The sequence below is a fragment of the Bombus bifarius genome, unplaced genomic scaffold (genome assembly GCF_011952205.1).
Source record: "Bombus bifarius isolate JDL3187 unplaced genomic scaffold, Bbif_JDL3187 scf7180000007974, whole genome shotgun sequence".
NCBI lineage: Eukaryota > Metazoa > Arthropoda > Insecta > Hymenoptera > Apidae > Bombus > Bombus bifarius.
Window position 1 is genome coordinate 1,819,192 of NW_022884360.1, and position 270,205 is coordinate 2,089,396.

The following is a 270,205-nucleotide window of genomic DNA, read 5'->3' on the forward strand; positions in this document are numbered from 1 at the left end:
CGTACAGCCTTTAAAGCTAATAATTTTTCAAAAATTAGATCAAACAATTGGATCGAACGATTTGAGCTTTTTGGTCGAAAAGACTGGTTCATTGAATAACGCGTAAAAGATATTTAGAGGAAATTGACATATATAGGAACGGAGATAGCAAACTTCAGCTTGTACGACTTTCTTACTTGTTTAAAAATCGAATACTTTCGTGACTGACTGTATATCCGCATACTTTCTCAGGACGTGTCGAAAACGACCTCCTTACATCCGAGCACAAACCTGGAGACGTTTTACCATCGACCGTCTTACCCTTTTCATTCCTCAGGGTATTATCCTAATTTCCTGAGAGGCCTGTTCACTTCTTTCGAAAGTTATTTCTACGCTGTTAACGAGCAAATTACTGCATCTTGAAATTTCCTATAGCTCGAAAACAAAGTCGAATAGGACATACGTTCATTTTCTTTTTATTCGTTTTATTTCTTATTAGTTGAATGTCATTACGATATTAATGAAATTCCAAAATGTTTCCTGTAACACGCCTAACACGTTGCACTAAATATCTAATAACTCGTCTGTAAACTTCCCGACAGGATTCACATTTTTCTAATATTGATGTTTTACCATTTTACCATTTTACCATTTTACCATTTTACCGCTATTGACAGTTGAATGTCATTACGATACTAATGAAATTCCAAAATGTTTCCTGCAACACACCTAACACGTTAGACTAAATATGTAGTAACTCGTCGATGCATTTCCCGACACTTTTCACATTTATAGAATTCACCCCGATGCTACACGACACTCTGTACATTTTGCAGAGATCGCCAAGTGTGTTAACGAGCGATCATCTACGATGACATTAAGACGTCTCGATATTCGATAGGGTCGTTTTAAAAATTTTTAAATTACATGCTTAACGCGAGTCTATTCCTACTGTATACTAATTTTTTACTATACAGGCTGAGTCATCTAAGAGTCGTAGACCGAAATATTTCCAATGCTATCATTTATCATGGGACAATGTTTCGGATAAAAGTTGAATGGCTTCAAGGGGGGGCACGTTTCCACGTAACGACGTTAGTTGTATAGGTGTGCGCGTAAAGGTCACGCGGAGGGTACATTCCCTTTTTTCAATGGAATCGACGAGGAAAGACGCGAGACATTAATTTTACATTTGTTCCTCTTGCCTTTCGTGCGATAAATTTTACAAACTAAAAATCAAAATATCTACCGAACCAATAATTTTTCGACTTAAATAGCTTGATCATTTTCTGCTGAGAATCTCGAGTTCCATCGATTAATATATTTAAAGACTGTACTTCGCGTGATCTTTATCCAACGTCAAAACGTGTCCCTTCTGAAGCCATTCAACTTTCACCTGAAACATTTTCCCATACAATTAACGATAAATAATTATTGAAAATATTTCAGCTGAAACTGTCAGGTGACTCAGTCCGCATATAAATTTACAGCAAACTTCTTGCAACTTGCACAAATATCTTCAAACTGAATTTAAATTTTGCCAATACGATAGTCTGATAACAACGGCAGAGAAATATGAAAATGTTTCACGCGCTTGACAATTTGCTACGCAAAATGTACGAATACTTTTGTTAGCTATAATATTTTTGGCGTACGTGAAACATTTACTGCGTTGAGAATGTGACGAGATTGGAAAGTTACAAAAGTGCCGAGACTCAAGGTGCTCCTTAATCTCTCTACTGTTTCGATCCATGGAAACTATGGGTAAATGGTAGATTTGGGAAAACACTGAGTGCATCTTAAAGCAACACGATCAGCCTCTTTAATAGCGGTCAAATCCGGGCCCGTTACCTGAAAGTAGAGCGGATTTTGAAGGCCGGAAGGGAGCCCGACGAGATTTGCCAGTTGGCACCTGACTACCTAGCCTCGTTCTTTCTCCGTTTCGACGGAACAAATTGCGTTAACGACCCGATGATGATAATCGTTCACAAAGCCAGCCACTCTACGTCCTTGTTTATCTATTTATTTTACTTATTTACCAATTTACGAGCATTAGTCCGCTGTTACAAAAAGATAGAAAAATCAACTGTTACGTTAAATACGTCGGTAAGAGAAGAAACAAGAAACCGTGATATGAATTTATCTATCTGTTTTATCCTAAAATTGGTGCAAACCTGGCGAAAAAAATGTCAACTTTCTATTTCTAATTTAATTTGCGATTTAGATCTTAGATTATTCTTCCGTTTTAATTCATTGAAATTTCCATAATAAATGGCATTGCAGAATTTCACTTATTTACCAATTTACGAGCATTAGCCTGCTGTTACAAAAAAATAGAAAAATCAACTGTTACGTTAAATACGTCGGTAAGAGAAGAAACAAAAAACCGTGATATGAATTTATCTATCTGTTTTATCCTAAAATTGGTGCAAACCTGGTGAAGAAAATGTCAACTTTCTATTTGTAATTTAATTTGCGATTTAAATCTTGGAATATTTTTCCGTTTCAATCGACTGAAATTTCAATAATAAATAGCATTGCAAAATTTCACTTATTTACCAATTTACGAGCATTAGTCCGCTGTTACAAAAAGATAGAAAAATCAACTGTTACGTTAAATACGTCGGTAAGAGAAGAAACAAGAAACCGCGATATGAATTTATCTATCTGTTTTATCCTAAAATTGGTGCAAACCTGGTGAAAAAAATGTCAACTTTCTATTTGTAATTTCATTTGCGATTTAAATCTTGGAATATTCTTCCGTTTCAATCGACTGATATTTCAATAATAAATAGCATTGCAAAATTTCACTTATTTACCAATTTACGAGCATTAGTCCGCTGTTACAAAAAGATAGAAAAATCAACTGTTACGTTAAATACGTCGGTAAAAGAAGAAACAAAAGAAGCCGCGATATGAATTTATCTATCTGTTTTATCCTAAAATTGGTGCAAACCTGGTGAAAAAAATGTCAACTTTCTATTTGTAATTTAATTTGCGATTTAAATCTTGGAATATTCTTCTGTTTTAATCGACTGAAATTTCGATAATAAATGACATTGTAGAATGGTTTATTTCGAAAGCGACGCAAGTCCATTTCCCGTAATCTGTATAGTCTGTCGAAACAGTCGAGCTTCAATAATCGAAACCAGGTGATATTGAAATTTAGTAACAGTGTTTTGGTTCTTCCGCTCCTATTTATAAACGAAAGTAGATTGAAGCATAAAACGTAGATTTTCAGCGATTAAAGTTTAACGAACGCTACTCACTAATTTCGAAAGTAGCGTGTAAGTCTGTTCGCGTCCTTGAAAACAGATATTGGTCTAATTAATCGTCGAAAATACTATTTGTGTAATGAATTCACGTTTGCTTAAACGCATTGCAGGGACGTGGTCGAGCTAAGTAGACGTCGTCAGGACTTTTCGGTCGATGGAAACGCGAACGCTTGAACATTTCGAAACCGAGGAAAACGCACTCAAACTGCGTCTGTTTCATTCGTTTCATTTATTGTCGAAATTTCGATCGATTAGAACGAACAAAAATATTCCAACGCTTGAATTGTTAAATCGTTAACAATCTAAAAATTCGCGTCAACGTACGTGTGAATTTTCCCAAAAAAATAAACCTACACCGCTTTCCATATGACAACTCATTAAGCGTTAAATAACCGCAAAACTGACCGCCCGAACTTATTTGTAAGAAGAAGCAGACAGAAGATCGACTCGGTCTGAAATACCATTTACTTACGTAATTGCACATTCTGCTGACTGGCTAAGTCTGACATCAGTCACGAAGCCGAGAACATGGAAGACCGGACTATTGCGTAAAGAACGCGAACGACCATTGAAACGAACAAGCCCAAGTTGTCGAAGTTCCATAAAGAATTTTTTCAGCGAAAGAATTTCCCAAAATCTCAGGCCATCGAAAGCCACGTTCGAGACACTCGGTCGCCTCCGATGACTGAGAATTGTCAAACACGTAGAAATTTTGACATTACTACGAGACGTTATCATCGAGTGGCACTTGCGTACGTGAGAATGAAAGTCGATTTACAATGGAAAATGACGAATAAAATCGCATTATCAAAATCGTCGCGTATCTTGTTCTATTGAAACGTCTCAGGACAATCACCGATTTCGCCAAACTGTTACGTAGATGATATTATTATTATTATTTATTTTAGTCCGTGCCTTTCGGCTTTGCACGACTTCCAGATTACATCTCTTACATTGTCTTTACTTATAAGTAGATGATACATTTATAGTGTACGTGAGAAAGCGAGCGTCGAAGGACGTCCAGGTCTCAATTGAGACAAAAGCGATTAAAAGCGGTCGGAAGTTATTTAAAAGCCATTAGAAGCGATTAGAATCATCGGAAGAAAAGAAAGGAGTAAACGAGATTTTAAACTGTTTGTTCTTCCAAATCTTCTCTATACCTTAACACAAACTCATCCCTTTCTGTCCGATAGTAAACTCATTCCTCGAGATACTATGAATTGGTTACTTGTGTCACGTACCCACGTGCACGTTAACGATGCAAAAATTCGCGCCACAGCCAAGTACAGGTTCGTCAGAGTGACGAACCGTGGCACGTTCGATAATCGAAGGTGTTGCTGTGACACGTGTGCGTCTTGCAGCCGCTTGTTCTTACTTGCGTCCTTGAGTCGATCGATTCCTCGAACGAGAGACGCGCCAGTGACGAATATCGCTGGCAATCCGTGCTTACGAAGCCCGACCAGTGTCCCGATTCGATGTCAGCTCTAGGAATTAACGTATCAGGCTGGTGGAATTTAATTAACGCGATCTTGACCCGACAGACACCTCGACTCGCTCGTTAATTGATTTACGAGCACCCACTCGCGGTCTTCGTCAACCTGGCATACTTGGCCACCAACGATCTTCGTTCTTTACCATTTTTTACCGCGCGCCAGAGATTTAACGATTTGCTGGGCTTAAGTCTCGTTCGACTATGGGTTCACTGAGCGACCAGGCTTCGCGTTATTCTTTGATAAAGTCTCCGGTTGCAATGGCCGCCGTGTGATAACTCGAAATTAAATCGTTTCTGATACCAGATTTACGAGCATCGAACTGAGAGCGCGTCGTTTGCGCCTGTCCAGCCTGTGTAGCGGTACATGTGTAGAGAACAATTCAAATGATGTTGTTGTTTTGCCTCGGAGTATCAAGATCGTTAGGATACATGTAATGCAAGTGTTGCGTTCTATTTAGTTGCCGACGAGAAGGTAGCGTTAACTGACGTTTAATGCAACTGGCAATAAGCTCCACTTTCGGCTAACCTGCTATGTGCGGGAATACTGGCACGGGAGAGGATTAAAGTTGTTCGAAGGTACATTTACAATGTGTAATAATTTATTCAAATCTTACCCGATTTCGATATTGACAATTGATTGACAAATTGACGGATATAAAATTCCTCGGTTGGCAAAGTGGTAATTCTTCGATTGACAAAATGGTGATTCTTCGGTTGACAAAATGGTAATTCTTTGGTTGACAAAATGTAATTCTTCGGTTGACAAAATGGTAATTCTTCGGTTAACAAAATGGTAATTCTTCGGTTAACAAAATGGTAATTCTTCGATTGACAAAATGGTAATTCTTTGGTTGACAAAATGTAATTCTTCGGTTAACAAAATGGTAATTCTTCGGTTGACAAAATGGTAATACTTCGATTGACAAAATGGTAATTCTTTGGTTGACAAAATGTAATTCTTCGGTTAACAAAATGGTAATTCTTCGGTTGACAAAATGGTAATACTTCGATTGACAAAATGGTAATTCTTTGGTTGACAAAATGTAATTCTTCGGTTAACAAAATGGTAATTCTTCGGTTGACAAAATGGTAATACTTCGATTGACAAAATGGTAATTCTGCGATTGACAAAATCATGATTCTTCGGTTGACAAAATGGTAATACTTCAATTGACAAAATGTAATTCTTCGGTTGACAAAATGGTGATTCTTCGGTTGGCAAAATGGTAATTCTTCGGTTGACAAAATGGTAATTCTTTGGTTAACAAAATGGTAATTCTTCGATTGACAAAATCATGATTCTTCGGTTGATAAAATGGTGATTCTTCGGTTGAAAAAATGGTAATTCTTCGGTTGAAAAAATGGTAATTCTTCTAATTAAGAATCAGTTCGGCGTTTTTGTTTCAGATGACCAGAAGGGTTGAAATCATGCACGCCAGGACACCCTTCTTTTTTGGACCACCCACTTTGCCAGCTCATAACTTTGCGAATTTTGAGTTTTTCTTTCGGTTAATTTTTTATGTAATCTTAAAATATCAATAAACGAATGATAAAAAAATGGATAGTAAAAATATTTTTTGTTTCGTTTGTACAGAGCTTCAATAACAGTCCGAAATTCATGCCTCTAGACTAGAATACCCCCTTAAGTAGGGCCATGATGCAAATGTGTTAAAGATATTCGATGGTTTCAACAACGAGCAATAACATTTAATAAATCGCACGATCAAACATCCTCTATACACGTCCTGTACAACCGTATTACTACAAATTTACCATAAATTTTCCTTTCTTGCCATCGTCGATTGGTGAAAAGTCAATCGCTCGTCTTGTCACCGATAGAATCGATCGGAGCAAGATATTAAAATTATTGAGATATGTACAATTTTATGTGCTAGACTAGGTTAGCTGCGTAGTAGTGATACTTGTATGTGAATATCAGTGTGTGGAAGTACGTGTGTGCGCGGCGTCTGGAAAACAAATGAATGTAAACTGTTCAGTTAACAGTCTGATATGAAAGAAAGTGCTGAGACGCGTGCAAGTGCGTATCGATGAATATCTTTGAAATCGTCCATCAAATAAATATATAACTATTCTAATGTTAATTCTACGTGTAAATTTAGTGTTCCTATACCATTATTTCGGCTATTACGATCCAAAATTCTCAACACACCTAATAATATTTGATAGAGTTTATGACCGGATTAGAGTTAAGACTGGGAACGTGTTTAGTTAACTTGCGTGTGGTTGCTCTGTGTGCAAAAAAGTGACTTATAACGTCGAATACACAAGAGAAAAGGATGAAAATTTTCGTTGAGACTGCTTGTTATCCCTTTGCACTCCTGTGTCGAGTGTTTCTCGACATTAATTTTTATCTCAGGAGCTCCTTTATCGAATCTCACTCGACGTTCTTTCGTGTCCACCAATTTTTGTGAAACGTGCGAAAGCAAAGCAGGATTGGAAATTGTTTCAAGATATATGATACACTTAAAAATTACAAAATACAACAATAGTATAAAACTGGTATTTAAGTGAATTTCTTTCTTCCTCTATTTATTTGAATTGTCTTATTTCTTAGTTAAAGTAAATTTTAAACAAAACACTTAAAAGCTGCTGGCAACGAAATTGATATAAAACTCGCAGTGCAAGTGTGTATCGATGAATATCTTTGAAATCGTTCATCAAATAAATAAATAACTATTCTAATACAAATTCTAAGCGTAAATTTAGTCTTCCTATGCCATTATTTCGGTTATTAAGATCCAAAGTTCTCAAGAAAAATACGGTGGATCGAGCGCGCCAACCAACGATCCATTTGAATTTGTAAGCGAGCTCGGTGCATGGTGCGTTATCACGCAGGCTGCGTTTCCTACGTAATATCGATGCGGTTGGCCGATGAGGGAATTTCACGCTCAGCGCGTCGCCCTTGATAATACGAACAGGCGAATCGGAACTGGTCTTCGATACCGCGGAGAAATCGCGTCTCGTAAATTTCGTTCGATCGCCAACAATCTTTCGAGATTTCGTAAACGGTCGTGCGAGTGTCCGCGACAAAATTCGTGGCGAAACGCCGAACCAAAACAACAATCGCGATCGCGATATCGTTCGCTCATGCAGGTTTCAGTTGGGAAAGCGCCCGACGATTCTACAGCGACCGGTAAACTTTCCTTTACGTTCATATGTAGGCTGAGCCAGCTAAAACGGAAGATGCAAATGTGTCTGCTACTTTGAAAGACAGGAAAAAATGTCAGAGAGGAACTTTGTGCAGTTCAATGGGACGAATATGACGATACCGACAGATGGCCTGGTTCACGTTATCTTCGAGGTCTTGCAAAGGTCGTCGATGGTTTTTTAAATGTTCTAGGAATCTTTGAATTCATTTGGTAGCAGCTGACGTAAAGACTAGCTCAACGATGTAGGATATTACGACAGAAATCTGTGCACGATCGAACGAAAATATCGACGATGCAAAGTTTGCGTTCCCCGGTCGTTAGGTTTCGTTCGTGTCAACAGCGAAAGGCGATCTCTATACGTGTACCAACACGATTATCGACGAACTACAGGTATACGCAAGATTTCATCGTCGTCGAATCATCGCGACAACGTATCAGTTCATCGATGTACTTTCGATAACGCATGGAGGAAACGTTGTCGGTGTAAACAGGCGCAACTCCTGCAACACGTTGGCGACTTTCGCGACAATTTGGAAATCAGCATCTAATCGTCTCCTCCTTCGAGCGACGCGCCGTTAAGCATAAGATACATCCGATACATTGCCACGATAATTCGACGACGATACACGTACACTGGAGGCGAGCTGATCGCACATTGTCGGTTCTCAATTAGAAACCGGCGAAGCGATTAGCGGCGCGAGCCAGCCGTGACAAGCGAACCTACGTACGTTGCAACAACTTTATGGCACGCTCTAAGCGCAGTGTCGTGAATTCCAAGCGTCGCTACGAACAAATGAATTACGTATTGTTCTTTCTTTTTGTTAAGTCGACCCGCTAGGTTCAACACGTTCACACGGAAAGAAGAAACGAAAGACTCGATCGCGAGCTTCGACTAGGAAAGAAGAAACGAAGGATTCGATCGCGAGCTTCGACCCAAAAGAAGAAACGAAAGACTCGATCTTCATCTGAAAAGAAGAAACGAAAGACTCGATTTTCATCTGAAAAGAAGAAACGAAAGACTAGATCGCGAGCTTCGACTAGAAAAGAAGAAACGAAGGATTCGATCGCGAGCTTCGACCCAAAAGAAGAAACGAAAGACTCGATCTTCATCTGAAAAGAAGAAACGAAAGACTCGATCTTCATCTGAAAAAAAGAAACGAAAGACTCGATCGTGAGCTTCGACCGAGAAGAAGAAACGAAGGATTCGATCTCAAATTTCGACCGAAAAGAAGAAACGAAGGATTCGATCGCGAGCTTCGACCGAAAAGAAGAAACGAAAGACTCGATCTTCATCTGAAAAGAAGAAACGAAAGACTCGATCTTCATCTGAAAAGAAGAAACGAAAGACTAGATCGCGAGCTTCGACTAGAAAAGAAGAAACGAAGGATTCGATCGCGAGTTTCGACCGAAAAGAAGAAACGAAGGATTCGATCGCGAGCTTCGACCGAAAAGAAGAAACGAAGGATTCGATCGCGAGTTTCGACTAGAAAAGAAGAAACGAAAGACTCGATCGCGAGCTTCGACCCAAAAGAAGAAACGAAAGACTCGATCTTCATCTGAAAAGAAGAAACGAAGGATTCGATCTCAAATTTCGACCGAAAAGAAGAAACGAAGGATTCGATCGCGATGCGTTCTCGATGGCCGAAGTTCCAGGAACACGAGAACAGGCAAAAAGAGAAAAGGCGAGGCCCGGTGCCGCGAATCCGGCGCGGGAATCTCGATTCCAGCAATTAATTACGACGTAGCGAGACGCGACACTTCATCGACGTCCTGTCAGCGATTCTTTCCGGCTCGGTCGACGCCAATTGCGCGTTAAGCGGAGGGCCTTGTTTTTTCTCAGCAGGAGCAAGCAGCGCTTCTTAGGATCGTCTGGTTATGCACGCGTCGGCGGACCGCGTGCATGCAGCTTCCTTTGCGCATGTTCCCGGAACACGCCCTCCGGTTCCTTCTTCATTTTCTTCCCTTTTGCCCCTCGTAAATGGAACGTGCACTGGTATCGTGGGTGGTAGCGCGAGGATCGAACCGCGTTTAGGAGGTCGACGCGAACTTGGCCGATTCCATCTATTTTGAAAAAAAAAAGAAAAGGCAGAGCTGTGCGCGTTTTCGATCGGAACGACGCGAGACAAAAACGAGCCGAGGTCTGCTGTCGGTTTTCGAGAACCGATTTTACGACGGGCGCCATGAGTAGCGGCGCCTGGTCGACTGCACGGCCGGGACCGAAACCGATTGAACGACGCATCGGTGACTTTTCGACCTAAACGGCCCGGCCAATTGCATCGTTAACGGTAACGACGGTATTGCCTCGACCAACGACGCTTGTAAATTATCTGCTTTACATGGAAATGACGTATCCTCCGCTTTCACGAGCGATCGATTTACGACCCGAGCGGATGTAGGGTAATCGCGAGCGCACTCTCCTCCTTGCCATTCTAAGAATCTTCGGCGAATATGAAATTCTAACGAGTACAGACACTGTTTGTTAGACATTTATGAGAAATTTAAGGGCGGCAGAATGTACAGAATGCGCGTGATTTGGGAAATAAAATTATATCCACATGGCAAATTACAGCAGGTAAAAGAAACGTCTACGTAGGTTGCTCGTTACTTTTCTCGTGGTCCTAGAAATATGAATTTAGCAGTTTAATTATGAAGTATCGTCCAGTAAGCCCTAAGGTATCGTAAAACCGCGGTTATTAACACATTGTCGACCGACCACGAGTTAACTCGTATTTTCATGGCCAAACATTGCCGACCGGCCACGAGTTAACTCGTGATGCGCTTTTCTCGCATCAGCGTCGTTTTCTCAGTGCGCTATTGGAGATGATACAGCGCAATTGTTGGTCAGCATACCTGAAGCTGTGTCTCTCGCTTGTAAAACCCGTCAAGTTGCGTCCTTTGTTGCGGAAAAATTTCAACGATGACGGAACGTAGCAACGAAGAATCTTTCAATGAATTATACGCGGGTGTTTTATCCGATAGTCCGAGTGATTGTGAGTCAAATTGTGGTGGCTGGGAAAACGATACTGTATCAGAAGATAGTGAATCCGATATTAGACCAGCAAAATATCATTAAACCTACGCGCATATTAAAATGCAATGAGCACATGAAAGGGGTAGATCGTGCAGATCAGTTTCTGGCGAACAGCAGTATTTTACGAAAAACTTTAAAGTGATGCAAAAAATTAGCATTTTTTCTGATAAACTGCACCTTGTTCAATGCGTATAAAATGTACTGTACCAATCTGCCAGAAAATAAAACAAGATACAAAATATTTCTAGAATGGATAACTGTTGATTCTAAAGAATGCAGCACTGCACCTGACAATTCTCGAATTTCTAAAACAGCTCTTTATAATGATGCACCTGCAACTAAGAGACCACGTGTTAACACTTTGACTGCCACGTCGAAATCACACGTTTTGCTGAAGACACCGCGGGAGTGTTTCTATTACTCGAAGCATATAATGGCAAAATAATAATAAATTGACGATATAAGACAACATTCTTCCCCAATGGACCGTTTATCTTGTTGATGGTCACGGGTGACCATCGTGGCGCCTTGGTAACAGTCGACAGCGACATATTGTAACAAGGCTTCGTTTATTTCAACAAACCATTCGCATTTGTTATTTCGTCGTACGCAAAACGTGCAGAATATATCGTTGAAACGTGTAGAAGATATTAGTAAACAGTATTACGATTATTTTTATGATTTCGACGAAACGTTCGGCTGAAATGGTAGGGGTAAAAAAAATTATGCTTCTGATAAAGCAATGGTAGTGGTAGATCACAAGAGAGGAAAATGTACTGTAGATTTATCAGATCAAATGATAGCATATTCTACACCACATAGAAGAACCTCAGGTGGTATATAAGATTAGCTTTAGAGTTATTGTTAAATACATCAATTTCAAACGCCATGATACTCTATAAACAAGCAACAAAAACAAAAATCGAGGTATCAGATTTTAGAATGGCACTGGCAATGCACCTTACACAGTGCCATTTTCCAGAGCCGTGAAATATACTTATTCGACAAAGATCGCGACACGAAATGCAGAAGAAAGAAGGGCAAGCGTACCTGGCACGAAAATTTTGCAGGGAGTGGTATAAAAAAAATGTTAAACATTTAGGATCAAAAATTGCTAAGGTGACCACCTATCGTCCAGATCGTATCGACGAGCCACATTTATGTTTGAAGAGTTTTAACACAGTGCACCGTTAGATGCAAGCTTTCTTCTCATTTTTTTTTTTTTTTTTTTTTGATCGATGTTCTGATAAAAACGTTTAACGGGGCACTTTTTGTTTCAAAGTATCTTCTATTTGTCGGTTATATTCAAAATGCCCTGACTGTCAATTTTCATACAATTTTTACAATCGTAAGCAGTTGAAGCGATGACCACCGTGGCGTGACAGCAGAAACTGCGATGGGTCATATATGGCCCACGTGGCAGTCAAAGTATGCTGTTTGAGAGGAAAACGCAGCGTAACTAAATATATTTGCAAAAGCTGTTGTATACCGTTACGCGCAGGTGATTGTTACACTGTTTACTATAGGAAAATGAAATAAAAGTCGAATGATAAATAAAATTTGTTAAAGTTCATTTATATTGTTTTACTTGCACATCCAATTGCGAAATAATAGTCAGCAAAATTGCAGGTAAACAATGTGTTAACGGTGAAGTTGGGCGAATTGTAACTTTCCTCTCTTTCTTCGTCAAATGCAAAAATTCGAGCGTTATTTTGCAAAAGTGACTCGATATTCGCACAGATTGTCGATACGTGTCGCCCAAATTGTCAATTAGTAACGATACAACGCGAGAACTTGAGGTGAAACACGACGATGCAAATATCCCATGAAATATGTTTCCAATCATAGTAAGGTAACTTGGCTGCGAAACAAAGCAGAATGCACCGAAGATATTCGAACGAATGGAACGTATATCGCGTGCATCTACGTTCCTCGCAACTGTGCCATCGTATTTGAAACTAACGATCGTACGTAGAATTTTTATACTTTCGTAATTTCGCATACCCGAAGGTGTATATATAAATTTGATACACTTTGACCGCAACCTCCTTTCGTAAATTCGCCTAAATTCCAGCCAGAAGAAATAAATATGGTAAGGAGCGTTCGATAAATCAGCGTGGCAGCCGAGTCGGCGGAAAAATTTCACAATAAGTTGCCGCGGAGCCGCGTGTACCTGGCCGGCTGTAAATCAGATAAATCCGTTTCCGTGTTATCTAGCGGGCTTTTCAAAAATACATTTTTTACACTTCGTATATTTACAATCGGCAGATGATCTCGAATTAACGCGGCCCATAAATCAGTATTAGTTCGTACGGCCGCAAAAACAAAACAGAACAAAAAAAAAACACACACACACACGCACGCACGCACGCACGCACAAAAGAAAGGAAAGAGAGTGGCGCGTGTACACGCAGCAGGGTAAAAAAAAAAAAAAAAAAACTGTGATCGAGATTAATTCCGCGCACCCGTTCGACGACAGTCGAGTTTTTATAAGCCGCTGCATAATGCCGATAACTTATCGGATTGGTATCGCGAACCGATACCCACCCCCGTTGTTTCAACGACCACAACCCGCTGCGGAAAAAAAGTATATATTATTTTCAATATCCCGCCGCTTTTTCTCCTCTCGAAATCGCCAGCTTTCCATGCATTTTCCGCGACAGGGACGAGAGAGCGGCTGCAATCGATCCGCTCTGTCCAACACGTTTAATCGGCAGGAAGACGCGCGCGGACAGAGGAAACCGGAGCAACGACGTGACCGTGGTCCCGACAATGCAGCTTCCATTGGTCGACAAACAGCCAACTCGAGCCTCGTCAAATTTTCCATCCTTAATAAGGATGTGCCGTGTTGAACGTGGGTCGAGGCAATCTCGCCATCTAAATTCTCGTCGAATGATATTCGAGCTCGGAAGCTTCGTTCCGCCGCACCACGTGAATATGGACGCGTGATTCGGTGTACACGGGCGCAAACCGCGACCACGAAGAAAAAAAAGAGGGTGAGCGAGTGAGTGAGAGGGAGAGAGGAAGGGAGCAAGACGCCCGAGGGGAGGAGGAGGCACGAAGAAGGAGGGATGCAGATGAGATCGTATCGGGACCGCGTAATCGTAGGATCTCCGGGTGCAGGACAATACCGGGTGTTCTCCAGTGTTCGGGAACACTCACAACATCGCGCGACAATGGCAGAGAATGGGCGACAGCTGCCTAACGCTGCTCCCGCGACTCTCTCTTCCTCTCTCTCTCTCTCTCTCTCTCTCTCGCTCTCTCTCTCTCTCTCTCGCTCTCTCTCTCTCTCTCTCTCTCTCTCTCGGTACACGCTGCAACAAACCGGAGGATCGACGAACTGGCTCGCTTCGCGTTCGTCGAATCGTCGGATAGCAGCAGGAGTGGACATGGACGGGAATTCGCACCGTCTTTCTTTGGAAGATCGATGAAAACGACGAAAACGAAGGATAAAGTATTCGCGGCAGTTCGTTGGATCGACGCTGCCGATGAATCGTTGGTTCAGATTACGCGAGAAGTCGGCACACTGCAGGTAACGACACGCGCGTTGGATATTTCTCACTCAAACGAACGCCTCGAACGAACTTGCAAGCTTCCGTTTCCTCGCTGAACAACGCTTCCTACTAAGCAAACATCGATGGTAATTGGTCAACTTGCGAGACATTGAAATTCTCATTGGTCCGTACACATTCGCGCGTGTGTACTTGACGCGGTTTCGCTGGTACGCGCCATTCGTCCCGTTCGTGCGAAGTAAAAGCTCGGCTCGGCTCCGTCCACGTTGCAGGATCACCGCGCGCGACGAACATTTTCCGATGAATCATCGACCGGCGATCCTGCGAAGAGAAATAGCGCGAAATTGTAGGACAACGAAGCAAAGGCGAAAACTGTGGAGGAAAAAGAGAGACGGTATCGAGCGGTAAAAAGCGGAGTGAAAACGGTCGCGCCCCGACTAGGGGGCGGCTTCTCACCCCCTCGACGTGTCGCCCATAAAAACCGAAAATCCGCAGATCGGCGATCACCGATAACCGAAAATACAGCTGCAGTTTGCGGTCACACGGTGCGCGCTGCCTGTAGATGCTGGATCGCGATTACACCGCGGGGGGAAACCAAACGGCAGAGGGACGAAGAGGGGGGTATATTTTGACTAGAACAGCCGTAATTTGCCGGGCATTGTCGGCAGCCATTGTTGGGGGTCGCGACGACCAAAATTCTACGTGTCTTCGTGTAAAAGGATCGACGGGAGGTGCCTGCTGGCTCGATCCTGCGCGTCACGCAAGAAGAAACCCCGGAGAATCTGTTTGCGGTTGTTGGTGCCAACAATCAAATTCCCGCCACGTCCAGAAAAAGACGTCTATGTCGAGGCTATTGTCCGGCTTATGCCGGACGAACGGTGAATTCGTGGGGAAATTTGGAAAGCCTGACCTCCGCGATCCGATCGCGTGATTGAAAAATGGAAAACCGCATTGCTCGTGCATCTCGAAATAAAAATCGACCTGCTACGGTTACTGCAGCTTTCAAGCGGTACAAGCTCTAAATGCTAGTACAAGTTCTATTTGGAATTTATTAATTGAATTACATTTTTGTCGAGGGAGATGTTGGACGATATTGTCGCGATAACACTTAGCGTTACGAGCTGGTATACTACGACAGAGCAATTGACGCGCGCGAGTGTTAAGGAGTTGCTTATCAACTCGTTCGTTGACGAGCAACAGATATCGACGTGTCCGGTATTTTAGACGAGTGGAGCTGTTGAACGTGTCCGGATGGTACAGTGGAGCTTTCGAAAGCACGAGAGAAGCGTTTCAGATGCTGACTTTCCAACAATAAATACACAATTAATCGATGATCTTGCAACTGCATTGCGTTGAACTTTGGAGTCCCACGCGAGAAATCAACGATTTTCTCGTGCGTTTTCCAATCTCAAGCATGAGATCTATTCCATGTAATACACGAGATCTAAATCTGTTTCATCCCTTAAAAAATTCTAAGACAAGTTCGAAACACCCTTAGGCGATTAGGACTTAGAGGGTCGATAAAAATTCGTTAGAACGTACGGATCTGTCGAGTTCAACCGGCATTTAGACGATTAAATAATTAACGTTACAAGGATGAAAGGATAATTTAACGGCCACGTGCGCTCCAGCAGAGAATCAAGAAGATTAGTTGCGAGCGATAGCCGGGATATCGATCAAATACAAGGCCAGCACCGGACGTTTCCGGAATTTTGTACGGAAAACAGGTGGGCTGAATCGCTGCTTGTTACGTCGTATATCGTAAGATACAGAACCGTAAATAAATAAACGAGATCATGCAAGAAGATCGTCGGATATCAACAATCGCGAACTTCTATGAAACATACGACAAAATACGCGTAGAGCACGTAATATGCAAAAATGTGTAAAACACCCACGCTATAGTGTAACTTCTTTTAATAGAAGACACAGTTGCATTCCGCATTTTTCTTTTTTCTTTTGTTTTTTTAATCATGTTCATAAAAATCACGAAGAATCGCGTGAGCACAGAATTTTCTTTACTACGACGAAGCGGATCTCTAGCGCCGAGAAACCTTCGTCGCATTCCAAAGGAAAATAACGACAGGGGAAAACGGAATGGAATGATCGTCACGAAGGATGACGCTAGCTGCAGGATGTAACTCGTAGATTATGTTCGGTGTTGGGATAGGTTTGCATCTCGAGGGACTGGTAGCGCGATCGTTAACTGTAGGAGGCCTGGAAACGTCCTGGGGCTTCCACGACCAGAAATCAATCTCGACACCTGGCCAGACTGATTTCCTTACGGACGCAAGTCACTGCGGCAATTTATTTCATAGGTCGCCCACTCCCACGCGTTCGTTTCAACGTAACGCAACGAAGAAACGCGACAATGCGTTTTCGTCGGATACTTCGAACGGGTATTAAGCGTTTCCTAATTTAACGCTGGTCCGTGAGAGGACCGTGTACGTGACAGAGGAAGCAAAACGGAAAGGAAGATTCCTGGGCGACGTAGAAAAGGAAAAAGGGTGTGGTCCGACGGTAGCCGAATCAGACGAAAGCATCCGGAGACTCGTGTGGTCGTGGATGGATCGGATGCGAGTCTTCCTACGTTAAATATGGGTGTTCCCCATGGGATAACAGGATGTCCTTTGATTGCTCTCTTGTCCACGAACATTGGCTAGGCAGAGCCGGGAATTTCTCGGCATATTAGCATTTTTAATGCGCCGAACGCGAACGATAGCGAGCAGGATTTAAATATAATCACGGTCAACCGCCACCTGGTCGTGGATGAACGCGTTGATCCTCGAAAGAGGATCGCCGGTTTCCGAGAAATCGACTCCTCCAATTTTAACCTTCTCGTCGTAGGCAAGTGGCAACTGCTGACTTTTTCCCCGATGGAAAGTCGATGAAACGTTTTACGGCTGACACGAAAAATAAATCATACGTTTGGCGGATGCTAGGCTATTTTATTTCGACGTTCCATTCGTTATCGTCAGACTGCGGATTTTCACGCAAACTCCTATTTTTACGGATATATCTAAAAGAGGAAAAATGACAATTAGATAAACAACGTGTTATTTACTAGATAGTATAACGGGTGTCGCGTTATCCATTTATTTATACGTTTCTGCTTATTATACGCGTATCTCTCGAATCTCTCGCAAACGCATAAAAGTCCGTAGTCTCGTTATTACGTTATCGAGAACTCGATTAAGCGCATCAAACTTAATAACGTTGCTGCGTGTAATATTTTGCGAAACGTATTCTTGGCCAGAAACTCGTCGTTTTATCCTTTCGCTCTTTCTCTCTTACCAAACAACTGCGCAACTTGGTCGCTGTCGTCACCGCTGTTGGCGCTAGAAGGTTCGAGCCTTCGATTTATGACACGTATAATCGATTCGGCCTCTAAACCATGTAAAGTCAAGCGCTCTCACTGATTCCATGTTAATCACTCGGCCAATGGACGAAGCTTAAAATGATCATTTTCGTGAGACACGACGCTTCCTGCACGGCGTCGAATCGAACGGCCACTCAGGTTCGAACGCGAAGGGTTAAACTTAAAACGCTCGTCGGGCTCTTTGGTACACCGAACGTCCAACAAATCCATCGAATCGACGAGAACCTTCCGCTGTCGAGTGGACGGAACGGGCGAGGAAAGACGGAGAAAATCGGCGTTCCAGACTTCGACCTCCGACGAGACTCGTATTAATTAGAATTAATTATAATTGTCGACGAGATATAACCGGTTACATGGTGGAGGGAAAAGGGAGGTCAACAACGGAAGACAGAATAATTTCTCAGGCACACGGCGGCCGTCTAATTAGGAGAAAAGGAGGAGGAAGAGGCGCGCGAGGAAGACGGCGGCCGCTCGTTTCACCTCGTGCAAGAGAGAAGCAAGTTTCTGCAAACAGATCAAAGCGCGTCTGTCTGCGGGGTTGGCCTGCGTGAAACGGCAAGAGAGCGTGCTTTGATCATGGCGACAGCGAATCCAAGGGGGCAGAAAAAATACGGTGAAAACCAGTGCACAAGCAACGAGGAATATTATTCGGCTAAAAACCGGCGGACGTGTTCGAAAAAGTTTGAAAATCCGTGCACGCGGACAGCCGAGAATACGTGTTGTACGCTTTAGAGAGGGAGAGAAACAGCGAGACAGAGAGAAGAGAGAACGAGACAGAGAAGACGAGCGCGACGAGGAGGAAGCAAGAGGTTGGATTAAGGCAGAGAGAAAAGCTGGTTTCCTATGACGGGGCATGAGCGCGCAGCCCGTCGTCCTCGTCCTCGTCGTCTATGCAGATACGCCGGGCTGATACGTTTCAGCTCCCGGTCTAGCCCCCACAGATAGGAGCGATATTATTCAGCTAGCCTCCTCACTAATTCCATTCATTCGCTCGAAATGGAGACAGAGGAAGAGCGACAGCGAGAAAGGGAGGAAACGAGAGGGGAGAAGGTTCCAGCCGGACCGTCACAACACTCTACGTTCTACATCGAGGAACGTGCCCTGGCACCCCTCGAATTTACGTCAACGCGCCACCCGCTACTCCACACCCGTTATTTCTAGCGGGTTTTTCTCCTTTGTCGCGATTCTGCTTCTTTTTTCTTTTTATTTCTCAGTGAAATTCTGCCAGCTACCGTGGTTAACGCGAAACGTGCCAGTTATCAGTGGGAACGATTTAACGTGCTTCTTTTTGTTATAACGATAATAATAATAATAATAATAATAATAATAATAATGGGAGAGCTGGGAAGAAACGCGTGCATCGTACACGGTCCATTTCTCATCGCTAGTTACCATACGAATAAAGAAGAATTGTCAGCAAAGAATCTGCTGTTTATCATCCTTCGATAATTCATCCGCTGTCCAAATTCCCATTGTGTTTGTTTTGACAATGCGTTTCAAACGCTCTGCCGCGGCTATGGTCGCTCTCATCGGCGGTTAATCTCGCATCACTTTCAACTCGAAAACGTCGTCATCGAAGTTTCATGATCTTCCTAGAATCTTCGAAATCACCGTTGGCGTTCGTTTGCCGTTGGCACAGAGGTCGATAGGTCGATAATCGATTGCGTTGTTTCGGAAAAAAGCTGCCTACTACGCGATAACGGGCTTCGACATTTTGGGGCTTAACGTTAAATTACAGTTACGCGCTGGAAAATAAAGTGAACGGGCAGTAAACGAAAACGAACTACGACAAGAGCAACACAGTTGGACGTCGTAGCAGCATAGACTAGCCCCAAAACTCGAGTTCCGAAAATAAAGGATTTCTTCCCGACAACCCTAATTCGCGCGACCGAACAGTAGCGTAAGCGTAACGCGAACTAAAAGAACGGACAAAAAGGCAAACTTCGCGCGAGATCACGAGATTTTACGAGATAAATACATCGATAGACGGACGCAGAGGAGGTCACAGACAGATCGAAACGTGCTAATCTTCGAGATGAGGAACATAAACGAAACGCGCCGCGTTCTAATTCGAAGTTTCGAAAAAAGGAAGAAACGTCTTCCTTCTGGAAGGAACATACGGCCAGGTTGGCCAAACGGGAAATCTCGTTGGCAGTGGCGAAACAAGTTGTGGCAGGAACATTCGCCGAGCTTTCCAATCAGGTTAAGCCGAAAGCAGATGCGCAGCGCGAATTACACGGCCGATGGTAGCGACAGAATCGCCACGGGGTTTCCGCATTATGTCCTGGCCACGTAACCCTCGTTAAGGGCTTTCTTAATGGCTATGGGCTACCCCCGTATTGCGCGTCGATAGTTTCCGACGACTATTAACCGACCATCCGAGCAACCTGCTACTGTCGTCCAATCCAACCTGTTTAATCTCGAAACTGGTGGATGGACGATAACGTTGCATCGTTTTAATTGAAATAAAAATTACGCGCGAGTCTTCGACGCGGTCGATGGAAGGACAAGTTACTGGAAGAAGATATTCCCGCTGACGTTTTTCCATAGAACGTTGCGCGTCTTGTAATTTTCTTGCTACGAAAATTTCATTCAGGTGCAACGAATCCTGTTCAGCGGATGTATCTTTTTACATTTTCCTGCTGTTTCTTCCTAACGGTTTTGTATCATTCCAATATACAGGGTGGTTGGTAATTGGCGGTACAAGCGGAAAGGGGGCGATTCTACGCGAAAGAGAAGTCGAAAATATAGAATACTCACTGTAGAGAGAGAATACTCACTGTAGGATCTCACTGTAGATTTTTAAAAAAATTAAAAAAAAATTTTATTCTATACTTTCGACTTCTTTTTTCGCGTAGAATCACCCCCTTTCCGATTGTACCGCCAGTTACCAACCACCCTGTACAGGACGTTGCGAAAATTGTTTTTCATCCGGCCACGTGGTAATTGTGGTCGAAAAAAGAAGTCGGAAATCGAGAACAGAATTTGCTCGTTTACGGGTTCGCTTTCGAAAAAGCGAGTTTGTTATTGCTTTTATCTTATTCTCCCGATTCGCTACGAGAAGCGAATAATAATACAGTTCAGAGAGCAGAACTGTGTACGCAACAACTTGGTGGAAACACTTGGAACACTTGTTACGTTGGTAAAGTGATTCTTAAAAGCTACTAATCTTATCTTTATTTATGAAACCATTCAAATTAAATACAGGATAGAGTACAGCAATAACACAGTCTGTTATCGGGGAAATAAGATTACAGCAAATGCGAAAAACAAATCGTAACAGTGTTCGTGTTTAGTGATAGAAGCACGAGCGGAAACGAAAGATTCGTAGGTCGAAGATCGCAATTAGTATACTGATGTCTGTGCGGATTTTCAAATTCATTTTTTCCGCAAACTAAGAAACGTTACTCTTCTTCTTCCATCTATTTACTTTTACGCGTATCCTATTGAGTTGGCAACTAAATGATTGCGGATTTTGCCATTAGACGGTATTGACAAAAGCCGCAATCACTTAGTTGCCAACGCAGTAGAACTGTAGCGACATACGCGTCTTAGGACGTTTCGGTACGAAGATGACTTAGTTGTTTTGCCGCAGAGGATTAACACTGACCGACGCACATGATAAAATAATGAACAAACTCTGGACAAAGCAATTTTGCTGCTACGTGCAACCTGCAACCGGCGACAAGTTCAAACCTCCCCCTCCCCTCGATCAGTATAAATAATCAGTATAAATATTATAGTAATAATAAGACGACCATGTTCTCCAGACATAGTCGCGCGAATCAGTATCAGTATCGAGTCATGGAGATCATCAGTATAGCAAATCAGTATAGTGAATCAGCATAATTAACATCAGCATCAGCATCGAGCGTGCAACGCTTATGAATGACTCTGTATTCTAAATTTAAGAATATTTGTAAACGTACACGTAGGCCATGTGAACTATCTTTAATTTCTCAATGACGCGTGTAAGGTTTTTCGTGTGTGACGTACAATATGAAAACATTATGAGCTGAGGATATGCAGCTCGCTGGAAACAAGTCACAATGTCGTAGATGTTTGTATACAAGCAAGAAAAACTATTCCAAACTGAGGTCGAAATGATAGCACACTGTGTTAATGTGTTTAGAAATTGCTGAGTAGTTCGTGACATATCAACGAGGAAATATTACAGTATATATATTATGCAAATTTGTAAGTATGGGACGCGGGAGAAAATTAAACGAGTGTAAAAAGAAACAAATTCTAGAACTAAAACAGCAAGAGTTATCAGTAGCAAAAATATCGAAAGTAATACAGAATTTCTTAAAAAATGTTGAAGATTATGGGAAAAAGAAAAGTACTGGTCGGCCGTCGTCGTTATCCGATGATGATAAGCGAGGAATTTTGCGTGTAGCTTCCAACTCGCAGTTAACGCAAACAATTAACGAAGCAAATAATGGAAAAATCTAGTGTTGGTGTCAGAGTTCTACTACCCTGCAAAAATATCAAGAGGCTAAAATAGAAAAAGAAAGCTTCGTTAACAAGAAAGAATGCGTTGGAAAAGTAAATGGAGAAGGCTACCATTTTCAGACGAAAAATATTCAACTTGGATGGTCCTGATGGGTTGCGATAGTATTCTCATGACACGCGAAAACAGACAATGTCAGCAATTCGACGACAAATGGCAGGAGGCAGCGTGATGGTTTGGGCCGGCGTCGGTTATTTCGGCAAGACAAGTATCAAGTTCATCGTTGGCAGAGTGTGCAGTGTCCGGTACATAAATTTAATCAAAGAACGAATAAATAATCATGCAGAACGCATTTCTGGACCTGATTACATCTTTCAACGAGGTAATGCACCTGTACACGCATCAAGATTGGTCCAATCATACTTTAATGAAAATAATATATCTATTTTGCCGTGGCGTGCACGCTGCCAGGACCTTAATATTATTGAAAATTGCTGGGCAGAACTTGTTCACGGCGTATACACGAATGGAAAGCAGTATCGACACGTACAACAATTAAAAAACGCAATTGCACGCGAATGGGATACGTTAAGTCGAAATTACATCCAGAAACTATATAAATCGATAGCAAATCGTGCGATAGAAGTAATAGAAAATAAAGGAGGATGTACCCATTATTAACTAAGTATATACGTTTGATAAGTAATTATTGTTAGTTACAATTTACGTTGATTATTATTTTCTTATCGTACACGTGCTATCATTTCGTTCTTAAAATCAAACAATTTTTTTTGTTACACACCAAGCCTCGTAATATTTTTAATTATTTTCAACGAACCGCATATCCCGAGCTCATAATCTTTTCATATTATACGTTACGCACGAAAAACTTTACACGCGTCATTGAGAAATTAAAGATAGCTCACGTGGGCTATCTCTTTGACGAGGTGTGTAGTTGACGAAATCAACTCGTCCCGTTATTAATTTGACCAACAACGCGTCTCACCGTCCACCGCAGAACAGAGTCGCCACATAGCCAACACCGTGTATTTAATAATTCATATTTATTTAATAATTTTCCATTTATATTTAGCAATATAATTTAACCAGCCGAAAAGCAAGCTATATATCTGATCGAATAAAGATGCAATAAAAGCTACGTAACAGAGAAAGCAAAGTGGCTGGATGAGAAAAGAAGAACGTGACTGTACGAGTACAGGAAACGAGGAGTATGATGTAATTGGTCGATCAGCAAGTTGAAACAACGTAGTGGTCTAATAACAGGGGAGGATAGGGTGAATGTGCCGCGTCATCATCATTCCCGGTGGTGCTTGCAGGCCCTCGTTCGAAAGCCAGAGCAAGAAGGTCACACGGTTAATGTATTCAGATTCCGTAGATGGGCGTTTATCGAATAAAGTGCTGGGCGTCCACTTGTGCCGGCCCTTCGAAATTTCGGCCGGCTTACTCGATCGCTTACTCCTTTTTCCTTTCCCTCTCGAGGCTGCCCTCGGCCTCGAAAATATGCTTTTCGAAGCGTCGTAGCCGCGACGCGATGCTGCAGTAACAATTAATCTGGAGGGAAAAAAGAGCGAGAATACGCTGCGAGTGTCCCGGATCTGCTCGTTGTCGAGGCGGAACAACGCCGGTAAAACTATCGCCGACGATCTAAAGTATCTATTTAACGCTTTCGGTGGACGCGACGCGACGCGACGCAGGGGAAGTGTAATCGAAATCGGGAATCTCGTGTGCCAAGAACGGCGAACCTAATTGGCCGACTTATCGAGCGAGCAGCGCCTCTAAGGTCCAACTAAATCTAAAACATATTCGCCGGTTAAACGAAGCGGAAGGTATATGTTTAGTCGATTTACTCTCACCCCGGGGGTTGCGGAGAGCAACCCCTCGTACACGGGTCTCGCTCCTCCCCTGCCACGTTCTGCCACCACCGACCTCTGCTCCCGCTCGCACCGATGGTTATTTATGCGCGATGATACTACTCACACAGATTCGCCAGAGTATTGCAACGCTTGTACGCATCTCTTACGAATATATCGTCTGCGTTATATGGGACATTTTCAGATTTCAATGGCAGTGTTACGAGACTCGACGCTATCGCGATTACGGTAAAGTCTCGAACAAATTTCCAAACGTACCGTCGCAAGATCTTACAGCGTCTTGTGTCTGGCAATTTTCTAACTTGACCGTTTGACGTAGAGGTTACGAGCTTCGCCTCCTAAGCTTTAGGATACGTTACGCGTTTCTTTTCTTGTCACTTTTCTGTTACATGAAATATCGGGCTGAGTAACGTTCTATCGAGTTTACCATCGATTACGCTGTTTGTCCAATTTTCAAACAAATACGGCGATAAGATTTTCAAAGGAAATTTTCCAAACGCTCGATCCGAGTCAGCCAGTGCCGTATACACCGCGCCTTTCTCCAAATTTCAAAGAGAGGAAAGAATATCGAAGGAAGACACGTCCGAGGATTTCCTCCGTGAGATTCGACGATTGCAACTGCATCGATTCTCGGTTACACGCGGCTCTCGGGAGAAAAGGCTGGCGAAAGAATCTCCTCCTCCCCGCGTAGATACGAGCCTGAGGTCGACATTCCGTCCCCGTTCCCGTGCTCCGTAAGAATACTGCTTCGCAGAGATAAGAGTTATCTGTCGGCCTCCGATACGATAGAGCCCCTGGGTATTGGTGGCCGCGTGTGCGTGAACACATGCACGACTCCAGGGGCGCTTTTACCCTCCTTTTCAGGGACGTGTATGCGCCGGGGCGCTTTCTCTTCTTCGAGGGTGTTATGAGCCATTGTTGGCCATGATGCATCGCCTCGTAAATATTGTATCGGGACGGCAAGTAGCTACGCGTTTCCACGATAAACCTCGCCTTCTCGCGACGGCGGCGGCGGCCGTACCGAAGAAGAAGAAGAAGAAGAAGGGAAAAAAGACAGGAGCGAGTTTTCCCCGGTGGTTTTTCAAAAGTCGCGCGGAAGAAACTGGAGATTACGAATTTTTCGGCTCGAAAAGAGCGAGCCGCACGCTAATGCTCGCGGCTCGCTAAGTATAAAGCTGGCCCGCAACGGTTTTGTCCCTCTCGCTGAGTAGCCAGCGCGTAATCTTGGCCGATGCTATCTGCGAGCAAGCCACGGACTATAATTATATCGGATCCCCGAGCCACCGCGTATATTATTATTAATATACTTACTCGGACCGACTGCTCGTATGTGTAACACGTTCCAGTACTCGAGTTTCCCCGTGTGTATGCGTTCATACGTGCCCGTAGCACAATGGACGCCCGAGGACGGGGGTGGAGCTCCGACAACCGAGGGAAAGAGAGGCCTTATTTGCATACGGATACACCCTGTAGAATGTGGATCGGCAGTTTCGTCCTCTACAGGGTGTACCGCAGGCTTTCGGTTAAGGAAACGGCTCTCTTCTGCGCTCGGGGAGAACGTACTCCTCGGACCGGCAGACTTTTTGTTCGACGTCCGAGCACGGACAAGGAAGAGACTCGATTCTTTATTGAGAAATCGAAGGACCGGGGACGACGAGAGAGCAAGCGACGTTTCTTCCGATGGAAGATGGCTCGCGAACGGAGTGACAGATTCATTTTCACCGACAGAAATTCACCGGCGGACGATTGCCTTCCAATGGAATTTTCGTCTTAGGATCCTTCAATCATCGAAGCAAACTTTTTCCTTACCCTCGACTAGAACTTTATGATTCAACTCGGGAGAAGAAGACGGTCTGGATTTAAAAAAAAAAAAAAAAAGAGGAGAGGAAAAGGGAGAGAAACGAACCTCGTAGCCTTCGTTCCGAGAAATTTCAGGGGGAAGACAGCCAGGCCTGGACCGAACGCACGCTAGCGATGCATCGGCGCGACGCCTTCCTTCGTTTCGACCAGCGTTTTGACGTTTTTTCGACATATTTTGACGCATCGTTCTTCCCAAAGGATTCCCAGACTGGCCTTTTCCCCGCTGTCCGAGTCGCCGCGAAACGCCACAAGCTTTCTCGGCCATCGTCAACCCTCCTAAATCGAGGCAAACCGGAATACAAAGCGATCCTAACCTGTTCGATAAACGGCTGTCTTCGACACGGCTGTGTTCGTTCAACGAAATATCTCGACGTTTAATTCGTTGTGAGAGGCGAGATAACGCGGTTCCGTGTAGCGATGGCATCTAAAACGCCTCTAATCTGTATCGTATGTGGCGACAAATTTCAATCGCTTCCAACATAATTCCAAGCTTAATACTCCTGAAAGACTTTACAAGTCCTGCTTCTTGATTGGTTTTCGGTCTTCAGGGTGGCCAAGGTCTTTAGAGTTCCAATAGACTCTGCAAGCTTACGAGCTGCTTTTCGATTACTTTTCTTCAAACAATATCATTGTCCGTATCCTTATGAATGTAAGCGGTTTCTGCGAAGTTCTTCTTCTGCTCGTACACGTTGTCAGTGATCGTAAGCTGTTTGTATACTAAATGGTCTTAACCCGTCGATTAAACTGAATGAACGCGAAATATCAGGGACAGTCTGTAGTTTGTAAGGTCGATCAAGTATCTCGGGACTTTCAGCACTCCAGATCTGTTAATCGTAAGAGTCGGGACTTTCAAGTGATTCGAATTTTTGTCTCGCCGCGTTAGCGACGATTTTTACGAAAAATGTTTCAAGCAAAAGTCGAACGATTTTAAAAGGTTTTAACTCGACGATTAAACTGAATTAACGCGAAATATCGGGGACAGTCTGTAGTTTGTAAGGACGATCAAGTATCTCGGGACTTTCGGCACTCCAGATCTGTTAATCGTAAGAGTCGGGACTTTCAAGTGATTCGAATTTTTGTCTCGCCGCGTTAGCGACGATTTTTACGAAAAATGTTTGAAAGAAAAACTGAACGGTTTCGGGGGGAACGTAGACTGACATAATTAGTTTCTCCTGTTTTAAATGAAACTATATATTTCTCTTTTTACGTGTATCGATCCTTGGGAACATACCGCGCCAAAAAGTACCAAGGTGCGATATTAAAAAAATAAAAGACATATTTCCAAAAGTTTCTTTGCCTCTCTGAGCAAATAATAGACGCGCAAAGTTTCTTGTTCGATATTATTTTCTCGAATTACGTACGATCGATTTTGTTCTGTCGAGATAAACGCCGCGACGTTTCACACACTTGGTTTTACTTCTGTACGAAGATACACTGCTGTAAAAAAACACGTTTGCGAAAGAAAAACACTTTCCGGACAACCTAAATATAATGCGCATGATATAAATGTGTATAAAAATGTGAAATATTGGAGGAATCGCTGGTTTTGTCGCAGCATATACAGAGTCTGTATAAACACAGACTCGAACTGTTTCAGATCTCATCAGCGATTCGAAGCTAGTACAGGCTGGAGGAAGCAACGATAGGAATCGAGAGACATCGGGAAACGGTCGATTCGAAGAAGTCATCGTTCGTTCGCTTGGAATCGATTAGGGTAGCCAGCACGGGTCGCGCTCGATGAGATTCCAAGCTCGCGCTATCGATTTTGTATCGGCTGAAACTCGGGCCAGCCACTTAGTCACGAGATTAGCCGGTCCCGAAATTCCACGCGTCACCGTGCCGGTTGCCCGTTTCCTTTTCTATCGAGCGGAGAGACGCATCATCGGGGGAGACGTTCGAATGGCTGAAATGACAGAAACACAGAGGGACGAACAGGACGGAGGAGCAAGAGGGAGAATAAAAAGGAGAAAATGGAGAGAGGGCGAGCAGCGGCACAATGTTCGTCAGCCGGACAATGAAGTCAGTCTGTCGAACGATGGGCCGAGGACCAAGTATCGATACTAATCGATGTACACGCACACCGACGCGCGCGCCCATACGTTACACATTCTGATGCATACAGTGTCGTTCAAAAGTTTCTTCTCGCGTTATTCACCGAGTTTCAAATTCGATGATTTCGATAATAAATAGTATTCACGCGCGAGACAAATAATAAGGACCGATCGTAGTTTCTAGAATGTACAGGGTGGCCCGCGATTCGTCGTACGATTGTAGCGATTTTGGAGATCGAAGGACGCTTTCGACGATAGAATTTCCAGGCGGTCTAACGAAACGATAGGAAACTTTTATCGGACGCTGTACGCGAATGCAGACTCGCAGAGAACGCGAGATTCGATTAGTCTCCGCATTGTAGCGCGAAGCGCTGGTCGGATCCTCGCACACAACTAGCCGCGCGTCCGAATCACGCACTGACGAGCGAAGAAAACGAAGGAAGCTCCGAGGAAGAAGAGAGCCGAGTGTGTCATTGTTAGCCAGCCGAAGGCCTAAGTGATTCCTGACACGTTGTCCGTGAAAATGCTTCCTGAGGAGAACGAGGGTGGCTCTCTGGCTCAGAAAGGAATGCCAGTCGAGGCCCCGATCGATCGCTATTACCGTCCAGGCTTTTTGTTTCCAGTTCCCTCCGAGGGGAATCCCTGTAGCAGCGATAAGCGAGACGACGGTCATTCGTTCGGCTCTTCTTCCTTTCGCGCACGTTACAGTCGCGTATTCATCCGGCGGCTGCTTCTTCCTTCGATACGCTGGCGCTCGATCGAGCAAGGTTGGCCGTTCGATCGCGTAACATCGGTTTCCATGGCCGAAGGCAAAGGCGAAGACGAAGGGAAGTCCAATGTGGAGGAGAAGAGAGGCTGCGATCGTTCGGCGCGAGGCCAATAAATTTCCCGGACAAAGACGCATTAAGAGGGCCATTCTTCTCTCTCGGCTCGGCCCGAAAGCTCCGAGACAATTTCACGGGCTGTTCCACGGCCGGCCGTCTTTAATTTTTCATCCCCTTTGGAAACCGGGCAATCCGTGCACGATTCTCACCGACGATTCTACCGAGGTTGCCCCAAAGATAGTCAAAACAGCCCCACCTCCGCGTGGTCACGCGCGTATACCTACCCTCTTGGTGGACGAGCAGGATCCTTCGTGGTCGACGTGGCCCGGAGAGCGCGTGTCCCGAGGGTAACCACCGCCGCCGCTGCTACGTTGGAGGGGGTGAAAAGTGCCGAACGGAGACCGTGACACCATCGAATTACGCCTGTTTTGTACACAGATTCGCCACGGCCAATATAATGCCTATTTCGCTGGGCTGTTGGAGCTGCAGCTCGCCACCGCCTACCGATTCAATTATCCAAGGTAGCGCATTATGATACACTCGCGTGGATGCGCGACACTGCCGGAGGACCCATTGTTCGGAAGCACTTGCACGAGCATCGTCGACTGTTTCAATTACCGGGATACCGACTCGTCGATGATAGATGCGAGCGCGGGGTCGGCCGCAGAATCGAACGGGCGTGTGAACTCGCTCGAACGTTGGCTATTAGCTTGGTCGAATGGCCCATAAAAACGTGCCTTTACGACTAGCCCGATTTGCCACGCCACGCGCCTCTTCGTCTCGCCACGGTAATTCAATTTTAATCGAAACGAGAGCCAGATTCGCGATATTCGGTGGCAACCAGCGGAAGCGACACTGACGGAGTATTCGAATGGCAAGTTGCAACGAGAGAAAAACGAGGCCGCTTCGAAGATTTCGGCGGGCATCGATCAGCCGCAGATTGCAAGGTATCGTAACTGCATTAGGTAAATTACACGTTGTACCGTACCGCCTCGCCGATGAAGAGACTCATTATCGTTTAGTAATGATTCAACGACGTGTTATATAATTTACGAAACACGCGATGCCAATTACCACGAGGCGCGATCCTTCTTTTTGCACGAGGGATCGTTGATCCTGCGCTACTCGCGCTTCCAACAACCGACGCGTCGTTAAATCGACGAAACGTCGTTCTCGTAACTTGTGCCGAAGGAAATGAAGATAAAACGTGGTGTAACGCGCGCGATAGCGGCTCAGATAAACACACGTTGCGGCCAGCTTGCCACCATATTTCTTAAACACATCCAATTCGAACTTTCCGGCCGCGAAACGGTTGCGTGTCTGAACTTCTTCGGACCGCCTGTGTCTTAACTGTAACGATGAATAGCCGCGCGTTGCTCCAACTTCCTCGGCCAACTTTGTGTTTTCGCAACGCGAGGTCCGTGGCGCGCGTCGAAACTTGTTAAATTTCCGCGTACACGCGTTGCTCCCCGTTTATCAGATGCGGCTCTTAATTGGAAAAACCAGCCCAACCGGCGCCCGAGTATTTTCATCGGGGCGTACGATTTGCCTCCAGACAGACCAAAAGTATATTATTTATTTATGCTACCGGCGCCACAGGTATTAGGACAGCTCCTGATACTCCAGTTTTTTCATTTCATTTTCCATTTATCGTATTATAAATCTGTCGGATCATATGGGTCGTGCAACGTAAAATATTGCCTACACCTTATTGAAATATGTATAATTTCACGTGCTAGACTAGGTTAGGTGCGTAGTAGTGATACTTGTATGCGAATATCAGTGTGTGGAAGTACGTGTGTGCGCGGCGTCTGGAAAACAAAGAAATGTAAACTGTTCAGTTAACAGTCTGGTATGGAAGAAAGTGCTGAGACGCGTGCAAGTGCGTATCGATGAATATCTTTGAAATCGTTCATCAAATAAATATATAACTATTCTAATGTTAATTCTACGTGTAAATTTAGTGTTCCTATACCATTATTTCGGCTATTAAGATCCAAAGTTCTCGACAATATTATAATAACAATGATTACTTAGTCACTAAATGAATATAATAATAAATTCACAAGGTGATTATATGACTATTACGAAATTTCACAATTGACCGTGACGATCAGACACTCGAGATGCCAATGACAATAATCTTAGGTTCAATAACAAATACACGGCCTACGGGATAGCAAATGCGCTTACTTGTCAAAAGTCCAAGTCAAACTGAACTTACGCACTTTCTATGTACCTCTCTGTATCACTTGGGTTAAATCATAAAGGATGTAACCTAACAAACACATGATAATCAAACAGCTAAAAAATTCTACCAAATGTCCAAATTGGACAAATTGTGAATGTGAAATATTAAATAAAAAAAAAAGAACTTGGGTCAACTATATTTTTAAGAAGAGTTATACAACTACGTCATTCCTTTGTTAGGCAAAAACGTCCATCCCATGACTACGTTTAGCTATCAGATGTGTCACTTCGAGTCCAAGCCTACTGTCATAAATCTCGGGCAAACATACTCGGATTAGATCATAAACAACTACTAAGTTTCATTATTTAAGTACAGCTATAATAAAAAGTCTAGACTAAATATTGGGGGTCTTCCCAAAAATTCCAAAAGAAAGGCCCCTATGTCCTTTCATCTCCGACATATATATGTCGAGTTAGCATTGAGGTTAGGGTCGTTTAACGAACCTTCTTTTGGATTAGCCATTGTTGTCATATAATATAGATGATAGTTAATGGTACAAATATGATTATTACAGAATGAAGTTCACTAGCAATAAACAATTTCACAATACAATAATAAGTTCTCACTAAAGACTTATATTTATTGAGATATGTATTCATGTAATTTCACGTGCTAGACTAGGTTAGGTGCGTAGTAGTGATACTTGTATGTGAATATCAGTGTGTGGAAGTACGTGTGTGCGCGGCGTCTGGAAAACAAATGAATGTAAACTGTTCAGTTAACAGTGTGGTATGGAAGAAAGTGCTGAGACGCGTGCAAGTGTGTATCGATGAATATCTTTGAAATCGTTCATCAAATAAATATATAACTATTCTAATGTTAATTCTACGTGTAAATTTAGTGTTCCTATACCATTATTTCGGCTATTAAGATCAAAAATTCTCAACACACCTAATAATATTTGATAGAGTTTATGACCGGATTAGAGTTAAGACTGGGAACGTGTTTAGTTAACTTGCGTGCGGTTGCTCTGTGTACAAAAAAGTGACTTATAACGTCGAATACACAAGAGAAAAGGATGAAAATTTTCGTTGAAACTGCTTGTTAACCCTTTGCACTCCTGTGTCGAGTGTTTCTCGACATTAATTTTTATCTCGGGAGCTCCTTTATCGAATCTCACTCGACGTTCTTTCGTGTCCACCAATATTTGTGAAACGTGCGAAAGCAAAGCAGGATTGGAAAGTGTTTCAAGATATATGATACACTTAAAAATTACAAAATACAACAATAGTATAAAACTGGTATTTAAGTGAATTTCTCTCTTCCTCTATTTATTTAAATTGTCTTATTTCTTAGTTAAAGTAAATTTTAAACAAAACACTTAAAAGCTGCTGGCAACGAAATTGATATAAAATTCGCAGTGCAAGGGGTTAACGTACGTTCGGCGAATACTCAGTTTAGCATAACACAGAAGAAAGAGAAAAGAGAAAAGGAATTGCAATGTTGAATTACACGAACAAAAGAAAGAAAAAGGATCTCGTGCATAATAACCGATTAAGGTTAAAATATCAGCAAAGTCGATCGCCTGCGTTTACAGGATGAGGCAGAGAAGAGATCGACTCGATCGGAAATACCATTTACGTAGTTGCACGATCTGTTAACGGGATCGCTAAATCTAAGATCACTCATGAAAAAATCAGTGCGGAAGCGTTTCGTAGGGAACGAGAACGAGCATTGAAATTAATAAGCTAATTAATAAGCTAATTAGTAGACAGCAGTACATTAGGAGAACAGTGAACGAGATCATCGATGACCTTGAATAACAAAACGAATATCAGCAATCTTGGTGATGTCCTGCAAGCGTTAGCACGAACATTTTGCGGAATACGGGATCGGTTGTGATCACCACTGTAAATTGGACGAGCGAGTGTACGCGATGCAAATCGCGGCAATTTATGCTGTGCTTTTTCAACAAGCCGTATGTACTTGCTTCGATAAGGAGACCACGCGATAAACAGCATATTCTACGCCGAGTATCGCTAAAGAATAACAAGAAATTGTTCAAACCCCTGTAAAATCGAAAGACAAATACGGGGGACCTGTTTGCCTGGTGGACCATGTTAGCGATAGATGTGCTTCGTGACGAAATCGCACCACGCAAATATTTAAAGAGACAGAAAGAAGCGGTCACGCGACCGATAGCGAAGAAATCGTGAATATCAGAAGAAACGCTGGCATCGACGTGGCTCGTGGGGCGTCGGTGAATTTCCAGGAAGCCGTGAAATCAATCAAATCGACCAGGATGGCCCGTTGGTTCGGTCGGTCGGTCGCGAAAAAGGAGCGTGAAGCAGCGAGGGATCGAGAAAGAGGAGGAAGATCGGTAAGGTGCGCGCAGAGCCACGGGGGTGTCTGCTTCTCGTCCACCGGCTATAAGCGTTTCTCCGCGGGTTCCCATGGGCAGGTTCGCCCACCCATGGGTTTTTGAGGACGCGGCCCGAGGTATTCAAAAAGGACAGGCGGAGGGAAGAAACGGATAGAGTCCTTCGTTGCCGTGACAGCGGGGGCTCGGCGACCTGGCAGATATAAACGTGTAATTCTTTCGCGTTTCGCACTCATTGTTCCCCTAAACTATGGATTGCGCCATTGTCGCGAGGAACGCACCGCTCCACGGGGGTAGCGAACGATGGCATTATTCCCGGACGCTGAATGCGCAAACTCACGCGGACTCTTCACTCGTTACCTCGTGAAAACGATGCACTTGACTCCTGTCCTGGCTGCAAAACACTCGCAAACACCTGCGAGCAACGACGAGGCGAGCACGTTTTCTTGTTTTCTTTATCCCTGCGAGATGATCCAGCGAGATACTCGGGTGTTAAGGGCTGACCACAATACCAAAATCGATCGAGCGGCGGTAAATCGAACGAGGACCTGCTTAACCCGTCTAGCTTGTCCGTCAACGTCGTCCACGTGTCGTATGCCACGTTCGAAAGCCGGAACGTGGATTTTAGTGTGAAACTACGTACTAGCATTTCAACGTTCTTAGGTCTTAACACGTATGTCGTATATACGATATTTTGGAAATTTATTAGCACCGCAATGGGACACGATGTCGCGATGAATGACGACGATGATATTAGTCAAGGGAATCAATGTGAATATGTATGCGCAACTTGAAACATATTTAGTAAAAGAATGAAATGGCCTAGCGAATATCGAGTTTCATTAATACATATTTATCGAGATATGTATAATTTTATGTGCTACACTAGGTTAGGTACGTAGTATTGATATTTGTATGTGAATATCAGTGTGTGGAATTACGTGTGTGCGCCAAGTCTGGAAATGTTTACAAATGAATGTAAACTGTAACTACTACTACTGTAACTTACTGCAACTTACTGTAACTTACTAAAATGTAAATGAATGTAAAAGTGCCGAGACGCGTGCAAGTGTGTATCGAAGAATATCTTTGAAATCGTCCATAAAATAAATATATTACTATTCTAATATTAATCCCAAGTATAAATTTAGTGTTCCTATAACATTATTTCGGCTTCAAAGATCCACAATTATCAACAGACACATCACCACCTTATCGTCAGTGTAAACTGTTGAGTTAACAGTGTGGTATGGAAGAAGGTGAGACGCGTGCAAGTGCGTATCGATGAATATCTTTGAAATCCTTTATCAAATAAATATATAACTATTCTAATGTTAATTCTACGTGTAAATTTAGTGTTCCTATACCATTATTTCGGCAATTATCCAAAATTCTCAACAATATTATCGATCGAATACTTGTGATTTCCATATACATTTTTAAACCCCGTACACATTTGGTTAAAAATTACAATTTTACTATCGTGTTTGAAGCGAAACGTTGATGTTGGAAATTAGAGTGAGAATTACAGAGCCATAAAACGTGATATAAAGTAACCGGAAATTCGTTCAGAGCCGAGGCAAAACTATGTAAAAATACTTAAATCGTTTTTTGATCTCGCTAAACATGTTGCAATTTCTATATACATTTTCAAACTCTGTACATGTTTGGTTAAAAATTACAATGTTGCTATCGTAGATGTTAAAAATTAGAGTGAGAATTACAGAGCCATAAAACGTAACATAACGTAACCGGAAGTTTATCCAGACAAGACTATATAAAAATAATAAATCTACATAAATAGATAAATATATATTTGCAAATTTGTTTCAAACTTCGCCAACATAGTCAGCCGATGTTCGTGTCCCGTAACACAGTGGCGATGAAACTTTCAAGTATTTCGTCTAACAGTCTAACACGTAATATATTCGTACGATACAAGATACATAATAAAATGTATCATACGTGTTTCGTTGATATTAAATACCGCTGTGTCCGTGTCTACGGGGTGTAGTTACAGTCTCGAGGCGTACGAACGAAGGAAAGAGGAAGAAGCGGAAATAAGACGAACGAAAGAAGACTTTCACACGACCCGACAAGGATTGCCCGAGTCAAAGCTGACCAATTAATGACCCGGACTCGCTTAATCCAGCCATTTGGTTCGAGAACGACTTCTCATCCCCCTGTAGCATAATTCGATCCACGCCACCCCCTTGGGCTTTGGTCGGGTGAACGGCGAAACCGAGGGTGTTACGACGACCCCTCGAGAGCGTTTTAACCCATAGACGAGAAACATCCTCGTTCCCCGTACTAAAGGCATCAACCACTTATCTGGCACGCGCATCGGATTGCGTTCCTTATCGCGGCGCTGCACTACTTTCGCTACGATCCACCCTGGCTGCGGCCCCTGCACGTTGGCCCAGAACGACGGAAAGTAAACGGAAACGACGTGGAAGAAAAGAAACGAAATCGTCGGCGGTGGTCCGCGGCGCGTCTCGCCCCTCGGAATATTATTCGCCGCGATCGTTAAAAATAAAGTATCGCGTGTCTGCGTTCTCGAAGCTAACTCTTACAGCACTGTTTCTGGTGTTTCGTGAAACGATATTTCATCCTTCCACGAGTCACGCTGCCGAGATGATATATGATCGGTCACGGAGCCGAGGAATCACGCGAGGACTCGATAGAAACCTCGAGCGATCTCGAAACGAGGCTGAAACACCTCGGCGCCGTAATCCGTGGCAGATCTTTTGGAAAAAAAGCATAGTTACACCGTCGTACGTTATACCGCGGACATTGTGTTCGTAAGGGCCCCACCATGTGTCAACGTCTTATTCTTATTCTTAGGGGGGGTCTATAGAGGAGCCTGGGAAAAAGGTTTGAAGGAGTACATTATACTCCGAGTCCATTATGTAGCCGGAGTAGTACATTAAAATGTTGATAAATTGTGTCTGGCAGTTGCTTAAGAAAAAACGAAGGGAAGAAACACCTCGACGAGTCTCTTTCTCTAGTCTCGATCTCGCGACCGGCAATATCGACTGGGGACGCGTCCCAACACAGAAAACGACGTGGACAGGTACGTTGGCCGACACAAAGGGAACACGAAGGGATTCCTAACTGTTTCAGGGAACAGGCGTAATGGAGCACGGGTCGGGAGTAGCGTACGGGAAAACATCCTCTAGCCGGACCATGCGTCAACCAGAAGGTCGTAAGTCATGGTCTTTACGACGAGTCTGTTGGAAAGGCGGCGGAAAATTATGCAGAAATACGTGGACCGTACCCGAGGGCCAGGCAGCGGCGGTCGAACGAGAAGGAAATGAAATCCCGACGAGCTACTCGAGAGGAAGAGGCGGTCATGCAATACCCGGGGCAGACATCCTCTCGGAAGATGATCAATGAAATAGACCGCAGGCGTGCGGGCCTATCCACCTCTACGGTCGGTGCAACTCGTACACGAAAACCGGGAGGCAGCGTCTCGTAATTGATAGACTGAGACGGCGGCATAATGCCGGACGATTTGTCCGGCTACCCGAATACAATCAGACCTATTGCCGGCGAACCGACGCATCGCATTCGTAATCTTTTATGTCTCGCGTGGCGGCCGGTATTCAGCAGCGAGCTGGCGCGCGCACACGCCCTCCGCACCCACACCCACGCGGGCCGAAGCCTCTTTGGAAAAGTGTCTTGTTACGCGGCGATATTAATCCCGGCCATTAAAAACTGGACGAGTGAAAAATAGTCGCGCAAAAGGAGCACATCGAGCGAGGAGAAGGCTCCTGGCTACCTGTGTTCGGATGGATTGCCGGTATACCGGCTGCCTTTCTTCGCAAGATGGCTCGATTCCCGGAGAAAGAAGAGGAAAGGGCACAGCTTCTGTTCTCTTCGAGCCACTTACGAACGTGTATCGCCTGTATCGAGACCTCGTAGTTTCACGGTGTCACACGTAGGTGCTGTGGCACACGGCAACGTTAAAGAATGCTACATATTGCGTATGCGTGTTGCTAATTTCGTAGCTGACTTTCTTATCACGACAGTGACAACGTCTGTCGTAGAATATACGTGTGCCGTATCTACTTATCGACAATTGTAATTCAATTTTGTGATCATTTTTAGACTCCGCGCTTTCCTCTTGTCCTAAACACTGAGAAAACCTTAACGACTCTATTAAATTATCGACGTGATACAGGACACTGCGTTGACGATTTTTTGACGATTTCCGACGAAAGTTCGAAAATACAGCGAGCCGCAAAGGGTTGAGATTTAAGTTATGTAAATATAGAGAGGTAATGTGGATCGACATATTCGTGGAGAGGAACAGGAAGCAGGAAATCGTACGTATGGGAAACGATTAGACGCGAACGAGTTGTATAGATACGTCACTATCACGACAAGCAAAATCCTAGGAAGTTGCGATGAATGGTGCGGTAGGGGTCTAAGTTTCTTCTAACTAGGAGCAGACACCTAACGTTAGCCGCGCATAATGTCCCCATTCGTCATGAGCGCGCCTCTTTCTTCCACCGTAGCATCGCTATAGAAGCGCATAATATGGAGTCCACCCACCGATCGTCCAATGGAACCTTGAGGTTTCTGTCGGGCTACGTTGGGGGTGGTCTGCGGGTCTCCGAGGGACGCCACGCTGAGAGAGACGAGAACTGCCTAATTGAAACGTTCTCTTTCATTTATTATTCAGGGGCCACGAGATGTCATCTTGCTTCCACGGAATTGGTTCGAAACGAGCCTACGCCACGGACCAACGCCCTCTTCTCCGAAGGAAGTTCGATCTGCCGATCGACACGACGCTTCTATTTAGTCCGAGCACACTCTACGTCATCGAGTAGAAAATCCTAACGCGACTAGAGCTAAAGTCGAGCGACCGCTATTTTACGAATAACAAGATCCGTCTGCGGACTTCTGGTCGCGGCGAACCTGTCGAAAGACAAACGCAAGGAAGACAAAGAGACGATTGGTAGGAGGAAAGTGGAATTAATCGGCGAGCGAGCGATTTCTGGTATGGAGGATCGAGCAGTGCCACGCACAGGTACGCCAACAAAGCAAATAGGATTGCCGGACAACAATGTGCATGCAGCAGCGAGATCCCATCTACGGAGTGATACGGATCGACAACGCGGATTTTCTGGTGGTATCGGACATAGAAGAAGGGGCAGGAGGCACGCGGTAGCTCGCAGTTACCAGATAAGATCTGTTCATCCCCTAACGGGAGGGTAGGACATCGCGGTTTCAACGTCACTCCCATCAACCCCTGTTTTCTAGCTTGCCCGGACGAAAACGCTTTTATACACCGGTCGTTTCGCTTTACTACCGCGATGCTTGCTCACAGGGGTGACTCGGAGGCCTCTGATTTTTCCTCCGGTCCGAATCACCCTCCTCTGTTACTCGCGAGAGAAGCGGCAGCGTGCGAGTTTACAGTTCGAAATCTTTTCGTGCAACCGTTTGTACACTTAATTTTTTATCGATCGTAGAATGTCAGTCGGCTCGTTCTTTCGTGACAATTCGTTCGCGTAAGACGTGGAATAAAAAGAAATTTCGGTTCGTTGACCGACGATTTTTCCAACGCTCGCTACGCGCTCAACTCGGTTGCCAGATATTTCGAGATTATCGTTCTACTATATCCGTACGGGAAACGATAAGAAGATAAAAGCGAATGAAAAAGGAGGGGAAAGACAAAGAGGAGAACAGACTTATCGTTAGAAACACAGGACCATGGCAAAAACGTTCGTATTTATGTTCTCTCTTATTTTACTTCTGAGGTGGTTTGTTATACGTGTTAGTTTATCAAACAGACGAATGATAGAATTATAATAATCAGTGTATATTAAAATCACCTTTTCGCTATACTGATTCGCTATACTATATCACTATACTGATTTTCTGATTTATTCTCCTAGAGAGAACGTTCGTTTATTTATATCTATCGGTGGGTTTCTAAAAAGTTCAAATGTAATTCCTGTCGACGATTATAAACAACGTTGATAATGTTTTTCCGCAGTTAAACCCGGCAAATGAAAACGATGTTGACGCTCCAAGGCACAACAATATCAGTCACATCGATTCGAATGTCTCGCGTGCCGCTACGCTTCCCATTTTCTAACCGATACAAACTTTTCCAATATATTGTTCACGTAATGTGACATTTACATTATTCTATATCGTCGTTTGTTTAGCTTATTTCGCGCCGTTTTATTTTATTTCATTGGTTCTCTCTTAATTTCAGATTATCATCAGCTATTGTTATTTACAACTTAGCTAACCGGTATTTTAAATCGAATCGAGTTAAGCCAAGTATATTCGATCATCGTGAGATGAGGGGACATCGAGGCTTTTTTTTCGCAATTTTTGGCAAGATCCTCAATACTTTAGTCTAGACTTTTTATTATAGCTATACTTAAATAATAAAACTTAGAAGTACTTGTTATAATTCAATCCGATTATGTTTGCCAGAGATTTGTGACAGTGGGCTTGGGCTCGAGGTGACACAACTGGTCGCCGAACGTAGCCACGGTCACGGAATGGACGTTTTACCTAACAGAGAAGTGTCAATATTATGGTGCACACGTTGTATTAACAATCAAACCCCGGGCAGGAGCAATGTTGCCGCTACGCGGGGCTGCCAAGCAACGACGGCTAGAATTTTGTTGATATCCCCGGCCAACATACAACAAAACGAGTGCGATCGTAAGGAGAGGAAAGTTTTCATCGGTCTTTCATTCTTGCGATCACCTTGAACAGTTTTCACGTCGCCTTTACGTACAGTTTATACCGAGCGTCGCGGCAAACGTTACCTTGTGCTTAAAAGTATATTCTACGTTTAACAAAGAGTTACCCCGTTGACCGTGGATTCGTTATCGAGTCTAAGAACATCGTCATTAACATCTCGAGTGTCTAATCACCACGGTTATTTGTCAAACTCTGTAAAAATCATATTTATACCAGTAAATATAATCTCTATCGTACAACAACGACGGCTAGTCCGAATTCGTTACACGCTCATAAACCTAACGCTAACCCGGCAGATAAAAAGACTGACAAATTGTAACAGGTGATCAGGTAAAGTACAACAAAGAACATACATACGTGTAATACGCAGTCTTAGTTATCGCTCTCCTTCCCGCACGAACGCTATATATTTTAATGTCACTATCTGTCTTTGCAAGAAACAAACGCTGCATAGGCACTCGCAGCGTAAGTGCTAGATCCGTAGTTCGAAAGTTACTGCGCGTCGACTGGCAACGAACATCGCGAGGTAAACAGAACGTAAGGCACGTGGAAGAATTTCCACGAACCAGAGCCGAAATATTTCCCATTAACCGATCCGAGGGAAGGGCGAGCGGTAAGCGACCGAGCGGTATCGCGACAAAGGTTACAGGCTCATCTCTCCTTTTATTATTCTCGCAGCAGTCCACCGTAAAAATTCTAATTTCGCGAACCCTTTTTCGCGTGCTGCGCAGCCCGGCCGTATATCTATGCCGCTCCCTTATCGGACTTTATGGTCTTATATACGTTATACTTTATATTTTATAGCGTATACACCTTTCCGCTTGCCTCGTTCGCCTCGACCAACCCCCGTCTCGCGCATTCCCACCCCCTTCGGCCGCCTCCAACCCCTTGTTCGGTGGTTGCATGCACCTAGCGTTTCTCGAGGCGCGGATATTATGCCGCTGGCGTAGCCAGTCCGCTTCCTCTCTTTCTCTCTCTCTTTCTCTCTCTCTCTATCTGTGCGGGTTCTCGAACGCACCCAGCACACACGCGCTCCAATGTCCCGCGATCTCTTCAGCGGCGCGGCCCGTTTTCGTTCCTCACCGCCGGCCGCGCGGCAAAAGAGAAACATTTTTCCGGGGCATTACTTTTATCGCGCGGCCGTACGTGAGCTGCGGCCCGCGATACTATCCGCTAATTAATTGCCATGCGAAAAAAGACCACGAGAGAAAAAATCACGAACCGCCGCCGGGGGGCGGGAAAAATTCAAATCGGAGGAGGGATCGGTTTCGGGACGGTGTGTATGCGTGTGCTGGCAACTCGGCCGAGTCTCGTGTCTACCGGCAGTTTTCGAGACGCGGCCAGCAGCGCGATACGTCGGACCGATGGAAGCGCGACTTTCGTCCGTTTCTCGCGCCCATTTCAGTCCTGCGATAACGAATAACGCACTGGCTAGTTCCGATAGGCGATCATCTAAATTACGACGAAGAATCTACCGCTTCGGTAGCCCATTTGCATCATGGCCCGCCCTACTTAAGAGGACTGGTCCTTATGACCATTACGGTCGGCGTAGGTGCGAGTTGTTCGTGGAGTTTGTCGAAAATTTACCGTTCAAAACGATTGGTAGACGATGTTACTTGGCAAACATCGCATCTTACATTCTTTGTAACACGTCGACTGCCACGACACTCGTATTCGGGTGTCAGCAAAGTTTCTGGTATTTGAAGAGCAAATAATAAAATTATTGAATTGTTATAAAAGTAATACGAAAGCGGTTTATTAGAAAAGAATTATTTAGAAAACTTTAAAGCATTCTATACGTAGCTGAGGTCGGTCGGGACGATTTGGACAATAAGTTATTGTTTTCTTTAAATTCTCCCGTGTCTTTGTTCGGTCCATTCAACATCTTTTATTTGCATAACATGGTTTCCATACGCGTCTAATGCTTCTTCCGCGATCATTTTTCCGAACGGCGATATTATGCTGACTCCGTCGAAGACAAAGATTTTCTGTATTCTCAGACAACCCTAATGATTTTGCAGCTAACTCTCTGAATATTCTAATATTCATATCCTTCCTTGTTGCAATTTTGCAAAACGTTTACAGCAGAAATTCCCAGAAGGAATCTGAATGCCAAGCTTTCTGTATTTGATTCCTTTTCTGATTGTGGTGGCATGAGAAACCATTTGGTCGGGATAATCTATACCGCACTTTCCTTCATTGTATTCGACAACAGCTAGTGGTTTTAATATTGCGAACAAACGAAACGAGAGATCGTTCTTAAGACCGCCGCTTTAACGACTCGGATTACCAAAATAACGATGGGAGCACCTAGCGGAGAACGCTTGGCACTGAGATTGTCTTGAAAACACGCGTGGCAGTCAACTTGATACCAGAGAAAAACAGTGAAAATTATTTATTTAAAAAAAATTATTTAGATGAAAATGGAAATTAAAAAAGCAGTCGCAGCGCGCGTAATAATCCGCGCTTGGTGATAGAAGACAGTCGCAGCGTGAATATAATAACCTAGCCTAACCTAACCTAACCCTCAAGCCTAAGCCTAACCCTCCACTAATCTCTCATGTTCAATTCAGATCCTAATGTACTTCGTCGCAGGTAGACGAGACAAATCCGAAAAGAAACTCACCGAGATGCAGGGAAATCTTTTACCAGCAAAACACCTCTACGAAGCGCGTATCTCGAACGGCGCTGCTCGACGTACCGTGTCCATCAGCTGCCAGTGAATTGCTGAAAGGAAAAGGCGAGAATTTAATTGCCGAGTGTGAAACTGAAACTAAAGCGTTAAAGGTTAAATCGAAGCGAGCTCTGAGAAGACTGAGAGCCGGATAATTACACGATATTGCGTATCGTGTTTCTATTTTCGTTATCTTTACATGTTCCGCTAATATCGCAACGAAGAAGAGGTCTCTCTTTCCTTTATTCGTAACACAGAGCTAACTAAACAAATAAATAAATAGATAAAAGAAAGAACACTGGGAATGCTGGAGGTACACCGGGTTGGTAAGAGGTCTGCACTAAAAACCGATGCACCACCGGCTGGAAGGAAAAATGTCCCGACAAACACGCGCGCAGATGGCGATCGATAGCCGCGTCAAGATTCGAGATACCGCGGCGGAATCCCGGCTCTCTCTCTCTCTGGCATCGATTCAAAGATGCTGCTTGGAAATCTAATCGCGCACGCGAAACGACTAATTACTCGTCTGACGCACCGTAATCCTGGCAGCGGAACTGACAGATAGCATTGAGAAGGTGCACGATTATCACTCGTCATTGGCCAGCGTGGCTTCCATGGTAGTCGATGTCATCTCGATATCGGGTTATCGTATCAGATATACACGTCCATATCCCGCAAGGTATTACGATTCACTTCGGCACAATAGATATTGTTGCCGGCTGACGTGTGACTGACAGACGCGGCTTTTGCCAATGCCTCTCAGAACCCTGCTCTCTCGTTTCCTCCCTGTTATCTCTGTTCGCGAAGGATATGGATTTCGGATCGATCGAACGTTGATTTAACCAACGCACCGCAACGTGCCAATGAATGGCCACGATCGAACGCGAAAGAACCTCCATTCTCCGGCGATGATCGTTCCGACGCGTCCAAATTGATGCAAGCGAACGTACCGCGGTTTCTACATGTTTCAGCAATAAGCTTTGCCAAACGAATATTCCACGGCTGTACGACGTCTCTTGGAACCGGCGAATCGGAACTACCCCAATCGCGACGTCTTTCTTTTCAAGCAGCGCACGCTACCGCTGCCGAGCAGCCAGACACTTACTATTGGCTTGGCAACTAAGTGATTGCGGGTCTTGTCGTTAGGTGGTACTGAGAAAATCCGCAACTACTTAGTTGCCAAGCCAGTAGTAACGTTATGCGAATTTGACCGAAGAATGGAAATCAACGATGAATGAATAATTGGAAGCGGCGCTTGATATCTTTCTGTGGAATCAACGGGATACAAGTGTAAATGCGTTATGTATTAACAAGTATATTAAAGTATATTATTTAATTTGTTTTAATATCTGCTGTATCCAATTAAAAACTCTAAGATTCATAATAGACGCACCTTGGTATGTCACCAACGAAACAACAGATCGCGACCTTGAGATACCTACAGTTAAAGAAGAAATATCCAAATTCAGTAATAGATGATTAATAACCAGAACCCATTAGTTGTTCAATTACTTGACACGAAGGATCAGATCCGCAGGCTAAATAGGCATCATCCTTTAAATTTAAAGGGGTGTCCTGAATTTAAATGTTCTAAAACAGCGCGTTTTTGTGATTTTTTTTTTTTTTTTTTTTTTTTGAAGGGAAAGAATGAAATGAAGTTATTGAAACTTCAAGTAAAGAAAAAAATTATAAGACTGTTTCATGGGCTGTAGTTTTCAATCGGCGTGAAAGATCCACCTTGTAATTCCTGATTGAAACGAAAAACCAAAAAAAGATTAAATTATTATATATTTTTCTTCTGGATGAACTAAAAAAAGGCAGAAAATGTGTTTTTTAAAAAGAAACAATAAACTTCAAGGTGCTATAACAATTATTTAAATAAACATTTTCACGAACTTTTTTAGTTCTTCGAGAAGAAAAATATATAATAATTTAATCCTCTTTTGGTTTTTCGTTTCGGTCAAAAATTACGAGCTGAATCGTAAGTGAATAAAATAGGCTTAGAAATCTGTTATAATTTCTTTTTTGCTTCAAAACAAATTTTTTTCTATTCGTTAAATATATATGAAACCATACCTCAAAATTGAATAACTTAATTTCTAAAAAATATCACAAAAAGACTCTATTTTAGAACATTCTAATTCAGGACACTCCTTTAAGCATTAGATTCAGCTAGAATCAAACATACGATGATCATTTATTATTCACGATAATGTACCACGTCAGAATAATTTATAATTCTCAACGAGAATTGATTGTAAACCACTTGCAAACAAAAATATCTGCTGTAGGTGCAGAAGCTAAGCTCGCCAGGCCCGGTCAAGTTTTTACACCGTCAGATTAAACAATTTTTCAATTTTTGTCAATAGAAATAATTTATATAAAGCTAGACGAACGAAAGAAATAAAACAACGAATGTACAATTTCGAAACCGATCGTTCGACTGGGACTGCTGACGTTAGCGATATATATCGCTGGCTCTTACTCAACATCAGATATTGCTCTTAATCCGCCCTGTAATTTGAGAGTCAAAGAATCTGTAGATAAAGAGCCTGAGAAGAAACGAAGTAGTCCTGTAAGAATTGATATTCCACAAACGCCTCTAAAATCTGCCTAATCGAGTTATCGCGTACCATTATACATAGCCATGGTCCTATTACGAACAAATTATTACATATTTCATATAAGTTGTAATTTTATGATCGGAATATGTCTCGCGAATGAACAAATCTCTGAATACTTTCGAGAGTCAGCTTTTGCGTACGCGAAAAACTGTCAACTTGACTCTTAACGTAACAACTATTAGGCATCCTTCCTCCTCTCCTTATCGCGAAAACGTCGCAGACGAAGCACGTGTATCGTATGGCAAGTTGAACATCACAGCGACGTAAGCGAAGATTCGGAGAATCTCAATTCGCTCTTCTCGATCTCGACTCCGAGAAATACCATTAATTAATTTACCACGCCATTCTTCGTGAATTGTAAAAGGCTAATAAATTTTGTACAACGATAAACACGGCTCGTCCGCGTTTTAAGAAAACACTAGCGACGGTCCGGCGTCGCTGTAATTCGTACAATTTGCGATAGCCAGAGTAATATCGATGATACGGTGGACTATCTCGAAAAGCAATGGTCGGAAATCCGTCAGTGTGGATGGAACAAGGGAGAAGCGAGTATCGACGAAACCGGCCTGGCTGGTTACGAGTTGGTTCCTTTTTTCGTCGAGGCTGTCGATTCTCGGTCTCATTAGCTATTCCGCTTCGGATTCATTGCCATCCGAATGATATGACTAACCGTGTGCGACGCGCCGCTGCATTTACTGTCAAAATTCGCTCGGTCGCAATTAAAGCTCCGTAGCAGATACAGCGCGAACAAATATCTCGGTAGAAAGATAAAGCAACGTCTGGAAGGCGAATAAACGAATACGGAGGTGTCGTTAATCTTCGGAAAGACGATGTTTAACGTCGCTGCGGTTACACGCTCGGCTGGGAGCGTAGCCTTTCCGCTTCGATCTGGATTTTTTTTTTTTTTTTTTTTTGGCTGAAGGGTGCTGCGTGAAATCTATCTGCCGGTGTATTTCCAGCGAATACCGGTGTATTACACGGCCGAGTACATACAGGAGGAGGATGCTCGCATAGCATTATGTGTATCTGGCATCGTAGCTCGGCAGGGATGCGGCATAGGTGCAATCTTCGCACGCATCGACATGTGTATTTAAATTAGTCGCTCCTACGGTTGGTAGCTCTGAGTCCCGGGCTCCTCGGAGTATCGGGAATCGAGCTACACGCTACACGTTTACACGTATTCACGCACAAGCGGATGCACGCACACGTCGATCGACAGGCCTGTGTGCGTTCACACGTACAGGCGGCAGCGACGTGTAAGCTGCCCGGCCAGCTTGTATTCAAATTAACTCGCCGAGAAGCTGTTAATTAGCGGTCCTATTGCTACAGGCCCTTTCATTAGCGGCCCTCGCGCTTCGTTATCCGCGTAACTCTTAAATATCGGGGGCGCGCGCGCGCCCGTTCACGTGCCAACTGTATCGCTGCTTTCGAATTCCGTGAACCTCTCGACGCGTCTCGACGAGATCCAATCCAGAAGAAGAATAAATTTACGGCCAAGTGGGAACGGTTTTGTGTGTCGCGCGAGTCCAAGGACGAGCGCGGACACCAACCGTTCGACGATAAACGACGAAGAACGAGAACGGCAAGCAGAAACAGATGTCCCGACGGCAATAAAGACGTCGACCGCAACAAGTGCCAATCCCATCGGCCAATTTCGATCCTATCCGGCTGACGTCCGCGTACAACGTTGTTTTCTATCTCGATCCATCGGCGGAATATCGGGGCGTCATGCATCGACGTGCTCGAAACGCGCGCGTATGTAAATGGCCGGCCGCAGCCTGCTCGCTTAGCAGATACCCAGCCTCGATTACTTCTCCCCTTCGCGACAGCCTCGCTTCCTCGGCGACACTTCTCCTCGGCGTGAGTTAAGGCCGGCCCGATATCCAACTTCGAATTAAACGGCTGTGCCGAGAAAACAGCTGCCGCGGTGCGTTTCGATCGGATAAGCGGCTTAATTTCACCGCGAGACACCTTTCCAACGGATATCGCGTCGCGTCTCGTCGCGCAGTGCCGCGACCGGTGCATTAACGTCGCTCGGCGATCGCCCACGGGCAAAACGCGAACGCCACGTCCGACCGACGAAAACGGCCACCGTAGTCCCCGTCCGCCGTAGATCAACGTCGAATAACGCTGCGATATTCCGCGAAACGGTAGATACCAGTTCGACGAAGCGTTTAATATTTCCTAGATCGGACATGCTGCTTCTTTTCTGCACGCCAGATGCACGCCATATTGGTGCAAGAGACGCAGTCACGCCTATGATCTTCGTGGCGACGCGGTACGACGAATCAAAGTTAAATCCTCCAAGTAACAACCCCGTCAACAGAGGGTAGATGCTGTCTGTAGCCACGGAGATGCGATCAATATTATGCTTCTCTCTCTCTCTCACTTCCACCCTCTCCTTCTCACCCTCGTAATCTCCCTCTTTCCCTCCCCCGCCCCCAGCACCCTCGTTCCCACTCGCCGCGCAGTTTCTCTCCGGCCGATTATTCCGCTTCCTCCTCGTCCACCGTTCTCTCTGCCGTTTCTCGCTTTCTCTCTTCCTCCACCCTCATCCCCTAACCGACCTCTTGCCTGGCTGCCGCCCCGCCGTCTCGCTTCCGCGCTAGCGATGGCCTCAAAACGCGTGGCATCGCTTGAAACTCGTGGCACGGCCTTCTTTCCTCTACGAAAGAACGATCCAACTATCGTCGAGGATTCGAACACAAGCCGAGTGTGGAATTTCGTGGCGCACAGATCCAAACGAGTTGGAAAAATCTACCGGTCGAATCTATCGGCAAACGAATTTCCATCTACCGTTTTCAAACGCGTATTATACGTATTCGATGGCGGTCGTTTCCCAGCCAAGATTCCAGTTTCTCGACTTGTTAGATTTCAGGTTACGCGGAAACTTCTCGACGCGCAGAGCCTGACACCCATCGCTACTCCTAGACCTCCGCCTTCCGGCATCTTCCTCGCATCCTCTGCTCCCCGTTCCACCCTCTTTCTGCCTTCCATCCCGGTGCCTCTCGCGCCGGTTTCCCGCTCGTCCTCTCACCCTCGGCCATCTCGACCCACCACCTGTGACGTCACTATCGTGGGACGCCATCTTGCCATCAGACAACCAAGGCCTTCCGTTATCGTTCCTCTATATAACCGTACCCTGGCTGGCTTTTCCAACCCTCTCTCTCGACCAGCAATCTCGGCAAGGATTCCGCCAAGGATATCCTTGTCCTGCTTCCTGCCATCCCCCTGGCAACCCTTGCCTAAGTTGGCCCGCACCAGCACGCAAATTAACGAGATTACTCGAGGGTTTCCATTCCTTCGGGGATGACCTCCTCTCGTTCTCCGATTCACCGGCTCCTTTGTTGACGCGGACGCCAAACACCCTGCTCGGATCGTTCGCCTATTTCGAAACGCGTTCAGACCGTCGAATCTTCACGGATCAGATTCTTCTTTTATTTCCTTTTTCCCGAGAAGTTTGGTGGAAACGTTGGAAGCGAAGGAAACGTTGAGCGCAGAGACGGCCGAACGAAAGTCGGAGTTGGAGTTGCTTTGCGAATTCGTTCGGCTTGGAGAAGACGTTAGAATTCAATTAACGAAACGGCTAATTATATTGTATACGATACAGAAATGAAATATGATAGGACGAGTGTAACGTGCGCTGGCCAACACGCACAATGCAACGACTAGACCGCGGATTTTTATGCAATTTCATGTTTTTATGGATGTAGCTAAAAAGAGCGGAATTTATATAGAGACTTGTTCTACCCACTGAATATTACAATGAGCGCTTTATTTCAGGTATTTTAGGTATTTTCGCGTACCGTGTGCCAAGCCACGAATTGCTACGCAATTGTACATTTTCACGCTGTTATAGTTCTCATGAATGCATAAATATCGTTAAACATCGGCAGCCTGGTAATCACGTACGAACAGACTTTCCTGGACGAGGAACGAAGATAAACAAAAGACGATGGCGCGTCCAAGGCAAAAGCGTAGGATCGTCGAATGCGTTGAGCGAAACAGTGTCGATATTTCGTGTGTTTAATAAAACGTTGCTCGAAAAGGTATTGCGAAATGTTCGAGAAAGTGAAACGTGATTCCTGCGGGTTCCGACCGAATTAATTGCAACGATCACCTTCGCGGGAAGCATATTCGTTAATCGTATTCGCTCGGCAAAGAATATTCCGCCTCGGTGTGAGTTTGCGTCACTGTTTCCTCGTCTGTCAGCGTCGAAACGAATATTAATTTCCACTAATTTGAACGAAATGCCTGCGCAGCGTGGTAACGGCTGGCTAAGCAGAAACTTTTGCCGCGATAATTAAGAAAACTAACCGGAGGCAGAAACTTGCAAATAAATCATATAGCCAGCGACTCGGCAACAGAAGTAAAAAAGCTAGAAGATTGGCCGGACAGAGGGCGATTAAGCAACGAACAGGATGGATTTTCGCTGCGATTTCAAAGACGTTCGAATGGAAAGGAAAGACACAACTGGAACAGGTGTACAGCTGTGAAGCAACAACCAGCAACTTCTCTCGTTGCCGCACCTCCCGAAACACTTTCGACAAACGACAACGTTCGCTCCTCGCAGCTGTGGCCTTTGCCGTTGTCGTTATCAACGATGAAAGAAGAAGAAAAGCAAAGTGCGAGTTTCAGCGCAAGTCCGCGTGTTCCCTGCGTTTCCTTTGCCCGGTGGGGACACGGCCTGTCAGCTTCCACGGAAAAATCGAGAAAAGGGGATGAAGCACCGGTCGAACTGTTACTCGAACTCGACCCCGGGTCCGCGCAAAGTGCTGCAACCCCCTGCACGGACGTCGTTGTTCCCGACGTCGACACACGAGTAACGAGCATACTGTCAGCCTAGGACACAATGGCCAAGCAGAAACGTGTGTGTCGACTGCCTCCTGCCTGGTGGTGGAGGTGTGCGACAGGAGCGGCGGCAGCAGCCCCTAAACCTACCGCAGCCTCGCCGGTGCTTCGTGTGACAGGGGCGCGTGCCCTCACAAAGAACGCTTCAGGGATGACTCGAGTGTCGTCGTGGTGGTAGTTAAGCTTTATTGTTTCAACTTATAGAGGCTACCGTTCGTTGCGGAAGATCGCGAGAGGGAGAGGACGAGAGGGGTGGCCAGACCACACCGCGTCGGCCGACAATGCTTTCAATTTTAGCTCGCAAACTCCCTCACCGACCATCCAATAATATAACTATGGACGCCCCCATTGTTAGGCGCGCGCGCGCGCGCGCCTCCCCGTGCAGCCAGATCTTGAAACTGCTGCGGGATTCGGTTCGTAATTGTCTTGGCCGCTCGGATCTCCGCCACTCGATTCAGTTAACGCCTATTGGTGCGCGCCGACCGAAACCCGCTTCCTTGCTTTTCCGAGCTTTCCATTCCGAGCTCCTCGTTGCACCTATTAATACGTTTCATCGAAGTACAAGGTGTCTGAGTATCGATGGTACAAACGAGGAGATTGCAGGTGGAAAAGGTGCGAGCAGAGCGCATAGAATCCCGAGAAAATCCAACTTCAGATCGAACATTCAATTCAACTAAGATCGAAAGTTGGATGTTGCGACCTCTTCGACAAGCTTGTACCTGAAACGTGTCGCAAAGAGTAAACGAAGACGAGTATACTCGTCAATCAACACCTGAATACCTGTGGCTGTTATAATATGCAATTAAGTCCTAACGAAACGACTGTTTTATTTCTTAATTGTATTACCGACAGGTCTGATCGTAACACGAAATATCGCCATTTATTCGCGAAGAGTATACCCGTGGAAAACAGCCAACTGGTTTAACATTAGAACTACCGCGGTCAAATCGACTGGTTTTGCAATTTTATTTTAAAATTCCTACTTCATATTATATTTTTTCCAATTACAATGATGTAATGACTTTCGCAAGGATAACTAAAAGGATAATATAATGAATTTTATTTTGTTTTCTGTGAATTCAAACTGAAAATAATTTCGTATCGAGGCTACTTAAACCAATACCAGTCAAAATGTAAAAGGGTCCTGCGATCTGTTTATTGAACCAGTTTCTTCGTTTTGTACAACTTGCCACGCGTTTTTCAAATTTTTACCGCGTATCCTTCGATACGACGATATCAGTTATCAGGAAAATTCCGGATCGATCGCTGGATCGCTAGATGCTAACGCTAGAAACACCACAGCAATCAAAACGACTGGTTCTACAATTTTATAAACGCGTCAACCCTCGTTTAGGGATCCCAGATGGATCGATAATACGAAAAATGTACTACGTAACGTGGAATTGCTTCTGTGAAAAGGTAATAAATCCATTCTATTATCACGTATTTTTTAAAGACCAGTCATTTTGGTAAAAATAGCTTCGCGTTAACTATCTGCAGTTCTAGTGTTAATCGTGGAATAACGTAGGTGGTGTATACGTGGAAGATGCACGCGACTCGAACGGAAATTGGCAGAAAAAGCGGGGGAAGGAAACCTCTGGCGGTTGCATTAACGAACGCCGTTTCCAAAGTTGTCCTTCCACGGTCAGTTACTCTCCATAATCTGCGACATGCTCGGCGAGCTGTGAATTGAATTTCGCAAGGATGGCCGCGTGCCGACGCGCTGCGAAAGAGGAAGTTTCGCGGCCGATAGCTGCCGGCACGAACTGCGTGCACGCCTGCAGACAATCGGCCGGATAAGTTTCGCAACTGATTCGAAACATATGCGGTGTACTCGAAGCGAAGTGCACGCGGCATCTGTAGTAGCTGCGCGTGCCCCACAATGCGCACTCGTAGCTCGAGCACTCTTCCATCGTCCTCCGGTTATTTTATCGTTACCGTCGAGCCTCCGAGCCTTCGATCCCCCTCGAACGGACCACACAACGCACCAGAGGCCACAGGCCACGCTCGCATCCAACCAGTTTATCTGCCCTTTTTCTCTAAAACCTAATCACAATCGATCGTACGCGAAAGATCGACGGCGCAGGTTTGTCGAGATGATCTGGAAATCTCTGTTTCGTCTCTGTCGGAAAGTATCTCAAGTTTTCCATATATCCAACTATGGGGAACAGCGAGCAATCGCAACATAGAAATTCTTCGACGATTCCAATCGAAAACTCTATGATTCTTAATAGATGCACCTTGGTATGCTACCAACGAAACGATACATCGCGACCTTGAGATACCCACAGTTAGAAATATCTAAATTCAGTAATAGATATAACATAAGAATTAACAATCAAAAACCATTAGTTGTTCAATTACTTGACACGAAGGATCAGGTCCGAAAAAGACATCACCCTTTAGATTTAAACATTAGATTCAGCTAGAATGAAATATACGATAAACACTTATTATTCGCGTTATAGTACCACGCCAGAATAATTTACTTGTAATTCTCAATGAGAATTGATTGTAAAATTCTTCCAAATAAAAAAAGAAGTTTTTCATATAACGTTTCGCATATCATTACAAATGTTGAAGGTGAACGTAGTTATCTGCACACCCTGTATAATAGATTTTTACTGCTGTTAGATGCAACGTTTGGTAATTAATTAATATATCAATGAAAGTATTATGTATATAAGTATGAACGATGCGTATGGTTGAGTGATAAATATATATAAATATATATGTATATGTGTGTGTGTATTATCGCTCACAAGTATCTAGATAGATTTGGTCAATTTGTAGTATTTAACAAGATGTGAATTTGATCAAAAGTGTAGGAATTAACGATGAATTAATAATTACGAGCAACGCTTGCTACTTTTCTCTGGAATCATCGGAATATAAATCTGATACGTTACATATTCTATCTGATCTAAGCTAATTACTATATTAAAAAGCATAGAGATAATTAATTTTAATAAGATCACTGTAATAACGTATGAAAGGACAACGTTAAGGGGAAAAGGGGAACGTTAAGTTTCAGCATTTCTCACGGAAATAAAATGTGTATGTATAACGTCTTTCTGCAACTTCGTCTTTCCTCACAGACATTATATCAAAATAAAACTAAAAAAATTCCATTCTTCCCTTTATTCCGCATCGTTTCCAACTTTTGCTTCTAATTTTAAGTAACACGTAACGCATTAAATTGTAAAAAAAATACAAGCTACGTTCTCCTACAACTAGCGCGAAACTCGGAAAATTGTTATTCAAATTAATACGAGATAACAACCAGTGACAAAAACGCGTGCAGGAGCATAGGAAAAAAAGTTAAACTCGAAATTCGATAAAATTAACATTTCCCCTTTTCCCCGTACATTTAACGTTATATGATGTTATATATTTGCTTCTAATAAATTTCACTGGTTGTACCAACATCGGCTAAGTCCATCCTATCTGTGTATTTAGAATACGCTTCCTAATCTGCCTAAGCGATGCTTATGGAAAATGTAGAAATACCAAGGTTCAGAGAATAGAAGAAGCTTTTCGACAGATTCGCGAAACACCAGGAACCAGGAACAAGATGAAGATCTACGGATTCGCCTTGGAACGTAAGGTGGTCTCCTTGAACATCCTCTGCGAAGGTAATTAGATAACAGAAAATTAAAACAGAAAATCCGCTGCATCTCACGAACGAAGATAGATAAGAACATAGGTTCATAGGAACTTTTTTCATTGTTTTTAGGTGTACAATGTACGAAGTGGGTCCCACATGTTCTGTTACAGCCTGTATAATTGAAGTTCGTATAATACAATAGGAGCTCTCCGATTGTCCTCGCCGCCTATTATTTTTCGTTCATATAGTAAACGAGTATAGTAAGCGATTGTTCGGATAGATGAATTCAACGAATATTCGTTAATCGTGCATTAATTAAAATTTCGTTCGGCTAAATGCAGTTTTACCGTAGGTATCGTTACACTCGTACGTAGCTGCGGTGATTACGAAAAACCAAATGATCGCAGTTTTGTAATTTACATATATTTTCTTATCAAGGATAGTATTATTATATTAGAAGTTGAAAACGCGCAACGAATGAGAAAGAGGTCACCAGTTAGCTGTTCTCGACGAGTATACTCGTCATGCGAATAAAAAGTAGTTACAACTCGTTTAAATCGCAATTTCACTGAAAGCTAAAGTATATTCGTAAATTTAATTTTGAATATTCGCAGGCCAGGACGAAATAAAACGAGCAAATAAAAAAATATAAATAATTATTACGAAAAGACTATGCATGGCGTGAGCAAAGTGGTTGTCCTTTCCTTTGTAACACATTTTAGGCACACGCTTCTCAAAGAAGGCGCAACAGCTAACTGGTTGAAGAAGGCTAACCGCATCGGTTTCTGTATGACAAATCATTCTAAGTGTTCTATTTTAAAAAAATCATTTTAAGTGTTTTATTTTAACAAAGCTTTTAAGTGTTTTATTTAAAATTCACTTTAACTAAGGAATAAGACAATTTAAATAAATACAGGAAGAAAGAAATTCACTTAAATACCAGTTTTATACTATTGTTGTATTTTGTAATTTTTAAGTGTATCATATATCTGGAAACAATTTCCAATCCTGCTTTGCTTTCGCACGTTTCACAGAAATTGGTGGACACGAAAGAACGTCGAGTGAGATTCGATAAAGGAGCTCCTGAGATAAAAATTAATGTCGAGAAACACTCGACACAGGAGTGCAAAGGGTTAACAAGCAGTTTCAACGAAAGTTTTCATCCTTTTCTCTTGTGTATTCGACGTTATAAGTCACTTTTTTGCACACAGAGCAACCGCACGCAAGTTAACTAAACACGTTCCCAGTCTTAACTCTAATCCGGTCATAAACTCTATCAAATATTATTAGGTGTGTCGAGAATTTTGGATCTTAATAGCCGAAATAATGGTATAGGAACACTAAATTTACACGTAGGATTAACATTAGAATAGTTATATATTTATTTGATGGACGATTTCAAAGATATTCATCGATACACACTTGCACGCGTCTCAGCACTTTCTTCCATACCAGACTGTTAACTGAACAGTTTACATTCATTTGTTTTCCAGACGCCGCGCACACACGTACTTCCACACACTGATATTCACATACAAGTATCACTACTACGCACCTAACCTAGTCTAGCACGTGAAATTACATGAATACATATCTCAATAAATATAAGTCTTTAGTGAGAACTTATTATTGTATTGTGAAATTGTTTATTGCTAGTGAACTTTATTCTGTAATAATCATATTTGTACCATTAACTATCATCTATATAGTATGACAACAATGGCTAATCCAAAAGGAGGTCCGTTAAACGACCCTAACCTCAATGCTAACTCGACATATATATGTCGGAGATGAAAGGACATCGGGGCCTTTCTTTTGGAATTTTTGGAAAGATCCCCAATATTTAGTCTAGACTTTTTATTATAGCTGTACTTAAATAATAAAACTTTGTAGTTGTTTATGATCTAATCCGAGTATGTTTGCCAGAGATTTCTGACAGTGGGCATGGGCTCGAGGTGACACAACTAGTCGCCGAACGTAGCCACGGTCACGGGATGGACGTTTTACCTAACAGAGAAGTGTCAATATTATGGGGCACACGTTGTATTAACAATCAAACCCCGGGCAGAAGCGATGTTGCCGCTACGCGGGACTGTCAAGCAACGGCGGCTGGAATTTTGTTGATATCCCCGGCCAACATACAACAAAACGAGTGCGATCGTAAGGAGAGGAAAGTTTTCATCGGTCTTTCATTCTTGCGATCACCTTGAACAGTTTTCACGTCGTCTTTACGTACAGTTTATACCGAGCGTCGCGGCAAACGTTACTTTGTGCTTAAAAGTATATTCTACGTTTAACAAAGAGTCACCCCGTTGACCGTGGATTCGTTATCGAGCCTAAGAACATCGTCATTAACATCTCGAGTGTCTAATCACCACGGTTATTTGTCAAACTCTGTAAAAATCATATTTATACCAGTAAATATAACCTCTATCGTACAACAACGATGGCTAGTCCGAATGAAGATTCGTTAAACGCCATATATTCGACATATATATAGAGTTCTGTATCTGCGACGCGCGTGATTCGTCAAAGCTAAAATTTTCCATTTCATGTCTAACGTCTCGGACGATTGCGAACGAAATTTCGATCCGATCGTTGGCATTGGGAACTTTATCGGTTTTGGGGTACGGAGGGAACCGCGAAGGCGGGCCGAGGATTATTCGTCTTTGGGGGGCATTATAAATTTCAGGGGTAATCAGGCGGCGCGATCTTAGCGGTGCATGTAGGGTGGAGGGTATGCAAAACGCGAGCACCAGATATCGGCCTAAGCATAAATTCCTCAAGCGTTGTGACACACGCCGCGGCATAATCTCACTAACGGTGTTGTTGTCGGCCCTGCGACGGCTCGAATCTGCGCGAACCGTGCAATATCGTCTGAGATTTATGGCCGACAAAGATAGACCGGAGTGATATTCGACACACGATGAATCGCGCTGCCACCCCGCGATCTAGATGCACTTCCTAATTGGCGAAATTGGCCGGGGCGCCCCCTTTCGTTAACCCGCCAGCTCCGTCGGCCAGCGAAAACCGAAGGATTTTCGTAAGCGTTTTTTAAGCGATAGCTCGGCCAAGTTTCTGAGGATCGGATCGGCCGAGGCCAGGCCGGCGTTGGAGGCCGCGGGTGGAGCGCGTTCCGGAGTGTGAAAAAGACCATCCTGTGTCACGCAATGTGTTCTCCGCTCCCATTGGCTCTCCTTTCCGAGAAGATCGTGAACGCCCCCGCGCACGCACGCGGGACGAGTTCTCGTGACCGGTGACAATATTCCCAGCCACCATTTTCGTCCCGCTGCTTTTTCCTTTTCTTTTTTCTTTCCCTTTCATTCTTTTTATTCCGTCCGCGGCTTCAACACAGCGCCATTTTACCCGATCCGAGGGAAGATCCACGACACGCGGAATTACACGCGAGCTCGCGTTTAGCCCAACCTCGCTGCCAGACAACGCGCCACGTTAATTAAGAAAAATCAAAAGGTGCCCGGGATTTCAGCCGGTTTTTAATTAAACGGGGTGGAGGGACGAGAGGCTTTCGCGACAAGAGGCCGAACCAGAGAATAACGGCGCACCACGATTAATCCGTTATGAGTGGTAGCCGAAGACAGGCACAATCAATAATTCGCTCCCAGTCTTGTCTGGGCATCCATCTGCCCGGTTTCCTCCGCCGATCATCCTTCCTCGAGAAGGAGCTCTTCGTCAAATCATTTATAAGACCGAGGAACCTACTGTCAGTCGGACGAACAAATGATATCTCCGCTCTCCGTGAATCCAGCGACGTCAACAGAATTTCGTGCAGCACTTGTGCCACGGAATGTCCGCTGCAGTCCAGAGGATGCGTTAATTGACACGCTCTCTCTCTCTCTCTCTCTTTCTCTGTATGTCCAAGTACACTGAACGACGATACTCACAGAATTACACACAGGTTAGCAGAAAGTGTTTAGATGATTAGCTATATTAAATTTTAATATAAAATTTATTTGACCGATTGTAGTATCTATTATTGGTCGGTTAACAGGTATTATGCTATCGAACTGATCGATCGATATTATTTTATCGCATGATGCACGTTATGTAGTTGTGGCTCGCGTTATGTTTCATCGATATTTGCCATTATCTCAAGATTTATTCACCGCTTTCCTTTAGGTTTCGGATGACTACGATGAATCCAAAATGCGATCCTCGATCCGTAGATTCTTCAGGAGTCGGAAAAGTCAGTTCGAGCAGGCTCCTCGAGGTATGAAGGCGATCACAAGACACATTTATTTATTTGTTACACGATGTCAGCGACGCGCTGTTTCGATAAACCTTATTATTATTAATTTTAATAAAAATCTAACACACACACATGCGCGCATACACTTCCCCTCTCTCTCTCTCTCTTTTTCTCTTGGGACTGTTACATGGAATATATCCACGCGCGCGAGAACCGAGCGAACGACGAGGCCAATTAGACGTTTGCACGTTGACTCGTGCGAGTTTCACGAACGCCAGAGATCCGCGCCGAACGTGGCAAAAGCGAGAGAATTTGGTGGACGCATTCCGGTAGCGGCAGCTGCGATCCACACGCCCGGTTCGATAAATCGATCATAAAACAGGGTGCCTCGTCTGGTAAGCGTTTCGCGGAGGAACCGGTGAAACGGCGATTCAAATAAATACGCAGCCATTGGCCATGAATCACTGATACCAATCGTCGTTCCACCGTCGTCGTCCTCGTCGTTCGCCCCGTAGGTTTCGAGAGCGCGGCGGCCGCTCATTTGGAACACTGGAAGCCTTCTGGTTTGATAGGTGTCGCATGATTGAAAGGTTCGCCTCGCGAGCCGATCGCTTATCGATCGATGATTCCATTTCGGTACGTTCTCCGGGAACTTCTCGAAGGGGCTGAACCGAGCCCCGTTCGGAACAGCTTTCTTCGACGACCAGGAAGATATTCCACGAGATATGGTTGCGAGAGTCGATCCCGGTTCTGGGACTAGAGACCTCCTTTCTCCGTCTCTCTGGCTGCCTGACGTTCGTGTTTCGGGACAGCACAGATAACGATATTGAGATATTGACTCGACACGGTCAACGTTTCGAGCTATTAGTCCGAGAACCGTACGAGATCCACGACGAGGGTCCGGGCCTCCGCTAGGACATTGAATAACAGAAGCCTGTCATGGCCAGGGCGAAACTTATTGGCCGCTTCCTTCGGCAATATTTGTACCGGTCACCGAGCCAGCGTCTCCGAATTCTCCGCGTCGAGAGTCGGCCGGGCCCGGAAAAAAGAATTATCCATGAATTTCGACAGCGATAAACGAGTGACGTGACGAAGAGGAATGTGACAGCGCGTACGACGCGCGGATGAATAATTAATAACGCCAGGGGGAACGTAGTCGGGCCACGTTTAACGTAGTTTCGCTCGGCCTCCTCGAGCACCGCTATCGGAAACTAATCCGACCATTAGGGTGACTTTACCCCGCGCCGAGGTGACGTTGCGCACGGGGCTGCCCTTTCAGGGGTGGGCGGTCTGTGTTGGGCGACGTCGCGTCATACAGCATCGATACATCAAGCTTTGCATGCCTGATATGGGAACCGGTCGCTTCTTTCCAGCCCACTCGCGGAATTACGTCACGAGCAGCAGCAGCAGCAGGTTCATGGGAACCGAGGAGGCAACGTTACCGATACCGATCTCGCGGCAAAGTCGAAGAGAAGAAAAGAGACGCGCGACTTAAAGCGGAAATATTTTCCGTAGCCACTGCATAGTTGGAACAAAATTTGCAGCGGCGAACGAAATGAGGCAGAATAGGAGGGCGAACAGCGGGTCTGTTTGCAAACAGTTTCGAGTAGCCGAACAACGACGCGAACAAACGACCGGCAGATCCTAAGGAAACAAACGGTGCTCCCTGAGCAAATACTCGAAAAATCTGATTCCCTGTTGACGTCGGTGACTTGGCATCCGTTTACCCTATGAATCCGAGTTTGCTCGTCGAAAGGAAGAGGCTTGTCGCCGGGGGAGGGGGCTGGAAACCCCCGACTTTTATACGGACCGATGTCAGAGGGTGCGACAGCCACGTGCCGATCTCTGTGGGATCATTTAGGGCAGGGTGTTAGGATCAAATCTACCGTGAATCGATCTCCCTGCACCGCTCTCGTCTCCTGTAACTTTAAACCGTCGATTGTTCAATTTCTCTCTATTTTTCGTCACCAAACTATTCCCTCCCCGGCGGCCCTTCTTTTTTTTTCAACTGGTTCCTCTTCGTCGAGGGAAAAATCGACGACACGAGCGAAACTGCGTTTCGAAACGACCTTTCAGCCATCCAATCGCATACTAATTGGAATTCGAGCGAGATACGCGGCCCCGAATTCTGCTTATCGATGCGTACATCGTGTACATTTTCGCGTATCCAACACGTTCGCCGGGCTATTTCCAGGTAGAGAAAACAACAAATCTAATCGACCCAGAGAAATTCTTTGCGTTGACAATATCAAAGCTGTATGGATTATTTTCAAGTACTTCGCGTTCTTCTGTACGTGTACACGTACACACTGCATGAGTTAGTCTTATCTGTTTGCAACGTAATAATCGATCCAGATCGTTAAGGAAACGATTAATCAAATGGAAGTTTCCATTCGTATGGCGTAACGACGTAAAGTTCGTGCAAGAAGACAATAAAAATTGCTTGGTAGAGTTAAAGATGACGAATCGACGCGATGACATCCGCAATTGTACCTCGTTGATAATTTAGAAGGAATTAACACCGAATACAATTAACGTAAAATACGATACGTTTATCTGGCAATGTTTATACAAACATGAGAGCCAAATCAAGTAGAAATGTCAAATGTAAATAGAACAGCGTAACGGAACAAAATGGATCACGCGTAATTCGATAAAACAATATAAAACAATATGTTATTTTCTTATGAAACGAAAGACACTTTTGCTGCGACCTAATGCAAAATATAAATATAATCGAGAAGATACCGATATGGATGTCGAACCGATCTATAAACGACAAACGTAAACGAGAGACGTACAGTTGCTAAGATTTCTATAACGTCGAACGTGCGAGTTCTTTGCCTTCAAAGGTGCAACCGCGACAACTATCGAAGGTTTCTTAGATTTCTAGCGACAACGATGGCAAAACGTCGTATCGCTGGAAACAATGGCGTTGACGAAAATCTTGTTGAGAAGTTTCAAGTTTCCGGCATGGGATCAGGTTTATTTTATTTATCATCGGCCTATCAGAATATCTTATTCCGCTTGTAAATACGCTGCCACTTACGTACGTTACGTCACGCACACGCGTAATTTGCGTCATTATTTAACCATGCAATTACGAAGTTTGTTGGAACCTAAGCCGAGCTACGTCTTTCCTATCGTCTTTAATTATCAAGATCCGTCACTTGGGATCACGCTCGATGGAAATCGTGCGCGAAAAGTTGGCGAGATCGATCGGAGCGTCTCTTAGAAACGCAAGAAAGGAAAGCAAAGATACGGACGGTTGAAAAAGCAAGTCGGAGTCGGAGGGAGAAGGGAGGCCGATAAACGGGAAGAAAAGGGTGCAAAGGAGCCGGAGGCAGGCACGTCGTAGGTGCAAAGTTTAACAATGCGGTTCTACACGCTGCAGACCGCGCAGTGCGTTCACCTAGCACCTCGGCCTCTCTCGCTAGAGCAACGATTTATGTACGGAGAAGTCCGCCCACTTCTAGTATCTTCATCTCGGCCGGAGGACGTGCCTCTCGGCTCGAACGAACGAGCGGAGAACACGGGCGATCACGAGGAAGAGAGGGAACGAGAGTGACTGTCCTCGGTAACGGCCATTCCAATCTTTTTGCTCGCAACTTTTCGACGCCACCACGACTTTACGTTTATCCTTAACCGTGTCCTGTCACCTGGCTCGCCCATTTTCTCCGCTAAGAACTTGCACAACGAATGGAGAGGGGGACGAAGAACTGGCCGACGAACCAGAGTCGCTGCAGGCCACGCTCTTCCGCGTCTCGACGAATCGATCAACGCAGCGAAACAAATAATCGAGAAACGGTCGGTTGTTGGAAAATCTGGCGAAAGAAGCCAGTCCCGATGACGAATATACCTGCAGACCGAATGACGCGAACGAAACGAGCTCCTTAGGAACGTGCACGAAGAGAAGAAAGGAAGATAATTGAACGAGGCCAAGTTTTCGAGCAGGTGGAGCTTGAACTCGTGAATTCAGAGGTTCAGGCAGATTTCGTAGAACGTATGATTACGGTTTGAACCTGCGAAAGGGTTGGAAAGAAACGAATAGTAAAAAAGGAAGAAAGTGTCGCAATCCGGTGGAATTTATTCGCACGGTGGAGCGGTGAAACGCGAAAGATAAATATACACGGTGTTTATCGATGCAGCAACTTGACCTGTTCACGGGGGAAGAACGATGCCAAGGAACGATAAAGGGTGGAAGCCTGGACCGTGCAAGTTGGCGATACTCTGGGCGCTGGCTCGTTATAAATCAGTCGGCAAACCATCCCTAACTAAATCGACTTTGCGTAACCAAAATTGGGGAGGGTGGTAGGTGGAGGGTTTGCGGTGGTTACCGGTGTGAAATGTTCCCATGGGGGGTCCCGAAGAAAAGAGAACGACCCCATATAGACGTTCCGGACGATCCCTAACAGGACAATATGTTAGTCGCCTTTCGTTACGCTAGCCACCAGACATCCGATTATACGTATTATCCTGTAAGCGGCTGATCTCTGTGAGAGAATCGACTTTTATCTATGGTTTTACCGCGGCACGGAAGGTCTCGTGACTCGTCGTTTGATAATTCACGATTACTCGTTACGTTGCATCGTCGTAATTCGACCGAGCGGCGTTTCCGTGCCTCTTGTTAATCAGCCACGATTTCGACGAGTAAACATTCCATTTTCTCAGGTAATTAAAAAGAGCGTTCATTATTTCGGGCAAAAATTAATTGGCCGCGCGGTGCGCCAGCGTTAACGAGAGTGTTTTGCGCGTCGATCATACGGCACGGATGGAAGAAGGAAACTCGCAGCACGATGAAAAATGGAAAATGCGACCCGCGGGCGAACGAGGTCGTAAAAAAGACTTTCGTTTTCTCACGTGCCGCGCTCGGTCAGACGCCAAGCCGCGTCGGGGTTACGTCAGTCTAATTAAAGGAACGATGAAACTGCGCCTCGATAAAAAATTCTTGCGCAACCCGCTGAGAAAATACGCGTTCGAGGCCATTGTAAACGATTCCCCGGCTGTATTTTTATCTCGCACCTTCCTCCACGGATTACGATTCCTTTCGTAATCACCGATCGCTCGGTGATCGCCGTAGACGAGATTCCGGCCAATCGGCAAAGCTGCGCTTTTTAACTCGGTGAACCCGGCTAAATTCCTACACTGTCGCTCGTAGGTTGTTGCGCGAACAGCTTGCTCGATTTACGATAACAATACGCGAATATCGTTAAGATCTATGAATCAGTGGCGGACTAAAGATGGAAATCGATACTCGCTATCTTCTCTTCAAATCGATTCGTACAGATTATACGAGATAAATATTCCTTATTTCGTGTCTTATCGATGACACGTTCAAATGAAACACGCATTCGTCCAGGTGCCAGCTAATTTGAGATACCACTGCCAGAATCACGACAGTCCGTTTATCGATTTAACAGGAACTTCTGCATCGTATTTACGTAGCATATCGATAGGAGAATAACAAAGTGCATAAATGACAAAGCTGATGCGCGACTCTTGCAGGTGGCACGATTTTCTCGTGGCGTACTATCGTAGCTTCTACGATTAAATTTTACGGCGTCGTAGGGACGAAAGATCGCTGGTCTTTCAGCTCGCAACGTGGAAACGTTTCTGTCAAGAGCAACGAAGAATACGATGCCTACGGAAGACGAAACGATTCTCGTTAGAAACTCGTCCGATCGCAGAATTAAACCGCATCGACGTTTTCCCAAGTGAATATTCATTTCTCGCCGGCAGCCCGAGCAACCGACAGATCCTGTTTCACGGTTTCTCTTTCATTATAAATCGCGGCTGGAAAGTATAATAAACCATTTCCTTCGCGCGTGCACGAGAGCCGCTTCCTTCCACCAATAAAACGTAAAACAACGACGATACAAAATGGAGAGAGAGAGAGAGACTCGAAAAGCGTGTGCACGCTGGTCTACTAGCGAGAGTGTAAATCCTGTGCAGGAGGAAAGAACTAATCACAGAGGGAGTATCCTCGTAAATCTCAGGTCCGTGTCATTGGCGAGTCGCAACTCAGGATTTAATAACACGCCAGAAGAGCTGGCCGGTGCAAGCTGTTATTTGGCTATGCACCACTTTCGCCCGTAGGCTAGTCACACTTTCTCGATCGGACTTTCATACTCTGCATCGCGGCCAACCGTCGAAACGTAGGACCCGATCCTCGAAAACGTTTTACATCGGCCGCTTTGTTCCACGCTACAACGACGATAACCGATGTACGATACGACGAACGCTAAATCGTTACACCCTTGTCGTACGCGAGTATCTTTGCCGGCGAGAGCGGAGGGTCGAAGGGCGAGGAGATGGACCGGGACCCCGCGCCACGGCGCCCAGACCCGACCCCCTACGAAAATGATTTCGTAGGGTGAGCACGGAAATCTGGCCTATCGATGACGGTGTCACCCTCGAGTGTCGGGATTAGAGATTAAATAACCAGCATCCCCGAGTTAACCGCCCTTTTAACGCCGCCCCGGGACGCACAAGTGCCCGCACGTGAAATCGCGACCGAGGAGAATGAACCGTCGCGATTCCAAGTCGCTACAAGTAGTACGCAACGTTCGTACAAGCTACAAGCTTCGTTTCGCTTTGACTAAACGAACGCTCATCGCTCGCTCAACGCTCGAAACTCGCTTGAAAATACTTTGCCACGGGGAAATAATTGATATTTTCTGTTCTTTATTATCGATCCATCTTGTTCTGTTAATACAGAACGAAAGGAACTCTTGAGACAACATGGTATTCGCTAATTGTGTGTGTACTAATGGAGACCTACCCCGTTTATTTTCATCCGAACTTATTTTTTTATCCCTGGGGTTGTAGAAATTACCCGCAACGGAGTTCATAAAATATTTCCGGCTATTATTCTTTTATACCTCATTTCCGGCTAATTGTTACTTACTCACTCTGTACATTTCTATTGCTTCGTATACGTTTACGACTGTATTTGATATTGCACGTGCTAGGTATTCGAGCGTAGTTTAATAAACCGCATGAATTTCAATCAAATTAAATCGAATGAAATGGAATTAAATAAAATTTCAGTACGAAGCAAGCGTTGGTTTAAACCATCCACCAAAACTACCTTCCTGATCGTGTTCGCCTCTTTGGCTACGACACGACACGGTAAATAAAAAGGTCGCGAGTATTCTTATCTTCCAGTGGAGGAATTTCAGCCACGCGGTCAAGTGGTTCGCATTTTTTCCTCGAATTAACATATTCTCGCCGAGTTGTGCGTTTCTTGCTGGTCTTCTTCCCATCGTCGATAGTCTTTTCTGGGCTGTTCCTCTAGAATCGCCGAGTTGTGCAGTGTCTTTACGCCGGAAACGGATGGCCGCGGCCCATCCGAATGAGATCATTAAGAGGAGATTAGAGGTGGTCGGGCCAATTAAAATTTTACAACGGACAAGCGCGTCTCTTGCGAGTAGCGGCAACGAGAACGATACGCCAGGTCACGAGTGGTCGGACTGTAATTGCAGGCGCGTGGACGACATCGTGGTCGATCAGCCTCGATAAGATCGACGTGACCGACGAGGACTTACGATTCCACTGGCTGTCGAAAATCCAGCAGAGGTCGACCTTGCCCCGTAATTTCTAACCAAGTTTCGCCAACTTGTAATTGTTTACTGTGAAGCACCAGGATCGGTATATCGATAGATTGGCACAGCGCAGCGGCGCGTTACGCGGCACGATATTGCCAAACCGTAAGAAACAATAAAGCGCGGTATCTCGGGCCGCGATCGAACACGAAGAAAACAGCACGCAACACGAGCTTCTTCCTCCGAGCCGTCACATCGAACCGTGTCCAGGCATTACGACACACCGACGAGACGCGACACGACGCGACGTCACCTCCGTTTCTTCCTACGCGCCACTAGAGCCCAGAGTCTTTTTATTTCAAATAAATATGACAAACAGTTCGTCGAAATTCAATAACAAATGAGAGTCTGTTCGAAGATACGGAGTTCCATTATTTCGTTGGAGAAAACTAATTACAGTCGTGTAGTTTATGATAAAAATATAACAAATAAAAATGTAATAAATCTTATTCATTTATACAGGGCGGTTGGTAACTGGTGGTACAAGCGGAAAGGGGGTGATTCTACGCGAAAAAAGAAGTCGAAAATATAGAATAAAATTTTTTTTTAATTTTTTCATCGAGACATCTACAGTGAGATCCGTTATAACGTGTCGCACGCGTACCGAGCGAAAATTCAAAATCGATTTTCTCGGAAACAAAGCCTCGAACGAAAAATTTGTATTCTATATTTTCGACTTCTTTTTTCGCGTAGAATCACCCCCCTTTCCGTTTGTACCACCAGTTACCAACCACCCTGTATATTACTATAATTAACTTTTTTTTTCGAACTAAAATTTCGAATAGTAACGTAAAATAAGAAATAACAGTTTTCGGTTTACATACATATAACAGATGTACTAATTATTGTAAATTATTCGCTGTTAATAGCATTCCACATCCAAGCACTTCATCAGATAATGGACTGCGTGATCATTAATATAACAGTAGAGGAAGAAAACAGCCTGATAATGGAAGAAGAGCACTTGTTGGCAAGATCAATCATGTTTGAAAGGGTACGCACTATGCTAGTCGTATTATATCTGAATAGAATTAAGAATATAAGAAGAATGATATAATTGGAACGGAGCATCAGAATATAAAACGAAATTAATTAAATAGAAGTAGACGCTACCAGCGATCACACGTATCGGAAGTCTGTAATTTTGAGACGCAAGTTTCATACTACGATAAAAAGACTATTATGTTTCGAACGTTATGTTCAAAGTCAAACAACCAATATCTGAATTTCAAATGAGGTAACGAATAGTACGGTAATTTATTTTTCAAATTTGCCGTTGGTCTATTGACATCGACCAAGATGCAGCAGAGCAACTAACCGATAGATAGAAATTTTATTAATTAACACGTTATATGTATTAATTGATATACAGGGTGGCCCAGTATCGATGGTACAATCGTGGAGGAGATCGTATAACACATGAAGAAATCGTTTTGTTCTAGAGAAAATCGCCCTTGAATTTCTACTAAATGAATTTTGACTACCGTTAAATAATAATAATTGTCGTTAAAGATAATATTCTCGGTAAACGGACCTCGATCCATTCACGCAGAAACGTACATATCGAATTAAAAGTTTATTCCAAAGACAAGGCAAGTCTTCGACAATTAAAAACGAGAAAATTGTTGAAGCGGTCACCACTTCTGAGAAAACTCTGCATCTGATCTTTTTAATTTTCTCAAGCACTGAAGCCACAGACTGGGACGAAGGCAGACCATAGACAGTAGACAGGCGACGATGGTTTCTGGGTTTTCAGTTATAGGGTAACACTGGTAGCCTGTGGATCTGGACCAGCTCAAATTATATTCCTACTTGTACTTACACTTCTGTATCAAAATACATTTTCTACTTTACAATTTACCCACGCGTTCCTCTGTTCGTACATCTAATAACCTGAACAGAATCAAAAGTTTATTGCGAAGACAAGACAAGTCTTGCACAATTAAAACCGAGAAAATAATTAATAAGAATTAATTCAGAGAATACAGCTGTGTATACCGTACGATGGCCAGCATTTTCAACAATTTTTCCATTAATAAAGTAAACCCTAAGAGTCGCATACTTTGCTATTACCCATAAACCTACGGCATATGGTTCGTATGGCATCGTATAGTATCGTTTGTTTATGCATTACATTGTACAGGTATTATTTTATTTGATATATTTGAGTAATTACTTGAATAAACGATTATCTCGATAATGCCCAGTGCTGGTGGAACCAAAGGTGTCTTAGCCCCAGGTTTATTGGATATTCAGCGGACGTTGCGTATCACCTGCTGGCCGGGCCCGATGACTGCTCGAATTCTAATTTACCGGCCAACGAATATTCGTTGGCTGTGCACGGCCCGGCCGGATTGCGGAACTAGCAGCGAGCAACACGAAGTAGCAACCGAAGCAACGCGAGGAAAGGTGAAGCGAGGCGAGACGAGGCGAGGCGATTCCCCGATCGGGCCACCGGGCCCCACCGTATCGTTAATTCCAGGTTGTAAGCGCATAATGTATGCGGCCATTAACCGTAATGAACACGGCCGTGCTTTCTTCCGAAGAACCATATTCCGGAGAATTTGCCGGGAATTTACGACGCACGACACGCTAAGAAGGCATGAATTACGTCAGTGCAGCGTTAAAACCGTCTACGATCGACGTCGCCTTCTCGCTAGGCCGGCTGCTAGTTCGCGTAACTGGACGGATAACACGGACGAAAGATCGGCCGGATTTTCGGATGATCGTGGAAAGCATAGAGCAAAAGACGGTACACGGTGACTGGGACGCTGCTGTCTGCCTCTTCGATCGAAATATTCATGAGGGCCTGGAGAAATTTGTGGTCGAAAATTGTCGGCGATTCTCGTCGGTGTCCGACAAATCGCCGGCTATTTTCTTAATATTATAATCGTGCTGTTTGATCGGCGCGGAATAATTTTTCAGTTTGTCATCGCAGTGGCCTCGTCATGGGAACGGGAATTACGCTTCGAGATTACGAAATCGACAGGGGGGCGCGTAATCCCCGTTAGATCCGTCCACGTAAAACAAACACACCCACCATTCTCGTCGAGTTTGCCATAGTATTCTCACAGGCTACGGGAATTATACATCCCCCTAACGCCGTTTAACTTTGTCCGCTGAAACCTTACACCCTCGTTTCTGTCGTTCCGCGTGCGTTCCATATTCTTCGATCGGATTAGAACGCGCCGTGACTTCTCGTTGGAGAACGCGGAATTCGGTGGAACGCGAACGAACGAGAAGGAGGGTAACGTGGCTCGTCGACGCCTCGTTCACAGTCCAGTTGGCAGGGACGCGATTAATCGACTATCCAGCAGCGCGAACAGAGGGCCATCCTCCATCAACCAGTTGCGGTTCCTTTTTGTCCGACGACATGGGAAACGAGCATCTCTGCGCGCGTCTGCTCTCGCTCCATTAACCAGATAATGAACCGATCGCGAGTTAGTCCATCATCTTCGTAGCCGTGGAAAGGGGACGCGAGCATCGTCCGACGTGGCGCTCAGACCACAGCAGTTTAGAAAGTACGCGCGTTGATATTTTCGTTCGGTGAAATCCGAATAATATCGCGGAGGAGGCGGAGGAAACGCGCCGCTGGGAATGAGATCGCGGCGATAAATCGCTGTAGTCTCGAACCAGCCTCGCGCAATAACGATAACAAGCTAATGGCCTAATAAATAAGTAACCGGAGTCGCAACCCTTTCCGAGTTTAAAATTTTAGAGGGGAAGGGTTGGTCGGTCGATCGTCGCGTGTGAAACGTTTCAAGTATATCGATTCGAGACACCGACAATATGGTCCAGAGAGGGGTGGACGCCGGGCAAACAGGGGGGCGGTCAAATTTGTAACACCCTTCCCAGCCAATCGAGAAATAGTTTTCGCTCGAATTTTTATTTATGTATTTATTTAGTAATTTACGAGCGATACAGTGTATTTGTCGATCTCAGCCGGTAGGCCATGGATTAACACTAGAACTACACGAAGCTATTTTTACCAAAATGACTGGTCTTTAAAAAATACGTGATAATAGAATAGATTTATTACCTTTTCACAGAAGAAATTCCACGTTACGTAGTACATTTTTCGTATTATCGATCCATGTGGGATCCCTAAACGAGGGTTGACACGTTTATAAAATTGTAGAACCAGTCGTTTTGATTGCTGTGGTATTTCTAGCGTTAGCATCTAGCGATCTCACGATCGATCCGGAATTTTCCTGATAACTGATATCGTCGTATCGAAGGATACGCGGTAAAAATTTGAAAAACGCGTGGCAAGTTGTACAAAACGAAGAAACTGGTTCGATAAACAGATCGCAGGACCCTTTTACATTTTAACTGGTATTGGTTTAAGTAGCCTCGATACGAAATTATTTTCAGTTTGAATTCACAGAAAACAAAATAAAATTCATTATATTATTCTTTTAGTTATCCTTGCGAAAGTCATTACATCGTTGTAATTGGAAAAAATATAATATGAAGTAGGAATTTTAAAATAAAATTGCAAAACCAGTCGATTTGACTTAGCGTTAAAACGCACATATTCGTTCATATGGCAACGTTCTTCTGACATAAAATTCTGGGTCGAATCTTTAGCCTCAGTTTCACTGTCCCAACGCTTGTCTCGTAATCTCGCAATTATTTGTATCTTGATGCTAACTATTACGTATAATCACTGGTGTTTTTTTAATTCCTTCAAATTGCTCGTTGATATACGTACAATACACCTATGGGTTATCGTCTAGCGAATATCCAGTATCCTTTGATTAATTTACTGGCAACATAGCTGCGACATAGCCGACATATTACGCAAAGGTGAAGAGGAATTACAATGTAAAATACACAAGCAAAAGGAGTAGAAAGAAACTGATTGGCAACAACTTGTTAATGAGAGTTAAATAACTGGGAAGCTTGTCGTCCGAACTTACAGAAGGAAGCAGAGAAGCTTCTACTTCGGTCGGAAATACCATTTACTTACGTAATTGCATGTTCCTGTCACGGACACGCTAAATCTATCGTAATATCATTTATAAAGAAGCGAACACGGAAGACCGGAGTATTACGTAAGGAACGAACCATTGAAATTAACAAGCCAAGTGAAGTAGCGGAAAACAGTGAACAAGGTTATCGATCACTTTGAATATAAAAATAATATCACCAAGATTTCCCGCCTCCCTCGATATTAGCATATTATCATTTTGCCAAATACGAGGTGCTGTGTGTCCTGCGAATCGAGCAATTTCCTCCGCGTTTTTCCAATAAGTCGAACGTACTTTGTTCGATAAGAAGACCGCGCGATATAGCAGCGTATTGTACCTTCAGCTACGACCACGGAATTGTAAACAGCTTTTCAAGCGAACAGATTTCTCAGATTCCTACAGAATCGAAAGGTAAATGCAACGCATCTGTTTGCCACGTTCGCCGTGTTAATATGCGATATACTTGGACAGCCTGGAATCTGCAACGAGATTCCGCGACGCTGGAGCCGCCGTAGTACGGAAGAGAAGCGTGAAGCTGGAAATCAGCAAGTCAACGCCGCCGTTGCTCGCAGAGACGATTCCGCTCGTCGTTTTTCTCCGTCCTTGGCGCAGGCATTCATCGACGACTGAAAGGAAGCAGGACGCCGCTTGTCCTAGAGCAAAAAACGATGGCCGATACAAGACGGATCCGCTTCGCTTCCGCGTGCATCGAAATGACAGGAGGCGTGCTCGCGGCACGGCACGCTTGTCCCGCCGCCCCTCTTTGCCATTTCAATGCTCCAATCGACGCTGACAGTGACAACTGTAACACCGCACACCCGATACCCATGAGAATCCCGTGGCTGAGCGAGTTTGTTCGCTGCCAATGGAAGAATGCCAGCCTATCGCGGAAAAACTGGCGACCGATCGACTAGTCGACGGATACGTCGGCGTTTCTTCGTGAAAAAGCGCTCTAACGTTGATGGAAAGTCGAGCGGTACGCAGGATCACCGGTAATTCGTACGAATGGGGTCAGGCAGATTCTATGGCTCGAAATGGGACGAAAAGCGGGAACTGCGTGGCAGGATGTGTCGGCGGGAAAGTCTAGTTTGGAGATTTGGCAGACGTATGCGAACTTGACCGATTCTCGGATGGATAGGAATGAATAATTAACAGGAGATCGCGCCAGAGTAAATTGAAAATGAAGAACGATGTTCGGTGGTTCGAGCCCTCGTTCCGGGGGATTCAGGAGAAATAGTAGTTGAACGTGTTAGCGAAGAATTAACTCGATACACGCTGGAAGATTGTTTATTTTTGACAGGGTATATTTTAATTACGAAGTTACGATTAAACGGCGATCATTTGGTTCTTCGTGATACTTGGATTAGATTCGACTAGAATCAAACATGCTATGAACTCTTATAATCCAAGTTACAGTACCACGCCAAAATAATTTACTTATAATTCTCGATGAGAATTGATTGTACAGATAAAAAAAGAAATAACAGTTGGCGATTATACAGCACATTTCTATGTATTAGGTTGTCTAAGTGTTTCTTTCGTTTTATAAGGAAATAATAGACGCACAATGTTTTCTGTTTTATATTAGTTTATCGAATTATGCACGAACGTAATAATAGAAATAGAACGAAATGGATCGCACCTAATTCAATAAAATAATATAAAACAGAAATTGTTGTTCATCTATTATCACCTTATGAAACGAAAGAATAATATGTAGTTATTCATAGTAAGAGTAATATATAGTTATTGATAATTATAGATATATTATTATATATAGTTATTAATATATAGTTATATTATTATTATTGCTTAGTCCGTGCCTTTCGGCCTTTCTCTTTTATCCATTTCGCTTCTTATATATCTACCTCCCCTCTTATCCACTCTATTATATTGCACTCCCTTAATTATCCTATCTCTAAAATCTAAAGACTAATAACTAAAAACTATTGCAACTTTTGGTTTTTTGGGTTTTTGTCTCCTTGCTGTGCTTCCTTCTCGTCGTTCCTCCCCGTCTTGTATCACCCTTCTCTTCTCTGTTATTGCTTTTAGTTCTGTTAGTCCTTCTCCAGTCTCATTCAGTGTTTTTCTATGTCCTTTGATCCTCCCGTTATTTCGCATTCTTCTATTACATGTCTCGGGTCTTCTTCTTTCCCTTTACATAGCCCGCATCGTTTTTCTCCCTCTTCTTTCCAGTATTCCCTTGCTTCGGTCTCGTTTCCACATCTGAATCTTGCTAATATCTTCCTGTCCTTCCACTTCAGCCTCCCTTCTAAGTACTTTGGTAACTCTTCTTTGGCAATTTTTCTGTAATGTATGTTATATTTGGATTCCCTTATCCTTTTCCCCTCTCTCCTGCTTCTCTCTTTCTTCTTTCTTCTATAATCTGGTCTGCCGTCATCCTTTCCTGCTCTTCTCTTGCTTCCATCTGCGTCCCTCCATTTCTCACCTCTTCTAGTACCCTCTTTCTCTTTCTTGCTCCTTTCCCTTCTTGGCCATTTCCCCAGTTTCCCTCTCTTTCCTTTATGCACTCCTTTACTAGTTCCTTTCTTGATTCCAAGGCTTTCCCTTCGTACCTTGCTGCTCTCCTTAATGCTTTTTCTTTGATTTCTGTTAGCTCGCGTTCTTCTATCAATACATAATTTGGTGTTGTCATATCTAAACCTAAGATCCATTTCACATATCTTCTTTGTATTCTATGCAGTCTTTCTTCCACGTTCCAGTCCCATACCTCTGCTCCGAACAGCGCCACGTTAATGTATAGTTATATAATAATATATATAATAATATTACAACAGTACGTGATAGTACATTTATAGTATATGTATATTACTATATAGTACTATACTACTACCATGGTAAAATAGTACTATATTATCGTTTGAATTGAGTTTCGGGTTGCCGCACCTTGCGGAACAACGTTCTTCCTTAACAAGCTCCTCATTTCCGGATTCTTTAACCAGGTAACTGCGGATTTTAGTTTCAGAAATTTCTCATAGGGTTAGGTCGTGGAGTAAATAAATATAAGGGAAATACAAGCATACGCGTGAAACGCAGCTAATTGGTTAATGCTCGAATTGTAAAACAGATTGAGAAAAATATTCTGAACAGGTAGAAAGACGACGGATGTGGATACAACGAGCGATGCTTAAACAGCGAATGTGTATATTATTACATAGAGTAAATAATAAAATAAATTATTTAATTACATGAAAAAGTAGCAAGCGGTCGGGATGGTTACAAGCAGAGGCAAATTTTGAGATTCGATTGTTTGGAGAATGAGGCCTGGAACGAAGGAAACTACGTTTTCAACTTCTTTTCACACGTAGAGTAACCTCCCATCGATCGTCCAAGCGGGAATTGACCACGTTTACGTACACTTTGCAAACCTTCGAACCGTATTTCCTGAAAACGGAAAATCTCCGACGCACCTATCGTTATCGCCGATTTTCGTTTTATTTCGAGCCACAGACTCGCCCTGGTCCCATTTGTACCGCGAATTACGAGCCACCCTGTAGTCGCTGGAAAAAAGGATAGAAAAAGCAAATTTCCCACTACGCCCACTTTAAAGCCCTTTCGGCGGAAGGGTTGCGTACGAAATTTCTACATCCATCATCTCCGTTGGCAACCCCTTCACGACCAACCCCCGACCGGCACGCGCCATTATAATGCTCCGGCTGAACTCGCTCGAAATTTAACTGCCCTTTAAAACTTTAACTACGGTTTACGAGCTCGCTGGCGCACGTACGACGAGAGCCAGAGAACAGCATCGAGCACGGTGAGGCGCCGTCTGTTTTTACGAGCCTTCTATCTCGCGCCCTTTTGTTGCACCGGCGAATCGACCAGGCAAAATGGAAATTTCATGCAAGAGCTTCACGGCGGAGACGTTATCCCAGGCCTCTGGGATACGTCCGTAAAATTTCCCGTGGAACGGTAAAATCGCAATAAAAATTCCTGCCACCGCGCCATGGACGCCGCGAGATTTCCAAGGGTGAGAACACGGCGAGCAGGTTCGGCTGGCGGTGCAGAGGGTTGTTCGACCGAACGAAGCAAGCGAGACAAGCGCGACATCGCACAGAGACTAATCAGCTCGCGACACTGTCATCGTCGCTATCACTCTGTATCATTACGCACTTGTTTTACTCGCTTTGTTCTCTCAGTCAACCGAATAGTCCGTTACATCTGCTCGCTATGTTTTTACCTTAAGAGAAGAGAGTCTTGGTAGGGCGGCAAATTCAAAATCTCCTTGGGGAATTTAAAATCATAACGAGGCATCGTTCAATAAGTTCCAAGGTAAAAGTAGGACGAATATTTCACGAAAGAAATGTCTGAGTTGGTCCGTAGAAGAAGGCGGTGAAACGTAACGACGATTCCTCATGCTCGCTGCATTGCAGTTTGTTCCGTGACATTTTTATTTTTATTTATTTATTTATTCTTATTGATCAACGATTTGAGCGACGCGTAGCGTCTATGTAAATATTTCATTTTGTTCGTAAAATAACGTTTCAGTTTTCCCATCTCGCGCTTCCATTTCAGAGTTACGATCATTTCAAGTCAAAGTGTTCCAATTCGCTTTTCGCAGTATCGCCGACTACATCTGTATATTTTACAACTTTCCCATGACTGTACGTTCATCGACTGCCGACATTTATGCAAATTCCTGCTTTTACGAACAAGTATAATGTAAAAAATAGCGCTCGAGTGGAAGATCGTTTCATCTACTAAACCTTGTAGAAAGTAATTTCGGTGTTTTATACGTTTTTGCATATCACGAGCTTGCCCTTTCGCGTCTTCAAATGTCGCACGAACGCGTAAAAATCCGCAGTCGACTTATTGAAATTTGAGCCGAAGGGCTACGAACTTGCCGCTCTTTCGCCATTCTCCTTCTGCATCCGTGCGCGTGTTCGCGCGTATCGAGCGGATAGACGGAAATTCCGGTTAACGGTCGATGCAACGAGGTTCCGCGAGCGAGCGAACGAACGTTGGTAGCCGGCAGAAGGTTTCCCAGAGCGGAAAACCGGAGGAAAATTCAGTGCGACTGGTGGACTCGCAGGGAACTCGCTCGAGAGAACAAAACCGTGCTATTGTTTCCCTCTAACAAGCACGGACAGCTAGGTTCTGGCCTTCGTGCTCGAATCGAGCGATGGTATCGCGCGTGACCCCGCGTTCAAACGTAAACGGAGAGATTTCAAGTGGCCTGAAGGGTGGAGGCCAGAGGGGAAGAGGAAAAAAACGCGCAGGAGACAAGAAAAGAGAAAAGGCACGCCACGCGAGGATAGGAGAGGAGAGGAAAGCAGAGGTTGCCGTGCAAAAATTCCGCGCGTAGGACGAGCGGAAATCCTTATGGAAATGGCTGGCGACCGCGCTCTCGCTAACGGAAGTCGAGAGACGTGGAGGCTAGCGTATCCTGTTTGATAAAACGCTGCAAACCAGATAGAAGGGAGTCACTGCGCCGATGGTACACGAGATTATGGTAATCTTTGCCCGTTCCAAAGAGACCTCGTCTTTGGATTTCAACGGGCCGCCAGATATCATCTTTCACGGTAGAGATGGAGGGAAAAGGAAGAAGACGGCCAAAGAGAAGAGAAAGGGAGGGAAGAGAGTAAATTCGCGGAGAAGCTGGCGTTAAAATCGAATCGCTCGGATTTATGCGCGGACGACGCGATGCAGCCAATATTCCTGATAATATCCTTACGAGGTTTGTTCGCGAGGAAAGGTGAACAAAGTGTGGCAAAGGAAGAAAGAAGCAAGGTTTGATAAGTTGGAACCAGTTGCTGCACAAGTGCGTATATCACGCGGCATGGATGTTTTCGTTTATTATTCATGATGGGATGTTGGCAGCGGTTCTTCGCGAGCGGTGATTTAGCGAGGAAAACAGCGCCGTTTCCAACGGCGACGAGGCGGAGGAAAGCTTGTCCCGGCATTCTCATAGATCGAAAGCGGACCGCGGTGTTGCGTAATTGAATTAGGAATGAATCGAAAGCGAAATCGAAAGCGTTTGTGTGCAAATCACCGCGAGAGATCATGGCGAACCGATCGGCGTCTCGCTTGCGAAATGCGCCTGCTGCGAGAATGCGTTTCGAAAGGGGATGACGACGATGATGTCCTCTTCTCGCTTGGAAAATTCTCATCTTCCGATCGATCACGAGCAACGAAATATTCGCTCGTACCGGTGGGTTCTTAAGTACGTGGCGGATAATGCGAATAACTTCGATTGGGCTTCGATATCCTGAAACTCTTGAAACTCTGACGAGCCTTAAAAAGATGATGATTATTTTGATATAATCGTTGAAAGCTGTCGAAATTGACATTGGAACTACCACAGTCAAATTGACTGGTTTTACAATTGTATTTTCGAATTCCTACTTCGTGTTATATTTTTTTCCAATTGCAATGATGTAATCACTCTCGCGAGGATAACTAAAAGAATAATATAATGAATTTTATTTTGTTTTCCATGTATTCAACCTGAAAATAATTTCGTATCGAGGCTACTTAAACCAATACCAGTCAAAATGTAAAAGGATCCTGCAATCTGTTTATCGAACCAGTTTCTTCGTTTTGTACAACTTGCCACGCGTTTTTCAAATTTTTACAACGTATCCTTCGATATGACAATGTCAGTTATCAGGAAAATTCCGGATCGATCGCTGGATCGCTAGATGCTAACGCTAGAAATACCACAACAGTCAAAACGACTGGTTCTACAATTTTATAAACGTGTCAACCCTCGTTTAGGGATCCCAAATGGACTAATAATACGAGAAACGTACTACGCAACGTGGAATTGCTTCTGTGAGAAAGTAATAAATCAATAAATATAAAAGTATTATTTGTTATTGCTTAGTCCGTGCCTTTTGGCTTTGGACCAGCTTTCCGTTTTACATCTCGTTTACCTGTTTCGTTTCACTCTATTATATTGCACTCCCTTAATTATTCTGTCTCTAAAACTGTGGCAATTTTTGGGCCTTTGCCTCCTTGCTGTGCTTCCTTATTGTCGTTCTTCCCCGTCTTGTATTGCCCTTTTCTTTTCTATTATTGTTTTTAGTTCTGCTGGTCCTTCGCCAGCCTCGTTTAGTACTTTTTCTGTGTCCTTTGGTCCTCCTGTTATTTCGCATTCTTCTATTACATGTCTCGGGTCTTCTTCTTTCCCTTTACATAGCCTGCATCGTTTTTCTCCCTCTGCTTCCCAGTATTCCCTTGCTTCGGTCTCGTTTCCACATCTGAATCTTGCTAATATCTTTCTGTCCTTCCACTTCATCCTGCCTTCTAAGTATACTGTGGTAACTCTTCTTTGGCGTATAAAAATATTCTATTATTACGTATTTTTTAAAGACCTGTCATTTTCACTGGTTTCGGTAGAAATAGCTTCGTGTTAACTATCGGAAGTTCTAGCGTTAATATATATATGTCGGGTTATCATTAGGATTTAAGGCGCGTAATGATTCTTCGTTTGAATTAGCCATTGTTTTACGAAACAGAGAATATATTTACGCGAATAAACAAGATTTTACAAAATATTATGAATAATGAGTTTAATAAATGATAAGATTAACAAACGATAAGTTTAACTAATAATTAGATTAAAGAATAATAAGTTTAACGAACAATAAGAGGAACGAATAATATGTCTTACGAATAATAAATTTAACGAATAATGAGATTAACGATCGATAGGTTTTACGAATAATGAATTTAATTAACGCTATTAACAATGTTCCGGGGTTCAAACGAATTCACGGTCAACGGGATTACTCTTTACTATGCGTAGAATAATTTTAAACACAAAAATACGATTGCTGAGACACTCGGTAAATTGCTCGATGTATCACTTTTCAAGGCGATCACACGAATGAATATCTGATGAAAATCTTTTTCGCTATACGACTGCATTTGTTTGTTATATGCTCGCTGGAGACATCGAGAAGGTTCCAATCGTTGTTGCTAGGCAATTTCTGTCAAAAGTTTGTTGTATACTCTTTGGAAACATCGAGAAAGATCCAAACGCCGTTGCTAGGCAGTTTCTGTCTGGAGATTGATTCCTAATACAACGTGTGTCCCATTATATCGACATCTCTAAAGTACAATTCTATGTGATTTCTAGGGAGAACGATACAACCGATCCACACCTTCGTCAGGCAAAACGTTTATCCCGTGACCGTGGCTACGTTCGGCGACCAGTTGTCACCTCGAACCCACTTTCGCTTTCGCAAATATCGAACAATTACAAATGACAATTGCTTAATTACAGTTATGATAAAATCTAGGCTAAAGCATTAGAAGGCTTCCTCAAAATTGCAAAGGGAAGGCTCCGGTTTTCCTTTCATCTCCGACATATATATATATATACAGACAAAACGAAGCAACTAAAGGACAAAGTAAAACAATTCTATTTTTTAAACTAAACATACAGAATAAAATTACCCTCTACAAGACCGTGATAAAACCTGTCTGGACCTACGGAATCCAACTATGGGGAACAGCAAGTAACTCCAACATCGAAATACTTCAATGCTTCCAATCGAAAACGCTAAGATCCATTATAAATGCAGCCTGGTACGTCACCAACGAACTAATACATCGCGACCTCAAGATACCAACAGTCGAAGAGGAAATAGCGAAATATAGCGACAGATGTAGCAAAAGAGTCAACAAACAGCGAAACGCAGGCTGAAGAGACACTACCCGCTAGACCTAAACGCTAGATTCAATTTGTTATCTAAATTAAGTAATATTTACTTATTTGTAATACTTACTTATAAATTATACTTATCTATAATAAGTATTAACTTATTATAAATAATTAGCCAGAAAAAATTACTGAAAATTCTCAATGCGAGAATTGATTGTAAATTTTAATAAATAAATAAAAAAATATATATATATACACAGTGGCTCGGTGAATAGCCGAAATGATGTACATTAAAGCAATTTGCTTAGACGAGTAGATGTCAATAGGAAGATGGAAGTCTTCAGATTATGTCAATTAAATTTGAAAAGGATTCGACAACGTAGGTAGGAGTTATTAGAGACACGCATTGACTCAGAAAAATATTTATATACATTGCCAATACGATATCGTCGTCACTTTCTTATTGACAAAGTGCATTTTCCTCGTATGTTCAATATTTATCGACGATATCGAGGCTCCCTATCCGCGCGTACGATGATCTTGAGAAGCCCGAAAAGATATTGGCGATATACGTATGTATATTGGTTGTCCGAGGGTCGCTTAAAAAGCCGTTGAAACGTCGAAAGATCTCGAAGATCTTGATTATTTCGATGAGTGTTGGAAGCTCGGCCTTCGGTCGATATTTCACAGACACGTGGAACTGACCCAAGAACAGCATCGCGATACATGAAAGAGAAGGCAGGAAGTTGGAGACGCCGGAAACGCAATTGACCTCGAAATATTCTCGCGAGATCATGGAGACGCACGTCAGTTCTATCGAATCCTATCCGATTCGAACGATCTCGAAAAAGGAAATCTCGGAAACCGAGGCTCGAACTGAGGCCGCTGTTTGTCCGTGGAACGAGAGAAGGCGCGTATCTGCTGCACGATCGATCGCACAGGATAGAGAGACGAGTGATCGTCATCGGTGGCAGGTGCGTCTCGACTTGCGAACTGAGAAGACGGCAGCAGAGCGGAGCAGATTCGAAGTCGATGAAGACGAGGCTGGAGAGGAAGACAGAGAAGGGGCGAGAGGGAGGAAGAGGGAGGGGAAGAGAAACGTAGAAGGAGAACCGCGAGGGAGTGAGTTATCTCGGGCTATCTCGTTCGCTGAGCGATCGTCTTTTGGTTCAGCTAACGCGGCAGTGCCGCGGCGAAACCGGAAATTACGTCTGGGGTTCCATCTCCGGTGTTGTGCGGAGAGTTGGTGCGCGCCTTGGCGGAATTCTCCGTGAGAAAACGCCACGCCAACCGCCGCCGCGCCGCACCGCACCACGGCATCGCTTTCCAGCAGTTATTAAACTTCTAACCGCGCCTCCTCCTTTCCGCCACTTCGCCCCTTGCTCCGTTGTTGTAATGACAAAACGGGGCTGGCAAAGGGGTTGGAGGAGGAGGAGGCTCTCGCCACCGTTTCGTATCGTTTCCCCGAGAAATCCACACAGTTGCTCGCGCTTTCGTCTCTCTATCGGCGTATTCGCTCTGTCGCAAAGTAGATCTCGTCGTCGACGTCGTGGCCGATTAACGAGTTTAGAACAATCGGATCGTTCGGTTCCCAAGCTTCTTCCCAATTCTCTCTCTCTCTCTCTCTCTCTCTCTCTCTCTCTCTCTTTCTTTCTTTGTTGGTTTTCACCACGTTAATCGCCCGACTCGCGCATTTTTCTCGTCCCCGACGCGCTATCGATTTTTGTAATCTACTCTCGACCGTTGAGGAAGGGGGTTGTCTCGTCGGTGACGTCACTAGGTCATACATCAACTCGTTATCAGCACGCCGCCTCCCTTCTTTCTTCGAAGGGAGGCCTGCAGGCAGTGGAAAATGGAGAAAGAGTGGACCGACGCGGCGAGAGAGCTAAGCTATCCGCGCGTGAAGGACGATGATGAAAAAGCGCGAAATTTGTACCTTTTCGAGCAGCGAAAATTTGAATAAAGCGTCGCTCTGTGAGTCGTAGAGTATCGTAGAATTACGATCGTTCGTGGGATACGCGTCGGGAAAGCGTGGAATAGATAAAGTTGCCAATGCTACGATGCACGTTAAACGTTCGGCTGAGCCAAAAGTTTCTTTCGTTTTATAAGGAAATAGTAAAGGAAAAATGGATCGTAGGCAATTCGGTATATAGAAAAGTATGGAGAGTATATAGTAGAGAGTATATAGAAAAGAAAAAATGTCGCGCGTCGATTGTTTCCCGTACGAAACGAACGAAACTTTCCCGACTATTTAATTTCGTTGCATCTTATTTTAAAGGGAAATTGCAGAATGTACGCGGAAACGTAGAATGTCGTGGGTGCGTGCGCTGGTAATTTTCGCGAACGACGAAACGAGAAAACACAGGAGGAGGATAAGGAAGGGAAAAATTCGCAAGAGTCCAAGCAGCGGTTCTAATTTTATTGCGGCGGATCGAATCGGACGTTGCATGCAGCCCTCGGTGCTTGTCAATCCTCCCCCAGGAAAAGCCAGTGGAGAGAGGAAGGGGAGAGGTCTGGACGAGAAGAAGGAGGAGGACGAAACGGAAGCTGAAGGCGGTCGGTATCTGACGAGATAAGAGCGCAATCTCTGCTCCCTGTCCACCCTCTTCCCCGTCCCTCTCAGAGAGATCAAATTTTCTCCAACCCTCGCTCCTTCTCGGAACGCGTTTTCCCCTATTCTTCGAGAAATCGTTCAACCTTTCCGCGTCCGAATTTCCTTCTCCAGTTCGTTCCTCCTCTTTCTTCTTTTTCTTTCCTCTTTCGTCCGCGCGTTCCACGAACTAACTTTCCAAGCGTGTTCTACAGGCGAAGATGAGACTAAAACGTCACCACGTAGCAGCAACTCGACGAATGATTCGTTAAAAAGTTGTAACAAAAGTATGCAACGTACACAGATACGTGTTTGACCGATGAAAAGCTTCTTTCGTTTTACGAGCAAACAATGGATGCACAACATTTTCCGTTTTATATTATTTTATCAAATTGTGATCCGTTTTCTTCTATCAAAATGAGGATCACAACGTTCGACAGATTAGGTTTAATATTTGTATAAAGATGCATCGTTGTAAACGAAAGACACTTTCCAGACAACCTAATATTTGATCGATGAAAAGCGGACATCGACGCGCTATCGAATTTCTCGTAGACTTTCAGTCTCGCGATTAATTTTGTAACCAGAACGAAAGCAAATCGCATGACACAATGACGCACGAGAATAATAAACACATCTGTGTGTACCTTATGTCGCATAATAATTATTGTCTCATATTATCCGATTAAGCAGTTGCTCGATTTTTGTTGCTGCGAGAATTTACATAAAGTTGGATGGACGAAAGAAATAGCAATTTTGAATGGAATTGCGAATTTTCACCGGGGCCTGCTGAGGTCAGTGTTAAATCAACGACGAGAGGAAGAGTATCGACGTGGCGTGTTCGCATCGCGCTTCGTATTCTGTTACAACTTTCGAACGAAGCATTTACCAGGTTCTCGACGTTTCGCTCTTATTTTTATCTGCAAAACACACCGGCAAGGTTTGTACAGCGAACTGCGGGACACTTCGTGCGAGTCGACTCTACATCTGCATATGTACGCGATAGCCAGCTTCGTTCGACCAGGTATTTTTAAACCCACGAAACACGCGTCAGGCTTAAGTGACCTGTATATCCTACGTTACAAAATATACGATTCTTTAACCGCGCCTCGCAGCTAAAATACTCGAAACCGCGGGCATCGATAAGAGTGAAATTTCTCTCTTGATCTCGATGGCTACTTGTCACGTGAAGACTGACAAAACGGTAAGCAAACTGAGAAAAAAGTGGGCGACAGGGTTGCGCCTGCACCGACGTGATTTTCCTTCGCGCGTGCACTTAACAACAACGAAGAGGGGAAACAGGCGAAATATCCAGCGGAATTTTCCGACGATTAAATCGGTTAAAAATCCGAAACAGAGGGAAAATCGAGAGGCCAGCTCGGTCTCTCTGTGCCTCTCTCTGTCTAGGGAGGGTGGAAGAACTCTCGGGCGTAGAAGGGGTTGAAAGAGACAGAGAGAGGGACGGTTGCCTGGCAACGACGAGAGGGGTGCCCGGCAGTATAGATCGCTATCCAGCCACCTCCTGAGGGGCGGGCTGCGAGGGTGGAAGAGGCGAAACCACCCCGTTGGCAAGATGGCTTTATTACCCTCCGCCGAGGAGTTGCCGATGTTGCTGCAGTAACTTGCTCCAAAGCTCTAGGAAATGACTTTGGCGTAGGTGCTTTACGCCGGTGGCCCAGCCCGGTCTGCGTTAGGCTACAGGCTGCCTGGATTTACGGCCGACACGCCGCGACTCGGACCTTCTTCCAGCCATGCGAATAGACAGAGTCGCATAGTGTGCGCGGCAATTGCAGGCGAGCGGAACCTTCGACTCGCGGAAATTCCTGCGAAAACGCGAAAGCAACGCCTTTCTCGTTATCCGTTGAAACGGCTAAACACTCGGTGCAAGCTGTTGTTCAGATGCACCGGCGAACAGGACACAGCGGAGCAGACGAGGAAGCGCGCGGAATCGTAGAGGGTGCGATTTACTAAGATGAAAAGCTACCCCCTCCATCTATAGCGGCGTTGTCGGCGTTATCTAACGCAGACAGAGATTGCCTGTGTTGCTTACAAAACCCTGGCAACGCGTTCGAGCTATCTTTCGAGGCTCGAGCTGCCGCTTGAACCGCCTCGGCCGCTTCAGCCGGCGCGGAAAGGCGAGTCTGCGCCGGGGAAAAGCGACGAGAAAATCGATGCCCGCCGAGGGTAAATCGCGCCGCAAATTGCAAATTGCACCGAGATCGAGCGAGATCGATGCGCGCAATGTGCGCGACGATTCGTTAAAAGGTAGCTGGGAAAGGAAACGCGTGACTCTTTAAATCGCGGCGTATCGATTGGCCGGCAACTGCGAAGAGGAAGGAACGAAAGGGCGCGCAGCAAGGGCGAAAGAGAAGAGGATGGGAGTTATCGGGATCGGTTCGACAGGCAGCTTCCGGGCGATTCATTCCCACTATCGACTTCATTTCTTCCGGGCAATTTAATTTGCTAGTGTCAGCGTTACGCCCGCCCGAAATTATCTACCCTTTCGCCCGTTATTATTAACGTTATTCGCAAAAACTCGGCCCGAAGCGATCCGTTTCTACGCCGCTCTATCGCGATATAAACGGTCCAACAAATTCACACCTGGCCGACTTGACGAAATTACGGGGGAAAAATGGCCAACGAGCGCCGCTACACTGGCAGCGATCTTCAAATTAATTCGATAACGTCCCTCTCGCCTCCATATTTACGATACCATCTACTACGAAAGAGTTCTCCAGCGGCAACGATCCCGCTAACGGCCCGAACAATCGACAAAGTTTTTTCCTCCCCGTGACCGAGCCAAGAAGCGGTGGCAAACGTTCGGAGGACGAGACGGGCAAAGACGAAGAAGAAGGGCGAAACTCGGGCCGAATTGATACCGGAGGTGTGTCTCGAGGCCATCGCTATCTCGTGTCGTGGAAGCAAGGCGAAGACGAAGAACGAAGCCAGGGGTGAATTTGAAAGAAAGTGGAAGTGGGTGGCACGTCATTCCGCCAGACCAATTAAATTTTTATATCTCACGGTGAGAGTTTGAGCGATAGGAAAAGTTGCAGCACGCTTTTCGCTTCTCGAAAGTCGAACCGGTTCGATCGCACGAATGTGACGAAGAATGTCGATCGAGATTAACCCGCAGTACGCGTGTAAAAGAAGTTTCTCAAATATGTCTCGTAATATGCAAATATGCGGTGATGTTACCGTTCGTTTGCTGTGACGGGTTTGCCACGATCCTGACGAAACGATTCGTCAGAGTCTACGAATTCCAAGTCGAGGGATTTGTCGTGGTAAAATAGAAATTAGTCGATTCGAGTAGAATAAGAGATAACAAGTGTCGCGGGTAGTAAAAATCGCTCGTTTCATCGACTCGAGCTAAGGTAGCCCCAACGTGTACGCTTCTCGTCTTTGTTTCGTTGTGAATGAGAAACTTTCGAGTGTCGTCTTTGCATGAAAATAATCGAAGATCGTGGAGAAATATCGTCGAGCTGCATTCATCGAGTTGGCCCTTAAAGAGAAATTTGAAACGCGTTTCTCTCGAAACATGTTTCTATCGAGTTCGGCCTCGCTACCAACGTAATCTCGCAATCTCCTGCTTACAAGCTCTCTTACTTTACTCGAACGATGTAATTAACTGGACGGAGGAATTATTTGAAAATGATTTATTGGAATTTCAGACGAAACGAGCCTGCTGTTTATTTGGAAAATAAAAATAGTGGCGGTAGCTCGTTATTTCAAAACCGTTATCTTCCATTTTATTTCGAACGAAACGTGGCCAAGTTCGCGAGCAACGCGTAAGCGTAAAAATGTTTAATTCGTTGCCATCGATTTCACGTGGGACGACGCTTGAAAAAACAAAATGGCATTGCACACCTGGCTGGCCTACCTGCAACTCCGATGGGGGCGCGTTCTCTCGCCGCGAGACGAAGAAACGCGCGGCGCCAGTTACGAAGTCGAGTTTCCGCGCATCGAATTCGACGACCCCGGAGTTACGATCGTCCGGGGACCTTAACCTCCGTTTTTCCAGACGAAAAGCACCGAGAACAGAAAACAATAGAGATCTTGCGAGCCAGCAGCACGAGAGAGGCGCGCTCGTAAAATTGGACGAAAGGAAGGACCGTGACTCTGGAGGAGATTCGACCGATGAAAATCGAGGAAACCGAGGGTTAAAAAGCGCGAGAGCGCCGCTCCAACTCATAAACCACGTAATCCCTCGTAAACTGTACCTTATCCCGAAAGCGACCCCTGCGACGATAGCTTATCCTCTAAGAAAGAAGGCGAGTTTGATGAGAGAAGCAAGAAATTACTTTCCTCGAGTTCGCCTTCGTCTGTGAAAAGTCGGTTGAAACCGTTCGAATCTGTCGATAGTTGCCTATTCTCGCCGAGTAGAATCGTAAAGCGAGCGCTTAATAGTTCAAATTGGTCCCATCGATCGCCACCGGAGAAACACGGAATTTTGTTCGTCGATCGATACGGCAATTTAACTTGTCGCTGGGAGAAGAGAAAGAGATGCGAAGAGTAAAGTTTCGAGGGATCGAAAGACACGAAAGTCGATACGACTATAATCGTCGTCGGATATATTCCACCTCTATGTCCCTTTCCGGGACACGGATTTTGCTTACCTTTCGACTATCATTTTGCATTCTTCGAGCTACGCGCTATAGTTGACGGTTCTTCGTCTTTCATTTGCCACGAACGTCTTTTATTTAAACGGTTCTTCGTTGTCGAGGTATCCCACGACCCGATTCGAAGTTTCAATCTGCCGCGATGTGCCGTGTAAAATAGGTACGTAGCTGTATTTAACACTTTGAGGACAGTATGCTCTGACGGGCATAAATTCGCCGGAATTCGCGCGTATTTTCCGAATGATTGAAAAGATTCAAAAGGACGCTCGGAAAGTTCGTTCTTTTATAGAGTTTGAAAATTTCTTTTGGAACGTTATAACGTTTATTCGAAATTTATATTTTGACTCGATGAGCATATTCTGGTAACGTTTTTTAATGCCATATGTTTGAAAGCGACTTTCCAGATGGAAGATACCAAGCAAAATTTATTATTTTATTAAATTCCTTAAAAATCGGAACGAACTTTCCGAGCAGCATTTGACAAGTGCAATATTTTCTTAAAAATCAATCAGCGTATTTAAAGATGCTTCTGGTAACGTTCTTTAATGCAATATGCTTGAAAACAATTTCTCCAATGAAAAAGTAATAAGCAAAATTTATTATTTTATTAAATTTCTCAAAAATCAGAGCAGCATTTCACAAGTGCAATATTTTCTTAAAAATCAATCAGCATATTTAAAGATGCTTTTAGTAATGTTTTTTAATGCCATATGCTTGAAAACAATTTCTCCAATGGAAAAGTAATAAGCAAAATTTATTATTTTATTAAATTTCTCAAAAATCAGAGCAGCATTTCGCAAGTGCTATATTTTGTTAAAAACCAATGAGCATATTTTAAGATGCTTTTAGTAATGTTTTTTAATGCGATATGCTTGAAAACAATTTCTCCAATGAAAAGTAATAAGCAAAATTTATTATTTTATTAAATTTCTCAAAAATCAGAGCAGCATTTCACAAGTGCAATATTTTGTTAAAAATCAATCAGCGTATTTAAAGATGCTTCTGGTAACGTTCTTTAATGCAATATGCTTGAAAACAATTTCTCCAATGAAAAAGTAATAAGCAAAATTTATTATTTTATTAAATTTCTCAAAAATCAGAGCAGCATTTGACAAGTGCAATATTTTGTTAAAAATCAATCAGCGTATTTAAAGATGCTTCTGGTAACGTTTTTTAATGCGATATGCTTGAAAACAATTTCTCCAATGAAAAAGTAATAAGCAAAATTTATTATTTTATTAAATTTCTCAAAAATCAGAGCAACATTTCACAAGTGCAATATTCTGTTAAAAATCAATGAGCATATTTTAAGATACTTTTAGTAATGTTTTTTAATGCGATATGCTTGAAAACAACTTCCCCAATGGAAAAGTAATAAGCAAAATTTATTATTTTATTAAATTTCTCAAAAATCAGAGCAGCATTTCGCAAGTGCTATATTTTGTTAAAAATTAATCAGCGCATTTAAAGATGCTTTTAGTAACTTTCTTTAATGCAACATGCTTGAAAGTAACTTCTCCGATGGAAAGCTACCAAGCAAAATTTATTATTTTATTAAATTGCTCAAAAATCGGAACAAACTTCCCGAGCGACCAATATCATATCAATATATTGAGAACAATTCCGTATTATTCAATCACGTAATGTAAAAATACATTCGTAACATTTCGTTTATAGCACCCATTACTTCTTTTTTACCATTTCATTTAACAATAGTTAACAATTTTACAGGATACCGCATCAAGTACGTAAGACGCGAATTCGCTCCCATTTCTCTCCCATTCAAAAAGCGTTAAAACAGCCTTCGATTGCTCGTCGATAACCTTCGAATTTAAAAGGAAGAGATTTCAAACGAATGATTAAACACACTCGCACTCCTATTAAACGTTCTTCGTACATTATTATTTTATTAAATAATATTAATAAATATTGTTCGAATAGTAAAATATTATCTCGCGTATGAGTTACTATCGTTGCTAGTCTCGCGTTATCCCAATCGACCTGGTGGAATTCGAGCGGCCGGTAGCTGCTCTTCCAATGATTTACATCTTCTTTCGGACTGCTCGGTGGAGAGGAGGTTCGCAGCGTATTTTCGGACGACTGGAGCGCGATTCGAGGACGAAAACGACAGCGTTTAGGCCGGCGAGCCGAGAAACGCGGTTCGACTTGCACCGAATACCTTGTAATTTTCCACTTTCTATTCGATCTAAGCTAATTAATTTACCTCCAATTAATTACCGACAATTGCTGCCGCTCTAATTACGCGCGCTCGATTAGAATCTACGAAAGTTTACGGCCGAACGGGGCGATCTTAACGTCTCAGGTTTTGCATGTGATTTCTCCCTAATGATAGCCGGCCTGGCGTACACCTAAATGCACGAAACCGATCTGTGAGCGAATATTCGAGTCGTAATCGGCGATGGTGGATTTGGCGTAGCGTGGCCGCGAATCCCGCGGCCGCTAAATTATCTTCACAGTTTCTGATTCCGCATTAATTGCTCGACTAATTAAGAAACCGGAGAACGCGTCTCGTTAGCGCGCGGTGAAGCAAGTTCGACGGAAAGTGAGTCGAGTATGAAAAGGAATAACGTTACAGACGAGCCTGCACAGTGAATCGATTAACGCGTGCCCCGTGCCAAAGGAAACAGAGACACAGAAGGCTGGAAAATCGGCCAGAAAATATCCTATCGTCGCAGCGTAATCGCTTTCTCCGATGTATATACCCTGTGCCATCGATCAAATTAATCCGGCCGTATGCAAAGCGACTCGTTGTTCGGCCGCGCCGTTTCTAACTGACGCGCGCCGATCATCGCGATCCTCCTGCCACACGCTCTATTCCAGCGTATATATGCAAATCGTTGGAGAATGATCGAGAGCCGTAATCCGATGAAACATCTTTGTCGATTGGCAAACCTGTGCGTCACTCGACGCCACGCAACCACCGCAGAACGTAGCGCGTTTTCATCGCTAAAACCCAACCTTCCATTTCGTTTCCATTCGCTTTCCCCCGCAGTTCTTCCATCCGAGATTCGACAACGAGGAAGAAGCAACTACGAGGCGAGAGAGGGGAGCAGAAAGAAGAAACAGAGGGAGCAAAAGAGAAAAAGATAGAGAGAAAAGAAACTGTGGCAGATGAAGGCTGCTTTGTAGGACGATATCGCTAAGTGGAAATCAGTGGCCGGGTGGCGCCTCCGCCCTCTGCCCTTAAGGGCTCCTCTCGTTCACGCTCCTGGAATCGCGACGGCGACCCGCTACCGGGAACTTGCTAACTTCATTAAAATATCGCCATCAACACCGAGGCCCATTGTCTTGAGGCTTAACCGGCCGATTAACCCTGCCCGACATCCCTCCGACGAGAACAGTAGATGCATTTTCTTTCTGCCGAGCAAAAACCATCCTCCACGGCCATCCTCGACCACCGCCGCCTCTCCTCGCCAATCTATTTATCGATATCCCGTTATCGGTTCTATCGGTTCTTCGAAATTTTACAGGCGCGAAAATGTACGTAGGTAGGTACGCGCGATTGAAAATAGCGTGCAAACCGAGGCTGAGAAAAATTGGCCTGCGAAGCAGCGAGAGAACGAAACGAGCCAACGACCGACCAGGAATTTTACACGTTTCCGCTTTGGACGATCGCCGAGGATAACTCGTTGAGAAGCATGGAACAACGATCCTCTGTTGTATCTAACGATTCTCAAACAACAGTCCCTTCGATGAATCGAACGACGATTCGTTCGTAAGGAAACGCCGCGAGATACAAAGCACGTTTTACGACGCGCGTGTTTGTCGTTACGCGAATGTGCCAAACGTGTTTCGCACAGGCAGTTCTTACTGCTGTTTCTAAGTACTAACTCGATCAGTGTCCTGCATAAGCGTTTCAGATCGTTCAAACGAGCTAATCAAAATAATCGAAAACAATTGATCGACATAATCAAAATTAATCGAAGTAAACCGCGAAGGGAATCGAACAGAGGAATAAGACGCGTTTTCTAAGTACGAACCGAGCAATTTCCTGTATCCAAGCGTTTCAGATTAATCAAAATAATCGATTGTATCAACATAATCAAAATTAATCGAAGTAAACTGTGAAGCGAATAAGAGAATCGAACAGAGGAATAAAACGTGTTGTCTGAGAGAAGCGAATGGAGAATAGCTCGGCACGTTTTATCATCGGTTGGATGCGATCAAACTTTTCAAGACTAGCGAAACGAATTCGTTCGGTAAACTGATATAAGTATAAGTATAAGGCTCTCATCTTTCATATTCGATGAATCATCCGCGATGAGTGAAAATGTCGGTGGCTTACCGCGCGTGCACACACACACGGTACGTCCGCTTCTCGCGTTTTCCAGACGAAGTTTCAAAAATTCAATGGAATAATAATAATAATAATAATAATGAATAATACCGATAATACTAATAATAATAATACTAAATAATACTATTGTCACGTCCCGCGCTGCGCACGCTCCGTAACGTAGACTAAAACTACCAATAACGCGAGTGAGCGTTCCAATTTGAAATTTAAATAAATTTTAACAATTTGTATAGAAAGCAAATTCGAGCCTCACAACCCCCACGGAATAACCCGTCACACGACGACCCCTCCACGGTAGACCTAAATATAAATAAGCGTAGCGACATAGAAGAAAGAGAAATAATTGCTTAGTTTTTGGCGATTAATTGGTTCTTGGTTCTTGGCGATCAGTTGCCCATTTCTTGGCAAGTAATTTCTTGTTCATAGCGATTAATTCTCAATTCCTTTAGCTCTTAATTTCTCAGTTCCTTTGCCTTTTAATTCTTTAGTTCCTTGGTTTTTTCAGCTCTTAGTTTTTTGCTCTCAGCTTTTAGGTTCTTTAGTCCTTTAGTTCTTTAGCTTTTAGTTCTTTGTTTCATTAGTTGCCGGTGCTTGTTAGTCTTGTTAATCGACGTGTTTGTATTTGTCAATTTGTAAACTATCGAAGATCCATGAAAATTAAAATCTTGTAATTAATAAGAGTGAAAACGTATTGCGAACGATTGTAACTCCGAGTATTCGAAATTTCAACGACAATTCTGTCAATATCCAATTACAATACGAATAAACATTTTTTTTTTTGTGAAGAATATTTGTCTAATGATATAATAGGATTAAGCGAACGTTTATTTTCACCAACTTTAATCCTCTCCCGTGCCAGTACTCCTGCGCGTAGCAGGTTAGCCGAAACGTGGAGTTTAATTGCCAGTCGCATTAAATAACAGACAATACTACAATTTATTCTGAATTCAAAGGTTAACGGCAACACAACCAAAACGAGCCAAACAAAACGTAACACTATAATACTAATAATAATAATACTAAATAATACTATAGTTTTAAAAATTCAGTGGAATAATAATAATAATAATAATAATAATAATAATAATACTGAATAATACTATAGTTTCAAAAATTCAGTAGAATAATAATAATAATAGTAATAGTAATAATAATACTGAATAATACTATAATACTAATAATACTAATAATAATAGTAAATAATACTATAGTTTCAAAAATTCAATGAAATAATAATAATAATAATAATAGTAATAATAATACTGAATAATACTATAATACTAATAATACTAATAATAATAATACTAAATAATACTATAGTTTCAAAAATTCAGTGGAATGAATTATCATTATTATTATTATTATTATTATTATTAAATAATAATTTATTAAATAATAATATATAATTATATATATAATTATTATATATAATATATATTATATATAATTATTATATTATATAATTATTATATATAATATATATATATAATTATTAAATAATAATAATAATTATAGTAATAATAATACTGAATAATACTATAATACTAATAATACTAATAATAATAATAGTAAATAATACTATAGTTTCAAAAATTCAGTGGAATAATAATAATAATAATAATAATAATAATAATAGTAATAGTAATAATAATACTGAATAATACTATAATACTAATAATAATAATACTAAATAATACTATAGTTTCAAAAATTCAGTGGAATAATAATAATAATACTATAATACTAATAATACTAATAACAATAATACTAAATAATACTATAATACTAATAATAATAATAATAATAATAAATAATAAATAATACTACTTTAAGTAAATATTACTTTTACTTGCTACGTCGTATTTATCGCCATCGATGCTATTGTACGATCATTTTAGAAGTGACAAAGTGACAAAGGTGGACCGTGGTTCTCGAAAATATCGCTAAATAATATCGTACGATACGGCACAGTAACGATAAATAGACGGAAATATCAGGTTGGAGAAATTTATAAAGTAAAATGTTGCGCGTAGAAAGTCGAATTTCGCAAAAAGTAAACGATCCAAGAGTAGATTCGGCTGTAGATGGAAGACCTCCTAGGAGCGGGTACGCGCGAGGAATTCCGAACGTTTTGCACGTAGGAACGAACGAGGGGCCATAATGGCAGCCGGTCGGGTAAAACGGATGACAAAGAGGCTTTAACGATGTCCGCGGTGTGCTTGGTTGAGTGACGCAGGACACGAGCCCGCGGCCCTTCTTTCCTCCTTGAAAGAGACGAGAAAACGAGCGCGCGTGTACGCCGAGACGAAGCAGCAACGAACACGGACCACGCACGTCGTACGAAGAAGCTACTCGTTCCCGTGCGGTTTTTTGCCGCGACTGTAATTGAGCCTGTCTCGTCGAGCTACCGTCTAAATGAATTACGAGGCGCCGTGCACGGCACGAGCCCTATCCCCGGGGCCATTACACTTTTTTCCCAAATCACCGCGATTCTTCTGCGTCCATTGCTAGACTCTTCTTTTTTCTTCGTCGTTTCGCGTCATTTTTTCTTTCAACTTTCGTTTCGTCTCGTTTCGTTTGGCTTCAGCGGAAGAAACTGCAAACTCTTGTAAATCGCTGCGAGTAGGAAGCAGTAGCACGCGTTATACGCTTACAAAGAATGCCTTTGTGATTATGATTCAAAGTTCGTCGCTAATTAAGCGCAGCCTGAAAAGTCATATTCCGCGAAGAGAAATACCGAGTGGGCGGCTCGATCAAAGAGACAGCAGGGAAATCGCAAGCTGGTTGCAATTAACCAGGAGGGAAAAAAGCCTCCGACTCGCGTCTATCCTTTCATAAATCACCAACGAACGAACTCTGATTCTATAGAATCTCTAAATCCATTTACGTATTTTATTTTACTTTTTAATATCGTTGAAAAGAAATTCTGACATATCATGAGTACATCCAATGATATAAAGACTCGGCCTGTTCGTTGGTTAAGTTTTTCTACGTTTATAGGCAGAAAGAAATAATTCATATGATATCTGACGTCGATGTTTGAAACTAGTTACTACTCGCGAGTACGTCGATTACTTATTATCGACGCGGACGAGATGCTAAGGGTTGGTCGGTAAGGTTACCGACATTGTAAAGGGGAAATATTTATCGCTGGCGTAGATGCCACTAAATAAATTCAAATCTCGCGCGCAATTAATTTCCAGATTTCATTCGCAAGCAAGAAACGAATAATTTCTACCACGTATAATGATTATATATATATCGGAAGCTGCAGCATGCAAAATTTTCTAGTGTTCCTACTATTGACAACTATCAAAATTTGTACTCGTTGTTTATCCTATACACTCATTCTAATGTAGATTCTCTCGATTACCCAAACATGTTCTTTGTAAATTATGGTAAAATGTAGTTTGAATAAAGAAAGATGAACGCTGATGTATATTTTACGTACCAATTTCATTAGTCGACTCCAAGCTGGTACTTGGACGTGTTCTCTATACAGATTTTTCCGTGTATCAACTATAAAATCACAATAAAGATATTTCATTATTCATTATTGCTCTAAATAATAGTTCTTCTCTCGTACAAGTTTAATCCTATTGTATACATATAGCAAATTCTTTTTCGTTGGACACATATGCTCCGAAAAAGTTTGAAAACAAAAGCTATGTCGATAAATATAAAACTATAATATCATATATTTCATTGAGAATATAATTTAAAAAACAGAACCTAGCAAATTGTTTTACCCAGCAAGTATTATAGAAAATACTATATTTAAATATTTTACATATTTCTTCATATCATATAAATTTTGTACAATTTTGCACTTTCATATTTCCTATAGATATATAAGAATCCTTGGTCTACTTATGATTATAATAACTATCAAGAGAGAAAGAAAACTCACCGTCGCTTATTTTCATTAACGACGCAAATTCAAGCACAAATTTCATTTTTGCAAGTACACGAAAATGCAAAGTTACTAACTACTTACTAATTTCGAGATTTAGTTGTTGAAGACACGTCATCATCGCTCGAACGCTGTAATTGGCTCGTCACCGCCAGCTTGACCAATCGCGTTACCGCCTGAATTTATATACAATACAAGAGAGAATATACAATACGAGAATGTACAGAGAATATAAGAATACAAGAGTTTGGAATAAATTAATCAATAATAATTTTATTAACTTGATGATAAAAACTTAATAATACATTAAATTAAATTTTATTATCGCACAATCTGTCTTCTATCAGCTATAATTATTGTTTATATTACATCAGGACGTGTGTGATTCTTATAACCTATAAGCCTTTAGTTTTGAAAAGTATTTATTAAGTACAAGGTATTTATTGAAACGTCAAAATGTTACGGAGACAAGCGAGGCTTCGTAGAGAATATCTCTACAGAAAATCCGTTCAAGATAAATTAAAAAGCATTCAAGAAAAGAAGGAAAAACTTAAACGCAGCCTAGAGCAAAATATACCTATACATCCAGATCTAAGAAAAGATGCTTTGAACATACAAAAACAATTAGCTTGGGAAGATGCTGGACCAGAAATGGCTGTTGCTATTGGAACAGAAATGGGAGGTGTTGTGGGATCTCACGAAGATGATGAATATCGTTGGGCCGGAGTTGAAGATCCAAAAATTGTGATTACCACTTCTCGCGACCCAAGTTCCAGATTGAAAATGTTTGTCAAAGAATTGCGTTTGATATTTCCTAATTCTCAAAGAATGAATCGAGGAAACTATGAAATGAAACAATTGATACATGCCTGCAGAGCAAACGACGTTACAGATTTCATAATTGTGCACGAACACAGAGGCGTGCCTAATTCTCTTATTATTTGTCATCTTCCCTATGGACCTACTGCATATTTCACCATGTCGGACGTTATTATGAGACACGATATTCCTGATATTGGAACCATGTCTGAACAATATCCTCACCTTATATTTCACAATTTCAAAACAAAGTTAGGTGAACGTGTTATGAGTATTTTAAAATATTTATTCCCAGTACCAAAAGAAGATAGCAAAAGAATAATTACTTTTGCCAATCATGATGACTACATATCCTTCCGGCATCACACTTATAAAAAGATTCATGGAAAGGCCATCGAACTAGTAGAAGTTGGTCCCAGATTTCAATTAAAATTATATCAAATTAAATTAGGTACTTTGGATGCAGAAGCAGCAGCTGATACGGAATGGGCATTAAGACCTTACATGAATACTAGCCACAAGAGAAGATTTTTATCTAACGAAGATGGATGGCAACAAGAAGATGATATTTAAATTTGTATGCATTTCTTTTAATTAATTCCAACGAACTTGATAATGTAAATAATACATTTTTTTTATAACATATTCTAGATTTATTATTTTTTTATCATTAGATCTACTAAATTTATTATTCTAGATTCTTATCTTTTTAAATAATGTAAACTATTACTTTTATATCTTATAAGTTGGAAAGTTTATGCAACTTTTAGAACAATCTATGTTTTCCACAAAAACTAAAATCAAACTCTTATTTTTAAATTTCGCGCGTCGCGTCCTAAATGCGTAACTCACGCTGCGCAGTGCATTCTGGTTTCCTTCGTAGCAGTTGTTTTTTAAATCACCATAAAAATAAACAAAGTTTGGGGTTTGAGGAGTAATTTCTGTTGGGAAGAGTGCTGAAGATTTGAACAGATGCATTTGCAACAAAAAAGCAAGAACTTATTAGCGCGTGATGCGCGCCAATGTTCGTAAGCCCGCGAAATCTGAGAGAACGCCGCGGCACAAGCTCCGACAGCAACGAAACGACGCTATGGATATGTTCGTGACTCCGAAACGTCAGAAGAATGACGGTGAGATCAGCTTTCACTTTATAGGGAGAGATATTTGGTAGACCAGTTGCTTGTTTGCTCGTATCGCTTGCAGTATTCCGCATGATTTGCGCGCGTTCGTAGCAAATTTATCAATTTCTTTGCAATATTTACTCCAATTTGCGTTTTGGTTACTAGCGCTTTTGTCCGTAGCGGAGAGTCATTAAACTAATGATGTGTACAATTCATTCGTAGTCAGGTTTTTTAAATTTGAGAAATTTCATGAAACAGAAACAGGCTCCAATGAGAGAACGATTATTACAAAAAACAAACAGATAAAATTTTATTCGAATAAATGGCAATTGCCTTGTACTCATAATTTGAAGTAATTGTAATACTCGTTATGTTCGTTCCAATATGTAGAATGTTTATGTACATCAGGTATAAAGAAAGTTCTTTGTACTTATGTGTATGTAGTAAAATTTATGTGACACATAATACGCGTCCACGAGATCTAATAATTGGTATCAGACACATCTAGTTAAAAAATTTCAAAATATCGATCAAAAAAATTATAATACAAACAAGTATACAGTGAACTACGTTTGGATACCCATGCACACTCTTCGTGTAAAGTACATTTGCATAGAAATAATGATCTTGAATCCCAGAAGGTTATGAGAGTGGTAGTTAGATCTTACAAAGTATTTTGGTCCCTTTCTCTTTCTTGGCAAGGTGCAGTCCGCTTTATCTTTCAGATCTAGAGGTCACGGGTATCTCCCGCAGTGGCCGTGTGAGAAAGAAATCTTCCAAACTCGTTGACTTTGAATCGCCAGATGATTTTACGGATAACAAGTACAAACGTCAAAAAGCACAACAATTACAAAATCAACAATTATTGGACAGATATGATTCCCAACGTATGTCACCAAATCAGTCGATCCAACATGCAAGTAGTGGAAGACAAAGGAAGAATTCAAATTCCAACTCTGGACAGCAAAGAGTTAAACAAGAGACATTGTCAGATAACGAAGGGTCTTCAGGGTCAGAGTCTGACGATCCCTCTGGGTTAAATGAGGATGAAAGATATAGTATGGATTCTGGAAGCGACGATGACGTTGATCCTCTTATGATAGATGATAGAGAAGCAGGGTTTAGAAAGCTTGAACCACCTGGCCAAGAAACACCTTCACAAGCAAATAGTTTGTACATGCTTGAGAAATGTAAGAAAAAGCTAATTATTAAAGATGGCAAAATAATAGGTAGAATGAAGGCACAACGTAAAGACAAAGGGGTATGTACACATGAAAGTTACTAAGGGGATGATTATTTCACAATTCGATGATGTTTTCAGAAAACGAGATTTACCGCGTACATGTTGTGGGCTAAAGAAATTAGGCAAGAGTTACTAGAGCAATGTCCTTATATGGGTATATAAGCTTCACTCTTGTTTCTCCTTACTATGTATGGTCAGTTTAGAAAACCGATGCTAATATTATTCGTGAAACGTTGCTTTTTGTAGATTTTGCAGCAATTTCTAAACGTTTAGGAGAACTGTGGGCTACAGTACCAAATCTGGAAAAATATAACTGGCGCAGACGCGCAAAACGCTTGGCAGCAAAACCTCATTCTTTACCTGCGAGTAAAGATGAGCCTGTTTGGAAAATGCCGCCGCCTGCTTCGCGAAAAAAATTCATTAATAAAATTGGTGGGTTTGTTGGTTCTCATGTATACATCATTTTTACGAGTATATCTCTAAAAGTTATATGGTAGTTTATTCATCTTGATTTGCTTCTCGTGCACGCGTATTAGTCAAAAGTCTTTCAAATAATATATCATTTATATGTTTTATGCCTCTGAGAATTATATGGTAGATGTCTTATTATCATTTGTTTTGTATGCATGTATCTCGTTTAGAGATAGGCAAATCGAACAACACAATGACATTTGTAACATTTTATGTTCTGTCTTTCTTTGTATTACAGGTAATGGGAAAGAGCAAAAGCCTGCTACCTCCAAAAAAACTATTCAACTAGGTCTACCCTCGGTTGTAGGAAATGTTCCGGTATCGCCGCCGTCGAATCGAACTGGGAAAGATTTAGTTAACGAACCAATGATAGGAACAGGAATGTACAAAGTCGTTGGTACTCAACCTATCGATGTAGCTGCTCATCTCAAGCTTCTCGGTGAGAGTTTAACGATCATTGGTGAACGGTTAAAGGAACACGATGGGCAAATAGCGGTATCGGGCAGTCTGTCGGTCTTGCTGGATTCTCTACTTTGCGCACTGGGTCCTTTGATTTGCCTAACACAACAGGTACCAGAAACTAATGGAGCTAAACACGAAACACTTTCGCAAATGCTCGACAATATTGCGTATCTTATGCCTGGTTTGTAATATATGTAAAAATAATGAAAAAGATAATCTAATAATATACAATGTAAATATATCGATAAATTAAATAGACATACATAATTGTTAAATGAATTAAGAATAACGAAGAAATAATATAGTTTTGTTTGCTACAAAAGGAGAGAATTTTAAAGTGAAATCTTTGTTATATTTTCTCTGCTTATAAAAGTAAGAAGTTTTATATAAATAATATGTTTGTACAAAAAATTACAATAAACATTTGAATAATTCTATAACTAACTGTACACGAAAAATAACTACGATCACTTATTCATGTGGTAAGATTGGGGGACAGGTACAGAATAGATTTTTGTCTCCATATATATCATCTATCCTTCCAACACTCGGCCAAATCTTGTTACTTCCTTTTACAAATGGCTGTAAATAAATATGAATATAATTTATTTATTATTCATTCTCTAATGAATGTCAAGTATAGTCACTTACAGCTGGAAATGCTGCCAATTCTCGTGAATATGGTCTATCCCATGTACTTGATATTACTTGTTCTTGAGTGTGTGGTGCCATTTTCAATGGATTGTTAACAATGTCTAATTTACCATCTTCTATATTATCAATTTCTCTTCGTATATCTACAAAACAAAACTTTTGAATGTCTATTGATATCTTTCTTAAAAGGAAAACAAACGTTTTTAGTGAATATATTTAGTATTCTTACAAATCAAAGCATCGCAAAATCTGTCCAATTCTCTTTTGTCCTCGGATTCGGTTGGCTCGATCATTAATGTACCCGCAACAGGCCAGCTCATTGTTGGAGCATGAAAACCATAATCCATTAATCTTTTAGCAATATCTACGGCCTCAATATTTGCCGTTTTCTTGAGATCCCTTATGTCCAAAATGAATTCATGCGCTACCAATCCTGTCTTTCCCTTATATAGTGTCTTGTAATACTTTTCCAGTCTTTTACTCAAGTAATTTGCGTTTAGAATAGCAACTTGGGTAGCTTTTCTTAACCCGTTTGGACCCATCATTTTAATGTAAGCCCATGAAATTGGTAGAATAGCTGATGATCCGAAAGGAGCAGATGATACAGCGCCAGTTTGTTTTACGTTGTTATGACCATTACCCGAACAATTAATTACAGGATGAGATGGAAGAAATGGAGCAAGATGCCGTTTTCTGTACGTAAAAGTCATCATTTGTATTGCATATTTACATTAAAATATCAAAATAACGTTACTTACACTCCAATAGGACCACATCCAGGTCCTCCACCGCCGTGAGGTATACAGAATGTTTTGTGTAAATTTAGATGCGAAACGTCACTGCCATAATCACCAGGACGACATAGACCAACTTGAGCATTCATGTTAGCACCGTCTAGATACACTTGACCTCCAGCTTCATGAACCATATCACAAATATCAGCGATGGTCTCCTCAAACACGCCGTTCGTCGACGGATATGTTATCATCAGACAAGACAACGTCTCTCGGTATTTATCGATCATTTCTGTAAGATGTACGATATCCACAGAGCCGTCTTTCTGTATGAGGATAGGCTTCACTTGCATACCGGCCATTTGAGCAGAAGCAGGGTTAGTGCCGTGAGCAGAAATGGGAATCAAACAGACTTGTCGATTCTTGTTTTCATTTGACTCATGATAACGTTGTATAGCTCTTAGACCGGCGTATTCCCCCTGAGCTCCACTATTCGGTTGAAAACTTATGTTATCGTAACCAGTTATAGCGCACAAATCCTGCTCCAGTTCAGCAAATAGCTGTTGATATCCTTTGGTTTGTTCAATAGGTACAAAGGGATGGATATCGGTGAATCCACGTAGGCTACATGGCATCATCTCCGTCGTAGAATTCAATTTCATCGTACAGGATCCCTGTTCAAATAGCCAAAAATATAACTGTGTTGACGATGGTGTAGAATGTATTTTTATATGACCCATTCAATTACCAGTGGTATCATACTATGTACGAGAGATACATCCTTATTCTCTAAGGACTTCATGTAACGAACTATCCTTGTTTCGGATTGATGGCTATTGAATACAGGATGTTGCAAATACGGCGTAGAACGAGCGAAATGGGATTTATTGAGGTTTCTTTCTAGGCAAATGTCTTCTCTACACATTTCTTCAACGGTTGTATCCGCACAGAATATTTTAAAGATATCATTTATATCTTGTTTCGTAGTAGTTTCATCCAGAGATATTCCAACTCCGTCCTCGTAATACCTGAAATACATTACTCTTGTAATACCTGTATTTTATTCGTTTAAGTTATTTTCTGGTAAATTACCTAAAATTTATTTTAAACGCAATCGCATTTTCTTTTATAATTTTTGAAGGCACTGTAGGTAATAATTTTATAGTGTCAAAAAAGTACTCATTGTCCACCTTATTCCCTGCTTTTTCTAAACCTTTTGCTAGGATCAGGCTAAAGAAGTGTACCCTATTTGCAATATTTCTTATTCCTTCAGGTCCATGGTACACAGCATACATCGCAGACATATTTGCCAGTAGTGCTTGTGCAGTACAAATGTTGCTAGTAGCCTTATCTCTTCTGATATGCTGTTCGCGTGTTTGAAGGGCTAGGCGATACGCATCCTGACCGTTCGAGTCCTTCGTAACACCAATCATCCTTCCCGGCATCAAACGAACTAATCTTTGACGACAAGCGAAGAATCCAGCATGAGGTCCTCCATATCCAAGTGGAACCCCGAAACGTTGGCTGGTACCAACGCATATATCAACTCCAAATTCACTCGGAGGCTTGAGTATGGCCAGCGCCAACAAATCAGCAGCAACGCAAACGAGCGTCTGCAATGAAACGCATCAAACGTAATTGAATTTATTTGTTCAAGGATTTCAGATCTCGAAATACATACACCGTCCGCGTGTGCCTTCTTCACGACATCTTCGAATTCGTAGATAGATCCAGTTGTGTCAGGATATTGGAATAGGATACCAGCAACGTCCTTTGAGCTGGTATCAACTCGAAAAATATCTCCGATTTCAAGATCGAGACCCAAAGAAGTAGCACGCGTTGCAATCACGCTGATTGTTTGAGGATGAACTTTGTCAGAAACGAACAGTTTCTTTCTCTTGTTGCTCCTGTGAGCAAGACCCAAAGCCTCGGCCGCCGCGGTACCTTCATCCAGAAGAGATGCGTTCGCTACTTCCATCCCGGTTAAGTCGCATATCATCGTTTGGTAATTCAGCAAACCTTCGAGTCTACCTTGCGAAATTTCTGGTTGGTATGGAGTATATTGTGTTGTCCTATAATAGAACTTTTTCAGTTACCGTAGCCGCGTTAAAATCAGCGATAAATCGCACTCTAAGAAACATACCATCCTGGATTTTCGAATATGTTCCTCATAATGGTGCGAGGAACGCAACAATTATTATACCCCATGCCAATGTACGAACGCCATACGTCGTTCTTTTCCGAAATCTGTGTAATCTTCTTTAACAATTCGTATTCAGCTAAAATGTAATTGTCATTTTATGCAATCTGCTCTATCAGAATATTAGGATATATTTGACATTTTAGACGAAAGTGTTACAATTAATTTTCAGCGTTCAAAAATCACGTGAATGCTAATCTGACCGCACGAGATTGAACTCTGACCCAAGATACGTTCATTTCACAACGAAAGGCCATCTTATTTATGGAACATAATGAAACTAGTGCATGTTTCAACAGAAAAAACTGTCCCATTTTTTAACACAACTAATTCATCGGCTTATTAAAATATTTAATGTGCAAAATTTTCATAAATCATGAATGAATATACTTCGAGAATGTTTGTTGCTCATCCACTGTGTTCATTTCAATATCATGGGGTTATCGGTTTACACGTGTTTCATATCTACAGTCGCGTGACTTCACACGTTTCTACGTATTGTAACAGTTTCTTTTTCAACTGCCGTAGTATATTATTTTAAATAAGTTACACATTTTACTTACTGACTGACTGTTCAATCTTTAATTCTTCCTTGTAAAGAATTTTTGCCGGGACAGCAGCGTTTGTTAATTCTTCCAAACTCTATTAAATTAATTAAATAACTTGATGACTATCTTAAAATAATGTTTCTATTACTAAGTTAAAATACTACCTTGAAGCCAATAGTTTCCAACATTTCCAATTGTTCATACTGTCGAGGACCGATATGTCTAATTTGAAATTCATCTTTTTGCAGAAGAAGTTCACCAACATTTTCTTTTTGCAAGTTATTCAACGTTAATCCATGTGCGTGTCGATGTGCATTACGTTTATTTAACAATCTTGTACACTTTGCTAGCTTAAAAAGATATGACATTGTAAATTACAAAATAAAGACTTGATAATAACTACTTTTCTAATGGCAGAATTAAACACTATAATTGCTTGATAGATTCCAGGCAACTAAAGAGTATACTAAAGGAAACAGAACCTTTATACCCTAAGACGCATCATCTAGTGATGTCATAACGTCTGATTACAGCTTTATCTTTTGTGACCCTAAGTTGCCAAGTATCTTGAACAATATTGGAAAACTACCTTTGCTCATGTATTATTGTAGTATCGTAAAAGAAAAGAGTTTGATTAGGGATCGGTTGAAAATAGAAAAAACCGTGTCATCGTCATTCTGTGGTTAGTTTACATTGAAGAGCGCCTATGTGACTAAAGTTATCTAGTTCTTGCCAAACATGAGCGTGCAGAGATACCAGAAAAACAATGAAGAACGCTAGGGCAAAAGGACGGTTTCGGGTTCAAGAAGCGAAAGGTCAGAATATGCGAGTCGAAAAGTGAGTGTGAGTCAGAGTTGATCGAGACATCGAAGAGTAGAGTCGTTAGAGTTGATCGAGTTGTCAGTGTTGTAGAGTTGTTAGAGTTGCTAGTGAGAGAGAGAGAGAGAGAGTGTTAGATTCGTTGTGACGAGAGTTGCCAAATATCTGCAAAGTTATTTGAGATAGATACGAGTATCGCATTTAGTTTCAGTTAAACAAACATCGTTTTCTGTCCAATTGATACCTGTATATTCAATTCATTATTAATAAATTGTAAATAATCGGGGAAAAATTTATATTTTAATTTCCACCACACTACAAGTGGGGACTCGTCCGGGATTGAATAAGACAGAGAACGACACGTTTTAACGGAGCTATTTGTGCTAGAGTAGAAAAAGAATAAAAATGGCAAACGTTGAAGACGAACGATTGTCGGGTGAAGAGGATTTAACGCTGGAGGAGCTGAGCAGTAAGCTCGCACAGATGAATTTGCCTATATCTGGTGCGAGGTCAGTGTTGGTTGCCAGGCTGAACAGAGCGTGTAGGGCTGGCCGATCTACTCCTAAGGAATCGAAGTGTGGCGAAGAATCAACAAACCAGCGAGACCTAAGGAGCAGGCAGAGAGCCGAACGCAGTCAAGAGGGAGAGGAAGACCTCGGGAAGCTGAGGACGAAAGAATTGAGAGCGCGCCTCGTTAGCTTGGGGTTGGAAATAACGAGAAGAAAGACTACAGGCGGTCCTAGAAGGAAACGATGTATCGTTGGAAGAAGAAAGCGACGACGAAAGTGAAGACGAGGACGATGAAAAAGGCGTGCGAGAATACAGGAGAGACATACGAGCGGTGTCATCAAAAGGTATGCGTTGGTTCAATAGTGAGTCTCAAAGACGCAGAGAATTCATTAGAGAAATTCAGCGGGGATGATCTGCTGAGTGTAAACAGTGGGTAGAAGACTTCGAAGAAATGGCAGAAGTGTGGGGTTGGTCAGACGCTCACACGGTGGCCTATGCCAAGAAAGAAATTATACACCCAGAAAATTTTCGACGAATATTTTGATGGATAATGAGTCGTACGATGATATAGCGATACATGTAGTTTTAGATACCTTGATGCAACACTCGTTGATAATCGGCACAGACTTCTTCGATACTGTGGAATTAAACATAAAGGAAGGAAATGCTTCTATTCGTAAAGTAGAGAAAAAAGATTGCAATAGACTCCCGGAGGTGTTTAAAGTAGATGCAGAAATACAGCAATACGAAGTAATAGATCAGTCTCAATCTGACTTTGCAATCCCGATCACAATTGAAATAAGAAACGGATCTCTTCATGTTCCTATCGAGAAGAATAGTAGAGAATGTACGACAGTTGTAGTTCCCACGAGTGCTTGTTTCGAGGGCACCGTCATATCGGGCAAAATTTTATTAGATGAATCGGTCGCGACGAACATAATCGCGGTAGCGTCGGGTGGAAACGACACAGACGGTTGCGATGAAGTTTTCGTAGGATGTACAGAGTATCGTGCGGATTGTAGAGACGAACAAACAAGTTCTAGCGCGAATTCTAAGAAGCGAATGAAGAGCGAGAATGAGGCGGCTACGGAAAAATTTGAGGTAGTGCGAAGGCGAGCTATCAATCCGACCTCTTGTCGGCGAAAGGTGTTTAACAAGAGACGCAAGAAGGTGACAGCATACAGGACGGGAGATCTAGTGGCGATCGAGAGGACGCAGGGCGGTCCCGGGCTGAAGCTGCATCCGAAGTTCCTTGGACCGTATCGGGTGGTAAAAGTCCTGCGAAATGTATACATAGTGCAGCGAGAAGGCGAGCACGAAGGGCCACGTACAACTTCCACGGCAGCCGATCACATGAAGTGGTGGAATGTTGACGATAGTGATGTAAGTGCGAGCAGCGATGATGAGCACATCTGAGGGCAGATGTGATTGTCAGGAAAGGCCGAATGTAGTATCGTAAAAGAAGAGTTTGATTAGAGATCGGTTGAAAATAGAAAAAACCGTGTCATCGTCATTCTGTGGTTAGTTTACATTGAAGAGCGCCTATGTGACTAAAGTTATCTAGTTCTTGCCAAACATGAGCGTGCAGAGATACGAGAAAAACAATAAAGAACGCTAGAGCAAAAGGACGGTTTCGGGTTCAAGAAGCGAAAGGTCAGAATATGCGAGTCGAAAAGTGAGTGTGAGTCAGAGTTGATCGAGACATCGAAGAGTAGAGTCGTTAAAGTTGATCGAGTTGTCAGTGTTGTAGAGTTGTTAGAGTTGCTAGAGAAAGAGAGAGAGAGAGTGTGTGTGTTAGATTCGTTGTGACGAGAGTTGCCAAATATCTGCAAAGTTATTTGAGATAGATACGAGTATCGCATTTAGTTTCAGTTAAACAAACATCGTCTTCTGTCCAATTGATACCTGTATATTCAATTCATTATTAATAAATTGTAAATAATCGGGAAAAAATTTATATGTTAATTTCCACAACACTACATTATGTTACATATATGTTTACTTTACACTTTATCCAAGCAAATAAGATTTAATTAAAACAATTAATACTTATATTTCACATAAATTAAACTTTATTTATGGTAAATGAAGTCAATTATAAAAGCGTGTATGTTACAACTGAATATTTTATGAATTTGTTAAGGTACAGCAAACAATTCATTAAATAACAATCAAACACATTTATTTCATAAATTTATCTTTATTCTGTGTAAGAATTTTCGCAGAGGATTTTGCATCTAAGAACAATGATCCTACTTCTTCGATGTCTTCTTTTTTAATTATTGTCCTTTCGTTTACTTTGGCCGTTAATGCAGCAGGAGTTAAAAGTTGCACTACGTATCTAAGCGTTGTTTTTGTACCTAATTCACCAAGAGCTGACAGAGCTTCATCTTCGATTTGCAATCCTTCCGTAGTGGCTCTTAGTTTAACAATTTGTTCTATTTCCTTTCTAGAATATGGAAGCGTTCGTATGATTAACAATCTATCTAAGAGATCGAGAGGTATTCCATGTGGTGATACGATATCTTCAGTTCCTCTGATTATGCAACGACCTCGATTCGTTGCAAAGATAACTATTGGCGCAATTGCGCTTTCTAGTGCACGATGAAGATATGTAAATGTCTCTATATCCAACATGTGAACTTCGTCTATGAATAAAACTCCCGGTACTAATTCCGCAATACCTTGATCAATGTATTTATTTACAACTTTGTTTATTTCTTTGCGCAATTTATCTGTAATATACAATTTTAGTTTACGTTTAATTTCAAATAAAAATACACAAATATTTTTTAACAATTTCAAATTATGTTACCTGTAATTTCTGTCTTTTTAGGTTTCATTAATTGACCCATCATAGACATAATATCTTGACCTCCTTGTGGTTTGGCATTAGCAACATCCAGATCATGCAATGTTACATCCTGAATGACCTCCTTTTTTTTATGTACATCACCTTTAGGTAAAGGAACATACTCTTCTGCTTCCAAATCAAATTCGGTAGCAAAATTATCGCTTCTGCCCTGTCTCTTCACAGCACCATTATTTGCCTCAATGTAAATTACATCTCCAGTTTCAACTTTTTCCTTTTGCAAAGATTCGTATATGGATGGATCTAATTTCAACTGCTTAGTACCTTTAGCTGTTTTTAGTCCAATTACTACATGCGATACTGTTTTCCCATATCCACCCATAGGATTTTCTGTTTCAGATGGAGTTAGTTCTGTAACTTCTCCTTCGTATACTTCCTTAGTCTCTTTGATTCTGAGACCAATGGCTCTTCTAAAATTTTCCATCAAAACTTCTGTCTTTTTTATTTCAGAACTATAGACTTCCGAGCCTACCATGGGACAGAATGGTACTTTATTACCCAACTCTTGAGCGATAGCTAATGCAATTGCAGTTTTTCCAGTGCCAGGGGGACCAGCTAATAGCACTGCTCTACCAGCCATTTTCTTTGATTTTATCATGTCAACTACTACCCCAGCTGCCTAAAACACATATAATAAGGAAAAATCGTTCTTATAAGCGCCTTTTTAACATTGTTCCAAAACGAAGTTCTCATACAAAAATATTTGATTTTAAAAATTAATTATTAGCACCAGTATATTTCAACAAAAAGATGTTCAAAACGATTTTTATTATTTTTTTTATTTATTGGTATGCGAATAATTCTAACCTCACGAGCCTCCTCTTGACCGACAAGACCTGCTGCAGCTTGTATTGCAACTCCATTCTCGTCAAGACCTAATCCTTTTATGTGTGTATGAGCTGATATTCTTTGAGTCTTTGCGGTACTTTTTACTTCTTCGATCTTCATTTTCCTTGTAAATACAAAGATCTTAGTACTAGGAAGCACGTTGCATAAATACTTGTTTGATTGATACAACGTCTATCCCCACTACATTAAATCGTCATGGAAACAAAGTTTCAGGGATTGGCACATAGGGAACGTTACTAATTGGAGACGTTAAAAATCATGGTACCGCGAAAATTAAATCTTTTCTCTAGAACCCCAAATCTCATTTCTATTTAATTAATTAATAGTGACAACATAATACTGAATCAATTAAAAATTGCATGAATGAGTGAAAAAATTATGAAATATATCGTACGATGTAGTATGTAATAAATATTATTATAAATATATATTATAAATATATATAGTTAGTAGAATACCAGAGAAGAAGTTCCTCTCTGATATTACATTGGCGATTTCCCTATTCATCTCTGCTCTGGGTCAATTTATATGAAGGTCGCGATTAATTCTCCTCCTCAACAATAGATGTCTTATAAACGCATCATTTTCTCCAAAGTACTCGCATACGAAGTCAGTTTCTATATAAAGATGTTATAAGACATGTACTAATGGGTCCGATACACCTGGCACAATATTCGAGCAAGTCCATATAATTTAAAAGTTTCCCCATTGATTTGACATCGTTGGTTGTGTTCATTCACACACACACAGGCTCTAGGTGTGACATTGACCTCTCCTTTTGGTGTTTATGTTATCTCTTTTTTTTTTTAATTTTTATCTCTCAATAGATATATTCTATTTATTAAAAAAATTGAAATAACAAGGAAAATGAAAACTATGTAATCAGGCAATTTAATCTCTATTAAATCGTATATGAATAGTCATACAAAATCATATTTTATACAATGGTTTTCTCTCTTTGTCCTCACAATCTGGTACTACAACCCGAGTATCCTTCATCTGAAATAGAAATTTTATTTGTAAACTACTCTTTTGTAATGTTCTATGCTTATAAATTTATTGTATTCACCTTAACATGAGCATACAAAATAATGCCAACCAAGGTTAAAGTTATACCAATTACTTGATTCATGGCCAGTGTTTCATGGAAAATTAACGAGCCACCTAAAAGTAATAGGCAGAATTTGGAATGTCCTACCATGTTGTAGCTAATTAATAAATAAGGAATAATAAGAAAAATAAAGAATAATAAGATGTTAGATCTCTTCTTTCATAAAGTAGAGTGAAAGGATACGTTAATGGAGATGTTTTTCCAATTATCCAATAGGAAGTTAAGTTAACAAAAAATGCTATTATAGATGATAGTACAACCATGACCTACAAAAAAGGGACACTCAATTATCTAATTCTATTCCTTTTCAAATCCAATGAACAATATTCTTTGACATAACTATATCTAAAAGTGACCAACTTCTTGTAAATGTTTGTTCTACAGGCTCTAAAAATGGCACAATAAAGAACAACATAACAGCAGATAGAGGTGCTTGATAATATAACAATTGCATTGGATCCATTTGAAACTCTCTTTGCTTTATATTTACCATCTAGAAACATTAAGATATTTTAAGTAAAATTTAATAAGTGCTGTATAAAGAATAAAAGCCATACCACTTGGTATAAGGATGTTACAAATACTCCCATGGTTGCGTATACTGTTCCGATAATATTAAATTGTATATCATAGCAAAAATTAATTACTACTCCTAATATAATAGGAATTAATGTTAATTTAACAAGTATACTAAATTTTTTATTATAAAATATTATTTGCATTATTATCACGCAAGGTGTAGTTAGCATTTTAGCTACTTGATAAGTTCCAACAGTATTGTGTGCTAAACTTAAATTTGTTAACATAACAAATCCACAAAATGTCATTGCAATTAAAAACATTTCTTTAATCGCAATATCTTTTATACAAAATACATCAAACTTTTCACAAATTGTTAATCCGATAAAAGTAATAACAAAGTGTATCATAGATAACGTAATGTTTGGAAAACCAGTATGAACGTAGAGCCATTTATTCAATAATACAATTACAATGGAAAAGAATATATTCAGTATCAAATAGAATGCCGTGATAATTTTTTTATTCATGTCTTTTTTTCACTGTTTTATATTATTAATATATAATCGGTAAGCTAGTTGTTATTGGTTATGTTTTATGCGACAATGATGCTTAGTGCATCTTAATTTTGATAACAGGTCTAATCAAATCCATTACATCCTTATTCGTATCGTAAATTTTTTTTCATTTATATTTATTTTTTATAAGCATTATTTTGATCGAATTTTTCGTAAAATACATCATCGTTTAAAATTTCAATATGTACCGGGAAAAACACTGAATTATGCAAATTAGCAACAGAAGGTAAAGTCGAGGGCGCCAAACTGAGAAGCGCGAAGCGTGAAGAAGCGTGACACTCGGTGCACCGATGTTTGGTGCCCGCTAAAATTTTGAGCAATAGTGCAATATGATTTAAAAGTTAAATTGACATAATACTTATTCATAAACAAAGTAAAAAATGGAAGAATTTCCTTTGGGATATCGAGAAGTTGTGCCTGATCAAACTGTACCAGAGAAATGGAACGAAATCACGTTGAACACGGGTATGTAACCATAACCTTTTTATTTTCATGGAACACACGAAATTATTCTTTCAAAATAATTTAAAATCAATTTCTTTATTGTATATCAAAGATACTTATTTTCCATTTATGAGAGCATCTATTAATTATGAGAATATTACGCTTTAAACCTTATAAATTGAATTCCTAACCTTACTTTTCAAATAGAAAATAGTTATACAGTACCTGTCTCTGTAATTATATTATTTTATAGGCGGAAGCCAAAGTACCTTACAGGACATAAAAGTTCCAGAGAGAGCAGGAGGCTATTCATACAATGATGGCTCGAAATATTTTACACGGAATCGGTTTATTTATTGGCGTATTTGTCATGATGTACTTGAGTTGGTTGAACATAGTCTAGATATTAATTTAGCCAACTGTAGAGTAAGATATAAGTTTACAGATACACCCATTTTGGATGGCATTTCCATACATGAAACAATTAATTCAGTCATTATATTAATAGCAACCGTTTCTAGTGTTCATAAGTTATCATTTCCTCATCCTGAAAGAATTCATAAAAATGTAAGTAGCTTCCAGAAGGTAGTAATTGAATATTGTATGATTTTAGATATTGCATTAACAAATTGTTATTTTATAGGAACACTCATTAAGTACATATAAAGATTTAGGTACACAGTCAATATTTAGTGAAATGTCTGCGCAGAATGTGAAAAGAACTAAGGAAGATCCACATATGTTTCATGTTATCACAAATGCAGGAACTACAAGTTAGTAATTCGTGACAGAATTTAAAAAATAACATTTTTCAAATATAGTATCCACAGCAATTATTTTAATTTTTTCCTTTTTTCTTTTATAGATTCTCCAGTTCCTCATGCAGCTGCATCATGGCTTATTCCACCACAAGAAGCACTGTTTGCTCTTGCTTATAATTCTGGAACTATACTTCTCCTGAGGCTAGATACAAAAACTGGCCTTGTACATAGCAGTGAATTAAAACAAGATTCAATAGTGCCAAGATTTCTTAGTGGTATTGCAACTGCTTTCAGAGGACGCAATTCTGAAGCCCATGTGGCTATGTCATTAACAATACATAGTTGTGAAAGTGATACATATCTGTTTGCATTGTGTCGTGAAGGTAATATCCGTATGTGGTCTTGTAACAAAGCTCAATGTGTGGCCGTGACTGATACGGCGATAGATAATCGCATTGCTTCGCAAGGTGCACAAGGTCATATATTAAGAAAAGCATTGGGTCCTAATAATGAATTATACTTGGGAACTTTTTTAAAATTTAGTACTAGATGTGAATTTAGTATTTTAAAGCCAATTCAAGATAATGGGATGTTTAAATTTGTTAGATTATGTACCAAGTTCGCGCAAGATGTATGTACTATTCACATTTATTCATATTGATTACAAATTAGTTGCCATTTAAAACAACTTTTATATGTATTAATCTTTACAGCAACATTTAGTTGACTTTTTCTTTACCACTACTCGATTATGGGCTGTTTGGAGAACCACTGATATGGATACAGTTGAAGTAACGCATGCTCAATTATCATTGAGTGGTGGACGCGTTAATTCTGAATGGGAAGCTGCGATTCTAGAACAAACGCCAGACAGAGACTACATTCTTAGTGATGCTGATACTGATCCAAGACAAGCATATATCAATTACATTTTTCACCCTGGTCAGTTCTCTTTGGCAGATATAACAAAAGCATTGAACATATACAAAAGATCTAATTTTTTGGAAGATAAAATTCTTTCTGCTGCGGAATTGAAAGAACGCGTGTGTATTGCGGTAGAAGCTGAGATACAAGCTGAAATTATGGATTACGAACTTATGGATGAAGATTATTTAGAAATTGCCAATCGTTGTTGGTCAAAATTTTATTCTTGGGTTATACAGTATCATGCCAATAGTACAAGGCCAGTGGGATTGTTGTTACTGCCTAGCGTTTACGGAGTAGTTTTACTTAAAAAGTCGTGCTTCTCGCTTTTGAGACCAATGGAAGCTTTAGAATATTTAATGTTTTGTAATGAAAGATCATATACATCCCGATTCAAAACAACGCCGGTTTTGTCACAAGACGAAGATATATGTCAGGATCTTATTACTTTAATGTCAGCATTAGTACTATTAGAAGAACAATTACCTGAAGAAACTAAAACAGCGGTAAAGAGAGAGCTGTATCATTTAAAAAGTCCAGACACTATTATCGATGATTTATTGTCAAAACTGATGTTAGAGTCGGAAGAACCGATTAGTAACTTTGTCACACATCATCTTAGCTGTCACAAATTATCAAATGTTAGAGATATATCCAGCGCTATGGCAATGTTGCTAGAAACATTAACATATGATCTTGGACAACCAAACAAAGTACATCTTAATGATGATCATGATGCTTCGATACTATTACTCAATATAAATCACTTTTTTAGTAGTCACTTAGGCATCTCGGCAATATCAAAAAGTGTAGCACAAATAACACAATTGAGATTTGCAATCTGCAGAAATTTATTAATTTTACAACAAATGATACTACTACGACCTGAATTGTTTGATTCACGATCATTACATTCCATAAAATCATCATTAGCACCTAAGACAGTTGTGTTAATGCAAGCTTATTATGTTGTGACGTGGATATGTGAATCCACAGCATTACCAATGCCTGTACAATCTCTATTAGATTCTAGTGTTCAGCGTCTAGCATTATTGAAACTTGTTGATTCGAGAGCAAATATAGGATTCAAGCAACATCGATCTTCATCGTTATTAGAATTATTTATAGAGAACAGTGGTGCAAAACATGCTCACAATTTGATGGCTCATACAAATTTAGATGCGACCAGTTTAATTCCATGGCATTATGGGATGTTAACGCATATTACTTTCATCGCACAGCTCGTGTATCCTTTCATAAAACTATCGATTTATTTATGCACGTGCGTATATGTTAGTTATATACGTGGTATACGTTTCTTTTTTGTCTTAAAATTTTTATATATTTCCTTAATAAAAAATATATCAGATGGCCGAGATCAGGAAATTTTATCTTCCCCGAATGGCTATTGTCTAGTTGTCAGTTCTTGTTGGTTCAAGAGTATGTGAGGCTTCTGAATACATGGTGCGAGTGGAACAGTGCATCGAGGAAATTTATATTAGCAGTCGCGTTACTTGAAATGGGAGAAGCGCATAAAGCTTGCGATCATTTCCTTCGAGCTTCTAGAGGAATTTTGACAGATGAATTTCTAGCTGATGCCTTACTCGAATCTAGCGTACTATCCGAAAATAGTTCGTTAATTCAGTATTACTTAAAAGTTATCAAATTATTTGAGGAACATAATGCTTCCGACTGTATCATAGAGCTCGCTGAAACAGCTATATTAATGGCTGATAAAGATGATCCTAATTTGCCAACACTTCACTCAATAGTATTCATGCAACATTTGAACCTGGGTCACCATATAAAAGCTTACAATTGCTTAAATTCGAATCCGGACGTTGCACGTAGAGTAGATTGTTTGAGACAATTGGTAGTGACTCTCTTTGAACGTAAAAAATTAATAGATTTAATTTCATTTCCTTATGTCGATATGTATGAAGATTTAGAGAGAATAGTAGAAGGTAGAGCCAGGAGTGTGGACCTCATAGAAAATAATTACTACAATTTTTTATATAGCTTTCACATAGATAAAGGGAACATGCGGAAAGGTATTACTTTAACTTATTATGAAATCAGTGTTAAACCTTTTTTCATACAGTAATTGATTTGTTTTACAGCTGCATCAGTGATGTACGAGCAAGCTATGCGATTAAGTCAAGAATCACAATCTGTTGCGATCGTATCAAGGCAAGCTCAGTGCTTGTTAGCTTGTATTAATGCATTACATCTTGTCTCTGAAAAGTATAGATGGATCGTTAGGCCTGTAATTGATCAGAACTATTTGGAGGAAATGGATTATGAAGTACAAACGAGAAGAAGCATCAGTAGCGAAGATATTTTGCATTATAAAATAAAAAAACAAGTCGAAGTTCTTGAATTAAATGATATAAAAAGGGAATACTACATTGTGGATGCAAGATTGAAAGTATCGAAAATAAATTCGGAGTTGCATATTGTTTCACATGCTGGCCCCTCGGAGCTAATTATTATACTACCAACTATTGGATTATACACGACAGCGTTGCATTTATGCGATGAATTTAATGTTAATAAAAGTTCCGTGCTTGAAAGTCTCGCTTCACAGTGTATACGTTTAAGTCGAGGAGAAGATCCAAACGCATGGGACTGGCTTATTCAAAACGATATATTTGACATTGGTTTATCAAATACAAATATTACAAACACCGCTTGGAGATTGTTAGAATATTTAACGTTGAAGCATGAAAAAGATAGATACAGTGAGTTGCATAAAGCAGTCACTCGGAAATTACTTCAAGAAGGAGCGTTTATACCTCAATGGTTATTGATGTCATACAAGGTAAATAATTTTTTAATCATTATATCATATTGTATAATATATTGTTATATTATATTGTATAATAAAAGATCACTTGGTATTTACTATAGAAACGAAATGCTGCCGAACTTCTTCGTCTTATGTTAAATGCTGGTAGAATATTAGAAGCTAGCGAGTTAGGAGTTGAATACATTAATGCTGTTATGGGTGATGGTAAAGAAAATTTCGGTCTTAAAACGCACTTGACATCCGTAACTACACCAGTTTGGTTGCCACTTAACATTTTAGAAGTGCTATTATATGAATTAAAAGAAGTCAAAGAAAATCCTACCTTTTCCGAGGTACGTAATTTTCCTATTGTATACATGTATTTCTTTCACAAAAACATCAATAGAAATATTAATACCAATTTTAGAGCTATCAAAGATTACAAGGAGCATTACAAAGCTATGAACAGAAAGTGATAAGGGTGTCAAAGGATATGATTGAAATAAAATTAAGTAGCAAGAATTGCTAGTAGTAAGTAGAGTACTTATATTAGTGGTTGATAAAATAATACTTTGTTTTTCTATTATAAAAAAATATACATATAAAAATATTTAATATGTGCGGACGTGTAATTGTCTCCGCTGATGATACAACTATCTTTACACCAGTCTTTATCTATAATGTTTTAGGAAAATCTATACTATAAAAGATAAAATTTTATGTCACATATTTGGAACAATAGTATTAAAGATTGTCAAGCATAAATCGGTGCATGACTAATTGATATCACCGTCGTAAATACAATAATGACGCCAAGAATCGCTGCGACAATCACGGCAACCATTTGTGGACATCTTTTGAACAAAACCTGAAATAATTGTAAATTTAAAATGACTGTCATTTATGAATATAATTTATAACAATTGATTATTTTGTTATGAATATATGAGAAACTATGAACAAAATATTACCATCAAAATAACTATCAAAGCAAGAACGAAGATTGTTCCGACAGGTAGAAGAAAAGATGCTGCCCAATAATGTCTCTGTATTTCGGGATCTAAAGAAAATCATGAACAACTTGTGGTAACAAAATTATGAAAGAGAAATTAACTTCTTAAAACTGTGTAAAGATACAATATCGGAACTTATTAATCTTCATCCTATATGGAGATATCTCACCATTGCGCCAATGAGTTTTATATACTTCGTAAGGAGGTATGCGAATTCTCCTTATGATACTCTTATTTGTTATAATTACAGAATCAAGGAGATTTTGCGTATTTACAGATTGTACTCCACTTGCGAACCAGTCTCCTATAATGTACATAGTTATTATAACAAGTTTTATCTCTATTTTCGCGTGCTCAAAACGTTAATGTAAATGCAATTAAGAAAGCAGGTTCGGTTCTATATAACTATAATCCAATATCAACATTTCGCGTCAATAAAAAGCTATTATTTGTACTACAGTATACGAGTGCCAACAATAATAATTATTGTATATTGTAGAATTAGTTAGGATATACATATTTGGGGACAAAGAATTACTACCATATTCCTCAAGCTGTTTCTATAAAACTGATTTTTATATTTGTAATCATAATTAGCTGTATTTTACCTCGTTTATTATTCCAACAATGCCTATTACACTGATATTTTTATTTAATTTGTTGTAATAGTCTGTGGTCTTACTAAGCTACTAAGAGGTAAATACAAATTTATAGTAGCTGTTTACCATAAAATAAAATACTTTTATATAATTTATAATAAAAATGTATTCAACATGTTGGAAATAGTATAACTACATTTGTATAAACTGGTGTTTTTATGTAGAATATTTTTTTACATTAAATTTTTCGTCAAACTTTGTTACTAAACACGAGAAAAACACTAGTTCATAGATAGGTACATCTACCTTCATATGTGTTAGCAGTGTATGTATTCGCGTATAAGTTAGATTTTAAGTACTATTATTTTATTGATGTCTTATGTAAAACATGCCGTGTTTAAGTTTTTAATAACTAGATTTATTAGCTTATAAATGAGTACATACAATAAAATGTTAATGTGTGTTAGCAATACTTACCCCAAATCATAAACATTGTTGCATATTAAGTACAACAGTTCAATGACCTGAGTGTATCTTTTGATTTGTAAAAACTGCTGAATTTGATTCCTTCAAACACAATTTTCTACTTCGCGCAAGAAAATTGAATGTATTTTATTTACGTTTCACAATTGGGATAAACGAATGAATAATTAAATCGTAATTCTAATGATAAAGATAATTAAGAAAAACAGAAGATGATTAAAGCTACGTTATGTCGACAAATTTACATAGTAGAAGTTTTATAAAAGCTTATACGATTGCAAAATGTTAAATAAATCAAGCAAAACAACTATAATATTATTACTTTATTTATATTATTATTAATATAAAATGAGAATTAACATTACAATATGTGCAAAACTTGTGCATTAAATTATCTCGGGGTTCGCAGATAATGCATATACAGGGTGTATAAAGAATAATTTCAAGTAAACGACGCAATATACGCGTGAAGAATATACACGCGTCTGAATTACATTTCTATAAAGAAATTATTAATTTAAATTAATTTCTATAAAGAAATTAAAAAATAAATAAAAAGCGTTCGAGCTATAAGAAATACATGCTTATTTTTTGAACACCCTATATGAGATGTATATATACGAACTAGCACGTTGCATACTTTCAGTAACATGGCGACATTGAATAGGATTGCTTGATTTGTTGATGTTTTGTATGTAAGATCGAATTTGTAAAAAAATTTTTAAAATGATAAAGATATCGGCGTTGAACGAAGAATCCAGCGAAGAAAGTGAAGAGGAAGATTTACCGAGTATCACGAAAGAAGCTCAAGTACGTATCAACACTGTCAATTTTTTATTTCTTTAAGAACTTAACCTATGAATTTCTCAGTTATTAAAACATGGTTAATTTCTATCGGTGTTCAAATTTTATATAAAACTATACACAGAGAACATTCAGATTACATATCTATTTAGAAAATTAAATATCTATAATAATCTGTCTTAATTTACTATAATTAATTATATTTTATTTAAGGTTGTTTTGTTTTATAGATCATTTTATAATCGAAAAACACATTATTTAGTTAAATAGTCATCTATGATTCATGTAAACTCTTGAATCTGTTTCCTTTGAATTTTTATTCTTCAGAAGAACTAAAATTTATTGTTCATTATTAATAACATATGTTTCATTAAACTCTAAAAAATTGGATTTGTTTATATCTGTTTCAGGAACAAATAGCTCTTACCGAATATAATAAAGCTTTAGTATTATTAAAAGAAAATAAACAAGAAGATGCGCTGCATATTTTTAAAGATCTTTTAGAAACTGAATTGCTGGATGAAGTTGAAAAACCTGAAATACCTGATGGTAGATCTAGGCCAATGTTGTCATTAAAATATTCTTGCTTCAAGAATATCGGGGCTATACAGGCCATGTTGGGAAACTACAATGAAGCTGTAGAAAATTACTGGGAAGCAGCTAATTTAGATGATACAGATGTAACATTATGGCATAGAATAGGTATCTTAGCTATGAAAATCTCAAATTTAGAATTGGCATGTTCATCATTTAAGCAAGGTTTAAAATGCAATGCAAACCATTGGCCATGTTTAGATAACATGATAACTGCCTTATATGCAGTTCCTGACTATATGAATTGTCTTTTGTACATTTCTATGGCATTAGAACGTGATCCCAATTATGTAAAAGGTTTAGCTTTTCGTGATAAAATATTTAAAGACATTCCATGCCTTGAAGAATGCTATAAATTGTACAATAGTGACTGGCAATTAGATCCACCATTATATACTCAATATGATCATCAAATAGGAGATAAGTTAATAGCAGAAGCAAAGGATATTGCTAGAAGATGGGCAGAAACATGCAGCGTAGAATTCTGCCCTAAACCATTGCCAGATCTAACACTAAGAAAACCCATAAAAAACTATACTTGGTTAGATTTAGGAGAATGTTTATTAGATATGCATAGATATATTACAGAAAATAATTTGAGTTTTGTTAGTAGAATTAATCTAATTGTTCATAATTCTGAAGAAACAGCCAAAACTCATACTGAGGGAGATACTCAGGGAAATAATGATGTTAATACTGATCAGGAAGTATTGCAAAATACCATAACAGAGAATGAAAATGAGGTTGAAAAATCAATGAAGATGGAAATAGATGATGCAAATTCTCCATGTGAAACATTTGATGACAATCAATGTGGTGGTGCCGAATCTATGATGGATATTGAAATAGAAGATGATAAAAAATCATGTTCCAGTGATGTACAAATAATAGATGATGAAGACCTTTTGAGAATTTCAGATACTGATGCTGTACAATTTGAAGAACAAAGTCAAGTAAAAAATGATTTAGATGAACAAAATAACTTTGAAGTAAATGAAAATGGAGATAAATTACAATTGGAGAAAATAATGGATGATGCTGGCAATGAAGCCCAAAATGATAATATTAGTGATAAGGATAGTAACAAATCCAATGATGAAAAAGACTCAAAGAAAGAAGAAGAGGTACAATGTAAGGCAGAAGAAAAATTGAATGTAAAGATTGAAGGAAAAGAAGAAGTACAAAAGGTGAAAAAAAGGAGGAGAAGTGCTCTATGCTTTCTGCAACAATGGGCTTGGAGTTGCAACAGTATGAGACGTTCTGCAAGAGTAAGAAGTTCGAATAGAAGAGAAGCTGAAAGAGATGATGTTCAATTAGAAGAAACTCTTAGAAGAATATTTCCTAGTACATTATTGTATGTATTTATAAAACATTTCTATACTTATGTAACTTATAATCAATGTTATATAAACTGTTAATATTTTAGGCCAGATACAGTAAAATTAACCAAAGACGATCATTCTAAAAATATGGACGATTCTATGGATACAATGGATTTATATCAATTGTTTGCTAATCAAGAAAATAATAGCAATACTATAGAAGCAGTTAAAAGTTCTGACAGTTCAAAATCTCCGAGTCCTGAAACAAGGTAGGTCTTATTTAAGGATGAGCAACTGAGTTTTTGCAATAATTAATTTTCTTTCTTCTATAGTCAACAACAAAATTATTTCGGTACAGAATCTGAGGTAGCCGAAGTAAATATGTTCATTAATGAACATAGTAGTAAGAGTAATTTAATGATAATTATAGCAAAATATACGGAATTTTTAAGCACCAAATGGAACCAAGAATGGTCTAAAGGAATATTAGAGATATATTTGCAAGCATATACTTTTATGAGGTATAACAAATAAATGTGAGCTTTTCTATGTAAACATGTCTCAGATAATAAAATGCATTTTTTCTTTTCTACAGGGAACACATTCCACATCCATCACCATTTGAAGAAGATATAGATGATGATATTTTGAAACTAGATACTGAAATGACTTTATTATTTGGTGAACTGCATACAGATAAATGGTTAAGCAATAAACCAGACATAGTACCGTTTTCAACGTATGTTTTATTCTGTTTGTTTTATTATACTTCTCCAATTAAAATAATTAAAGAATTCCATTGTCTATTTTAGATTAGATAAACTTGGTACAGGAATGCCATCTGAGGAACTGGGGCATATAATTTTTACAAGCGTTAGGAGGGATATTTTAAATGAAGAAAATATTCTGATATTTCTAAGGGTTTTGTGGCTCAAAGCTAATATCTTTTTGTGCCAAGGAGATACAGACATCGTCATTGAGACTTTAGAATTGGTAAGTAATTTCAATTCCAGCACAAAGAGATTTTTCCTAATTTATCTAATCAGATATTACCTTTTCAGTTGCTAAGTCATATGCAAGAATTGGCGAAACAAAACAAAATGGTTTATTTAAAATTGCCTAATTGTAAATATCATTCTAATATCAGTATTAAAATAGTGGAGAAGAAACTTAAGTCTATCCAGAGAGGACAGAAATTAGGAGAAATACAAAATCTGTATGACGAAAAAAAATACGCTGAGCTAGCCTACATATTACAGGATACATTCAAGTTCGCAAAACAAGGAAATAAATTTTTATCCGTAAATGATAATATCGTTGATAGAGTACAACAGTTATCCATGTTACTAGATAGTTTATGGCAACTACAACAATACGAAGAATGTTATGTATGGGCGGAAGCTTGCCTCAACGAAGCATGGCAAAATTATTTAAATGCTTCCGATGATATAGAACAAAAGAAATGGACGAGGTCCGTCCTAATGGCACTTGAAAAATTAGAAGCGTGTACAATTGAAGTAAGCACTTTTGTTGTAAAGTATTTACCGGAAGCACGTCTTTCGAGATTAGTACAAAATTTGGTTCACATTGTTTGCAATCAATTAGATGTATCGGAAAATACTGTAGAGATGCCACTTGAAACTGTCTTGCCTTGGATCTTATTGCATTATGTTTTGCAATATAAAGAAGACAAAGAGAGAGCAAAGGCTGAATCGTCATACAAAAATAAGCATAGTTCTAATTATTCTGAATCAGATGATGAGGATGAAGGTGTTCCAGCATCTATCATGATTTTATTTATTGCCCATGACTTTATGGGAAGACACTCATGGTGTTGCTACAACGAAGCAAAACTTTTATTTTTCACTTTAAATTTAGTTATTCCAAAATTGGAAACCCCTCAATTTTCCAGTATAAAAAGTAAAGTTTCAAAATATTTGGAACAAATATTTTATTGTCTATATGGTCATTATAATAAAGTAAACAAAGGGCGACCAAAACATATAGAAGACCATGGAGTACCTCAAATGAAAGTGACTTGGGAAGGAGCACAGTTATTGTTTAATTTTTATAAACCCAAGCAAATACCAGAATTTCATTCACCCAGGACTTTAACAATTAATGCAGACACAGAAGATCTGTTTAAACGTATAATAAAGTTAATTCCTCAAGAAAGTGATCCGAATCAAGTGATTGATGAAATGATGGCTTATATAATGGGTGAACGAGACACAATGCCGACCGTTAAGAAGCTTCTGCCGCATTCCATGTCCACTATTTATTATCTCCTAGCAGATTTTTGTTTTAAAAATTGTAAATGGAGTCCTGCTATTCGGTATTATTTATTGGATTTATGCTTTCATCCAACAAGATTGAGTTCTTGGACTGGACTAGCAATGTCATCCGGCACCGTAATAGAAACCTGGTTAAATAAATATAAACCAATGTGAGTAGTACTTCAAACTTTTTTATTAATATGATATAACACAAGTTAATAATAATGATTGTTTATTTTATGTTTAGAAACGAAGACTCACTTTTAGCAAAAGCGAAATTAACCCAATCCAGTTATCGACATGCTGTCGAGTTGGATTCTTGTAATCATATTATTTGGACTGAATATGGGACATTCGCATATGTTGTTCATTCATTTTGTTCACGATTACTAAAACAAGAAACAGACACGTTAAGTATGGAACGATTTGAAATCTTAGAAACTAGAAAAGAAGAAATGTTAGAAATCGCTTATCAGTGTTTTCAAGCATGTGCTCGTTTATTTATTGGTACTAAAGATGGAACAATACCGCATGATGAAAGATGGCTGTATCAATATATGCTCGGAAAGATAGCCGAAAAGAAAAACCAAGATCCTCCTGTATATTTGGAACATTACGCGAAGGTATTTGTAAATCTGTATACCATTTATATTGGACATAGGTGATATATATTCTAATTTGTTTATATTTAATTGCAGGCTAGTGAACTATTACATCACAATAATGCACAATACCCACGTAGAATAAGTCATAAATGTCCACAGCATTTTTCAGTTGAAGCATTAGAAGTACACTATCGAATTCATGCGAGCATATTAAAATATCTTGAACAGCATGAGGGGAAACCTCTAAAGAAATCTTTAGGACAATTGCTCCAATTTCATCTTGAGAAATGTGCCAAAGGCCCCTTCATGAAGTATACTTCAAAACTAAACGAGAAGGTTAAAGAGGAAAATCTTTTTACAAGTAATAAAAATGCTGGAGGAGAAATGGAGTTTACAGCTGAAGGAGACAGAAATATTGTTACTATCGGTCGACGTTCAAATAGCATTGAGGAGATTGAAATTATAGACAGAACAAATAAAGGATTTGGAACAAGTCAACGTATTGAACAAGGGAAGACAGAAGCACGTAAAAGACCTCTCGCAGAATTACCACAAGATAATGCAAAGAGGATAAAATTAGGTAACGTATCTCATTTGCAATTAATGCAAGACGTTGTAGCTTTAATAGATGACGTAATCACAAAAGTTTGTGATATGGTTTCACAAAAAGAAAAGAACGATGAGATTATGGTATTATCGAGCGATGAAAGTAATGAATCAAAATCACAAAGAAAGAAAGCGAAGAAAACTGTTGAAAAGACGAAGGTGAGTGTAAAATCAGAAGACAATAGAAAAGGCTCATTGACATCTTTAAAAATTGGTACTGTATTCGAAAGTGAAGGAAAATCGGAAAATGTTCAAGATTTAATGGACGCTCTTATGAAACAAGCGATGGAGATTAGTCAGGAAACACGACAATCTTCGCCTGAAGATGAAGATACAAGAAAGTTTGAAGGGAAGTGGTTTCAAAATGAAGATCTGCAATTAGGTAATAAAGAAATGAAAGATAAACCTCCCGATAAAAAGAAACTTGCAAGTACTACGAAGGAAGAGCTAACTTTAAGTAGGAGAGGTTCGCAAGAAAGTACAACAACTACACAAACAACTACGACAACGACCGAAACGAATAATTCTAGCTCTAGTAGCAGCGATGAATCAAGCAGTAGTGATGATAGTTCTGATAGCGATAGTTCAAGTGACACCGAGAGCGACTCTGGTGAAAGTGAAAGTGAGAAAAAGAAAGAGGACTCGGTTTTTGTAGAAAAAGAAGAAAATATGACTGAAGAAGAAGTTGCAACTCTAATAACATATTGTTTAGCTGGTTTAGAACAATGCATCTTAAGATTTTCGGAGCATTACAAATCGTTTTACAGACTATCGCATTTCTTCTTCAACAATAAGACTGCTAAGGACATAATAAAATGTAGGAATCTTTTGTTGGACAGTTATAATTGTCAATTTTATCGAGAGGAAAGATTTCAAGGACTATTTGCTGATAGAAAAAGCACTAATTTTTTCAATGTAAGTATTTTTTATTATACTTCTTTTAGTGTAATAGTATAATATTTTTAATATTTATAGCATAGTATAGTATTATAATAGTATAATATCTTTAGTATAATATTTATCCTTCTTTAAGTATTTACATGCGAAATATGTGTGTTTAAGAAAATTTGTCCAATAACAGTTGTTGGAAACCATCTGTATCAATCGCTTGTACAATTTTTGCATTTTTTGGTTTGCCAGTTAGATTAGTATAATCTACAAGTACCGAGCCCCTTGCGAGTCCATCGATTACAGGACTCACATTTGTTATTATAGATCTTGTTACAAGTTGTGGCTGTAGCATAATTGCAGCAGCCATTCCATCTGAAATACTCCACGAATTGGACTTTGTTAAACTTTTCCTCTCTGCTTTATTTAAGAAATTCACAATAGAAGAATTTATCTTTCCCAATACATTTATACGCCAGTCCTGCTCAAAAGTCACTGATATTTTATATCATTTTTTAATATATAAATTAATATTAATATTATATTATATTATTTTATTTTAAAATAATTACCACGGTTATGTAACTGTTCATTGCTGTCTCCCATGGAAGTAAAACACTTGTAGTGTTCTTATTCAGTATCATATAATTACCTTCTGGATCTTGATAAAAATTGAATTCAATATTAGGTGAAATATTACCAACTCCGCTAACACTGGAACCTAGTACAATGTGATTTTTTAAATACGTTAAAAATAGAGGTTCCAATGCAATTGCCGTAGCAACATTTGTTGATGGACCAATACTTAATAAAGTTATTTGATCTATAAATCGTAATAAATATAATTAAATATAAAGTGTTAAATTAACTTGAATTTATCGCACTAAATAATTTGATAATAATTAATTATTCACATGGATATTGTTTTACTAAGTCTATGAGAGCTACAGCTGCATGTTTACTCTCATCAACTTTAGCAGTGATCTCTTCTATAAAATTAAAGTCTCCTAGACCATCAGAGCCAAAGTAATTATCTTCAGTATATTCATTATATTCATTTATTAATGCTTTATGTGCTCCTTTATACACAGGTATCTGGAAGATATTGCAATATAGAATGTTTAGTTTAAGTAAAATTTATGATATACTTACGTCACTTCTGTTGGCGACAGTTAAAATCTTAAGTACATTAATAACTACATTTTCCATATATGTATTTCCATAAGAACAAGTAATTGCTAAAACATTATCTTCAGACTTAAGAGTCAAAAATATAGCTACTGCATCATCTGCCCCGGCATCTGTGTCTATTATAATCTTTTTCGAAACATTGGCAGACCTTAAAAAAGTTTTACTACAGCAACAAATTGCGTTTAAATTTTTTGTAACCTACATAATTGACAAGGCCGATATAACAAAATAGTAAATTCAAGCGTTAAGTAGTAACATCAGTAATTTAGCCATACATAGAGCCGTTCATGTCTACATTATATTACATTCTAGATTGCAAAAGTCATTTGTGAATTAATATTTAGTATTTTCGCTTACATTCATATTTCATTCAACTTTCATTACATTTAACTTTCGTTCATATTAATAAAAAAATTAATCTTATATAAGATTACAAGACGCAAATTAACTTAAGACTTGATATAACACAGTTATTAAAGATTATATTTTTGGAAAAGAACGAGAAGAGATAATTTTAAATTGCCATCAATGTTTAATGAGACTCGAACTCCTCATGTTCCTCCAAATGTGACTTCATTATATCAATTTTTAAATAAATTATTAAGTTCTTACCTGACACTGTACAGCAACAAACAAAATGAGATTATAGTGAACAGATTGCAACAGAACAAATATTTCTTCATCTTTTTTTTTCAAGCAAAAAGGGATGTTACCTAAATGAGAACAATAAGAGTTGTAAGCAAAAAAAATAACGAAGCATATATTTATTTAACATTTCCTTCCATAACTGTGTTATTTTATCAGATATATTTGCTCACTTATTTTTTTCATAATGGGATAATTTGTCACTATTTTTTTTGGAATGGGATATTTATCACTTATTTTTTTCGGAATGGAATAATTGTCACTTATCTTTTCCAGGGCGTTTGGCACATACCAAATAGAGAAGTTGATAGACCAGGAAGTTTCGCATATCATATGTCCCGTTCCGTAACGTTATTAATGCAAGTACTGAAAGAGACAAACGATGGTCGAATGTTAATGCAATTGAGCATGCAACTTGGGAAAATTCCAGAATCAGACAAGTATATTTTAGATAAAATATATATTTTACCTTCTATACACGCATTTATCAACAACACTTTTTCCAGCGAAATTGTTTAACGTTTCAATTCATAAAATTGGTTCATTTTTCTAGAAAATATTTACGTGATTCGGAAAGAGAGCAGTTATCTCGTCAAGCATTGACTCTTTGTTTACAATCTCTTAGAACTAAGATGCAATTAATGGGAACAAGTACCTCTGATCTTGCATCCAACACAAATGCAGATGCTAGAACTCAAGTACTTCTTGACACATATTGGGTTTATCAGAGAGCTTTAAAAAGTTTTCAAACTAAGGAGCAAACTATACAAACACTTGCTTCTTTGTTGGTGGATACATATAAAACGTATATCGGCAATAAAGTAAGTGAAGATTTTGAATAGAATATATATTGTAATCGTTAGTACATAATTATTTCATTTGATATCTTATATCTGTTTTAATAGAATTTGGAAGGAAATGTTTTGGAAACTGCTACAAAGTATTGTAATGATTATAATTACAATCGGACGGTTTTAAACAAATTCTTCTCCAGCCTTGACAAACCACCTACAGAGAATCAGACACAGCCTCAAGCAACATCTCCAACTCCTGTAAATTTTATGCTTTTATATCGTTTCATGTTATCTATCATAAAGCGTTGTTGGAAAGAATTCGATATAATCATAAAGATAAGCATGCGTAATGACGCATTAGGTATCATGTATCCAGATATCATGTATCCCACTACAACAAATATAACAATACGTGACGGTGAACGATACAGATACTATACTCCCTTGCACCTGTGTTGTCCCGCTAGTATTCTTTCCAGTAACGCACAGTACAAATATGTCAATATTAATACAATTTTTATTTTCGATATGTACAGGTAGTCGCGTCCCAACCGCAAGTGACTTCTACGTCGCCACAATCTTCTCAAAATCGAAAACCATACCGAAATCTAACATCCACTGGTCGACCAAGAGGACGTCCACCCAATGTAAATAAATATCTACAAGCCATGCAGCAAAGTAGTAATACAATGAATCAATTCAACGCGAAACCTACTTTCGCTAATTATATGGGGGCATCAGGAAATCGTTCCTTGATGAATCCCTATTTTATGCATCCATTAGTTGACCCAAATATGTTGTCCGCTTTATTAACAAGCGGCTTAGGCAACAGTATGATGGATCCTTTATCGGCAATGAATTACTTAAATCAAATAGGCAATTATCAGGATATTCTGAGACAGTATCAGAATAATCTTACCTCTTTGTCAAATTTAACCAGTGGATTAAGTAATACTATTGCCACTGGACCTAATATTAGCAGTGTACCTACAATGAGTACCTCCAGTTCTAGTATGAATGTTGCTCCTACCATGAGCAATTTGAGTAACTTAAACAATTTGACTGTGCAACAATTACTAAGTTTAAGTAATTCTACGGCAACAACAGTGCGTTCCACGCCTATGTATGAACAAGCAGCCACGACAAAAACTACCACAACTGTGTCAATAACTAAAGATAGACCTAGTATATCAATAACCCCAGTAAATACAGTACCACCTAAAAGTAAACCATCGAAACAGAGTCCACAAAATGACTCTCTACCAGTTCAACTTCCAAAATCTCTACAAATATCACAACCATCGAAGCCTATCTTACAACCACCAACTACGCAAGTGTCTCTGTTGAAGCCATCCATTATACAAACGCACGTTAAGACTAGCCCACCAAAACAAATAAGCGCTCCTCAAATTCGAGTGTCAAAGTCATTAACAGAGCCTCAACCAGCGCACAATCCTTCCTTATCGCATTCTCCTCTGAAAAGTAGTGCTACAACAAATCCATCTGTGATTCCTCAAGTTGTACACACAGTACTAAGTCCGTCGATTGGAATGAAACAAACAGTATCTATGAATGTACCAACTTCGCACTCAGGAACTTCATTACAACATAAATTATTGTCAAAGAAAAATTCACAAAGATCGTATTCGCAGATGAATGTACAAAATGTAGCTAGAAAAACAAAACCAGCTAAAACAGTGTCTGCGTTGCCGAGTAACTTATCGAACATATTGAGTGCGATGCCTGGGAACTCGACAATGACGCAATCCCCTTACATACCACCAGAATTGAGTGGAATCTCTGTAAGTCCGGTAAATCCTCAAGCTAGCTTGAAAAGTCCAAGTACAAAATATTCACCATACAAGAAGTCCTCTACGAAAACGAAACCAGCATCAATGGATATTTCTAGTTCTTTGCCGAGTTCGTATTCTCAAGGAAATTCCGTAGAAGCTTTCTCGATGCTTTCCCAATTGAAACAGCATTCGCATTTAGAAATTATACCTCAACAAAAACCTCAGCAAATAAAGACGACTATGGAATACGCGAAAAATTTGTCTTCGGGAGGTAGTGTAGTTCAGCAAAAAGTGTCAGAATCTTTGAGGCCATCAGACTGCAAGAATATATATGACTTACCAAGAGGAAAGTCGAGTAATGTTTCTGGCAAGAAAGGAGAGAAATCCACTAATGATAGTGTCGAAATTATAACATTAGACGATTAAATCGTCGCTATGAAAACATTTTTAGTATTTCATCCTTTTCTTCATAATTTCTTTTTTCATCCCATTCTTCAATTTCGTTCATTGATGTATTGTTCATGCTGAATGCAATTTGTCATCCGCAATTTACAATGGTCGTGGTATATAAATGATAAGGTACACAGTCATGCAAATAATATTTTCTAACGTTTTTGCAGTGTACAGTTTTATTTCCATCAAGAACGACTGAAATAGCCTTCGTTCGCTAGCCTTCTCACTTCTGTGCCTAATGGAATCATTCTATATGAACGGTTTAATTATCACACGTGAAAATAGATAATAATAGATGTATTCTAAAGTATGAAAATAATTGACATGGAATTTTTCCATAAATTATACATATATCTAAGAGGCTATCTGTATCTCAAGAAAAAAGTAGTGAAAGTTTAATTTTTCACTAGTTAGGATGACAAGCCTCAGGATGACAATGCTTGAATATCACTACTTTTCACAAAGTTCTCGTAAAGATTGAAATAGCAACACAATAACGAATATAATTTCACTATAATTCCAAGGAAACGTTCTTGCATATTAATAAAATGATATATTATTTTTCTACTCTATAAATTCAGTAATCAATACAATTTTCTTTGTACGTAAAAAAAAAAGATAGGAAAGTATAATTAAACATTAGCAAAATACTTGTACATTTTTAATGAATAATTTATAGATATCTTTTTTATTAAAACACAGTATATCTGTACATATATAGAGTATTGTTTATTTCAAATAAGGAACTTAAAATAATCCTTTTCTAACTTATAGTTTGTTTCTTTGCAAAAACTATTAAAAATGTAACTTTTATATATATATATAATCTACAAATTCATTATGCTAGTAATTTAATATTAAAAAAATGTTTTATATATTTATACAATATTTTAAATATTTATATGTACATCTATGTTAATTTATTTGGTAGTTTAACCGAATTTGCAGGAAAACCGCGAACACCCAAACCTTTGATGGCAAATAAGTAACCAGCATATGGTTGCTCTTTTAACTGATTTTCGTTTAATTGCACAGTCGCTGTTGTTACATATAAGATATCCAAATTAGGACCACCAAAAGCAACACTTGTTATGTTGTTGGCACCATTAATCTTAACAAAACGCAACAATTCGCCCGTTCTCGGATTAATATTGAGAACCTAAACATTAAACATATTCTCTTCTCAGAAAATAAATGTCAATTATTTCCTCTACAATGTATTTTATAATAATTATGAATCGCCATAGGAATGTAGTAACACTCACACAACCTCCGTTAAACACAGCAACCCAAAGGTTTCCATCCGTATCTATAGTCATACCATCTGGCAATCCAGGAATATTATTTTTTTTAAGATCAAAAACAATCTTCTTATTTGCTATAAAATTTAAGATTTAAAAGTGTAAATTTTGGTTAACATAACACAGAATGTATACCAAATACATTGTAAATTTCTTACATATGGTTCCTGTCTGACAATTGTAATCATATGCCACAACCTGATACGTAAATGAATCAATATAATAAAATATATCATTATCAGGATTCCAGGCTAATCCATTACTTATGGATACCGGAGATATTTGTTTTTTCAATAAAAGATCATCACCCATAGAATAAAAAGATCCCGCATCAAATGGAATATCTCCATCCTTTTCAGAACCCATTGTTCCTAAGAAGAAGAATAGATTACGTAAGAATTTATACTATATGTAAGAATTTATACTATGTGAGTAATATACTTTCATATAAAATAATTTATATTTTTAACCAACCAGCCCATAATCTTCCAGAAGAATCTACTTTTCCATCATTCCATCTGATCTCTGTTCTCTTACCATCTGCAGTAGTCAATGTTTGAGGTATACATTTTGCAAGATCTTTTTCACTATTCCAAGAAAGTAGCATTACATCTATACCAGATCCAACAACAAATTTGTTGGTGCTACCTTCAACAGGAATAACAAATCCAACTGGTCCATTTTCTAATATAATGATAAAAATATATTTATAAAACAGATTATAAATACCAAATTACGTAATACAAAATTCTTAATTACTTACCTACCAAAACAGATGTAACAGTACCTGTTACAGGGTCAAATCTGAGTACTTTCTGGGCAAATATATCAACGAAATATAATTTTTGAGAAGCACAATCCCAATGAGGACCTTCGCCGAGACTGTATGGTCCAACGAGTGGTTCGACAGTTACTTCTGACATTTGTCTGATTTAATAGTTAACTGTTAGTTACTAGTTATTATACACACGTATAATTTGTATAGTAACAAATGCTTTTAAAACACAAAAAGTACAAAATACAGAATGTAAAAATCACTTAATCTTTCAGTAAACTCTAAACTTCGTAATTTGCCAGATTGAATTATTTTTAAAGAATAGAGATGCTACGCGAGAGTTCTTCATTATATATCATGGCTTATGAACTTTGATAATAGTATCTAGTACTTTGATAATCGTAGCTAGTAGATAGCAAATAACAGTAGTTTACTAATACCATTTAATAGTATATACGTACAATGATCCATTACAACACAAATATAAGGTTATCATTTTATTATAAAGTGAACAAGTTAAAAAACGAAAATATTATTAAGTGATGTTTGATAAAAAGATATAAAAATTGATTGTGCAACATAATGTAATTATATTACACTCATCCAATATAATGTAACTAATTTACGGAATTGTTAATAGCGATGATGTGCTTTAATGCTAGGTTAATCATTTTATTACTGTTCCTAAAATTTAAAAAATAAAAGAATGCAGAAGTTTTACTTAATTATCTTTATTGTTTCTTTTTTGTTAATATTGTTTGTGCAGAATGATTATAAAGTGCATAAGAATATTCATTATTAAAAATTATTATGCTTTAAATGAATTTGTAGGAAGGCCATGTACTCCTAAGCCTTTTACAGCAAACACATAACCAGCATGTGGTTGTTTTTCAAGTTCCTCTTTGCTTAAACCACGGCTAGATGTTGTTACAAATAAAGTATCTAACAAGGGCCCTCCAAATGTGCAACTAGTTACTTTTGGAACAGGAAGTTTCACAAAGCGTATTACTTTGCCAGTGTGAGGATTAACATTGACCACCTATTATATAATACATGTTTTTCATATTATTGTTTTATATTACATTTATTTCATAAACATATTGTTAATTATATATAAAACTCTTACAACAATACTTACAGCACCTCCATCATATAAAGCTATCCAAAGATTTCCACTTATGTCTATAGTCATACCATCAGGTATTCCAGAAACATTATTTTTTTTAAGATCAAATACAATCCTTTTATTAGCTGAAATGAATTATATTTATTACAAGTTTAATTCAACATGAGTTTTGTACTTTATATTTAATGTTTTTCAAAGGTTTCATACATATAGTTCCATTGATGGGCTCAAAATCAAATGCAGCTACTTGAAGCGTAGGAGTATCAATATAATATAATGTATCATCCTGCAGATTCCAAGCTAATCCATTACTATTAGTAACAGGAGATAATTTCTTTTTTGGTTTGAGATCAGACTTAATACGATAGAAAGATGCTTGATTAGGAACAACAACTTCATTTACTTCTGGTCCTATTGTTCCTATAGAAATGTAAATGAAACATGTAGTATGCTTAAGTTATTATTTTTATCTATTAGACTGATAATTTTCAACTAACCACCCCAGAATCTTCCTGAAGAATCTGCTTTTCCATCATTCCACCTAGTACCATTGCGATCTGTATCAACAACAGCAAGTATTTCAGGAAGTGATTCTGTAGTATTTTTATGACTATCCAATGTAGCTAGGATGAATTTTGTACCACTACCAGCTACAAACTTATTAGGTTCTCCTCTAATAGGAATAGCAAATCCAACTGGTCCATTTTCTAATCATTAATTCAGAAATCAATATTAATTTATGAAAATGAAATTGTTCTCTTTTTACAGACTCTAGATATACAATATTAATGATTACCTATGAATATGCAGGAAAGATGTTTTGTTACAGGGTCAAACCTACATATTTTTTGTGCTTCAATATCAACAAAAGAAAGCTTTTGTGAATGATGATTCCATAAAGGGCCTTCACTATGTTGAAACCTGCCAACTATTGGTTCAATAACTAGTCCATGGTTATCTTTTCGTTTTCCATGAGTTTCTCTACGAATAACAAAAAAAGGCAATTATTTCAAATAATACGGAACAATAATTCTCACGAACTATCGGAAGTTTTTACATTTATAATACAGTTCGTAATATAAGAGAATATTTTTATTCACACGGCTTTTATAATTTTCGTATTTTATATATATACATACTAGTTGTTACCTAGATTTCGTCCACGCATAACTAAGAACTAATATGAGTTTAACTTCGCGATTCTAAAATCCCTGTCATTTATTTGTAATAGAAATCAATATAGTAAATAGTATTCGAAACAAAGTTACGTTAATCAGACTTGGGTTTCATTTATGTTCATTGTTCGGTTCTTGAAGCCCGAAGGAGTAAGCGTAATGAAATGTAATCTGTGTCCATTTAGAGGAAATGTACTTTCCAACTGTGAACGAATTATCCAAATCGGTTAAATAGTTTCTGAAATTATACACACATCCTACGCACAAACCTTTTCTCTTTATAATATTAGTATAGATAGATGATAGAGTTCATATTTTCTTTGATACTTAAAAGCAAATAATTGATTAAAGATCAATAAAAAAATCATTTGTTTATATTTATAATCTTTGTGCGCAAATGACTGATATTCTATAAGTTTCAGGAGAATCCTTTCACTTACCCGCCATGAACGAAAAAGCCAAGATATAGTCCGAGAAATAAAACTGTACCAGCAATATTTTGCATTGTATACGAGACAATGCTAATATGTTCAAAAAGACAAACGAAAACTGACAATTCTTGCAAAACACTTTCCAAGGAAAAATGTGAGAATAATTATGGCAGTTATCTTGCTTGCTCCTTATATAGTATTTCCCCATTCACTTCTCGCTGATAGCAAATTATTTAGAATGTACATATTTGTAGACAATAGCATAAACTGCTAATAAAATCAATATTGCTGTTATGTTTGATGCTAGGATAACCTATATTTATATAAAGATAAATTTGGATGATTATTTATTATTACTATTATTATTATTTATTTTTTTCGCAAATGACAATTATGAGTAGTTTTCTGCAATAACGTCACTTCAAAGAAATTAGGTAATGTTCATTACCTTAGAAATATATACATGATCCTCGGTCAAACCAGAAATAAAAATTTGAAATATAGTATTTTGAATAAATATATTCCTTCTTCGGAAACATAAATTTGTTCGTACAAGTATACAAGTACAAGTATAAATCAAAGATTATTTATCTAAAGATATAAAAATAGTTCTACAGCAAGAACGATTTTTTATACTAAAATGCGCATTTTGCAATTTGTAACTTAAGTTTTTTAAAAAATTTTATTGATGATTTTGAAAATGCCTGTTATACATTATAATTTGCAAATTCATTGTCTTTGTTTTTACGATAAATATTTATGTAACACTCGACAATAAACTGTATAACTCGCAGTTCTTACGCTTTGTCTCCTAATGGAAAATTTATGTAAGTCAATATAAATTGTCTTGTGATTACAAGTTAAAATTTAAACGATAACGATATTTTGACAAATGACTTTAGACCTTCAATGTCTATAGACTTTCTGATTATTTATCTTTTTTAATCATTTTTCTAAACTAACTTAAAATTTGAAATATTTAAGTTTTGACACGCTATTTTTATCTAGGTACTTTAGTAAACAGAATACCAGGTTTTATGACATTAAAACTCAAGAGTTGTTCATCAACGAGAATTCAATTTTGTAAAGATTACAGTTTGACGTAACGTTCTGTTACAAAGAGTAATCGGATCTTATTTTTTTGAAGATTCTTTCTTGTTGCTCTGTTATGAATATCTTGAAGACAAACTTTAAAAATCTCCGACGAAAGTTTAAAAATATACAATAAAACAAAGTTATACAACTTTTAGATAAGAGAATGTACTATGTTAAAAAATAATTTTTGTATAACATTTATTTCTATATTATATCACCTTGTATACGTATCTTATACATGAATTGTAACAAAAATATTTGTCAAAGCTTCATGATTTTTAATTTACTTTCTATACCTGTATTGATGTCATACGTTCATCGAAAGATTATTTACTAGTTTGCATCCAAGAAGTATACAAGGAACATGTTAAATCAAACGAATTTAAAAAAGAACATTTGACAATGCGCACGTGCGCATTTAACATAATTGTAGCGCCATCTAACATCATTTCCAAGAATTTCTAACTCGCGCCGGCCAACATCATCAGGTCACGTGACAATAGCATATTGATACGTGTCGACGAAGGGAGCCACGACTCGCTACGCTTTGCCAATCGAGCATACGCAGCCGAGTTTGCTCGGATTCTTACTTTAATCTAGTGTCTTCGCGGCATTGTTGATTATAGAGTAAGTGGAAAGCGTCGTAGCATCGTGATCCTTTAGAATAGTTACACCTCGGATTCAAAATGGGATGTAAGTACACTGTTCCCAGTCAGAAATTCAGAAAATCTTTTATTCAGGATTACAGTCGCTGTGATTAACGATAACCGTAACCTCTTAATTTCATTTTTCGTACAACATATTGTTCGCTTCGTTGAACTTTTAGTATTTCAGTTTCTAGTTCGGTATTTTGTTAACGTGAGAATTAACTTTCCACCATATGTTTTTCAGTCAAATTTCTAGAGGTGATAAAGCCGTTTTGCAGTATACTTCCGGAAATAGAGAAGCCGGAACGTAAAGTAAGTCTATGTCAATTTATTTTTGTACTACATTATGTAGTGTATTCCAGTCGCTTAAAATTAATCTTATTTATGATCTTTTAAAAAGGTTTCTCTATTGATGTATTAATCAAATTCAGCTTCATTTAAATGTTTTCTTTTAAATGTTTTAGATGTTCTTTATGCTTTAAACAGTAATTTAAGAGGTCAAACATTTTTACAGATTCAATTTCGAGAGAAGGTACTATGGACTGCGATTACCTTATTCATTTTCTTAGTATGTTGTCAGGTAAGAGTTACTTTGTAATAAGCACTGTGTCTATTCAATGAAATTTTTATGTTTAACAAAACATTTTCTGTCTTCCCAGATTCCTCTATTTGGAATTATGTCTTCGGACAGTGCAGATCCCTTCTATTGGATTCGAGTTATACTTGCATCAAATAGAGGAACTCTTATGGAGTTGGGAATCTCTCCCATTGTTACATCTGGTCTGATTATGCAACTGTTGAGTGGTACAAAAATAATTGAAGTTGGTGATACTCCAAAAGATAGAGCTCTCTTCAATGGTGCTCAAAAATGTAAGAAAAGCACAATGCACCTTCAAGAATATTGTATGCCTTTAAGTTGTAACGTGCAATCTAATTTTTACTTTTTGCAGTATTTGGAATGGTTATCACTGTTGGTCAAGCTATTGTATATGTAATGACTGGAATGTATGGTGATCCAACAGAAATTGGAGCTGGTGTTTGTTTATTAATTATTATTCAATTATTCGTTGCTGGATTGATCGTATTATTATTGGATGAATTGCTCCAAAAAGGGTATGGATTAGGAAGTGGAATCTCTCTTTTTATTGCTACAAATATTTGTGAAACAATTGTATGGAAAGCATTTTCTCCAGCTACTGTTAATACTGGTATGATCTTATTTTCATTTTTCTATTGATATTCCTGAATATTGTAACTATGACAACGTCTTTATTTCATTGTCATTAGGACGTGGCACAGAATTCGAGGGCGCAGTAATCGCATTGTTTCATTTACTTGCTACAAGACAAGACAAAGTTCGAGCTCTCCGTGAGGCGTTCTACAGACAGAACCTTCCTAATCTTATGAACTTACTTGCTACAATCCTAGTATTTGCTATTGTAATTTACTTCCAGGTAATAAAATAAAATTATTTTTAATTTGAAAAAATATCAATTAAAATTCTAATTATATATTTATTTTTAGGGATTCCGTGTTGACTTGCCAATTAAATCTGCCAGATACAGAGGACAATACAGCAGTTACCCTATTAAATTGTTTTATACAAGCAATATTCCTATCATTCTGCAATCTGCATTGGTGTCAAATTTATATGTTATTTCACAAATGTTGGCAGTCAAATTTCAAGGAAATATTATCGTGAATTTGTTGGGAGTATGGTCCGACATTGGCGGTGGTGGTCCAGCGCGATCTTACCCCGTTGGAGGATTATGTTATTATTTGTCACCACCAGAATCTGTGGGACATATACTTCAGGATCCCATTCATGCTATTCTTTATATTCTCTTTATGCTTGGTTCTTGTGCTTTCTTTTCGAAAACGTGGATCGAGGTTTCTGGCAGCTCAGCAAAAGCCGTAAGAATTTATTATATTATTTTCATTCTTTATGTTTTTAATAGATATTGTATTTTAATCGAACCTAAAATTATTCTACAGGTCGCAAAACAATTAAAAGAACAACAGATGGTAATGAGAGGCCATAGAGACAATTCTATGATTCATGAATTGAATAGATATATTCCGACTGCGGCGGCATTTGGTGGATTGTGTATCGGTGCTCTGTCTGTACTGGCTGATTTCCTTGGTGCAATCGGTTCAGGTACTGGTATTTTACTCGCCGTCACAATCATATACCAGTACTTCGAGATCTTCGTTAAAGAACAAAGTGAAATGGGTGGCATGAGTACACTACTTTTCTAAACTCAATTTACATAGACTTTAAAAGTGAACTTTTTTAATTCTGAAGAACTGAATAATAATTTATTGTAAAGTAAGTCCATTTGATGTCAAATACTGTTAATTACTTCATAGAGTAATGGAAGGTCTTCAATATGAATCAAATCACACATTTTTATTCTTTGTTTGCCGTTGAGAAGATCACATATATAAATATACCTTCATATTACGTAATAGTTTTTCTTTTATTTTTTACATATGATTGTAGCATACTCAAAAATATTCAATTAAGTATCAGTTGCTCGCAAGCATGTATCAGTTTCGCGACCACCATCTATAGATTTTGCAATTAATATTGTTTATTTGTACATCATGAAAAATAATACCTCCTTTTATATGTGAAACATAAATAGTGATTCTACACTATGTCAATCTATATCAAATGGAATTTTGAATAATGTAACACGTTGACAAAGCGTAGAAGTTTGCACTCGAACGTGTAAAATGTAAAATGCTCGAATGTAAATACAGGCATTCGGTGTAATTTGAATGTTCTGGATTTACACACAAGATGTTATATCTTCCAGACAACGAGCAGTGTACATAGGAAGAAAGTGATTAAATATTTTCAGCATTTTTTACTAGTGTTTTATGCTCCGAATAAAACGGGGTTATGTAAAAGACTCTCTCAAAGCGCGCGATTAAGATCGTGACGTTTATGTGAATCGAATCATTGCATAATGTATAATCATTTCGTCAGGACGAGACACCCACCTAGGGTATTCGTACAACCAATTAATTCGTACAGTGTTCGCTCATCATAGATATCATCATTCCTATATTAATAATGATACAAAGCAAAGTAACATTTCTTTCTTGTATGTATTTAGGTGAATATGCTTTTATAAAAATTAAAATTTATTATTTGTTTTGTTTTCCTTTTTAGTCTGACCTGTATTAATTTCTCTTTTTACTAGCATTTGAAAGTAGCGAACTACATTTAAGTGAATGAAAGTAATATTCATTCGATATAATTAAATGAAATTGGAGAAAATTATTTATAAGTTATCTGCATTGTATTTGTATATCATATTATACTGTATATTATTTAGTTGTATTCAGATATTAGTAAACTTAAAAAATTCCTATTTTATATAATACAAATGGTACCTTTTATTTTATACATAGAGTTGTTATAAAAACATGACTAAAAATGTATTTATTGTTATACATTTCGAGGATAGTAAATGGCGAACCCAATGTTTAGACATTAATCCACAATATCATTTTAAATAAATACAAACTATATTAATGCAATATTAATTGAGAAGTTGTTCTACAAATGTAATTTAATAAAATAATCTAGAAATATTTTTTACAAAAATGTAAATTTAAAGGATGTGTTAATACTTATTCTAAATATCTTCTTAATATAACATTAATTTCTTAGATTTATATCATTTTATTCACAAAAATATGTACATATGGTAGAAAATTTAACTATTTATTTTTATTGTAAGAAAAGAGCAGCATAAAGTGGACCCAATGTATGAATATTGGATAACAAAACTAAACGAAGTGTTTCTGTAAACCGTGAATTTGGAGTAGAAGTGTCCGTATCTCGCCAAGCTATGTTAGCTCCTTCGCTACGTGTAAAAAGAGCAGGTGATGGAACATTTTCACGCATGTAAGCCCATACACATTCTTTCATTATAGTATTTATCTACAATAAGATATGTTTTATTTTGATTTCAAATATTATGTATGAGTATGAGGTTATTATTTAATCATAGAAACCTACCTGATGCGGTTCTAAAACTGGCAGAACATCCCTTATACTTGCTAATGGAGGTGGTAATAACTGACCAAGTGCCATAACACTCACGAGTAAAATACCTTCTTCTATATTCCAGTTAGCCATAACTGTGGCAGCAATACCTCTCAATAGAACTGAGCAGTAAGCTAAGGCTGGTCTGTACCAAGCTGTCAGTTCTAATAATGTCCATAATAATGGAACATCCTTGAATGTCCGATGGATTTGCAAATCTCTTTCTATAGTAACCTAATATAGCAATTGAAACATTATATTAAAGTTAACTGTTAGCATTACAATTATAATACTTCAAAATTATTAATATGATACCTTTGTAAATTCTTCATCAGGCCATGGTAATCCATTATACATAACATCAGGTGAAACTAGCTCAACTAACAATAAACTGACCATTGTTAAAGCATCTAGGTTCACAGGATATCGTTCCGATTCACGATTACTACAACATGCCTATTGAGTTTAGGCATTGAATAAATTATTTAATAATTTTATCCAATAATTGTATGATATTTTTAGAAATTTTACCTTTATTACATCAATTAGCAATATTTTATTGAGAGCAATAATTTCTTTATCAATATTATTTTCTGGTGGCGGTCTCCGAGGACCATGTCCAATTACTCCAGCGTGAAACACTGAAGAATGTTTCTGAGCTAACATCGTACTCGTAACCTAAGTAGAATAAGATTCATATAATTCTCAATAGAAATTTTTAAATATTTTATAAAACCATTACCTGTTTGTGGTTTTGATGCAAAAGTAACGTTTCCTCAAACTTTGGTTCAAATTTTTCTTTTGCACCAAAATATTTTGCAGGATTATTATTGATACTATGTCCCAGAATTTCTCTTAGAGCTAAAACTCGAGCACATGGCGAATAAAAAGTTAAATCTTTTAATAAATGACAAACGATCTTCACACCCTGTTGTTTTCGTGTGATGTCTAAAATTTAGAACTTTATCGAAATTTTATTTATAAGATTTTGATTAAAGAGAGACTAACTGAATACTTACCATCTTCCATTATGCATAAAAAGAAATACTGTATCATAGCTCTCGTTAATTTCAAAGTGAGTTCTACATTTGGGGAAAAATTATCTTTTTCAGGCATACTAAATAAGTCTAACATTTTAGCAATATCATTAGCCAAATCGAAGTCAGTTGTTTTTGTTAACAGAGTGGAGATTTGGTGTAGATTGGATTTTATAGCTTGAGTTATCATTTTTGACCGGAGTACTACTGCCTTGTTATACTTCTCCCACCTATTAAAGCAAAGTTATACAAATGTATAAAAAGTATAACACAACTACCTTAATGTGCTTACTTTAGCAATACTGTAAGATTTTGAAAGAGTTGTCTTGTTTCTTGTTTTTCTATAACATTTTTGTAATTTATTTCTCTAAGTGCTTGTTCAACTACTTGTGTAAAGTAACTGTAGCTGGCTAATACATTTTCCGTCTCAGAGTTATTAGACGAAAATAATACAATGTTATTAGAAACAAGCCGAATCAGAGCGGCAAGATGGAAAGTAGTTACAGCTTTGATTAACATATACGATGCTGCAGATATTAACATATTAGGATTTTGACTTCCAAGAAAACATAGCAGTCTGATAGCTGTTTGAACTCGCAGTGGATTTTGATTCAAAAGTAATGGTAATATTACTGGAAATTCTTGTTTGACTGAATTTAGTAAGGCAATATTTGCAGATTGTGGTCCATGTGTCCTCAAAAGTAGATCTATCTCTTGCAATACCAACTCTAGTATCTCAGAACATACGCTTTTTACGCTTTGAGCAGCGTTAACACTATGATACCCAACATTACTTGTATTTAAACTTGCATCTAGCAAAATATTTATTAGCTGAGATGCTCCTTGTTCACATCCTAATATCAGATGAACAGTTAGATCTATCAGGGCTTCAGGTTGGTTATCAAAATATTTGCACCAGTCTGAGGCAAATAAAGCTAACTGCGGGATTATATCTGGCTTTACTACAATAAAACAGATAAATTATATTTTATCTCTATAACATTAAATACATCTACTTACATGTTTGCAATATATCACTAGTTATTGCTTTTAAAAGAGTTTGCGAAAGAGAAGCCAGATTTAAAAGAAATGGAACAGTAGCCAATTTTTGATTCTTTGTATCCTCATCGATATTTACATCTTCTTGCAGACTCCACTGAAGGTATTATTGTTATTGTTGTTATTATTACTAATATTATTATTAAATGTATTTTGAGAAGCATTAGTTAACATTATAGTATGTAGAACAGTTTTTACCTTGAATAAGTCTAATAATGCTGCTGTAATATCTTGAAAGTGACTACCAGCCAAATGACCCAGAATTCCAACTACTGAATTCAATTTTGGATCTTTAACATTATGTTCATGGTCCATTGCACAAAAATCTTTTAAACCACATGATAACACTCTGGTAATAACTGTATTTGGGAAACAACTTCCAACATGAGCTACTACCCAATCAAAATGAGGACTATGTAATACGCTAGTATCTAATAGTGCTTTAATACAAGATCCTGTATCTGAATACATAAGACATTGAAGACATTGAGCAGTGATATCAATTAAAGTACGGGTAGCACAACAAGACATCCATTGTTGAAGGAAATCATTAATTCCAGCATTTGCAGGTAAGTTTCCACGTTTTGCATATTCTGAAGAAAGTTTACCTGTAATAAAATTAACATTATTTCTAACAATCTGACTTCAAACAATTTAATGATTGCATACCTAATAATTCTAGTGACCATGCTGAAATAATTGGTGCCCATGCTTCTGGATTGCCATTAATAAAGCTACTTAAAACATTGTGGATTTCTGCTATTATAGATTCCTCACATATTGCTAAGTTTTGATTTGTCTAGAAAAATGAGATATAATTTAATAGAAATCTTTAGCTGTATCATGCATTTTGTGCAATCGTTGCACAATTACTAAACTTACTTCTAGCTGACGAACATATTTGGTAACTGCAATAAAAAATACATTGCAGAAATATTCAAGTACTGCATCTCTTGCGGCAGGTACATTTCGAAGTAAAGTCAAAGCTGTTCGCGTTACATCAAGCGTGCTTGTACTATGAGTCGGCCGAACAGCTCCGGAAATAAATTTTCTAACTTCTACCAAAATGTCTTGTGGTGACAATACTCCCGTTGAATGCAACATCTTGTATTACTCTCTTAATGAAGCGAAAGATATAATTTAGGAAATATGATCATATTTACTTTTTCATATTTTTAGGGTTAAAGCATAATGTTAGAATCAATTAATTCCAGTAAAGCTTGATAATTACTACGTTTATGAAAACCATTTTTATACTTTTATTGTTACTATTATTTACGTTCCTAAAATTAAGAAGTATAAATCTAAACAAATGCAAAAATAGAATAACCTATAACGCTAAAGCATAAGATACAACGATATATCTTCTTCGTCACCCCCTTTAAATAGAGTTGTTACTTGTTGCCTGTAGGTTGCGCATTTCGTTTTGATCAACATTGGTATATGGAAAGATCGATTTTTTAATCGAAATTTTAAATTTTGATAAAGAGAGCATTTATTCAGTAAAATATTTAAAACATTGAGAATCAGTTATAGTCAATTATAGCATGTGATATGTGTATTAATATGAAAAAAGTAAAATGTAAGTATGTTATTAAATATAAAGTTATTTTTATAGAATTTATCATATGAAAGACAAAAAAGCATAAATATAAGCTTTACTGCGTTATATCATTTTTGATTTTGATATGATAAATTCTAAAAAATTACAGTTAAAATATTTTTTATACTAATCAGTTTTCGATCATGTTATCCTAATACTTTTTAAGTAGAGTGAGCGAGTTAAGTAAGCGATTCGATCGATGTTGTATATAATAAAAAATGAATGTTTCTATTTACGTAAAAATACCGCAATGTGTAGTAAAATGCACATCTATTATTGCATTTGTGAAAAAACATTCGTGTATATGTAATTCATCTTTTTCCTCTAAGATTTTGTCCTAATTTCGGCAAAAAAGAAATTATGGTTTGTTATGTGAATCACCCTGTATAATTATAAATTATTTTATAAGCTATTAGCGTTTCCTGTATGTATTCGGATTATATCTTTTTGGGATTTATTTGTCATCTGTATTTTTTTCAGTAACAATAGTTTTACGATAATAAATAAATGTATTCACGCAAAAATATTATTTAAATACGTTATTTTTACAATATCAAAATTTCTTAAAAGTATAAATACAAATCTATATTAATAAGATATATGATATAATAATGTATAATAATTTATACAAATATGAAATGATTGACAATTAAAGTATGTTTTTGTAAAAACAATTTTATTTCATTCATATTTTTAAATATTTCTTAAATAGTTAAAATGTAATCGATATATTTAGCATACAATACTTTATCAGAATTGCACAAATAATAATATATAAATGTAGTTTTCCTAAGAAATATAAAAATGATTCAATAATGTATTTTTTGTACAGGCAAGGAAGCAATTCAGCGTCTTTTTTTTTTTTCTTGTTTTCGTGGTCTATGAGGTCTCCTTGGGGTTACTTGAGGACTATTTTCTGAACACTCTACGTCGCTTGGATCATCCTGTTATTAATTCATAACTTGAGAGTATCTGTAAGTCAATTAAATTAATCATAAAACATATATGCAATACCTTTAAAGCAGCTATACCATCGGAAGGGCCCCTTTGAAAAACCACTAGTATTGCCAATAGACATATAATTTGGTATAATGCACTAATATATAATCCAAACCTTAAAAATTGTTCAAATAAAGTCTCTTCTGCTGGGAATAAAAGTTCTTTTAATTGTGGATCAGTGTCTGCCATTTCCAGATACTAAAAAAAAGGGATAATTATCTCAATTCCTTTAATCTAAGAAATAAATTTTTATTCTTCAACAATTTTTTTTAGGAACACATAAAAGATTAATACTATTAAATTAGTACAACCGATATTCCATAAACCTAGTCTATTTTCAAATTACAGTGGCTTATAAAAGTATTTGAACACTCTTACAAACTTTTTATGTATGTATATTTTACAAAGTATTTTGAAATTTCATTAGCACTGTAACAAGACACAACTATCGTGATTATACTGATAAAATTTGAAACAGATCTTTTAATTTTTCACTAGTGCATGTTTGCAATAAATGGTATCAAATTTTACTGTTATGATCACGATATGTAATTGTGTCTCGTTACAGTATTAACGAAATTTCAGAAATTTTCGTATAATGTACATATAATCATAAAAATTTTCTGCAGTAAGTATTAGAAAACTTTCGTGGGACACTGTATTTATACTATTTACACTATTACTAAATTAAAAATATTTTTAATTGTGAAATATGGGTAAGTACTATTTTTCTAAAATATAGCAAATACTTAGAAATCAATAATCTAAGCAATATAGCGATCGTAAAATTTTCATAGCATGCAAGCTTGACAAATACTACCAACTTTCTCACTGACGTTTATGTCAATAATTATTTAAATGTCAATTGACTTTCATTAAGATATTGAGGTATAACTGACATTTAAAAACAGTTGAACGAAATAATCAAACGTTAATTCATCTATTAACACAACGACGTTCTATTATAAATGACACGTAATAAATTTTGTAATTTTTATTTACTTTTTTTGACGAAGGAAAAGAGACGAACATAAAATAAGTATATGCTTACTTATTTTACTTGAAGTTGGCAGCAGAAAGTTTATTCGTATATTTCAAACCAGATGTCATTCTAAACTGACGATTCGATTTAGGCGCCAGCTATCAGTAACATATGATATTAACATCTGAAATCTAACGCGACGAAAAATAAGTATATTCTTCGTCTTCATAAATGAAAGCCAAGACGATACTCTTGCGGTGGTGAAGTAACGTAATCGAAGTGTTGAATTAAATTTTATTGTACATTTATCGAAAACAAGCTAATACATTTTCGAATGATTGAAAATGGCGGGCTGATGGTAGCGCCGGAAGTTATCTGGTTTCGAGGCTTCATTGCTTGCGAGTCCGTGGATGTGAACCTTTGTTTTGTACAGAAGAATGGCTGCCATCTTTAGTTTTCGATGGATGTTTTCCGAAGAGATCGTGAATTCTCGTATTTATTGTGGTATTTAATAACGTAATAAAATCTCGAATAGTGAAATAACGTTTCCCGCGATGTAAAGAGTGTTTTTTCGTTTATTATTTAAGCTGCCCTGGTGTGACTTCCATTAAAAAATGCTTGTGTTTACATCCAAGTTTAAAGTGAGCTTCTGTATTCCTGTCATATTAAGGTAAGCAATACATTTTTATGGATTCTTATTGTTCCAAATGAGTAGAAAGTTGCAATTATCGTGACAAATGTTCAAAATTCAATCGAACTGTCATATGAAAGACAGGTGTAATGCTCTATTCTGTTCATATTATGAATCGTTTGTGACATTCAAATTATTTTGCATTTCGTGCCTTTTTACAAATCGTTTTCGAAAATATAAAGTAATTTTATCACCGAGAAGTTTTTCACAATTTTTATTGACATCTGTCTTGTTTTACCGCTTATTGCTGTACTTTACTTAATAAAGAAAGAAAAAAAATGTCTACATCGCGAAATTTCGATTTCGGCGTTTTAAATTGATTTCGATTGCAATTTTTTCATTGTCTTTTTGCAACAAGAGAGAGGTTTAAAAAGTATTTGTTGATTGCAATTTTTGTTTCCGAATGGTGGCAACAATGATTAGTAAAATGGTGAGCGAGTACAGGTCAACCACATCGTACACATACTACTTAAGTTGTCTAACTTACGTGATTATTAACTTTCGTGCAATGTTTAAACATTTATCCTGCGTTCTTCATCTTTTCTTTTACGTCTTTACTCGAGAATTTTACACAAATGATTACTTTGTAACTATCCAATCTTTTTCTACTTCTTTTTGTTAGGCTAATATGATATATTTTTGGTTTTATTCAGATTAGTAGAATTAATCGTGTATTTGCGAATTACTAAACCTGTTGATATTAAGAAATGGCTAACGAAATTGCTGTATAAATATGTAAGAAGATGAGGTTGTATTCTTACTATTTCATGTTAGAGGTTTTCATAATTGATTGACAATTTTATAATTTTACTTATATATGTGTATATAATTATTATATGTTATTTGTAAAAGTAGGAAAAATAAGTAAATAAGTGAGTGACAAAATTCTTCAAAATGATTTTGCTTAGCACATTTTCTTATTTCAAGTGAATGGACATCAAATCTAAAATTAATTTGCTTGCAGATACTCTAAGGTTGTATGGTGTGGTTGTAATAACAAATATGTTCCATTCAGGCAGTATTTCAATTAATAATATTGCATATACTGTTACAAACTTTTTCATAATTAAATGATCATCTTATGTTACTATAAAATACTGTTTTCAAGTTTCAGAAATAATTATTTTGAATACATTTGGTACATTCCAATATATACTAGTACATTGGTATATAATATCGTAAGGTTATATGACAATTTTTAGCAAGTTTTTATCAAATTTACAAACGTATAATACTAAATAATTCATGAATGTTATTTAATGGTCATAACCAAGCGAAGAAAGTTTGTATATTGAAAACTATTTCACGGCGGGAATGGAAAAATCAGCCAGGCGGCGCTGGTTTCTCTCCCAGACGGCCATATTGTTGCCCCCTCCCTTCTCCCGTTTCTCTGTCTCTCTTTTCTTTCCCTTCTCGTCCGTTGCACATATATATAATATACAGATGTATATGTATATATGTATATACGTATATCTTTCCTTCCTCTCTTGTTCCTTCATTTACTTTCATCGACCACTGTCATTTTCTTTTTTCTTGATCCTTTCGCGATCTCTTCCAATTCCCACTCTTATCTCTCTTATTTTCTTTCGTCATTTTGCTCTTTCGCAAAATTCTTCGCATCTTTTTTCCTGTTGTGTCAAATTCTCATTCGTATGTCTTACTTTGCGTCTCGAGAATTTTAAATTTATCAATATTTTTGCCACGTTCATTTTAATCGAATGATCGAGAAATATTCAACGCATCTCATCGAATATCAAGTTATAGCAGCCGAATTTCAACCGAAATTGATAAGATATTATTGTGGAAAAGTTGATCTTTACACATATATAAATCTCTCGAGACGAGCTGAATGGTTTCTGTTTGTCAGATCAAGTTATGTGTGCGGGAAGGAAGTCGCTCGAAGTTATAAAGTCAAATTTGGAATTCTCGTAGTAGGGTACGGCACGATTGCAGATATGGTGCTCGTGGGTAGCTGTCAGTAACTAGAAGCGTCGCTACGAATTTCCTCAGTTGGCCGATCGTAATCATTTCTTCCATTTTTATCTCTTATAGGATACAATTTTCAATTAATTACATAACTCTGCGTATTTTACCTGATTTTAATGACCTTGAAATGCATTGTCAATTTTCAATGAATTGATTGATATATAGAATGTTGCACTTTATTCTAATCTGCAATTGGTCAAACATGTAACAGATATATCTACCATCATTGAAAGACTGTTTACGGAACAAAAATTTATAAAATGAATCATTAAATAATATAATAATAATAATATTAATAAATTTCTGCATAATTTAAAAACTAAAGCCGAGCGGAAGAAGTTGTTCAGTATGTTGATCTTGACAACGTTGTTTGATTGTTTTCTTTTTCTATACATTATGTATACTATTCTATATTAGCTATACTAATCTATGTTATTATATACGTTAGGTATATGTTAGGCCTGATATAGTTTTGTAAAAAGAACATTTTTTTGTGAATTCAAGTATTTGAAAACACAATCGAATCGTTAAAACAAGTTGAAGTTAAATCGATCGAACGCGAATGGAAAGAAGACAGAGGTTTAAATGCTCGAGCTCGAAATTTAGTTTGGTGGGGTACGCCTCTGGTGGTAGCATTTGCTGGCTACGAGGTGAAATCGTATCGACCGCAACCAAGGGAAGTTCGCGCGCAGTGACGGGCACGCGCGACATACACAATATATTACATACTTTATTCACAAGAGAATCAGAAGAAAGTCATTCGAAAGATCTGTCATTTCTTCCATCCAAACTATAAGGAACTAGAAACTTCAATTGTATTTTCCTATTCAATTAAATTTTTATTATGATTATTATTAATAGATAGCTGTCCCTTATTTTTACATCTTTTTCCTATGTATAACATTTAAGAGTTTGATTATTTTAAAGCTCGATGATCTTTGGTTTTTTAACCTGCCAATATCAAAGCAGGTACTTCTAGAAATCTGGATCATATCGGGTAACATTTATTCATTTTTTTATTAAAACAATAGTAACGGATTTGTCAAGTTCGCTGCTAGTGTTCTGTCTCTCTTTCGTGACCATTACCATTGGTCAACCCTACTGACGTCATCGAGAAAGATCCAATAGGACGATGTCAGTGCGTATGCACACTACTATATCGCAACTTATTCGCAAAGTAGTGGTTGGTGGCGCATCGTATGGACGAATTCGTGTCGTCACTTAGCAATAGTTAGGACAGGTTATATCGATTACCGGCAAGATATCTGTCGATCGAACGAATTCAAACATATGGTCCGGATAAACTGTGCGTGTGTTTTTAGATCAACAAGTTCGAAGATTTCTTAACCTTTGGAGTGCTTAGTCTGTATATTACTTACTTACATTACATTACATTACATTAGTAACATTAGTTACTAAGTAAATATTTAAAAAATACATCTTTACTTAGTTGCATTATACTTTTAATAAAATGATATTGTACACAAATTTTATTACTAAGCCAAATAAAAAGAAGCTTATAAAAACAATGATTTATTTATTATATTAAACGTGTAATTGGAAATCAAATTATTAAAAAAAGCAAGATGTTACACAAACTATAATACATATTAAAATATTCTTTATTTTAAGCTACAACAAATAAGAATGAGTTACTAAAAATTGTAAAAAGATTTCCAGATTAATAACAAAGCAACTAGCAGGAAATTAAAATATAAATAAAATATAAAGATCAAGTTATAAACAAACACTCGAAGAGTCTTGTTCACCGAGTTTTATTGCTTTATTGCTTTTATTTATATTCTTTTTAGAATATAAACTGGCCATTTAAAAGATATCGCGATCGATTTACCTCAAAGTTGATCGTTTTCGTATCAGGCGAAAAACTTGGTACATATAAAGTTACAGCGGTTTGCTGGAAGCTGCTCGAGAGCGAGACCAAACTACTAATATCCTGTACTAATTGATTTACAATAATATCTTGTCTAATGATAGGAATCTATCTTCAGATTCATTCAAAAAATTAATGTTTCGGCAAGGAAGTCTTAATATTAATGGTATTAATGTATAGAGGTGAATAACCGACAGGAGGTTAAGTACATAGAACAAAATTCCTACATAGGGCGCTTCGTTCCTGAAAAAATGAAATTTGAAAATTGATCAGGCCTATTCTCAACTATGCACGTTCGAATTCAATTTTTTTGAGAACTAGCCTTTAAGCCCTTAAACAGACAAATTCTATTCTACATTTTTCATTTATTTTCGCACATAGAGTAACACCTTATGATTGTTTACTCGCACTCGTTTAGTAATTAACCAAATTCACGCGTGCTAAAGAAATCTGCAAATTCGATTTTTTCGAAAACGAAGCCTCGAATGAAAATATTTAGTCTATATTTTCGGTCTGTTCTTTCATGGAGAATAATCCCCGTCTCATTTGTACCATCAATACTGGGGCTATATATAGCTATAGTAGTTGCACGCATCTGGTTAATTCCGCTGGAAAATCAAACGCAATACCGAGACCAGCAACGATTTCGCAAGATTTACGCCGCAAAGAACCGATGCATTTCTTCGGGATGACATCACAGTGTATTAATGGTGCTCGCGGTTACTATGGGTTACGACGTATTCACACGATAAACGGAGGAGCGTGTACCGTGGCAAAACTTTTTGCTGTTGACAGGGGAATACAGGCGTGCTGGGTCAGCCATAAAATATATCCCACGAAAGTAAACCATTCGCGATTTTTCCTCATCACAGTTGAATCGATGCATTTCCCTTGGCTTTATGTTTTCTACGTTTACCGCATTTTATCGCATATGATTACGATTGCATAAAATTCCGACGTGATAAGGTTGTCCCGCGCGCGTAGTTAGTTTTATCTAAAGCGCGATTAAACAGATGTTTAATCCGTTTTATCGAATAGCGAACGCCAATAGTTTCCACGCGGAGATGGTTCTTTTCGCGCTAGGAAAAGATTATGCAATCGTAGAAGTAGATGAGAACATCTTTCGAAGAAAGAGATAAGGAGAGAGAATTTCTAAGCGTCCAGATTGACGGTGCAACGAAATGTATATATAATAATGAGATTTAGTCCGGTTTGGAGACTCGCAGACTCGAAGGCGAGAGAGAGAGAGAGAGAAAGAAAGATGCACGCTTCTCGGTAACCTTGGTTTTAATAGCGGAGGTGCACAATGCTGAATCTTCGTCTCTCGTCCCCTCTATCTTCCAACACTCCCACGTAATGCACAGAGCCGCGTTACGCGTCCGATCTTTCGCGGCTAACGAACGCTTTTTCAAGATATTTTTATCCATCGATATTTCTTACTTTTGGTAGGAATTCCAATTGAATTCCCGGATTTGAACCTCGGCCAATAGAGGATGATTATCGGGCAATGGGATGATTTCCAATCGGTTTAGCGTGGATGGGTCTTTCTTTAACCATAGTGCGGTCGCATTCCTAAGTGATTAATCCGCAGAGTTGTTCGCTATCGCAGCTGTCGGCAAATAGAACGAAATTGTCCGCGGCAATCTCTTCTAGCCAATTCTGTACTCGCGCTCTTCTCTCTTGTTAACCGCCGATCGAGAAGTGTTAGAAAGTTGAAATGATTCAAGATTATATTTTAGTTGGTTAAGGAACAAAAAGGAAGAAAGAGATTTATCAACGACAGTGGCTCGCAAAAGTATTCGTATGCTGGGCGAAACTTTTTTATGCGCATATTACGTGTTTTATACGAAACATTTTGAAATTTCATTAGTACTGTAATGACACTCAACTGTTGTGGTTATATTGGTAAAATTTTATACGATTCTGAAGATGTATGCAGAAGTTACAAGATATGTATTTAGTAGATATAAATAAATAAGATATATATTTTGCTGATATCACAAAAGTATTTAAAATAGGCAGTCGTCCACGATATTGGTAAGTAGACTGCGGCTTTTTATGCAAATCCATATTTTTGGCAATATAATTAAAAATATAGAATCTTGCTAGGAAATTATTTCACTCGTTAAATATTATAGAAAGCACTATATTTTTGATACTTTATATGTTTTTTCATATCATGCGCATTCTGTACAATTTTGCACTTCCGAATTTCCTGTAAATGCATAAAAATCGGCAGTTTATTAATAAGTCTCAGCATTCACTGGGACCATCTTTAACACTTTTTATATGCTTGAAGTGATTATTCATACTATATATTAATTTTTTACTAAATATAAATTTGCAATAAATATGTTGTAACTTGTATGTATATTTTCAGATTGGATTCAAATTTTGCCAATATAATCTTGGCAGTCGTGTCTCATTATAGTGCTAATGAAATATCAAAATGTTTCATGTAACACGCACAATATGCACATAAAAATTTTCTATGGGAAGTGTACGAATACTTTTGCGAGCCACCGTAGAAGAGGGTTCGTAGTAAAATTTGAAGAGGATAAAGAGCAGCAGTTTCGTGGAAACGCCAAGCCATCTTTTAGGAGTTTGCCGAACGACTGCGATTCCCGTGGTGGTGTGTTGCATATCGACCGCCACGAAAGTACGAAAAGGGATTGCAAAACTGCGGAGCGGCGCGCACGAGCACATTCGCAGGCCTCGTGACGCTCCCATTCATTTACATGCATGATCGAGCGGAGTAGCACGAAACTCTCGCGGAATGGAGTGCTTGTTCTTTGCGCAACAACCATCTTCTTCATGAGTGGCGTTTAAATCCCTCCTCGTTCCCTGACCATCCTCTGCCTCTTGTGTCTCTTAATTTTGTGGAATTATCCACGTAACGATCCAATGTATTGTCTACGTAATAGAAAAAAAGCAGGAGAGTTCCGAGAAAGAAACGGATATTTTAGAAAGTTAATCGTGGAAACATACTATCGCGAAAGAAAAGCTTCGCGCAGTGGCATCTGTCTCGGGCATAGTATTGTCTCGTATCTCGGTTTACTTCCACTAGCAATTTCTCGTTCGCTTTTTTCAACTCTGTCTTTCTGATTCTCTTTCTCCTTGTCTTTCTCCGCGCGATGTTGTGTGCGGCGCGTTGTCCTCCTTCCACTCCACGCCGATCTGCCGTGAACATAGCGAAGACAGCGCAAATGTGAAGAGAGGACAGCGCGATACCGGTTATTGGCGGGGAACTGGCATATTTCACCGAGTGTCCGGCAATCAGGCCTTTGTATACGGCTTACTGTATGTTACACGCTCGTGCTCTCCCTTACCAGGGAGGAACGGAGAGCAGAGCGAAAGATGGACTCACAGAAAAACGGGCTTGGACGGGGAGAAAGAGAGAGACAGAGGAAGAAAGAGGGAGAGAGAAGTCGAACGTTTATTTAACGGCGTAGAACTAGTCGTAGGTATGGTTAGTATCGTCGTTGGTGGGAGGTCGCGTTATGGTCTCGCTGCTTTTCTTCGATTCTACGCGTATTTCGAACGAACGACGAGAAAGTGGATGGAATTAATGCTGCTTTTAAGGGGAGAAAATCAACGTCATTTTCGATGGGCATAAGCAAAATGGGAAGCATGCTATAAAAAGAATCAATATGGATAGGATTCTTTGTATACGTTTTTACGGGAGATCGAGTTACTTTGATTACTAGTATCCCCCGTATAACACGATAGTATGTAGTTAAGTTCCGAAAATATGCCGTGTTATACGAAACAAAGAACTGATACAAAAATAAGATTATGTTCCAAAGATTAACAAAAGTGTACTAATGTTTATTAAAACAGTCAATAATTAATTAAGTTTTATAAATTTATGTTACATAATATTTTCTTTTTCGTCATTACTAAATTCTATTAAACGACGTTCGTTAATCTATGTATGATTTCTATTTTTGTTAGTTGTGAAAAATGTTATCGATTTTTTTTATCAGAGAAGCTTCCAACTGCTGCTTCCCTATGGCGCAAGAACTCTCGAGTGCAAAGGGTTAATACTCTACAAACTAAGAATGGATTAAAAGTTTCAATATTCCAAAATTGCGCAAATCTGAGACAATACACATACGCTGACTCCAATGAAAGATATCGAATGACGATGCTTGCACTTAAAAATTCCGATTACGCGCCGGTTTGGAAGAATTACACAATCCTCGAACCGTGCTAGAGTGAATCCGTGTTGTAGAAGCACCGTGTTGTACGGTTGATACCTGTACCTGATTATCGAATCAAGATTTAAAAAGAGAGAGGAATCGGGATATCATTGCCAGTTTCATCCGCACGATTGCTCACAATCGGGCTAGTTACATGGCAGTAGAATGCGCGTTCCAACTGCGCACGGGTTGCTGGTGAGAGCAACGCCGTTTCCCTGCAACGTTGAATTGCCCTGTGGTTGAGAAGGGGTCAGCGGAAGCGTCAAACAACTTGTTGGAGACGCTGTCGACATATGTCGAGTAACAATGCTCGATTGATAATATTGTAAACAGAGTAATATTGTATCCAACGAGCTTTCTTTCTGCTCCCACCGATACGCGATTCTTCGATAATTTGCAGCGGGCAAACTACATAAAACAGCGAACGACGTTTTATCTGGCTGAGCTAGTTGGAGAAATTGATATAATAGCTTAACAGGAGCAGGTAAACTAGAATGGCAAATATCCGTGAATAGATGTGATCAGGAATGGAAAAGAAGCAAGATGGTAGGACGTGGAAGGAGAGGTCAACATCGAGCGATAATCGTTCAGGAATAATTTTGGTTCGTATCGAATCAATGCAAGGGTCGAGGTACGCCAAGTAGGTCGCCACAAATCCCATTGCTGCCAACGTGACAAACCAGCCCGTGCAACGCTGCACGCTCGCGCGCGGAACCTCGTTAACTTCACGACTGTTGGAAACATCGCGGCAAAATAGCGGCCAGAACACCCGCCGTTGTTAACATCGACGATAGTTGGCTCGCTGCTGCGACCACCCAACTAATCCTTTACCCTCCGGAAAAGATACACTGCCTTCGCAATATTATCAAGTCTTGGGTAACTCAACAACAATCAAACCAAACAAAAGATGCTTTCTTCTTTCTTTTCTTTTTTTTTTTTAATATTCCTAATTGTTTAATATAGTTAAATACATTTTGAGGGGGGGGGGGCGGTTATGAACAAAACAACTGTTGCCTGTTCGGATACACACATCGGACAAACTTCAACTCCATTAACAACCAATAAATCTTACGCAGAAATAATGAAATTAGTCACGAATCAAACAGACCAAATGCACAAGGAGTAAATGTAAACTAGACAAATTGGTACCAAACTTAACCACCTAAATTGTCGATAATGCTAAAGATACCTTGGTTAATCCTTCGAGTGTTCACAAAACCTAGCAAAAGTCTTAAAGTCTGTATATGTAACGAACGAGGGAGGTACAACGAATTAGGAATTTTGGATACACTTATTCGGTATATTGTACCATAGTGTGTGGCTGTGGATGTTTATGTAATTTTTGTGAACGTAATTAGGAGAATAGAAGGTAAATAAAAATTCGCTTGGTTTACTAAATATTATAATAAGTGCTGCATTTTGAATACTTGTTTATATTTTTGCATATTATATGTATTTTGTAGATTTTTTTAATTTCTCAAAAACGCGCGAACGTTCAGTTACTAATGTGTGTTATTCTGTACACATCCGAATTCAGATTGACCAAGTTCGAAGCATTATCCATTTCCAGTGTTGGCTGTGTGACGTACAGATTAAATACTAAAGACATTAACATCGAAAAGACGTTTATCGATATGATATTTCTAGGAAATCATAGTGACACACGGAGGAGAAACCAGTCGCCTAGAAAACGCTCTACGTTGAGGTACTATTCCGTAGGATGATTAAATATTTTATAAGATGTTATTCTCGGTGAAATGTAAATTGTATTTTACGAAAGTGCATCGCGGTACGTTTATTAGCCAGCTCGCAATGGAACGCAACCGCTGAAGCAAGGTTTATATTTAGCTACGCGAATATAGTTTTGTTTCTTTTACAATGCTGCAGTTGGTTCTGGCAATTTCCCTGATTTCGTAGCATCTGAAATAATACTGCGTTCCAGCGGTTCTCGGCGCTTACTAAGCGAGTACTTGGAAAAATGCATTTTTCGGAAAGAGCGAGGACTGGCAAGAGAGTTGCCTGGTGAAACGGACGATGAAAACTATCGAAATCTCTTCGGAATTTCACAAGATTTGGTTAAAATTTAATCGAATGTAGCACACAACGAGGAACTGCAGAGTGCATAACCTCGCTTAACAGACGCCTGCGTGGTTGCGCGATGAAAGCTGAATCCTTGCTATTGGCGTTTTGACAGTGCCGATAACGTCGTTACACTGTAACCAGTCACGTGACAGCTATATAGCTGTATAACGTACGATGGCTTTCGTCAAATCGACCACGACAACACCCGATGAATCGGCGATTCGAGGGTTAAATTCGATCCCATACACCATGTAGATCGAGACATCTGAGCAGGAGCGTGGCAGAATTTACTGGAAATACATACTGCTCTTTATGTGTACATACAGTGACTCACAGTATTATTCGTGCATTTTTAGGAACTCTTTATTATATATATATATTATACAAAACATTTTGAGGTTTTATTAGCAGTGTAACGAGACACAGCTGTCGTTATTATATTGGTAAAATTTGAAACGAATCTGGAAATGTATATATGGAGGTTACAAGATATTTATTGAAAGCACACACTTTCTAAAGATTACAGAAATATTAATACAGACAATCATTAATTGTAATAAGCCACAATACGTAATGTAAATTGTAAATGGAAGATCGCGTTGATTATAGGAAACCACACGATCCCACTTTCCATCCGTGAATTACAAATTATACGTTTTTGGACGAAGCTGTTTTATTTGTATTTTCTTATCCAATAAAATTGGATACTGCGTTTCCTTCGTGCGACGCTAATTAGTTGCGAGTCTTTTCTTTTATATCAACTTGTTTCTAAAAAAACCTCGTCCAATTACCGTCCAAACTACCTCTTTTGAGAATGCGGGGACAAAAGCCTGGGAAACGACTACACTGCCGTTAATGGTTTTCAGTAGTAGCAGCACGTGCCACTGACAATGAGTGCGATAGAAACGGTAGCATACGCATCGAACAAACTGCTTCCTATTTACGCATTCGTCACGTGATCCTGACTCTAGTTTCGTTCGCCGTGGAATTTTTCATTTCGCGATACCTATATGTTCGCGTTACCTCATCAAGTAATTAGCAATATTTGGTTTGTAAATTAAACAAAAAATCGAAATAAAAAAAAGAGGTAACGATAGAACATGCTGTTCAAAGTTGGAAGAATGAAAATTATGATTACGCTTACAAGCGTAAAAAATATATATAAAAAGTGGATAAATATCATTATGCAAAACGGTCTTGATCTGAGCTCGCAGATTATCCTTATTGCTTCGACTGATTTGCGATACGAGTGGATATACAACCGCTCTTCCTTACAATTATAAGTCATATTGAATTACTAGGGCGATCCGTAAGTTCGTGCGTTTTTTAAATATATTCCCTTGTACTATTTTCTAGTATCATTTAGTAGCCCTTCAAATGATTATATTTCATTCTGATTAATTAATTGTATTTTATCCCATTGTTCGTTTAGAGAGGAACACGGAAAAGTCGGAAATTCGTGTACTTCTGCGTCACTACTTGGTGCGAAACTTCCAAGTAGCAAAAGCAGCGAAGGAAATACTATATTTTCTTTTTAAACAAAATTCGCTTCGGAGTTCTGCTAAAATGATTCAGAAGACTTTATTCATTGCGAAAGATAGTACGAAAGTAATGTATTTAAAAAACACACGAACTTATAAACCACCCTAGTATTTATTTATTAAGCAATTTTAATCAAGTCATTAATCCAAGTTAAAATTCATTTACAATTGCAGAAATCTGTATCGCGCAAAAGCAACGCGGTTGCCGCTCTATTCTCTAAACTTTAAACTACAATTGAAATTTGTCTAAAATTGCGAAGCAGAAAAGCGGAAGTAAAAGAAAAATACGTACATGCTCTCTCACTTTTAGTTCGCTTCTCCTTCACTTTCCCTTGCATATTTGAAAGTATTTCCATATTATTTGAATACGTTATATTTTCTCTTTTATCGATGGTTGCACGAAACGATTTCAGCTTGGCGATAGCACCTACCGCCGCGCCGCGCCGCGGCCAGCCAATACCTCGTATCTTTTATATCCGATCGGCTGTTTACGCAATTCGAGTTCGGTGGAGGATATTGACAATACTAACTCATTAGGTGCGCGCGTCGTACACACAAGGTGGTAGAACACGCAGGCACATTTGGCGCAAGTTGAGCCGCACGTGCGGACTTGACACGAGCTGGCAAATGCGTATCGCACTGCTCCTAACGTTTCTTCAAAAGGAATCTTCTCGCCACTTCCGAAATCGCACGCAACAATCTCGGTTTGTTGCGTTTTTTATTCTCTTTGCTTAGGATATACGATCTCTTACGGCCAGGAAACTCGGTTATCGTTGGGAGAGAAAAGTGCAACACCAAGTGATTCATCGTTGTTCGTACGATTGCGTATTGCGTCGTTTCCTTCGCAGCTGTTATATGCAACCATATTTTAGCAATGGCGAATTCCCTAACAGATCGCAATAGGATATAGTGTACCCTTTCCATCATCCTGTTCGTCTTTTAATCTTCTTAAATATATGAATTTTTGTTCAGGACAGTTGGCGAACGATTTTTAACACCTTTAAGTGTTTGTATTATTACAACTACACTGCCGATTTTATGCATTTATAGGAAATGTAAAAGTGCAAAATCGAACAGAATGCAGATAATATGAAAAATAAAATATGCAAAGTATAGCGCCTTCTATAACAGTTGGCAGGCAAATTTACATTTTTCATTATATTCTCAAAAATATGAATTTGCATAAAAATCCACAGTCTAGTTATAACGATAGAATTATTATTATTAAATTATTATTTAATTATAATACAGATAGAATAGTTTGCGCGAATAGCGTACGAACGGTCTTAAAATTATCAGTTTACTTTAAAGATTCATCTAGAATAATACGTTACAGTATCATGGATATTGTACTACAATATACTACATACATACTACACACATGATACTACAATATATTGATAAATTACTCGAACATTAATATTATCTCATTATCATTATATTGCATAAATTGCGTTTGCTTCTTGTGAAATTTCAGTCTTTAGATATGTTCGTTATTCTGTATAAAAATTATTATATCCACTTCATAAGTTTGTCGAAAACAATAACTTTGTTTACTGCATACAGTGTACCTATATAAAGATACTTTCAACGAGCATGATCCATTGTGATCATTTTATATCCCTAAGAAGCATCAATGTACGATTTGCAACCAATTTTATTTAATTTATTCTATTTAAAATATTTATTTATCGTTTAAGACTGATTTTCTAGAAAACGTTAAAAATGGGCAAACAATATTTGTGCAGTATGCCATCGACATATTAATTAATTAGTTTCAAGTATATTAAACTTACGATCAGTATTATTTAATGGTACATACTTTCATACGACTACCAAAGTTTCATACCATGAAAGCGAAATGTAGAATCTGATAAAAGAAAAAAGAGGAACACTTCATTAGAAAGTAGCCATTGTATGTGAATTTTGTCAACGATAATCGACTCTGGTATTAAACAATAGAAGACATGATAATTAAACGTATTAAACGCTTTCCATCGATTCACGGTCTAATCTAAATTGATTTTATCTCGGAATTGCGAACCGGTTCCACAGCGAAGGATATCATTGTTAAACGCGATCAGAAATTATCATTTCGATCATTTTTCCCTTTCTCTTGTCGATATTGCTATCGTAATTAAATACTTAAGACATGAAATACCGCTTGGTTCCTTTCTCCCATTTCCTTTTCACCGTTGCTAAGTATCTCAGCTTTCACGATATCGAAACAATCGTGAACCCATTCGATAGATCTTTATACAGATTCGTGGAAAACCATATCTATTAGATAAGCATTAGTTTTATCGAACGATTGGAAACGTTTTTCTGGATCAATATCTTTAAATATTCCATGGCCACGTCATGAACGATGAATAATTAACACCCTTTGAGAGATGTTTGGATTAGGGTACGTAGCCAACGACACGTTGAATCGTTTTCCTAAAGTTATCGTCGAATTTTTCAAGGAATCTTTTCTCAGAACTCATCTGCACTGAAGCAACATGCGGCGACTTTTTCAAGAAACTTGCAACAGCGACAAGAGATTGCTCGATGGTGCTTCAGCGAAGACGAGCCCTTACACTATACGTTTTGTTCAATCGAATGTCGTTAAAAACTTATTATCGATGGAGACTTACTATCTCGAGACTAACAGAAGATTCGTCGATTATATGTTGCAGCCTATGGTTCAGAATCCTCAAATAGCGGAATCGAAGAGCGTGGTATCCCGTCAAGCAGGGCGAGGATAGCCATCCCATCCTAACTCTCTCGAGTTTCCAGTTGGCGTGATTGAAAGGCCTCCAAGACGTCGACTCCGTCGGTGATCAAGTTATCGGGGGGTGGAACAGGTGGAGGTGGGGAGCAATTGTCCCCAGGGCCTGGCCCACCTCCCCCGCCGTCCCCAACCGAGCATACCGATGCTCACGAGAACGATGGTGCCACCGTCGCGTCAAAACGCATTGACAGCTTTCCACAGAGTGCTGAAACCACCATGAGCTTCGTCTTAAAGTTGGGCACCGTAGAAACATCCCTCGAGAAGAAGAACTGTAGCAGCAGTCAGCCGTCCTCGTCGGTGAATCAGGAAACATCGAACCAGACGGGAACCGACGATGCCGGCAGCAAACCACAGATCCTTCAATGTTTGGAGAGCGCCGCAGAAATTCCAACTGGTCATGTTATTTCCTTTTCCACCGTGAAATCAGTTAGCGTTACCTATCCAGTAGCAAAAGCCGTTAGGGAGGTGCAGAGAATCACTGGACCTCAAACGAATACCACCCAGGTGCTGTCGACTCGCGTCATCTCTCAGAAATTACCGTCGTCTAGCCATCAAACGCAGCCCGCGCCTTTAACGCTGAACGCATCCTCCAACGTAACCCATGTTCCGGTAAACGCTCAATCTTTATCATCTCCAGGTAGCGGAGTAGCACATGTGTATCCTTTGCAGCATGCCACAGTATCTACGCAGAGCAAACAGCAAACTAGAAATCAGGTGGTCGTCACCTGTGAGGGCAAGCAACAACAGCAACAGACGACCACGATATCTAGTTTGCAGGCTAGCATGCCTTTAAAAGTCCAACCGGTCCCTTCGCAGCTTGTCGTAAGCAACAACGCGGTTAGAGCCATCACTACCGCGACTTCGTTGCCCAACATTCAAAGGATACATGTGAAAACGCAAAATCTCGTCGGACAGGGTCAGACGGTTAACTTGCAGAAAGTGAAGGCTGTGACGAATGTCAGTCAAGCGGTAACCGTGCAGAGGAACTCCGTACCTAGGATACAGACCGCACAGAAGAGCCAAATGTCGTCGACTGGTGCCGCTCAAACCACCCAGTTTGCTGTTAATCAAGTCACGAACAATACCAACGTACAGAGAGCCCAACAACAAGGGAATTCGACGCTTCAGAAAGCGCAAGCAAACGCCGCGAACACGCAGAAAGTAGCGCAGGTCTACAATAATCAAAAGGTATCGTCGCAGATGTTAAGTAGCCATCCGAATCATAAAGCACAACTACAACAGATACCGGGTAATCAACAGCAGGGAATACAGAAATTACAGGTTCAGTCACAGAAGACCGTGACTGTGCCTAGGCAGCAATCGAACGCTGCGGCGGTGAATAACGTCCAAAAATGTGGCAACTCCGTAGCTGGTATGCAGAAGGTACAAGTAATGGGGCAAGTACAATGTCAGCAACAGTTACCGCAGGTTCAGAAACACGTGCAACAGGTTCAGCCGCCGACGCAGCATCAGAGATCACAAACTGCGACGGCTTTGCAAAAGTCTCAGACTGCGACCACGGTTAATTCCAGCAGAGTACAATCTTTCGCGAGCGCTTGCAAGAGTAACAGCGTTCCAAATATCAATAAAACGCTCCAGAACGCCAACTTATTAACCGTAAACAAACAACCAGTGATCCCACAGCCACAACAATCGCAGCAAGTACATATCCAGAACTCGTCCCAATTGCAACAACAGTTGCTACAGCAAACTTCGCAAGCACAACAACAATCGCAGCAACAAGCGGCGCAGAAACAACAGTCTCAGCAGCAACAACAAGCGAATACGAATCCACAAACACAGAAAAGTCACAGTATTACGAATGTTCATCAAAAGGTTGCGACGATCGCCGCGACCATCCCCAATAACCAACGAACTCAGGTAGTTAACTCCAAGATTCAACAACAACAGATGGTCATGAGAGTAGGTGTGACGAAGAATCAAGCGCAAAATTTACAGCAGAGCAACTTGAAAAGTAGTGTACCTCAGAAAATTGCAAATACCGTAAAAACTTCAAACTCGCAGAACGTCGTGCAACAGTCGTTGCATAGAAATGCGAATGCGCAGCCAGTAAAAATAATTCAGCAACAACAGAACGTTATAGGGCCGCAGAATGCTCAAAAACAGCCTGGATGCATCAAAACGATACCTCCTCAAAAACCAGCTCAAAGGAATCACACGCAAAAGGTAGCCGGTATCAAGACCTCTCTAAATACAAACGTAGCTGCGGTGAAAGGTCAAGGTCCGGCAACTGCGATCGCACAAAAGGCAAGCATCAAAACCTTGCTTCCTCAACAGACTGTTGCCACGAATATGTTAATGCATAAAAATCAGCCGATTAAAATACAGCAGCAAGCTATACAACAAAAACAACTTATTACAACGTCACAGTTTTCCCAGCAAGTTAGACAACAATCTGGACAAGTAAAGACGTTACTGCCAGTAACTAGCATGGAACCTCGCAAAGATGTTGAGAATAAGTTAGTGTCTATTTCTGTCACTTATATATTCGTTGATCTTTTATTTCACCCCGTGCGCACATTCTATATCAATTGAATAATTAAATTTATTATTTTTCTAGAATCGAACCCGAGCTGCGCGAATCTAAAGAAGACGAGCGTCAACAACGTCCTATAACTCCAATTATAAGAATACCTCCGCCTTACGAGGTAACACATATATCGTAGTAAACATAACGCGAAGTTTAATAACGAATCTTCAGTACCATTTTTGCAGTGTACACTGTTGCATTTTGTAGTCTGTATAGTTGTTCCTAGAACACGTAATTCTTGATTATAGTGTCTTCAGTACGTCCTACAGGATCACAATTATGGGGCACCACCACCACGAACACCATCACCTCCGTCACCCCCATCTCATGCAAAACAGCCTATCAACGGTGCCGGAAGTTCGTCTACGACTTCTCAGCATCCTTACATTTATGGAAAAGGTACGAAGTCCTACTAGCTACTCGATTAGATTCACAATAACAATGAAAGCCGTGTATTTTTCATGCCACTTTGTGTTATTCATCATAGTTGTTAGTGGCGCTAATATGGACGACGATGCAGCCAGTGCTATCAGTAGCGAAATAGGCAGGGACGCGGAACTGGAAGGCGAAGAAACCGAAACTGCTCCCGAGGGTGAAGGGGATGATGAAGACAGTGTTACTAGATGTATATGGTAATTATTTGTATTAAAAAATATATTAATTCATATTTATATATTGTATATTATATTATATATTCATATTTAAAAATTTGTTCATTTCTAGTGACTTTGAACACGATGATGGATACATGATCTGTTGTGATCGTTGCTTGTAAGTTTAAGTTGTGACGTTTAAGATATTTAATGGAATTCAGCTCAGTGCGCTGCTATAGCAAGTGTACATTTTTCATTTCAGAGTTTGGCAACACGTTGATTGCATGGGTATAGATCGTTCTAACATTCCTGACGAATACCTCTGTGAGATTTGTCGACCGCGACGAGTAGATAGGCAAAGAGCTCGTGCTTTGCAAATGCGTAAACGCGAGGAATTACTAAATTCAGATACATCATCCGATACATCGTCCACCAGTTCGGCAGATACTGACGTTGGGGTCAGTACAATTCCCAAGAAACGAACTTTGCAACAACAAATTCCTCGACGAAAATCCGAACCTCCGCAAGTAAGACGACTGAACAACAATAACAACAACAATAATAATAACGTCGCGAAAAGGCAGAGGAGAGATTCTCATCCGAGACAATCCAGTGCTGTTCGTAAAAAAGAAGCTACAAAGCGAGGCCCGGGTAAACGCAAAGCTAAACGGAGAATGAGTTTGGAAGATAAAGAAGAGGAAACTCAAGATACATGGAACTCCAACGTCGCGCCACTAAGACAGTGGATCGAACGTTACGAGGAAGCAGTGACAAATCACTATAGTCCAGAATTACGAGCCAGGATATCATCTATCAAAGTAAATGGTACACACAGTGATTTGAGACAGAGTAACATGAATGTCATTGCCACCGGAAAGTGTAGGCTCAACGTACATAGTAACAACGTTAGGGTAAGTATTTTTTCAAACGAGGACAGTTATTTTTTAATGAAAATAAGTATCTTAAAAAATTTTTTACTCTTCTTATATAGTTTCTGGTAGCAACGATGTATCTCCCACCAAACACACCCGTCGTTGAATTACGAGGAAAGTATATGTTAAGTACGCAACATCGACCGTCCTATCCTCAAGGAAGGCATCATACTCAGAGGCCCGGACCCTTTGTATTCTTTTATCGATTACCACGAGACGGAACAGAAGTCTGTGTAGATACAAGAACGTATGGAAACGATGCTAGATTTGTGCGACGTAGTTGTAAACCTAACGCGGAAGTGAAACATTGTATAGAAAAAGGAACGTTACATTTGTATATTGTGACTACAATCGCGATTGAGAAAAATGCCGAGATTACGATCAGACACGAACAACATGATCTCTTGCTATCCCCTAATCCAAATAGCCCTATGATGCCCATTGTCTGTGCGTGTAATAACCCGAGGGAATGTCAAATAGTGTCTCTAAATCAGTTGAATAGAAGAGGAAGCAACGGAGCATTGGCTGAGAATGCAGATGGCCGAGAGCGGAGACGAAGGGGTAGACGAAACACAATTTGCGAGGACAGCGATTCCTCGACCGTGATATCCAATAATACTGTCATCACGCAACCTGCACCACCGCCGACGACAGTGTCATCATCAGTATCCGCACCACCAAGAAGGACAGTTACAACCACCGTTGCAAATACGGTGCGCCAAATACCTAAAGAGGAACCGCTGACGTTAGTGCAACAGCCGCAAACTTCTCCGAATTTAAGTCAACCAATAGTGCCAGAGACTAAGAAAGACAAGAAGAAGATGACCAGAGAAGAGAGAAAGATGGAAGCTATTATGAAAGCTTTCGAGAGGCTCGAGAAAGCGGAACAAAGGAAACAAGAAGTTCAAGCACGAAATGCACAGCGGAAGGAGTCTGGTGGTACGCATAGCGATAACGAAGATAGTCATAGCGTCACGATACAAACAAAGCAAAAACAACAAAATTCCGATAGACCTTTAAGGCGGAAGAGAAGAAAGGGTAGAGCAAGGACTACTAGTACTTCTCAATCGCAAAGTAGCAGTCGAAGAACTAGATTGAATTCCGCGGATTCGGACGAATCGTCCGGAGAAGAAAGCAATTCGATGCAATCACCACCTTTGTTAAACCAAAATCATTCGCAAAGTCGAGATGCTCCTTATCACCTGCATACTCCTGCCAAAAGCACGAACGAAAGCGTGACTACAGCTGGTCATCAAGGAATACCAACGGCTGCTGGTTTACTGTTGGCTTTAGCAAATTCTAACGCACCCGGACCGAGTTCGCCTCCTTTGCAACAACCAACGCCAGTTAAAAGTCCAACCTGTGACAGCGGTGCAAGCAGCAGCTCCCAAAGTTCAACTCCATCCACTCCTTTATCCTCGGCTTGCTTGTTAGTCGCAGCAGCGGTTGGTCCTCTTGCTCCTGGCTTTAAATTTCCGAAAACCAAGAAAGTTCTAATGAATGAATGGTTAAAAGAGTCACCCGATCCACCGCAAAGCAATATATCTCAGATCTCACCGTTACCAGCATTACCACCGGCTTCTGCGACGAATTCGATAAATCCTCTTTGCAGGTCTTCGGATTTTTCTTTACCGACGGACTCATCCGCAGAATTCTTAACGCAGAGTTATGCAGCCAAAAGTTTAGCCACTCTTGTGCAGGCGGCGAATTCGGTATCTGGAATATGTGATTCACCGCCACAACGCAAACAACAGGCAATCAGTGGAAATACGATTTGCCCTGTTTCTACGGGATCTGCCAAGAAAAGATGGTTACGTCAAGCCATTTCTGAAGAATGTGATTCACCAAATAGTCGACCGGAGAGTCCGCCGGCCAGTGAAATGGTAGCTCCACCGAAGAAAAGAAGAATAGCTAGGGAAAGTTTATCGTCAGACAATTACACTCCACCCACTACACCTACTATGTTAGTCCCTGAGTCCACTCCGAACAATAGATCTTTGTGTCCTGTTGAAGTGAGTTGCTGTTTGATTGTATGTTGAAATGTTTTTTTGTAAATTAATAGGAATTTGATTTCTTAATTAAACCATTTTTTTCAGGACGATTTCATCGAGCACCTACAATCCTCGTTGGTTGATCAGAATGAAGAAGGTCACACGACAACAGAATCTGTAAAGCAAGAGGTTGCCTCACACGAACACGCGAATTCAAACGAGGCCGTACGACAAAAACTTTCGATAGATATTCCACAGGATTTTCATCTCAAAACTGTAAAATCCGAGAAACATTTAGTGATAGACACTTCGATGATGAAACAAGAGAACATCGGGGTGAAGAAGGAAGAGAAAGATGAAATGGATTGTGACACTTACATGCACTTGGAGTCAAAATCTTTTATCAAGAATGAACTGCGATCTGTTAAAAACGAACCGGTTGGCCATCAGAAAAATAAGAGCAAGAAGGAATATATTATAAAGAAAGAAGAGAATTTGGATATGGAAAAAGGTACCGTCGAGATAGTCGATCAAAACGAAGGAGACACAGAAATGGAAGATTTCAGCTCTCCAGTCGCTGTTATGGAATCGGATGCAATTCTAAAGGAACGCGTGGCTGAGATGAAACTAGAATTCGGAGGTAGTATAAGTGAGATGGTTAAAGTTGAAGATGATAAGTGTGATGATGATAAAAGATCCGAAGACGCGAAGTGCGAAATGAAATCTGACGACAACATGTCGATCGATGAATTTGACGTTGAAGCTCAAATGAAGAAAATTACTGGCGACGATGGAAATGATTATAAGGAAAAAGTAGATACTAGTTCGGAGAAGGATAAAAGCATGGATGGTATTGAGGGTTTGATGGAGAGCTCCAAAGAAGATTCCGAATCTGAGGATAAAGAAATAGATGATGTGAAATACGAGTCGCCAACGTTCAAATCATTCAATTTAAACCACGAGGAAAAGTTATTCAAAGAATTCGGAAGCAGACCCGAACCAGAATGTATCATTGACAATAGCATTAAAGAAATCGAACAGAGCCAGGAATCTCAGAAAATTGAACAACCGTCCGCGTTCGTTACTTCATCCGAAGAATCCATTTTTGAGTCTGTGTCTTCCAACATGGACACAGAATCTATCACAGAACCACCAAAGAGTTTCCATTCCATTCCACCATTAAGTGAACGAATTCGTAAAAAGACAGAAGCAACAAGTGCTCCAAAAAGCCAATTAAATTTTGAAGCAGCTATTATCGAATCTACCATTGATATGGAGACAGAAGATGAATCCAAAAATGGCGAACAAAAGTCTATGCTCTCGACGGCGTTAAGGGAATTGCTGGAAGCTAAGTTGGATGATCTAACAAACGAGAGCACTAAAGAAGAAGTGATAGAAGAAAATAATACACCATACATCGAGCCAAAGTCTGAAACTTCTGAGCAGATTATAGAGATACAAGAGTGTACAACAAAACCAACCCCTCAAAATGTTCACAATGAAGAAACTCCAGTAAAAGAGGAGGAAGCTCCGCCTAAGGAAATCAAACGATTAAAGGACCCGAGAACTGTCGTTCCAAATAGTATGCCAGCTCCTGCATTTAAACCCGAAACAATCCCTCCTGTTAAACGAAAGGTTAGAATAACTATAGAATAAAATTTCTACTTCGAAGTTATTCTACCATGTGTTTCTTGTTTATTCAAAAGTAATTTACTGTTCTAGTTGTCCATATCAGAATACCGTAAACGCAAACAGCAATCGTCTGGCACGCCTCCAGAACCTGAACCGTCGAGTGATGCTTCTACAACAGATAAGGGAGGAGCTAGAGGTAGATCAGACAGTGCGAGCAGTGGAACTTCGTCGCTCAGTTCCGATGAGGAAGGTTCCAAAATCTCATTATCTCTTGATGTACCGACCTTAACCACATTACCGCTTTTCACGAACGTGGAAGGCGAGGAAAAGAAAGGTTAATATAGAGGATACTAAGAGGTTTAAGGTTGAGATAATAACAATAGGTTTAAGCGTCAAAAATTATAAACTATTTTGTTAAAACATTTCATACTCTTATAGGTGGTGAGGAAGGGACAATTGGTTGGTCTGCCGCGCCAACTTTAGTCGAACGTCAAAGAGAAAATCTTACAGAAAGATTGAAACGAGAATTTGGATTGTTCCTCAGCGACGACGAAGAGGAAAGGGCTCGCAAACATGGTAAATATTACTATTCTCTTTTGCCATTTCATTACTTTTTACATGACTGTAAATCGTTACAGGTTTAACGGCGGAGGCAATACTGAAAGCGCGTAAAACATCTCCGCCTCATCCTACTGTATCGAATACTCCACCAGGTTACCCGGTACCTCAATTGCCTCCTCAACCCTATATACCTCCTCCAGGATCTGCATCCATCCATTATTCTCAGTTCCAAGCTAAACCTTGTCCCGTTCAGTACCCAAACTTCACAGTTCCACAGAATTCTTCGCAACAAGTCTATTCGAATGCTACACCTCAGACATCTGCAAATAAACAGCCACAACAATTCTTAGTACCCCAAGCGTCTCAAGCACCACCAGGCTCAAATCCGTATCCTCCCCAGTTTATTCCGCCGTCTACCACAGCAGTATCGATCTCCAAATACACGCCTGTTACACCGCCACCTGGAAATCAAATGTATCCTGCATCTGGCCAATCACAGAAACAGTTTTATAATCACCCGGCACCAAGGTCTTAACCCACATAAAAGGTAGCTCTGTCGAAAAGTTTTTAGTCTGGAAAAATTTTTATTAGACTTCGTCGGATCGCGAGTTAATTTGTCGATTGGTTTCGAACAAAAGCGAAACTCGCAGCTGGTCGCTTAATTCCATTAGATTAAAGTGTTAAGTTATCCTCCCTGGCCTGAGAGAAGGGAAGGGGGTGAAACAAGATATCTTGAGTGGAACAGAATATAAATTCACGATCTCTTCTATTTAACGTCATTCGTGTTATAGCAAAAGGGTATTTAGATTATATGATAAGATGATAATTCGCGCACGCAACTGACAGTAAATCAGAAGAGATTCGTGATACCAGGTGCTACACTGTTCTCTCTTGTATTAAAAACCTTTATGTGCGTACATCGTTGATTGTGAAAGGAGAAACAAGGAATATTAATACTACTGATGGTTTCGGAGACGCACTCGATGGAATTTGCGTGGCCTAAAGTGATAATTAAGTATTTTAAACAGAAAAAAAAAAGAAATCGAAAGGAATGAAAGAAAATAAAACATAATGCTCTCACGCATTATATGACCGTGTTTAAGGAAACTACTGGCATCTAAGCATTATGGCCAAAAGTGTATCGTACGCCGCGTACACTTTTTATATTGGAGAAGTGGTGCCCTAAAAAACGTTTATATATAGCACTAGTCCAATTGTGGCGAAATTGTAACAAAGCTGAAATTAATCCGAATGATAATCGTGATATTCAGAGCCCACATCTGACAGTTATATATATTATATATGTATACACACATACACAAAAACAGATACACAAAATGTGCATACCAATATTATACGATTTTTCTGTAAATATCATTTGCATATATGCATAATATAACGGTGTCGAAATGTATATTTAAGTTAAAGATCGAGGGAGAGATACAAAAAAAATTCAAACACTGTGCTGTGAGTTGCAATTTTTATTTTTATTTTCATGTTTTATTTTTTCTTTTCTTCTTTCTTTCTTTTTCTTCTTTTTTTTTTTTTTTTTTTTTTTAATAGAAAGAACAAAAAGAAAGGAGTATCGGCATGATCGGAATTTTAGGAAAAGTAAATAATAAATTCAAGTGATGATATCACTGTACAGTGCCAGGTTTATTATCGGACAATTGGAATTTTCGCTTTTTAATTCCATTGTGACAATAATGTCGATTCTATGGGAAGGAAACAGGCCTGTTTAGGGTAAAATTGTACAGGCCCTAGACTGAATGTTCCTACGTATCGATTTCGTCACTCTGTACCTCCTGCTAAGAGTCTGACATGTCTTTTCTTTTAAGAATTGTTCTTTTGCGCTCAAATTTTCTAATTTCTCTTCATTGTTTTTCCATAACACGATCGACAGTACAACATGTTTTTAGTTGATACTGAGAGGCGTCTCCGCGACAAATAACCTTTTATTTGATGATCCGTGGAAGTCCTGAAACTGAACATTCATTCTGAAGTACAAAGCTCTTTAAGAGGCGATTTAGAGAAAGAATGTATAAAAGAGAGAAAGAGTGGGAGAGAAAGAGAGAGGGAGAAAGAGAGAGAGAGAGAGAGAGGAAGAGAATATAAGCTGCAGTAAGAAAAAAGAAATTAGTATGACAGGAGAATCGTAAGCTATTTTTTGTAAATGAAAAAGTGAGAAAACGAATTAACGAATACATAGGTAGAGTGCGTCTTTTTCGTTCCCGAAATTTGTAAATTGTTCTAATTGTTCTATACGCGTATTAAAAAAGATATCTAATTTTTTGTTTTTCAAAAGATTTATTTATTTGTGTTGTAAATCTATTTTCGTTATTTTCTTTTCTTCCTTTTTAGTCCGGTGATCATTAATTTTTCTGTATTTTTATTTGACGAATGTAAATGGTACATTTGATTAAGGACAATTCTCCCAGTGTACACAGCGAGCGGTGTAATTTAAGATTAGCGTGTTGTACAAAGATTTCATATCGGAATTCTCGCGTATTTGTCGTGTGTACATATATATATATTAAATACGTTAATTAATTACAATTTCTTATTGGGAGTTCCTCGTTGTAATATGAGTTATAACTGTCCGGCTTTTGTATATTTCGCAGATTTTAGACTCATGGTTAACATTCTACCCAAAAGAAATACACACAACGAATTACTTTTCTCGGTCGAAGGGAAAATTTCTAGCTGAAAAGAGTTTAAACTTTGCTGAATCTGAAGGCCATAAATATTTCTTACTTTCCGCTGATCTTTTCCCATGTGCAACAACAATTATAAACATCATAGGATATAGGAAGCAATTATCGAATCAAACATTAAACACAGTACTAGAGAAAGAGAAGCATTTTGATCGATATACTTGATGTTTAAAGAACTGACCTAGAAAACTTTTCGAGGTAACTAAATTTTACTTATTCGCACAGAGACAAAGAAAAATAAAGTATTTTCTAATAACGAAGAAGTGAGATATTATGTACAATTTAAGATTTCGATAACAACGTTTCGGATAAATGAAAAATATATTTAATACTTATACATACATATAGTTCCTCGAAGAGTTTTCACGAGCCAACAGATCGATCTGTTTATCACTTTTTTATGTATTCATTCAGTTTCAAACGAATAGTCAAAAAGTGATCACAATTGGTAAATTTATGTAGTTACAAAAATTGCGAGGTTTTAGCAAACGACAAAGCCACGTTTTACTGTTGTAACATGCTTAAAACACAAATTTTTAAACACGACATTAAAGTTTAGAGAGATCTGTAACTAGGGAATAAGATATTAAAAAAACGGAATACAGAAGAATGAATTTTACTGAAATCCCAATGCATTCTATGGATTTCGCTAGTAATAGAAAAAATATAAAACTACAGTGTACAAGTTCTTCAACTACTTACTAACTTGTGTTTATTTGACTGCAGATTTTATTTAAAAAAAAAAAAAAGAAAACAAAAGAGAAGGAGCATAAACAAAATAATGACATGGAAAAATACTTGCAATTCGAGAAAAAAGGCTATGGGGAGAGCTAAACGAGCGATATTTTTGGCATTTGGTATTCCTTTATACTTTAGCCGATATTTTGTAATAAACATGTATACTAGTGTAAGTTACTTGCGTTAACCAGGTGCGAATGCGAGATAAGGGTGTGTATAGCTTTATGTTCATCACCTGGTTGGCAGTATTGTGAAACTTGTACATACTTTTGTAAGATAAATTTAAGTATGAACGTCTCCTTTGAGATCTTTCGAAAGAAAAAGAAGAAGAACATCTATTAAGAGGCGAGTGGAAAAATCCACGTAAAACAGAGAACGGCAATTGAAAGGAAAAGTAACAAAGATCGAAGAATGATAATGAAATTGCTTTTTGCGATTACACATACGTTCAGCTTTGTAATGTATTCTATTCGTTGTATAATTCTCTCTCTGATTGCTCTAACCTATCTGTATAATGGACATTCTGATAAAGTGACAAAGGCGTTCTGTTGCTACGTATAAAGATATAAGTAAGCCGTGTTATAGAGATGAGAAGACAAGAAACTTAGTAAAAAACTCGTTAGTACAATAGTTTCAATGTTGTAAATAAAACAGATCAGTAGTGATGATGATTATTATTATTATTATTATAATATTATTATTATTATTATTATATGTACATATATATATACACACACATATATATATATACATATACATATATATATATATAAAAGAGAAAGTTCGTCTCTATAATTATACCTGAACACATAATTTTTTTATTTGCAATTCATTGTTACATGTATGTGCCTAGTTATTAGCCACGTTGCAGTATATTCTACATTGTATAATAATTTAATTCATACTATCGATTATTGGATGTAACAAGCTCTCCGATATCAACCTCTATATGAATATAATATTATGGCGTAACGTGTAAAGAGCTCATATTTAGGCATACATGAAATTTAATAAATCGGAATACATTTTACGAATTAACAAGTCTTAACGATCTCTTTCCATGCGTATCAACCTTGATCTCTCGTATCCTCCCTCGTATCCACGTGTATTCAAAAGTTTGTTTTTCGGTCATCATCTTTATTTATTTGGTCCGTTATCTGATAATGAAATCAACCGTCGTATACGTACAGTGGCTTACAAAAATACTGGAATATATAGAACTAGAATTACTATTACAAAAAATTTTGATGAGTATATCATGTCCATTACACGGAACTTTTGGAAATTTCATTAGCATTATCATGAAACATGACTATGGTATTTATAACAATAAAATTTCAAACCAATCCGAAAATGTACTTAGAAATTACAAGACATCTATTGCAAACATAAACTTAATGAAATATCATTATACAGTATGAATAGCAGTCTTAAATATACAAATAGCGTTAAAAATCGTCTCCTTACATATTCTGGCTTATAGCGAATTGTATGCTTGATTTATATAGTGTAATGTATGCTTCCAATAAATAGTTCGATCCTTTTCAAATTTAACCAATATAATTACGATAATAACGTTTCTCGTTATAATAATAATGAAATTTCAAAATGTTTTGTAAAATATATAGGTAAAAGGTTTCTAGAAGTATTCGAATACTTTGGTGAGCTACTGTACATGTACATTACATAAGTATTTGGACACTTCCAGATTATTACAAACATATATAAGAAATACATCAAATAAAGCTCTGTAATCTAATTTTCATCTCTGATTTTATTTCAGATAACTATATACGATTTAGTAGATATTGATAAAAAAGATAGTTTATATTAATTGACATAAATAAGAAAGCGATAATTAAATGTGGATGAAAATTGCTTTTACGAAAACACCTAAGGTAATTGACTTTAAGTGTATCTATACAATGTTGATATGTTAAAATAATTGGAATACAAATGTGTTTCCAACTACATTTTAAAATTCTATAGATTTTAAAAAGTGTCAGCTATTTATTAGAGATAAATATGAAACCTGATTGATACAAGTATATTCCTTGATTTAATTTTAATTTAGCAAAACACTTGTTCCCATTTATGCCACGAACTAAAGAATTAATAGTGAAGAAACATTCTTCTACCGTAATATTCCAAATATAGTAAAAATATCGATGTTCTGATTCAATTGTATCGAGTGTCCAAATTTCATATATACGATATTATACATCAACTGTTGTCAGATGGTTTATCTCAAAAACTTTCCGCACAGAAAGGACGTCCTCATTGATCAAACAAAGTATTTTCGTTTTCTAATCTTATCTATTTTTTCAAAGAAACGCTTGCGAACCCGCCATTCCTGTCCACGCGTTTCGATTGATCGAGTTTTGTTTACGTCACTAGCGATAATCACCGGCAATTGGCCGAGACAAGCGGCAGGCGTCTGCTATGAGTGCTAGGTATGACAGTCGACTAAGCGGCATCCGACGCGACGATCAGCAGACGGCACAATGTCTTCGTCCTCGCAAGCTCAGCTGAACGCAACAGCTGTAGAGAATTTTCGCGAATATTTGCGGATACCTTCTGTCCAACCGAACATCAATTACGGTAAGCAATTTTACATATTCGATCTCTAATTGTATTTTCCTGATTTATTTCCCACGATAAACAACGCGAATACTCTTTCAGTCATCACGCGTGTACCTTAAGCACGTACGGTCATGTAAAAATTATGCACGCATATTGTGTGCCGGAATACGGACTCCGTCATTTCCTTGTTAAACAAATTACGCATTTCTGGTGTACTACAGAATTTCTAGGTTTTCATGTTAAATCCTTCGCGTTAGTTCACGATGCTCGCACGTTTTCACATGGGGACAGAACGGATCTGCCAGTTAGCCCAACCAACCCAACTTCGAAGCGTCGGAGACGCTATCCAGCCATTGCATGCCCCACCCTGTGTGGAATGTTATTTCTACCTCTGTATCTTTTTATTCAACTGACGGTGTGCCTCTAGACCTTTTGTAAAATCATCTCCGAACTTCTGTTTTACTTTCCGACAAAAATTTGAAATTTAGCTTGGATGAATTTAGCTTGGATATGATCATTACGCAAGTACGATTCGTGACTGACCTAAATTACACGTAATTAGAAATTCTTTTTAATTCTCGTATTGAATTGTTTGTTTTTTATGTCTGTTCAATCTAATTCAGTTTACCGACGATAACGAGTCGTCGGAACGATGATTGCGCTGTAAATATTGGGTTTTATAATTTATTAAAGCAGTTACGTCAAGAGTAATTAACTGTTTGTATCTTCGTAAATCTCTTCGTCAGAAATGTCGATCATAGCGAAAGATAAGATAATTTTGTTTATTACAAACAAAATAAGATAACCGATATGTAAAAGAATTTCAGAAATTCTTGCTCCAGTTTTAAATAATAGGATGATTTGATATCTTTGTGTTAAATATAGATATATGATATTAATTAATTGATACTAATTCAAATCTTTCATTTCGCAGATGATTGTGTTGCATTCCTTCGGAAACAGGCAGAATCTCTCAATTTACCTATTAAAGTATATCATGTCCAGGCGAATAAACCAATTGTTGTCATAACGTGGATAGGAACAGAACCAGCAAAACCAGCTATTCTATTAAATAGTCACATGGATGTTGTACCTGTATTTGAAGTACGTATGGTAACATAAATGTGTAAATTTTTAATTTCTCAGAATTCTGTTATTCCATTCGTATGATCTGCAAAGCGATTGACTTTTGTTTGATATTTTATAAGTAAACAAGTATTTACGCTACCAAACCTTTCACTACCACAAAGTGATTTTTGGTCTATCTTATGGTATGAAAACATATTTATATGATATGAGTAACGTATTGAAAAAGTTGTAAACATCAGTGCATCAACCTTGAGGGAACATATGCCGGTACAGTGAACTAATACCAGACCTGAGAAATTAATATTAAAGAAAAAACTTAAATGAATAAATATAATTAACAAATAAAACTTTTCAGGATAAATGGACCTATGCACCTTTTAGTGCTCATATGGATGAAAAAGGAAACATTTATGCTCGTGGTAGCCAGGACATGAAATGTGTTGGAATTCAATATTTGGAAGCAATTCGCCGTTTAAAACTTGCTAAACAACATTTTAAGAGAACTATCCATATCTCCTTTGTACCTGATGAAGAAATAGGAGGAGATCTTGGCATGAAAGATTTTGTACGTACCAAGGACTTCAAAGAGTTAAATATTGGTTTCTCTCTGGATGAAGGTGTAGCTTCGCCCGAAGAATATTTTTATATGTTTTATGGTGAAAGAGCAATTTGGCATGTCGAAGTAGAATGTAAGGGTACTCCTGGTCATGGATCCATTTTACATGATAATACAGCTGGTGAAAAAATAAGAATTATAATTGATCGTTTTATGGACTACAGAGCTCAAGAGAAAGAAAAGTTGAAAGATTCAAAAGTACAGCTTGGCGATGTTACAACCATAAACTTAACGCAACTGAAGGTATATAGTTTTTGGGGATTTATTGCTTAGCTTATATTTTATCATTCACATTATAATTTTATTTATTCATGCTTTTATCTTATATTTTGAAGAAGCAAAATTAATTTGTGTTTTAAATATTACATGTCTGCGCGTTTAGGAAAATATTACACAGTGAGTCAGTTTTTTAAATTTTGATGTTTAAAAACAACGAAGTAGAATATTCCGTGTTGTACTAATAATGGAAAAATATAATTTGTTTCAGGGTGGCGTGCAAACAAACGTAGTACCTACTTCGTTAACGGCAATTTTTGATATTCGAATTGAGCCTTCCGTCGATCACACCGAGTTCGAAGCTATGATCAAAAGATGGTGTGAGGAAGCTGGTGCCGATGTTACGTATTCGTTCGAACAAAAAGATCCCAAGATCGAGAACACAAAGATAGACGATTCTAATCCCTTCTGGATCGCTTTTAAAAAAGCTTGTGACGATCTTAAAATAAAGTTGCAAATAGGAATCTTTCCAGGCGGAACAGACAGTCGCTATATAAGACAGGTAAATATCCCTTCTATTAACTTTTTCTTGGTATAAAACGGTAAACGATACGATGATGCGTTTTAAAAGTCCATTTTCTACTTCAGGTTGGAATACCTTCCATTGGTTTTTCACCCATGAATAAAACGAAAATACTTCTTCACGATCACGATGAATATCTGAACAAAGATATATTCTTAAAGGGCATTGATATATATATGAAAATAATACCAGCAGTAGCAAATATCTAACCAGATGATATTAAGTCTCTAACATCACACGCTTTTTAAAATTGTGTACCTTTATTTCAAATACCAAAGTCAAAAATTAAGATTAATAATAGGAGTTAAGAAGAAGTGCAGAAGTTTACTAACGTTCCTGAATGAACGAAACATAGTGCAATAATTCATAAAGATTTAGAAAGTTATATATGTTTCAAATATTTATATTTGTTACACAAATATGTTTTTATTATTATCAAGTTGTTATTAATTGAAAGATTTATAGAAAGCCATAACTGTCTAGTGGAAGTAAATGTATTTACACGCAGTTGGTCTCGATGATTAAGGAATAACTTGGAACAAGACTGAGAGAATGTAGAAAAATGAACAAATGGTTTAGGAACGAAGTGCGTCGTTGAAGAGTAACGAAAAGAAAGTCTCATCGAGAGGAACAAAACACAACAGTCAAATCATTCTGAATCAGGTATTGGGAAATGCATTTATCAATCTCTCTAGTGAACTAACTGAAATCAGAATATGTTATTCAGTGTACGAAAACAATCGATACTATTTTTTTAAGTACAAGTTATGTTGTAAAAGATCAAGTACCTTGCTAAAACAACGAATATGTTTTATTTTTGACTGTATAATTGTACGTAGCAGCATTTGAGACCATAGAATTTAATGTTCCTTATTATCTGCAAAGCGTAGAATTGCTGAAAAAAATTTTATATACATATATTATGTATACATAATGCACATATATACACAAATGTTTAAGCAATTAAATATATTTTATATAAACCATGACAAAAACTATGTCTATGGTAATTATATATTTTTATGCACAATACAACAAATATATTTCTTCTTTTTCTTCTGTGCTTTATATCGCATTGACTGCGGGATCATTAACGACTCTTAAATATATGTATTTATTTAAAAAAAGTAGGTATAACAAAGCTATTGATCTCGATGGGCTAAAGAATTAATATTTTGCCCAAAATTCCGCAACAAATTAATCATATTGATATACGTTAGTATTATATTTAATTCGATACAGTGCGTACAAATCTGTTTCACAGGGTAACGTTGACTTATGTTTTTCCACATAAAGTCGATAAATATGTATGCGTGTGTGTATATTCCCGCCATTATTGCTATGGTTCATTCTTGACGGGACTGCCGCGCTCCCCTCCCAATTAGAACGATGGACTCGTCCAATGTTTTCGATTTACTGTCACGAATGATTTTCGCGTTTCCAGCATAAATTGTAAAATATTTTACATTTAAGGAATGATAAAAAATATTAAGATTTTTTTAAGTCGCACATGAAATTAAAACATATTGAAATATAACGAGAGTGAATGATTTTCTGTGCATTGTTTGGATTCGGCCATTTTGAAGTGGGGAAGGTAAGGGAGAAGTCGTACAATTGTTGCCATTCTTAACGCGGATACTGCAGTGTCTATTGATTGATTGTCGATTTAACGAATAATTATTAGTAAAAAATTATTACATTTAATAGAGATAATATTTCTGTAAAAAAATAGAAAAGAAAATTCCCTGGTGCGTATCCCTTTGTCAGCCATGTGCATAAGTACATCGTTTAAAATGTCCTCGCAACCCGTAGTGAACAGCCAATAAGGAGAGGGCGGCAAGGCCACGTGACTGCGGCCGGCCAATCGTCAGGACGAGATTTGAAATCGTGCGTGGTCTTTGTTCACGAGCCTCCCGTCAACGTTACTTCAGTTCCGTAAAGGGGGTCTTGTGTCGGTGTCCGTTTATACATGGTCGCTGCCAAAAATCGCATAATTCTCTTGTAAATATATGTGTGAAAGTGGTGCTTGCCCGCGAGGACGACGTGCTTTAAGGATTGTCAAACACACGGTAGGTCTAGTTACGCTTTATTTACGTGCCGTTCACGCAAGCCTCAACGAAAAATTATGAAAAAATATTTCGTCTTAGCCGGCCCGCCGAGCCATTCTAGCTTTCGAGTGTCAAGGTACAAGGGGGCAGTCATGATGCTTTCAACTCTAATTTTTTTTTCTACCTTTCTTCCTACACAGAGTTTATCGAGTATTACGATACATCTATGTTTACGTTCGTGTTTGCACACTACTGTTAATAGCAGCGGATTAATCTGTCAGTAATTGAGCGGTTCGACGATACTTTTTTCTTCTTTTTTTGCCCCTGCGCGTTGCCGGTATTTTTAGACCGCTTGGACACGATAAATTCACGATCGGCCACGAGATTCATACATTTGCCGCGCTCCGCCGATTCGATAGCGTAGGCGGCCGTGAGCACATCACCATAGCAATTATTTATCAAGCGTACAACGCTTCGTAAAAAATAAACAATCGGTTGGCTGGCTCGTGTGTCAAATCGAACTGAATGAGTGATTCATCGTAAGCAGAATGGACCTCGACGTAACTTTCGGCGGGAAGAGAGTGAGTGTATTACCGGGAAACCTCACTGATATAACATGTATTTCCGGTGATGAAAGCCATTGTTTTGCCGCTCAATGCACTCCGTGCAATGTCACGTTTGCACTCGTACGACGAATCGTCATTTTGATTCGGGGTCGTGTTCGTCAGCGACGAGAGAGGGAATAATTATTGTGCACAAAAATTATTTTCGTACTAGTATTTTCTTCTTTTTGATAAATCATTTTTAGCGAAAAGAATTAATTTGTAAGTAATTTACGATATTCGTGTCCACATAAATTATGGATTTCTACTTGCACATCAAATTAAAATCTTATACCGCTTACTGCTTTAATCGACGTTTGCATGTTGCACAATGTCGTTTTACGTATGTGTCATCAAAAAAGAATTACCATCAAAGATGGCGAAAGATTAACAAATTAAGCGATTTACACAGTGTTTATCGAGACTTATTGATTCGTGGTTAAAAAGCTTATTATAACGAAGTTATTTTTTTTTTATTAACGTTGGTTGCAGTCTACGCTTAAAATAATTAACGAAGCTAGCCGAAAGTTTCCCTCGACTTGGCGGCAAGTAATCAATAACAGGAGTAGCAATTAAAAGCCCTCGTTTTCAATTGGGATTAGAAGGATCTATGGGAAATAATTTATTGATTTTAAAGCAAAAAAGATTTACACGATGTTATTAAGAATGTATAATGAACTAATTGTAATGTTAGTAAATATTCGTAACGGTATAGTATCATTTGTAGAAGATTTATTGGTTTTTGTCGAATCGCGGTCTCAGAAAAGGAGATTTTTTGAAAATATTGCGAATAACGAGTAGTAGGGAGGGCCCCTCGAGCACTTTCAAGCCTCACCGCCACGAAAGCTATTGACCGTGGGAACCTTCTCGGAACTCTACCCCTCGCCATATGCCCACCGCAGGAAATATCCTACAGGCTCGACCGAAATTTACCTCGCCATGTTTCGTGTTCACGAGTTATTATTATTTGTCACTGAGAAGAGTTCCTTCGTCCATACATTTTTTTTTTCATTTAATATTTTTTCTTCTGCGTTACGCTAAAGAAAGTTGTTTCTTGGCAATTGAATCGATGCCATGACCGTGTGCTGCCCGTTTTCATGCCCTTTCCTTTCTTTTTTTATTTTTCCTTTATTTATTATTTATTATTATTTTTCCAAAAGTACAATTACGCTTAATATCGATTCACTTATCTTAATTTATTATTTTATTTTCTAATACATGTAGCGAAACAAGCATTTTTACAAGCTCGAAATTAGATACGTCATAAATAAATGGGAGTCCGTTTTCGTCAGCTACTAAAAACATTGTAGTTACACGTTTCAGTGATTTTTTGCCTCGTTTTCTTCTATTTACCAAAGGATCGTTGGAGATGAACATTTGATTCGCACCATTGTTTAGAAACGAAACTGAGAGAGTGCCTCTAGGACGCGTTAGAAAGTTGTTTTAAAAGATGTGAAAAGATAACCGTAAAAAAAATTACTGTTTCATGCGATGCTTATAACCTCGCTTCTCCTACGGTTATCAAGCAGAACTCTCCCGTAACGTAATTTTTCGAAACAACGATAACGCGATGAATTTTGCTTTACACGTTTTAGTAAACAGTAGAAAATACTATCAAATTGAAAAGTGTTTATTCGTTCGCACATATTTTCATTTTCATGGTGGCTCCGTCTGGTTTGTTACGGTTAAATCTAATCGAGATCAAGAATCGATTTTGCGCTCCCGTACTACAACACGCAACAACTTGTAGCTTAGGTATGTTCGGAGAAATTCGCTTTGCCGAATGCAGATTGCGTGCCATTCGTAGCAACACGCGAAATCTTTCAAGAAACTGAATCGGTTCTCTTGGTGAAAGCAAAATGATTCGAATAGAAGGAGCACTTCGGTCGAATTTATTTCATGCTTAAAGTATTTATCGAAGGTGAAAAAATAACCGACGCATTTTTGAATTGTTACCGTTTTATCTTCCATGCATCAAAACTGTTTCTAAGTGGTCGAGGATATACGAAGATTACGAATGAAATAGAGCCCGTAACGATAAGCCGAGCGAGATTTTTTTCGCGCCAATTTGCCATTGGCACACGTCCACGTGTACGTGAGGTTCCCGCGTTCCATCTGTGTGCCTTTCTCCCTCTCTTTTCGTCGTCCATGTGCAATATCGTATCGAGTACCTACTACGAACTTAATTTTCCAGTTAATGATGGGCATTTGAGTCTCAATATCGAAACGATTCGACGTTTTTCAAGACTGTCAATATTAGAATATTAGAAATTTAATAATATATCTATAAAAATATAACATATACATTTATTTATTTATTTAAAATTGCTGAAAGTTTTCAGAGTTTCGACAGGATTGCGAAGTTTCATGAGTACATACGCCATATCTTTTTCCGACTATTTTTATTCACACAGTATCATAAATACACGTGTTTACCTTTCTCATCTTTGTAGCTTACACATTACGAATGTATCAGTTCTTGTATAGAATGTATAGAATCTTGTCGCATAAAAACATTATTCTTATTATTTAATTACTAACTTATTTCACTTTTACTACTTATTATTATATAGAATACTACATTGATTTTAAATAGGATTTTCATTGCTCGATAAATAACACGCATAACCAATAAGCCTATTGTTTTACAAATTTTTGTCCCAATCATCAGGAAACCTTTTCCATTGGCATTCTTTCGTTTCAAACCATGTCGAGACTGAAACTTCGACTCATAGCTGATTTGAAATTGTTTGCTACGTACACAGACCCGAAGCGATACGAGGTGTTTCTGATCCCATCAATTGCAACTCTCGCAAGCTATTTCTCAGTCTATTTCCAACTGATACACGCGCACAAAGATAGCGATAAGTTTCTTGCCATAGGATAAGAGAGAGGGTACGCTGTTCCGTTAGAGAATTACCGCGCAGAATAATCGAAGCGTTAAATCGTATTCATGAAATATTTGGTTTGTAGAAAATATTTGACGAGTAATGAAGATCGATCGATCGGTTGACAGGGATAAAAAGCTGTGTATCAGGAATCAAGAAGGAAGGCTGTGTAGTGGCTCGGTGCATTTTCAAACTGTCTTGCGGCAGGCAAGAACCGAGGCGCACCACCACTAACGACAGCTTTGTCGTGCGTTAGTGAGCGTGCACGCGGACACGGCGTCCGTGAGTGCAGCCACCACTAACGACAGCTTTGTTGTGCGTTAGTGAGCGTGCACGCGCACACGGCGTCCGTGAGTGCAGACACGTTCATAGCTCTTTTGCAAACACTGGTCGGCCGGCGCGGCGCGGCGGCAGGGATATCAGATCGATACTGGGCGAAAAGCGCTGGTAGGAGAGGAGAGCACGGCTATACGTATATCTGTACGGTTGGTCCATCGCAAGATGCAGACTGCCGACTCTCTCTTTCTCTCTCTGCCTATGCGCTCGCGGATACGCCCCACCATCCTTTTAATATCAAGCAAATTCGTCGGATGCACTCTACTAATCTGCGCGTTATTTAGCATCCCGGCAGGATACACTACCGTGCATAAGCATTTACACATGTTCAGACTATTGGAATTATATAAAATATATTTGAAGTAAAGCTCGTCAATCTAATTCTCGCTTCTGATATTATCTCAGGCAATCATGTACAGGTAGAGGATATTGTTACAGATAATAGCTGTTGTTGATTAGTATAAGTAAGAAAGCAATCATCGAAGGTAGATGAAAATTGTTCCAAGTTAAGTGACCTTAAGCGTCGTGCCTGTTCAATGTTGAGATCTTAGAACGATGGATATGTATTTTCAAGTACGTTTTAAAAGTTTCTACAGATTTTATCAAGCGTCGATTATTCATTAGAGATATAAATGTAACTCGATGGATGCAGGTATATTCCTTGTTTCAGTTGCGATTTAGCCAGAACATATGGCATGCCAAGAAGTAAAGAATCGGCGGTAGAGAAATAATTCTTCTATCATAGCGTTGAAAATATTGTGGAAATACCAATGTTTTGATTGGACTAGACCGAGCGTCTAGTTTATTACGCACGGTAGTGTACACTGGACAAAAACAGACAGAGTGTCTTCTTCTTCTTCTGTCTTCGATTTTTCTTTTTTCGTTGTTAGACACGTCGAGTTTCGACAAACAGAGGAAAAGGATTAGTTACGTTGCTCCTAAGGAGTGGGACGCTGTACGATGGAGGAGGTAAATCTTTGTAATTGCTCGATGACTCACCGTTTACATTACCGCTCTTTGTTATGGAAGATAAGTTGTATAATTACGGTATTGTAAAGTAGTATTAACGTAGGGCAGAAAAGTGACAAAATGGGAATAATTCGAGTATTTCGTTTGGGAGGGGTATCGCGTCGAAGAGCAGCGAGTGACGCGCTACTCGCAAGGTAAAGTATTTCTTCCGAATAGATAAGGAAAGCGAAGATTATGTTGCTCAGGCGGAAGCGGTTCATCTTCTCGTCTCGCTATGAAGTTCCACGCGTTACTCTTTTTTTACCAGTCTGATTGACCTCGTTGGGTAATCTCTGGAGCCAAGAGGAAAAAGAAGCTAGCTGTGCTCTCGATCGTTTCAACCTTATAGCGCGAAAATCGTATCAGGAAACACGTGGCTAGATTGGCACAATCAGCATCGTACGCCTCTTACGGCTAGAAGACTTTCACGTTGTTCCACTCGATACGGAGCTTGTTTTCACGCGGATGCCTGTCCTTCGCAATTTATTTTCAAACCATGAAAATTATGTCACCGGTAACGTCGACGCTCTTCACCGTCTCGTGTCATTTGTAGTTCGTTCGTGCGTCTTTTAAATGTTTTCGTACGAGTCGCTTAATGATTTGTTTGCGCCGTTTTTCTTTGTCTTCGGCGAAGCGACGATCTTTGCACATAAACAGGCTTCAGAAAATATTGGAGGATAGTAAACAAATAAAGTATTTCAGGATTATACGCTTTTCATCGATATGTTGACTATCATGATTGTAAAGTTTGAAACAAATTTGAAAATGTACATGGAATCTGTAAGATATTTACTGCAAGTATATATTTTGTATGGGTCGTAAAACTGTTTAAACAGCGTATTATTTACTTGAATATTTGCCGGAGACATATCTTAATACTCGTTATATGTTTAAGATGGTTATTCATACCGTATACTCGCTTTTCACTGAATATATATTTGCAATAAGTATCTCGTAGTTGCTGTGTACATTTTTAGGTTGAATTTCAAATTTTAACCAATACAATACCGTGACAGTTGTTTTTAACATTGAAAAAATCTACAGAATTCATATAATATATAAATTAAAATTAAAAAGAAACGCGGTACTCTTTGTAATATTTAACAGACGAAGCAAGACATTTTTTATTTATATTCTCTCTCTGTATTTATTTTCATAAAAATTAAAGATTGCATAGACATTCGCAGTCTACTTGTTATAGTCTAATAAAATATTTCAAATGTTTTATACAATGTATACAATGTGGACCAATTTTCTATAGTAAATACTTTCGTGGCCCAATAACAGTAGCTTTGTATAGCGAAACGAGCTGCTGCCACTCGTATCAGTTGCTTCTCGGTGAAGCTTCTCCAATGATTCGTAATTGAGACCCGCATACGAATCATTTCCATGAACTCGAGTTTGAGTAAAACTGTTGGTTCCTCGGTTGACGAGAAAATTGTTACTTCTTCCAGTGTCATCTGACGTTGCCCTTTTCCACAGAAAATATTCTCCTCACGTTTTTCCATATACAGTCACGAAGGGGACCCCATCGCTAGAGGAAATGGAAAAATTCCAACGATAATTTCCAAGGCCAAAAATTCCGATACCTGGGTTTAGGGTGTCTTTGTCAGCAGCTCATTGAGCCGTACTAACCGATCCTTGTGCTGCGGCGTACCAAAAATCGAGACAAAGCGTACAATGTGCATTCAATAGTTATGCACAAGTTGGCAGCAGGTAATTCCTCATAGAAAGGTAACAAAAGAACACGGAATAATATCTTTTTGTATGACGCCTATGGTTTTGAGAAAACCGAGTCGGAAAATTTTATTTATTTATATATTTATTTATTAACAGATCAGTTTGACAAAGTTTGGCCGTGAAGACCACGACGAATGTTTTATTATGCTATACATATAATGTTGAAATATTACCTGCAAGAGATACGTTATGCCCTTTTCTATGTGGTTACGTCCCGGGACCTTTCACAAACCATAATCCATTCTTATTTATTTGGACCCGCAATAATCTTAAAGAACTGTTGCAAGATTTGCCATTTCTTGCTTTACTGTCAACTCCCTTAGTTGCTGGTAATAGAAATTTATAACTATTGACATTTCTTCAAATTATGTATTTGTTTGTACTAATCTTGGTGAGCCAGTCACCAGTGACCCCCATGGCATTCAACGTGTTAATTAATTAATTTATTTATACAGACTGTACAACCTTCGGTATATATCGTTAGTTACAATTGGAAGAACAGTTAGCTTAATGGTAAGAAAGTAACGTGAGCAAGGCAGAAAGTAAATGACGCTTGAAAGTGTAGGTAGGACAAAGAAGATGGGTCTGCTCGTAGTAGAAATTAACATTTAAGACTATCATTATCAAGCCTGATCAAATAACCGGTTTCAAAATTTCATTTTGTTCGTCTAACTTTATGTAGATTCTTATATTAACAAAAATCGAGAAATCGAGTAATCAGATAATAATAGGAATTTACATAAAGTTAGGCGAACAAAAGACATAACGACGAGCGTACAAATTTAAATTAAATTTTGAAACTGGTCATGAGTAAATTCTTATATCAACAAAAATCGATTAATCAGATAATATAAGAATTTACATAAAATTAGACGAGCAAAAGACATAACGATGAGCGTACAAATTTAAATTAAATTTTCAAATTGGTCATCTGACCGCACCTGGTAAGATTAGTATCGAGATAAATAATTGGCCTATTAATACAATATCTACGATGTTACTATTGGTACAATTTCATCGTAAAGAGTCTCTGTCGAGTATTCTTGAACTTGAATCGAAAGCAGGCAAGAACGAGTAAAAAATGTGGGTAAAAAAAATTAGAGTCTGAACGTGTTTTTTAGTTAAGAATTGCCTCATTGCCTGTGATAAATTCTGAAATGTATTTTTCCCGGAAATAGAGCGTCTTCTGAACAAATTTTATCCTACATTTTTTACTTATTTTCACACATGGAAAAACGTCCTATCGATTATTTTCTCGCATTCTCGACAAATTTCCAAATTTAAATTTCTCAAAAAACCAAGCGTCATGTGAACAAATTTTATTCTATACTTCCTTCTTATTTTCTCATAAAGAATCGCCTGATACCCGTTCGTACATAAATTTCGGATCTGACCAGAAGAAACGAAAAGGAGCGCGTTATCGGAACAGAGCGCGTGATACCTGTTCGCACATTGGCCAGTGTTCTCGTTCACGTGATCTTATTTAAACTTTTTATCGGTTATGTAACCAACAGAGAGAGAAAAAGCGAGGCAGAGGAGAGGAGAGCTCGCAGAGAAGATCACCGCTTTCTCAAGCGTTCTGCCGTCGTGACCGACGTATTTCGGTAATTTCTATATTAGGAAGAAATTCGTTCGAGTCTGTTTCCTGCATATCTGATATCTTTATCAAATATTCGAAGGAATTACGATTGGGAATAGAGGAACTTTCTCGTTGAAAAGCTGGCGCGTACATCGATGGAAAGATATCGGAAAGTCGGGCGAAATCGTTTGATCGAAACAATGCGATTCGTTGGTGCATCCTTTCGCCACTCTAAGACCGATATTTGCTTATCGACCGAGGAATACTATTAACCCGTCAGCTATTTCATATTGTTTCGATGCCGCAATAAAATCTCGCATGCAAATGTTGCTCCACAAACGCTTACAAAAGCTGCGGATAATAACAGCCGTGTGCGAATCGTTTCTCTGTGAATTGCGTTTATATCCTTTTGAAATTGGTAGGCCGCGATTTATTCGCATAATAGCTGCATCAGGGTCATCGTTACACAGATGCATGGAAAGGGGGAGAGAAATTGCGTGACCTATTTGCATACAACGGCGGAGAAAGAAGAAGAAGAAAAAACGTAACATCGTTCGATACCCCCGGGTAATCCCCGGATCGCGAACATTATCGGCGGAAGTATGGCCCGTTGAGGAAGTAGCCGGTAAGCACCGCGGCCATGGGAAAAGATCTGCCGTGAGATGTCTTGTGTTTTCACGACCGTGAAACCGACGTTCGACGTATACGTGCTTTACACGTTCCCTGTGTACGTTGAAAGGTTGAGTTGTTCTCGTGGAACGTCGTCGGAGTCGACTTCTTTTCCCTCCTCTTTGCTCTGTTCCTCGTTAGAAGCACACGGAGAAAAAATTGTCGGCGTATCACGGTAGCGAATCGGTATTTCTTCTTGGAATAATTTTCGAGTTTCGAGACGGCTACCAAGTTCACCGCGGCACTTGGCGATCGCGAATCGCGTGGCGAAACATTCGAATTTCTTCGAGTAGGATTTCATACCCCGAAAAGCTCGCGAAAGTCTCGAGGCTGTTTGTTATTTTGGTAAGTTTTTTGAGAGGTTGGCGTTTGAACAAGCGTTTTGAATGCTTCGATCCGAACGCTGTCGTTGACAGAAGATGCTAAAGAAAGTCTGGTAAGTCGAAGACGTCGGAAATCCATTTACGCGATCATTCGTTACGACATTGATGACCTAGAAAACTTAAACGGCTTGTAGACGATCGATATACAGGGTGGTTGGTAAGTGGTGGTACAAGCGGAAAGGGGGGGGGATTGTACGCGAAAAAAGAAGTGGAAAATATAGAATAAAAATTTTTTTTTCTTTAATTTTTCCATAGAGACAACGATCTACAGTGAGATCCGTTCTAACGAGACGCGATAAAGTGCACGCGTACCGAGCGAAAATTCAAAGTCGATTTTCTCGAAAACAAAGCCTCGAAGGAAAAATTGTTATTCTATATTTTCGGCTTCTTTTTTCGCGTAGAATCGCCCCCTTTCCGCTTGTACCGCCAGTTACCAACCACCCTGTATACATATCGCCAATATTTCGCAGAGTCTTGAAAGTCTAAATAGGTTTGAAATGAAAGAAAAAGGAACAGGTTTGCCGATGGTGGGAGAAAATTGGTGGAAAAATTCGTGGAAATTCTACGTGAAGTTGATGTAGTATTTTATACAGGGTGTCCCAGTATCGATGGTACAACCGTGGAGGGCGTGATGGTATAATACATGAAAAAATAGGTGGAAAATATAGAATACTTTTTTTTCACCGGAGGCTTTGTTTTCGAGAAAATCGATTTTGAATTTCCTGCGAGTACGCGTGCACTTGGCTATGTCGTAGTTAAACGGATCACGATGCAAGCCATACGCTGCAAGTTTATGAATAATAATTTTTTTCGTTTTTATTTATTAAAATTACAATCAATTCTCGCATTGAGAATTTTCAGTAATTTTTCTGGCGTGGCGCAGTGACATGGCTGATTATTTATAATAAGTTGATACTTACTATAGATAAGTATAATTTATAAGTAAGTATTATAATTAAGTAAATATTACACGAATAATAATAAAGCATATAATTCTTCAGATTTACCTTATAGTCACAGTTAAATAAATTAATAACTAAACAATAATACGCTTTTATCAGTCACGTGTTTGGTAAAAAGATTTTATCGAAAACGATACATTCGTAACGTATACCGCAAACTGTAAAGACCACCCACCTAAATAAACGTGTTCACGATAATTCAAAGTTTCCGGACTTTCTTCAACGTTTTACGTTAATAGCGTTGTTCGAAGAAAAATAATCGAAAAGCTTGCGACATATCGAACACCAATGGAACATTCGATATCCGTCGAAACTCTCAAGACTTTCAAGGACTTTCAAGAATTTTAGGCTATCCGAATCCTATTCAATTTCTTCGACGATCTTGAGGAACACAGAGTCGTTTCGAACGCCCATGGCAAGTGGCATCGATCGGAAAGTTGTATCATGCGAGCAGGTGGAGCGCAGGGAAAAGTTAATAAAGGGCAAAGGAGAAGAATGGTTAGGGTATCGAAGCATGAGAATGCCCGAGTAATCGAGTCGGCGCTAAAAATTCGTAGCTACCTGCCAGGAAATACTTCCGCCGTCCGACACGCATCGACTCTTTTCTTGGCTGTAATGGTAGTTTCGAGAACAAAGGGACGGCCAGCTTTACACTTGTACCTTGCAAATACCGCAAAAGCGATTCCGTGGTCTTTTCATTCCCTTTTGACAAAAGTATTTCTTCGGCTGGGAAAAGTGGCGGCTTCCCGCTGTTTGCGAATTATTGGTCCACCTCCAAGTTCTCGTCATACGATGCAAAGAGCCCGTTTTCGGGTCCCTTCACCTTGACAAGTTCTCGGAAACAATTGGAGGAACGCGCGCGTTTCAAAATCTCGTCTAATCCACAGCAATAGCACGATACAATGAATTTCTCGAAGATGGTATTTCACTGGGGGTAGCCATCCACATGTTACTATTGAGTTAGAATTAAGTTAGAAAAATATACCGAATGTCCAGCTGGACAAATTGTACAAGTATAAATTAAATAATAAAAAAAAAAAAATGAATTTCGTCGATCAATTGTAGCTCTTTGATATATGAGATGTTCTAAGTGAAAGATAATAGTTTTGTCGATTAATCGATCAAAATTTCACTGTCGTTCTATTCGAAACGATCTCGTCCTGTATTTTTTTTTCTTTTTTTTTTATTTGGAAGTAGTTTACAATCAACTCTCATTGAGAATTATATTAAATTATTCTGGCGTGGTACTATAACATGAATAATAAGTGTTTATCGTATATTTGATTCTAGCTGAATCTAATGTTTAAATCTAGAGGGTGTCTTTTTAGTCTGCGGATCTGATCCGTCGTGTCAAGTAATGGGTTTTGGTGGTTGTTAATTCTTATGTTATATCTGTTATTGAATTTCGATATTTCTTCTTTAACAGTAGGTTTCTTAAGGTCGCGGTGTATCGTTTCGTTGGTAACATACCAAGGTGCATCTATCAAGGATCAAAGAGTTTTTGATTGGAATCGTCGAAGAATTCTCGCTGTTCTCCATAGTTGGATCCCATAGGTCTCGTCCTGTATTTCTTTTTTTTTATTTGGAAGTAGTTTACAATCAACTCTCATTGAGAATTATATTAAATTATTCTGGCGTGGTACTATAACATGAATAATAAGTGTTTATCGTATATTTGATTCTAGCTGAATCTAATGTTTAAATCTAGAGGGTGTCTTTTTAGTCTGCGGATCTGATCCGTCGTGTCAAGTAATGGGTTTTGGTGGTTGTTAATTCTTATGTTATATCTGTTATTGAATTTCGATATTTCTTCTTTAACAGTAGGTTTCTTAAGGTCGCGGTGTATCGTTTCGTTGGTAACATACCAAGGTGCATCTATCAAGGATCAAAGAGTTTTTGATTGGAATCGTCGAAGAATTCTCGCTGTTCTCCATAGTTGGATCCCATAGGTCTCGTCCTGTATTTCTTTTTTTTTATTTGGAAGTAGTTTACAATCAACTCTCATTGAGAATTATATTAAATTATTCTGGCGTGGTACTATAACATGAATAATAAGTGTTTATCGTATATTTCATTCTAGCTGAATCTAATGTTTAAATCTAGAGGGTGTCTTTTTAGTCTGCGTCGTGTCAAGTAATGGGTTTTGGTGGTTGTTAATTCTTATGTTATATCTGTTACTGAATTTCGATATTTCTTCTTTAACTGTAGGTTTCTTAAGGTCGCGGTGTATCGTTTCGTTGGTAACATACCAAGGTGCATCTATCAAGGATCAAAGAGTTTTTGATTGGAATCGTCGAAGAATTCTCGCTGTTCTCCATAGTTGGATCCCATAGGTCTCGTCCTGTATTAACGTTAAAACTACCTACAGTTAAGACGAAGCTACTTCTAGCAAAACATTTCTCTAAGAAATACATAATAATAGGATATTTTTATATTTATTGATTTATTACTTTCTTACAAAAGAAATTCCAAGTTATGTCGTACATTTGTGGTATTATTAATCCATCTGGGTCTGTGATCCCTGAACGAGCATTGGAATATTTCTAAAATTGTAAAACCAGTCATTTCGACTGGTGCGATGGTGTTAATATAGCGATCAGATCGGCTCTTTGCTATGCTGCAAATGATTTTTGCACATCGTTTCTCCCAGCCGCATTGAGCGCCAGATTGCGTTCCGATGTGCCTCGAGCTTCAATTTCATTTTTGTAAAAATAGAAAGAAGTCGTAAGGAGCTGAATATGGCGAGTACGAGTAATTCATTTTTACATTAGGCTCTTACGACTTCTTTCTATATTTCCAAAAAATGAGATCCAAGCTCTGCGCTTTAATTATGTTAATAAAATTATCTCGCAAGCGCTCCTCCCTGAAGAACAGGCGGTCGACGCGGATGAAGAAAACGATTTTCAAAAATCATTCGGAACATATCAGAACTAACCCGATCGTTATACCAATGCAAAATCAAGGGATTATCTTGAAGAGGACGGACACCAAATTTAAATCGGGTCATTAATAATTTTTTTTTTTAAACATTCGACAAATAATTAATAAACATTTAGAAACGTAGTTCGGATCTTGTTCGATGATATCTCGCGCTGTTTCTTCGCTATCGTTTCAGGTGTATCATTACACCTTGCGCAGTTTTCGCTCTTCCTTTTATAGTCATCGTCATCCGTATCTTGATCACCGCTGAAGACGAAGTTAAGGAGACTAGGACGGCTGGAAGAGGCGCGTTGAAGGTCGAATTTTCGCTAACGACAGGGGGAGAAAGCTCGACGAGAGGGGCGCGAGTGCCTGCAAGAAAATCCAGCTGCAGAGTTCGACGACACGTAATGAAATTGACTGCTCCCGGCAGCTGGCTGCCGTCAAGAAGTAATACCGAGCAAGGATAAAAACACGTCGAACTGTATTCGGCATTGCAAATTTATAGCCAACGTTCGTACGAGATTTGTCTGTAGAGCAAGCTGGTTGTAGCAGAGGAAAAAAAGGATATCTGTGAATAGAAACGTATACAGTGTACAAACATTGCCAGTGCGTTCTATACGCAGATATAAAACTAAAGCAAGACTAAATAGCGAGGAGTTCATAAATGTTTCATTAAAATGTTTCATCAAAACGATAACGTGAAGCTATATATATTTATGCGAGTGTATTGAAATATCGTGCGCCTTTGTCAATACAAAATTTATACCCGTGTGCCACTGAATTTCATCGTTACGTATGTCATTTAACGTTATGTATCTCGTCTTATCCTGTACTTAAACTAACAAAGAGAAAAAGTAAGAACATACGTATCTATGGCATTTAATATTCTCGTTATACTAACTTTTTGATAGAGCATTTATGGACTTCTTGCCACGTGACATCTTACTCTTAGTTTTATCTGTAGAATACACTAAGCTCGTATATTAAATTGCGGGACACCCTGTATACTACTTGCATCAGTAAGACGGATAAAAGTAAATTAACGCGTAACGATAGGAAAGCATACGATCGATCAGGGGCCGTTTCATCGAATCGTAAAATTATTCGTGCACCGTAAATTGCCCGTATACACGAATCGCGAAATTATATGCATCGTAAATTAAATTAAATAATTGAAGCATTGCCGCTGTCTTAATGCCGCGCCGGCATGAAATTAACCGTACCTATCTCGCTTGCTATCTCGAAAGATATTATACTTTTTTGTTACACAGTTTGCGATCGAATGTGTGTAAGCGAACACGAAGCAATTCCTTATGAAAAAATAAGAAGAAAATATGGAATAAGGTTTGTTCGTATGACGCTTCGTTTTCGAACACATCGGGTTTAAAAGTTTGTCATTATTAGTAGTTAAACATGGTCGAGCTCTGTCTTCTTGAAAATGAAGCTATAAAAGAGTAAACTCTATCCCACGTTTTTCTTTTATTTCGTTTACTCGTACAGTCGTGGGTTGAGTCAGTAAATTAGTCAAGTTACCAAAAATACCTGACAAATTTTCAAAATCATTTCTCGAAAACGGAGTCTCATATTTTTTTTTTATTTATTAAAATTACAATCAATTCTCGCGTTGAGAATTTTCAGTAATTTTTCTAGCGTGGCGCAGTGACATGGCTGATTATTTATAATAAGTTAATACTTATTATAGATAAGTATAATTTATAAGTATTATAAATAAGTAAATATTACTTAATTTAGATAACTAATTGAATCTAACGTTTAGGTCTAGCGGGTAGTGCCTCTTCAGGAGTCTTCTTATTTTTTTTTTTTTTTTTTTAGAAGAAATCATCTGACGTCTGCTAACACATCCACTATTCGCCTCTTGTGTATAATTTCGTACTGCGATTTGTCGTAATTTTGGCGTAAAAAAAAAATATATTTAGAACATTGGAATAGTTGCATAATACGTGTCAGAGCGACGTGTCACAGCAGACGGAAAGCTCTTAGATCGTCGTTATCGAGCTGGTGGACAAAAGTCCATTTATTAGACGAACACGATTCACATTCGACTCACTTCATAAGCCCTCTTCTGCGTGATTCAAACCGGTTCTCGAGAAGCGATCACAAAGAATCCCGCCGTTTTACGTGCACGCAAACCTACACCGTCGATTGGCCGACTTCGCCTCCTCTCGATATTTATCAAAATAATTTTCCACTCTGATCGGTTTTTCGTCAAGACAAATACACGAAATGGAAGGTTAAAAAATCTAGGTCGATCTCGCCTTTCCTCCTAGTTCTCCCCCTCTTTGCTTAGATCGGCGTTACACCGTACTCGAGATAATTTTAGTGCATTTTATTCGTTACATTTTGTCGACTGTATACGTTCAGCGGAATATTTCTCTTTCTTATGTATGATTGGGCTGTGTGCAGCTGTGGCCGCTTTCCACGACAGGGAACACGTGTTCCTGCCCCATGGAAGGAGCGTTTAGGCTGTTTGACCGCGTCTCGGGACCAATATTTGTTCAACCAGTTTCTCTAGTATCACCTCGCGAGGAAACTGTTTTCAAGGGGTTCTTTTTCGAAACGATCCCCCCCCCCTCTCTCTCTCTCTCTCTCTCTCCTTCGACTTCCACCTGTGCGATTAGACAACCGATCCCCGGCTTCTTTTTACATCGATACATACTGGTTTCAGCGTGGAAAGAAGTTGGCTGAACTCGTTGGACGGCTAGTCGAATTCGAACAATACCACCACCCTCGTGTTTCCAGCTTGCGCGATAACTTATTCATGGACGTTAGAAGGTAGCTTCTTAGCATCATATCTTCTCGTACACGTCTTCCACACTCGATAAACCTACAACTGGATCGACCAGTTTTATAATTGGCGAGGTTTTCCAGAAGAAGGAAGAAATACCAGACCTTGCCCCTTTATTCGGTGTAGGTCTTCCTGCTGCTCCCACTCGCTCATGTTTATCAATTGCTGCATCGTCTTGCCACAGACGTTTCGTCAGGTGCTCCATACAACACAGCTGCGACCGTGTGCACGCACACATACACGTACGCGCGCGCACACAGTTACGGGAAGCCCGGTGAAAGGGAAATCTCGTCGATTGTTGTAACGCGGAGGAGTTATCGTGCTCGAGTTGAGTTTTATAGCGATGTAACGCCGTTTCACCGTTGCTGCCGCTCTTTTAACCCTTTAACCACCAACGCCGCGCATTTACGCCCTGCTGGGATCATTATCTTCTAAACGTGCAAATATATGCACCCTAGTGGCGCAATTAGTGGAGGTTGCTCGATGTACATGGAGAAATAGGTCTCTGTTTTTTTAAACGCTGCTGGTCTCATAGAGTTTTCAGCCCTTAGTAGCTTGTAGATTAATTAACTTAACGGTAAGAGACTGGCTAGTTTTCCAGAAAGCTGTGTTACTCTCATTGCTGGAGAATAGATACTCGGAAGCGTGTGTTTCATTACCAAGTGGACGGTCCGTAATAATGTTCATTATGTTGGCGGAAGATTGGATAATAATCATTTTTAGAAAGTTTCCTCTCGTACGTTACGTCCACGTATTTACGAAAGGTATTATACATAACGTTCAGTAGCGTAAAGCCTCGTTTCTACCGAGGCGACGCGGAGGAAATTTTTGTTGGAATGTTTCCTGGAAAAGTCTCTGTATAGTGTTCCCCATACGTCTGCCTAGTTCTTAACTGTTCTAACTGGATTTTCCAAAAGAACTTGGTCGACGGACCCATACGTAAGTCTGATCGGCACGAGGAATACAAATTCGCGATAATACGATGAAAATTGTACGTAGTAAGCAACAGGCCCTAACTGCAGAAAATAATATTAAACGTCGTAAACCTGAAACTCAAGTTTCCTCGGTTTACAAACTGGTGGAGATAGGATGATTAAGAGCTAGTAGAGCGAGGATACGTCGCCTTGAAATCGAAATAAAACTCAAATGTTGCTCGGAAGCGTGTCGTTTCAGCGTGCACAAAACGTTTCTGTAAGCTCGCCTCGTTTTTCTATAAGTTTCGTTGGAAACCTACAGCGAGGAAATGTTGCTTCGGTGGAAACGAAGCTTAAGGCGAGAGAACGATCTTCCTGAAAGATAGAAAGAGGTCTTCTAAATGGGCCCGTGATGTAAGTCAACTACTCGATGAAAAATCTGCCATTGGATCGCCTTCGACTAGGATGAAATAGAGCTAGTTGCAAAGAGAAGAGGGGCCCTTTATGACCTGCCAAGGATTTCTGGTTGAATAGCTTCAGGGACTTAGGATCGTCTATCGCCGGAGGAAGGGCTCTTCCCGGAATTTGAGCTTAAAGAGGCAACGAGGCGGAAAGATAATCCTGTTTCAGGAACCAGATACATTTTTTCATAAATGAACAGGCATAAAATTACGCTCTTACGTCGTCCTACAGATTCCGTTTGAATTAACGCGTCACTCGGAAAATTCCTCAGTCGGAGGAAAGTGGCGAAATATGGAATAAAATATGAAATATAGTATGCAATAGTGTCATTTTTGAAAATGTTACAGATGAATGTCAAATGGCTATAGGCTATCCCGCTCACTCACTCACTCACTCACTCACTTTGGCATCGTTTATTTTGCCAAGAACATTTTGCGCAATACTCTGCTGGAGAAATATGCATCAGGCGCATAATGTGCAGACTCTGGACACATGACCAATGTGCTGATGCAGGATTTGACACTTGGATACGTGATTATTGCAAATAGCTTTCTTCTTATGTAATTTGAAAAAAAAAATGTTACTTTATAACGAAAATACTTTAATCGATAAGAAAAATAAAACTATTTTCTGCTCGTTTTCTATGAAGATATTGTACCCGATGTCGGTGTTCCATTTTTAGCTACCTATTCCATACGAGACACGATTTTTGTATTTTCCTTTGTATGCTGCTTGTTCAACATGGAAAATTGTTCACGACGCAAAAACATGGTACCCGTCTGACTGGATAAAATAAAAACATTCTATTTGTTGCGATTAATTCTGCAAAATTGATATCCGAAAGAAAAAATGGTAATTCAATATTTGGCAGCTTTACATGGAAATTTCCATTCGGAAATTCCACGCATTCGGCGTGTTGGAAAGTAACTGTAAATTTCTTCGTACGTTCCCGTTTTTCTCTTCGGTTTATCGATAGGGTACTGACGCTATGAGCGAGTGTATTTGATCGTCTAATTTTCTCCGCGTAACCTGTCTTTTATGAGAACTGGTACCATTTAGTAGTCGATGATATTATTACGAACAAACGGTCGTTCTTTTTCAAGTTCTGTTTCTTCGTCGTACGTATCTCTCGGTGAAGTTTTCGCCAAAGACATTGACCCGACCCGGTTCACGTTTCGCTTTCGATCAAAAATTGTTTACTCGATGCTGCAATAAACGTGCTCGTAATTTAACGATAAGAATTTGGAAACGAGCAGAAAGAAATAAATAACAATTTTAAATCCTCCAGCGTTTTAATCTGGTTAGCCTTCGTGTTTGACATTGCCTAAAATGTTTGAGCACTCAGCGTGGCGCCCATCGCGTCTGATTGCGTCAAGCGTGTCTGCTCTTCTTTCTTTTTTCTCTCCTTCTGCCCCCCGCCCCTCCACGTTTCTCGTCTGCCCTTTTTTTCTCTTAGAAATTTTCATTCAAGAGATTAATTTATCTCTGCCGCGTCTTATTAAAGCAAAGAGCAAAAGAGAAATTTCTCTCTCTCTCTCTCTCTCTCTCGTGTAAATTCGATGATTCGAGTTTTATTAACGTTTTTTTTTGTATATAACGCGATTCCTCTCGACAAATTAGCCATTTCAATTAAGGGAAATTAACGTGCAATTGAATTTTCGAGAAAGCTTGTCCCGTAGCTAATTTTGTTTATCCGTTTGCTCGGGGTTTCGGGAACACTTGAACGCGAAAGGAATTTAACAGCTGCAACCTACGCGGTGTGAATTTCAACTAAAAGAATCCTCGCACAGTGAGATTAACTTATCGCCTTATAAATGCTGCCGCTTGTTGATCTCGACAGGTCGATGACCCATCTCTCACGTTGTTCGTCCTTTTTCCGCTATTTCCCATTTTCCCATCGATCAACCGCCTTATATATACCTTACGTCTACCTGTTACGTATCTGAGTCACGAAAATTTGATTCGTAAACAGTCTGCCGTATATTCGTCGTAGATAATCGTGCAAATGATGCGCTTAACCGCAGATCTGCTGGAATTCTCGATGCAAACGTGCACAGAGCTCGTTGCTAGTCGGAACGCAGCATTTAAATGAATTTCTCATGCGCGTTAACTTGCTCGCTTCTGAGAAAGTAACTTCCTACTCTCGTAGTTTTCCTCGCGAGATTATTTTCATTTTCCTCGACTTATTTCAAGTGCGCGCCAACGTTATTCATAGGTGGAGAGGAGGGAGGCGTGGGTGTGTTGGAAGCCGATGGAACATAACTGGCGAGCCTCGAAGCGTAAGTGCATCGGACAAAGTTCCATTACACTTCCACGTCTAAGAATATCGTTCAGTCACGTAGTGACTTGAATGTCTCGTGCGCGCGTAAAGGCCACACTACGATGGGAATTACGTGGAGCAGGGTCAGTTCTCCGTTTGTCTCTCTTTTCTCTTCTTCGCGACCGACGATTCAGCCGTCTATTTCTTTCGCTTCGCGCGGATATTTTTAGAGCGGCATTTTGTACCAGATCAAACACACCAAGAAGATTTCTATATCGCGAATTCAGATTGCACAGCTTAGTTCGTTTGAATTAACATTCGATCTGAGGTCTATGAATTACGTTGTAAGTATCGCGTTGTGCTGAGCATTTCGACGCTTGCTGCTATCCCACGAACAGATCGATATTTCTATTGTATTTGCAACGTTACGATAGAGGAATGTTTCTCTATGGCTAATTCTTTACTTGTCGCCATAAACGCGATCGAATGTTCTGCCAAATTGAAACCGAAGCGAGCAATGTACGATCGATTTGCGTATCTGTCTCTGATAAATAGTTGACGCTTCGAATCTATAGAATCTCTTAGAATGTAGTTGGAAACTCGATGAAGAATGCTCGTAGGAAACGCTGCGAGTGCCAAGAGAAGAGTATTTCACGCGTTAATGCAACGTAAATTCGTGAAAAAGAAAAGTACATTTGTAGAGAACTTTGTACGTAGCAGCTCTTAGTTGAAGGAAGCTGGATGTTTCATTCATTTAGATAGATGGCATAGGCAAAGGTCAAGAAACGATTGACTAATGTTTATTAGCACTTATATTTTTCTTTATTGAGGCGACGCTGTCACGTCATCTTCTAACATTATTAATAACTGTTTAGAAAGGGAATTTGCACTGAAATATACTGTAGTATTCTCATTGGTACGTAGAACATGCAGCAATAAGAAACGGAAATTTGTCAATTTTGCCACTTCTAGTGTTATTTACAAGCATTACGTTTCCGATATCTCGCTCGTTCTAAGATCTCAACGGATTATACCGATTAATTGTATAATAATATTTTAGTTTTATCACTATCTGCGTATCGCTTGTACTTGCGCCTGTTTCAGATAATATCAGAGATATTAAAATCTAAAATAGAATTAAGCAGCTTTATTTCAAGTAGATTTTGTACGCAGTGAAATACATAATAATTTAAAAAATGTCCAAATACTTATGTACGTACGATAATGTACACAGTATGATAACAACAATATCTTTGGTCTACGTGCAAGAAACTTGCATCGATCGTTAGATTCGTGCGGAAATTTTTGTCTCGTAGCCAGCTGACGATTCGGTTGCCTTAATAGTAAGTTATGGATATACTTGAACTGAAGTTAAGTAGTCTGTTCGGTAAGGCAGAGCTTAGTATCGCGAGCTCGTCAAACCAGCACAGATCCAGGAGAAGAACACGTCGCACAGAAAAAGATAAGGGCAAAGACTTGCTCGCAGCGGAGGCACGTCGAATTCGAAAGAGAAACCTATGAAACTAGAAGATGAAAAACTGCCATTGATGACAAAACGTAAAGGTGAAAAAGTGACAAACCTCTCACGATTCTGCTTTTTATGTAAATTCATATGTTCGAGGATATAATGAAAAAGCTACAATAGAAGAAGCTCGATGAAAAGTTGTTTTACCCACCAGCTACTGTACATATGGAGAACTATATTGGTTATTGTAGGATACTTCGTTTCTTTCCTCGTATCACACGCATTCTCTGCAACCGTGCACTTTCGAATTTCCTGTAAAAGCATACAATTTTGTAATTTGCTAACAAGTCATCGTTTTATAAATCCTAAGATATAAAAGGTGTCCCGAAATACACGAAATACATTGCATCTTGTTTTACAAGTAAATTATAGCGTGGTTAGAAATATATTTCGCGGGATACTTGCACCGTAACGCGTTCTCTTAATTTCACGTGTTTTATCGTTTATTAATTAGCAATTTGAGAAGCATGTTTTGACGTACTATATAAGTAGCAACTTTCCTCTACAATGTAGCATTTAATTCTTTCGCGCTTCGTTCATACATTTCGAAATTACGATCAACTGAATTCAGGAAGTTTCAATTCGCTTCTCGCAGCACCGTCGATTTCGTTGAATTTTTCACAACTTTTCCACCTCATTTGCCATAAGCGATCGTACTTTTACGATGCCGTAGGACTTACAGGAAGACGTCTTACCGTTATACCGCGGACATTTATGCATATTCATGTCTCTACGAATATAATTTAAAAAACCCAACTCAAGCGGAAGATTATCGTATCTAGTAAATGTCGCGAAAAGCACTATACCTCGGATGTTTTATATATTTTTTCACCTCACGAGATTTCCGCGCGTCTTTACGCTTTTAAATCTCCTATAAACGCGCAAAGGCTAAAGGGGTACAGGTTTTTCAGCTTTTCGCCGTGCTCCTTTGCAGAAACGCGAGGGTCAAATTTCAGCGAAACAATTCGTGAAATCGACGGGAAATATGAAAGACGGACGATAAAGAATATTCGTGGACTTCAGAGAGAGAGAGAGAGAGAGAGAGAGAGACGCCTGGAGAAGGCTGAGAAAACCGATACAGGATATCAAACGTGCTAAGAAACGCGCAGGAAAAAGAGTTAACAAATAAAAACACGTGGTGTTGGATGAAGACGGGAGAAAAAGAGTTCTGAACGAAGAAGAAGAATTAAAGAGTAGAACGAGCTGGGTTGCTCGGAATCGTGAACCAGACGAAGACGGGACGAGTCAATTTGACGAAGACAGAGAATGGAACAGAAAGAATGAAGAAACGTGTGCGAGACGTGGGGAGAACGTGGAGAGAGGGAGAGAGAGAGAGAGAGAGAGAGAGCTCGGCGGTGCGGAACGGAGCTGACAGAGAAGGGTCGAGTGGAATAGTTAAATGAGCAAGAGTGGGGCTAGGAGAGGAGAGCGAGAGCACGGGGGACATATACTACGAGTCCACGCGTTCTATAGTAAATCGACTATAGTACTATGAGTCAGTCACACCCACAAGCCGGTTGTGGGTTCAAGACCCTCGTTGCGCGCTTGTACACACTGTGTACACGACGGCACACAGGCGCGCGTACGCGAGGTCACGCGGGTACGGACACGGTGGAGAATCTATTGGCCTTGCTACAAAAGATCGCGAGGATGATCCTTAGACTCGATAAAATCGTCCAAATTTACCGTCTCGCTGTTTTTAAAGATAAATATATTAACGCCGGTATCACGCTGTCTTTTCTTTCCTTTTCTTTATTTTCGTTTACCGAAGCAAAGATAGACGGCTTTCGGCTTACGTCTGAACGCAGGCACCCTCGAATAGGATCGTAAAAATATTTTTCAAAGTGGAACGATGACGTCGATCGTTAATGCCGTAGCATAATATTTCGCAAGTTTCTTAGCTTCGTCATGCTACTGCGTATTATCCACTCGAGTTTTAAAGTACAGTTGCAGCGAACAGAATATTAAGCTCAGAATGCAGCTGGGACAGGCATCTATGTGAGAATAAACGAGAAACCGATACAGTTTCTGTGACCAGGCTTCCTCTTTCTCGTCTTCAATAAACAGAAGGAGTATGCAATTTCAAATGATCATTCCCTATATCGATTAGTAACGTTCCATTGATCACCGCGTTATAAAAAAGAGAAGCGTTATTCTAAGACAAATATTATGATATCGCATAGAAATTCAAAAATAATGTTCTTTTTTTTTGTATTCCAGTCAGGTGAATGTTGGATACGGAGAGTAGACACGGTACTGGGCTGGTTCAGGGACCGACGAGGGACCCTTGGCTCACGATGGATTACTATCTCGGTACGGACAGTCTATCCTTGCAAGAGATGCTCGATGTCGACATCAAATGCGAGATCGAAGGTGTTATCGGTGGTCATACAGAGCTAGGCTTCAATTTTACCGATATGTCCGGCTTAGAAATGGACGACGATCCCATTGGATGCCAGAACGATCTCAGTGGATGGTTTGGTTCCACCAGTTTGCTCAATGGCAACAGCAACAGTTCGAGCAGGTGTCTTATTTGTACCATACCAGTGAAAATATAACGTGACATTCTTCTAACAGAGGCAATAAATGTTTCTAGAGACTGACTCGATCCTTTGATTTCAGTAATTTTAATCTTGATCTCAACGGAAGCGATGCGGCCTCCATTATGGTGAATCCCAACTCGGTAATGCCTCACATAGCAATTCGAAGTCCCACTCCAAACAACGGTCGAAGGCATTTTTCGTTTTCATCGAAAAAGGATATAAGAGAGAAGATCGATGTAGAGGAGGAGGCGGAGAACGAGGGCAGCAGTTACACAGAAAACGAGAACGAAAACGAGAATGACAATGAGAATGAGAATGAGAATGAGAATGAGAACGACAACGATAACGAGAACGAGCAGGAAAATGAGATTGAGAACGACACCGAGACGGAGGAACAATACGAGAATGATATCACGGAAACGGAAGAGGATTCCGAGGACGAACAGGAGATCTCAAAGTCGGTGACACCTTCCAAGTCGAAAACGATCGCGATATCCGTCGCTAGAACGACCTCTCCACAATACCCAAAGGCACAAAGCACACCAAAAATGAATGGCATGGCCGGTATCAGGATTCAGAACTTCAAGGTGTTACAGAGTCCCAACCAGACGCATCAGCACGTGCGCAAGCAGATCTATAACAATAACGTGCACATCAACAATTCAGGAGCCACCTCTGTCTCGACGGTGAAAAGAGAAAAGGAATTCGATCTATCAGACTACGACGACAAACCCTACCCTAAACCAGCTTACTCTTATTCTTGCCTGATAGCGATGGCGTTAAAAAATAGCCAGACGGGTTCTTTGCCGGTTTCAGAGATCTACAATTTTATGTGGTAAGTTGAAATTGCAGCAATTACGACTGCGACGATACATATTCTGAAATCCAATGGTCTTCCTATAAAAACGATAGCATATATTTCGAATGTGTAGTACTTATAAATCAGAGGAAATGATGTTTGAAATGCAAATTTTAGACGATAAACCTAGTAAAATTGAGAGGGAGATGCTTTTATAAAAAGGGAGATTGGTCCGATAGAATTCAACTGAGATTAACATTTTTTTGATACATAACGTACAATAGGGTAGATTCCTATTTGACAAACGATGTGTCGCCAGCCGCTTATTTTCGACCATTTGGCCGGAAGGATAAGGGCTGGTCGAAACCCTCCGGTACTTGGCCCACGAGGGGAAAAAGTATTGTCCTCCTTTCTCTTTATTCCCGGGTTACACAAGGGGGAAGCTGCCATTTTGTATGGGGCCCTCCGTGTTCCAGGTGCATGCCTGGGTACAGTCCCCATAGAAAATGTGGGGCTTATTCTTTGTTTAACGAGCTTCCATTCCCCCTCGCTGCAATCCATTGTTACACTGTTGCCATAATAATGCTTTGACATTAACAATTTTTATTCTGATATTTATTCAGTTTCCAACAGTACCAGAGAAATATAAATTTGATATAATTGAATTTTTTAATTGTTGAGAGATATATTTCTTAGAAAATTACACGATCATAATTGTCAGACGATAACTGTCCATTTTTTATTTCAGCGAGCATTTTCCCTACTTCAAAACTGCGCCCAACGGCTGGAAGAACTCCGTTAGGCACAATTTATCGTTGAACAAGTGTTTCGAAAAAATTGAAAAACCTGCCGGAAATGGAAACCAGAGAAAAGGTTGCTTGTGGGCTATCAATCCGGCCAAAGTAGCAAAAATGGACGAAGAGGTACAGAAATGGTCTAGAAAAGATCCTTTAGCTATCAAAAAAGCAATGATATATCCAGACCATTTGGAACTACTTGAAAGGGGTGAAATGAAGTACGCAGGCAGCGGTGACGTATCTGAAGAAACGGAAAGTTCAGGTGACGAAGCAGTCGAAGAAAACACGACGTACGAGGAATCTATTCACGGTCATATAGCTGCAAACTCGGTAACAGATAGTTACGATGAGAGCAGCCAAGATTGTGATGTAGATATTCAGGAGCATCTTTATGACGAAATTGACATCGAGGACAATAAGGACGCGTTACATATGCATTTAAATATTTCAAAGCAAGAACCGTTCGAGTATGAGCTTAGTTCCGGTACGAAAAAACAAAAGACGTTAACCGGTGCGATACAAGGGAATTACGTGTATCAACCTGTAACTACTTCGCGAAGAAAAACACCTCTTTTTTTACGAGCCGGAACGGGAAGCAGTTCATTTCTTAAAATTGATTAAGTTTCAGTTCATCGTCTAATTATAAATTACTAATTTTATGCGTATCCACCTATCTATCTATATATACATGTATATATACACACATATATACTATATACTAATGTATGTATATACATATACATATATGTAGATAAATCGACAAGTACAACGCTTCAGGAAAATATTTGATACGCAAGAAACATTCCACTTCTAAACAACGTAATTTATTCTCTTTTTTCTTTACATTCATTTTCTTAATACGATCAATAATCCTGCTATTCTATGCTACATAACAAATTTTCATTTACTTATAAAACACGAATTTGTAAGTAAGTGAAAATAGATTCCAATAGAATATTAGGATTATGCAGAGGAATATTATAATAATGGCTACTAAGAGAATTATCGGGAAGCTCTATGATCTAAAGAATTGATTGTATAAGTCATACCTTTTTCTATTTTTCTACAAATACTTGACTGCTATGTAATTATGCAATAATTACAATTGTAATTTTTCACACAAGAATTCTTCGCTTCCAGATAATTCTCTAGTTTAGCGATACGCGAGTTCTTTGACTCGTAGAAATTCGTATATGACTAAATATATATGACTGGTGAATATATATGAGTTAAATTCATTTTATTTATATCTTTTTATTACATTTGTAGAATTTTAGGTGAAAGATTAATGATATTGTACTGTTGGTTTCTCGTACAATTCCCATTTAATCGTATATTCACCTATATAGTTGATTCATTTTATGTAATTCCATCTAATTTGATAGCGTCTTGTTCTTTGACTTCGACGAATCATCTGAATAGAAGGAATATTTTTGTATCAAATATTTTCTGTTAGCGGTCGTCGGCTATTTGACGAGTGTTAGATTCACCACAATCGTAAATGTTGGTCCACATTATCTAAATTTTTTTCTTTTTTCAATTAACGTGTAAGATAGATACGACAAATATACATTTAGCTTTCGTTGGAAGGCAATTTTTTATATATGATCAATTCGCGTAGTCATGACTGTTGCGAAACAAACAGAGACAAAGATAAAGAGGAAATAAGAAGAAAAAATATTCATAAAGCGTTAGCTAACAATATAGATCGATAAGTATTTGGTCAATGAGTGGCCAGACTGATGTATTATACTTTTTTATACATTGCTGGACTAAGTAATTGTAAATTTTTACGCGATTGTATACCTGACAAATATGAAGTTACTTAGATTCGCATAACCAGGTAGAGTACAAAGGTGAGACAGCTATAGGAGGATCTGAATTTGTAAAAGTTTGTAGAATATGTAGAAACAGTTGGGAATCGTATACCTGATTCAGTATCTTAAGTTCTCGATAAAATCTCGTGTTTTTTCTTCTTTCATTTCGTTCATTGCTTCTTTAATATTTTTTTTTTTTTTATTTAAGTATAGCATTGAAACGTTCCTTAATATTCAATTTTAGGCCAGTGGAACTAGGTAACTTTCACGTCGAGCATGTAATTATTTTTTTTAAGCAATGACTATATGTATATTTTTTAGTCATGCGTTTCGAGAGTAAAAGAAAAACGGATCTACTTAAATCTGCGCATTTTTTTCCTTCGTTGTACAATTTAAGATGCGAAACGTCTCAATGTTGTTTTAAGTATTGTGCGCAAAAATGTAAAATTCGCTATGAAAACACATCGGAGAAGGTAAAAAGAGTGAAATACAGTGTATATCTAAAACGATGTTTTTTCACACTTAAGAACAACCTGCAAAATGTAATCAGCAAATTATCTTGTTCCCAGTCAAATTTGAACGTAGCTGAACGAAATTAGCAACCAATTCGAATCATATTTTCATTCTTTTTTATGTTTATCTCAGGTGTGTTTCGCAATGCAGAAATTTGTTTTTATATTCTTACGCATTTGTAAAAAAGCAACGCAAAAGCGAATAGTAAAGTTGGAAAATCTGATTTATAAATCTTATATTGAAATGTTCGAAGTAGATTCAGTCGGAACTTGTAAATAACGGCGAGCATCGTCTTTTTACAAACTAGTTTTACACAATTACAGTAGCTTCGCCTTGCGAAGACGTTGTAAGATGTTACTTTAAGGTGTACAAAGGCTACTTTTTTTCTATAAAATAAAAAAAGAAGAAAAAAGAAAACGAAACAAGATTCGAGATATGGGACCAATCGTATTTAGAGTTTATCTAAGTTTATATTTAACTTGTACGCATTATTTTTTCTGTTGACTGTTTGTGAAGATTTTGTTAAACACACATATTTTTGTACAGTCGTTGTAAATACTTTCCCTTTCATTTCTAATGTACGATCAATGAATTTCGACCGAACTACGTGATTTAGAAAGACAAACATTTTACGTAAAAAGAAGATAACGATTATGTCCAAGTTTTTTAATAAAAAATGAGCGTAGAGATTAATATTAGAATATTTAATGGAAATTATTTTCTTTCTTCATAGACTTGATACTTCAAGTCAAAAAAACGTGTAGAATTATGTATTTCGTCATTTTAATTGATCGATTAACTTTAGCATCTATTAACTTAACGCACTGTCTGATCTCGACAAACGGGTAAATGTCACTCTTTAAAAATAAAATCTGACATTAGATATTATTTTTGGCTCGTGTACACCTTGAAGAATGCCATAATAATAATGGATGTATTTTTTTAATGCATTTTCAGCGGTAGGTGCTGCGAGAATCGAATAATAAATACAAGTGTGTATAAGTCACTTTTTTTAGGCTCTTTGTAATTAAAAAACTTTGTACGAATAGTGTAGCCGCCCCTTCGAGTTACTGAATTCGCATCTAAAAAACTTAGTATTATGGAAAAAGTATTCTCATTGATATCAACTATAACCTGATATACAGCGGCTCATAGAAGTATTCGTACAATTGTCGATATCTTTTATGAAAATATTACGTGTATTATGGGAAATACTTTTAAATTTCGTTAGTACTGTCATGATATTCGACTATCATTGTCATATTGGTAAAATTTGTAACTATTTTGAAAAAATATATAGAAGTTACAAGATATTTAGTGCAAGTTTATACATATTTTGATCAAAAAAATATTTAAACAGGCAATCATTCAAAATATTAACGAATTCTTAGTATTCAATAGAACTATTTTGAACACTGATTATATGCTTAAAGCGACTATTCATACTGTGTACTAATTTTCTACTAAATATAAGTTTGCAGTAAATATATTGTAACTTGTGTATGTATATTTTTAGATTGGATTCAAGTCGCCAATATTATCTTGGCAATCGTGTCTCATTATAGTGCTAATAAAATATTTAAATGTTTCATATAACACATACAATATGCACATAACAATTTTCTATGATAAGTACACGAATACTTTTGCGGGTCACTATACTGCGTTTGAATCTTTTTATATGACGAGAGCGTTCAACTTTTTTTCGAATTAAACATCCAGGATTTCTGTTGCTTGTATCAATCGAAATTCCAAACTTTTTAAATAACGACATTTCAAATTAGGTTGTAAGTTTTCATTTATTCTTTAGTCAATTTTCAGTGTCGCGTAAAGTCTCTTTAGCACTGACAAAAATACACTGTTATACATTACAGAGAAAGATGAGCAAACAGTGCCCTTGTACAGTTTCAGGTACCTAAAATTCTACTAGTGCATCATTTTATAAGTCCTAACATATAAAAATACAACCATTTGGTGGTGCCTCGAAATGCATTTAATACATTCCATCTTGTTTTAGAAGTAAGTTATAGTATATGTAATTAGGAATATTTATCATGGAATATTTGCATCATAATATCTTATCTTAATTCGTCGCGTTTTATTGTTATTAATTAACAATTTCCGAGCAATGAATGAGCAATATTTCTTTTACATACCGTATAAGTATCCACCTTCCTTTACAAAATAACGTTTGAATTCTTGCATTTCATGCATTCATTTCAAAGCTATAATCATTTAAAGTCAGAAACTTCCAATTCGCTTTTAATGCATCTACATTTTTCACAATTTCTCATTACATTTATCATAAATGATTGTACTTTTATGACACCTTTGGACTAGAATGATGCCTTATTAGAATTTCAAGTGCCAGAAGGAGTCTAGACGTACTTTTTGATCATGCTCTTTAGTACTTGCAGTGTAGAAATCGTGCTTCTACCCGTTTTTGATTGTGAAAGATAATTTTTGTCGAAATTTTTATTCTACTGCCCCCCCTGTAATCAATGGCTAATGTGAAATGAAAAATTACACTGCCAACTAGTGGTTAGAGCATTGCAAAATCTTTACCATTGTTTCATAGATCTCTCCGCACCATTGATGATATTTATATATGATAAACTAGAGATATGATTGAAGTATCAAGTTTTTTTATATATAACGTGAAAGTATTATAATTCACCAGCTGAGTAACAAATTCATCAAATTAATCAAGTACTTTACTTTTAAAATAACATGTTCATTAGATAAAGGAGAAAAATAAAACAAAGTCACTTTAAGCAGCTGGGAAATAATAAACCAATTTTTTTAATTAAGTAATGAGATGAATATGTTGTACATAAATACAAATAGCGTTCATTGTGATGAATATGTATATCAATCCGATTAATTAGCTGAAAAATTACTTGTGCAGAACCTGCATTCCATTCGAAGAAGCTATTAACCCTTTATTTTTTGTAAAAGAGAGTAGGAAAAGATTTGGAAGATTTCTTCTTATTTTTCTATATAACGAATCATTAAAGTAAAACACATAATAAGATCATTCAATTTCAACATTATTCCATCGATAAAAGGTTAAACTCTAGTGAATGATTATATTTATAATTCATAATAAAAAAAAAAGATAAAACGTACAATAAAGTAGTGTAGCTTTTGTACCTGTTTGTAATATTTCTATACGATATTATTAGTGTATGTATCATCCGTGTAGATGCAGCAAAGTAATTTGTAACAATAATGTATATGTGCAATGAGAAGTTTCAATAATAAAACGTTGAGAAATGTATTTTATAGTTTTTTTTTAACGGTATTATTTATACGTATAATTTCAAAATGATTGCGTATTCTGTTCTACAATAAAATAAGATTGTCATTGTCGGATAAAGTTTAATAAAGGGGCGATGAGAGATCATTAATAAAATTAACGTCATGGATATGAAATAAACAAATTAGATGGTCGTAGTTCTTGGGAAAGTTCAAACGCAGCGCATTTAAATTTCGATATACATTTATCGAATTATATAGGTGCCTACCCATTTGTTCCCTTTCTTACACAACCTCTATCCATCTATCATGCAACTTGAATATTTCATCCTTCCAGAACTTCTCAGGTTTTTCGGCTATAAACTTTAGAATATGATTTTTTATATGCAAAGAGTTAAAGTTTTTGCCGTTAAGGGAATTTTGTACTGATCTAGATATGTAAAAATCTAAGGGTGTAATGTCTGGTGAATCCGTGGGTGGGGTAACATATCCCAACCATGGTCAACAGCTTTTGTCGAGTAGTCAGAGAGACACGAGGCCGCGCATTGTCCTCACGAAACGCGACGCCCTTCGGATTTGGTAGTTCTGGACGTTTTTGTTCAATTTGTTGTCTTCAATTTGTTTAATTGCGAGCAATACTTTTCCAAATATATTGTTTGGTTGTTTGGTAAAAGTTCATAATACAGGATTCCTTTCCAGTCCCACCAGACACAAAGCATGGCTTTTTTCGGATGGAGATCGACTTCTGCGATGGCTAAAGGTGATTCAATCCGCTTTCTCAAGATCTTTTCCGTTCAACATTATTATAAATAATCCATTTTTCATCTCTGGTCACTATCTTTAAATATCACTTGCTCCCCGTTGCGTTTATACAACGAGTCGCGAATGAAAATGCGATCCTTCAGATTTTTTTCCTTTAAATCGCGAGGAACCCATACATCAAAACGGTTTATATAGCCAAGCTTCGCAAAATGCTCGTGGGTGATGGATTTTGATATTTTTAGCATTTCCGTTAATTCAGGTGTCGCATAGCGTGGGTTATTCTGGATCAGTGTTTTTATCTGATCGTAATCAGTAGTAGAGCTGTTTGTGTGGTATTCTTGCCTTTCCAGTAAAGGAAAAACATCAAATGCCTATGATGCATTTTGTTTCCTTTTATTTAAGAGCGTATAAAACTAACAAAAATTAATATATCCTAACCAACCTTTTTTCTAAAGATACCTGAAATATCATCTTTTAAAATATGTACACATGTCTTTTGTTTTCAACCATTATGATATATTCAGACCTGTCCTAATGCTACCTATCGAAAATCAGCAGCGAAATTTAACGCTATGATGTCACAATTAATGAAAGCCATCCTGAGATCAGCGCCATCTATCAAAATCATGATTTTGGGTTAAAAATCGTGACTTGTTAATAGGAATATAGGATACCCAAAGAGGTCGTCGATATCTCTTCGCATGATGTCCCGGGTAAAGAAAGACAATGCTGGGAGTACGATAGAGATAGAGGAGTTATCAACTGTGATTATGTGCTCTTGGTAATTCCTAATAAATCGAATCCCCATTGAAAATTAACGAATTTTTCACTTTCCATGATCAATTTTCACACATTTAGAATTTTATCATGTAGTAAGGTGGTCATTTCCACTTAATTTTTTGAATTATTCAGTTCCAGAGAATTTCGATAGATAGCGTTAAAGAGGCTAAAATAGGCCATATTTTTTGTATTGATTATTACATGTAATTAATTAATTACGTTGAAAACCGGAAGTATTATAAAGGAGGATTCTGAGAGTTACAACTTTAATTTAATTCCTATTTATTACATTATTTCAGAATTTGGCTTATAGATTAAGAAGTTTCATATTTTAATTTCGTCATAAAGATATTAGTTCCATGTTTTACCGCTAGGCGATTATAGCATCTAACGGTCCACGTCTTGACCAACAGTGCATTTGCAAAAATTTCATTTAAGTGGATTCATTTTTGAACTTTTGTGATTGCATCTTTTGAATTTGACCCCCAACTCCCTTCCTACATTCTTAATGAAAAATATCGAAATGAAAATTCTTAATCATTCATTTATTGAAATAATTAAAATGAAGATATTTTACACCATTTAATAATACTATTATACTCGTGATTTATGAAAATCGATCAATTTCAATTAAAATAAATTTTTGGAAATCATGAATCCCGTATTAGAGAAGTTTTATTATAATTTATTATTTTATTATTATTATTAGGTATAAATATATAGTTGTTAGGTATAAATTGTTTTTTTCTATATTGATTATAGATAACTTAAAAAAGATAGTTGAAAAAGACTACGATATAGCCTTGAAAAATTCAGAGACGATAAATTCCAAGAATCGTTGTGTTCGTGCCACTTCCTATACTGTTATATTCTCCTGATACAAAATCACAAAACAGATCAAAGATTTTGTTGAAATTTTGATTCCGAAGAATTCTTGGAAAATAACATCAATTCCAAGAAGCCCAATTTAATAGTGAACAAGGCTATTTTTCGCATTTCGAGTTTTAAAACTCTGTTTAAAAAGTCTGCCACTCTACTTTTCGGTAAAGGATTAGGATTGATCATTTTAGGATAGCTGAACAGACCATGAAATGATTAAACAGCTGATTAACTTTAATTAAACGTTTATTGAAACCTTTCAGTAATGTACAGTGTAGAAATTATATAAATTATATAATTCTATTACGAATATTAATATATCTTAATTAAATAACTCTACACGTCTTATGACATTCTTATTCAATTTTATTTAAAAATAACTTTTATAATGAAATTCTTGTAAATTACGTTTACAAATCCGTTTACAATCCGCCTTAAAACTATGTATGTGTATATATAGATATTTACATGAGTGAGATGGAAGAAAAATGTAGGCTGCGTGGATGGTTGCCTTGTAATAGGCGCGTAGCACGGCAGGGCGTCGTTTAAAATTTATGTCGTATGCTGGATCGTCTATGCAAAAATCCTCGAAGCCTAAATTTGTAACGAACGAATGGCTTTCAACATCCTGCGGTTGCCCTCACTGCTGCAACGTCTAAAAGTTGCGGGCAGTGATCGTCTCCGTAACACAAATTCGCCAGGAATAAATCAATAGTTTTGTATTGTTTTTTTTTTTTACTTGTTTAATGGCAAAAAGAAATTTAAATATTAATGAGAATTTGTATTTAAAAGTTTATATTCAATAACAAGGTATGTACAAATAATACAGTTGTTACAAATCTTAAATGCTGCGAAACATACTGACATAATACAATGATAACATTAAGAATTGCAAAACCTTCTCGTCTAGTCTCGCTCGTATTGTATGTCCTTGCCGCACACTATTGCTGTCTTCATCTAACAGAAGATATACATCTGTCCTTGTTGCACAGTATGGCACCCTTTATCTGACATACTAATGTATTCCTTGTCCCACGGACAAAGCATGTGCTGATATCTATGAAAGCGAAAGGAACAGCGACTGCAGCATGTGAAGATAGATGGCAATATCGTTTATGCTTGTCGCACAACCTTGTGCTTTTTGTCTACTGACAAACCATGTTCTGATATCTATTGAAGGCGGGAGGAACAGCGACTTGGAGCATGTGAGGATAGATGGCATTACATGATTTATCCGTACGCAAAGAACGCAAGATTGTGCGACAAGGACAGCCTATATGAACGATTCTAGACAGAGAGGGCGGTGGTGTGCAACAATGACAGATGCGCATTTCGAGTTCAAAGAGAAATACAACAATTTGCATATAATACATGTCTTTGCTTATTTATTTTCCTGTAAATAACAAGTGCATCATTTTATAAAATTTGCCACAGCGTCGTAAAAAAACCGTGTTATACAAGTAAAATATGAAGTAGGTTGAAAACTGGTAAAAATGATAAAGGAAACTCGAAATCTGTAAACGAAAGGAAAAGATGTGTTAGTCAAAATATGTTAAAAACCGTGCACAATAATCTGTCCAATGTGTAATTACTTGAGAGTGGAATAGTATTACTTCATTCGCGAGGCATTTCATTACTCCTTAAGGCATGCTATAAATTTATGATGTGCATGATGCCAGAATCACAGTCCCACTGCACGTGACCTCTTGCACACAGTGTGGAAATAAATAAAGTGAGGGGAACAAATGGAAATCGGGAGGCATCAAACTAGAACTGAAACGTGGAAAATATGATATATATAAAATAAAAATAGAAAATTCATGGAAGTAGATGTGAAACAGAAAGAGGAAATCTGCCGGAAACAAAAAGAGAAGATTACATCTTTTTTAGCATTTATTTGTTTAATTTAGGCTGGTATTACACGAGTGTAGAAACGACGGACGTTACGACGGACGTTGCAATGTTATATCGTCGCAGCCATTATATTATTTTGTATAAGATCAGTTATATGTACCATGTTCGTTAATTTAGACACTAGAGACACTGGGATAAAGCTTTAAACCGACGACCGTTGTAGAAATACAATAATTGTCCGGTAAGTAACCGCGCTAGAGACTAAAAAAGAGTTTTTTTAGGAAACGACTATTTATCGAATAGCCAATGACGTGTGCGCTTTCCCCGTTATTTGTTTATCCTTTATTCGGTTTCCATTTGCCTTCACGCACACAGTGATTCATTAATTTTCATCTCCTCAATCATAATATAACAAGCAAGAAGTCATAATGGAACACCGTATGCATTTCGCTCGTCAACCTAAATAACTAGACTTGGACTTAGGCCGGGGCTACACGAGCGTTATGCGTACAATGCAAATGTATATGTGCATTTTATACGCAGCCACGCAATGCAGCTTCAACGCTCGCGTAGCCTCTGCTTGAAGATGATAGAAAAGAATGCGTATGACTGTGTGAGAAATGCGTGCGAGCGAGAGATGTTCCGAACGGCTACATAGTAGGCGGCTCCTTAACGGACGGCGATATACATATATTGTCGTATACATATTAGACACACACATCTAGGAACGTGCGCCACTGTCACGTACGATGCATGGGTCGCCAATAGTGCTTGGAATATAATACGAAATGACGTGTATACAGTATAACAGATCCGAAGTCTGGGAACTTCTGGAGTGAAGGTAAAGCTCTTAGCGACCAGGAAATGTTTCTCAAGTCAGGCGCATCAATCGATTTCTTAGTCTTTGTCATGCAGCGCGATCTTATGCCTGCAACGTGCAAGACAACCGTGTCTGCAACTGAATTTTACGTTACTATGTAAATCCACGTTTATTTGAGCATTTTCCCTATCACATGAAATACTGAATGTTTGCTTTAAATAAATTGTGAAAAGTTATGAAAAGTAATTTAGTTTATATTCTTTATCTTCAGTGATAAGGATGGCGTTGAATGTAAAAGTTTCCCAAATCGATCCCAGCGCTGGCTAGCGGTCGGTTTGTAAAGCACACTTCTCGATATTAAGAACCTCGTCCCCACCACGGGAGTTTGCAAACCTGTGCGAAGGTAGGTACATATGTATGTATTACCGTCACACAGTTACACAAGCAGACGTCACGCCACACGAATTGCGTCCGTCAATTCCTACGTACGTAAGACAACGTTGGCAACGTCGCGACGCAGTTAGCAATCGCTATGATACAGACGCAACGTGCGTCGAGCGATTAACACGGACGTTGCCGCATTCTTTGTGTTTCTATGAGACTGGTCACACGAACGGCGAGTTAACATATATTAACCGTTATAATAAATTATGGACATCGAGGTACTGATATCCGAAGTTGAGAAACATCCCGTTTTATGGGATATTTCCAATCTCGAATACAAAGACAAATTGAAAAGAAACGAAGCGTGGTTGCGTGTGGCGAGTATTGTAACCCCCAATTTTATGCAAAAGATGGAAACTGATAAGAAGATTATTGGTAAGTAAAAAAATAACGAGTAATATATTTAATACATTTTCGTTATTTATTTTATGAGTACACCATAAACACGACGCAATTATATTTCCCTATCTTGCCATGGTACTTGGCCAACATCGTTTACAATATGCTATGCTTATAATGTCATTGGCGTCGAGGTAAATCCGCCCCTAAAAACGTATCTTCTTTTTTCTTGGCCTTGAGAACATATCTCAAGATCAATGTAAATGTAAATTCGATACTTCTGACATTTTTGTGCAGTATAGGTTGTACGTATCATATTACACGAGGTAGATCGACCTATTCGATATTGGTAACGCAAATCGAGGATGTTGTTTTCACTACTCAAATACCTAAAAAACAATGCACAAAGAAATATTAATTTATTGACACTTAATTGGTTGGATTATCGTTAATCTTTTTTATAGTGCAGGAGGTAACTTCTAAATGGAGAAGCGTACGCGATAATTATATTCGTACTTTAAGAAAAAGAAACGGAAATAATAAGTCAGGCTCTGGTGCAAAAAAAAAGATACGATATGTTTATGAAGAACAATTAGGATTTTTGGAAAAATGTCGGCAGCCACAAAATACCAGTAGTAGCACGGAGGTAGAGAAGAATGACCCAATAAGTACAGATTCAGGGACCAACATTAGTAATGGATTTGAATCAATTTTTAATAATGAAGAAACGAATAATGAGTTCAGATACCCTCCACGAGAAAAAACAAAAAGAATTCATGCAGAAGAGGAGGTGGCTAATTTTTCGGAGTATAAGAAAAATACAAACGGCGACGACGACGACGACATGGCATTTTATAAATCAACATTACCGCTAATTAAGTCCTTTAATTTAGAGCAAAAAATGCAATACAGAATGCAAGTCATGCAATTAATTCAGAATATTAGAAGTTCATCTGTTCAACGCACACTATCAAAATATAATACGTAGCACATGAAATTGTCCGGTTACATATTTTTATGGTACTTCATTATGAAAATTTCCCTTTCTACCACAAATTTTCATGGTAGATATAACAGAAAATTCCATCAAAAATATATCATCATAACATTACTTATTATAAATATTATTTTATTATTATTAATGCTATATTAATATTCATTATTGTTATTATCTTGTATTCTATAAATTATTATCTTTTTATTTATCTTAAATGTAATGCTCTGTTACATTATTTTATATGTATTAATATAGACAATATTTTTTCTATTCACCTAGTTTGGTCTTCTAGTCGCCATATCATTCTAACCTTTTCTAAGGTTTCGTATCCTTACGCATTATGCTTTGTTTCTTCTTCCTAAGTAATTTGTCGAACGATGACCGCGACATACGAAAATCACTTGCAAGTTACAGAGCGTGTGAAATGTGCCTTTCAGTAGTCTTGAATTGTTTATAAGATGCAGCCAGTACTTTCGTGTCTTGACTTATATTTTCTTTTGAATGTTTAACGTAAACGAGCGTAAACGAAAATCGAGAATTCTACAGCGTTAATTTTGGTCACATGAATATCTTTCTCAGCGTATTGATGAGAGAAAATTACGGAGAACCAAAGCAACGCTCGTGTGAGTACAGTTCTAACGTCCGTCAAAATTGACGTCCGTTATAACGCTCGTGTTTCCCCAGCTTTATTTTACAAAATATCGAAGTAATTGTTAATAAAATTAGCTTTTCTAATTACCGCTTTATATCAAATTATCCTTTAAATCCTGTTAACCATAAGTTAACTATGTATATATGTATATATAGCGTGAGACCGGCCGGTTGGTAAAACTAGATAAACCTATGTGAGAAGATAACTTGAAAATATAGAATAAAACTTTTTTATATGAAAAAAAAATTGAGTTTGAAAATTTGCCAAACATAGTTAAACTTGGCTAAGTACCAACTAGATACGAGTAAACAATCAACAAGAGGTCATTAGACATGCAAAAATAAGTCAAACACGTAAAATAAAAATTTTTTCTATTCAAGAAAATAAAATTTCCAAACTCGATTTTCTTGAAAAATATGATTCGTCAATTTCTGTAACAAGATGTCATGTGATTGTTCAAATCAATGCAACGTAAATGTATTACGGTTTTAAAAAATAAAAAAATTATACATGAGATATTAAAATAAAATAAAAGATATCAAGATTATATACTTGAAATTTAAATAAAATATGAAAATAGGTAAATCCTTCATGTGTCTTTAAGTATACGTTCACATAAAATGTTATTCCAAATGAAATCTCTTTTGAAAAAAATTTATTTTGCTATATATTAATCTAAATTTCAGATACATACAATAAATATTCAAATAGTTTCTTTGCATCAAAGTATACACTAGTATACACAAAGTATATACTATTTCGAACAATAAGAAAATAATGTTTTAAGAAATTAAAACGGGTTAAAGGGAAGTTAATTAAAAATTGAGTTACATGAGTATATTAGTAGTTCGTATTTTATTTAAATGTATATTTAAATGCCGGATGTGACATGTAGTCGAGAGATATCGATATAATCGATATATATTCGAGTTAGTGAATTCGAGAAATAATGGTCTTCCTTCCGTAACTCTACATACTAAGAAGAAGATGGAAAAATCGTAAGTGTGCTACAAATATCTTTCTCAACTTCATTATTAATCGATATTAATTGTCCCTAAAACGCATTTATGTTATACTTTTAGAAATATAAAAAATTCTATAACTAATAAATGTCTTAAAAATTAAATTTTGTATTAAAAATTTTAAGTATGTCTATTAGTCATCAGAAACATGTGTTTCGAGGTTAGCGTAGCAGTTACCTATAATAAATAACTAGCCCTATTCCAGGAAGGTTAAATTAATTACATATCAGATAATTATGCAATTTAGTGACTGATAAATAAAAATATTGTTTAAAAATGCAACTTAAATCTGACCTAACCTTTTTGGTAAATTTTAGACACTGCGTGGATTAAACCGAAAAAATACCAAATTTTTTAAATTTTTCTTTATCTCTTAAAAAAAGACTAATCAAATAGTAAAAATTGGAAAAAGTCGATAAACTCGAAAGAGATTTTTATTACATATATCGTTTAATTATTCAGTTTTCTTTTTAATAGTCTATAAATTCCATTTTTTTTGGTTAATTTCAAACAGAATGGCGGACACAGCTCCAGCCGCGCGTGGAGGTTTTCGTGGAGGGTTTGGTTCTCGCGGAGGAGGTGATCGTGGAGGTCCGAGAGGTAGAGGCCGCGGGGGCAGAGGCCGAGGTCGTGGTCGTGGACGTGGTAAAGAGGATAGCAAGGAATGGATTCCGGTGACAAAACTGGGACGCCTTGTTAGAGATGGAAGGATTGAGTCTTTGGAACATATCTACCTCTTTTCCTTACCTATCAAGGAATATGAAATCATTGACAAGTTCCTTGGAGTCGAATTGAAAGACGAAGTACTGAAAATTATGCCAGTACAGAAACAAACCAGAGCTGGTCAGCGTACTCGTTTCAAGGTAATTTTATACAAACATAATTTTTAAATGATGATGTGTGATTATTAATGCACTGAAGATCTCATTAGTAATTCTCATTTTATAGGCTTTCGTAGCAATTGGGGACTACAAAGGCCACATTGGCCTAGGAGTAAAATGTTCCAAGGAAGTGGCCACTGCCATCCGTGGAGCTATCATTCTTGCCAAGCTATCAGTTGTGCCAGTACGTCGTGGTTATTGGGGAAATAAAATCGGTGATCCTCACACTGTACCCTGTAAAGTTACTGGTAAGTGTGGGTCAGTTCAGGTGCGCTTAATTCCAGCACCAAGAGGCACAGGTATTGTATCAGCACCTGTGCCCAAGAAATTGTTACAAATGGCTGGTATCGAGGATTGCTATACCTCAGCTAGAGGATCCACCTGTACTCTTGGCAACTTTGCGAAAGCTACTTATGCAGCTATTGCCAAAACCTACGCATACTTAACACCGGATCTCTGGCACGATCAGGCACTAAGAAAAGCTCCTTATCAAGAATTCGCTGACTACTTGTCGAAGAATCATAGAGTTGTAGGCGGACAGAGACCTGCTGAAGTTGCCTAAAGAAATAAACCTCCATGCAAAGTATCTAATCGTAATCATTTTGCCTTTCCTTCCCTATTTTTATTACATCTCATATTTCGTAAATAAACTGTGGATGTGAAAGTAAAATATATAATATTAGGTAGATGAGACAGATCTATTTAACTTTCGTTTTTTTAACCATTTTCATAAAAACATGAATTTGCATAAACATTCCCAGTCATAGATGTTAAACTAGTTATAAAATACTACAATTCACTTGATTTTCACTTTTGTAAAAAATATCTACAACATAAATCCTGTAATCCTGTAATGTAACAAATAATTGTATGTCTATAGTTCTTTTCTTTTTCGCTTAGATCCTTAAATATTGATGGGTCTTCTTTTTTACTATTGACAGTTACACGGTCTTTTTAACACATTTTATTTACAATTACACGATTTTTTTAGAACGATTTATCCATGTTTATTAGGTTTTTCACACATTTTACACACTAATAATTACAATTTGTAGATAACGTAACGAAAATTATGTATATTCTGTACGAATATTTCCAAATCTTTTCTTAAACAGAGTCACTTATGTTAATATTTGTATAGCGTTTAAAGCAAAATAACTTTTTTAAAATTGAGCTAAATATCTTGAGTTTTTTAGAGAAGTTAGGATATTTACTATATATTTGGTTTTATTATATACTATATATTACTAGTTTATTATATATATAGATGGCGTGTAAAAAAAATTAAAAAAATTGCAATTGGTTGAAATCGCGAAGAAAATGGTGTAAGTCGCTTCTTACGACTCTTTTATCTGAGCCTGTAATAAAAATGTAAACAATATGATTTGTAGATTTATATCAGTTATTTACATTCTGAAAATTTCATCGAGATCGATTAATACTGAAACAATTGATTGGTACTGAAGGATTTAAGAACCTTTAAATTTATTATAGCTATATAGACCATAGGCTGAAAGCTGTAAAAAACTGCGATTTTCACCAGTTTTGACCGATTTTTATGACATTTTCAGCATGTATAATATAATTGACGAAACGTATTGCCTAAATTTTCATTACAGGCTTAATAAAAAAGAGTTGTAAGAAGCGATCCTTACTATCTTCTTCGCAATTCCGACCAACTGCAATTTTCCCAAAATTTTCTTTATACATCATTTAATAAACTAATTATTTTAACTTTTCAAAAAAGCTTAAGTAGTTGATCCAATTTCAAAGAAGTTATTCTGTTTTAAAGATTGTTCGGATATTAATGGAAGTAACTGTATGAATGTGTTTATTAAATAAATTATTTTTAATGAATGCAATTCTATATTTTAAATAGATTTTTGTGTAGTTTGTGTTATTTTAATACAAATTTTATATTTTATTACAAATCAATCCTTAAGCAATTTTTTATGTAGGATTTTTTTTATGGATACTATGCATCTATCATGTAAAAAGATACCCAGCTGTATATTGTATATCTTTTTCTGCTGTCTGATTAACGAAATACGCAAAAAATTCCACATTAGGATTGTAACAAAGGCGATTAACTTTAGCTAGGTAATAAAATAAATGGTCACTGTGACGTTATTCGAACGACTGTCAATCATATCGATCGCTTGAATCGGCGTGTGTAAAAGTAATCGACTTCAAAACACAATAGATATGTATAACTGACGTTTTTCAAACGAAAGTATAGTGTAAAATAAACATTGCTAACGCTAGATAGATCTCGATTTCTCCCGTGAAGTTTGACCAGGGCCGAAACAGCTGTTCTGCTGTTGGATGGTTAATTTGACAGGGAAGTCGAAGGATAAAACGAATGTTTTATCTAGATTTAACCCTTTTAAATGATATCGCGAATATTCCGTGGCGAAAATGAGAATGTCGCAGTTAAGAGAAAACGGCAAATCGACACCTTGAAAATTTTTAACGACAAGTAAGAAGATTTTTCGATTGTAACCTCTCTTGTTTAACCTTATTTGCATTAATCTGTCTATATCATCTAACAATTCCATGTAACATTATTTTTTATCCACGTAAAATCTGCATTTTATGGTTTATATACGACGAATAAAATAAAAAGCTTATTAAGTCTGCCATTAAATACTTGGTTAAGCCTTAATTCGCTCATTACGCGTCCGTCATACAAGGAGATACACGCCTAGTTTCTCGAGCTCGATTGTCCAATTTCTTATTTAATTAAAAAAAAATAAATATTTCATATATGTTCCCGTGTTGTCCATGGAATTATCTTTTATATTGTGTAACTGTCTGTCATGGTTGCTTAACTGTTGTACATAATTTGTGTTACAGTGTAGTAGAGCTAAGAGAAGATGTGGAATATCAGGTACAATTCAATGCCGGGGAAAGGAGAATGGCTATTATGGTCTCTTTGTCACCGGAGTTTCCGTTGGAAAAACCAGTACTCAGGGTTTCTCCACCCATAAAGCACCCTTGGTGTAATGAACACAATGAAATCACCAGTGCACCAGGACTACTTAATGTAAGATCTCTTATATTTCTAGCGTATTTGACTAGAATCGTAAAGATCATTTGTTTTTACATATCAGTTTACAGTGCACAGTGATCTTGGTCGTGTCGTTCAAGCTATCATTAGAGAATTTAGTAAAAATCCTCCACAGTTGTTAGAAGAAATCTCTTCTGGATCTATCAAGTCCCACAGAGGTACATACATTTTTATATTACATGTGATGAGAGCAAAGAATCAAAATTTCTGTTATTATTCTTTTATTATACGAATCACAGATTCACAAGGAAGAAATTCTCCGTCTTATTCCCTGCAACAGTATCCAGAAATTACACTGGCGTCATACAATTCTTATTATAACACTCAATATCCGCAGTATTCATCTGCCAATGCAAATACTTGTATCTATAATTACAATCATACAAATTCGGGTACGGTGTACGTGACGGAGGGCCATACAAAATTCGGCTCTCCGTCACAGCATTCAGCATATGTAGCGACTTCGCGAAGCGGTTCACTTCACAATACAGACGCAACTAGGTACAATTCAAATCACCATGGAACATATTTGAATTCGCATTACGTAAACGCGAATTACCATCAGCAATCGTTGCCGAATCAAGCGCAAATTAAGCTGCGACAGAGCATAGCGTTTCCAGAATTGAATAACTTAAGTAACGAGGAATTGAGATGGTTAAGCGAGGATGATGATAGAGTAGATGAATTCCTGGATAAACATTCCGACTTAAAAGACATTAACACGGCTATCGACGATGCAATAGATTGGGTCCAAAAAACTGCCGGTAAGATTATTTGCGACAAAGCCATTTTCTTATTTTGGATATCTATATTTTTCTATCTATTCCTTAGAGGCCAATGTAGCCAAAGAACCCGAGCTTAGAGAATTGCAGTCTGATGTAGCCAATAAAGTACAGACTGTGACTGCACTAAAGGCTAGATATGATCAGCTTATACAACGATACAACAAGTTATCCGAAGCATTTACTCCGGATCACATAAAAGAGTGTTTAAGGAAAGCTGCAGATGAGAGTCACGAAGAAAGCGAACGAATCGCCGAGGACTTCCTTAATAGGAAAATTGATGTCGAACGTTTCCTCAGCACTTATATCGAGTGTAGGAAGCTGGGACAAGCGAGAAGAACTAAAGAGGAAAAATTAGCACACCAGCTGAACGAATTGAAACGAGCGGGTTATTAAAATTATGTATAATCTTATCTTTTTCTATGAATCGAACAAACTGTACATAATGCCTAGTTCAATTAAATAATACTGTGAATTTGAATAGTATTCGTGTTTATCAAATATATATGCGGTAAAAATACTCGCTGGCAGAGAACATTTTTATAACGTATTAATACGTTACTACGTTACAGAGTTATGTCATTGCTTGTTATACGTGGGCTGCGTTGAAATTAATTAGATTATCTGGTATTCCGTACGAAAAATAATCGAAACTGGAACACACGAGTGAATTGATTGAAATTACTTGCGAAAAGAAATTATCGAGTATATGTACGAAAACCAAAGGCGCTGATTTCAACCGGTAAAAGTTATCAAACATTTCAATTAATTTAAAATGTACTTATTTTTCCATACAAAAGGTGTCTTTTAAATCAATTTAATTATTTTGTTATTGCGCTGTGACATATTACACTTGCATCAATATTCTGATACAAAAAAAGGAACTTTTTTTTACTGTGTAAATAAATGTGCGGGAATATAATTAAATCGATTTTTCAAAGTTTGCTATTCAGTAATGTTAATCTAATTACTTATCCTACGAATGTTCCTAATATTGTAATATACTGATAATTGTATAGATACGAGAAGTCTGAAATGAGAAAATGCTTTTTTTTTTTAAACAGTGTGGCGTGTGTAATTTTATTAGAATATTCATGACACTATTATCTAAAAACACAGCTTAAGGTAACAAAGAAGAGAAAAGTTTTCGTGTTGAAATTAAAATGTAAAGATAATTGTGTAGAAATCGTAAGTTGTAAATAACTTAAAAAAACGAGTTTTTAATAATAACAATAAAACAAAAGGGATGTAAAAAATTGAATCTGATTTACTGATGACCATTTCATGATATCATCAAAATGATAAATACAAATGCGGGTTAACATTTTATTTCCATACAAATACTTAATATTCACTAAATGTCTCAAATATTCTTCCTATATTATAAAAATAACATTGATACGAGAACCTTATTTTCTTGAAATACATACTTTGTTCGTATCGGCAGTTTTAAGTTTCCCACTAATGTTACTGTCTCATATATTTACATATATGGAAACATAGTTGAACATTCTTTATACAGTTATTTTGTTCCTTATCAGTCAGCATGTAATATGTGTATATAATTCGATACATCGATTAAGGATCGACAAATGAAATCATAATGTATCTTGTACCACTGGTAACTCGAAGTCCTTCGTGATAATGAGTCAATCTTCCAGGATGCATCAACATCCAACCTGGTTTTGTGTCCGTAACAGAGCAGTTATAGCGGATAAATCGACAACCTCCACCTTCATAATCCACCCCCGCCCTATTTAGAGCGATGTTGATGGTATAAGTTGAACTATCATGATGTGGCTTCAATGATGGTTGTTCATCTGGACGATATCTTACGACGAAATTCATGAGTGCACGAGGTGGCTGTAAATTTCAATTACGAACATATTCAATTAGTATTTTATTTGTACTAATTTTCCATTAATATTCAAAACAATGCAGAGTATTTTTCTATTCAATCTGTGATACTCTCAATTTATTTGAAATGTTTCACTACAATACAATATGCATACTTCACCTACAACAAGCTGTTTCGTTTAACTGGTGACGGTAAAATTTCTCACGAGGGATTGATTTTATCAAAAAAGTATTCTTACAAAAATTGTTTAGTATACGAGTATAGAAAGATATTATAGATTATATAAACAATTTTTTTCTAAGCGTAATAGTGGAAGAGATATTAATATTAAATTAACCTTCTTAAATGGAACCCTGTATTTTCCGCTCATAATATGATAGCGTTTGTTGAGACGAATACAAACAATATGTTACATAATATCATTTCATGTAGTAGAATATCATAGATTAAATCCTAAAAATGAACCAGTGGAAATCAGTAGTTGAATTATACACAACTTCATGGTCTAACTCCATCAAATGATTACGCTATGAATTAGACAAAGATCGAGTTTCTTATCTCCCTTTGTGCCTCTTAGATTCATATCTTCAGTTTCTAACATTCAGCTTAAGAAGTGTCTTTTGTAAGTGAAGAAGTCCTCCTATGTACTACACAACATTGCAGGAATATTTTTTAACAACTTTAATCCCTTATGAGATCGTTTCCAGTTAAATAGAACATCTTTTATATATGTATAGCAATATAACTGCAACCTAGTAAAAAAGTGCAACGAATCCGAATACGAAGCCTATCACCATTCCCTATGATGTGATCAGTTTGCCAAATAATGTCTTGCAATTTAAAATTTGTGCAACGGTGCATTAATTTATATGTAGATCAGGGTGAGAAATATTGTGCAACCAACAGACTACTTATTCCCATATATGTATCCTGTTTTTGATAACTCTTACATTCGTATTATATCCTATAAAAACATGTTCTTGCAAAGGACTGACATATTCATAAAGAAAATTTAACCAAGATTCGTGGAGGCCGATTTGTTTCATGTGAATATCTCGTGTTGGTACGGCTTCGTATCCACCTTCGATACGTGGGTCCTAAAAATGATTAACACATTTTATAGTTAAAAGACAAATATCTTACATCGTGATAATATCCGGCGAACACGAGTTCCTGAAGAGGTCTAACATACTCCTTTAAAAAGTATAGCCACTGTGGCTCATATTTTACTTGATTCATATGTATATCACGGGTTGGTACATTTTCATAACCACCCGTTAATCTCGGATCCTGTTGGAAAAGTTATATTGTTATTGTTTAGTGATAAGGTAAATGTTTATCCTGTGACTGTTTTATCTGAAAATGTAACTATCGTGTTATTAGTGTAACTGTTACTGTAACTATTTAAAGATAAATAGTCATACATGATTCGATCCGTCCGACCACTTTCCAAACGTTTCCATGATATCTATCAACTCTTTCGTAAACCTCTCGTTTACTATAGGGAACCTATAAACATCTGGGCAAACCTAAAATGAAAATTTAATCGACCTGAATAATACTGAGAATTCATATATCTGATAAATGTTAAATATATATAATGAGCGGGAAAAAGAGTATAAGACAATATCGGTCAATTGGATAAGTACACTATACTACATATATATACGCAGTACATATACCAATAGTATATCCAAAATCTAACATCTGATCTTACATTGCACTTTAAATATTACAAGTGCCTCTCGACAAAGTTAATAATTCTAGCGTATTATCTGGCGTATCTACGTCTCTTTTATCCGACCACTAGAAATGTATAAATATGTTTTTACCTGCACCGGAGTTTTATTCGGATTAAAGTTCTCCGAATAATTTTCATGTATGTATGTCTTTTCCCAATCTAATTTGTTGTTGAGAATTTGATAGAAATCCGGATGTGTTACCGTAACGTCATAATTATCTGGATCAACGAGATGCCCAAAGTCAACTCTATTACTGACATACATGAAGATGTTTCGTTCTCTGTTAGCATAAGCGAAAGCCATCTCCGTGTCCAGATCGCCTTCCGAATAGGATGGACGAGTCTCTTTGTTACTTATCAGAGTTGCATTAATTAAGTAGCAATTGCTGATAAACGGCACGTTCCATAGTCCTCTGTAATAATATTATACGCTATATATTTATGTATGTATATATATATGTATACATGGTGGTCCCTAAGTCACTTCCGCATTTAAAAGTTGTATGACTCTCTTTTTTATTGTATTACATAAATATTTTTAAATTTTTGTTCCAAATTCACAAAGCAGCAACAAGTAAAAATCCTAAAAAAAAAAGAAAAAGGATTACTCATTACCAAACTGTAATCTTCACAGGGTGCAATTCACGTTAATGATCAACTTTCAGGTTTTTAATACTTCAAATTCTGCTGTTCTGTTTATTAACATACCGATTGTCGTGGAAATAGGCCACATCTGCCATTAGAGTAGTGTTAGAAAAATGTATTAACTAAAAAAAAAATTCAATTGTTTTTACTCGAATTATTTACATTTAAATTGCACACTTTAAAAATGTGCAACAAAAATTTAAAAGTACAATACCAAGAAGAATCTTATACAGCTTTTAAATGGGAAAGTAACGTACGTTACCTATCTGTAACTAGCTGTGGCTAGCCTGTATGATATTATATTAAATATTAAGTTTTTCTACTGATATGAAATACAGCACAGTAATTACTGTGGTGAAAAATAATGATTCGATTCAGCTTAATTCATATGAACGATCGATTTAATACATAATAGCACGTGGGTATCCAATCGGTCTGCTGTTCTCAGGACCTCAAGGCCAGTGAAGAAGCAGACGCGAAACCATAGAAGGGACCAGCATACTTGTTTGTTAGTCCCGCGAGACAATATTTCGTAAGGCAATCAGTCTGATGTCGTGATTGGCTGATGAACACACTGGCAATGGGTTATGCATAATTATCCAATTGAGATTCATAACTCTGTCACCAATGACGCGACATGCCCATCGTGCATAGTCCATTCATATTTTAGGCTGTAGGCCGAAGCCCAAAGATTCGGCTTGACCACTTGTCAAAAGTAGCGGTTCCGTGTAGCCGGTAAGCACCTGAAGATTGTGTCACTTTTATCACCAACAATTGCTTTCCGGTGAAGTTCGATTGGTATACAAGCGACTATCTTTAACATACATAAGTATAAACACGTTTAATGTTTTGCAAAAGTTACTCAAAAACATTTCAAGTGTTCTAATTCCAAGTTAGAATAATCAAAATCAATTGAAAGCTAAGATACATCCAAGTGTAACAGCTCTATGTAAAGTGCATAGAAATATTGACACTTTGAAAAAAGATTGAGAACTATATAATCGTAGAACAAATGAAGATATATCAACTTTTCTGCCTGTTCTTTTTTGCTGGCTTATTGGTAAACACAGACGCGGCAAAAGGTGGAGGAGGTAGAGGAGGCGGCAGACGCAGTGGCGGAAGAGTTTACAAGTCTCGGATGCCTATTCTGATTCCTCACAGAAATCCTGCTAGTGCTAATTACTACGAGAACAAAGATGTGAGTTCAAAGATATTAATCGATATCAGATCATCGATCGCTTAACTTTTAAAATTCGTAGGGAGCGAGAATAGTGAAAGCATCACACTTTGAATTGGATTACATGTTGGGTAGGAAGATCACGTTTTTCTGCATGGCCACTGGATTTCCAAGGCCTGAGATCACCTGGTTGAAAGATGGAATCGAATTGTATCATCATAAATTCTTTCAGGTATTCTCGTTATTCAGAAAAAGGGATTCCTATAACAGAAATTTGAGGATAGTTGTAAAATCGTGCGTATTGCAGGTGCATGAATGGCCTGTTGGTAATGATACGTTAAAATCAAAGATGGAAATTGACCCAGCCACCCAAAAAGATGCAGGATATTACGAATGTCAAGCGGATAATCAATATGCGGTTGATCGTCGTGGCTTTAGGACGGATTATGTCATGATCTCCTATTAAAATCAGTACTTTTGTCGTAGTTACAATACTTAAGTTTAAACGTCAATCTCTTCAACTTACCGTAATAGCAGAAAAGCTAATTTTAAATAACAAGTTTAATTTTTTAAAGCCTATACACTTTCACTTTCACCTTTCTTCGAAACATATCTAATAATGTCGAATTTAACACTTTTATAACAGCAAAAGCGTTATATTTACAAAAATATAATAAAAAGAAAGATGTACGACACGTTTCGTTATTTGTTTTAATGCACGAATATCATAGATCGTTAAGAATCTCAAAGCATGAAGGCGCACTTGGAAATTTAAAGTTCCCCTATCTTTTATTCATTAAATCACAATTGACTCTTGCAAGGGTGGTACATCTATAGAGTAAACCATAAAATAAAACATAAGATAGCATATCACAAATTTGTCTGACGAATTGCCATTTTGTTCGCGAATTAAATGAAAAAGTTCCTGAAACAACGTTCAGGCTTGTCATATTCAATCTTGTTTTATTAGAACCAATTCGATTATCAGTACTAGGTAGAACGAACAATCAAGTTAGAGCATTTGGAATTTGGTGATGACCGAGTTGCAATAGGTGTCGAATGAATAACTACCACATGTACGTATAATACATGCAGTTCAGCAGTATCTGTCTATACATCTGTAATAGATAGGAGAGAAGACTAGGGGAGTAATGAGTAGGTAACTGTTAGTTACATCGGAGTTCCGTGTGATCGTCATACGTTGTCTGTACTCGGTGAGTATCTGCGACATATTAACACAGACTCCTCTGTTTTCTCTACTTTTAACCATCTACTTGATCTATCCATTTCTAGTTGCTTTGCTCAAATCATCATGCCACGCTCTACGGTGATGTTATTTCTGTTAATCGTACTACTATTAAACAGCCAGGAAATTCTTGGACGAAGAGGACGAGGCAGAGGAAAAACCAGATCGCGAGTCCAAATAGGACTGCCTATCACTGGAAAGTATCGTGATCCAGAAAGTGATCAATATTATAATAATCATGATGTACGTAGACTTCTAAACCAAGTTAGAAGTCGCTTCTAATTTGTTAATTGTTTTCTAAAAATGTTTATCTAGGGAGCAAAAATAGTATTGGCATCGCACTTTGATTTAGAGTACGTTTTAGGACATAAAATCGCTTTCCTTTGCGTGGCACGTGGAAACCCACGGCCACACATCACATGGTTCAAGGATGGTGCTGAGATCTATACACATCTTTACCTACATGTTAGTATAGATAATCTTAATTGCGATGGTTAAGTCTTAATAAACGATGATCATAATGATGGAAATTTTGTATGTAAAGGTACACGAATGGCAAGTTGGTCCAGATAAAGTGAAATCGAAACTGGAAATAGATCCTGCGACGCAAATGGATGCTGGAGTCTACGAATGTACAGCGGATAATATGTACAGTATCGATCGAAGATCCTTCAAGACTGACTTTTCCATCGCTTTCGATTAAGTTTCCTTTTTCACGATACTTTAGTACGAATATAGATGAAATCGAAAGTTATTGCCTTTAAGATGTCGGTTAAAATAATTAGTGATAAAAAGAACATGAAATGATTCTCACGAAATGTATAATGTTTGCACACGTATGCATAGTTAGACAATAAATAAAGTACGTTGCATTAAAATAGCAAGTTTGTAAAATATTTTTAACACATACCTGCGTTCATTCTTGACGATCTCTATGTAATCAAAACTTCGAGCATAGAATCCATCGTCCATTATAGCTCCCCAGAAATTGCTCCACATTTTATATGGTCTGACTAGTAATGGTGCGATGATATCTCGCTGCTGTTCTATCAAAAGTTTCAAAGTATGTTCGTTATCCAGATGGGAAACGGAATCAATTGAGAAATATCCAGAACATTCCTTTAACAAGCAATAATCCCTAAAGAACGATATTTATCTTAAAATTTACAGAAATTTCATTGAAAGTAATAAGGTTAAATATATCTTTGATACATACATGGCTAAGTTTCTCGCATCAACTTCACTCATAGCATCATTCACAGAAATTTGCTTACTACTGTTATATTCCTTTTCAACCTTCTTCATAAAATTATCAAGTACATCTTGGTGATACTCTACGTTGTTATGTATAAGCAAATGTAGCTTGGATTTTGGATATGCTTGCTGATATATCGCTGATAGAAATTCGGTCAAGAAAGGAGTCGGCCGTTCTATAAATATAGCGATTAATATAATCGGATATGATTCCGGTGTTGTTCTATCCAATTCTATCGTTTCTTCCCAGCACATTACGCATCCTTCCTCAGGACTCCATGCATGAGCCAAATAATTCCCCAAAGAATTCAGCGATAACTTGCTGTAACCATTTCCATGAAGAATCAATGGTTCTGTGCTATAAACAGTATTCAAAAGCGAAGCCTTGCCACCCTCAAATTTTAACTCCACATCAGCTATAAAAAGAATTAATCTTATTCACTTTATTCGTTCAATTCTATTTTACTTATTCACTTACCTACAGCACCATATAGATTCTGAAATATCTCAGACTTATGATCCAGCTTAATTTTATGACGTTCCCTTAATTCCTCGTCGAGATACGCCAACGTATAAAATAATTGATCGTCATCCTTGTTTTTTATCGGGGCATGTGTTAAAATCGCGTAAACGTCCGAAGCATAGCCCACGAAGCCTCCAGAATTTAGAAAGCGTTTCCCCAGAGCTGCGGATGGATACTTGGACGCTAGCGATTTATCTGGCCAACAAGAGCCTTCTGCAGAAAACAAAACTCTGGCGTCCATACTCTTAAACTTATTAATGATCTCAGTCAAGTCGCTTAAGTATATCACGTCGTAACTAAAATATAAAGGTAGTTATTAAAATTAAACGTTAGAATTAAAATTACAAATGAAACAAGTTAGAGAAGGAAATGAAATATGCAAAAGACCTGTCCGTAAATATAACAATTTTCTGGTCATCGTCCCCATAGTTTTCTAGAGCCTTCTTCAAAAGATTTACTTTGTATCCTCCTCCTGCGCTGGTTTTTATGTTATCACCGCCTAACCAAGGTTCTCCCAAACCAAGTACTCTCAAATTATCGCGAAATCCATAGACATTGACCGATCTGAGATATCTTTTGTAGCCATCGGTTTCGTTCGAAGCAATGGTGAACACCAATACATCTGTACACAATTTAAACGGTATTTAGATTCTCATACTCTAAGAAAAATGGAAAAAAAATTTGATGTAATATATTTGTATATATGTCACATTTCAGTGAGTAAAAGAAAAATAATATTTTCCTGTTGGCCGTCTCATTTGAATTTCGAACGCGACACTTCAGCCCTGAATACATACGGCCAAATGGCCCTTTAAAAAAACGCTGCGCAGAGATTTATGCATATATGAATGTAACATGTACAAAATATTGAAAACTGTATATAGAAAATTTATCCATATGACGCTTCGTTTTTGAGAAAGTCGACTTTGGCTAACTGCGATCTACAGTGGAGTCGTGAAGTCACAAAATTTGTTCACAAGACGATTCGTTTCCGAGAAAAATAAATTTGAAAATTCATTATATACGTGTACCAGGGCTAATTGTAACCCGATTCTGAACTAAACACGTTCAAACTCTATTTTTTTGAAAATGAAGCCTTGAAACGGAAAAATTTAAATGTTAAATTGTCATATACATAGCTTTGCAATATTTTATTTAATAGCTAGTTCAATAATATTGGTAACGAGTAAAATTTGATTTCGCCTTTGCTCCTTTTTAAAGCATATGTGGCTGCCCATATTGGAAGGGTTTATCTATTTTGAGCAACTAGGCATCAACATATGCACCGAACGAGCAAAAGCTAGGCAAACGCGATTCACATAAGCGCTACATTTTCCACATGACATCATGATTCGAATTACTGTACGTGTTAACAGTCACGTCAGCTCTCAGCGAAATTGGATTCGCATAATACATATTGAACGGAATTTCAATTGTCAAAAAGCCGTGTTATTTTGAAATCCAACCCTTTTATTTATATTTGGGCACAATTGCAAATTAAGAAGCCAAAATTCATTTTATTCCTATAAGAATAATAACTAGTTGAATTAAAAAATGCGATGTTTTTATCATACTACATAGACATCATGTAGCCACATATTTAGAAGATTTTTATACAAAATTTCGACTTCTGTAAAGATATTGCCTAATCTTATCGTTCTCCTCATAAACACATCTAAGGAATTAATTAAGAAAATTCGTGGAGAAGCTGCCATAATAATGATAAAAGGCTTCAGAAAATTGGAAACAGAGACATCTTCAGAGAATATGCTTATGTAAACGGAAATGGAAAGATAACCAGGTCGCGCGAACGCTATTTAATTGTTCATCAAGGCATTGTCGATCAGGCACTTTCTTTGTGTATTAAATGCGTCGTAATAACTGTAAAATACATTTATTTCCTTCTAACTATAAAACGTATTTAAGCATACCCTTGTTTTTCAATGAAACATTTTTTTATCGTTATTATTTTATATTTAATTCTCATAATATCAAATTTTCGTAGTCATATAAAAGTACTAAATGATGCAAAATTTAATATATTTAAGTCTAATTAACTAGTAAGTAAATGTTATAATAAATACAAATACTTTCTGTAGCCATTACAGTATACCACTGTAGCCACACAGCCATATGTATGTATACAGTATTAATCAAGACTGTTTATACATAATAAAATAAATATTTCGAGAGAGTTTATTCTTTGCTACGCCTTTAAAGGAGATATCAAATCGTTCCGTTGAGGTTCAAGAATATATACATACATACATAATGGTGCACGTGTTTGCCTTCGAATATAATCTCTGTTACTGTTCCAATTATTCTTGTAACTATACCGTGCATTAATTAAATGTATAAACGAACATGTGGTGACAATGTACAACGATTTATCTTTATAAATCATTGTTTTTACTATTTATAAGATTAGTTAATTTACTAATAAATTGATCGCACGTTTGGATTCTATAATCTTCAGTAATTCTTTAGTAATCTTTAATAATTCTTCCTACTTCTTCTTAATTCTTACGCCATGTACATTAATTTCAATATGACAAATTAAGGACAATGAAATAGTTTCCTCTTCCATAGTAAAATTATGTCAAGGATAAAGATGTTATAATCTCGCATAAATTGAAAAAAGTCAAGATGCTTTTTCCTCGCTGGTTGATAAGTGAGATAAAATAATTCCTACGCTTCATCAACATAAGTTAAATAAAAATGTAAGTTTTAAACGATCGATTAAACGCCACAATAGTCGTAAAATCTTATCGCCTTTAGGGTCAACGTAACAAAAACTTTCCCTGGCAAGTAACCACGAAAAGGGAACCAATAAACAAAATTACAAGATTTCATTTGCGTATAGCAATTACGCCGGAATGATGAGCATGATTTCTTATAAATTCACATTTGTTTTAGTAGAAAAAATATAGTAAATTGGAGTATGATTATTTTAATAAAACTTATATTATTAAAAAGTATATATACATATATTTCCACTCTGTTGGATGTTACCATTTTCAATTTCATTTAATTTAGATGATTTTTTCAATAACTGTTTTGTGTACTTTTTGTGAACTTGGTATGGTATATAATTCGTAAAATACGTAAAATTTAAATAATAACAAATAGCAAAACAATATCCCGGCCTATATTTTCCTCCGAACTACATAAATGATCATACAATAAAATAGACGTTAACAACCAAGAATGATAAGAAGCACATTCACAGTTGATCGAATTTATCTTCTCTTCATGCAGATTAATTTAGATGAGTTTTTCAGGAACATTGACGAAGAAGTTAAAAGAGCTAGGATGTAACTATTACCGTCTTTGTCTGTTGATGGTAGAGTCTCGCTAAACACGTGGTAGGTCAGAAAGAGGCTCCAAAAAAGACAACATCCAATTTTCTTCTCACGCATTTTCAACTGAAAAGAACCACAAACGCGCCGAAGAATGTATGAAATGCACTGTTCTGACTTCTGACTAAGAGTACTAAGACTAGTCTCGAAGGACGGAAAGCAAGTTCGTTGCTACTCCCACACTTTTTGAACAAAAGTTACTACCTTCGACGACTACGTTCGGCACTTGACTCTGATTTATGATTTTAAAGGAACGAAATGAGATTCTCGTGGACATTTTTGATTATATGATGTACAAATAATGATTTCAATATTCTAAGTCATTAATCTGTATCTTAAGTGTTAATCGATTTAATAACATTGGGAATAAGGAATAATTCGTTTCACACAACACGGATGGCAGTACGCGTTGTTTCACTCTGATGTTGATTTATGTAGATTTAGGATACAAACAAGATTTTAACATATTAGTTAAAAATTAAATAATGTTTAGCTAAAAATCACGAAACACTAAACACCAAGTATATATTATATCAGAGATTCTTTGATTATACACTACAAAGTTATCGACTGCATAAATGGTCGTGTGCATTGTCGATAATATTTTGAAGATGTCACTCTTTAACATGTGCCAACCTAATAAAATTTCAGATGAAGTTGGTAATCCTTTCTGAATTACATATTTGAATACATACCTACGTATTATCTGTTATTATAGCACAAATGATTTCATTGTTAACTGTTTGAAGTAATGAAACATCAAATAGATACAGGGTGATTCGTAATTCATGGTACAGTAGAGTAAAGGAGATTCTATGATACAAAATAATTAGTCAAATTCACGTATACTTTATAAATTTTCAAACACGATTTTCTTAAAAACGAATCTTCCAACGCAATTTTGTTATTCTTAATTTTCATATTATTTTGAGCCATAGAATTTTGCTGATCCCATTTGTACTATGTATTACAGACCACTTTCTATATCATAAGTATCTTTAGCAATCATATAATATAATGCAATACCCTTACCCTCACTCTTTGTATTCCTGTCACAAAAATTTATATTTGCTTTATAGCGTTTAGCAACAATCTTCTTGAATGTGCTTATCGATTCTTCAACACATGTTGCATTCTCGCTGCCAAAATAATCTTCTTTAACTAAAGCATCAACACCTATATAATTTAATATCAAAACACTAATCAGTATAATATTTCTTCTGTTTATCATGATTTTCACGCATTGCACGTCATACAATCATATAACAAAATGTAAATCTTTTTTTGTATTTATTAAATAAAAATCTTTAAATCTATTGAATAAATATTTTAATACGGTACATTACACGTATTTTCGAGACTTGTAATTATTTATTATAAAAAATATATTATGTTAAGAAAATTGATTATTGAAAATGATGTATAGATCCAACTTTGATCGATAAATCAATAGAACTATATGAACCTAAACAAATCGAATCATTTATAGGTGAAATGGAATTCGAAAGCGCGACGGATTAAGTTTTTTGTAAGGACTCGGACACCGTAACCGCGTACTTTTTCCTTCTTTCCTCTTCCTGTAGCTTCTTTCGTTCATTTTTTCGTGTTTTGGAGAGGAAAAGAAAAAGAATTTTATGTTACTATATATATGCATAAAAAATAAACAATCACATTATAAAAACAGATTTACGTACTTGAAATAATAAGGGTTATCGTGTATGTAGGTAATTAAGTTAGATCAGAGATCCGAACTAATGCCCAACAAATAGGATCAAGCGTCAATTTAATACGATTAGTGGGACAGCAATGTAGACGAAGGCTTCTTTAACATTTTGATAAAAATTTGTTCGCAGTATCCATACACCTATCATCGTCGGTGTTTCGTCCTCAGAGCCACAGTAGTTTTGAAATAAAACAACACTAGACCAAACAATGGGGAAGGATGACGCGGAAACGGTAGCTTTGAAAAAAGAGCTGGAAGATTTAATCAACAAATGCAAGGTTGTATTAGAAAAATTATACATATTACCTGTATCGCATTAATTGTACAGTAATTAGAAAGAAAAAGCTGTAATGAATTCATACTTTGATGTCAATTAAGAACATATTTTTTACACTTTGAACACTTTATTACATAACAGGAAGATCAAAAGAAACAACAAGATACAACTTTGGAAGAAGCATGTAGTAGTGTACCGGATGCACCGAAAGTTAAATTATCTACAAAAAAGTTACTAAAGGGACATATCAACAAAGTGAATTCGGTGCATTATAGCGGTGATAGTAGGTCAGTATTGATCATCGATCCTATGATTTCCTCTGTGAAATCAACCGAAACGATTGTGTCCAATCTTGAGCTATCAAAATGAATATCTCCTTCCAGGCATTGCGTGACTGGTTCACTAGACGGAAAATTGATCATTTGGGATTCGTGGACTGGAAATAAAGTTCAGGTAATTCCATTACGTTCAGCATGGGTGATGTCGGTAGCTTTTGCACCGTCGGGAAACTTTGTTGCTTGCGGTGGTATGGACAACATGTGCACTATCTACGATGTAAACAATCGTGACGCCACAGGATCGGCTAAAATCGTTCGAGAATTACTAGGATACGAAGGTTTCCTCTCATCCTGCAGATTCTTGGAGGACAAAAAGATTATCACTGGATCTGGTGACATGAAAATGTATCCGCATCTATAAAGCATTAATAAATAATATGGTTATTTTTCGCCACTATTTATTTGTCATTAATTTCGATATTCTTTTAGTTGTATATGGGATTTGGAAGCAAACAAGAAAACTACCGACTTTTGCGCGCATGCCGGAGACGTGGTTAGTATTAGTTTATCTCCAGACGTAAATACGTATATTACCGGATCGGTGGACAGAACATGTAAACTATGGGATATAAGAGAGCAGACTGCAAAGCAAACTTTCTTTGGACACGGATCTGACGTAAACTCAGTTTGTGTTAGTATAGAAAGTATATTTCGTTATTGGGAGACTGCTGATATTTATGCAGATCTGTATTTTTATAAATATAATTTATAAAATGAAATTTAGGTAGAAAATTGTTTTATCTATTAAATATTGTAAAAGATACTGTATTTTGGATATCTTATATATTTTTGGATATTATATGTATTTTGTGTATTTCTGTATCTTCAAAAAAATCAACAAATCTTTTGTTTCTCATAAATGTATAAAAATCCGCAGTCTAATTATTATTAGTTACTTAATAAATACAAGTATACTTGAAAGGTTCCCTTAAAACTATATAGTTTTAGTAACTTGTAAGATTACCTTATAATGAAAAGAATTATTTTCATTTAGTATCATCCTTCGGGACAAGCTTTTGTAACGGCATCAGAAGATAAGACGGCAAGACTGTGGGACTTAAGATCAGATCAGCAGTTAGCTACATTTAAGCCTCCCAATTCTAACCCTGGATTCACAAGTTGCGGTTTATCCTTTAGCGGAAGATTCATATTCTGTGGAAGCGATGACAACTCCATTCACATATGGGATACATTGAAGAATCAACATAATGGTAAATATTATAGACATTAGAAATAAGCAAATATTTATAATAATTTTCGTAGATTATAATCGACTCTACCTTTCATTCTAAGGTGTTTTAACTGGTCACGAAAACCGGGTAACATCGCTCAGCGTTTCTGGAAATGGTATGGCTGTCGCTAGTTGCTCCTGGGATCAAAATGTTCGAATTTGGGTGTAGAACTTAAAAAAAAAGTATTACTGTCGAATAACATTGAAGAAAAATGGAGCAAAAATAAAAGAAAAAGGGCTTATTTTTTGTTGAAATGTTCTCCGCTCGTATTTTACGACTGTCATCAAAATTTTGATACACGAAAAAGTAGGTCTACACTTTTACAGAAAGATTACAGAACTACTCTATATTATACGCGTTAAATTAAATGCTTACTTAAATGATGTACCATAAATATATATATATATATATATCATTTTAAGTATAAATATCCATAATATACATCGAAAGTTATTGGAGCTTAAAAAATTCGTAATAATTTTACTCTTTCCCAATTAGAAAGTAATTATAAAGTAAGCAATTAATATTAGGAGAAAAGAATAAAATAATGGTAACAAATTGAATGAACTGCTTATGAAAGATAGACACATTCGTCGTTTTCTTGCCACTTATATTATTTGTATGCATTTATAAATAGTGCACATGATATCCACAAAGAAAAATTACAATTCTAAACAGCGTATTTGAAAATATAGTTATTATATTTCCCGAATATTTTCAATTTCGTGGGAATTTAATTTTTGAATTTTCTATGGTAGCCTCGTAATATGATTTACAATGGTATCGCTTTATTTCTACATTATACAGATAACATATTTCTTGATCGATGCTGCAAAAGGTCGTGCTTTGAAAAAAAAAGGAGAGAGAGAGAGAGAGAGAGAGAGAGAGAGAGAGAGAGAGAAAGAAAGAGAAATTTTTACCTGTATGTTATTAACATTTAAAGATTTGGTATTTGTTAGGCGTAAAGCTTGAGGGTTAAAGTGCTTCTTTAATGTAGTGACAAACCTTTAGAATTTACTCGACATAATCCTTATCGCTGTGAACCTAGGCCAGTAGCTACATTAAACGTGTAACATAATACATATGTACTATGCATTCGATATACAAGCTACTGTATACGTTGCTGAACTGATTATTACAAATTTGTTCGTTCCATAGTCGATAAATTACATCTATCATGAATTTTTCTTTAATACTGCATACTGAATTAAGAGCAAGGTAACGAAAGCCTTAACAGATGTTTACGAAATGATCGCTATCGTTTTTACTGACAAGTACTTAACATAAAATTCAACGTAAATATACACGACAAAGATTCGACGGAATAATTGAAGATAAAAAATTGATTTTAAAAACTTATCTTACGGTAATTATATTACGTTATGCATATAATCTTTATGTACAATTGTCAACCTTAAACGAAAGTGTATCTCTCGTAACCGTCGCGACTCTGGATCACTCTCTTCTATTACTTTCGTGTTATATAAATTAAAATTCATCGAGGTGAATTAAGAGAGCCATAATAACCGTAGCCCCAGCTTCTTTGGTAGCCCATTTGACAGATTCGAACTGCGGGTCATCGCTATCTTTACCACCAGAATTAATTGTATATGAACCAGGCCTTACTAGTAGTTGAAATGCCGTTGAAGCATTTAACTTTTTATTTGATTGAGTATCAATATATCTATGAAATATGACAAATTGATAATTCATAATTAATCACTACTACATGTGAAAGTACTTACGGATATCTCTTGGTAAATTCCTCAGATGCTGCATACTTTATACTAGGAGAAAAGACTACCTGAGGGTTTTGATCTTCGGTCTTTATATTCATTGTTAAATTACTCATATCCAATTGCTCTTTTGTCATAAGTTCTCCTGTATCGAGAATTAGTCTAAAACAACACATAAAACTAGAATTATGCAAAAAGGTCTTTTTTGTTAAATTCTAAATATATTTGTTTACCTAATTGCATCCAGACGTATACCATAGAAAGCAACATGCCATTTATCGGTTGTACTCTGTGGAATTTGATTGGCGTTAATACTTTGTTTCAATGGAAACCTAGCCCATCCAATCGGTACAGCAAACTCTGCCGGAGGTTCACCCTTTTTGCAAATTGCATTATCCCCTTCTACTTTATAACAGTTGTTACAATAACAAAGTACATCTTCTAAGGAAAAGAATTCATCCGGTAAAACCAGTGATTTCTTTAATCTCATACACGCCTTTAGATATTCACACTTTTTCATGGGTATATTGTTTGTTCCAAGAGGTATGGACGGTAGCGATGGATGCAGCAATGGTGCATTATGAATAGAGACTGTATTTTGTCCTAAAATCGTATTTCCACCAACGGAATTATCAACAGATACTGTATTATTCCAGGATATATTTGAACGCACTTCGTTGAAACTAGAAGAAACAGTGTTCGAAATATCAGATATTGCGTTACTCAATGTATTTTGAGACGAGAATGTCTGAGATGAGCTTAACATATTAACAGATGCATTATTTTGATGCAAGGAGCTTATATTATTTCCTTGACTATTAGATACTATGCTTTCGTTTATCGCATTATTAGCGTTAGTATTTAAGTTAGTTATGTTATTGGTGCTATTTGCGGTGCCATTTTTAATATTAATATTAGTTGCATTATTTATCTCTACATTTGTACATTCGTTTCTAATAGTCAAATTTTCTGACTGACTATTCAATATCGCGCTATTATTCAACTGATTTGAATTATCGTAAATCTTGTTCTTAATACTTCGTGTCGTGTCGTGATTTATATCCGAGTTCGAATCCAAATTATTACCGTCTGAGATACTGGGCATAGCTTTGTTCTCAACATTATTTGTTAAATGCACATTATCGTTGTTACACGTTGCATATTCCACAATATCATCGTCTTTAGTATTCGAACTGCACTGGCTCGGCACACTTGGTGAGGTAGAGGAAGATAAATCCGAAGAAGCAGCTGCGATGACGTTTTCTTTTTCGTGACACTCTAAGTCTGCTTTCTCTCGCGAATTTTCCGCATCTTCTAGCTTCGTTCTCATAGATTCCACGGATGTTATACTATTATCGGTAGTAGATGAGAATGGCTCTGCATTATTTGCAACAATGGAAACTTGTTCGCATTGACCATACAGATCAAATACAGCATAAACATAAGGTGGTAAGTCCGTTGCAGCTACGCCTTGATCTACACCATTGATAATTAAGTGTAATCTGTTGTCGTCATCGATAAATAAACCTACTATAGAATTACAGTGAAGACTTTCCAAAGCAGCTCCATACTTTGTCTTTATCTAAGGATAAAGTTTGGTAATATATGTCTCATGTCTTATATCAATTTGTTTAATACTTACCCTAATACCATTATGTGATATCCAGTCGCTACAAATAATCCAAGAATGTTTTTTGAAGCCAAGAGCAGTTAAGGGAAAATTAGCTTTTTCAGGTGAAATGCAAGTTACTCCACAATAAATATTAGAAACCCATCGTTTGTTCAATTTCTCTATTTTCACTAAAAATGGCTTTCCTTTTAGTAAAGGACGACTAGACATTACCACTCCTTAGAAACAACATATGATGTAAGAAATGTTAAAGTCAATAAGTGTGTGTAGATATGAGAATAAATAATACCTTGATTATAACTTGCAACTCTTCGTGCAGAAGTCTTACTTTCGAGTTGTATGTTTCTGCCATGATTTTCATGGAATTCATAACTCCAATCGTTTTCTCCTATAAAATGAGCAGCAGATTGCGTTGGTGTGAGTGTTGCATCGTTTACTAATTTTCCTTCAGATACATCTACAGATGTGTCCATTCCAGCATCACTATATATGAAATAACAATATTGTATGTTTTCAAGAATCAAAAAAAGATGAGCACGCATACTCTGAATATATAATTAAAGGCATACTTTCGCAAAACTGGTGGCATTGGATCTAGCAATAATTCCAAAGAATCTTGCAATCTCAAACTAGCATTTGGAGATACTGCATTATTTTGTTGTTTACTACTCGTTATATTTATAGTTACTGTACTACCAAAAAGATCGATCACAGCGTACACCATTTCTGGTATACTCGATGCCGCTATACCCATATCCTCTCCATTTATATAAAATTTTAAATTACCCTCGTGTGTACGTTTCAGTCCAATTTTATCACCAACACGTAACCATTCCAAACTTGGACAATAATTCATACATAAAACATATCCATTGTGTCTTACTTCATTACCTATATATATAAGATTCCAAATTGTAGTAAATTATACAATATGTATCGTATTCATTTTATTCCAATATTACCTGTTAAGTACCAAGCATCTGTTGAAATGGACCCCATGCCAGGTACAAGATTCATAGATGTTAACCAGTTTCCACTTTCATTTTTCACAACACCTATCCTTAAACAACCACTCCATTCACGAGCTACTTCTTGTATGGCAATTTCAAAAAGTTCATTATTTTCTAATGGTGTTTCGCTTAATAATATAGCATTATTATATTCTCTACACCTAGTTGCTACCGTTCTATCGTTATTTAATTGAACATTTAAACCAACAGATTCGTGAAATTTATGCATTATTTCTGTCTGAGCTTGAAGCTGAATTACTGATGTAGGTTGTTGACTAGTACTGTTTTCTGATGGCAAATACTGTTGTGTTGTTGGATCCCTGCGTTCCGGTTGTACAATTGTAACCTGATGAATTGATATTAATAAATAAATAAATAAATAAATAAATAAATATACATATATATATATATATATATATATGTAATACGAATAGTATATCATATTTTTTATTATATTATCTTTGAGATTAGATAAGAGTCTTTAACTTTGATATACCTGAACACATTGTCCATACAATTCAATCACAGGATAGACATGTGGTGGTACACCTGTACAAGCAGGTCCCTGATCTACTCCATCTAAATAATAATGCAAACTACTATCTGAACATCGCATCATACCAATGCGATTTCCCTCAATTAGTTTGTCTAAATCACAAGCGTAATTATTCCTTAAAATAACACCATCTCGCATAACGTTAGATCCAGACAACATCCAAGTATCGTGATCGATATCCGTCATCGTAGATGGAAATTCCAACTCGTCGGGTCTTATAAGAGTTACACCTAAAAAATATTTCCTTACTAATATCCTACTAAGCAAAAGAATGTAAATTATACTTTTAAATATATACCTGCTTCAATTGCTCCTGTCCATCTATCAACCATTTTATCGATTGTCACTTCAAACATTTCACCATCACGCAGCGCACGATTTGCAATCACAATGGCTTCATTGAATTCTCCTAAAGCTCTAGGCCTCAATGCAGTCAATCCATTATTTATTATTTTTGCATTCTTACTATGTATATGATGAAACCTCAAATCACTATTTGGGAAAAATAATTAATAATAAATATCTTCGATCACATGTTCAAAAGGGAACAAAATTTACGAACCTATATAAGGTTGTATTGCTGAAGCTTGAATTGTTTGTAGTAGGACTATAGAAGTCTGTATTGTCAACTATAGTTGCCTGTGCTGCTTGCCCATAAAGATCTATGACACCATAAACTTTCTCAGGAACATTCATCGCTGCAGCCCCTTGATCAGCACCATTTACATAAAAATGCAATGTTGCATTGTCCTTTCTCATTACACCTACACGATCTCCCACTTGTAGTCGATCAAGATTCTGACCATATTGGTCTATTATCATAGTACCATTGTGCATCACCCCATTTTCTGTCATCATCCATGTACCGGATCTGCAAGGGATATGACCACCTTCGAGCAATAATACGGGCGATAAACTTAACATAAATTTAGGAAAAAGTATATATGTATATTAATATTAATTGGAAATATTAATTTACATACCTAACGTTTGTCATAGTGAAAGGAAACTCTAGTTCAGTTGGGGAATGAGTGGTAACTCCTATTTCGATAGAACCTGCCCATTTTGTTACAATTTTGTCCAACCTCACTTCGAATAATTCATTTGGTTTCAATGGTCTTGAAGTCAATACAACACCGTTGTTAAAATCATCCATTACGCTAAAAAAGAATGGCATATAGATTTACTACACACACACTCTAATAAAATTTCATGTACATTGTTAAATAAGTTTTTATTTACTTAGGCCTATGCGCAGTGCGTCCGTTATTAATCACTTCGACATGTGTACCGCAGCAAGAATGAAACATAAGTCTATCTGGCGGCTCTTCTTCGGTTTCTAAATAACAGAAGTATCCGAAAAATGTATCGCGGTGTTGTACCATAAATCAATAATATAAGAAAAATGATTGATACTAAACTCTTACCATTTAAACCTTGCAATTGTAACGTGTTTCGTCTAGTAATTAAGTTTTGTTCCTCCCTTTCATCACGATCGACGATTGTTACTTTTACCGTCATACCGTACAAATCTATAACACCCCATACACCTACAGGTACTTTAGCGGCAATACCTTGATCTAATCCATTTATTAGATAATGAAGATTTCCATTGCTTCGTCTTATCATGCCTACTCTATCACCTTCCTAAATAAGTATTTTATTGAATCACATATAATACAAAACATTCTTAGTAACACTCCACTTTGACTTTAATTACCCTTAATTCATCTAAATTAAATTCCCCATATTCACGACATGTGCCCTTTCCATTTACCAAAATTCCACACCCAGACATCATCGTTGTTCCTGACCGCATATTAGTCATTGTTGCTGGAAATTCTAATGCTGTTGGACTATGCATTGTAACTCCAACTTCTATACTACCTGACCACTTGTGTACAAGCCTATCAATTCGTACCTATAGTAATATATAATTTACACTAATGTCTCATGCATTAGAGATCATTTCTTACTTTAGACTTTCCTTATTTACCTCAAATAATTCATTGTCCCTTAATGGCCTATGAGTCATTACTACTCCATTATTAAATTCGTCTAAGGGTCTTCGCCTTTCTGCAGTTCTGGCATTGTTAGACAATTTTACCAGCGAGCCAACTCTCTCATGAAATCTTAATCTATCCTCCCTAATAGCTGCAGGACTTGGATTCTTAGGTAAATTAACATTAACATTAACATTTAAATTAACATTCAAATTAGCGACTAGATTAGTTGTTGAGGAATTAGATGCTTCTCCAAGAGCGAAGTCATTATTAATTTCAACTTCATCTTTTGGCTCGTTACATAAAGTGGAGACAACTTGTGGGTGAGTTATAGTCACCTGTACACAATCGCCATACATGTCTACAACTGCAAAAATGCGTTCTGGAATATTGGATACAGCTACTCCTTGAGAGACACCATTGATATAAAATATCAATTCATGCTATAATTAAAAGAAAACAAGAAGTGAATAAAACTATTTATTAAAACAAGCATTAGAACATTAATATACAAAAAAACTTACATTAGATGTCCTCATTACTCCTAAAGTACTTCCTTCTTGTAATTCGTTTAGACACATTCCATACATTTCTACCGTTCTTATTCCATCATGCATTATGCCAGAATCAACCATAATCCAAGTTCCTTGACGAAGATTAGTAGCACAGGCTGTTAATTCTATTATTTCTGGATCGCATTCTGTTACTCCTATTTCTATACTGCCACTCCATGATGTCATCTGCATAACAGAACTTGAACTTAAAAAGAAAATAACTCAATATAAAATGACTAGTAATTTCCATAGAAATGTTAACTTTTTCACTAATATATTTGATATATACTATATGTGCAATTGTATTTTTATAAAGATAATAATTTTAAACTATATTACAATACATGATAATTTAGAGTATATTACAGTATATAAACGAGTATTAATCCTAAATTTGATAATCCGACACGAAACCTACATTAAATCGTTAAAAATAAGTCAGAAGCAATAAACAAAGTACGAGCATTTACAATTTGATTTGTTACTGATGCATTCTATGACAGTTTTTAACAGGAACACGGAATGCGTGCAACTCCTAAATATAAATGAATGGTAAATTGAAAACTTCAAATTATCAACAGTGTAAACAACGTTTTGACAGATTCAAAGGATTCACTACTAAACTAGACAAGTTCAAAGTTTGCGATTCGGTACCTTTTTGTCAATGCGGACTTCAAAAAGCTCATCGTCCTTAAGCGGTTCCGCGCTGAGAACCAATCCATGATTATATTCTGAAAAATCCCTTATGGCCGTGCAATTGTTGTTTGTTAAAGTTACACGATGACCGCATCGTTGATGAAACATGTCGACCATTTGTTGTGCACCGACCACCGACATATAACCAAACCATGCATTGCCTTCTTCTTTCCACTATCTCTCTATCTTCTTTTAACTAATGTTTTCCTACCTGCACTATCTCACTTTCCGTCGTATGTCTCTCTCCCTCTACGCGCAATCACGAACGATGTAACAATTGCAACTATATCTATAAGATAGGCACGGTCATATTTGGTCATATGCATAAATTACGATAGCCTTTTCTTTACCAGTTTATTATTGGATAGTGGTAATCTAACTTTTATTCTATGTTTCAATAACAAAGTAGTAATACTTAAAAGAAATGAAAAGAAATTTATAATTAGATTATAATGTGCATGCAATATGCACACATTGCGTATAAATATAAATAATCATTATATATTACTATTATTTATTTATTTGTGAATAGAAGTGTAGGAACTGAGGGTATAAATCCAATATATACATACAATTATATATACATACATATTACGTATCACGTATATGTAAAGCAAAAAATAAATAAAAATAGAAGACAAAAAGGAAAAGTAAAAAAAAAGCAGTAATAGCTACATAATATATGCAACATAATGCTATAATTAAAACATAACTAAACTAAAACAATTAAAAATGCTATAATTAAAACATAATCTAAAAACATCTAAACAGTGCGTAAGTCTTAATATAAAGATTTCTTGAGATAATAAGTAGTGCTACAGAAAAAATCAATCTTATCCGTAAATGTATTGGCTAATATTTGATTAATTGAATTATTTAAACCATATTTAATTTTTACAGTAACATAATGAAATACGTTACTTTTTCTAGAAGCAACTATATTATTTTTATAGTATATATTATCGTTAAACTACGGATTTTTATGCAAATTCATATTTTTGAAAATATAATTAAAAAACAGAACTTCGATAGAAAAGTGTTGTACCTACTAAATATCACTACTATAGAAAGCATTATATATGGATATTTTACATATTTTTTCATGCTATGTGCGTTTTGTGTGACTTTGCACTTTCTAGTTTTCTATAAATGCGTAAAAATTCGCAGTTTAATTCTAATATTTGGTAGATGAAATAAATTCCTGTTTAAATTTCTATTTCTTTAATTCATAAAAATATAAAGATGCATAAAAATTCGTAGTCTATGATATACAGTGGTGTATGATTATATACATCTTGGAATAATATCATTTTAGAAATTCAATTTACGATATACTAGAAATTTTGGGAACTTAACATGTCCAAAGGAAATAATAAAGAAAAATAATATTTTTTCTTGTTGGATTTTCTACATCTTGCGGCATGCAATAGATTGAGAAAAAATTCAATTTTCTTGTCGACTGAATATCGATTTTCGAGATACAAAACCTCGAAACTCATTGATATTAGTGAAAAGTCGAACCACTTTTATTCAATTGAAATGTATTTATCTCCATTATTTGCTTTGTTCATAATGAGTTTGCAACGAATATGTTTATGCTAAGAGTATTTGAAGAACATGAATACGTTGACCTTCGCAATTAAAATTAGAATAATAAGAGATATCAATTCATCTTTACAGATGTACCATAGAAAATTCGAAAGAATTTTAATAACCTTATCTGACTTCTTACGTGTATAAAACACTCATTGAATTGAAATGTTTTATGCGGAAAGATAAAAACGATTATTTAGAAGTTAGTTTTACTTAGTATTTAACTATTTATTTATTTATTTAGTTATTTAACAAAGTTTTTAATATGATAAACTTGTCAACGAATATCTATTTGCACGTGAATCAATGTGCAGAGAGTTATCAAATACTTCAGATGTTCTCAATTATATTCAACGAATAGCACGTATTATTTTATTACATGAGACATGTTTCAATTTAATCGTCAATATGAACATCATAAAACATAAGATATGGTTTGTGATTATTATACTATTTAAAATATCTTAGAAGAAACGTCATTATCTGGTGTATAATAGCATAAAATAAATTTTATAAAAGGAAGTACTTAACATCTATTCTATTTTCCAGTATGGTGTCTGATTTTTTTTATCCTAATATGGGTGGTGTTGAGGAACATATCTTTAATTTGTCTCAATGTTTAATGGAGCTTGGACATAAAGTTGTAGTGCTTACTCATTCCTATGGCGATAGAATCGGAGTGCGTTATATGACAAATGGCCTAAAAGTAACGTACAGTATAAAGAATATTTGTAATTTGAAAGTATAAAGTCTATACAAAGAATGTTTATTAATGCTAAAAATATTTTATTTTTAAGGTATATTACATACCAGTAAAAGTATTCTACAATCAATGTGTTCTTCCAACAATGATTTGTTCTATCCCTCTCATTAGATATATCTTTCTAAGGGAAGAAATCCAAATAGTTCATGGCCATTCTGCATTCTCTGCTCTTGCTCACGAAGGGATGTTAATTGGCCGCTTGATGGGATTAAAAGTAAGTTGTTTGTTACTTAACGACAAAATATATGTTCATACAATACATTCTTCTTGTATGCTGGGATTTTAGACCATTTTCACAGATCATTCGCTTTTTGGTTTTGCGGATGCCTCTGCGATTTTAACAAATAAATTTTTAGAGATATCGTTAGCTGATTGCAACCATTGTATATGTGTATCACATACTGGGAAAGAGAATACAGTATTGAGGGCAAAGGTCTTAAAAGAGAAAGTTTCTGTTATCCCAAATGCAGTTGATACTACTTTATTTATGCCTGACATCAGTAAAAGAGATGATAATTTTAGTAAGTTCTTTTTTATTTTCATATTTATATTATGCCATAAAATTGATACATAATACTACTAACGTTATCTATTATTAATTGTAGTTACAATAGTCATAGTATCGCGACTAGTATATCGCAAAGGCGTCGATTTATTAGCTCGTATTATACCCGATCTTTGTAGTCGATACAAGAATGTGCAATTTCTAATTGCTGGAGATGGTCCCAAAAGATGGCTCATAGAAGAAGTACGAGAAAGAAACTTGTTACAACATAGGGTAACGTTGCTTGGAAGCTTAGAGCATTCTCAAATTAGACATGTATTGAATAAGGGTCATATATTCCTAAATACAAGTCTGACAGAAGCATATTGCATGGCAATTGTTGAAGCTGCATCATGCGGGTAAAACATTATCTTTCAATAACACTAAGACAGTTGTCACTGCTTATATTGATATAATATTTCCATTTATTATAGTTTACAAGTTGTTTCAACAAAAGTCGGTGGTATACCTGAAGTACTGCCACCTGATTTAATTTATTTAGTAGAACCCACAGTACCTGCTCTTATTAGTGGACTAGAATCTGCTATAGCAGATTATAAAGAAGGAAACACTAGATGTCCATTTGAAATGCATAGAAGGATAAGTTTATTTTATAACTGGTTTAATATTACTAAAAGGACTGAAATAGTTTACAATTTAGTAAAACAAGAAAATAAAAAGAATTTAGGTCAACAATTAGCAAGTTATGTTCAAAGTGGAGTATTAGCCTATTTACTTGTTGTATCATTGTGCTACATCATTTTACAAATTTTAGAAATCCTTGTACCGCAAAAGGTAAGTTAAAAGTTTGTAACAATTAACAATAATAACATAATAACAATAACAAATGTAATAATTTCTAGTACATTGATATTGCGAAAGATTATGCTGAAATTAACGTCACACAGCCTCGAGGAGACGAAAAAGAGGATTAATATTTTATTTCCAAGATGTACTATAAGGTGATATAAGCATTTTGATAGTATGTGTTTTATATACCAAATACATTCCTATCAGTACGATTTAAATATACTTTTTCGTGCAAGAGGTTCAACTATTCATAAAAATACTTCCTAACATTCTTTTGAGATAACATATTTTCATGTTGTATAAATATATATGTACAAAAACAGAAATACAGTGTCCAAAGTACAAATACAGTTGTTAAAAAAAAATTAAACTTATGTAAAATTATTTTATTATTTTCGTGTCAAACGTTGTTTTAATTATTATATGCTTTTACGTACATAATCTTTATGAATGATTGATGAATTTGCATAATATTATAATTTATAATCATACACACGCACATATACAGTGATTATTTACATATTAAAAATATATTGCACCAATTACTCCCTTTTTTACATCAGCTAAAATAATAGGGTCAAATTGAAAATATAATAATATTTATTTTATTATACGCTGTACGTTAGATACAATAATAATATTAATACAATATCTCAATTATCTGTTTTTTTCTATTTAATTATCCTTGTATTACTGTACATTTATCTATTTATACATAAATCTTTCATGTAAGAATCTATGATCTTCTAAAAATACTCTTCTCATATTGAAAGAAGACCAATGAGCCTTAATTAACAACCATCATAATATTAAGAGCGGTCAGATCTGTCGTAACATTTTCTGCTTGCTTACAGAGTATTCGTACCACTTTATGCAAAGATTAGTTCAATTATGAAAAACGAAAAAGAAGAAATCAATATTTTTTATACAGGTGCTAAAAGTTTTCTCCTTTAACTCCCTGCTAGAGGTGGGACAGTTCACATGTATACTTATAATTATAATTAAAACTTTACAAAAGATACTGGTTTCAGTTGTTGCATTAATTAAAATCTTACATAAAATTCCTTGTTAAATATTTATCATTAGATTGATTTCAATATTAATAAGAAGGCTATGCCGACGAGAGTGAGATCCACACGTAGGCACACGCAGTAATCAATCTGAAATTTCCTTATGTGCTATGTAAATTTTTCAAAATCGACAGTACACGTTCCTAACATTACATGAGCTTACTTTCATATTTTCTGGTGCAAAACAGGAAAATGGAAGATAGTTTATTTTCTTTATAAATCGTACAACATGCAAGTACTATTTTTATTCTTTGAAATATACCATTGTATTCAAAGTGTTAAGAAAGTACAAGAGCTTCTTTTTCTTTGCAATATTACTGCTTTGAAACATACAGTTTTCTTTTTAATAAGTCCTTTCGTTCATGGTTGCTTTATGTAAACAAAAGTTCGGAATAAGGAGTGATTGGCTCTACGTATAATATGCAATTCATTGTCCAAATTGTTCCTAATATTCAATCATTCAGTCAAAATATTATTAGTTCTTTATTCTTAAAAACGGTCATAAATTGATTAAAAAAAAGTCCTTCAATGTGTTAAACACAAGATTATTCTCTTAAAACATAATAAGCAAAACGTAATCCAAGGCGAAGTCGTATCGTTATCATGATGTTACGATAAAAAAAGAAATCCATAGGATTTATATTATCATACTTGGTGCATTCGATAATATTAATGTACTCCATCAATATCGTGCTTGATCGAAGTTCTTTTGATTACGATCACATATTAACAATTTATTTTTGCTTGCTGAACACCTTCATGAGCACATATTGCTTTCGACTGCGATGTTTCCGCGTGTACGAGTTATCGATCGGCATAATTTCTTTACTTACGGCGATGAAAGTGAAATATTACAAAATGTGTTAATGCAATATATGTATGTAGTATGTATACATACATATACATATATATAATACATATAATCATTCATTTATTTATATTTATATGCATACCATGTAAATAAGAGATGAGTTTGTCTTGTTTTAAGAAGTATCTTTCTTTGAGTAGTATGTACAATTGGGTTTTCTTTCGGAGTGTCTTTCAGTTCCGTTTAAAAAGGAAATAATGCCACGCTATAACGGTATCTAAGGCTCCCATTAATGTACGAGTAAAGGATACGAGAGATAAGATCCTTACACGCATAATCATAGAAAAATCTTATATACTTTTAACGAAGTACTCGTAACGGGTTCCTTAGAACTTATTTGGCATCTACAATAAATAAATAACAAACCATTTGTTGGGCCAAGCGTTGCACAATTTCCATAATACAGTTAAAGTTGTCAGAATTAATTCAAACACCTTCTCCATAATCGCGATCACCTACATTGATTCGATCAGGGGCTGCGGTTACGCTAAAGCCAAGAATTCTATTATCAACTTTGTACATTTTTCCCTTCTTTGGCTTCTTTGACTTTCCCTGAAAGATTATATTAAGCACTTAGGCGCTTGTAAAACATATCATCAATCATTACCAGTTTTTATTACATCTACTCAAGATACCTTTACTTCCTGAAATTCCGTGGGTGCATTAGGATTAACAGCAGGCGCTGGTTTGCACAAGTCATCCGCTTGTGCTTGAGGTCGTTGGGCCGATCGCCATTTACTACGTTTTTCTAAAAATTGCTTTGCGAATTCTGAACTTTGTTTGTTATCGCCAAGATAATCTCGAACATATTCTTTTACTTCGTATGCAGACTCAATGTCTCGCAAAAATCCAACAAACGTGGGGACTGTGTACACGCAAAATTTACTAATTAAACCATTTATAAACAGAACAAAAATACGTACGTGAAAGAGTCTCTACTTACTGTCTACAGACACCTGTAAACCACTTAGGGCTTTGTTGCACCATTGTGTGAAATCATCTGTCTTGGCAGTGTTTTGTTCAAATAATTTCTTAACCAATTCCTCTTCTCGTTTATTCTTACTCTTATTTGTTTTATTACTTTGTTGCTGTTGTTGATTGGCAGTAAGAGCTTTTACTGTAGTAGTCTGTTTAACAGATTGCTTTACGGCCGTAGGTTTAATTGGCGTAGGATCGTCCCAAAAACCACTGGTACCACTATTATTCGACCAAACTTGATTATTATTAGAGCTACTTGAATTGGCCCAATTCAAACACTGAGAAGCAGCACCCCATATTCCAGCGTTTTTCAGTACGTTCATTGATTCTTTCTGTCCTGCCTTCTCTTGGCGTTCCCTTTCTTGCTGCTAAAGTGTCAGCAATAACAATCAGTAAGATATGATTATCATTTAACAATTGTATTTCTTTTCTTCACTTTTATAGGAATGTAAAAAAGTTCATGAATTTAACAACAAAATCTCAAGACAAATGAAAAAATATATCAAAATTAATATACGATAGCATAAGACATGGAAAAAGTAATAAGTACCTTTACCTTGGCGATCCTTTCTTGCTCTTCCTGTTGAATCTGTGCGAGACTCTTTACTGGTACAGATTTTGTAGAAGCTGTAGCCTTCTCTGCCCATTTAAATTGCAATCTTTTAGAAGAGTCCATTACTGATGCTTCTTGAGCTGTTTCTATGGCTTTCTGTTGTGCTAATTGTTGCTGCATCATTTGTTGAAATCGTTGTTCTTCCTGAACAAACATTTATAGCTATTAGTATATAGTTTCTACAGGAATGATAATACTTTCTTAAAAATTTCGAAGTATACCGCTTTCTTTTCTCGTTCGAGTCTTTGAATTTCAGCAAGTGAAGCAGCAGGAGTAGCTGGAGCTGGTGCACGAGGCGCCTGTGCCCATGGCGCTTTACTTCGTTCTTGTAATCTACGGAGTGCATCCGCTTCCCGCCGTCTCTGTTCTGCTCGCCGAGCTTGTTCTTCAGCTTCAGCCTGCTTACGTGCCTCTGCCTCTTTTCTACGATAGAAAAAGTAGAGAAATAGGTTTTATTAACTCCTTTTTTTCAAATAATTAATATTTCACAAATACATAATTATTTGCAAAATATACCGCATTCTTTCCTCTTCTTGCTTTTTTTGTTCCTCTTCCAGCTTTTTCCTTTTTTCTTCTTCCTTCTTTTGCTTTTCTTCCTGCTTTCTAAGTTCCTCCTTTTTTTTCTTTTCTTCCTCTTGTTTTTTCCTTAAATTTTCTTCTTCCTGCTTTCGCTTCTCTTCTCGTTTTTTCTCTTCCTCCTTACGCTTTTTCTCTTCTTTTTTCTTTCTTTCTTCCTCTTGTTTACGCTTCTCTTCTTCTTTCCGTTTTTTTTCTTCTTCTTTTTTCTTTCTCTCTTCATCTTTTCGCTTCGCTTCTTCTGCCTGCTTGGCCTGTTCTTCCTTTTTTCTTTTCGCATTTTCTTCGTCAGCTTGTCGTTGTAATTCCTCTTGCTTTCGAAGTTCTTCTTTTTTCCTATCTTCTTGTAATCGAAGATTTTGTTCTTCCTATGACACAATAATAACTTTCAGTTTTTAATTATATTCTAAGCGATAAAGTAATCTAAATTTTGAAACTGTAATTACCAATATCTGCTGTTCAGTCTTTATTTCTTTAGTATGCAGATCCCATAATGATGTAGGTAACTGGCCTGGAGGTACTGCTGGTATCGGTCCAACCTGAACAGTATGTAATATATTGACTGTATTTATAAACCTATATCTTTCTGAATGGAAATTTATACAAAGTAATACATACTTGCGCTAACCAACTCTGTGCATTAAATTGTGGATTTATTTGTGGCGGGGGTTGTGGCCAGACGGTATCGATATGAGGTGTTTGTGGATGGCCATTTGCATTAACATTAAGTTGACGTAACAAAGATTTTATGGGATTGTCCTCTTGCGTTGCAGCTGACGTTGAATTTATGCTTGATTGTTGAAGTCCCGATATATTTTGCATACCACCCATCTGCTGTATAAGTTGTTGTATAGGATCGACTGTAGGTGGATGCGCTGTTGTACTTGAATGTGGATTTGACGTTAAATGAGTTTCTGGTTGCGTTTTAGCCTGAGGAACAAAAGATTACAGAAATTTAATATCACAATTTTTTATAAGTATATATTCTAGATGAGATAAATTGGTACCTGTTGCATTTGAGTGAAAAGTTGCATAACTGGATTTGAAGCTTGTGACGGAAGATGAGGTACGAATGGATTTGTAGAGATTGGCATCTCTGGAATCTCTGAGTCATGAAAAACATATTGAAAAATCAATTGGTTTTGTTCTATAGGACTTAACGTTGCCCAATGCTCAGACTGAGAAAGTTTTGCTATAGCCGATGTCCGCATTTGTCTTAAAAGTAATTGTTGATTTTGTATCAATCGCATGTGTTGATACTGAAGTAGAAGAATTGGATCTTCTATACCAGATTTTGATAATGCAGTCATACCAGCTGGCACTGTGTTAGGAACAGATGGTATTACCTGATCCGTTAACTAAAAGAAACAAATGAAAAAAATCTTTTTCTATATGCATTTTCCTTAACACTAAAACATTTGTTATCTTCCAAAAGATTACAAAAAGATCTTGTACCTTTAAGGGAGGAATGGGAGGTCCAGGTATAAACGGTATTCTGCCACACATCTTCATTAAGTCTCCTAAAGTGCTATACCGTTCGTCACAAGTTCTTCTTACCATTAATCCTGCTGTGAAGTAACCAGCTTTACACCATTCTGCCATTTCACTGGCTAAGAATGGACCTTGAACTTCACCCTGTGGATCACGGTAAAACCATTTCTCCTGTCCATTTGTGGATGAAACTGTAGAAGATTGGTTACCAATAGAAGGCGGTATACTAGCAGTCTTCTCTCTATGATTTTCTTCATCTGCCATCAATTTTGCAACTAATGCGTCCGCTTCTTCCTTCATTCTGTCTAAATCATCTTCCGACTTATGCCTTACGTTATCCATTTCCGCGCTATGTACGACCCTTTGAGATTCCGTTTGCACCGGAACTTGTCTTTTCGCAGTAGTAGGAATCGGATCCAACTTTGTTTCCGTTTCAATATCTTCTTTTTTCTTTTCTTTAGTTGGAGATTTATTGGTTCCTGAATCGGACGATGGCATTTTTTCAGTCTTCGTATGCTCCGTACTTGTTGCTACTGTATTTCTTTTTTGTGAAGTTTCAGATGATGTTGACGTCAAAGTTTTAGTAACAGTATTATCCGTTAAAACTGTAATGGGCAGTTTCGTTGGAGAGCTGCTTCTCCTTTCTTTCTCGATGCATTCATTTTTATCATCGAGCGGATGTAAGGACTTTGGTCGTTCTTTACTAACTGAACTAATTCCACTATTGGAATTGCGACCCGCTGTTTGTCCCTGAGTTGAACTATAAGATAAAGGTTTGCTACTAGGTTTTTTAATATTAGTAGCGCTTCCTTCGGAAACACGCCGAGTCCTTGATTCTTGAGTACCACCTGCACTAATCACTCCATCTTCATCATCATCTGAATACATTCCACCGTGAAAAGCACCTGAAGCATCGAAACTTCCTCCACTTTCGCTAGGATTTTCAGTAGCCCTAGAATGAATTTCAATCATTAAACATGATTAAAATATATTTAATTTCCTAGTTATATTAGTGATAAAAACAATTAGAAAGTCACCATTCGGGAAGATTGTCATGATTATTATCATGATGATTTGAATCCCAAGAGCGCGTTGTACGAGGGGGCGGATGATGACTTGAATCATGTGTAACTCTATGACTACCACGATGTTCCCATCTACTACCACTACTTCGTCCTTCTTCTCCATCTCCTTCATTTCTTTCTAATCTATCTCTATCCATACTCCCACTTTCGCGCCAACTACTCCTACCTAAAATACAAATTGATTATTACATAAGCAATATTCTTTACTTAATTATACATATGCAGAACTGAAGATACACGTTTATATACCCCATTTCCGCCAACCGTCATCGTCTTCTGTACCACCACGATGACGCCGCCAATTACTTTCCATAAGAGAACTACCACTAGCCCCACGACTTAATTCTTTTCTAGGACTAGTAGAACCATTCCATTCACCTGGATCTGAGGCTCCATTTCTTTCTGACCAACCACGTTCACTTTGCGACCTATCAAATGGGCGATTTCTTCCCTAGATATCAAAATATATTCACTGATCAATTAAAAGAATAATTCTTCTTTTACTGAAAATCTTTTCTATAGAATGAAACAAACTACATACTTGAAATGGTTGACTGTCAATTCGTGATCCATCTCCTGAATCATCGAAACCAACGCCACGGGAATAATGAGAAGAATACAAGCTACCTCTTCCACTTCTTCCACGTCCTCCACGATCTACACTTCCACCTCTTCCTCGACCGCCATTAGTTATTCCTCCGTTCCACATCCGCTAAAAAGATTGTATGATAATGCAATGAATATATTTTTAATTTACCAAATAATTTAATATTTAATATTAATATCTAAGAAATGTATATACTATATATATGTCAATAAATGAGAGGTAACATTTTAATTTGTAATGGATACAAAATTGAAAGAAGATATAACATAGAATGATAATAAACTAGTAATGATTATGTAAAATATACAACAGGTAGGAGAGTGCTATGAAGAACTGGCACAAGGGCTCCAGTGTGTTATATTTTTAGATTCAAACTAACTTGAGGCAGTACACAATATAGGATGTATTAAGAATATATATAAATCGCTAAATACACAATATTAATTAGCATTCTAAATAACAATTAATGCATGTGCAATCATAATATTGCAAAGTATGATAGAATAACAATCATATATAAAAAAAAGTTATTTTCTTGATACATCTACTTATTATAACTAAATTACTTATCATAAATAAATATAAATATCCTTTAAATTTCAATATAAATATCAAATTTGTGAATGCAAGAAAAGAATACATGGTTAATTACCGTTTCATCTTCTGTCATTTGTATAAGAGCCAAAGGAAGTTGAGTTTTCTCAACATATAATGATGAGAAATTTGTCAATGGTTCAGGAGGTTTACAATTACGGTCAAACAGGATCAACATTTCTTCTCGCCCGTATCTATGTTCAGCTAATTGATAACGTGGAGTTGTTAAACTTGTAGTACCTCCACCACCACCGCTACTATTGCAAGTATCTCCAGACAAATTGCGTAACCTATATGTTCATCATAACAAGTAAAATGTATAAGCAAAGAAATACACTGAATTAATAATTGTATTATATATATAAAACATTACAAACCATTCTGGACCAAATTTCATAGAATCCGTCATGATGATCTATTTGCTGAAGACATAATATTTTATCATAGAATAGAGTTTTCGAAAGATTATTATCATGTTGGGAATTATATTTCTAAACTCACATGTAAATTAGTTAGAAAAATATAGTAGTAAAAATAATATGTATGATTAACAAATATTTAGCTTTTCTGTCTTAAGAAATGACACCAATAGAAAACACAATGATGTGGGAAAATATTACCTGTATCAAGCATGTCTTATGACAATAATCACAGATATTCAAGATAAACCTAATTGGTATAATTATAGCAAATTGTATCGACAATCGTTACCTGTTGCTCGACGAAAATCGCGCAACCACGATGATCAATAATAATTACAACGATATAAATTTAATGTTATCATGAAAGGCATAGAACTGAGATATATAAAAAGTATGAAGTAAAAGTGAGCGAAGGTAGGAGAGGACGGCAGACGATGGCAAAGTATTCATAAAAGTTGTGATTCTTTTGAAAATCAACCAATACCTAACAATGATTATTTTAAACAACAATGTAGAAGAAGGTGTAAATATCCTATGAACATTCCAGTTTAGTGAAAATAGTACGCATTTATTTACGATATGTTCTTAAACAGACTGATTTCCGTGAGCCCAGGTGGCAACATTAACCAAACTTTTTCCGCTCATGAATGTCATAAAAGTCCATAAGTGGCCAATCTATTTCGACTAAATATCATACTGGCAATCCCGATTATTCGTAGTGCAACGAATATGAAAAAGATCGTATGATGAACGCGAAAAATACCTCACTGATCTTCGAAATTACTGAGGGCAGCGATACAACACACCAATATGGCTGATAGTTTTTTTAGAATAAAGCGCATGCGGAGTTGCTGGTATACCTGATGTATTGAAAAGTTACTAGCGACATATGCTATTTTTTTAATCACTATCAGCTGAAGATATTTTTTTGATATGTATGTATCTTTATGATCTTAGAATTAACTTTCTAACTAATCGGTACGTTAGAAGCAAAGAAATTTTTTGTATTCGTTAATGTTTCCTTCTTATTGTCGTTTATTTTTGATAAATTAAATTTTAACGACCTCATTTTGAGATTTAAATTTCCAAAATTCAATGTCATCAAATACTGAAGTGTTATAGATATTTATGTTATAATATACGTATACAATAAAAAGATATTGAAATTAATTTTTCGGATAGAGTATAATATATTTAAATTTCCTAGTCATTTTAAAACTATCATGTATGACCCTCAAGCTACATTACTTTTACAGTTTTATGTCTTTTGTTGTAGCATGTCGCTTAATTTTTATAAAAATTGTACAATGATATACTGCATATTAGAAATTCATTCTATATATGTGAAAGAATATTAAATAAATAAAGATTTTTCATGAATAAAAATAGATAAAGTAGGACTCTACTGAATCAAACAAAATAATGTGGTTTTTTAACTATAATGCCATATTCTGCAACTGCCGGGGTCAGATCTTCCATGGTAAGAGTATAACGTCGATCTTTTCCTTTCGTTTTTGTATTCTGATTGGCTCCACGTGTTTTACAGTGTTGCAGTGCATCGTTTGCTATTTCAGATATAAATTTTTGTGCAGCTAGTGAAACCAATCTCACTCTAAAATCGTTATACACATATTTATGAAACAGTAATCATTAAAGTTTCATTTATATATTAATCAAGCTTTTTGCAAATTACTTACATTCTGGGATCTGTCGTATTAAAACCAGCAGTATGTAAATAATATTCACTAACAGCGTCCGGTACCTGTTAAAAGAATCATTTGATATTACCAATTATACTATTAATAATAATGAAGAAACTACGATTATAATGTTTCATTTGCTTACTGTTGGCGTATAATCTTCGAGTTGTAGTAAAAAATCCGAAAGGGGTTGTCCAGCAGTTTTTGTTTCTTCATTTGCTGTGTACATAGGTGGTGTATCCCTTCCAAAATCTTCTGCCATTTTAATTTATCTTTTCCTATATGATATCAAAACATTACGTAGAAAAAATTTGACTTAGAATAACATTCATAAACAAATAATTTTTCATACTACAAAATTGAAATGATTTATAGGGTATAAATTATAACCTCCGACAATAAAGGTATCAAAATTTCTTTCAGTAAATGTTTCAAGTTCTTTTAGACAAAAATCTTTTGCTTGACTCTTCTAAGTATTAATGGAAAAAGATATTCTTGAAATAACGGCAGAACATACCTAAAATATTAGCGTTCTGTCCGTGAATATATGTTAAAGGAATCTACATGCATATAAACAAAGAACGAGTACTTGAGAATTCTCTAAACCGGAAGGAAGCCTAGGGAATAAACGTAGGGCCTAAGGAATAAATGTCAAGAGAATATATCGATCGATTACTCGCATTTAATTCAAATAGTGCAAGTAGTTATTTATTTTTCATATGATTTTTTTCTTTTTATACAATCATAATAAGTAAACGGTAATATTTAATGCAAGAAAATGCTTAAAACATACTTGAGATTTAACTATTAACATAATAAATATAATAGTAGAATATAAATAAATCATGTTGGTAGTGGGTTTTTTAATGTCAATGTTGGAATCCAAGAATCTTTCTTCAAGTTCTCATACTTAAGTTTATTTAGTAACATACTTTGTATAACCTGTTCAGCAGTATGAGTCAGACCATAATAATCCACAAACATACCATCTGGATCAACGAGATATATGATTATCGTATGATCAACCTAGAATATGACAGAAATAAAGTGATTTTATATTCAAAGACAGAATTTAAGCGACTTATAAGGAAGATAAATGACTAACAATATAGTCTGAATCTTGATCCTTGGGCCCATTGCTGTAGTATACTCTATAAGCTTTGCATACTTTAGCAACTTGTTCTTTGGTTCCAGTAAGGCCAAGAATTTTGTCAGAAAATTCTTTAACATATTTGCCTACAACTTCTGGCGTATCTCTGTCAGGATCCACAGAAATAAATATAGGCTGAACTTTTGTATTATGCTGGGTCTCTAAAAAAGTAATTTAATATAAAAGATGAGACATATACATTTTTTACATATTGTCATTTAAACCTACCCAACTTATCAACAATTTCTGTCAGTTTTTCAAGTTCATCAGGACATATGTCAGGGCAATGCGTAAAACCAAAGTATATTAAAACCCACTGTCCTAAAAAATCATCTGACTTCCATACTTGTCCTTTAGAATCAACTAATTCAAATTTTCCACCAATTGCTGCCTTGCCTAGCTCACGTCTTCTCTCACGTTCTATTTCTTTATCTTTTGATTCTTGAAGATAATACATATACATTAAAAGAACTGCACATCCTATGCTCGTAACTGCTACACTTTTCCATGTGATAACACTGTTTCTAAAGATGGATTGTTTTTTACTTGATAATGAGCGTATTTCATTGGATTTATGTAAAGGTGTAAAAATATTTATGGTTCTAACTTGCGGATAACATTGCCAAAAATTTGGTGAATGTCGAAATGTAATTGTCTGTAAATAATATTAATTTTATTATTTTGTGTTTGTTTTGTTCTTTTATGAAAGTAATCCCATTTGAGTACAATTATTTCGAATAACAATTACTTACACTTCTAAAAGCTTGATTCGAACATTTTAAAAGAAGAAGATTTTTTAAACAAGACATTGTTATTTGTTGCACACAATTAGTTTGATCGATTTAAAATCATGAATAGGTTATGTTTCCATTGTATGTTATCGCACCTGACTTTATATAGACTATTTCAAATACTCGTTTCTTCTTTTTCCGGAAATGATTTAATTAATTAATGGGTTATATAAAAAATGAATCCTGATACATTATAGAAATTGATGATAAAATTTATTATTAGAAAATTGTTGAATTAACAAGTATTTTTTTACTCGAACCTTTTTTTATTTTTTTTAGTATTTTGTATATAATAAATATTCTATTAAAATAACTTGTCTTTTCTACATAAATGAGCTTGTTCTTATAAAAAGGCGCACTGTTCTTGACGAAGTATTATCAAATTTTCTTCGAAATTTAGGCCAGTATTTCGAGTACAATATTTCCATCTAAATATGCAAATAAAGCGTTAATTAAAGATTAATTAGTTTTAGATAACTAGCATTTACGTACTTGTTGCCTTTTCTATCCTCAAGAGTAAGAGTGTCTATTAACAACATATCCGAGTTAGAAATTATAGTCGCATCTTCGTTTTTTTCATTCTTATCTTTTTGGTACCAAATACGTGCTTCTATCGTTGATCGGTTTTTCGATAAAAATTGAAATTCTGCTGCACCAATATCGTAGAATGTCGTCGATTTATTTCTTCGAGTAGGTATCCTTGAACACATAATATTTCGTCAAAGTTATTTATAGATACATATATGGAATAAAATTTCCAAGTGTATCGCAATAGTAATGATAAATTTTTTACGAACCAAGATCGCGTATTAGCGTTATTAAAGTATATCTTACGTGCATCGAAACTTGAAATTTATTGTTGAATCACGTTCCACAATCTTTAAGAATAACATTCCTGATGTCTTTGTCGCCGTTTCTGAAATTGTCACCGATGCTCTCAAAGGCTGGCCTAATAAGAACAAACAAATAAAAAACGAGTTGCAAATATTTTACATACAAGTTGACTTTACCACAAAATGGTTCTTGATCTCTCGTGGGCAAATAATAAATTCCTAAAGGACCGCGATTAGCTCGGTAGCCCATTTCTTGGGACCATAGCGTAGATTCCATAGGAAAACACATTCCATTCGTATACGAGATCGTTCCTTGGGGACAAGGCCAAGCAATAAATTTACAAGATTCATTCGTTGTACGTATGCTTTCCAAAAAATATGCCCAAGCTCTTAAATGACTACAAGCGATCTCTTTCGTTAACATATCCTCTGAAACATTATTATTTTTACAATTCAAAAAATTTCAAATAACTTGGATCGCGTCGGTCAACAAACATCTAATCACGTACCTTTCAAATGGCTAACAACAACAGAATTCTTCACATCCTTGCAACCTGGCTGCTCTCTACCGCCGTTTGGAAAGAAATCGATATGACCAAGTGGCTTTAAAAGACCAAATCCATCTGCAAAGTCCTGGGATCCATCCGTATGAATCACATCTACTAACCGAGCATCGGTAGCATCTAATTTCCTGGACTTCTCTCTAACCAAATGATTTCTGAAAAAGGGTGACGCAGGATCTAGGCCTGTTATACGACCTAGAAGAATACTTTTCTTCTTGAGGATCTCTGAGGCACAGCCAGCCACATGAGCTCCGAGACTAAAGCCAATCACGTGAATGTTTTCAGCAAGAGTACCCAAATTAACAGCGTCTAAAAGGACTAGACCTAATTGCCGTCCTACGAGTTCCGTGTTCGCCACTGCTGCTGAATAGGTCGTTGCTGCTCCTCTTGTCCAATCAAGCACCAAGATGTTCGTATCTTCCTAATGGATATGCCACCATTTATCTACGTAAGTTGTTCTGATAAACGAATTCTCTATCGATCGACAATAGACATTCGCTTCTTGTTAATTACCAAGTCCAGAAGAGCCTGTACCAAAAGAACCGCACCAATATCGCTACCGCTTCCTTTATAGCCGTGTATTACGACTTTCAGAGGTTTCGTCGAATCAAATTCTGATTGAAGAATGGATTTCAAATCATCACCATATTGAAGGCTTTTAGGGGATTCTCGTCTAGAGCGAGTGTACAATAAAAATCTCGTTTGAATTATGCTAGGATGCTCCGGCGGCCTTTTCAACGTTAAACGGGGCGGTGGATCCGCAAAGCAGCCAACTGATTCTGCAATTTCCACTTCTTTTATATTTCTTACTTAATTGGACGAATACTGCTTCTTATGCTATACATACCAAAGCAAATTTTCGTTTTCAAATGTCCAAGACCAACTCTTATTCGCCGCACCATCGCTCGACTCCTTCCAGGGAATCTTGCTGGGTAAAGAAGAAAATTTAGTTTCTCAGTGACAATCAACTATTCTTATCTTCATTAAAAGCTTGCTTACCAGCACGATTAACTTCGACGATCCAAAGAACAAGAAGCATTAAAATGACGAAGCGTATCACTAACGCGAGTTGCATCTTTCATTTGTTCTCTTCGAATCTTGGTCGCATCCGATGGAGGCTATTAGCTATTTTCCTTTTCCTCTTTCTCCTATATTTGTTCGTCACTCCCCTTCTTCTCTTAGGCTACTAACGCGATTCTCTATTTAATCTTCTCTATTCTACCTACAATGGAAAACTAAAGCGCAGTACAAATGGTTGGATGAATTTTTTCCACCTTACTATTATAGCAAAAGTACCATCCTTTTGCGCAATCGATTTTCCGCTAGCGAGCACGCGACAACCAGTTTACTTCCTATCTCACTGAATTTATATCTGTTGTTGTATGAATTATTATTTATTAAATAAGGATTAAATGGAGGATCAAACTACATATAGCTATTCATAATCGTCGCTCTACTTGCGGTTGGTACGTTCTGATAGCAAAGCGAATTACTTTAACAATTCTTAGTTCACCTTAGAACAGTAGAATGTGTTAAATACGTCAAATGATAGGTATCAATGGAATTTGGAAAGAAATATGCGTTGAACCAAATGCTCGGCTCACATACTTTCTTCCAAGTCACAACGATTATGACCTTCTTTTTCACCATCCAATATGACGCAATATTTCCAACTTTTCTCGTGTGCAAATAACGGTTTCTTCTGCATATAGAGACGTTCTACTTTCACTCGAACGATTTCACTAAAATTGTTGCGGGCAGACAAATGAAGAGTCAACTTGTTAATGTACAATCCTCGTTTACAGAAATCTATTATTGCGATGAAAATTATATAATTTTATGTTATATTATATCAATTTTATAATTATAACTATATACGTACGTACGTAATATGGTTTATCACTTCATAGTAAAAGCCTATTGAGAGAAGTTTCGAAACTGGGACGAGATTTTGTAGCGAAGCTCTGATGTTCAGGAAGTCGAGAGTCGCGGACTGTCTTTTACTGAAGATCTGTTAAACCGGACGAACGAGTTTCACGATTGTATTTTAAAAAATAAGCTTATCAGCGAAGATTTGCCAAGTATCTTCCGTTTATAAAATTAAACTGCAGCAATTCCTTCTTATGCATGCCTAAATATTGCTCAGTAATGAAGTTACCTAAATATCATCTTGCAAAAAAAGAGAAAGCAATCAGACTGCATTTTTTCTATCCTAAATACCTTATTATGTAGTTAGGCATCCTTTAAATCTGTAACAAGTACAGTGGATCACAAAGTATTCGAGCACTTACCAGAGAAAATATTTAGACAACAATAAGTAATAACTCAAAAGTTTTTTCTACTACTTATTTTTCTACTTATCTGTACATGTATAGTATAGTGAAACGTAATGTAACACATTTTTGTTGGTCTTTGTACATTTACTGAAAATATAGAGTTTAGAAATTGAAATTGTAAAGTGTTCGAATCTTCTTGTGATCGATTGTATACATATACAGAAAAATTTCTAAAAATGTTCCTATATTTTTATGAATAGTGAGATAAGAAGTATACTCATTCTTCACAGTGTATCAGCGTAGATATCTTCACAGTGTATGAATTGATACATATCAGAATTTTTCATACGTCAAAAGTTGTAACACCTGCAACATTTATTGATATTTTTCATTGGTTGTTTACTTGTGTTTATCTTTAAATCAAGTAACTGATCAAAGTCGCAAATCAAAAATCAAAAATCATTGTTTTTCATCAGCTACTGTCTGCATATACCTATTCCCTTTCTGCCTGAAAAAGAGAGAAATCCGAAGATCTATAACAACAAAAATTAGATATAAATCATATCTCGTAATATCAATAAAAGATTTATCTTCGTAGCGATTTAATAGCCAAGTGGTTTATATATGTAGACAACATTTTGATCTGATACTCGATAACTGATAACAACTTAATGCGCTACTTTGTTTGCACAAATACATCTGGCAATGATTCTTTATATAAGTCTATGAAACAATTCGAATTGTTTGAAGACGTACTGCCCACGATGATGTTCAAGATATGTATTTTATATTGCGCGTTGCCGGTGATTTTAGGAGGGCCATTTACAGGACAACAGCATGAACCAGATCACATCACTAATACCGAATCTGAGTTTAATGTTCTAACTCCTGTAAGTAAATTTTACTGAGATCTTCATATAATTCCTAGTATTTACGTTGAAATAAGAGTCAGCATTTCTGCAGAAAGAACTCGCAGAAAAAGCGGGATACATAGCCGAAACTCATCGAGTCGTCACAGAGGATCGGTATATTTTGCAACTGGATAGAATCGTAGGATCGGACAAAATACCTCCATCTGACGATAAGATAGCTGTATTATTTGTCCATGGTGTTTTTGATTGCTCGGCTTCGTGGCTTTTGTCAGGTCCTAAAAAGAGTTTAGGTATTATCAATTTACTATTCGTCTATAGAATAAACTTTTTTAAGTGCTATAATTTGTTTTTTCTTTTCTTTCTTTTTTTTTTTTTTTTTAAGAAAGTCATCGATTTTTGGAATAGATTTACATTTCCAAGGAAAAACAAATTTACGTTAATTTTAATCCTTTGCACTTGGCTGTTGTCCTTGAAGGGACACAAAGAGAATACTGGTGATTATATAGCACAAACTCCACACAAGGTCCAAATTTTTAAAAAATATATGTTCCCTTCGCATTGTACGAAAAGAACAAATAAAAATAATTGAAGAATATGCCGAGTGCAAAGGGTTAAATGATATCCGATTAATATTTTTCTCCAAATTTTAGGTTTCATATTAGCAGATTGGGGATACGATGTATGGTTGGGTAATGTGCGTGGCAACAGGTACTCACAAAACCACTTGGATTGGACTGTTTCAGAGCCAGATTTTTGGATGTTCAGGTATAATTGGAATAATCGTTCGTTAAAATGCATTTTGGCAATCGATACGATTGCCGCACCGTTACTTCCTGATAATACAACGATTGATACTTTCGTACAGTTGGCATGAAATTGGAGTGTACGATCTGCCAGCGATGATCGACCATATCCTCACTCAAACAAAAAAAGAGAAAATCTTCATCATATCACATAGCCAGGGTGGTACGTCGTTCTTTGTAATGGCTAGCGAACGGCCAGAGTATCAAGAGAAGATTATCGCTTCTTTTGCTTTGGGTCCAGCAGTCTTCATGTCCAGGACAAAAAGTCCTCTATTCCGTGTTTTGGCTCCTTTTTCCAACGATATCAATGTACGCTTTAGGAGCTGCATTTACTAATTTTCATATCAAATCAAACGATGCTGAATTTTTCTCATCTTTGGTCTCTTTTTTTTTTTACAGTTCATAACAGATTTGATAGGCATGTATGAATTCACACCATCGGATAAACTCATACAGATGCTTGGAACAATTGTGTGTGATAAAGAAGCACTTTTGCAACCAATATGTAAAAACATCGTATTCCTGTGTGCTGGCTTCAGTAAAGAACTTAATACGGTAATCATATGCATGTGCATTCAATGTAATCACTATACATATACAATAGTTTTAACTTGATTCTAATTCATAGACTCTATTGCCTGTTATTGTGCAATATGATCCTGCTGGTTCATCTGTTAGACAAATCGTACATTATGGACAATTGATTAGTTCAGGTTGATATTTAATAATATAATTTTATAAAATGTACAACCTTTTGCTTTTTCCAAATTACATCTTTTCTTCTCACAGGCAAGTTCCGGAAATTTGACTACGGCCTTGTCGGCAACATGAAAAGATACGGTACGATACATCCTCCTGATTATAATTTGGCCAACGTTAAGCTACCAGTGTATTTGCATTATAGTGCCAGTGATATGTATGTCGATGTTCAGGTTCGTATGCTGTTTATCGCGCTGCTTCAGTTTCTACTGAATTCTTCAAGTTTCTCTTCCCTGTTGATATCTTTACAGGACTTGCATCAATTGTACAGAGCACTACCCAATGCTCAGAAATTGTTAGTTCCATCCGACAGCTTTGGGCATATTGATTTCTTATGGGGCAAGCATGTAGATGCTTGGGTATACAATGAAATTTTAAGTCTCATGGAAACTCACAAAAAATGAATATTATTGGACTATGAAGTGCAAATTATGTTAATAAAAACATGACTGACCATAAATTTGTATATTGTACCATAAATAAAATCAACGGCTTTGTCATTATTCAAAAATCAGATCAACATTCTAATCAGAAAAGTATTGAATGAATCTATTCAGTGTATAAGAACCATATTATGTGATTATAAGAATGATTAAGACATCAATTATTAATTTTATCTTGTAATTATCTTATATTCTTTACATGTGTAATCCATTAAACGATCATAGATCAGCAAGAATATACATATGTATCAATTAATTAAAATATATTAATTCATAAGCTTTTGAATTATTTCCATGCTTTCAGTTGTGAATTTTGAACATTCGTAACAAACGCACTATGATTGAGAAATAATATAGGCTTCTTATACATATATTCTTGTACATATATCATTATCACCTAATGACAAAATCCGCAATCACTTAGCTGCCAACCCAATACATACAGCGTGTTTCACTTAACTCTAGTACCGTAAATATCACGCTTATTATTGATAGACAAAATTTCAGAGAAAAACGTTATCTGATTTGAGAGGGCAAATATGATGGTAAATATGAGATTTACCTCAAGGTCATAGATTTCGAGATTTCAAGGTCATTGCTGTTTTTCTAAGCGCGATTACATACAATCAAGAACAAAAGTATTGGCATACTCTTTAAAACGGAATAACATTCCCAAAATTGGACCAAACGATTTGAATTTTTTTTTGATAAGTTAAAAGAATTAGTCTACCGATGCGTAGGAAAATTTT

General features: G+C 37.7%; 30 protein-coding genes and 1 long non-coding RNA gene across 64 annotated transcripts; 15 read left to right on the forward strand and 16 right to left on the reverse strand.

The window, feature by feature from the left end:
- Nucleotides 1-95,026: 95,026 nt before the first annotated feature.
- Nucleotides 95,027-96,580, forward strand: LOC117216972 (U3 small nucleolar ribonucleoprotein protein IMP4). The gene has a single exon (XM_033464174.1). It carries the CDS (start codon nt 95,287-95,289, stop codon nt 96,220-96,222), a length of 936 nt encoding a protein of 311 aa, XP_033320065.1. The 5' UTR covers nt 95,027-95,286; the 3' UTR covers nt 96,223-96,580.
- A 59-nt stretch (nt 96,581-96,639) lies between these two features.
- LOC117216971 (HMG box-containing protein 4) lies at nt 96,640-99,350 on the forward strand. 3 transcript variants are annotated; one of them, XM_033464171.1, is made up of 5 exons: nt 96,640-96,779; nt 97,496-98,031; nt 98,092-98,167; nt 98,260-98,445; nt 98,723-99,350. In XM_033464171.1, the coding sequence occupies exons 1-5, from the start codon at nt 96,662-96,664 to the stop codon at nt 99,133-99,135; spliced, it is 1,329 nt and encodes a 442-aa protein (XP_033320062.1). In that variant the 5' UTR covers nt 96,640-96,661; the 3' UTR covers nt 99,136-99,350. The 3 variants fall into 3 exon arrangements, with proteins under 3 accessions (XP_033320062.1, XP_033320064.1, XP_033320063.1); XM_033464173.1 differs by having other exon boundaries at nt 98,792-99,350; XM_033464172.1 differs by having other exon boundaries at nt 97,502-98,031.
- Nucleotides 99,351-99,390: 40 nt separating this feature from the next.
- On the reverse strand, nt 99,391-103,653 carry LOC117216970 (glycine dehydrogenase (decarboxylating), mitochondrial). 2 transcript variants are annotated; one of them, XM_033464170.1, is made up of 11 exons: nt 103,247-103,653; nt 103,098-103,176; nt 102,478-102,613; nt 102,354-102,406; nt 102,016-102,284; nt 101,427-101,947; nt 101,083-101,362; nt 100,359-101,008; nt 99,830-100,293; nt 99,598-99,743; nt 99,391-99,528 (listed from the first exon to the last, which is right to left on the reverse strand). In XM_033464170.1, the coding sequence occupies exons 1-11, from the start codon at nt 103,448-103,450 to the stop codon at nt 99,418-99,420; spliced, it is 2,913 nt and encodes a 970-aa protein (XP_033320061.1). In that variant the 5' UTR covers nt 103,451-103,653; the 3' UTR covers nt 99,391-99,417. The 2 variants fall into 2 exon arrangements, with proteins under 2 accessions (XP_033320061.1, XP_033320060.1); XM_033464169.1 differs by having other exon boundaries at nt 102,016-102,406.
- A 2,807-nt stretch (nt 103,654-106,460) lies between these two features.
- Nucleotides 106,461-108,343, reverse strand: LOC117217030 (ruvB-like 1). The gene is made up of 3 exons (XM_033464305.1): nt 108,091-108,343; nt 107,227-107,902; nt 106,461-107,146 (listed from the first exon to the last, which is right to left on the reverse strand). Exons 1-3 carry the CDS (start codon nt 108,229-108,231, stop codon nt 106,593-106,595), a joined length of 1,371 nt encoding a protein of 456 aa, XP_033320196.1. The 5' UTR covers nt 108,232-108,343; the 3' UTR covers nt 106,461-106,592.
- Nucleotides 108,344-109,000: 657 nt separating this feature from the next.
- On the reverse strand, nt 109,001-110,499 carry LOC117216964 (solute carrier family 35 member E3-like). Of its 2 annotated transcripts, XM_033464154.1 has the most exons (5): nt 109,801-110,499; nt 109,584-109,736; nt 109,427-109,509; nt 109,202-109,340; nt 109,001-109,131 (listed from the first exon to the last, which is right to left on the reverse strand). In XM_033464154.1, the coding sequence occupies exons 1-5, from the start codon at nt 110,290-110,292 to the stop codon at nt 109,063-109,065; spliced, it is 936 nt and encodes a 311-aa protein (XP_033320045.1). In that variant the 5' UTR covers nt 110,293-110,499; the 3' UTR covers nt 109,001-109,062. The 2 variants fall into 2 exon arrangements, with proteins under 2 accessions (XP_033320045.1, XP_033320046.1); XM_033464155.1 differs by lacking the exon at nt 109,584-109,736 and having other exon boundaries at nt 109,801-110,489.
- Nucleotides 110,500-110,665: 166 nt separating this feature from the next.
- Nucleotides 110,666-117,335, forward strand: LOC117216963 (nuclear pore complex protein Nup160 homolog). Of its 3 annotated transcripts, XR_004489453.1 has the most exons (11): nt 110,666-110,805; nt 111,038-111,351; nt 111,428-111,557; nt 111,650-112,176; nt 112,259-113,715; nt 113,838-114,520; nt 114,590-115,290; nt 115,380-115,610; nt 115,685-115,788; nt 115,947-116,475; nt 116,548-117,335. XR_004489453.1 is itself a non-coding variant. In XM_033464152.1 (10 exons), the coding sequence occupies exons 1-9, from the start codon at nt 110,721-110,723 to the stop codon at nt 115,784-115,786; spliced, it is 4,230 nt and encodes a 1,409-aa protein (XP_033320043.1). In that variant the 5' UTR covers nt 110,666-110,720; the 3' UTR covers nt 115,787-115,788; nt 115,947-117,335. The 3 variants fall into 3 exon arrangements, 2 of the variants coding, with proteins under 2 accessions (XP_033320043.1, XP_033320044.1); XM_033464152.1 differs by having other exon boundaries at nt 115,947-117,335; XM_033464153.1 differs by lacking the exon at nt 110,666-110,805 and having other exon boundaries at nt 111,037-111,159; nt 111,230-111,351; nt 115,947-117,335.
- Nucleotides 115,854-117,754, reverse strand: LOC117216965. The gene is made up of 4 exons (XM_033464156.1): nt 117,347-117,754; nt 116,440-116,574; nt 116,229-116,317; nt 115,854-116,125 (listed from the first exon to the last, which is right to left on the reverse strand). Exons 1-4 carry the CDS (start codon nt 117,360-117,362, stop codon nt 116,012-116,014), a joined length of 354 nt encoding a protein of 117 aa, XP_033320047.1. The 5' UTR covers nt 117,363-117,754; the 3' UTR covers nt 115,854-116,011.
- Nucleotides 117,755-118,078: 324 nt separating this feature from the next.
- Nucleotides 118,079-129,483, forward strand: LOC117216858 (calcineurin-binding protein cabin-1-like). The gene is made up of 13 exons (XM_033463953.1): nt 118,079-118,162; nt 118,567-120,104; nt 120,177-120,341; nt 120,405-120,593; nt 120,668-120,811; nt 120,885-121,065; nt 121,134-122,518; nt 122,596-122,971; nt 123,047-124,474; nt 126,560-126,723; nt 126,837-127,104; nt 127,189-127,335; nt 127,614-129,483. The coding sequence occupies exons 1-13, from the start codon at nt 118,079-118,081 to the stop codon at nt 129,294-129,296; spliced, it is 7,752 nt and encodes a 2,583-aa protein (XP_033319844.1). The 3' UTR covers nt 129,297-129,483.
- LOC117216865 (pyrimidine-specific ribonucleoside hydrolase RihA-like) lies at nt 124,465-127,333 on the reverse strand. Of its 4 annotated transcripts, none has more exons than XM_033463971.1 (6): nt 127,246-127,333; nt 126,251-126,351; nt 125,600-125,786; nt 125,362-125,542; nt 125,020-125,270; nt 124,465-124,928 (listed from the first exon to the last, which is right to left on the reverse strand). In XM_033463971.1, the coding sequence occupies exons 2-6, from the start codon at nt 126,319-126,321 to the stop codon at nt 124,617-124,619; spliced, it is 1,002 nt and encodes a 333-aa protein (XP_033319862.1). In that variant the 5' UTR covers nt 126,322-126,351; nt 127,246-127,333; the 3' UTR covers nt 124,465-124,616. The 4 variants fall into 4 exon arrangements, with proteins under 4 accessions (XP_033319862.1, XP_033319861.1, XP_033319859.1 ...); XM_033463970.1 differs by having other exon boundaries at nt 125,600-125,801; XM_033463968.1 differs by having other exon boundaries at nt 125,600-125,804.
- Nucleotides 129,484-130,029: 546 nt separating the features above from the next.
- On the reverse strand, nt 130,030-131,753 carry LOC117216867 (regucalcin-like). The gene is made up of 5 exons (XM_033463973.1): nt 131,388-131,753; nt 131,099-131,308; nt 130,783-130,995; nt 130,589-130,701; nt 130,030-130,482 (listed from the first exon to the last, which is right to left on the reverse strand). The coding sequence occupies exons 1-5, from the start codon at nt 131,545-131,547 to the stop codon at nt 130,234-130,236; spliced, it is 945 nt and encodes a 314-aa protein (XP_033319864.1). The 5' UTR covers nt 131,548-131,753; the 3' UTR covers nt 130,030-130,233.
- A 361-nt stretch (nt 131,754-132,114) lies between these two features.
- On the reverse strand, nt 132,115-134,259 carry LOC117216866 (regucalcin-like). Its single transcript, XM_033463972.1, has 6 exons — nt 134,141-134,259; nt 133,322-133,506; nt 133,023-133,232; nt 132,733-132,945; nt 132,538-132,650; nt 132,115-132,438 (listed from the first exon to the last, which is right to left on the reverse strand). Exons 1-6 carry the CDS (start codon nt 134,203-134,205, stop codon nt 132,208-132,210), a joined length of 1,017 nt encoding a protein of 338 aa, XP_033319863.1. The 5' UTR covers nt 134,206-134,259; the 3' UTR covers nt 132,115-132,207.
- Nucleotides 134,260-135,767: 1,508 nt separating this feature from the next.
- Nucleotides 135,768-139,032, forward strand: LOC117216863 (protein transport protein Sec61 subunit alpha). Its single transcript, XM_033463966.1, has 8 exons — nt 135,768-135,919; nt 136,118-136,185; nt 136,388-136,453; nt 136,533-136,743; nt 136,824-137,081; nt 137,161-137,327; nt 137,398-137,787; nt 137,869-139,032. Exons 1-8 carry the CDS (start codon nt 135,913-135,915, stop codon nt 138,130-138,132), a joined length of 1,431 nt encoding a protein of 476 aa, XP_033319857.1. The 5' UTR covers nt 135,768-135,912; the 3' UTR covers nt 138,133-139,032.
- A 522-nt stretch (nt 139,033-139,554) lies between these two features.
- LOC117216861 (integrator complex subunit 5) lies at nt 139,555-143,420 on the reverse strand. 2 transcript variants are annotated; one of them, XM_033463962.1, is made up of 11 exons: nt 142,915-143,420; nt 142,702-142,831; nt 142,231-142,640; nt 141,994-142,129; nt 141,266-141,935; nt 140,956-141,203; nt 140,679-140,884; nt 140,468-140,614; nt 140,252-140,392; nt 139,910-140,170; nt 139,555-139,831 (listed from the first exon to the last, which is right to left on the reverse strand). In XM_033463962.1, exons 1-11 carry the CDS (start codon nt 143,134-143,136, stop codon nt 139,619-139,621), a joined length of 2,784 nt encoding a protein of 927 aa, XP_033319853.1. In that variant the 5' UTR covers nt 143,137-143,420; the 3' UTR covers nt 139,555-139,618. The 2 variants fall into 2 exon arrangements, with proteins under 2 accessions (XP_033319853.1, XP_033319854.1); XM_033463963.1 differs by lacking the exon at nt 142,702-142,831 and having other exon boundaries at nt 142,915-143,027.
- Nucleotides 143,421-144,355: 935 nt separating this feature from the next.
- On the reverse strand, nt 144,356-145,705 carry LOC117216868 (protein MANBAL). Of its 4 annotated transcripts, none has more exons than XM_033463975.1 (3): nt 145,637-145,705; nt 144,650-144,832; nt 144,356-144,579 (listed from the first exon to the last, which is right to left on the reverse strand). In XM_033463975.1, exons 1-3 carry the CDS (start codon nt 145,664-145,666, stop codon nt 144,481-144,483), a joined length of 312 nt encoding a protein of 103 aa, XP_033319866.1. In that variant the 5' UTR covers nt 145,667-145,705; the 3' UTR covers nt 144,356-144,480. The 4 variants fall into 4 exon arrangements, with proteins under 4 accessions (XP_033319866.1, XP_033319867.1, XP_033319869.1 ...); XM_033463976.1 differs by lacking the exon at nt 145,637-145,705 and adding an exon at nt 145,459-145,608; XM_033463978.1 differs by lacking the exon at nt 145,637-145,705 and adding an exon at nt 145,471-145,606.
- Nucleotides 145,706-146,008: 303 nt separating this feature from the next.
- On the forward strand, nt 146,009-172,896 carry LOC117216859. 7 transcript variants are annotated; one of them, XM_033463955.1, is made up of 13 exons: nt 146,009-146,120; nt 146,204-146,286; nt 160,688-163,262; nt 163,364-163,451; nt 163,582-163,732; nt 163,821-163,965; nt 164,057-164,104; nt 164,189-164,837; nt 164,918-166,870; nt 166,955-168,484; nt 168,572-168,815; nt 168,920-169,057; nt 169,120-172,896. In XM_033463955.1, the coding sequence occupies exons 3-13, from the start codon at nt 160,999-161,001 to the stop codon at nt 169,575-169,577; spliced, it is 7,668 nt and encodes a 2,555-aa protein (XP_033319846.1). In that variant the 5' UTR covers nt 146,009-146,120; nt 146,204-146,286; nt 160,688-160,998; the 3' UTR covers nt 169,578-172,896. The 7 variants fall into 7 exon arrangements, with proteins under 7 accessions (XP_033319846.1, XP_033319850.1, XP_033319849.1 ...); XM_033463959.1 differs by having other exon boundaries at nt 146,030-146,286; nt 160,688-161,970; nt 162,055-163,262; XM_033463958.1 differs by having other exon boundaries at nt 146,030-146,286; nt 160,688-161,391; nt 161,452-163,262.
- Nucleotides 172,897-174,936: 2,040 nt separating this feature from the next.
- Nucleotides 174,937-178,468, forward strand: LOC117216864 (aminoacylase-1-like). The gene is made up of 5 exons (XM_033463967.1): nt 174,937-175,095; nt 176,012-176,181; nt 176,522-177,025; nt 177,270-177,560; nt 177,647-178,468. The coding sequence occupies exons 1-5, from the start codon at nt 174,999-175,001 to the stop codon at nt 177,788-177,790; spliced, it is 1,206 nt and encodes a 401-aa protein (XP_033319858.1). The 5' UTR covers nt 174,937-174,998; the 3' UTR covers nt 177,791-178,468.
- A 201-nt stretch (nt 178,469-178,669) lies between these two features.
- On the forward strand, nt 178,670-205,901 carry LOC117216862 (putative uncharacterized protein DDB_G0282133). Its single transcript, XM_033463964.1, has 5 exons — nt 178,670-178,796; nt 178,846-179,650; nt 202,906-203,209; nt 203,308-204,063; nt 204,776-205,901. Exons 3-5 carry the CDS (start codon nt 202,914-202,916, stop codon nt 205,443-205,445), a joined length of 1,722 nt encoding a protein of 573 aa, XP_033319855.1. The 5' UTR covers nt 178,670-178,796; nt 178,846-179,650; nt 202,906-202,913; the 3' UTR covers nt 205,446-205,901.
- An 8,293-nt stretch (nt 205,902-214,194) lies between these two features.
- LOC117217046 lies at nt 214,195-214,458 on the reverse strand. Its single transcript, XR_004489462.1, has 2 exons — nt 214,426-214,458; nt 214,195-214,347 (listed from the first exon to the last, which is right to left on the reverse strand). It is a non-coding gene; the product is annotated as an uncharacterized LOC117217046 (long non-coding RNA).
- A 16-nt stretch (nt 214,459-214,474) lies between these two features.
- On the forward strand, nt 214,475-218,419 carry LOC117217047. 3 transcript variants are annotated; one of them, XM_033464339.1, is made up of 4 exons: nt 214,475-215,664; nt 215,779-216,326; nt 216,755-217,295; nt 217,746-218,419. In XM_033464339.1, the coding sequence occupies exons 2-3, from the start codon at nt 216,158-216,160 to the stop codon at nt 217,276-217,278; spliced, it is 693 nt and encodes a 230-aa protein (XP_033320230.1). In that variant the 5' UTR covers nt 214,475-215,664; nt 215,779-216,157; the 3' UTR covers nt 217,279-217,295; nt 217,746-218,419. The 3 variants fall into 3 exon arrangements, with proteins under 3 accessions (XP_033320230.1, XP_033320231.1, XP_033320229.1); XM_033464340.1 differs by having other exon boundaries at nt 214,475-215,528; XM_033464338.1 differs by having other exon boundaries at nt 214,475-216,326.
- A 378-nt stretch (nt 218,420-218,797) lies between these two features.
- On the forward strand, nt 218,798-220,428 carry LOC117216856 (40S ribosomal protein S2-like). Its single transcript, XM_033463950.1, has 3 exons — nt 218,798-218,937; nt 219,476-219,824; nt 219,910-220,428. The coding sequence occupies exons 1-3, from the start codon at nt 218,927-218,929 to the stop codon at nt 220,402-220,404; spliced, it is 855 nt and encodes a 284-aa protein (XP_033319841.1). The 5' UTR covers nt 218,798-218,926; the 3' UTR covers nt 220,405-220,428.
- Nucleotides 220,429-221,919: 1,491 nt separating this feature from the next.
- LOC117216855 (vacuolar protein sorting-associated protein 37A-like) lies at nt 221,920-224,760 on the forward strand. 2 transcript variants are annotated; one of them, XM_033463949.1, is made up of 5 exons: nt 221,922-222,321; nt 222,699-222,888; nt 222,956-223,070; nt 223,152-223,676; nt 223,744-224,760. In XM_033463949.1, the coding sequence occupies exons 1-5, from the start codon at nt 222,233-222,235 to the stop codon at nt 224,088-224,090; spliced, it is 1,266 nt and encodes a 421-aa protein (XP_033319840.1). In that variant the 5' UTR covers nt 221,922-222,232; the 3' UTR covers nt 224,091-224,760. The 2 variants fall into 2 exon arrangements, with proteins under 2 accessions (XP_033319839.1, XP_033319840.1); XM_033463948.1 differs by having other exon boundaries at nt 221,920-222,321; nt 222,956-223,676.
- A 246-nt stretch (nt 224,761-225,006) lies between these two features.
- On the reverse strand, nt 225,007-235,942 carry LOC117216854 (procollagen-lysine,2-oxoglutarate 5-dioxygenase). 2 transcript variants are annotated; one of them, XM_033463946.1, is made up of 10 exons: nt 235,464-235,942; nt 232,526-232,760; nt 232,094-232,434; nt 231,578-232,031; nt 231,272-231,499; nt 227,385-227,706; nt 226,977-227,081; nt 226,696-226,842; nt 226,503-226,649; nt 225,007-225,557 (listed from the first exon to the last, which is right to left on the reverse strand). In XM_033463946.1, exons 1-10 carry the CDS (start codon nt 235,555-235,557, stop codon nt 225,273-225,275), a joined length of 2,358 nt encoding a protein of 785 aa, XP_033319837.1. In that variant the 5' UTR covers nt 235,558-235,942; the 3' UTR covers nt 225,007-225,272. The 2 variants fall into 2 exon arrangements, with proteins under 2 accessions (XP_033319837.1, XP_033319836.1); XM_033463945.1 differs by lacking the exon at nt 226,503-226,649 and having other exon boundaries at nt 235,464-235,939.
- On the forward strand, nt 228,539-231,226 carry LOC117216857 (immunoglobulin domain-containing protein oig-4-like). Of its 2 annotated transcripts, XM_033463952.1 has the most exons (5): nt 228,539-229,136; nt 229,198-229,355; nt 230,409-230,604; nt 230,677-230,826; nt 230,906-231,226. In XM_033463952.1, the coding sequence occupies exons 1-5, from the start codon at nt 228,951-228,953 to the stop codon at nt 231,062-231,064; spliced, it is 849 nt and encodes a 282-aa protein (XP_033319843.1). In that variant the 5' UTR covers nt 228,539-228,950; the 3' UTR covers nt 231,065-231,226. The 2 variants fall into 2 exon arrangements, with proteins under 2 accessions (XP_033319843.1, XP_033319842.1); XM_033463951.1 differs by lacking the exons at nt 228,539-229,136; nt 229,198-229,355 and adding an exon at nt 230,152-230,329.
- A 1,392-nt stretch (nt 235,943-237,334) lies between the features above and the next one.
- Nucleotides 237,335-239,360, forward strand: LOC117217003 (guanine nucleotide-binding protein subunit beta-2). Its single transcript, XM_033464256.1, has 6 exons — nt 237,335-237,498; nt 237,639-237,784; nt 237,881-238,180; nt 238,265-238,466; nt 238,830-239,046; nt 239,129-239,360. Exons 1-6 carry the CDS (start codon nt 237,430-237,432, stop codon nt 239,233-239,235), a joined length of 1,041 nt encoding a protein of 346 aa, XP_033320147.1. The 5' UTR covers nt 237,335-237,429; the 3' UTR covers nt 239,236-239,360.
- On the reverse strand, nt 238,004-247,485 carry LOC117216997 (neuralized-like protein 4). Of its 2 annotated transcripts, none has more exons than XM_033464232.1 (19): nt 247,211-247,485; nt 246,527-246,742; nt 245,996-246,445; nt 245,720-245,920; nt 245,427-245,646; nt 245,242-245,338; nt 244,983-245,159; nt 244,562-244,870; nt 244,298-244,491; nt 243,940-244,229; nt 243,396-243,789; nt 243,003-243,324; nt 242,723-242,916; nt 242,446-242,651; nt 241,037-242,385; nt 240,813-240,965; nt 239,116-240,751; nt 238,800-238,987; nt 238,004-238,190 (listed from the first exon to the last, which is right to left on the reverse strand). In XM_033464232.1, the coding sequence occupies exons 1-17, from the start codon at nt 247,391-247,393 to the stop codon at nt 240,556-240,558; spliced, it is 5,151 nt and encodes a 1,716-aa protein (XP_033320123.1). In that variant the 5' UTR covers nt 247,394-247,485; the 3' UTR covers nt 238,004-238,190; nt 238,800-238,987; nt 239,116-240,555. The 2 variants fall into 2 exon arrangements, with proteins under 2 accessions (XP_033320123.1, XP_033320124.1); XM_033464233.1 differs by having other exon boundaries at nt 246,527-246,761; nt 247,211-247,427.
- Nucleotides 247,486-247,604: 119 nt separating this feature from the next.
- On the forward strand, nt 247,605-251,346 carry LOC117217002 (N-acetylglucosaminyl-phosphatidylinositol biosynthetic protein). Of its 6 annotated transcripts, XM_033464251.1 has the most exons (8): nt 249,062-249,279; nt 249,395-249,551; nt 249,643-249,822; nt 249,895-250,129; nt 250,214-250,511; nt 250,587-250,947; nt 251,016-251,114; nt 251,198-251,346. In XM_033464251.1, exons 1-7 carry the CDS (start codon nt 249,152-249,154, stop codon nt 251,085-251,087), a joined length of 1,431 nt encoding a protein of 476 aa, XP_033320142.1. In that variant the 5' UTR covers nt 249,062-249,151; the 3' UTR covers nt 251,088-251,114; nt 251,198-251,346. The 6 variants fall into 6 exon arrangements, with proteins under 6 accessions (XP_033320145.1, XP_033320144.1, XP_033320143.1 ...); XM_033464254.1 differs by lacking the exon at nt 249,062-249,279 and adding an exon at nt 247,605-247,622 and having other exon boundaries at nt 251,016-251,346; XM_033464253.1 differs by lacking the exon at nt 249,062-249,279 and adding an exon at nt 247,997-248,026 and having other exon boundaries at nt 251,016-251,346.
- An 869-nt stretch (nt 251,347-252,215) lies between these two features.
- Nucleotides 252,216-260,122, reverse strand: LOC117216998 (GRB10-interacting GYF protein 2-like). 3 transcript variants are annotated; one of them, XM_033464236.1, is made up of 16 exons: nt 260,030-260,122; nt 259,222-259,266; nt 258,903-259,134; nt 258,185-258,355; nt 257,893-258,094; nt 257,596-257,809; nt 256,523-257,510; nt 256,075-256,425; nt 255,686-255,997; nt 255,514-255,606; nt 255,008-255,435; nt 254,713-254,914; nt 254,435-254,635; nt 253,844-254,246; nt 253,536-253,765; nt 252,216-253,452 (listed from the first exon to the last, which is right to left on the reverse strand). In XM_033464236.1, the coding sequence occupies exons 2-16, from the start codon at nt 259,251-259,253 to the stop codon at nt 253,327-253,329; spliced, it is 4,185 nt and encodes a 1,394-aa protein (XP_033320127.1). In that variant the 5' UTR covers nt 259,254-259,266; nt 260,030-260,122; the 3' UTR covers nt 252,216-253,326. The 3 variants fall into 3 exon arrangements, with proteins under 3 accessions (XP_033320127.1, XP_033320125.1, XP_033320126.1); XM_033464234.1 differs by having other exon boundaries at nt 254,429-254,635; XM_033464235.1 differs by lacking the exon at nt 260,030-260,122 and adding an exon at nt 259,556-259,580 and having other exon boundaries at nt 254,429-254,635.
- A 255-nt stretch (nt 260,123-260,377) lies between these two features.
- On the reverse strand, nt 260,378-261,587 carry LOC117217007 (transcription initiation factor TFIID subunit 10-like). The gene is made up of 4 exons (XM_033464263.1): nt 261,484-261,587; nt 261,112-261,244; nt 260,964-261,028; nt 260,378-260,878 (listed from the first exon to the last, which is right to left on the reverse strand). Exons 2-4 carry the CDS (start codon nt 261,226-261,228, stop codon nt 260,677-260,679), a joined length of 384 nt encoding a protein of 127 aa, XP_033320154.1. The 5' UTR covers nt 261,229-261,244; nt 261,484-261,587; the 3' UTR covers nt 260,378-260,676.
- Nucleotides 261,588-261,647: 60 nt separating this feature from the next.
- On the reverse strand, nt 261,648-263,018 carry LOC117217004 (protein SCO2 homolog, mitochondrial). The gene is made up of 4 exons (XM_033464257.1): nt 262,869-263,018; nt 262,345-262,771; nt 262,072-262,277; nt 261,648-261,992 (listed from the first exon to the last, which is right to left on the reverse strand). Exons 1-4 carry the CDS (start codon nt 262,923-262,925, stop codon nt 261,810-261,812), a joined length of 873 nt encoding a protein of 290 aa, XP_033320148.1. The 5' UTR covers nt 262,926-263,018; the 3' UTR covers nt 261,648-261,809.
- A 123-nt stretch (nt 263,019-263,141) lies between these two features.
- LOC117217000 (pancreatic triacylglycerol lipase-like) lies at nt 263,142-266,577 on the reverse strand. Of its 2 annotated transcripts, XM_033464238.1 has the most exons (9): nt 266,186-266,577; nt 265,303-266,112; nt 265,151-265,231; nt 264,817-265,082; nt 264,250-264,724; nt 263,918-264,169; nt 263,742-263,856; nt 263,400-263,606; nt 263,251-263,335 (listed from the first exon to the last, which is right to left on the reverse strand). In XM_033464238.1, the coding sequence occupies exons 2-9, from the start codon at nt 265,376-265,378 to the stop codon at nt 263,251-263,253; spliced, it is 1,557 nt and encodes a 518-aa protein (XP_033320129.1). In that variant the 5' UTR covers nt 265,379-266,112; nt 266,186-266,577. The 2 variants fall into 2 exon arrangements, with proteins under 2 accessions (XP_033320130.1, XP_033320129.1); XM_033464239.1 differs by lacking the exon at nt 266,186-266,577 and having other exon boundaries at nt 263,142-263,335; nt 265,303-265,378.
- A 599-nt stretch (nt 266,578-267,176) lies between these two features.
- On the forward strand, nt 267,177-269,473 carry LOC117217008 (lipase 3-like). The gene is made up of 8 exons (XM_033464264.1): nt 267,177-267,469; nt 267,543-267,741; nt 268,102-268,216; nt 268,317-268,563; nt 268,654-268,809; nt 268,883-268,967; nt 269,044-269,186; nt 269,265-269,473. Exons 1-8 carry the CDS (start codon nt 267,251-267,253, stop codon nt 269,415-269,417), a joined length of 1,317 nt encoding a protein of 438 aa, XP_033320155.1. The 5' UTR covers nt 267,177-267,250; the 3' UTR covers nt 269,418-269,473.
- The last annotated feature ends 732 nt before the right edge of the window (nt 269,474-270,205 follow it).

Excerpts from the sequence above, each read along its gene's own strand:
- LOC117216972 (XM_033464174.1), top strand. The coding sequence starts at position 95,287 with ATGTTACGGAGACAAGCGAGGCTTCGTAGAGAATATCTCTACAGAAAA.
- LOC117216971 (XM_033464171.1), top strand. The coding sequence starts at position 96,662 with ATGCGCGCCAATGTTCGTAAGCCCGCGAAATCTGAGAGAACGCCGCGG. Across the intron at positions 96,780-97,495 it reads GAAACGTCAGAAGAATGACG|ATCTAGAGGTCACGGGTATC; the intron begins GTGAGATCAGCT and ends TTTATCTTTCAG. Across the intron at positions 98,168-98,259 it reads AGAGCAATGTCCTTATATGG|ATTTTGCAGCAATTTCTAAA; the intron begins GTATATAAGCTT and ends TGCTTTTTGTAG.
- LOC117216970 (XM_033464169.1), bottom strand. The coding sequence starts at position 103,450 with ATGTCATATCTTTTTAAGCTAGCAAAGTGTACAAGATTGTTAAATAAA. Across the intron at positions 101,948-102,015 it reads AGAAGGCACACGCGGACGGT|ACGCTCGTTTGCGTTGCTGC; the intron begins GTATGTATTTCG and ends GTTTCATTGCAG. Across the intron at positions 101,363-101,426 it reads GCGTTTAAAATAAATTTTAG|GTATTACGAGGACGGAGTTG; the intron begins GTAATTTACCAG and ends AATGTATTTCAG.
- LOC117217030 (XM_033464305.1), bottom strand. The coding sequence starts at position 108,231 with ATGAAGATCGAAGAAGTAAAAAGTACCGCAAAGACTCAAAGAATATCA. Across the intron at positions 107,903-108,090 it reads GTCAAGAGGAGGCTCGTGAG|GCAGCTGGGGTAGTAGTTGA; the intron begins GTTAGAATTATT and ends TATGTGTTTTAG. Across the intron at positions 107,147-107,226 it reads TAAAAAGACAGAAATTACAG|ATAAATTGCGCAAAGAAATA; the intron begins GTAACATAATTT and ends TGTATATTACAG.
- LOC117216964 (XM_033464154.1), bottom strand. The coding sequence starts at position 110,292 with ATGAATAAAAAAATTATCACGGCATTCTATTTGATACTGAATATATTC. Across the intron at positions 109,737-109,800 it reads TAACATCCTTATACCAAGTG|ATGGTAAATATAAAGCAAAG; the intron begins GTATGGCTTTTA and ends TAATGTTTCTAG. Across the intron at positions 109,132-109,201 it reads TTTTGTATGCTCATGTTAAG|ATGAAGGATACTCGGGTTGT; the intron begins GTGAATACAATA and ends TTTCTATTTCAG.
- LOC117216963 (XM_033464152.1), top strand. The coding sequence starts at position 110,721 with ATGGAAGAATTTCCTTTGGGATATCGAGAAGTTGTGCCTGATCAAACT. Across the intron at positions 115,291-115,379 it reads GGTTATTGATGTCATACAAG|AAACGAAATGCTGCCGAACT; the intron begins GTAAATAATTTT and ends TATTTACTATAG. Across the intron at positions 115,611-115,684 it reads AAAATCCTACCTTTTCCGAG|AGCTATCAAAGATTACAAGG; the intron begins GTACGTAATTTT and ends TACCAATTTTAG.
- LOC117216965 (XM_033464156.1), bottom strand. Across the intron at positions 116,318-116,439 it reads TAAAACTCATTGGCGCAATG|ATCCCGAAATACAGAGACAT; the intron begins GTGAGATATCTC and ends GATTTTCTTTAG. Across the intron at positions 116,126-116,228 it reads CTTTGATAGTTATTTTGATG|GTTTTGTTCAAAAGATGTCC; the intron begins GTAATATTTTGT and ends CAATTATTTCAG.
- LOC117216858 (XM_033463953.1), top strand. The coding sequence starts at position 118,079 with ATGATAAAGATATCGGCGTTGAACGAAGAATCCAGCGAAGAAAGTGAA. Across the intron at positions 120,342-120,404 it reads TCTCCGAGTCCTGAAACAAG|TCAACAACAAAATTATTTCG; the intron begins GTAGGTCTTATT and ends TTTCTTCTATAG. Across the intron at positions 122,519-122,595 it reads TTAAATAAATATAAACCAAT|AAACGAAGACTCACTTTTAG; the intron begins GTGAGTAGTACT and ends TTTTATGTTTAG.
- LOC117216865 (XM_033463968.1), bottom strand. The coding sequence starts at position 126,321 with ATGAAGAAATATTTGTTCTGTTGCAATCTGTTCACTATAATCTCATTT. Across the intron at positions 125,543-125,599 it reads CTGTCGCCAACAGAAGTGAC|ATACCTGTGTATAAAGGAGC; the intron begins GTAAGTATATCA and ends AATATCTTCCAG. Across the intron at positions 124,929-125,019 it reads TGAACAGTTACATAACCGTG|GACTGGCGTATAAATGTATT; the intron begins GTAATTATTTTA and ends ACTTTTGAGCAG.
- LOC117216867 (XM_033463973.1), bottom strand. The coding sequence starts at position 131,547 with ATGTCAGAAGTAACTGTCGAACCACTCGTTGGACCATACAGTCTCGGC. Across the intron at positions 130,702-130,782 it reads TTGTCAGACAGGAACCATAT|CAAATAAGAAGATTGTTTTT; the intron begins GTAAGAAATTTA and ends TAAATTTTATAG. Across the intron at positions 130,483-130,588 it reads CTGTGTTTAACGGAGGTTGT|GTTCTCAATATTAATCCGAG; the intron begins GTGAGTGTTACT and ends TTTAATGTTTAG.
- LOC117216866 (XM_033463972.1), bottom strand. The coding sequence starts at position 134,205 with ATGCAAAATATTGCTGGTACAGTTTTATTTCTCGGACTATATCTTGGC. Across the intron at positions 133,233-133,321 it reads TCTTTCCTGCATATTCATAG|AAAATGGACCAGTTGGATTT; the intron begins GTAATCATTAAT and ends ATTAATGATTAG. Across the intron at positions 132,651-132,732 it reads GCCCATCAATGGAACTATAT|CTAATAAAAGGATTGTATTT; the intron begins GTATGAAACCTT and ends AATTCATTTCAG.
- LOC117216863 (XM_033463966.1), top strand. Across the intron at positions 136,454-136,532 it reads TTTTCTTAGTATGTTGTCAG|ATTCCTCTATTTGGAATTAT; the intron begins GTAAGAGTTACT and ends CTGTCTTCCCAG. Across the intron at positions 137,082-137,160 it reads TCCAGCTACTGTTAATACTG|GACGTGGCACAGAATTCGAG; the intron begins GTATGATCTTAT and ends CATTGTCATTAG.
- LOC117216861 (XM_033463962.1), bottom strand. The coding sequence starts at position 143,136 with ATGTTGCATTCAACGGGAGTATTGTCACCACAAGACATTTTGGTAGAA. Across the intron at positions 140,393-140,467 it reads TGCTAATTGATGTAATAAAG|GCATGTTGTAGTAATCGTGA; the intron begins GTAAAATTTCTA and ends TAAACTCAATAG. Across the intron at positions 139,832-139,909 it reads CAGTTTTAGAACCGCATCAG|ATAAATACTATAATGAAAGA; the intron begins GTAGGTTTCTAT and ends ATCTTATTGTAG.
- LOC117216868 (XM_033463975.1), bottom strand. The coding sequence starts at position 145,666 with ATGTTCGTCTCTTTTCCTTCGTCAAAAAAA. Across the intron at positions 144,833-145,636 it reads CTTTTCCTTCGTCAAAAAAA|TATCTGGAAATGGCAGACAC; the intron begins GTAAATAAAAAT and ends CCTTTTTTTTAG. Across the intron at positions 144,580-144,649 it reads ATGGTATAGCTGCTTTAAAG|GATGATCCAAGCGACGTAGA; the intron begins GTATTGCATATA and ends AATTAATAACAG.
- LOC117216859 (XM_033463955.1), top strand. The coding sequence starts at position 160,999 with ATGAGCTTCGTCTTAAAGTTGGGCACCGTAGAAACATCCCTCGAGAAG. Across the intron at positions 163,733-163,820 it reads TCCTTACATTTATGGAAAAG|TTGTTAGTGGCGCTAATATG; the intron begins GTACGAAGTCCT and ends TATTCATCATAG. Across the intron at positions 164,838-164,917 it reads TACATAGTAACAACGTTAGG|TTTCTGGTAGCAACGATGTA; the intron begins GTAAGTATTTTT and ends CTTCTTATATAG.
- LOC117216864 (XM_033463967.1), top strand. The coding sequence starts at position 174,999 with ATGTCTTCGTCCTCGCAAGCTCAGCTGAACGCAACAGCTGTAGAGAAT. Across the intron at positions 175,096-176,011 it reads CCAACCGAACATCAATTACG|ATGATTGTGTTGCATTCCTT; the intron begins GTAAGCAATTTT and ends TTCATTTCGCAG. Across the intron at positions 177,026-177,269 it reads TAAACTTAACGCAACTGAAG|GGTGGCGTGCAAACAAACGT; the intron begins GTATATAGTTTT and ends AATTTGTTTCAG.
- LOC117216862 (XM_033463964.1), top strand. The coding sequence starts at position 202,914 with ATGTTGGATACGGAGAGTAGACACGGTACTGGGCTGGTTCAGGGACCG. Across the intron at positions 203,210-203,307 it reads AACAGCAACAGTTCGAGCAG|TAATTTTAATCTTGATCTCA; the intron begins GTGTCTTATTTG and ends CTTTGATTTCAG. Across the intron at positions 204,064-204,775 it reads GAGATCTACAATTTTATGTG|CGAGCATTTTCCCTACTTCA; the intron begins GTAAGTTGAAAT and ends TTTTTATTTCAG.
- LOC117217047 (XM_033464338.1), top strand. The coding sequence starts at position 216,158 with ATGGACATCGAGGTACTGATATCCGAAGTTGAGAAACATCCCGTTTTA. Across the intron at positions 216,327-216,754 it reads AACTGATAAGAAGATTATTG|TGCAGGAGGTAACTTCTAAA; the intron begins GTAAGTAAAAAA and ends TCTTTTTTATAG.
- LOC117216856 (XM_033463950.1), top strand. Across the intron at positions 219,825-219,909 it reads GTCAGCGTACTCGTTTCAAG|GCTTTCGTAGCAATTGGGGA; the intron begins GTAATTTTATAC and ends CTCATTTTATAG.
- LOC117216855 (XM_033463948.1), top strand. The coding sequence starts at position 222,233 with ATGATATCGCGAATATTCCGTGGCGAAAATGAGAATGTCGCAGTTAAG. Across the intron at positions 222,322-222,698 it reads TTGAAAATTTTTAACGACAA|TGTAGTAGAGCTAAGAGAAG; the intron begins GTAAGAAGATTT and ends TTTGTGTTACAG. Across the intron at positions 222,889-222,955 it reads GTGCACCAGGACTACTTAAT|TTTACAGTGCACAGTGATCT; the intron begins GTAAGATCTCTT and ends TTTACATATCAG.
- LOC117216857 (XM_033463952.1), top strand. The coding sequence starts at position 228,951 with ATGAAGATATATCAACTTTTCTGCCTGTTCTTTTTTGCTGGCTTATTG. Across the intron at positions 229,356-230,408 it reads AAATTCTTTCAGGTATTCTC|TTGCTTTGCTCAAATCATCA; the intron begins GTTATTCAGAAA and ends ATCCATTTCTAG. Across the intron at positions 230,827-230,905 it reads ATACACATCTTTACCTACAT|GTACACGAATGGCAAGTTGG; the intron begins GTTAGTATAGAT and ends TTGTATGTAAAG.
- LOC117216854 (XM_033463946.1), bottom strand. The coding sequence starts at position 235,557 with ATGCGTGAGAAGAAAATTGGATGTTGTCTTTTTTGGAGCCTCTTTCTG. Across the intron at positions 226,650-226,695 it reads TCGCCGGATATTATCACGAT|GACCCACGTATCGAAGGTGG; the intron begins GTAAGATATTTG and ends AATCATTTTTAG. Across the intron at positions 225,558-226,502 it reads TTATAGGATATAATACGAAT|CCACCTCGTGCACTCATGAA; the intron begins GTAAGAGTTATC and ends TGAAATTTACAG.
- LOC117217003 (XM_033464256.1), top strand. The coding sequence starts at position 237,430 with ATGGGGAAGGATGACGCGGAAACGGTAGCTTTGAAAAAAGAGCTGGAA. Across the intron at positions 237,499-237,638 it reads ATTTAATCAACAAATGCAAG|GAAGATCAAAAGAAACAACA; the intron begins GTTGTATTAGAA and ends ATTACATAACAG. Across the intron at positions 237,785-237,880 it reads CATTATAGCGGTGATAGTAG|GCATTGCGTGACTGGTTCAC; the intron begins GTCAGTATTGAT and ends ATCTCCTTCCAG.
- LOC117216997 (XM_033464232.1), bottom strand. The coding sequence starts at position 247,393 with ATGTCGGTGGTCGGTGCACAACAAATGGTCGACATGTTTCATCAACGA. Across the intron at positions 244,492-244,561 it reads AGCAATACAACCTTATATAG|TGATTTGAGGTTTCATCATA; the intron begins GTTCGTAAATTT and ends TTTCCCAAATAG. Across the intron at positions 240,966-241,036 it reads ATACGTCTGGATGCAATTAG|ACTAATTCTCGATACAGGAG; the intron begins GTAAACAAATAT and ends GTGTTGTTTTAG.
- LOC117217002 (XM_033464249.1), top strand. The coding sequence starts at position 249,152 with ATGTGCAGAGAGTTATCAAATACTTCAGATGTTCTCAATTATATTCAA. Across the intron at positions 249,552-249,642 it reads ATATGACAAATGGCCTAAAA|GTATATTACATACCAGTAAA; the intron begins GTAACGTACAGT and ends TTTATTTTTAAG. Across the intron at positions 250,512-250,586 it reads GTTGAAGCTGCATCATGCGG|TTTACAAGTTGTTTCAACAA; the intron begins GTAAAACATTAT and ends CATTTATTATAG.
- LOC117216998 (XM_033464234.1), bottom strand. The coding sequence starts at position 259,253 with ATGACGGATTCTATGAAATTTGGTCCAGAATG. Across the intron at positions 255,998-256,074 it reads TTTTCACTCAAATGCAACAG|GCTAAAACGCAACCAGAAAC; the intron begins GTACCAATTTAT and ends TTTGTTCCTCAG. Across the intron at positions 255,607-255,685 it reads CACAGAGTTGGTTAGCGCAA|GTTGGACCGATACCAGCAGT; the intron begins GTATGTATTACT and ends CATACTGTTCAG.
- LOC117217007 (XM_033464263.1), bottom strand. The coding sequence starts at position 261,228 with ATGGCAGAAGATTTTGGAAGGGATACACCACCTATGTACACAGCAAAT. Across the intron at positions 261,029-261,111 it reads TCGAAGATTATACGCCAACA|GTACCGGACGCTGTTAGTGA; the intron begins GTAAGCAAATGA and ends TTCTTTTAACAG. Across the intron at positions 260,879-260,963 it reads AATACGACAGATCCCAGAAT|AGTGAGATTGGTTTCACTAG; the intron begins GTAAGTAATTTG and ends TAACGATTTTAG.
- LOC117217004 (XM_033464257.1), bottom strand. The coding sequence starts at position 262,925 with ATGTCTTGTTTAAAAAATCTTCTTCTTTTAAAATGTTCGAATCAAGCT. Across the intron at positions 262,772-262,868 it reads CGAATCAAGCTTTTAGAAGT|ACAATTACATTTCGACATTC; the intron begins GTAAGTAATTGT and ends TATTATTTACAG. Across the intron at positions 262,278-262,344 it reads AGAAATTGTTGATAAGTTGG|AGACCCAGCATAATACAAAA; the intron begins GTAGGTTTAAAT and ends TTACTTTTTTAG.
- LOC117217000 (XM_033464239.1), bottom strand. The coding sequence starts at position 265,378 with ATGCAACTCGCGTTAGTGATACGCTTCGTCATTTTAATGCTTCTTGTT. Across the intron at positions 265,083-265,150 it reads GAAAACGAAAATTTGCTTTG|AATCAGTTGGCTGCTTTGCG; the intron begins GTATGTATAGCA and ends TGGAAATTGCAG. Across the intron at positions 264,725-264,816 it reads TACAGGCTCTTCTGGACTTG|GAAGATACGAACATCTTGGT; the intron begins GTAATTAACAAG and ends CATATCCATTAG.
- LOC117217008 (XM_033464264.1), top strand. The coding sequence starts at position 267,251 with ATGCGCTACTTTGTTTGCACAAATACATCTGGCAATGATTCTTTATAT. Across the intron at positions 268,564-268,653 it reads CTTTTTCCAACGATATCAAT|TTCATAACAGATTTGATAGG; the intron begins GTACGCTTTAGG and ends TTTTTTTTACAG. Across the intron at positions 268,810-268,882 it reads TCAGTAAAGAACTTAATACG|ACTCTATTGCCTGTTATTGT; the intron begins GTAATCATATGC and ends TCTAATTCATAG.